We start from the raw sequence: 261,146 nt of genomic DNA, 5'->3' as shown, positions 1-261,146 counted from the left end.
CTTCCCTTTCGTTCTTTTTTTGGTTAAGAAAACACAGGATCAAGGCAAGAGACTGAAGAGCTCAGGAAAAAGAGAGAGTCCCGGACAGCACTTTATGAACCATAAACACTCGCACACATCTTCTAGAAAGCCATGTTTAATAATGTTCATTTGTTCCTTGAGCTTCGGAAACACATATACACATAGACATGGGTGAGACAAAACCCCTGCAGGTATCGAGTGCCTCACGTCAAAAAGGGTGGTTCTGGGGTCTCAGGGGAGGGGATTGGGGTAGGAAGAACCCTCCCAGGTCCTGCACAGGAGATGCAAGAACTGACCTAGGCAATAGGCAATGCTTGGGGAATTTGGCAAGAGGTCAAGGGGCCTGCATTTCTGCTGCAGCTCAGAGCCAGCATATCCTTTTCTTGGGCTCACATATAAGGCTAACACAGCCCTAACAATGTACCTTGCACAGAGTAGGTGCTCAACAAACATCCTGGCAATGCACAGTGTTCACATGCGGAGCCCGGATGCAGGAAGTGCTGTCGGAACAGCTGCGCTCAGTCCTGGACTTGCAGGGGAGTGTATTTTGGGCGTCGTGTAATTTCCTGTCTCAGGGATGAAGAAAATGGACTAGCAGCCAAGGCTGGCAAGCTGTTCCCAGCTGAATGTGAACCAGGCTTCGTCTCTGCCTCCTCAAAAAAACCTCCTATGTTTTTTCCCCTTTGGGTCATTTAATTTTCATCTGCATGTTCTAAGTTTGCAAGAGCTATGGAGAGTGGGTTCACGGTTACCTTCAGAATGATAGGAGGCTTTAATAAGATTCCCATGCTTTTGCAGATTTTTAAAAACCTGGTATCCCGGCTAAGAATGCTAAGAGGTTCTTTGGAACTACCCGTCCTTTCTTTCTTCCTTTCCATTGCTATATGTAGTTTAGGTCTTTGCTGTCTGGGCTGGGTCTTTACTGTCTGGGCTGGGCACTGGTCCAAACTGCTAACTGGGCTTCCCGCTGGCAGACTTCTCCCTGCCCAGTCTATGCACTGTGTCCTCACAGCCTGCTTCCTTCCATGAGCTGTCATTTGCAGAATCCTCTCCAGCTGTCTGTCCTTTGTCCTAAACACCACATTCATCCACTGTTGCTCCATAGGCTCACATCAGCTCTGTTCACAATCACAGACCACAGAACCCCCAGAATGGAAGCCAAGCCACCTTGGTGGTCTGCAGGGGTTTTCTCCGAGGTCTAGGAGCTCTCAGAGTTTGAGAAACTAAATTTTCACTTACACAGCTCACCCTCTATAGTGCTTGTAAAGTTGAATTTTTGAACCCAATGTAGTGTTTTACATTGATCTTGTAATAGGCAGTTAGTTACAGGGTAGAGGCACAGCCAGGAGAGCAAGAGAGAGAAGAAATAGGGGCAAAGAGAAGGGTGGACATCCAAGGGAAAGGGGGAAAGGAGAAGGAGCCATCAGTAGAAGGATGAAGGGCCCATCTTTGGAAGGATGGAGAGAGAGGATCAACGATGGAGGAGGATATTCAGGGCCCCCACGAGAGGACTTGGTGATCTTAGAGCAAAACATATGCTTTCCGATAATTGAGAGGTGACAGGCAGCAGAATAAAGGACTCGGGGATACTGGGGAGAGTTGAAAGCCCAGGGCAGGAGGTTTTGAGTCGGTCTTCTCGGTAGGAGAAGTCCACCTCGGCAGACATTGACCTGAGCAATACAGATTGGGGGAACTGCGATCCTTTTTCCTCTCACTCTTCCTCCCACTTCTGATGTTTTCCATCCTTCCCCCCATCTCTGGGATATCTTATCTTTCTTTTTCCTGTTTCTGGAATCAATTAGTCAATCAATCAATCAATTGATCAACCTCCTCCTTTTCTTCTCTTACTTTAAAAGCAAGTTATATTTCTTGATCTATTAGTAGGTTATGAAACCAGTGTTGTGAGTTATAACAAGCATTTTCAAAGATTTGAAATAGGAGAGATTATATAGAAGAATTTACAATAAAATAGAAAACATCTCTGTGCATCTTAGGGTAGGGGTAAACTTTTGTTTCAGTTATGTATGTAGAGGTGAATGTCTGTGTGTAAAATCATTTTCATATTGTAGATTATGGTCAAGGAAAGTTTGAAGGCCACTGGGATATAATTTACAACTGAAGAAATCTCTTTAATATTTGATATAACTAATAACCTTTTTCTGATGAGGGCTTTTAAGAAGATCGTATTGATAAAGTTTTAATATTTTTTCCTCAACGTCTACCCCCTCCCCCCTAAAAAATCAGAAATTGTAAAATTACTTTTTCCTGAAATGTTTTTCTTCTTGTGGATTAGCATACGTGGAAAGGAAATGTGTTTTCTAGCTGAAAAACCTCATAAAACCCAGAGTTCACATAAAGTACTGGCTTCAGTTAAATCTGCAGGCAATATTCATTAGCTGGATGCAAAGCATTTCTGACCATTAGGTTGTCGGCTCTGAGTGGTCAAATTTCATTAACCACTCTCGGATACAGTAATGGTAGGCAATGGGGCGTTGAAACATGTAATTGATCAATTTTTCATTAAATACGGCAAGTTTGCTTGGGACTTGGAGAGGTACGGGGAGAGGAACCCGAGCCTACCTTCAAGAAACTTCCCTCCTTGAGTTCAGGTCTGTTCTGCTGATCAAAAGAAAACGTGTGGTTTCCTGATGTGCACCAGTTCACTGAGCATGCGTATTAACTCAGATACAGCCTGGGTGGTCATTCCACCCTCCTTTTTGTCTTTACTGTTCTCTAACTCTCAAAAGTAATACGTAGTTGTTGAATGGGAATCAAACCAAACAGGCGTGGAAGGTGTGAAAAACCTGAGTGTTCTTCCTGCTCCTCCATCCGACAGCTCCCAGCCTTGTGCCTCACTCCAGAAGGTAACATCTGTAACTTTTTGACTTGGCTTGGCTTCGACTGAAATAGAATCAGAAAATAGTTGCCCCACTCACCCCGGCCACATTTTGAACGCCCCCTCGCCATGTGTGGCCGTTGGCTACTGGACTGGGCAGCACAGATAAAGAACATTTCCGTTATCACAGCGAGTCCTGTTGGACAGCGTGGGGGGCTAGACTTCCCACAGGCCAGTACTAACACACGTGTACGTCTTGCTGTGGTGTTCAGAAGAGAGGACTGATGACCACAACGGTGAGAACTCATTCCTCCACACAGACATGAAACAAGTCTTGAACAGAGAAAGTTGGATAACTATGGAAGTGTGGCAAGGGATTCCCTGTGGGCAGTGGGGGCAAACTCGGTCCGGGCAGGAAAGAGGTGGCCGTCTTTGCATGGGTGCCTCAGGCAGACGCCAGACCAGTGCCTCTTTCCAGTTACCACTGGTGTCTGACCAATCTACTCAACTGGCTCATTAGACCTGTGATTCAGGAAAGAGCAGAGGCTCCCCCTTGGACAAACTGCCTCCCTCATGCTTAACATCCTATGGAAATAATTGTCTCTTAGGACAGACTAATGCACAAGAGGTTAGCACTACATAATTTCTTTTCTCTTTTTATTTTTTATCATTTTTTTGAGGGGTGGGTAATTAGGTTTGTTTATTTATTTATTTAATGGTGGTACTGAGGATTAAACCCATGACCTCATGCATGCTAAGCACACACTCTACCACTGAGCTATACCCCCCCCCGCACTATGTAATTTCAATAATGAAGAAGCTGAAATCATTTATGTACCTACTACATGCAGTAATACATACAATAAAATAAGTCATGGCACTATTCAGCTGTTGAAAATCATTCTTGCGAAGAATATTTAATGATATGGGAGCATACTTAAATGAGAAATGAAAAGCTGTATGTCTCTAAAATTGTGGGGGTTTTTTCTGGGTGATGGGATTGTGGGCAATTTTTGTATTATTTGTACTTTCCTGTATTTTCCACATTATTTATATTAAACACGTTCGTTTTTGTATTCTCTTTATCCTGAAGTATTTCCACATGTATTTTCTGAGACCAAGGACATCCTCTTACATAACCACAGTAAAATGATCAAATCAGGAAATTTAACACTGAGACAGAACTAGTATCTAATCTATGATTCACATTCAAATGTTTATCCCTATCATGCCCCGCTGCCCATCCAGGATCAAAGCCAGCGTTACATATACTATACTTCTTTTTAATTAGAAATGATAAACACCTTTTCTCTCTTTATATCAGAAGGCATTTGTGTGTAAATAACTGTCATGGCAAAGTAGAGAGAATATTCCTTTATAGGCTACCTCTGATTTTTCCTGCTTAAATCGTTTATATTTCCGTTTGATCACTCTCAATGTTTTTTTGTTTTTGTTTTTGTTTTATTTTTATTAGGTGGTTACATGCAGTATGTGGCAATAGGCATTAAGGCCAGGTATAATTTTTTGGTGCAGACCTAATAAAATGTTTATAGTGAGTGAAGAATGAGGATTCATTCATTCATTTATTCAGTCACTCATTCATTCAGTAATAATGGACAGTCTGGTTCAGACAAGACACAGACCTTGAAATCAAATTATTTAAAATTGAGAGGTCAAAATTTGTAGTCTTTTTCTCCATGTCAGTAGAACTGTCCATAAACCATCTTTGACTAATAATTGATCTCTGTTGCTTAAGGAAATATACTCACAGATACACGCAGAGACACAGACACACACATAGAGATACACACACACCAGATGCATGCACTCACATGGCGAGGTGGGGAGTGATGGCATGAAAGAATAAGACTCACTGTCTTAAGAAGATAGATTTGATCTCATGCAATGAAATTTTTTTTTCTATTGAAGTATAGTATAGTCAGTTTACAATGTTGTGTCAGTTTCTGGTGTACAGCCTAGTGTTTCGGTCATACGTATACATACATATATTTGTCTTCATATTCTTTTTCATTATAGGTTACTACAAGATATTGAATATAGTTCCCTGTGCTATAGATTGATAAGGTGAAATCCTGTATCCTCATCCGTGCCCAGACAGAAAGACTCACAGACTTTAACCAATAGCTTCCATGAAATGAATATTCTTACTGTTTGTAAGTTATAGAGTTATGCAGGTTTTATTTTTAGAAAGTACATAAGTATTTTAAAAATTTGTTACTAATCAAATTATTGGTAGATAATTTACTTATAATAAGATGCACAAATGTAAAGTATATACTGTTTGATGAGGTTTGACGACTGTATACACCTGTGCATCACCATACACTCGAGATGTTGAGTATCTCCATCACCCAGTTTAGTTCCGTCCTGCCTCCCTGAATTCAAGCACATCCCCCACAGCTTCCTTTCACCCCAACCCTAGGCAACCACTGTTCTGATTTCTGTCACCATAGGTAAGTTTTTCTGGTTTTACAACTTGATATCCATGGAATTACACAGTATACACTCTTTTGCATCGTTCACGTAATGGTTTCAAGAGCCATCCACATCGCTGAGGGTCAGCGTCTTGCTCCTTTTTATTACTGAGTAGTCAAATCCATCGTACAAAGAGAGCACAGTCTGTTTGTCCGTTCATCTGTGACGGATGTTTGGGTTGCTTTCACTTTGGGGCTGTTATGAATAAAACTCTTATACAACGTTCACATCCATTTCTTTTGTGGATATTTGCTATCATTTCTCTTGAATAAATACCTAAAATTTCAATGACTAAGTTCTGGGATGGGTAAACACTTAACTTTATAACAAACTACCAAGTTACTTTCCAAAGTGGCAGTCCCATTTTACGTTCCCGCTGACAGTGCAGGAGAGTTTCAGTTGTTCTGCATCGTCATCAACATTTGGGGTTGTCAGTCTTCCTACTGTCACCAGTTCTAGAGAGTGCAGAGTGGCATCTCTTTGTGATTGTGATTTGAGTTTCCCTGATGACTGTTGATGTTGAGTATCTTTTATTTCTGAGCTCTTTGGCTGTTTGCATAACTTCTTTTTGAAATGGCTGTTCTAGTCTTTTGCTTATTGTTTTCCCACCGGGCTGCTGCTTGTTATTGGGTTGTAAGTGTTCTCGACGTATTTGGGATACAAGGTATTTGTCAGGTAGATGTGTTGCTGATGTTTTGTCTCCATCTGTGGCTTATCTTTGCCTTTCCTAATGGTGTCTTCTGAGGGGCAGGAGTTCTAAATGGTTTATTTTTCTCTTTTATGGTTAAAGCTTTTTCCTTAAGAAATCTTTGCCTAACCCAAATTGCGAAGATATTCTCCAGAAGCCTTTCTTTTAGATTTCCCAAACTATAAATAGTTTTAGCTGTCACAGTTAGGTATATGATCCATTTTGAGTTAATTTTTTTTGGTATGGTATGAGATAAGGGTTGAGATTCAGTTTCTTTTATATGGATATCCAGCTTTGATGACAATGTCTTTTCTTTAGAATAGAAGGGAAAACCCTGGAGGTGACTCATCTCCAACTTAACAGGCCAGTCATGAGTATTGGTGAGATTTGTGGCTCTGTTAAGCAGACAACAGATATAACTGATGATATTTTCATTGTTTTATATTATTAACTTATATGCTTACAGGGGAATCTTAGGGATTTTAAAAAATTGAATATATATTTTTAAAAAACGAAACAGAATATGTATTTTTTTTAAATATAAGCCATTTTTTCCTTAACATATAAATTTAGCCAATCCATTATAAAAAATGTAGATTTGGATTGCTTGGGTGTGTTGGCTTATGTCTTGAGTGTGTTCAGACTTGGGTGGCAACTGGAACTGACCTAGGAGGTTATAGTCAGTGTGCATTGTAGCACATTCCTGCTAAATGCCTTATTATGTGGTTCTCCTAGTGATTCCACGACAGGCAGACTCCCCGAGCCCAGTCTGAGAGTGAGCTCCTGAAACCCTGTGCCATCCTTTCACCCTTCACCCCCTCCTGCCCCACCTCTAAATCCTGACAGTATGGGGGTGGAGGACCCGTCATGCTTGGAGGCAGAACCCACCACACTGGTGATGATCATCTAGAGGAAGCCTTTCTGATGGGTCTGCAGACCACCCCCAGTCCACCAGTGGCTCTTTCTGTGGGGCTCAAAGAGGCCACAAGAGCGTAGGACAGAGGAGAGGTACCTTCAAACTCTGCTGTCTAGAAAGCCGTGGTTGGTAAGGTTGTGCGTCCTGGTTAATTGCCTTAGTTACTCTATTGGTGCTTAAAGTACTCACTGATTTTATTTAGCAAGGAAGGATGGTCCAAAGAAAGAAAGAACGTAAGACTTGAAGTCAAAGTCTTGGGTTGGAGTATCAATTCACGAGTGGAGTGAAAGAACTGATACTCCGTAAATAGTAGGAATGCAAGCAAGTGACACATGGCACTATGTAACATAATTGCAACACGTAGAATCTCAACCTTAATTTCACTTGCATATTTTCTTTTCTCTGAATCCTGTACTCAAAAAGAAATGACAACCATTTCTTTTTCCCATAAGTAACAGGAATGATACCAAGTGACACACGGGGCTGTTGTGAGCATCCAGGAGGAGCCGTCTGCAAACCGTGGTGCTCAAATGACATTTGAAGTTATCTTTCCTTCAGGAGCCCCCGAAGTTGCTGATATTCACATCTGAGCCATTACTTAAAAAGGTTCTGTTGAAATCAACTGCATAGTGGCTTGTAGTTGTTGGCTGGATTTACTCTCTTTAAAAGCTCTTCAGCAAACGTTTGCTTTCTGAATGATTCCCCGTAGCCTTGAAATACATTAAAGCTGGTTCTACAGAAAGATAGTTGCTGGGAGTCAGGGTCCTTTGTTAAGGGTTCATACTTTTGCTGAGGAAGCATTGAAAATACTAGGGAGACCAAGGGCTGGAAATAGTGTACTTTTGTCTGTGACATGTAGACAAAAAACAAAACCTTTTCCCAAAAGGCTACAGAAATACATTACTTCTAGTAGTATTAAATAGCTTTGGTTACATCTTTTCCTTGATAGGAGCTAATTTCAATAAATACTTTGTTGGTAACCATTTTCCCTCAAATATTATAGTGAGACTAACTCATAATAGAAAACGTGGAAACTATAGACCTGGATGAAGTCAAGACTGAAATTCACCTGCAATCTTTGCCCCAGAGATAACTGCTAACATTTCAATGAATATCCTCCAGTTGTTTGTACTCACATATGTATGTATTTTTAGAAAATTTGTATTCTTGATATAGTTTTGCATGTTGCTTTCTTCCCACTTCAGAGCATAAACAGATGTCAATGTCAATTAATATTCTCAGAAAAAATAATTTTGAAGTCTGCTTAATATTTTTATCTGACTATAGCTTATCTAAAAATATTTATATATTTCTCCCAAATTGTTCTTAAGTTTAATTTATAAACATTAAAGTTTATCTATTTAAATGTGTAAATGTTAATTTTGAATTGCTAAAAGAATTCTAAATTCTGTTTAGAGGAAGGAAATGAAATATGTACATTCAAATGCAAACATGAATTTTTTTAATTTTATTTTTTGCTGAAGTGTAGTTGATTTACAATGTTAGTTTCAGGTGTACAGCAAAGCAATTCAGCTATACATATACATACATATATACACATATATTTTCAAATTCTTTTCCATTGTAAGCCATTACAAGAAATTGAATATAGTTCCCCATGCTATACAGTAGGTCCTTGTTGTTTATCTATTTTATATATAGTAGTGTGTGTCTGTTAAACCCAAACTGCTAATTTATCCCTCCTCTGCTACTTTTTCCCTTTGATAATTGTAGTTTGTTTTCCATGTCCATGAGTCTATTTCTGGTTTATAAATAAAGTTTGTATATTGTTTTAGATTCCACATATAAATGAGATCATATGATATTTGTCTTTTTCTATCTGACTTACTTAGTATGATCATCTCTAGGTCTATCCATGTTGCTGCAAATGGCATTATTTCATTCTTTTTCATGGCTGAGTAGTATTCCATTGTATAAATATACCACATCTTCTTTATCCAGTCATCTGTCAATGGACATTTAGGTCGTTTCCATGTCTTGGCTATTGTATATAGTGCTGCTATGAACACTGGGTACACACATGAATTTTAAGAGTATGCGACACATTCTCAACAGGGGTGATATCACCCCAAAGGAAGTGAAAATTGGTTTTGTTGGTGAAAAATCTTACCTTTTTTATGGATAAAGCATAGGTATATGGTACATAGAGTATATAGACAGATATATAGCATATCTGTAGTATTAAAATTCATGAAGGAGAGGAGCAATTAAGGAAAAAGCATCTATGAAGGTGTCTTGGGGGCAAAAATGAATAAACAGACTGAGAAACACTCTTGGAGGGGATGATAATGAAAATAGGCTGAAATAATCTAGTAGAGAATTAAATCTTGCAGGGTTAGGGTTAGTTAGATTACTTTAAACTTAAGCTCAAATCAAAGAAATCTGTTTCCTTTCTAGCAAACAGAGCCTTCTGATGTAGTACTATAATTCAACCTGGTATTAGGCTGTCAGTTCTTTTTGAGTACAGGATGCAGAGGAAAGAAAATATGCAACTTAAATTAAGGTTGAAATTGTATATGTTGCAATTATGTTACGTAGTATCAGTATATTATAAAACTATTCATGGTCAAAGGGAAAACTTATTTCTTCTATCTTAAAAAGATTAATTATTTACCTCTTAAAAGAAAATATCAGTTATTTTCTTTGTATTTCAATTAGACAAACATCAGTGGTTTTCCAAGAGTGTGAATTCTCATTTCACACACACAAGTCTAATAATTGAAAAGATTCTATGACCACAAGAACAAAAATGGTAGCAAGATATATTGACTTAGGTTTTTTGAGCTTTAATGTGATATAATTCACATATGATAAAATGTACTCTTTTAGCATCATACCCTTTTAGAATGTACAGTTGTTTTTAATATATTTACAGAGTTGTACAGTCATCACCATTATCTAATTTCAGAATCTTTTCATCAGCTCCCAAAAGAAACCGCATTCCTGTTGGCAGTCACTCCCCACTTCCCTCTCCCCTCAGCTCCTGGCCACCTCCTTTTTGTCTTTATGGATTTGCCTCTTCTGGACATTTCTTATCAATGGAATTATACAGATGTGGTCTTTTGTGTGTGGCTCCTCTATTTACCAAAATGTTTTCAAGGTTCCTCCACACTGTAGCCTGAACCAGCACTTCATTCCTTTCTATAGATGAACAATATTCCATTGTATGGACATACTGTGTTTTGTTTGTCCATTCCTCAGTTGGATATTTGAATTGCTCCTACTTTTTACCTACAATGACTAATGCTACCATGAACATTTGTGCGTAAATTTTTGTGTAAACGTGTTTTTAATTCTCTTGGGTACATACATAGGAGTGGTATATGGTAACTCTATGATTAATAGTTTGAGAAACTTGCTAACTGTCTTCCAAAGTGGAACCCCCATTTGACAACCCCACTAGCAGTGTGTGACGGTTCCAATTTTTCCATGTCCTTGCCAACACTTCTTATTGTCTCCCCTTTTCATTTTGGCCATCCTGGTCGGGTGAAGCGGTATCTCACTGTGGTCTGATTTGCATTTCTCCAGTGAAGAACCACGTTGAGAGTCTTTTCATGTGCCAATTGGCCTTTTGTGTATCTTATTCGGGAAAATCTCTGTTCAAATCCGTTTTGCATTCTAAATTGGGTTATTTGTCTTTCTACTGGGAGTCATATCTTTTACTGAAAATTCTTGATGATTATCAGTGATAGGGGAATAGAATGTTCTGGCTGTTATTTCTCCATCTATAAAATGCAACATTTGGACCTAGATTTCCCTGATTTCCTGGTGGTCCCTAGGGCCCTGGTTAATTCAATTTAACGCTCACCACATCCACAAATTGTCACTTTTGAAATAATTAGCATGTCATAAGATTCCCATGGTATTAAACTTGCTCTTAAGAAACATGATGTTTATTTTTTTTGAAAAGCTATATTGGAAACTGGAGAGAACACTTAGCTTGGAATAGGAAGGCCCATAATCTAGTAAGGGAGGGTTTTTAAAAGGAGGATAGTGAACTGCAACAAAGAATGAGCTCCAATGAAGGGGCTCCAGATTTAGCAGCCAGGATATTGTTGGTGAACTTGGAAGGAAACCTAAGTAGTTGGTGACTGTTATGGTTGGTTTTCTGTGTCAATTTGGCGAGGCTATGGTACCCAGTTATTCAGTTAAACACTGATTGAGGTGTTGCTCTGAAGGCATTTTTGTATGTGCTGCCAATGGACTTTAAGCAAAGGAGAACTGCTTTAATCCTCTGGATGGTCTTCAACCAGTCAGTTGAAAGACCTTAACAACAAAACTGAGGTTTTCCTGAAGAAGAAATCCAGCCTGTCGGTTTGCCCTGTAAATTTGGAACCTGCCAGTTCCATAACGGTATAAGCCAATTCCTTGAAATCTCTCTCTCCATATATATAGTATACGTATTAGGTACTCTCACAACTCACCAATAAAAAGTTCAATGACTCCATCCAAATTCCTCACAGTGAAATACAGAGAGATTTAATAACTGTGTGTGCAGTTTTCTCTTGAGGAAGATCATATTTCTATTGTTTGACACATTGAAAATTACGCCCATGTGGTCAATTCACTCTTTTTCTAACTTTGCCGGGAATAGATATTGTTATGGATGCATTCTGGCTTACTATAAAGATGTTCTACTTTCATCAATCATTCTTTCTGCCAGTAATACCTCTACCCTAAATTCCAGCTCTAGAAATGGGGAAGTCATGGTAGGTTTTATTGGATTTTACAAAAAAAAAAAAAAATTTAAAGACTTAGAGAGGAAGTCTTGTTAGCTTTTCATTTGATACCTTTATTTAGTCAAATTATTGCATGCAGTCACCCAATTGTTGATCCCAGCAGGCCTAAAATTAAAACCTGCTGGAGGTATGTTTGTCTAGAAGCTATTAAATTTCAGTTGTCAGCCTCCAACAGTAATGTTTGCAGAATAATTATGATGCATTTCTAGTCCATCAAAACTAATCCACAGTAAAACTGACTTTCAGTTTTCACATCCCAAAAAAGGTATTTTTTATTTGGTCCTTTCACTCAACAAGTGGGAAACCGCAAATGAACGGGTAAGTCCAAAAGGGAATACAAAGTATGAGAAATAGTTCCTGCCTTTAAGGGGTTAAGAGTCTAACTGGTTGATTTCTATTACCTGTAGGGAAATTAGGCTTACCCCATTAATAAGAGTTGATTTTGGAAAAGACTATCAAAAGAAGTAAAATTTAAATCTGACAATATGATTATAAAAGGAGAGAATCAGGAATAATTTAAGGACATTTGTTATTATTGTAATTCTATACAATTGTAGAATTGTAGACTTCTAGAACAATTGTAATTTACAGTGTTCTAGAAGTCCAAGCCAATGCCATAAGCTAAGAAAAAATATATAATACAATTTTTAAAAAACAAAAATATAGATGTCCCTATATATTTGAATGTGGATAGAAAGCCACCTGAGAAAGAATACATGCTGAATTATTAAAAGTAGTTGTTTTGACAAGTGAGACCACAAAGTGGAGAGGACGTGACATTTACTTGTTCTCCTCTCTACAGTTCAGTGTAGACCGAATTTTATATTTCACTACAAATATGAATTGCGTTTTTAAGTTAAAAAAAATCAAGCCCTGAACAAATGAACTAGGATCCCCACAAGGCAGAAAGAGAAACTAAATGGGATATCAAAATGAGAAGCAAATTTTTAAGGATGGAGTCATAGGATTGGCCAGCTGGTGAGGTGAGAGTATGAAATGATGATTAAAACAGACACGTGGAGAGACTGACTGGGGAATCAGCCGTGACAGTCGGCTTTCATGTGCACCGTGCACATGGTCACTATAAGATGGAAAAGTGAAAGGGCGTAAGTAACTTATTTTTAACATTAAGCAAGAAAATGATACAATTTAATTTACATTTTCTTATGTTTTTTTTTATTTTAAAAATTTCTGATCTATGAAAAATTTGAAAAAAGTTGGTATAATAAACATCTCTATACTCTTCATCTAGTATCAGTGGTTGTTAACTTTGGTCTTTCATTCCCTCTCTCTCTCTCTATATATATATATATTTATATTTATTTATTCCTTGAACCATTTGAAAGTAAGTTGCAAAACATCATGACCTTTCATCTCCCTCTCAATGTTTCAGGAGGTATGTAACACATATAACTGTCAAATCACAAATAACAGCTATTGGTTTTATACCGTTAAATTTTTGCATACCTTAGTTTATTCATCCTTAAAACAACCCTTCGTGGAAGGTGCAGTTGCTCCTTTTTTTTGATGAAGACCAATATGAGATTCAAGCCTATCTCCAACTGACTCCAAATTCCATGCTTCAAAACACAAGACAGGATATAGTTCAGGGTCAAGATGAAGGAGGCGGCCTTAAGTTTCCAGTGAGCTTCAGAGAAGGGAGCGATCATGGCAGACTAGAGCCGCTTAGCATCGTTTCCCAGAAACAAACTACCCTTGAGCTAGACTGATGGGAACAGCTTTCTCTCTTTTACAGTTGTTGACAGAATGTGTCCTGATACCACTGACATTTATAAATGCATTTTCCCTCCTTATTTCCAAAAGTAAAGCTGTGCATAAACATTTACTTCTCATCAACTTTTCCGGATGCACAACGGCAATGTCATACGCTCAAATGAATGGTATTACAATGTATATTATATGAAATTTATTTTACTTGGATGGCATTAAGTGTTTTCATGGTGGAAAGTAATAGATTACTAGAGGAGAAATTTCTGTGAGTAGCTGTCTGGAGAATTTTTAAATCCTAGTAGCTGTCATGGCAGGCCTATTTCTAATGTACATAGCGATGTTATGTGGGCAAATATATCACCCAGAATGCACAAGATCAAAAGCGTGAAACTAAACACAGTTCATAACTCAACAAAACAAGAGTGAAGTTGTGCCAAAACAACCTTGCTCTTCGTGTTTTCCGTTGCAGCAACATTCAAAGGAGGACTATTTCCGAAAATTTGCATGAGTCAGAAGTGAGGAATGACTAAGACTGTGTTTTGGACTTTCTGAATGTTTTACTGCCGAAGGGACATTATCTAGTTTTGTTTCAGTAAGGCGATGAGTTACTGCCTCATCCTTAGATTCCTAACTAGCTTATTTGGAAAAATTTGAATACAATTTGAACACCCGAGGTACTGGCATCTTCTGGATTTAGCCCTGACTTTTCTTCAAATGTTCTCATTTAACGAGTAATGCTTTAATCTCATTTTCACCTTGGTGGAAATGACTTCTGGGGGCTGAGGGTCACAATAAGCTTAGGTTAGGTCAACAGATTCTTTAGCAAGTGAAAAACAAGGTTAGACAGACTCTTTCAAAGTCAGAGTATGCATGAAAATATATTAGTGCCTTGCCATTTCAGCTTTCTTGGTGGATTTGAAAACTCTATCATGATGAAAAGGTCAGTGAAAAATATTCAGGAGGTCCATGATGGAGATGAATGTTGTGTCTTTTAATTTGTACATTCCAGTGGGATCTGGAAGTCTCTAAATTTCATTCCTCTGTGTATCCCTTATCCTCGGTCCCAGATTCCCTCCGTTGAATGTAACAGTTTTGGCTCTGATTATGAATCAGTCAAGGAACTCTCTAAAAGGCCTAGAATTGGGTTAAGGGTCTGTATTTTAAGCCAGCGGGGCCATGGTATCTTAATTCCTCAGTCAGCCACGTGTTACTGAGCGTCACCTGGGGCTCCGCCACTGGAGCTGGAAAAGTGAGCGCAGATCATCTGTTTGCCCCCTTTTAACTCTCAGGTCTTACAGATGAGCTTGATGTTCCCACGTGACGCACCCCGTCATCAGCACGGTGCTCCCGGCTCCACTCGACAGCGGGAAGAACGCTCAAGCTTGTTTTCAGAGGGGCCCTGCTTAGAAGGCGCTAAAAGAAAAGAAGGTTTTTTCATTTTAGAGCAAGAGACGTGCTCAAAATTGCTTAAGGGGGCGAGATTTAATCTATAACCTAACTGTGCCATTTTGTTTTAGGGAGGGACTGAGTAACACAAAGACCTGCCTTTTTAGAGTAATGTTAAGCTCGCGAAGACTAATGTGACACAGAGTCTGCATCCGGCTTTAGGAAAGAACCAGCAATACGTTACCAAATTCTGTTTTTCTCTTCCCTTCATGAGTTCAAGATACGAGTCTGGTCATCAGTGTGTACTAAGCATGGGGTCAAGAATAAAGATAAGGTTTTAAAATATGCTTTTTGAAAAATCCAAGAAAATTGTCACTACTTTACATCCCTAATCACATTAGAACCTCTTTTTAAAAACAAGTTCAGGGCTTTAATAATAGACTCACTCTTCTATCATTAAGAAAAAAAGGTGGAAAAAAACTGGCTAGTATTTCAATGAGGAAGAGATAATTGGACTCTTTATAGCAAAACTACAGGGGTGTGGCTGGTCGTCTTGGCATCTGGAAGGAGGCTAGTAGGGGAAAGTTATGAGCTGTTGGCCCAGTTCTGGTCATCCATTTTGTCCGTTGTGTGTTTGAAGACATAACATTATCCCTTTTCAGGTACAAGAGTGGTACAAATGGTACAAAACCGAGACAAGACTAACTCACATAACAGGGAACAGAATTAAGACTGGACTTTATCAGGACAGACAATAAATCTACGGATAGAATTTTGCAGGGAGAAATGCAAATTTCTGTTCTCAGGTTCAAAAATATAACTGTATACTCAAAGAGCGAAGATGTCCTTAAGCAATCTTAAGAGAAATCTAACAATGCAGAGGGAGATGATTATGCTGATGAAGGTTCTGAAAAGTATTTTATATCCATTCCCTTATTCATTCATTTACTCAGGCACTCAAGTACACTATACCGAGAATAAACCAGAAGTCGCTGCTCTCAAAGGCTTACATTCTAATTGGAAGGTAGACTTAGCTGATAATTACTGAACAATGTGATGAACAGTAAAAGAGAGGGCTGAGCAGTGCTGCAGAAGCACAGAGAAGGGGACAACTTGGGGTTCTCCACACAGAGGGGCTGACTTTTGAACTGGATTCCAAAGATTAAATAGAAGTTCGCTAGGAAGAGCAGGCACGGCAGGAAGGGCGGAGCTGGGGGACAACACATGTGAAGAAAAGAGGGTCTTTTGATCGTAGGGTGCACATTAGAAGTGGTGGGAGTTGCGACCCAAACATTAGGCGGGAGCCCATCTTGAAGGGCCATCTGCACTGTGTTAGGGATTCTAGTGTAGGGCTTGGGGGGTGACTAGCAGGCTTGTGTGTTTCAAAAAGATGCTTCTGAGGGGGTGGGTAGAGCTCAGTGGTGGAGTGTGTGCTTAGCATGCGTGAGGTCCAGGGTTCAAGCCCCAATACCTCCATTAAAATAAATCAGTAAATAAATACACCTAATTACCTCTCCCCAAAACAATAATTAATTAAAGCATTAAAAAAAAAAAGATGACTCTGGTTGAGGGAGGGTGTAGCTCAGTGGTACAGCACGTGCTTAGCATGCACAAGGTCCTGGGTTCAATCCCCAGTACCGCTGTTCAAACAAACAGAAAGATGGTTCTGGCCTGCAATATAATGGGTTCTGGGAGGGCAGTTTAGACCTGTTGTGAACAACAAAGGCCAAGGCCTGAACTCAGTCAAGGAGTAATTGGGGACACAAGGGAGACACCAGGAAGGTACTGAGAAGACAGAATCCTATGAGGTACAGTCGGAGGGTGTGGTGTGTTTAGCTTGGAGAAGAGGAGATTAAGGTGAGTGGGTATCTGCTGATACCCGAAGGACCACGGATACCTGGTGCTGCTCAAGACAGCAGAACTAGGACCAGTGGGAGGAGGTCATTGGTGGCAACGGAAGGAAGTTATCCAACAGTGGAAGGGGGTTCCTCCCTGGATAGTGAGCTCTCTGTCCTTGGAGGTGTGCACAAGTCAAGCTGAGTCATCTCGTGTCAGAGGTGCTGTAGTAAGGATGTCTCCAACGCTGGGAGACAGGTCCTACCCTATAACCTCTGAAGTCTCTTCTTGGTCTAAAATTCCATGATTCTTTGATCGCAATGAAGAGTCAAGCCACCCACATGAGCTCTAAGAGACACAGGTTAGCATCCTTCCTCAAGGAACTCTTGAAGAACCACTCCAAAGTGGAGGAAGGGGAAACAAACTGGTTTTGATGTCAAACAAAAGCAAACAGGCTTTTAGTGCTTTTTAAGTCAAAGGCTTTCAATGTGCCCTCCTGATGGAGTGGAGATTTCTCATTTTGGACTTTGGAAAATCCTCGAGGAATAGAATCATGCATATCTTGCTTCTGGTCCTTTCCCTGCAGACCTGAGCCTAGTGCCAGATGCACAGTTGATGTTGATAATACTTGTTAAAGAAATGTAGTGGATGCCAGGATACATCGCCCAGATACACCTCTGAGGCTGAAGGACCTATTTCCCCGGCTCTTGGGAGTGCTGTCAGCAGACGGCCCTCAATCGTCTTCAGAACTGCCCTTGGCTGGGAGGAGCTGCCTCACCCAAGGCCATGCCATCTTCCCAGGGCAGCTTGCATCTGATGACTGGTCCGTGGAGAGGTCAAAGCCCAGCACCCCTGCTTGCCCCTCCCTGGGACCACCCTCCGGCGCTGTCCCATTCAGCTCCAGAGCCCCCCGCTCCCCAGGGCTGGTCGAAGCCTCTGTTGTGCCTGCATCACGACCCAACATCCCCCTCTGCCCAGCCCTGCTTCTTTCCCTTCCTTTTAACAAACTTCTCATCAACCTCCTGCACATGAACCCCCATCTCAGAGTCAGTTTCCCAGGGAATCATCCCCAGGCAAGGACCACATGAATGCGAATCCACTTGCTTTTTGACAGAACTCTGTAGCACGCGCAATGAGGGGTCCGTGGCTACCAACAGTCGTGCTAAAGACTTCCGCGCTCAGTGTCCTCACAGCGGGCCTCTGCGTTTCACACGAGCTGACTCGAAGGTAACTCTTCGTGCAGTGGTGCTGTCCACCTGCCCCTCCACCCCCACCGCCGGCTTTCTTACATTTTTCAAAAATCTGACTACCGTCTGACGTCAGACCCAGGGCTGAGGGTTCATTTCATGTGTTCATTTGGGGTGTGAGTTACTGTTCTTTGGCCTCGGTCTGTTTCTGTTTGATTTCGGATGATCATTAGTCTTCCCAGGAAAGCCTCCCGGTGGTGCCCTGGCAATTCACTGATACAAGCAGAATTATTCCGAAGTTCATGCATCATCCCCTTTTCAGACAACCTTTATCCTGTTAAAGTCCCCGAACGTGCAAGGAGGAGAAGAATATTAGACGGAGGGCAGAGACGTCATTGTTCGCGCTTGAGCAAAGGGATGTAATGGCGGGGCTAGGGCTGGTTTTTTGCTGAGGTGGCAGAGGGCCCTGAGCTCTGGTTTTTCAGCAGCTGGTGACCTGAGGCTGGAGAAGGATGCTTCACAGAGGGCATTGGAATCGCTCAACATCAGGAAAACCCCTCACAACCTGTGGGCCCCCCAGTCTGTTGGTGTGTGTGCACTAGGACCCCATACACGCCTCTGCTCTCTCCAGACTCCCCCCCCCCCCCATGGACTCTCACACCTGGACAGGACCTCAGACCCAGAGTCACACTGGGAGTCTACAGATTAGTGGGACCCCCAGACACTGAGAGGTGGGGAGCAGCATAGCACAGTGGTTAGTGGACAGACTCTAGAGCCAGGTTCAGATCCTGGCTCTGCCACTTGCTTAGCTGTGTGATCTTGAACAAGTTACTTAACCTCTCTGTGCCTCAATGTTCTTATCTGTAAAATGAAGATGATAATAATAGCGTCTAATACACAAGGTTGTTGTGGGGGTTATATGGGTTAATATACATCTATGACTGAAAACAGTACCTAGGACACATTACCCAGCGTATGTGCTTTGAAAAATTAATAAAAATCTGTAGGTGTAACAAAATAATGCCTCAAGAGGAACATTTTCTGGGTGATTTCTTTTTTTGGGGGTAGGTAATTAGGTTATTTATTTACTTATTTATTATTATTTTGTTAATGGAGGTACTGGGGCTTGAACTCAGAACCTCGTGTGTGTTAAGCACACACTCTACTACTGAGCTATACCCTCTCCTCCAAGAGGAACATTTGACATGGAGACGGGGCCATAGGACTGGCTCCGCCAGCAAGTCCAGAAGTCTCCACTGACAACAGAATATACAGCCACAAAATAGAATGTGGACCTAAATACTCAGAAGCTCCTCTACTAGCTTTTTTTGGGTCACAAAATACGAATTGAATAAATAATTCTAGTGGAACAGAGGATGCGTGGAGTGTACAAATGTTGGCAAAATGGCCAAATTTAGGCAGCATTAAAGTTGGACTCTAAGAGCTAAGAAATATAATGACATTCAAAGGAAATATGAATTTTCATAGCTATCTGAAAGACAAACAATGATTAATTTTAGTGTATCTCAAACTTGCTTAAATTGACATACCTTCTACTCGTGTTCATGGTGTGAATGTCATGGTGCAAACCACTTACCCATGAATCTCAGCTGGTAAACATGACATGGAGAGTCATAAGAATATATTAAATATATGGACACCTATCATATTTTCAGACAAAGGGAAGAAAACGAAACACACATTTTTCCCCTATCAAGGCAGCATTTAAGCATAAACCCAGAATACCCCAAATGTCTGGGCTTACAAGATGTAAATATGGCAAGAAGTGTCAGATAACCTACATTTCCAAAAACAAATCCCCGAACAATGACTCTTTTGCCTTATCCCCCTGTGCTTAGCAAAAAAAGCTGTAGTTTAAATCGTGAAAAAAATAGCAGGTCCATGAATACTGCTGTTAATTGTGTTAATGTTTGCAGAGATGTGCTTGCTGGCCACCAACAGAATAAAAAATATGCACAGGATTGTTCTGACATCTGTAGTTAGAAAATAAAAGGTAGGGGGAGTGGGGTTTCTGTTCAAAGCAGCTTTTGTGTGTTACATGTTCCAGATACATTAAATATTTGTTTATAGTCTCTGTTTCCCATGCATTCAAGTTTAAGTAAAACCAACACCAAAGAAATAGGTGAATAGATATGTAACTTTGAGATTCAAGTTAGTATTAAAATGTAAATAAAATGTGGAAAATGTCCTTAAAAGAATGATAGCAAAGTGAGAGCCCTCTTAGTTTAAGTCATTTGAGACCTCCAATCACCCTACATAAAAATCACTCCTCATATGAACTGTATTAAGTACATCCCCAGCAATGAAAACATTTTTCTTTTGAGAATTAAGATGATTTTAATGTTTTTTTTTTACTATTATTTTTCCCTTTTCATATTTTGAGCCATTCATTCATTCATCTTAGATCTGGACTGTTTCATTCATTCATTCATTTTAGATCTGGACTATTTTCTGTAGCCTTTAGAATAACCTTTTTTTTTTTAATGGAGGCACTGGGGATTGAACCCAGGACCTCGTGCATGCTAAGCACACGCTCTACCACTGAGCTACACCCTCCCCTCATTTTCTGCAGCCTTTAAAAATTCCTGGAGTTTGGGCATTGAGCCTATGGAGTCTAAGGAATGAAACAGACCAGTTGTTAAGATCCTGGATCCCAATTTCCTCATCTATGAAGGAAGTGTTTCCCAGACTGAACTATAAAGCAGCTTTGTTGGGGATTAAATTCTCTATCAGGCGATCTCGGTGAGGGGTAGGGTAGGGAGGGAATGAGTTGAATTGGAATCATGCCTTCTGAGGAAGTGTCAGGTGTACGGAATTTGCCTTTGGTGAAAATGTCTCTAGGACTGCTGTAGTCGATGTTTTCCTGCAGAACTCTCCAGAAGGTCAGCTCATTCCTGAGTGAGCCTCTTTAGGGTCAGTCCTTGCGTTTCCTGTGGCCATGCTGTCCAATATGGCAACCATCAGCCACGTGTGGCTATTTAAATTTAAGTTAATTCAAATAAAATAAAATAAATGCAGCGCCTCCTTCACACTAGGCAAATTTCAAGTGGACTAGCTACACATGGCCAGTGGCTACAGTATTGGGCAGTGCAAATGTAGATCGCTTCCGTCACTGCAGCCAGTTCTGCTGAATGATGCTGTCCTGTAGTCTTGGTGTCTTTTCTTCCCCCTGCAAAGAAAAACACTTGTTCTTTCAATAGCCAAAAGAGTTTAAAAAAAAAAAAACAACAATTTTTTTGAAGTACAATGTGCACAACCTAAAATTCACCCATTTCTAGTGTACAAGTCAAAAATTTTTAGTAAACTTATCAAGGTTTCTTTTCTGGAGCACAAAACACAGAGAATGATCAGAGTGACTATTTTCTCAAGTCTCCCAAGGACAATTCCAGATGCCAACGAGAGAAGTAAATGCACCATATATTATGAATGGATGTCTTAGGACACTGAAGCTTAATGTTCCCCTGGAATCCCAGGTGAAAAAGACAAAGTACAATTAGGCAGCATTTTAAATTACATCAGAGAGAAATGTAAGGAAGTATAGTTGAAAGCCCCTGAGTTAGACGGTGGTGCAACTGCACTGTATAACCAAAATTTGGCAACTACTGTGGTCATGTTGCAATATAGCTTAGCCTTTCCTTTCCTTTTCTTCTTTCATAAACAGAAATATCTTTATGAGAAAAGAGACCTTACATCCATTGAACTACGATTAATATAAAACTACTTTGAATATGGTCACACAGTGTACCTTTATGGCAATATTAATACTGCATTCCTCTCAATTCAGGTATTTTCTTTGTTGTTGCACAAGAGTGGTTTTTCTTATAGTTGTAAAGAATATTACATATTGTTTTGTTTGGCCTCTGTTTACTTCATGCAATTTTATAGCCTCATTATTTTTGGGCATTGACAGTATCTATAGACCTGTTACATTTTGATACTTATTATTTTTTTTGATTTCACACTGTTTCATAAGTCTTGTCCCTGTTTAGTGAGACTTGAATGTTGCCAGTATGTCGATGTTATAAATAATGCTACAGTGATAATTCTTGTGGCTTAGGTCTGAGTGTCACATGTGGAAATCCTGACACCCAAGGTGACAGTGTTACAAGGCAGGGCCATTGGAAGGTGATCAAGTCACAAGGGTGGAGCCCTCTTGAATAGGATTAGGGCCCTTATAAAAGGAGGTCCCACAAAGCTCCCCAGCCCCTTCCACCAGGTGAGGACAAAGTGAGAAAGTGTTGGCTATGAATCAGGAAGAGGATCCTCACTAGAAAGTGGCCGTGCTGGCCCCCTGATCTTGTACTTCTCAGCTTCCAGAACTGTGAGAAGTAAATTTCTGTTGTTTATAAGCCGCTCAATCTTCAATATTCTATTGTAGCAGCACGAATGGGCTAAGAATCTTGTATTCATTTTTTTCTTTAGAATCATTTATATCTACATATAAATACACATATATAAATATACAATTTGTCAAGTATTGTTATTATTTATGTTGTCTTATCCAATGTGGTAGCACTAGGCACATGAGATATGACTAGTCTGAACTGATACATGTGGTGGGTATAAAATACATGCTGGATCTTGAAAATTAATATGAACAAAATAGTATAAAATATATTATTAATCATTTTTATATTGATTACATATTGAAAAATATTTTTGACATTTTGGATTAAATGAAACATTATCAAAATTAATTTCACCTGTCCCTTTGTACTTTTAAAAACGTGGCTATTAGGAAATTTCACGTATGGTTTACATTATATTTCTTTTGGACAGCACTGATCCAACACCCTGATTTTAGTTCTGGATTTTTCAGTTCAGTTGATGAATTTTCCCTAATTCATACCTAATTCCTGTGGTTTTTATAATTGTTTTAATAATTTAAAATATGCTTGAAATAGAATGTGAGTACAGTGATACCTTTAAAATGGCACTTGGCATTACTGGTTTCTTGCATTTCTAGATACTGTGTACCACCAATTTATAAAGTTCTGTATGTTACATCATGAGCACTTTTACTTCATAGTGCATTAAGTCTTTTCATTAACTTAAAAATATTGTCATCTTTTCTAATTTGAGGCTTCCCAGGTGCTTGAGTTCTGCTTTATTATGCATTTCTTTGTTTTCCCATCTGTCGTTTACATTTTTTAAGCCAGTTTATTCTGAGTTGACATCATTAACCGTTTTCATTGTGTCAGTGGGAACTCTTTTTGTATTTTCTATTGGAGTGTCATTGTAAAGGAAGGCCACTGACTCTGGTGACTCTTCTTAATTCCGCTGATCTCTTCTTAATTATCGTTAATACTTTTGTGGCTTGTTTATTTCTACTTTCTAAATATAGCTACATTACCTTACAAAAACAGAATTCAAAATGTCATTCTTTCCTGTATTTGTAAGTCACGTTTTTTCCTTCTGGAATGCAGCATGCTCCAATTTGTATTTGGCTTTTACTATTAAAGTATTTATGCTTTATTCTTCTAAGGCAATGATCCACTGGGCTTATTTTGCTAATTTTTTATGATTAATTTTATTAAATATTTTGCTATAATATACCAGTTGCACATTCTTGGAGTACATCCTGCTTTTTCCATATTAGACAATTTTTTTAAACCTATTACATTTTGTTTGCTAAGGTTTTGCTTAAGGTTTTTGCATCTTTGTTTCATTAATGAGATTTCCTCACCCTGCCAAGGCCCACCAAATTTACTTAGGAATTATTGTTCCCTAAGGAAACACATCATACTTAAAAATACGTATTTTGGGAGCAATTTAAGTAGTATAAAGGGTGATTTATTCTTTAAAAGCTTGGAAAATTCTCCAGTTAAGGCATCAGGGTCATAATACCTCACTTTCCCTATTCATATATCATGAATTAATAATGTGTTCCATTTCTTGCTGTGTACATTTTTATTACATGTTTGTGAGAAATCATATACACATGATTCTTTACCCAATTAGCCATACAGTTACAACAAAGAACGATGTTCTTTAACCTTTTTTTTTTAAAGACTTAGTGACACTTCTTACTTATTTGCTTATTACACAAAGTTATGCAATGGTAGCAAAGAATGACAGCTAATATTAACAAAGAATGACAGTTGATAGTAAGTGGGCATTTGCTCCCCCCCCAGAAATGCAGCAGCTTCAGCACCTCCTTTCCACCCTCACAGAACCCCCAGGAAGTAGGTGCTATGTTAAAGCCCACTTCACAGATGGGCAGGTTGAGGTGCTGAGAGATGACGTCATTTGTCTGAGGTCACCCAGTTAGTCAAAATGAAGCTGGGGTGCAAACCCCCGACCATGTCTGATTCCAAAGCCATGACCAGCATAAACAAAGTGAAGCTCGTGGCATGAACGAAGGCAAAACTGAAAGACAGTCCCATACACTCACCTCGCCCTCACAGTGGCTTAGTCTACCTAATAAGTAGTCAACCACCTAATAAGATTATGGGACAAATTCATTACACTCCTTCCCACTCTCTTTTGACCTGTCACCTGAAGGTGAACCAACATTAAATAAATGAATGACCCGTGGCCTCAGAAAATAAGCCTGCCAATCTCTGCATCCATCAGTCTGATCAAAAAGAGCATGCGTTTAGCATGCACGAGGTTGTGGGTTCAATTCCTAGTACCTCCACTAAAAAATTAAAAAATAAATAAATAAACCTAATTACCCCCCAAATAAATAAATAAAAGAAAAAAAAAGAAAATGGTAATGATTAATTAAAAACAAAAACAAAAACAAAAACAAAAACAAAAACAAAAACAAAAAAACTCTTAGGATGGTAGATCTCTCTGCTTAGTCCAAACCACAGAAACATGGGACAGGGAGGTACCTCAGTCATTCCCCTGCTGCAGATCATCTAAATTGCCTTGAATTTAGGGCCCGAGATGATTTATTTACAAACTGAATATTCCACCTTCCCCTTCTACTCTCCCCGTTTCTCTACCACATCCGTCATCTGAATAAGGGGGACACGTGTCCTATGATACCCTGAGTGCTTTTTAACAAAATTTATGCTACTTTAATTGTTTTTTCCCTGATTACACTAATCTGTAATTTCTCCTTTTCATTGGGCCAATGGCTTTTCAATTCTATCCATTTTGTCAAAATGCAAGCTCTGTTCTGTTGATTTATTTCTATTCCTCTTTTATTTAAAAAATTTCTGTTGTATTTTTATTTTACTACTTTGTTTTGGTGCACTACATTTTTCCGTTTTAAAGTTCTTTAGGCACAGAATTAATTCATGATGTTTCTATCCTCCTTTTATTGTTAATATATATTCAGAGAAAGACATTTTCTTAGCACATTTCTGCCAGCATCTCATTAATGGTGATTTGCCGTCCTTCTGTGCTTTGCTATTTTAAAAGAAATGTTTTTGTTACTATCACTTTCCTCGATGTAATTTAATGTGGTATTTAAAATTTTAATTTCCATGTGATTTGTTTCCATAGAATTTTATTTTTCCTATTTAATTATAATGGTATTGTTATGTTGTGGTGTCAGAATACAGTCTTCATCGATTTCATGCTATTGCTTTCTGCATTAAGTAAGTTCATTTCTCTGTCCCAGTGCAGGGTTCATTTGTGTAACTGGAAAGAATCCTTGTAATCCTTTGCCAAACTTTCTGGTAGCTCTACTTTACTCCTTATCTTCTTCAGCTGTATGGTTTCTCTTCCATTTGTGCACAGATTCTGCCAGGTCCTTTCAGTCCTGAGATCTACAACTATATTTCTACGAGTTTTCCCTTGTCGACGGCCAGCTTCTCCTAGCTCTGCCTTAATCAAGAACTGGCTTCAAGGTCATCTCAGCCTGTGCAGTAGCCCTGCTCTCAGAGGGGCCCTGTACTTGGTTTAAGGCTTTGCTGTTCCTGTTTGGAAATTCTTAGTAATTTCTGAACAAAAGGCCCTGCCTTTTTTATTTTGCAACCGGCTGCTGCAAACGAGGTCTCCGGCCCTGCCGGTTCCTTATGTTCTACGACTTTGCTGAACTCATTTTTATCACACGCTCCTTGAAGATGACTTGTTGGATTTTCTAGATGAGCCATTCCATCATCTAAACGAGACCCCGTTCCAGCCAGGCAACTTCAGGAAGGCCCTCCCGTTAGCTCTTCCCCTCCTTCCACGGTGAGATCGCTGCTAAGCGTGGTCTCCTGGCATCTCCTTCACGTAATGTCAGGTGTTCTTTTATTACTTCCAAAGGCGCTGGAGGGGCTTGTGGTCGGGTGTCCAACACAGGACGCTCGGCTCAGGCCTCACCAGGGCTTTTGCTTGGAAGCAGCAGCAAAAGCAAAAGTAAGCTCTGCCCCCACCGTCTCTCCTGCCCACACAGCCCGGGGAGCCTCACCTTCCCCAGCCTCCCAACGCGAAAGGGACGTCTCGCTCCCCTGTGCGTGGGGTTTTGGTTCTAGGATCCTTTCCTGCCCTACTTCTCTCTGCCTTCGCCGTATGCTCCCATCATCCTGGGGGTCCCACGTGGACTTTCCATCCAACATAGCCCTTCTCTGGTGGAGTGAAGGAGACAGCCTCAGCCTTTCCATGCAAGTTCGGAAGTGAGAGCTGTCCCAGGGCCGGACGGGGTTAACGCCCCCCCTGGAGCATCCCTGAAATTTTAACTTGAGATTGGCTTGTCTCTTGCCTGTGGTTCAGGCTCAGGCAAGTCACTTCACCTTTCTGAGCCATCTCAGTCCTCACGTCTGTAAAATGGAGGAAATGACAGTAATATATTTATCCTTGTGCCTCTGACGGCTCAGCAAGAGGAAGCCGGGGAGGCCCTCAAAGTGGTGTCCTCTGCCGGCCCTCCAGCCGGTGCCAAGGTGGGTCCAGCAGAGCCTCAGAGGGCCTCTTTGTCTCTTTGAACAGTGACCTCAGGAAGGGATGTAGGGGAATTCTCCAGGCCTGCGTGCCCCCGGCAAAGGCATCATCCCACCAGGATGACTGAACTGGGTCGCCATCTGCTGAAAATAGTACGGAGATATAAATGTGTCCCCGTGGCTACCCGCCGTCCTAGGGCTGGACTTCCCAGGAGGCCGTCCTGGCTTTCTTGCCCCTCAGAACTGCATCTGGCTAAGCTGATGGAGCCATACCAGGCCCTGGGCCGGTTACCTAACCGTGCCTGTGCGTCTGCAGCTGGTCTGCAGCGTGAGACCACACACGCCCTCCCTGCCCCGCCCTGCCCTCAGCCCCAGTCCTCCTCCCCTCCCCTCCCTGAGGGAGGCTGTTGGCTCAGGAGAGAGCAGGCTCTGTGTCGCCCGTAGGCCCCCATCCCCTTGGCCTCATTCTCCTCATTCCTCAATTTGACCACCTTTTTTTTTTTTCCTTCAGTGTAGCTACTACCACAGGCTATAACTACACTCACAGAAATCCTACCTCCACACCCCGGAGACAGAGCCTTGATGAGATAAATCCATAAAGTTTGATTCTCAAAGTGGGCCCACCCCAGGACCCCGGTTTACTCAGCCCTCGAAGGGCCTGTGTTTGGGCCTGGACAGGGAGGTGAGGCTACTTCTCAGGTGTCCTGCTCATCCCAGGATGCCTGCGTGGGCCCCCACCCCCCACCCCGAGGCCTGGAATGATGTGAATTTGCCCAGGGACACTGACAGATAAGTAGCTGGTTCCCAGCCCAGAGACAGATATGGGGTCCTCAAGCCAGCCGCACAAGGAGCGCTCGAATTCCACTAATGCTTTCTCTCATTTTGATACAAAGGAAAAATCGTCTTCCCAACCCACGAGCCTGGTTACTCAGCCTCCTTTCTGGATTGAGAAATGGTTTTTCCCTGCTACCGTCTCTGGTGGCTGGGCGGGTCTCTCTCTTTCTTCGTGATGGGACCACAATGTAAGACACCATTTCTGTCCTCTCATGGTTTTGTGTTTCTTTCTCTTAAGAATTATTATCTTGTGCAATGCACTGGAGACACTAAGAAGTTTTTATAACATGCTGTGCGCTGGTGGAGGGGGTACAGGACAGTCTTAACGATCCCCAAATCAATGTCATGTACAGGAGACCGTGGTCGACAATACTGTTAAGGGGGTGTCGTGTGTGTTGCAACAAATACCACTATTCTGTGATGGAGCAGACACTTCATTATGTTCAAAGTGAAATGAAGGGGGCCCCTGACTGGGGCTCTGGAATCTGGGGGCATGGAAACTTTTACTGTGAACTATTTATTGCACCCCAAACTCACCTCTATGGGGACCAATGAGAAGGGAAGTAAGTTAAACCTAGCTGAGGCTGAGACATCCTGTGTGCGACAGAGAACTCTTGTGGGTCTGACTGACCTTTGGGGGAAATTACTCGTGAGCTCAAACCGCTACCTTTTTAATGTGCGTTCACAGCCTTCTTTCACACTTGCAAATGTTGGTCTGCGTCCATCTCAGGAGGCTGGTTGGGAGGTAGGTCAGCATTTTTCGCCCTGTGTGACCAAAGAGGAAAATGAAATCCCCAAGGTTTAAAGGATTTGTCTTACGTCAAGCAGTGACCAAATGGCAGCTCTGATCCCAGCTCCCGGCTGAAGCACGTCGGGCCCGGGGGCTGAGTCACACAGCCAGGCAGCTTCCTCGCATCCCAAGTCAGACGGAAGGTTTGAATTTCCCCGCAAGTAAGAGTGAGAACAGTAGACTCCTGGAATGAAGTGTTTACACACCACTGCAGAGAAAGGGGCTTATGAAAGACTTAAGATTTAAGCTGTGTGTTTAGAGGGAAAAGAGATGCAGAGCGGAGATGGCCAGGATCATTTTTACGGCTGAAATATCAGTGTAGACTCATACAGTCTTTGTAGCGACATAGATGAACTAAAGAGCATAGAGACAGTTCAGTGTGCAAAGTGTTTATGGAGCAACAAGCCTGAGTTTGACACGGGAGAATATGGTAATAAACTTTCTTATTTTGGATACAACATAGGAGGGGGAGGGTACAGCTCAGTGGTAGAGGGCATGGCCAGCATGCACAAGGTCCTGGGTTCCATCCCCAGTACCTCCATTAAACAAAAAATAATAATAAGTAAACCTAATTACCGCCTCTCCCACCAAAAAAACCCCACATGGATACAACACAAAGTTAAAGACCCCAGGAACCCATGATCAGAACTGGAGATTGAAGTTGATTTCAGATTACTCCGCATACCATTGTCCTCTAGCAGACATTTGAATTGCCCTTAACAGTTACAAATTACATGACACACAGTAGTACTTCACTAAAATTGAAGATGACCAAGAACTGAACAAACAAAACAAAGCAACCAACCATAGAAATGAACAAAAAAAAAACCCCAACATTGAATTTGACTTTTAAAAAAAGTTCAAAAAAAAAATCTGTGATTAAACACCCAGAATCAGTAGGTCAAAGGAGTCATTCATGGGGACCTTTTGCCTTCAGGCTAGAGTGGCTCATACCATCCTGGTAGATAATTGCCTGCCCTATTCTTAAGGTTCTTGTGACAAAGAAATTCCAAGGCCCTCTCGGTAACACGTCCCAGAGCCTGGTGGCAGCATGAGGTTTTCCTCTCTGTGGAGCCTGAAATCCCCGTGGCCCTCGTTTATCCACTTCCTCTTGCTCTTGTTAGCCCCAGTTGAGCTCAAGATCCTCTACTGATACAATCACATGATCTGAAAAGACCTCTGAAGGTTCCCTCTGCAGTATGTCCGAATGAAGGTTTAATCACGCAAGAAGTGTTCGCACAGGAACTGGGGACAGGGAGAGGATGTGTCTTGGTTTTGCTTTCTGGCTTCCCTGGAGCGACCTTCCGACCCCTGTTCCGCAAGCCAACCTGTCACTTCCTTTGAGCCTGGGTTCACTCAAGTCTTGTTCAGGTCCCAAGCCCCCTCCTAAGAGTGACTCTGCTCCCAGGCACATTGAGCAGATCGTAGAACCGTGACATGTGGCTCCCGGTCTCTCTGCACCTGCCCCAGATCCTCTCTCTGGTCTTTGAGTTCTTTTGGTGGTGTTGGGAGTGGGTCGGCAAGGGTCCTGAGCCTTGCCCTCCACCTCCTGGGTGACAAGATTAACCTGTCTGCTCTCTCATGTGGCTGCCGCATGTCTGTGCTGAAAAGGACAAGATGACATGTGGCTAATTTTCTCGCTAATGTGCGTAAGTGGGAGCTGTCCAGGGAAGCTTCCTTTTGCCAGGTAATTTGTACATCTTAACAGCAGCCTTCTGGAGATGCCGTCTTCTCTTGTGTGGTGCACTGCTAACAGTGGGAATTCCTAATTAAGAAAGGAGGTGGGCAGCACGCCAAGCTGGAGGGGTGATGTTTTTGGTCTTATCAGGTTTTGCTACATCATCCCTCTCCGAGTGAAGTCAGAATTTCTATGGATCCGTGGACAGGGCTGGGACTGCTCTTTTATTCTTTTGAACGACTTCCAAAATTGGAACTGTATTGCACACACAATGGGACGCAAACCTCCCTCCAACCCCAAACTCTCAGCTCCTTCCCTGATAGCACCCAATACAGTCCTTTCCACAAAGTACATGTGTGCTTGCCAGATGCCAGCTTCCTGAATGCATTTATTTGCAACAGATAATAAGGAAAACCAGGAAGAAACGTCAGAAGGCATAGAATAAACCATACCCAGCATATCCAAAGAAAGAGGCCGTGTGAGATAAGAAAGAATGGTATAAGCCTATGAGGGAAAAAGATGGAGCTTCCAAAAAGGTGTATTAAAATCAACACACTTACTGAGTCTCTCTTGAGGATCTCGGGTTCTGGGCTGGTGCAGAGAGTTTGAAGGTGAATCCTGTCTGCTGTCAAACTCTGCTGAGCTCAGTGAGTATGGAGAGAAGACTTGGGAGTTGTACTCCGTTGCGCTCTAACTCATCCGGGGGAAAGACTCATAAATAATTACAAGGCAGTGTGATGAGGGCTGTCGCCAGGGTGTGTACCAAGTGCTTTAAGAGCCTGGAGGAGCGATGCATTATGTCTCCTGGAGTCAGGAACATCCTAGCAAAGGAGGAAACATTCACGCTTTCTTGAAGGATGCCTTTAAGTTCTTCCAACCAAGGGAGGGAAGCAAGAATTCTAAATGTAGCAAACACCGTTAGCAAACACAGAGGGCGAGGATGCACAGCCTTTGCAGGGAAGAGGTCAGGGTGACTAGCTTATAGGTGCCAGCGGGGAAGATGGTGGGGGAGGGGGCAAGTTATGACGGGCCATGGATGCCTGCCCAGGAGAATGACATTTGTCCTGAACTGGCAACTGTTGGTGACATTTAGGTTGAGAAGTGATCCCCCCAGGACAATTCTGATGGTGTTTTGAGAATCAGAGAGAAGCTGGGAGGCACCAGAGTCAGGCAGGGTATTAGGGCTTCTGCAATGGTCCAAGCCAAGTGGGATGAGATTGTAATCAGGCCAGGCTGCTGGAAATGGGCTTGAGAGACCTTTCTAGGTTGATTTTGCTGTTTATTCTTTAATAGTTAACTGGGATGGGTGGACGAGGCTGATGCCGAGTTCTTCTGTAAGGCTGTGATGTAGGCAGAACACCATGGGAAGAAATACGGGGTGCAGGAGAACAGATGTCTGGAGAACAGATTCAGTGAATCAAACCTAAGGCATGTTGACTTGGAGATGCCCGCCTAAGGCGTGTTGACTTGGCCCCATCAGGCCAAGAATCTCAGCAGGGAAAGAGAGTTTCAATGATAGAAGGAGAGTTAGCGATCGCAACTGCTTCACAAAGGTGAAGAAGAGTGAAGATGAAAAATTAGCCACTGGGTTTGTTAATTAGATGTCAACCATGACCTCAGGGAGGGCAGTTTCAGTAGAAGAGGAAGGAAGCCAGTAGTTACACAGGCTGGTAACTGAACATTTTTAGGAATTCATTTCTATTTATACAGAGAAGGAAAGCCTAGTGGAGAGAGAAAAGGATGAAAGATGTGACTGAACAAGGTGGGAGAGGCGGGGAACAACCCCAGTCCTGTCCTGTTTTCGAAAGAGAGAGGAGCCCCTGCGGTACCACGAGCCTCTTTGCCGCAGGGATTTACCTTTCCTCCCAGAATCTCACTAATGCGGATGCTGCCTTCCTACAGGCTATGGGGTAAGGGGAGGCATTCCTCTTTCCTTCCCAGGCCATCCGTCCCAGAATCCATGATGGGAAAGCTGGCAGGAGCTCTGATACGCAACCTCTCTTCACTGCCAGCGTGGGGAAATTCACACACTAAGAGCCACCCGAGGTCCTTATCTGCAGAGCTGCAGGCTCAACCTTCGGGGGTTTCTGATTGACGCCTGGAGCTCTTTTCCCTCCCGGCTCCTGGCATCCCACTCTCCTCCTGGATGCCCTGCATAAAGACCGGGTCGCCAGGCCCAAGGGGATGTGGCGCAGAAGGAGGGGAGCCTTTCCTCTTTCTTTGGTCTGAGGCTGCCTTTCCAGACCCTTGATTCTTGTCCTTATTTGATTGGCACTGAGACTGGCCTTCAGGGAAGCGACCTCACTCCACCTTCTACCCAAAGGAGGATTACACAACCCTTTGGTCCCCAAAGGAAAAAACATTCACGTCAGAACAGAGGAGTCCAATAATCATACAAGACATTCCTAGATGGTTTCTGATGTGGGGTTAGCCTAATACACAGGGTGGAGGGGTTAGGTAAGGATAAATGGGATGGAGGAAAGGTTAAAGCAGTTTATTTCTTGATGTATTTTATTGTCTATGGCATACCTAGGGCTATGCTGAGATGAAGAGGCAGTGGGCTAATTGTGATTTACAGAGGAAGAGTCTGGAGCATGGAAATTGAAGCCAATTAGCAAAGGTAATAGATTGCCTTACTAGCACCAAAGGCCCCACTGAACATAGAAATCATACACCTGTCAGTCATCATAGCTATGTTTTTTTTTCCTCTCCCACAGAGTGGCAGCCTGGGGTGTGAACGGAGAAGGTCATGGTTGGATTTATGCAAAGCTATAGATGGGTAAGGCGGACAAAACCGAAGGACAGTGATATGAAGGGCCTGGGCTGCTGGTGAGCATGTGGTTGAAAGTCTTGTTCATGAACCTGGGCTGGGAAGGAAATGAGTACAGACGAGAGCCCTGATGGGCTGAAGATGGGGGATGGAGTGGGGGAGGTGCAGGTTTTGCTGAGGCTGGCAGGTGGGTCTCGGGGAAGTAAAGGAATGGGACTGATGAAAGGGCAGAGGTTTTGGCTGGACACTGGGTTTCTGAGTGTCAGATTTCAGAGATGAAATACTGCTGGGATTGGGATGTGGGAATGGGTGGATGAAGGGAAGTGGATTGGGAGCCGTCCGTCACCTATAGTGATACGGTCATCAGACTTCCCCACTCATGAACGTAAATCTGTTCTTGGAGGGAGGGTTTAGCTCAGGGGTAGAACGCGTGGTTAACATGCATGAGGTCCTGGGTTCAATCCCCAGTGCCTCCATTAAAAATAAATAAAATAAATAAGCCTAATTACTTCCCCTCCAAAAAATATTTTTAAAAATCTGTTCTTGAAACTCAGATCGATGAAACCGAAATAAATGCCAAATTTGGGAGGCGTTTACTATGCTTAGCTTCTCATGCAGTTAGGAAAGTAGGATGCGATAAAACAGGGCTCTCTGTAGACCTTCTCAGGAAACACTGACACAATAGCATAAACTGACTATACTTCAATAAAAAATAAATTAACTTAAAAAACCACTACATATAAAATAAACTACAATGATATATTGTATAGCACAGGGAATATAGCCAATATTTTATAATAACCACAAATGGAGTATAATATTTAAAATTGTGAATCACTCTGCTGTCCACCTGAAATTTACATAAATTTGTACATCAGCTAGACATCAATTGTTTAAAAGGATAAAAGCTAAAAAGAAAAAAGAAAAAGAAACAATACGTGGGAATTCCACTTTGCGATGTTCTTCTCTTAAGAGAACAAACTAACATAATATCAAGTTAAATACTGCAGATTTTTGGCTTCTCTGGAAAAATAAGATGATCCTGGCAGCACTGGGCCGAGGATTCCTTCTTGGCAGCAAAAAGATTCTTCACCAGGTTCTCTGAGTTCCCATTACTCCATGTTGCTATCCCATACCTGGCTGTTTACACTGTCTTTCTGAGAGTTAAGAGAAGAGTGAAATATTTCTTCTAACCAAGGCTCTTTCAAAATTGGGAAACCAAAGATGAATCAGGAAGAGCATTCCTCTGTATTTGATATGCAAATACGCCACTGTTGCAAACTAGAAATTATGATGCTGTTCCAGCTTCACTCATGATGGTATCTACCTGGTTCCTGTAGGCATTTGAGTCTGCAGTGACTCCTGTAAATAAAGTCATAGCGGGAATACAATCAAATACAGGAGAGCTGACAAAAGTAGTGTGATAAGCAACAGTAATTTTTAGACCAAATCGTAGTGTTACTTTTGCTAACAGAATAATCTTATCGAATCTCCAGTAATTAGTAGATGCCCTCAAAGTGCCACCTAACTCAATAGCCACTGAGAACAATCTAATGAATGCACACAGCAGTTCCTCAGCGGCTGGAAATTGTCAGTTTAATTACTTGAGTGCCTAACTCCTTTGCAGCTATATACATGTGTAAGATGGGTCCAAGGAAAATGGGTGAAGAATCTTTAGTGTCCGAGGAGAGGAAGAATAAGAAAATGATAGCACAGGGAACTATATTCAACATCTTGTAGTAACCTATAATGAAAAAGAATATGAAAAGGAATATACGTATGTATATGTATAACTGAAACATTATGCTGCACACCAGAAATTCACACATTATACTTCAATTTAAAACAAAACAAAACAAAACAAAAGAAAAAAAAAAAAGAAAGAAAATGAAAGCTCTTGGCAGGTCTAACTTGCCTCACTGTTACCCAGAAAGAAATGGAATGGCTATTTCTTGTAGAAGATCATGATAAAATACACATAATCCAGCCCTTAGGAGTGTGATAGGTTGAAATCAACATCTTGGAGGAACTCAGGAAGCAAATGGGTGGCCCGTGTGGACCAGTACATTGATACAATCTGGTATTTTCTTACAGCGTTTTGGTCTTCTACCTCCGGTTCGAGTTAGCGATCGCATTAAGCAGAGATGGCAGGGGAGGGAGAGCTGTCGAATATGAAGCCTCAGGGTCTTGAACTGTATCTTGAGAGAAATCCCGAAATAAAATGAGAGTGAGGTTTGGGAAATGAAAATTGTCATCACACATTGAGGGTAAAAATAATCTGAAGGCCGAGTGCTCAGTGAGTCAGAACCATTTCGGGAGTCGTAATGTTAGAGGCTGTGAACTGGAAACCAGATATGAGTTCACAATCTGCGAGGCTATCAGTCAGGGAGGGAGGTCGGTCAACAGTGTCAGTGTTACTTTGGGAGGCTGAAGGGAGGCTATCATGGACCAGGGAGCCTGAACATCTCATGTTCTAGGCAACAGATTTAAGATACAAACAAACAGCAGATAGTGTGGTCAAGGGTGACAACAATGATTAAAAGCTGAGGCAGATTGCAATAAGAAGAAAACTTAAAAGAGAGAAAGCTCTGCAGTTGATGGCATGACAAAAATAATGAGATTTTAAAGGCATTTATTTACTTTAAACATTATGAACAAGTGATTTATCAGCACCTTACCATTGGTATATAGATATAATAAATTGGCATAAGCACCATGGAGTCTTCCAGAAAGAGCATTTTATTAACATCTTGCCTATCTCTTATTATCCTGCTCTGAAAATTCCTCTGAAGGAACCATTAGACAGTATTTGCTGAGGAACGCCTATGATATTTTGGCTTTTTTTCTAACTCTAACTTCTATGAATTTTATGATGCCACGAAAACACTTCAGCAAGAATCCTGGCAAAATATTTACAATTTCTTCAATAACATTGCTCGTGGAATAGGAGAAATGGAAAGCAGTCTCTTAGTAACCGCAGGAAAACCGGCAGGAAGGAGGAGAAACAGTTGCTTACTCTGCTGTTTGTGATGAAAAAAGTCCGAGTTGAGCTACAAAAAAGCCCGCTGGGGGCTGAGCAACGCACCTGTCAGAGCAACATCCCGTCACGATGGAGGAGGAATGGTACCCACAACCTGGCTGTGAGATGAAGAAGTACAGATGTAACATCTGCAGTCATGTGACCAGCGGCTTGTGGGAGACGAGCACTTAGGGGGATAGAAAGGAACCTGGCACAGGCCTTGGGCTTCTGGCATCATTAGCTACCGGTCTGCCAAGATGCTTTGGGAAACATTTTAATTTAAATGCCAAGTCTATTTCAATGAAGTCTCCCCGGTTTGACCCATTGGGAGGCCAGAGTGAGATGGATAGTTGCTCATTTTGGAGAGCATTAGGCAAATTAGATGGTGGTTTTATAAGAAGCATCCTGGAGGTTTAAATCTGTGTGTCCCCACTCACCCTAGGAAACTCAGGCTACAAGGGTATATGACTCTCATAGCATTTTACTAGTGATGGTAAATGCAGGAAAAGGCAGAAATATCTCCAGGCATTTATTCAAAATATCAGAATTAGAGGACTTTAAGAATAAAGGCCCAGCGTTCTCCCTTTCCTCACCACAGTGTACTCACCGGCTACTATGACTGTAAATTCGGTAAGGCAGGTTAAGAACCTGATTTGAATTATATGAATATATTTTCCTGCAAAACTATCTCAAGAGAGAAAAAAGTTGAACCAAACTAGAGGGGGAAAATAAAAGAAAAAGGATGGAACTGAATAAAATATTAAAACATTGTTGTCCATCGATGTGAAAATTTGTTAGCCTGAAGGCCCAGGTTGGCAAGAGCTGGATTAAAGCTTGTCTGATGGGTTACAAAAACAGGAATCCAGAAGATCAGAAGAATTAAAACGCCCCCAAGAATAACATGAAGGTATCTGAAGTTGCCTCAGAGGCCAGGGCGGATATGTATATGTATGTAAAGCTCGTTTCCTCATAGGCTACTTGGCAGTTTGCGACGACATCATGCTAATGAAAACAATGTCTTTAAGTTCACCCCCAGCGGACTATCAGTTTCGCGCCCCTGCGGGAAGCGCATTCCCGGAAAAGGAAATACACTAGCTGGAGAAGGGCCGGAGGCTGGAGCCGGGCAGCCTGGGATGGAGAGGTGGGTGGGGCCAGGCTGGGTGCGGCCGTGGGTACCACGCTGCGGAGTTTGGGCCCTGTATGGCTCCAAGGATGGAGATTCAAGGGAGGTGTTCGCGCGGGAAGCAATGAGCGCAGGGTTGATTTTTAGGCTGGTCACTCTACCTGAAGCACTGGGGGAGGGGAAGGAGGGAGGACCAGACAGAGGAGGCACCGGCTGTTGTGACCCAAGGTGGATCCTTTCCCCAAGATGAGCCTGACCCAGGGCTGGGTCCGCAGAGGGTTGGACCAGCTGGCATTTCTGGCGGCGGGATCAGGAAGGACACTGGGAGGGAGGGACGACGATGGTGAAGATAAATCCCTGGAGGACGACTCAAAGGTCACAGAACAGGCTCTGCCCAGGTCCTCTGCTTCTCTCCTCTCCCCACCTCCCCCCCACCCCAGCATCCTTGCAACCAGCTGAATCAATTCACAGATTCACAGTTCGGGAGCCCAAAGGTGCGGAATTGGTTTCTGTATGAGAAGTGGGTCTGACCCACTGGGGAAGCCCAGAGGGGAACGTCCGGAGGGCCTCTCCCGGAGCTGGCGGGAGGGGAACCAGTCCCGCGCCGGGCGGGGGTTGGAGGGGGCGCAGCGGCGGAGCCCAGAGCCCCGGACCTCCGTGCGGCCCCGCGGCCTGCGCGGTCGTTGCCCCTCGGGGCGCGGGGAGGGTAATTGGCAGTTGCCGCAGCTCTGGGGGCCCCGGAGTCTCCAGGGCCCGCGGCCGCCGCCAGTCGCCGTCCGCTCGGCGGCGAGGTTCCCGCGGCCGGATGAGCCGGCCGGGAGAGAGCAGCCGCGACGGCGGCGACCTCGAGCGGGAGCCGAGCGGCTCGCGGTGGGTTGGGGGCGCCGGGGAGGGCCCTGCGGCCTGTAGGGGGCAGCGCCGAGCCCGGGAGGAGGCGGAGGGCGGGGTGGGCGCGTCCAGGCTCCCCCTTCAGGAGCAGCCCCGGCCCGCCTGCCCCCCCCGGCGCCGCCGGCCTCGGCGAGGACCCGGGGGGACGTGGCGGGGCCGGGCGCGCGACGGCCTCTGGGGGGTAGTTGGGGCCCGCGGAGACTCCCGTGTCGCCTTCCGCCCAATTGGGGCCGCGGGACCCTCGGGGGGCGCCTGCCGCTTCCCGGCGTCCCGAGCCTGGGGTGGGCGCCGGGGTCCCCGCGGTGGGTGCTCTGACCCTAGGGTGGGTGCCCCATACCCCAGGGTGGGGGTCCCGTTCTCTGGGGTGGCCCCTTTTCCCCGGGTGCGGTCCCGTTCCCCCGGGTGGAGTCCCCGTTCCCTCGGGGTGGGGTCCCCGGTCCCCCGGGGTGGTGCCCCAGTCCCGTCGGCGCGGGTGTCTTTGGCGCCCGTGGCGCGCGTGTCCAGAGTGTCTCCCTCCCCAGGTGCCGGGCCCGGGGCCGCCGGAGCGCTGACTGTGTCTCTCTTCTCCCCCTGCAGGAATCTTCCGTTAATCCCGCCGCCGCGACTCTCACCGTGCGCGAGGCGAGCTCGGAACAAACAGCACATCTAAATTAGAAAAAAAAAAAAAAAAAAAAAAAAAGCGGAAGAAGCGGCCGAGGCGGCGGCGGCGGGAGGAGGAGAGGAGGAGGGGCCGCGCGGCCCGAGGCGGCGGGGACGCGGGGACGCGGGGACGCGGCTTTGTGCTGGCGGGTCGCGGGGCGCCCATGGCGGAGTGCGGCCGGGGGGGCGCCGCCGGCGGGGCCCTGCCCACCTCCCCGGGCCCGGCCCTCGTGGCCAAGGGCGCCCTGAGAGCCGGAGCCGGGGAGGGCGGCGGCGGGCGCCTCGGCCACGGGCGGGCGCGCTATGACAGCGGCGGGGTTTCCAACGGAGACTGCAGCCTCGGCGTGTCCGGGGACGATGCCCGGGCCAGCCCCGCCAGGGGTCCCCGCGGCGCCGCGCTCGCCCCGACCACCGGCCCGGCCGCCTGCCCCCTTCCCCGGGAGAGCAAGCCGGGCGGCCTGCCTCGCCGGAGCAGCATCATCAAGGTAGGTGGGAGAAGGGCGCTCGTCGCCCACCCCAGCCGTCCGGGGGTGGGGGTGGGGGTCTTTCCCCGCGAAAGGTGTGGTGGTGGCCGGAGGAGGTCGTGCGAGGAGCCCCGTGCCAAGGGGCACCATGGGTGCACCGGTGCTTGGGGTGGTTGAGCGGGGATTGGGTGCAAATGGCATTTGGAGAATGGAGAGGTGGTCCCCGGAGTGCCGGGAGCAGTGTTGACATCCCCGGTGGAACTTGGGGCTGTCACCTCGCCCTGGACTGGCCTGAAATGATGGCCTGTATTTGCTTGGGCAGGGCACCCTTCCTCCTGTGGTTGGCTAGGCTGGTTACAGACTCCCTGTAAGCTTCCTATTGTGTGTTAAAAACAGTTAGTGATCATGTGAAAACATTTTCTTTAAAATCTCAGGCAGTGAACAGAGATTATTTAATAGATTCCTTCTGATCTGTCTGCCGTTGCCTCTTGCAAACGGTTAGACTCCAAGGGTGCAAAAATCTGAGAAATGATGCAGGTTTCTGAACAGAAATGCAGATTTCGGCTTTCTTAGGGTCAAAAGCGCTAGGAAATTACAGCTGTGCAGTTTTATCTTTTCCTTGCTGCAGTAGGCAGGCCTCCAGTTCTGTGGAGTTCTGTTTCGGGCAGTTTGCTTGATGAGGATATCTTCTGCCTGGTGGTATTTAGGAGAAGGAAGTTGCAGTTGTTTTGTGCATCTTAAACTCAAGAAGTAATATTAGGAACTCCTGGGTTGGTGGTGGTTTCATTCTAATATTGCATTTTGGTCTACAGTGTAAAGATATTTCTCGTGACATGAAGTGAAAAAATAGTTGATGAGCTCAGAGTGGAGACCTAGGCAGGACAGGGCTCTTTGGGCTCAAGTTTGGAGCAAATATGAAAACGTTGCTCTCTGAAAATCGAGAGGTTACCAGGACAGTGAGCCGCAAAGCACCTTGACTGGGCTGCACCCACCCTTCCTGTGGTGGGTTATGGGTGGGAGAGAGGGCAGGACCAGCCACAGTGAAGAGATTTGGTGCTAGTGGTATTTGAAATGTAATTGGACCTCCAGAAATCTTCTGAGTACCGTGTAGGTGTCTGAGGGTGCAATGAGCTTCTGCAGTTATCTCGTGAAACATACCACCTTGCTACTCTATGTAACAGGCAGTTGTGAAACTGCTTTCCGCTTTGTCATCGGTTTGCCCAGTTTATGTCTGGGCAAGGGTACAAGTGAAGGGCTTAAAGATCAAATGTATTAACTGTCTGCTGCAGGAGTTCAGAGTTGAATGAAGGGAAGCCAAGTATATTTTTTGCTGCCTGCCCAGCTTTTAGTGACTTCTGTTTTCTGTTACTCTGTAGCTTATGTTATTATGGAAGTTGCTTTCAGCTGTGGATGATGTAATCAGTGCCATTAACAGAGTTACCTGTCACATCTGTTTTTATTGGTTGCCAGGTATTGGGGGTGGTTTTGCATTGTGGTGTTCATGGAACTTGAGGTGAAAATTCCAAAGATACAAGCGTACCACATTTGAGCTCCTCTCCCTCAATTTTTTGGAGGGCCTGTTTTTGTACTTTTTCAAAAAAAAAAATTCAAATTAGTGTCTGTAACGGGATTCACAGTGTAACTTATTTATTTACAATAGCATCTGTTTTAATTTTAATTCATGGGAGATTAGGAAGAAGAGTGGTTCGCCAACATTTCTGATCTGTGGGATTGAGAACTTGTTGGTAGATATCATTTCTTCACTGAATATTCTAGAAACACTTGGGGAAAGGATGAATTATTCAGAAATCATTGGAATTTTGAAACTTTCCCAGGTACCTTGGTCATTTTTCTTCTTTCTAATGAAGGCAGGTGGTTCCCTGTTTGCAGCTGTAGCCCATTACTGGGACATAGGAGGGGGTCAGCGGACTGCTTCTTGAATTAATGAAGAAACGGTAGCGAAGGACATATTTTCTCTATATTCTGAATTTATAAAATGGCTGGTTTTGGATTTACCAGTCTCATATCTTGTCTGTTGCCTTGTACCTCCTGAGATGACTTGAGTCCTTTTTCCTGACTCTGTGATCGGTTTGCATTTTCTTAAACACCCTTTAAAACCTATGGAAATAGTGTTGCAAGTTGTTTAAGCCTTGGTTATAGAAAAGGAGTATGCTATATTTAAACAGGTAATTACTCGGTACTTCTCTTCAGTTGGCACCTTGAAGGATCAAGATTTTAGAAATGTAGTGTGGCATTTTCTAAAGACATGACAGCCTCGAGCTAATAGCCTAATAGAATGAAGAGCTCTTTTACTTTGATATCAAATTTCATACAGCAACGAATAGTGCACAGGCATTTTTGTCGCATGAATGGCAGAGCTACATTTCACTTTTGTTGAAAAAAAAATAATCAACAGCTGAGCAGAAGCCCACGTGAAAAAGCACTGGTGACCTCTTTCCTTGGTTTCCTTGGTTTTTGAATAAAGGGATGAATGCAGTCAGAGGGTGGGAGGGGAGAGGCGGGGGAAGGTTAGTAAGCGAAGTGAGAGCTGGGGGCAGAGGCCAGTGTTTTGTGGGGGGGCATTTGTTGAAGTGTGGGCTCTGCCTGTTTGCTAGCTTCCATCTTCATTGCAGGCCTGACCTCCCTCTTAGGTGGAGATCTCTGAATCAGAGGGAGAAATAACAGCCGAATTGGGATCAACATTGGGCAGGGAAGGGGGACTGTTGCTGAGATGCAGGGCAGAAGCAGAAATCCACTGTAGGCTGACCAGAATTATATTCCTTATTTAAAGTTATTTCTTTGGAACTCCATCTGTTTGTAAATATGGTGTTGAGTGAGAAGTTGTTGTAAAACTACATTTTCTGCCAAAATAGATGCACACATCTATACTGAACGAGCTTGTTGGTTCTGGTAACAGTGTTGATGGAAATGCGGGGTGAGCAGCCTTGTGGGACCTTGTATAAGTACCCGGTGAAGGTAAATACATCACAGAACTGATCGCCGGACTTTTCTGCTTTTCCTTAGCTTATGGGAACTAATGTGACACTTTCTAGATTATTTGCAAAGGCCCATTACTAGATTTTTAGGGAAGGAGCCATTATGTTTGTCATCTTAAGTAATCTAGTAAACGAAAACCTCACTTTCATTTTCTCTTTCCATATTCCATTTCATCACATCATGTAATATAATCCACACTTTATTTTGAAGCAATTAATTTGGTTAATTGTTCAGATGGCCTTCATCTTTTACAAATAGCTCAATCCTTTAATTCAAGAGCTTGATCTAAATATAGGAAGTAATATTTTAGGCCTTGGATTCCTTTTTAATTTTTGAAATCAGTAAAAAATTTAAGGTCTATCAGTTTGGATGGTTTATTTTAATCAAAACTAATTAAATGTGTTGGTTGGTACTTTAAAAGATGTGGTGTAATTTGTATAAAGTAAAAATCACTCTTGTTGGTGCCTGGTTCTATGAAATATGACGAATGCACACAGTCACGTAATCACCACCACAATCAAGATGCAGAGCAGCTCTGTTGCCTCAGAAAATTCCCCGAGGCCGTTTGTAGCCTCCGCTCTGTCCCCCACCCCCAGACCATTGATCTGGAGTACTTTTTTCATAAATAAGAAATACAGCCATTGTATTATTTTGGTGTTAAATGTAGTAACAACGGCCACTGTTAATTAAACACTTCTTATGTGCAAAACACACAAAAAGTGTTTGACATGATTCTGTGACTCGATCCTGCACCAGCCACGGAGGCTGAAGGAAACCAGAGGTCAGAGAGGTTAACCGCTGGCCTGGGTGCCAGAGCGGGCTGTGGTACCCCACTGGGGTGCGGCTGCACTCCGCTGGCCCCTCGAGTTACACTGGTGGTGTTAGTAACTTTTTTGTATAGTTGAGGTAGCATCCATGGTCTGGAAACACCAGATTGGATTTTCCCCTTTAGACGTAGGGGATATTTGAGGGGAAAGGGGCTCTCTGTTCTGCGGAGAGAAGAAGTTGACAGATAGCATTGCCAGGCAGCTGTCTGGTCACCTGTTACGGCTGCTTGACCCAAGCCTCCAGCTTCTGTGGGACGGAAGGTCTGACCTTGCCCAGGGTGACAGCCCTTACGTTTTCTAGTACCGTTATTGCTGCTATTACAGTATCATGGTGGGGAGGAGAGATGCTTTTACTCACTTGATCCCCAGCTTGATGCCTGGTCCCCCAGTGCGGGGAATAAGCCGGCTTTTCACATCTGTTACACATGTTTAAACAAAATAAGGAAAATGTACATGCAGATATTTTGTTGGTCTGTGGTTTAAATAAACTGGACTCTTTGCGGGCAGAAGCTGGGCTGTATTTATCAGTTCTGCACAGAAAGCGAACACACAATAACTATTTTCTGAACTTTATCTTAAAAATGATATCTGCATTTGACATGAAACTTTTTTTTTTTTGAATAGTGGCGGGTGGGGGTTGCATGCCCAGCAACCTTGTGGGCATGTCATAATTATTCAGCAGACAGTAAATGCATCACAAAGTGAATCTGGACAGACAGGCAGCCTGGGTCACTGAGGTCAGAAAAAATCTGGTGGCCAGTCAGCCTCTCCCCACTTGGCTTTGTATGGATGCATTTCAGGTCGCCCTGGTTGGGTAACTGCTGACAGGCCGCGGGTCTCAGCCTCTCAAAGAGCTTTCGTCACGATTCAGAGTTCAGTTTCAAAAGTCATCAGAGGGTGTTCATTTCCAAACCCTAAAAATTACTTACCCCATTTGCTTTTTCCCTTGCCTCTCTTCCCACCTCTCCTCCAGTGATGCTTGACTGTCGGGGTGCTCTGCTTAGACAAGTGACAGGAAGTTGTTTATTTTTTTAATTGCTGATCTTGGCCACTCCAGTTACTTTCTTAGAATGCTCTCTCCCAGAATCTCTTTAGTTCCTTTTATAGTGCTGTGTGCTCTGCAAGGGGCCTAAACTAGACTGTTCCTTTTTTTTTTTTCTTTCTTTTTCTTTTTCTTTCTTTAATGCTCAAGTTACCCATGCCTCAGTATTCGACCAAATAGGGCAGTGTTATTTACAGCCTCTGTGCAGGTATAAATGAATTGCCAGCGTTCATGATTTCTGTCCAGACTATTTTATACAAACGTGTCTAAGAATAGACGCTCCGTTCCTTATTAACACTGAATGTTGGCTGTTATTACCTACTCATCTACCAGACCTCTGGATTCATTTAGCTACTTTTAATTTTATATGAATGGATTCTGTAGTGCAGAAGACACTCAGATATTTTTACCAGGGAAGCCACAGGATCCGCCCCTGTGAGACTGCAGCTGCCTGGCCAGCGGATTGTGCTGCTGCTAATGGTGAATCCAGGGGGTTCCACCTGCTTGGGTGTGAGCAGTGACTCAGGCACGTCCGAACCCCCAGGGGAGTTTCAGCAGGACCTGCTTTCCTCGTGTCAGGATAATTCCATAGCTTTAGGGTGCTCCGGGGATACAATTAATTACGCTGAGCTTTAGCGGCAGGTGTGTGAATCGTCCAGCCTGCTGGCAGGGCCCTTGGTGCTTACCTGTTTCCAAGTGGCGGCGGAGGGCGGGGGGCTCAGTCACACGGCGGGGGCAGGTAGGGGAAACACATTCTGGCCGGTAATCTCAGCGGGGCTGTGCAGACAGACCACCTTTCATTGTGCTTCACAGACACTGCGGTTTTTAGACATTGAAGGTTGGTGGCATCCCCGCGTCAAGCAGATGTATCGGCGCCATTTTTCCAGCAGCATTTGCTCACTTGGTGAACCAGTGTCACATGTTGGCACGATGTCTCAAAGTACTTCATTATGATTGTATTTGCCACGGTGATCTGTGGTCAGTGATCTTTGCTGTAACGACTGCAGTTGTTTCTGGGCGCCACGAACTGTGCCTGTATTAGACGGCGAACTTAATCCATAAATGTCGTGTGTGTTCTGAGGCTTTCTCTCCCTCTCCCCGGCCTCTCTGTCCCCTGAGACACAGCAGTACTGAAACGAGGCCAGTTAGTAACCCTACAACGGCCTCAAAGTGTTCAAGTGAAAGGGAGAGTCACATGTCTCTCTTTTAAATCAAAGGCTAGAAATGATCACACTTGGGGAGGAAGGCGAGTCAGCAGCCCAGAAAAGCCGAAAGCTAGGCCTCCTCTGCCAGCCGGCCAGGTTGTGAATGCAAAGGAAGAGTTCTTGAAGGAATTTAAAAGTCCTGCCCCAGGGAACACACCAGTGATAAGAAAGCAAAACAGCCGTGTTGCCGACGTGGAGGAAGTCTGAGTGGTCTGAGTAGAAGGTCAAACCAAACACCACGTTCCCTTAAGCCAAAGCCTCGTCCTGAGCAAGACCCTCACTCTCTTCACCTCTGTGAAGACTGAGAGGTGAAGAAGCTGCAGAAGGAAAGTCTGAGGCCGGCAGAGGTTGGTTCATGAGGTTTAAGGAAAGAAGCCATCTCTGCGACGTGGAAGTGCGAAGTGAAGCCGCGGGCGCTGACGCAGGAGCTGCAGCAGGTTCTCAGGAAGGTCGAGCGCAGAGCCCTTGTGGAGGTGCCGCGCTGAGCAACAAGGTTTTTTGATGTAGAGGGAGCAGCCTTCTACTGGAAGAGCATGCCGTCTAGGACTGTCATAGCCGGAGAGGACAAGTCAGTGCGTGGCTTCCAAGCTTCACAGGACAGGCTGACTCTCTTGTTAGGGCCATTGCAGCTGGTGACTGTCATGTGAAGCCAGTGCTCCTTCACCATTCCGAAAATTCTGGGGCCCTTAAGATGATGCTAAATCTCCTCTGCCTGTGCTCTGTAGACTGAACAACAGGCCTGGATGACAGCCCGTCTTTTACAACGTGGCTTACTGACTATTTTAGGCCCCCTGTTGAGGTCCGTTGCTCAGAAGAAAGGACTCCTTCCAAGATGACTGCTCCTTGACGGTGCACGTGGTCACCCCAGAGCTCTGCTGGAGAAGGACAGCGAGGTTCATGTTTCCCTGCCTGCTCGCACGGCACCCAGTCTGCAGCCCGTGGATCAAGGGGTCGTTTCAACTTTCAAGCCTTATTACTTAAGAAATACCTTTTGTGAGGCCACAGCTACCATAGGTAGTGGTTCCTCTGATGGATCCGGGCACAGTCAGGTGTGAAAACCTCTGGAAAGGATTCCCCAGTCTAGATCCAGGAAGAACATTCATGATTCGTGGGAAGAAGTCAAAATATCAGCATGAACAGGCGTTTGGAGGAAGCTGATCCCAGCCCTCATGGATGACTTGGAGGGGTTCCAGACTCAGTGATGGAGGTGACCGCTGATGTGGTGGGGACAGGAGGAGAACTGGGATTAGAAGTGGAGCCCGAAGGTGGGGCTCCGTTGCTGAATCTCAGGAAAAAACTCGAGTGGATGAGGAGCTGCTTTTTATGGATGAGCAAAGAAAGTGGTTTCTTGAGATGGGATCAACTCCTGGTGAAGATGCTGTAATAGTTGTTGAAATGACAAAGGATTTAGAACGTGACATCAACTTTGTGAAGAAAGCAGTGGCAGGATTTGGAGGATTGAGTCCAATTTTGAAAGTTCTTCTGTGGGTAAAACACTGTCAAGTGCATTACATGCTACAGAGGAATCGTTCGTGGAAGGAAGAGTCAGTTGATGGGCATACTTCACTGTTGTCTTGTTCTAAGAAATTGCCATACCTTCAAACTTCAGTGACGACCGCCCTGGTCGGGCAGCAGCCACCAGCACAGAGGCCAGACCCCCCCACCCACAGCCTGCAAAAAGATTACAACTCGGAAGACTCAGATGATGGTTAACCTTTTTTTTTTTTTTAACCACTAAAGAATTTTTAAATTAAACTGCGTATATTGGTTTTTTGGACACAATCCTATTGGACACTTAATAGACTACAGTATAGTGTAAAGATAACTTTTATATGCACTGGAAACCAGAAAATTCCTGTGACTCACTGTACTGCGATATTCGCTTTTTCGAGGTGGTGTGGAGTGGAACCTGCAGTAACTCCGAGGTGTGCCTGCACCCTGGGGCTTGGTCTGTACTCAGGACTTGCACATCTGGATGATTCAGGAGGCAGGATACTGGTGGGAAAAATAGAGGGTGTGAAGTTAGCTGCTTGGATCAGGTTGTGGCTCCCTCTCTTCTTTCTGTTAGCCTTGGGTACGATATGGAAGTCTGCACGTTGCGTTCACTCATCTCTAAATTAGAATACCCACCCCATCGTGTTGCTGTGAAGATTAAATGAGACGATGTGCGTGGAATGTTCAGATCAGCGTGTGGACTGTAATAAGTACTCAATGGGCGGTACCTAGTATGTTTGATTTTCTGCTTTTTAGTTTTTCATATAGAGTTGGCCCTGAGCTGAGCAGACTAGTGTAGCTTCATCCGAGTTGGAGAGCACTAGCACTGCCATCTACATTTTGGAAGTTTCATCGTTTGAAATCCAGAGAACGTACCCTGGTAAATTTCTCAGACTTGTTGTGAAGGTGCCGCGGGAAAGATTCTGTTTTGGTACTTTCCTCGATCAGATGTCTCAGGCCAACCATGCACGCATCTCGACAGCCCCACTTAAATGAGCAGAGGGTACTGACCGTTAGCTTTGTGGAGCCAAGCACCCAGATGGCCCGGGACAGTCCAGATTTGCAGCCTTTGTCCTGACAAAATCGTTAACAGTGCCTCCTCCCGCGCCCAAAGGTGTCCCAGTTTGGATGAGAAATGACCTGGTCACCCTGCTTATCTGCTTTTCACGAACTCTTTGTTACAGCCTCTGCTGGAGCCCTGGGAAACTGCTCTCTGTGCCTGAACCTGGCCTTCCTGTTTATCTACCTTTCTTAGCTTGGAATGCTTTCCTAGGGTTTTGCTCAGTGAAGCGCCGCTCAGAATGATCTGTTTCTTTGTCTGCCTTCCAGCCAGCACTCTGCCTGTCTCTCTCTACAGCCCTGTTTCCTTCTGCCTCATAGGAGATTTCATGTTTTTCACCTTGGATTTATGAGAACACCTAGTTTAACGTCTTGTGCGAAAGCACGGACTTAAGTATGCATTTGTGGAATGAAAGTATGAATGGATGAAGAAGCGGACACGAATGACATGACTCATCCTAGGAGTTTGATGGAGATGTTATTTAGACTTAACTCCAACTGGTTTTGTTTGGGATATAAAGCTTGGTGCGCTGTGTATTTCAAAGAAGAAACTTGTGTCATGTGCAGAGTTTTGGGAACAGTCAAACAGAAGGAAATAACTTCACTGAAGTTGGGTCCAGGAATTTGGCTGGCTCCAGAATTGTTCTGCAAGATGTTAATATAAGTGATCTGTTCCTTTTGTGCCCCTGAAATAAGACTAGACCTTTGGAATTTTCTTTTGATTTATGTTCTGCTGTCGAAGTTTAAAAAGCATGGCTAGCGAGCTTTATTGTTTGTTAAGATATTTGATCTCTTTTCTAGTATTTGGTTTCTGTAAGTGATAGCTTTAGTTCCTGTTAATCTTTAAGGAACTAAATTACTTAAACTTTTATCATCATTAATATTGGACTGTCAAAAGGTATTTTTTAGAAGCGCTGTGGAATTAATGCTAAAAAAGAAAGTAGGTAAGGAATATAGAGTTGTACAAGTAGGATCCTTGACCCCTCAGCATGTTCTGTCATATAATGTGAGAAATACTACCTTTTGCTGCAAATCAAGAACCAGGTGAAGAAGAGATACTTGGAGATGCTTTCTGTGCATCATCTCATGCCTCAAGACTCCCCCCACCTACAAGGAGATATTATCATTCATTCCCTAATTTTATGGACAAGGAAACCTCTTCCTCGAGGTGTGGGAATTCCTGAGCAAGGCCACAGAGCTTGTCTGGGCCGAGCCAGCGCTCAGGCAGTTTGATGGACGTGGAAGCCCACACTTGCCCTACTCCACCCCCTCCTCCCACCTCACCTTCTGTAACGCATCTTTGACTTGCCCTTTATTTTTCCTCCTTGCCCAAGGCATTCTGGCTCCACGATCATAGCAGTTTCTATCAGTCCTAAAATAGATGACCGATTTTTGATTAGGAGAGTTTGACATTTTGTGGCTGAATCTTGGGATGAGGCCAACATGTCCCTAATCAATAAACAGCCATAGCCATGGTCCTGTCCACTATGCCGTAGGGTTAGGCTGATCCACAAACCAGGGTTTTGTTTGTTTCCTCTCCTCTCTCCATGGATGGATTTCAAAGCAATTTTTTTTTTTTTTTTTTAGGAGAGGGTCATTTTCCACTTTTCTTTCTTTTTAACAAAATTTGATTTACAGTTATATACTTCTTAGGGTCCTAGCAGGTAAAACACATAATGGCTAGTAACAATTTGTTTTTAGGTGCACTTTTTCTATAGTATCTGTTCCATTATTGTTTTGGAATTGTCAAATAATTACAAAATGATAGAATATGTTTATGCCTTCAACACATTGCTATGAACTCAGTATTCAGGTTTCTTCTGGGAGTATGCTAAATAGACTAATTTGGGAATAGCAGATATTCCCATCCCAGAAGCCAAGCAGCTGGATTTTAAAGTGATTAATAATGTAAATTCACGGGATTTTCAGAACGGAAAGAGAGCATGTAAAATTCTTTTGTAGTTAGAGCTACGCAGGGCCATCCTGATGAGTACATTTAGCTCCTAGCTATGGTTGAGTTCTTTTATTTGCATATTAGCATAACAGAATTGGAAAAAAATTGTTATGTAATACTGCAGTATATGAGTATTAATAGAACAAGATGTGGTCTTCCAAACGGCTATTTTTGAGAATTTGTTTTTGGTTTTTTTTTTTTTTTTGCTATAGATAGCCGCATGTGTACAACCTTGTGCGTGCCGGCATATACTCTGAAGACTCCGTCTATAAATAGTAAAGATTAAGAGCAAGCCAAATACTATAGCGGTGGCTGACACGAGTCCTGTCTCATGAGACTGATGGGTAGCAGGTGTCCGCTCTCCACTTTGAAAACGCCCGGGAAGGGGCAGGCTGTCTTTTACGAGCGTTGCTGATGAAGTGTCTGTTGCTCTTAAGCAATTAGTGTGGCCACGGAGGGATAAGTGACCTGGTTTGCAGCCACCGTTAGAGTCACAAGCGAGAGTCTCCATATGGTTCCCTGCTACTTTCTATTTTTTATCGTCCTCCTAAGCTCTGATGTCCTGTGGACATAAGTAGATGTAATTTTTCAAACAGTTAAAATGGTTGAATGTCTATCCTTGAAGGAAATGTGGCAAGTTGCTAAGATTTTTATTTCTATGAGTCCATGCTAATAGATTATATTAAATACCAATGGACTTTTCCGGGGGTTTTCACATGGGGACTAATAGGATTCCTGATGTCATGCTGGTTTTAAGGATGTGTTTATCTCTTCTTTATCTGTGGAGATTTTGGTGGTTTGTTGAAAGAATCTTCAGGGCCCTTTCAGGACTTTTTCTGGTTTATGTATATTCCCAAAAATGTTTTCCTATATGTGGAAATAGGGTCACGAGTAGAATTACTGTCATAGAATATGTGTATGCTCAGCTTCAGGACATCCTGTCATGTTTTCCTAACCGGCTAAACCCAGTTGACACACCCACCAGGTTATGTGAGTTCTAGTTGCTCTAAATGCTTTTTAATACTCAGGATGGTCGGTGGTTTTTGTTTGTTATTAAGTCGTATTTGAGACAGTTATGTAATGCTATCTCAGTGTGGCTTTTAGGTTGCAGTTCCCAAATGACAAGGGATGTTGAGCACTTTTTAATATGTTTTCTTGGCCATTAGGATAGTCTTTCTAAAATACCTACTCAACCCTTTTGCCTATTTTTTAATAATTGGGTTTTTATATTTTTAAAAAATTGATTTGTAGGACTTTTTTACGTTTTCTGGCTGTGTCTTTTCTGTGATTTGTGTATTGGAAATTTCTTCTCCTGGTGTGTGACTTGTCTTCTCACTGTCTGAAGTGGCACTTCTGAATGAATAATAATTCTAATTTTAGTGAAATCCAGTTCATCAGCATTTTTCTTTATGGTTGTCCTTTTTGTGTCCTGTTTAAGGTATCATTACTTAGCTTTAGACCATGAAGATATTCCTGTAATTAACTTCTAGAACCTTTGTTTTTCACATTTAGATCTACGATCTGGAGTTTATTTTTGTGTATGGTGTGAGGTAGGGGGTCAATATTATCTTTCCATATAAATCTCCAGTTAGTTAATTCAGCACCATTTATTTGAAAATACCGTTTTTCCCTATTATACCACATTGGCCCTTTGTTGAGTGACTCTATTCGTGTAGGTTTGTTTTGGAGTCTGTTTTGTTACATCGGTCTATTTGCTTATTCTGTGTTCACTGTCTACCTTACTGGGTAGATACCCAACAGACATTATTGTCTATTTGCATATCAAAAGATATGTACAAAAAGGTTTGTAGCAGCATTAGCTGTAACAGCCTTAAACTGGGAACAACCCAGATGCTCTTCTTACAAAGTAGCATATCATTCAATGGGATACCATAAAGAAAAAAGAGACAGACAGACAGATAGGGAGAACAAAAAAGAGTGGATGGCGGCTACATGGACGTCTCTCGTCTCTCAAATATAATGTTTAAGGAAAGAAACCAGACACAAGAGAATACATGTTGTATGATTCTATTTATATAAAGTTCAAAATCAGAAAAGCCACTTTGTGGTGACAGAAGCCATAATAGTGGTCACATCTGAGGGTAATGACCAGGACGCAGAACCCAGGGGGCTTCTGGGTGTCAGTGATTTTTGGTTGCTGGATCTGAGGGTGGTTCTAAGAGTGGACAATTTGCAAAAATCTATTGAACTGTATGCACTCGTGATTTTTCTGGAGGTATAGCATACTTTACTAAATACGTTGATTTGTGCAATTGTGAAAATTAACCAAATTCAGATACTTACTGGCTGCCTCACCCTGCACTATTTAGGACAGCGTCTTTCATAGTGTGCTGCTGTCTGTGGATCAGGGTATAGAGTGTCTTTTTCCTGCAGTGGAGCTGGGGGCGACCTGATGGAGCCCTGAGCTGAGCAGTGGTGTGGAGGGCAGGTTGGTGGGGGGTGGCACTGGCTGGACTGGCATAGCATGGGGACGGGGTCTTTCCTGGACTGTGTTGAGAACAGGTCATGAGCTGGGCCTGGGAGTGGGGGTTGACATACTAGTGAGGGATGTGTTGGTCCCTGGGGTCATCTCACACTGGGGTGACCGCTGGGAGTTCTGCCAGTTTGTTTGGTGTGGTTTTGCATGTTTTAATCCCTCCAGGTGCGCTCAAAAGGTTTCATACTCGAAAGTGTGCTGCTCCTACAAGACTTTGAGAACCACTCAATTGTGGAGAACCTGTTCTCTGTGAGGCCGTTTTCTAGATAGCACTTTTTGTCTCAAAACCAGTTAACAAACAGAAGCCAGCTATCCAGGTTTATAGACAAAAGCGAGCGTTGTTGGTTGACCACGGAACAACAGTCTCCCTGGGACCCCCGGTGGTCAGCAGAGATTTGTTTGGCTCTGCTGAGCGTTTACCTTGTCCGGTCTAAACTTTCTTTGCAGTGGGAAGAACGCCAGGGTCAAAATGGGTCACACTGGAATTGTCAGGATTCTGAAACATGCTAATCTGAAGGTTCACCCCAGTCCAATTAAATCAGAGTTTCTGTGATTTTCCTAAAGCACCCTGGGAGATTTTCAGGTGCAGCCAGGGGTGAGAATTGCTGAAACCTTTCTCAGATGTTGGGACTTAAACTGTTTAGCTCTGTTAGATACGAGAGAACAGGCAGCCCCAGGATCCCCCAGGTGACAAACATGGGTGCTCCCGTGGCTGGCAGGGCACAGCGCGGAAGATTCAGACTTCAGCGGCCTCAGTGCAGCCTTGCCTTCAACCAGCTGAGTTGCCTTTTCTGTGAGGGGATGTATAGAATATCAGCCAAGCGCCCCTCTAGCAAGTCAAATTTGGAGAAATCGATTTATATGTGAAAATGATGGTCTGTCCTCTGTGCTAATCGTTGTACCAGAAGCATAGACAGACAGACAGACAGACAGACAGATAGATATTTTTGTTTTGAACCAGACAGGAAGGTTTTGCTTTATTTTATTTTATTTTTTTGGAATCATCATTTTTTCCTATTGAGTTTTTAAAAAATCAGACAAAACAAAAACACTGCTATGTGCAGAACATGGTCCCAAATGCTGACACTGCTTTTATCAGTCTCTTCAATCTGTATTTTCTTTTTTTTATTGAAGTATATTCAGTATACAGCATTGTGTCAATTTCTGGTGTGTAGCATAATGTTTCAGTCATACATGTACATACATATATTCTTTTCATATTCTTTTTCACTATGGGTTACTGCAGGATTTTGAATGTAGTTTCCTGTGCTGTACAGTATGAACTTGTTGTTTATCTGTTTTATATATAGTAGTTAGTATCTGCACATCTCAAACTCCCAGTTTATCCCTCCCACTCCCTTCCCTACCTGGTAACAATAAGTTTGTTTTCTTTGTGAGTCTGTTTCTGTTTTATAAATATGTTCATTTGTATCTTTTTTTAGATTTCACTATGAGTGATATCATATGGTATTTTTCTTTCTCTTTCTGGCTTACTTCACTTATATGATGATCTCCAGGTCCATCCATGTTGCTGCAAATGACATTATTTTATTCTTTTTTATGGCTGAGTAGTATTCCTTTATATAAATACACCACATCTTCTTTATCCAGTCATCTGTCCATGGACATTTACGTTGTTTCCATGTCTTGGCTGTTGAATGTATTTTTGATCCAAATGAAGGAGTATGTTGTGTCAGTACCTAAAAAGGCCCTGGATTCATTACTTGGAGCCTTAATCTACCCAGATTGATCATCACTGTGCAGCCACTGTCTCCTGGTCTGTCTCTTGGCCCTTTTCCATCCCACACGAGGGAAAAGACATCTGTGCACCCATGACATCCTGCATCGTGGAAGAAGAGCCCCTGCAGGGGGATATTTTTTGAAAGAACTAATTGGACCGAGGCACAAGCATTATTTCTACTAAGAGGTGACTGTACATGTCACACTTGGCTGAAAAGGGTCCTCAATTTTCCTTTGACTACCTCGGGTGGTGATGTGCAGTAAAAACAGTGTTTAACTCATGGAAGTTTATAAATTGACACTTGCCGGACTGGTGTCTCTTTGTCCAGGTCATTTATGCTAGGAGGAAGAGAACAGTCTGGTGATGCTTCAGTGCACCCCACGGTGGTGGGCTGGCAGTCTGCACAGGTGTGTCCTGACTTTTGGGGGAACATCTCCCGTCTGAGTGCTGTGGTGTTTTCCTCTGGCCACACGGACGCTTGCGGTTAGGAGGATGAACCTTTGAGCTCCCAGAGCATCTATAAAACATATCTCACAGACTGCCGAGCAGTAACATGAGAACATGAGTGTCGCAGGTTCATAGTCTTTGTGACTTGGTGTGAATGCTTTGTCTCCAGGACTTGGCAGCTCTATTAGCAGATCATCGTTAATTTGTTTTTAAATTAAATTTTATTTTTGTAAATTCCCATGCAGCTGTATGCAATGATAGACAGCGATCCTGTGTACTTCACCCAGTTTCCCTCAGGTACCATCCTGCAGAACTGTAGCGCTCTGTCACAGCAGGGCGTTCGCATCGGTCAAGTCAAGATACAGAAAATGCCTGTTATCACAGGTTCCCACACGTCCCCCTTAAACAGACAACTTCACCAACTTCCCTCTTCTGCCTCCTCCTTAATCCCTGCCAACCACTAAGCAGATCATCATTACTTACCTTATTTATCCTTTTAGGTCAACTTCTCTCTCTTCCAAATCAAGTTGAGTTGCTATTCCAGAAGAGAAGTGGGGTCCCCTTGTCCTGGGTGCAAAGGCTTCGGAGGGTCTTCAGTCCCTAGAGACTGGAGGGGACCCCACAGTTTGGCCACAGAGAAGTGGTGTTGAGCCTTCCTGGTTGGGATGGGGACCCACTTATTAACACATACGTCTCTAATGGCAGTTGTATGTACTCGCTGGTAAACAGGAGGCAGAGTGGAAATGAACTCTAACATCCTTTGGGGGAGACAGTCTACAGCCTGTGAGAAAGCTGAGTGCGCCGTGGTATTTACCAAGCTGAGAGCTGGAGAGGTTTCCTTTTCTGCAGCGTCAGTAGCTGGGTCTTCTCACCCATATTCTTTGTTAGGGAAGGAAGTATTGCCGAAGAATATTTTCAAATAGTTCAATACCTGTTTCGCTTCAAAGAATACCTGCCTTTGATGAGCGATACCCCGAGGGTCCTGGAAGCAACAAAGTGAAGGCAAAGGGAGAGAAACAGACAAACTGTGCTGTGCTGGGACCCTTACTTAGGAGCAGAGAAGGGGGAGGGTAGAGCTCAGTGGTAGAGCGTGTGCCTAGCGTGCATGAGGTCCTGGGTTCAATCCCCAGTACCTCCATTAAAAAAAAAAAAAAAATAATAATAATAAATAAACCTAATTACTTCCCCCCTTCAAAAACACCAAAATAAAACAAGGTTGTTCCTTAGACGCAGAGGAGAAGTGTCCTTCCTTTCTGGCAGCACCCTGACCTGGGTGCGTTTATCCTGCTGTTCTCATCAACCCTGGTGGCCAGGCAGCAAGGTAAAACCGGGAGGAAGATGGCTTAGAAGAGGTCACCAGAGTAATGGGCTGTGAGAAAGCTCCTGTCCCCACGTGGAGTTGTCCAGCTCTCAGGAGCACCTGGGGCCACAGGACCTGTACATTGTGTTCCTTCAGAAGCGCACTTTTAACCTCTTGTAAACCAGGGCCCCGAGGGAGAATGATAGAATGGTACAGGTAAGTTTGCAGAGGAGGCCTGGGGCTGGAGGCCCCAGCCCAGCGATGGTGAGGGCAGGGGTGGACAGTGGGGGGCTGCAGAGGTCAGTATCTTGGCAGGCCTGCAAGTCCCTGGTGGCCCACAGTGCTGGGCCAGGGCACGCTGGGGAGCATTTAGTAGGAGGCTGTGCTTCCTGGGTGGTGGAGACGAGAACAGAGGTGTAAGGAAAGGTGCGGTCAGCTCTTTGTCTGTGTCTGTTGAGGTGATGCCCCCTCATCCCCCATAACGCAACTGCAGGGGCCCAGTTCACCTTAGTGGTGGGTGGGAGCTCGGCCCCAAAACATGCCGTGGGGCTGCGGCCACCAGAGCCCCGTGGAGCGTGCACGGGCAGCATCAGTAGACAGGTGTGAGAACTGGACCGGCCGGGGCACGTCAAGAGTGGGAGCAGCCGTCAGGCACCTGCGCTCGCAGCCCGGCTGGTGGTGTGTGTACAGAGGACTGGGAACCTCGCCTTAGGCTTTTCTCCTGCATCTGAACAGAGCAGACTGTTGGGGTCATGTTTAAAACCAGCCACAAAAGGGCCTCAAGGACGCAGAGAGGCTAACTTCCCCTGCTCTCTCTGCAGAGGTTCAAGCCTGAGGCGTGGGCCCCAGTTCTGGGCTCGGGGCACTGCTCTGTGGGGACCAGGAGCTGCAGGTGCAGAGTCCTGGGCTCAGACTCAGGGGCTGTGCCTCCGCCTGATTGTGGATGTCACCCGGGCCCGGAGGAGCTGCCTCTCCCTTTTCACAGAGGAAATGCATGAAATCCAGTCTGCCGGATTCCTCACGTGTCTTCTGGGCGCCTGGGTCCGTGTTCTGGGAGTGACTGATGTGGTAAGAGAAACCTGTGCAGACTTGGGGAGGATCTGTCGGTCTGGATGATACCATGGCCGCTCTTTTACCTTCAGTTCTTTGCATAAGAAAGATCTGCGCAGTTCCCGCAAGTTGACTCATAAATCTGTCCAACTCCTCGCTCCCCTTCCTAAAAACCCTAAGGAAGGACTCTGTCCCGTTTTAAAGGTCACATTAAACCACCCCTCCCTGCTTACCATCCATCACTCACATTTCTGTTTTCCCTTATTTGAATATCATGTTTTGGTTTCACATTTTTAATTTGTTTCACTCTGGCTTCGGTTTACTTACTGTTTCAAATGGAAATGCTTCAGCCCAGGCCCCGGGCCTTGTCCCCCAGCCCATCACTTTTACGATTTTTCAGCACTGGGAGCTGGTGGGTTGGCGTGACTGTTTCCGTCCCCACCAGGGCAGAGCCACTGAGGTCTTAATCTCAGAGTCATGACAGGTTCTGTTATGAGCTAAGCAGTGACTGTGATACTGAAGGAAAAAAAAAAAAAACAAAGGTTTTTCTGGACAAAGATAAAAATTCAGAGAAGAATTTAGAAAGTCTCTTAAGGCAAAAACAATCATTTTAAATACAGCTGTTTCTGTATTTTTAGTATTTTTCAGTGGACTTGAAAAGACAATCCAGTTTTTAACTAATGAAATAGCAAATTACACATTATTTCATTCTCATAGAGAGTATCCCATTGAAGACAAAATCTGAACTTTCAGATTGTTTTGAGTTTTAAGAGAATTGGCTTAACTCTCTACATTTCATTATATTGTCTATAAATAGAAATACAGCGCTGTTAATTTATCTGCCCACTTCTTGATTTTCCTAATGTTTTCAAAGAAGTTTAAAATTCCTAAAGCGAGATGTTATGAAGACATAACACAGTGGTAGCGACGATTCATAACCAAAAAAAAAAAAAAAAAAAAAAAAACCCAAAAACTGGGAAAGTCCGTGTGTGAGCTCATACATAATGCCTCACACTGGCACAGTTCTGTCTTTGCCACCAGGCACTTGTAACATCAACTTAGTTTACCCTCACGACTTTCCTGTGCGGTGGACGCCCTTCGTGCCTCCCTTTTCCAGGTGAAAAAGTCGACCCCTGTGTCAGCATGGCTGGGCTGGGGGCGCCGGGTCTCTGCCCCGCGCCCCATCCTCCTCCTCTCCTCCGCCCAGGGACCTTCACATGTTGAGTCCCTGTCAGCTGGGCAGGAGGCCCTCCCTCCCCCGCTGAATTAACAAGACACAAAAATAGCAACCCAGGCTCATGGAAGGTAACCTAAGGGTAGCAGCCCTCGGCCCCTCGGAGGAGGTGGACTTTCTGGCTGATGGAAAAAGTGAAGAGCCGCTTTTCTGCTGTGAAGGGAACTTAAGTGTCGTGCCTGGAACATTACCTAGATAAATTCACCGCTTCACTGCTTATTCTGATAAGGCCAAGCATCTGGACGTCCTTGAAGTTAAAAAAAAAATTCTTGCGCTAAATTTATTTAGCGAGTCAGAACTCTTCCAGGAAAGTCACAGCGTGCGTCCCGCCAGTCTGCAGGCCACCTGTTGCTCTCGGGAGCCGCAGGGGAGGTGCTGCCCCCGGTGACTGAAGACCCTTGGGCCGTGGGGGCTGCGCGTGCCAGCTGTGCGGGGCAGTCCTCTTCCCAAGGCCGTGTGGACCCGGTGCAGGTGGGGTCAGGGGCGCGGGCTGCCTCCTCTGAGCGGGGAGCGCAGGGGGTGCCGCGCCCGCAGCCCTGACTCCGGGAGCGGGAGCGCAGCGCCCCGAGGATGGGCTGCCGCGGGCCGGGACATCTGTGCCGGCCGTGCCGCCCGCTCCGCCCTCCTATCCTGAGCAGGCTGTCCTCTCCTGGCGTCTTAGAGACACCTCTCGGCCTTGTCCTTGGGACCTGCACGCCGGCCGCCCGCCCTCTGTTAGGGTGGGGCTGCCTTCTCCCCTCTGCCCTGCCTCCTGATCCCATCCCATCCCCTCCCGCCCTTGTGTTTAACCTCTTCCGTCTCCCCATCAGCCCGGAAACACGCTCAGGTTCTCAACAGTCGAGAGACGCGAGAACCTTCCCTCTTCAGCTGCGTCTTGAGCGACTGTCTGCGCCCTCTGCTCCGTCCCCAGTGCTGGCGTGGACGCGCCCCGCCCCTCCCTCCGACAGGGCCCGCAGGGCTCATGGTGCGTGGGCTTCCTTCTCTGATCCGAGCCTCCTCCCCAGCAGAGCGCAGTATGTTCACGGGGACCTTGGCAGTGATGCCTCTGGCTCAGCCTCGCCCTCCAGCCCAGGATACAGCTGTCACTCAGCACCCTCCAGCCCATCACCCGGCATCTGACTGCAGCACTCCCTGCCTCCCCTTCCTTACCCTGCTCCCACCCTCCTGTCTGGTCCTTTTCTGCAGCTGTGCAGTTTGGCACATGGTACCACCATCCATTCTCCTTTCTTTGTGGTCACAGAGTCAGTCTGGATGAAAGAGTATTTTTTAAACTCTCTTTTCTTTTTTGTAAGTTCTTTTTCTTTTCTTTCTTTTTCTTCTTTTTTTTAATGGAGATACTGGGGTTTGAACCCATGACCCAGAATGAAAATTCCTTTTTTTAAAATTTTTTTATATTGGCGGGGTAGGAGGTAATATGGTTTGTTTATTTATTTATTACTTTAATGGAGGTACTGGGGATTGAACCCAGGACCTTGTGCACGCTAAGCATGTGCTCTACCCTTGAGCTATACCCACCCTCCCCACCCCGAGTATTTTTTTTTTAAGGGATTGGAAAGCCTAAGAAATTATAGCAAGCTCTTCTTTCATAAGAAAAGTGCTGGCATTTACCTTTTTTAATTTAACGGTTCTGATGTATATTGCTATTAAAACCAAGTAAGTGGGGGAAAAAAAGCCCTAAGTGCACAGTTTCTATAGTAAGAACATAGGCTTACTGAATTAAAGTGATTTGACTCCTAAGTATAACTTTCTCTTTAATTTTCATTCCAGAATGGTTTGGAGGGAATCATTCAGGTATCTAGGTAGTCATCTGCCTCTACCCTCAACCTCTGTTAATCTTGGAGAGTCTCTCATCATTATTTGCCATGCGTTGGTTCACTTAAAATTGCAAAGAAAAATTTTTTTTTTATTGTTGAAGTATAGTCAGTGTACAATGTTGTGTCAGTTTCTTGTGCATAGCATCATGTTTCAGTCATCCATGTACATGCATATATTCCTTTTTCAAATTCTTTTTCATTATAGATTACTACAGGATATTGAATGTGGTTCCCTGAGCTATACAATATAAACTTGCTGTTTATGCAAAGCAAATTTTAATTGGTATCACTCAGAAACACTTGTTTCTTACAGGAAAGGTGTTGTAAGTTAGGAATGGGCATATCTGTGAGCCAGAGAGGGGCCATTTTTAAGCATTTTGCAAAGGAGAATCTACATGAAGAACTTATTTTCTTTTAAGGTTTCAGTTTGGAGTCTGGTCCTCTTTGAACAAGGGCAGCAGTTATTATTCTGGGACCTATTATGTACAATTTTTTCCTCATTGATTTCTTTCCTATTTCTTTGAAATTTATGTCTGTGAAAATTTCTTGTGTGTGCCAGAGATATTACTAAGCCATTTTGCTGCAGGTGAGTATCAGGGGAGATGGAATGAATGATACTCTGCATGGGCTGGAGGTCACCACTGGAGTGACAGTCATGTTACAGAACTGGTTTAGTTCTCCCTTGATAGGCGCTGTTCCCCCGTGAGACCACGGACATCTGTCTCTTCTTATGTTGGAAAATGCTGAAGACAGCAAAGGACATGGGAGCTCCAGCCCTTTCGTTATCCTTTCGTGGCTGAATATGATGAGGCGTGAAACCCTGTGTGGGCTGTCCAGCAAGACCCCTGCCAGGGAAAGCGTGGGGTCAGGAGGGGCTCTGGCGCACTCGGCAGTAGGTCCTTGGATGCTGAGAGGATGGAGCAGAGGTTCAGCAGGTGATGTTTCGCACAGCCAGGTGGGGGAAGCCACACCCGCCCAGAGGCCTGTGAAGCTTTATTTCTGAGAAGTAGTGCTGGTTTTGCAGCTGGGGGTAGAGAAGAGAGTTGAAGCAGCCTCTTTCCCAAGGCGCCACACACGCAAGGCTGCCGCGTTCCTCCTAGTATTTTCGGTTTCGGCAGGACAGGTCCCTTCAGCCTGCACCCGGGTGAGCAGGCGGGCATCCTTCACTACAGCCACCTGATGATTTTCATGGCTTATGCATGTGTGACGTTTCAAAGACTTCATCTTTTGTGACCGCTTTTTGGAAAGTGCGGCAGCCACGGGTCTCTTTGACGTGCAGAACTGTGACAGTAATTCGAAGGCCTTGGTCCCATGAAAGAGGGCACATCTGGGCATAGGGCAGCCGGTCTGCCTTGGCTGCTTTGGTGATCAAAGTCCCAGGAGTCTCAGGAATGTAGCTTTCCGTGTCCCGCTCGGTTTTATCAAGCCTACCAGGCAGGACGCCTCGAAAACATCCAAGGCCGGCAAAGTTGTCAGGCTGGCCGGAGCCCAGCCATGAGCTTCGTTCATAATCTTAGATAGCGACCTGGACAGAAGATGGGAGCAGATCGTGGCATTCCTTTGGTTAACACACAGGCCAGACACGAGCAGAGTGTGTGTCAACAGGCACATTTGTGCTAAGAAGGGAAACCCCGTGTCCATGGGGAGGAGTTTACCGGCAGGTTGGCTTAAGTGGCGGGGCTCTGGCCCTCTGAGTGAGGCCCATCATTTAGTTCCAGGCCTTCAGTCAGCACGATCGGTGCTGATGCGGGACTGGGACTGCTTTGGTCCAGACACCATCCTGGAGGCAGATAACCAAGAACGTCTGCCAGCCAGAGGCAGGGACACGGCTGGGGTGGGCTCTTAGCCGGCAGAAGCCCGGAGCCCCCAGGAAGGACGGCAGAGGCTTTTGAAGATGATGTTGGTCCTGCCAGTCTCCCACTGAACCATGGACTGAATCCTGTCCTTGGTGACGGGGACAGCGTGGGGTGGAGAAAGGCCTGCAGTGTAGGGGCGCAGGCAGTGATGGGGGGACATGGAGCAGCAGGAGGAGGTTTGGGCACGCTCTGTCCTGCATATGCATGTCTCCGCTGCCAGTGGACTGGGCTGTGGGTCTGCCTGGCCCCGCACACCTTTCATCACTCAGACAAAAACTAGATGGTGAAGCTGATGAATCGTCAAAGGCTTGGACCCAATTTCAACCTCAGTATCAAAGCACAGTCGCTGCCTTCTAATTGAAATTTCCTTTTAGGATATAGTATACTTTCTGTTTGACATGCCTTCTTTAGATTTATTTCAGTTTTTTGGAGGGGGTGCAAGGAGCAGCCAGTTAGTTTCTGCATTTAAAATGAGAGTGAGAAGTATTATTATTTACAAAATTTTTAAATGTAAAAATCTTCTATGTGAAGAGAATGGCTTTGTAATGATGAGATTAATTGTATGCAAACATTTGTAGGTATGTGCCTGTGTTTCAGAGAGGTTTTCGGCAGTTTTCAAAGGCATTGGAAATTAAAAACCACCAAACAATTGATTCAGAGCGAGATGGTGCTGTTGCAGCTCCAGCTCAGTGTTTAAGCCTCATCAGGGTATGGACAGCATATGGGAGCCTGTTAATTCTGTGCGCCCGTCTTTGGAGGAGACTGGAGCTGGGACGGGTCCCTGCAAATGGGGGGAGAGTGGCTAACCAGTGCCCGTGACTTTCTGGTCCCAGTCAAGGCACCGCTAAGCATCTCGTGCTTTGAGGAACAGAGTCCAAGTGTAACTGGAGAGACTTCTGGGACAGGAAGGTAGCGGGGCTGCATACTGACTTCTGTGGGCCCAGTCCCCTTCCTTTGTGGGCTCCTTCCTCCATTAAAACGAAGTAAAAATTATATTTTACAACATTGTTGATATAAAGAATGTATATTAAAACATTTTAAAGTCTTTTTTATTCCTTCTGATTTAAAACATTTTTTCTGAGGGGCTCTTAAGAATATGTGGGTCTGTCCGTTGTACCTGCTGTCCGTGGGTAAGTTTTGGTCTTGATTTTCTTTCTAAAGTGTATAGAAGGAGTGGAATATACAAATAAATATGCTCTTTTTACATCCAGTCTATTATTCTTGAGTAAAGTTGAGAGAGGTCCCTGAGTGTACTGTGAACTTAAATTTTGGAGAGAGTTTTGCATTAGTTAATATGTAACTTGCATTAGTTAATATGTATCTTCAGTCTGGTTTTATTGTACTGTGAATTTTTGCTGAAGGAGTTCATTTTCAAAATTTTAATAACATTTGAGTTTTAAAAATTAAAAATTTATTGTATTACCATCCGTAACTAATATTCTACCGAATTTGAGATTTATCCCTTTGAGTATATGCAGTGGAAAATATTGTAAGCATTCCTGCCAGTTTATTTGTGTTATGAATATATAATACATTCTACATAATAAATTATTTTCTAAAAGAATTCAGCTTTATGGAGGAACTTGTGTATTTCTCCTCCTGATGCTGAGAAGTCTTCTATGAATTCTTTGAGTAAAATCCACTTTAAAAGATAACAGGCAATAATTTGTGACTTGGAAATTTCAGAGTGGCCAGGAAAAGTGTGCTAAAAATAGGAGCTGTGTTTATTTACCCTCTCCTCCACCCAGGCTAAAACATAGCTGTGTGGTTGCAGGCGTGGGGAAGGTCGATGGTGACTTGGAGGATGATGTTTTTCTTTTTTTCCCCCTGTTGCAGAGTTGAAGGAAGAGATCATCCTTTTAACTTCTGAATCCTGTTTCCTTTCTTTGACAACTCAGATGAATTATGTTCATGTGCTAGCATCTAAAAACGAGTTTGACTTTTACATTTGTTTGGGTTTCTTATCATCCTCCTTCCTTTTTATGTATTTCATCTAAGCGCTGTCCCACGAAAGGACAATTTGAACATTGTGGGTTTTACTCATAATTACACTTTCAACATTTGTCAGCTGATAATTTTACGTGTTCCTGTGTTTTTCATGGTAATCTAAAAAGATGGCTGCTTTTTTGATCATTGCGTTAAAAGGCCACGAGTTCAGTTCTTGTGCTGGTTTATGCCCTTGGCAGGACACAACTTCACAGGGCTGAGCACTGACCAGACAAGCCTGTCACTTGTGCCATGGATCACGAGAGCCCCGGAGGGGAAGTGACCAGCAGGGCCGCCCAGAGGTGTCACCCGTGTTACTGAACACGTCTGCCAGTATCAGGACCTCTTGCCCACGTGTCACTGCTTGTTCTCTCTGCAGCCCGGTGTGGGGGCGTTGGTGGTGCCAGTGGCCCAGGGCACTGCTCTGGGGGGAAGAGCTGATTTCTCAGGCTGAGGGCTCCGTTGGCGTGGCTGTGAGTCCAGGTGGGGTAGTCTCAGTTTCCTCGTCTCTAACATACGGACGTGGAATAATGAGATCCCCATCCCCAGCTTTTTGTGAGCATTCGATGTCACACTGGTAGCGCTCAGCCTTCCATGCGTATTAGTGACTGTGTTTGTGCCGAGTTACAGAGCAGCAGGCGTCTAACTGAGCGTTTCTGGGTCATGCCTTTCAGGTGGAATTGGACAGGTTTCTTTATCTACCTTCATAGAGACTGCGGGAAAGAAGTATTAGTTCACATCAGTAGATTTTTAGTTTAGTTGATCTCAAAACATGTTTCATGAATCTTTACTACATTAAAAACATTTTTCGTCCAACTATTTTATTTAAAAAAATTTTTAAATTTAATTTAAAATTATTTATTCATTTATTTATTGAGGGGGGGTAATTAGGTTTGTTTATTTATTTATTTATAAATAGAGGTGCTGGGGATTGAACCCAGGACCTCGTGCATGCTAAGCACACACTCTACCCCCAAGCTATACCCTCCCCTACTTCACTACGTTTTTTATTCTCATGTTATCTATTAATTCCAGTGTTTTATTCCAAATAATATTGAAGCAGGTATAAGTGAAAATGTAATTTTGTGGACTGAGTGGACTGATTTGGCACCATCAGGTCGACCTTCCTATTGCATATCTAACTCCCCCTCTGTCTTTCATGGGCTCTCTGTTTTCTGTGGGAACCAGACACAAATAGACAGAATGGTGTGGTGAATCCTATGTGCCCATCATTCAGCCTTAGAAGTTATCAGCTGAGGGCTTGTTTCCTCTGTAACGCCAACCCACTTATCCCCATCCCATATTATTTTAAAGCAAACCTCAGATACCACAGTATCCATAAATTTGTTTACACAAGCCACAATATCTTTATTATACCTAAAAATTAACACTGATTCCTTAATATCATCAAATATAGAGTCAGTTTTCAGATATCCAGTTGCCTTTCATATATCCAATTGCCTTTTTTCAAGCAAAAACATAAACGGTCAGAAACAGACAGACATAGAAAACAAACTTATGGTTCCCAAAGGGGAAAGGAGGGGGGAGGGATAAATTGGGAGTTTGGGATTTGTGGATACAAAATATATAAAATAGGTAAACAATGAGGTCCTACTGTAGAGCACAGGGAACTCTATTCAGTATCTTATAATAACCAATAAGGAAAAAGAATCTGAAAAAGAATATATATATATATGTATGTATAACTGAGTCACTATGCTGTACACCAGAAATTAACCCATTGTAAATTGACGATACTTCAATAAATATATTTATCTATAGTTTGTTTAATTTAGGGTCCACATCAGGTCCCACATGTTGTGGTTGGGTGGCATGTCTCTTAAGTCTCTTGGTCTTCCTCCCTGTCAGTCAGCCGTTGCCTGTGGGCAGGGGGACATGCATCCTGGGGTTTGCTGAGAGCTCTTAGCTGACAACATCCAGAGCAGCTGGGGCACTTGTGCAGAGCACCCGTGGTACCACTGCTCAGTGGAGAACTTCCAGGCAGAGGGAACAGCATGAGCACAGGCGTGTGAACGGCATGGCGCAGCACGTTGGCAGGGTGCTAGCGCCGTCTTGGAGGCGGGCAGCCTCGGGGAGGAGATGTCGGGGCTGCAGGCTGTGTCCCGGTTGTGGTTATTATATGTTTTTGATGCTGGTATCGAAATAGCTGGTGTATTCAGATGAAGATGAAATTAATAAAAATGTGATGGTAGCAGAGACTGTTGGAAATGATACAGTATATCAGCGCAACGCGTATTTTCTGGGAATGTCTAAATTGAAGATTTATGGTAACGTGTGGTAAGCATTGTGGCATCTGAGTTAACTAGATACCTGGAACAAAGCTTCAGCCTTCTGTCCTTTGGCTGTAAAAGTGATGTTGGCCCACGATGGCATTCCAGAGGACGGACCAGAGTTATCACTCAGTCCCAGCAGTGGTCTGGAAGGACTGTCTTATCTACCTGCTGAACCTGGTAAAAGCAGAAATATTTTGCCAGCTGCAGAGATCAGTGTTTTTATGTTTTTGTCTAACACATTTAAACAGTTGTTATCCGTGTTGATGTTCTTGGGCTGAGTTCTTGATGCGATAACTTAAAATGAACAAGTTATTTTTTATTTTTTAATCAATTTTGGAGGGGAGTTTATTAGATTTATTTATGTATTTATTTATATATTTATTAATGGAGGTACTGGGGATTGAACCCAGGATCTTGTGCGTGCTAAACGCATGCTCCACCACTGAGCTACACCCTCCCCTCTAAAATGTACACTTTTAACATACAGGTTTTGGCTGTTTCTTTTTTTTTTTTATTTTTAAAAATTATTTTAATTTTTATTTTATTTATTTTTAGTTTTTTAATTTATGTTTCTTGATAGCAAGGACCTAGGTTTGAATTATCCTGTCTCATCATCAGCATTTTCAGTCCCCTTTGCTGATCCAGCCTCAAAGTGTTGCAGTGAATGCAGTCTTTTTCTACCTGTTTTTTTCTGTCTGTCTACACTCTGGGGATCTCCTCCTGTGTCCTGGCTTTGCACATCATCTCTCTGTCCGCCACTCCCAGGTTTATCTCTCCAGCCCAGTAACTCTTCCCCACCTCAGGCTTGCATCTCCAGCCGCCTCCTGGATGTCTCCACTTAGCCTGGCTCAAACACGGCTCTCCTTTTTCCTTTCTCTGCAGCCTCCCCGTCTCCTTGTTGAGGCCTGGGGGTTCTCTCTGACTCTCTCTCATACACCACATCCAGTCTATCAACACATTCTTTTGGTTCTACCTTCAGAATATATGTGGAACACGAGAGTAGGATCCCCATCGCACAGGAAGTAACAGGCACAGCTCTGATCTGACACAGGTCCGTTGAGCTCCAAAGCCTTCGCTGTTATTTTGCGTATTTTGTTTGGTTTTTTTCTATTTGCATAATTTTTTAAAAAAGACATAGCTTAATGGGAGAGTAGGGATACACTCAGAACTGAGAAAGAATATTCTAGGGTATCTTTAGAATTTACTTAATGTGTCTCCCTAGTTCTAGGAAACTGAAATCTAACTCATGTACTAGACCATGTTTTCTTCTGAACAAACCCGGGTCTTTAAGAAACCAGAGTTGAGAACCTCCTTCTCCAAGTAGCTAATAACCTACAAGCTTCACTTCTGCTGTTTTGAGGTGCTGGGCCCTTGGAGCTGGTGCCGTCCGCCTGAGTGGACGAGCGAAAACCTGAACTGGCTCCAGGGACCGTTAGGTGTCCCCTGGGATCAGTCTTTGTGCAAAATGAAAACTGTCATTCGTTTCTCCCTCTGTTTTCATAAGTATCATACGGACACCTTGCCTCATAGACAGCCCGCCCGGTGGCTTCGTGTTCCCACTGAATGACTTGGTTTTGAAATATTTGATTTGGATCTGAATTGGTGGAAATATTTTGTCAGTTTTTAAAAAAAAATCCTTAAAGTGTTTTAAAATTGTATCACTGTTGTGATTGATCTTTAACTGTAGAAGCAAAAAACAGACATGGAAGGACGGCCCTGTGTAGGTAAAAGGCTAAAGTTTAGTCCTGTTGTGTCTGGACTTCAGCTCCCTCATCAAACCAAACCCAAAAATGCATCTAGTGTGATAAAATTGAAGGTCTGTCTGGTATCTTTTAGAAAATCTTACTCGGCAGCGGGTTAGCATTTGTAGGGTGGTTCTACTCCTGGGCACTTTGTTCCACGGATCCGAGTCTGTCTCGCCCTGAATCAGCTTGTGAGTTGTATCCGTTTGCTCTGCCGCTTTTCTTCGAAGGGAACTGAGACCCATCCCGTGGTGCGAGGTGATGAGCAGTGTTGCTCAAAAAGCCAAAAATAGCCTTGGGCCCCTGACTGAGAGCAGGTGCTCTCCACCCAGTTACTCTGCTGGCTTTGCTCTAACAAATACTAAGACACAACCCTGGAAAGCTCAACCACGGGGAACCTTAGTGAGGTCTATAAAAGTGACTCCCTCACCAGAGCAAATGAGCCACCCAGACAAACAGAACCCTTCTTGAGACGCTGGTGTGGGAGGTCGGGCCCCTCCTGCCTGCTGACCGTATCCTCAGAGTCCCCCACACCTGTGCCATCATTTCTGACGCTGAGGCCAGCTCTTGTCACCAGGGGCTAGGACCATGATGAGACTGTGTCTCCCTTCCCCCGCTCCTCTCCCTCTCTCCCACGTCTTTTTCCAGATTGTTTCTAGGTCGATGCTCCCATAATACCACGTGGTAGTATTTCCTCCTCAGCACTTCTGTGATGCCTTTTGCTTGGAGGCTGGAGCCCCGGCTGTCATCTTGGTTTTCAGGGTACTCCCCCCTCGTCCTCATGCTTCTCCGGGATCCCTCCCTGCTTCTCGCCAGCCCCACTTCCAGCCAGACCGGCAGACTGCAGCCACTTTACGTCCCTCTATTTTTGGATGTGTCCTGGTCCTCTCCTGTGGGCAAGCCCAGCCCTCCCTCCCTCGTCTGGGGCACGGCTTACTCGCTGGTTGACTTTGGTTGTAGGATGTGCTGTGTCTTCCGTCTTCTGAGTCTCTCCTGCCCGCTTATTCGTGTCTTCACTTAGGAAGCAGGCTCACTGCCTAGTGTGGGATGTGAGACCTTTCTTCACCCTGTCCTCAAGTTATTGCTGAGATTCTGTTATGACTAGTAAATGTATCAATTAATATTTTAATGGTTTATTGCTCTCCTATGATTACTTGAAAGAATATCATCTGAAATTTGGCTGTAAGGGAAAACAAATGTTTAAATTTAGTCAAAATTTTTGTGACCTGTAAAGCGACTTTGCTTTGAGAATGGGAAATTAAATCCAATTACCGAATAGAATATGAATACATAAATATATTTATGTGTATATATGTAAAACTTAGCCTTAAGTATTTGTGTGTATATATATATATATACATATATATAACTTAGCTTTCATGAAGTCATTTTTATGACAGTGTGTTGCTAAAAAAAGCTCTCGTAACCAGTTTTTAATGATCTGTTTGTAAATTTGGTTCCTGGTTAAAAAAAGTAAAAGATGCCTCTTATTTATATCGACATACAGAGACTGCATTAATGTTAATACCCACTGTAGTGTTTTTCTTTTTAAAATGTTTTCTTCAGTCCCCTATGATGTGTGACTCCTCCAGGTCCTCTGCTACCAGGAGTCTATAACAACCATAGTATGTATTATTATAATGTTTTATGTTTGGTAACTACACAATGCAATTCAGTTCTATTCCATCAATGTTCATCTTTTTCTCTCTTGTGTAATGTGGAATTTTCGGCGTATGCCATTTTTTATGAGAAGTTGTTTTAATTCTGAGTTGTGGAGAAAGTAATCAGAAAATTAAGGTGACTGTAACACAGATCTTAATATAGTCTTTAAAGTTTTCGTGAGGCTAATAAAGTGTGTTTTGTATATGGAGAAATAGGTATTAGCAGCGAGGGGAGGAATTAGGGAGAAGTATATTAACTGAACTTAATTTTCTTAAACACTAATATTGTCTAAAAGAAAGAAGAATTTTCAAAAAACACATTTCTTAAGTGTACCCATCATTAAGATTAGTATGTTGAATTTAATTGTGAGCATCTTAATTAAAATATTAATGTCTTTACATGATACATTTGAATTTTCAAGTTTTTTTCCCCTCTTAGTGGTCTAGTTTTACCAGATTAAAATATGTGGGTATCTTTTTTTTAAAATAGAATTTGATAAATCTTAGTCTTCATGAAATTCACAATAGTAGAAAGGAATGATTAAAAATTCCTGCAACGTTTGTTAGAGAGTCTTCTTCCTATTACAGGATTAAGAGGATATGTTTAAAGATGTAAAATTGAATTCATAGAACACCCCTTAAAATTGTAAAATAATACTTTAAATTTAGAGGAACAAATATTTCATCTGTTTATAAAAATTGTATTAGCGGATGTTAGAATTAAAACATATCTCTTATAATGTGGTAAAGAAAAAATAACATAAACCTAACAATGTGTAATACTAGTGAACATTCTTTTTCTCTATGAGAAATTTGATTTGATTCAAGGCCTGCAGGTTACTTAAGACTTCATTGAAATTGGCACGTTTATTCTCAGCCTTAGTTTGTTTATTTTCAAAGTGAGAGTTCTGAGTAAGAATGTTCACACATTCGCTTTATGCTAATAGTTAGCCAAAACCTGACATGGAGAAAGTCAGCATATACTTGCTGTTAGGATCGCTGAAATTTTCCAGGGAGTATTTCATGTTCGAGTTTTCCGTGCTCTGCAGTTCATGGGTTTTCAAGGCATTGGAACTCTGGGAAGCTGATTATTCCTGAAAAGGTAAATCTGACACTATTTGGGCCAAGCCAGGCTTGCCGTAGGGGAGAGGACGGTGCTCCTTCTCTGCCCACCCCTCTCCCAGCCCCAGGTTTGTGGGCGGCGGGGGTTGAGGGCAGAGATGGAGGTGAGGGGGAAGAAAGATTGGAGAGTAAAGGCAGGACACCCACCCAGCTTCCACTCAAAAGCCCGGGATGGAACAAAATCGTGCAGAAAACCTAGGCTTAACTTGCTCAGCCCTCAGAAAAGTGATTCACCAACATCTCAAATAGTCTGCTAAGGTGCCTATGGTTTTTAATTAATTAAATCAAAGCAGGCTTCTTACTAAGGCCCTCTAATTTTGAAAAGCATTCCATATTTTGATTGGACTGAAGGATTTGTTGTTGTTTTGTCTCATTTTGCTGTTTTGCAAATTATAGCCCACTTTAGTACCACAGCACTGGGATGGGCAGAGTTGACTCCTTAAAACCTGCCGAACTAGGGAACAGATACATTTGAGGAAGAATGGGGAATATGGACTGTAAGATTATTCAGCTTTTTAAAACAAGGAATAACCAAATAGTCTGCTTTTCAACCAGTTGTTTCTCACAAGTTTTCATCAAGAAAATAGCATATCCCTTTTTGTGTGGTAGGTTTTGCTGGTTTCTGTACTGAACTCATTTTCCATCTACTGAACGTATCACTCCTGGAGGCACTGAAGGAAGGAAAATGGTCTGTAAGGTGGAGAGATGGTCAGGAGGGATGTAGTCGCTCCCGGAACTATTTCCCATGAGAAAAATACATTCTGCAGATTGGCATTCAGTTTTGTTATTGCCAAGTCTCCAGGAATAATTTCCCACCAGGAGCATTCAGTGTGTTAAAGAGAAAAGCCTAGAAGAAGAAAATACCATCCATGTGAAGAGCCAGTGGTGCTGTGGCATCCTGTGAGTGGGCGTCATAGAACTCTGTCATCTGCTTATTAAGAGCAAACACCCAAATGGTTGATGACGACCGTTTGGAATTATTTTGACCCAAATTACCTCACGAGACTTAAAACCTAAGTGTACTGTTGGCAGGAATTTTGAAGGTTGAAAGGTAGAGATCGCTGAAATACTTTGTTTCCCCTCTTTGGTTTTCCGGTCTTACAGTAAAGGGTGTCTTGGGCGCTCTTCTCTCTTGTGGGCAGGGGGGGGCGGTTAGCCCCGTGTCATCGGGACCTCGGGGGCGAAGTTGCACCCCGGGGGTCCTGCGTCTCCCCTCCTCCCCTCGCCAGTGCTCTTTGTCTTGGGAGACCCTGGAGATGCATGTACTTTCCTTGGGAGGTTGCCTGGCAGCGCCTGGAGAACGAGATAGCTGTGCTGGGTAGGGCTGTAAAAGGCCCTTCCTTCCCCGGCCCCGCCTTTCCCTGGTACTTAGCCCTTTGCTGTCCTTCGCCGTCTGGGTGTGCAGAGTATGGCCCCGTTTCGTTACGAACACGCATCCTCCGTGCGCCGGTGCACTGATCTGCCTCTGAGTTGGGTCAGATCTGAAGGGCCTTTGCGACCCGGTCCATCCGGCTCCCTAGCTACCAAGTGTAAGAGTTAGTCTGATCACCAAACTTGGCAGTAATGTAGAGTTTTCAGGGTTTTTTTTTTTTTTTTTTTTAGTTTTCTGTTTCTTGGCCAAAACACGCCCTTCCGGTTCCTGCAGCTGTGTAACAAGCCACCTTAAACCCCGCGGCATGAACAGTCACCTTTTTATTGATCACGGATTCTTTGGGTCATTACATTGGGCAGGACACGTCGGGAGGGCTGGGTGACTCAAACCACTGGCGCCAAGGCTGGAGGCTGCCCGGCCAGGACGGCCTCCTCCTCGTCAGATGTCGAGCCCCTTCGTGGGGTAACGGGCAGGCGGGGCTCGGCGGACTGTCCACCGGAGTGCCTGCGTGATGGCCACAAGTGGCTGAATGTCCCCCAGGCCAAGCTCCCCCAAAGAACCAGGTGGAAGCTGTATGGTCTCCTCTGACAGGGCCTCAGATGTCACACAGAGTCCCTTGTGCTGCATTCTCTTGGTTACAAGTGAACCATTGGCGGGCCCAGCTTCAGGCAGAGGGAATGAGACCCTCTTCTTGATGGGCAGGGGGTGGGTGTCAGGTTCACACCAAGCAGAGAGGGGAGCATGAGGGACATGGTGGCGGTCACCTGAAGGACTCGTGCAGAGGGGAACCTGCATCTGGACATTTCGATTCCATAATGCCACATCTCTCTTTTCGTATGTGAATCATTCCAGGGTCTCATCATTTAGTATTATATTGAAAAAATTCTGGTCAACTGCCTTTTCACCTATACGTGTTGCTAACAAACAGCTTTTGTGTGACTGCAGGGTCAGAGGAGGACCGTTCAGCTCAGCATTCATTCATGCCCTCCAGCTGAGAGACTGAAATAAGGCGACGAGGTTTTGCCAGGTTACCATTGTAAAGGAGGAGCTGATTGTCACCATGAACTTTACAGTCAACAAGGCTGTGGAGCCAGGAGGGTGGAGGGAGAGAAATGTTAAAACGGGCAATTTTTGTGTATGCAAAATAACCTTTTTAGATGACGTGTGAAAACTCCCCTGAACGCTGTCTGCTGGGCTCGTTCTAAACAGCCTGCCCCAGAGGGATACACGTTGGGCCTTTAGCAATAGCTTCGTGTCACCTTACCAGTGAGGTGATGAGGTGGAATGATGTCCCACAGACACAGAATCATCATGACTTTGTGTTGGAGGAAAAAGACGGGCTAACGGAGCAACCTGGCCGACGTACTGGAGCTGGCAGGGCCTCCGTTTTCTCATCTGGAAAGTGAGGGGTGGAGATCTCTTGTGAATTTATTGTTCTTGCACTAACATAGCACCGGAGAAAGGCAATTAGGTGGCAGCTCAGAGTTAATATTAAATTGAGGTACAAGGGTCAATCCGACAAGTTTCGCAAAGTTATTGAATCCTTATCGCTTGACTTTTGGCAACATCTATAAACTTGTATTGACTTAAGCAGAAAAGTTACACAGAAATACCGTGGGGAAACTCGGGACTGTCAGTTGTTCAAAAAGATGCGGACATTGTTCTTACCTTTGAGCGTTTAGAAATTATAATAAATTAGATGTGAAATATTTTGGTTCAGATGTTGAGTTTTGTACCTTTGAACCCCAAACCTGAATTCACTCCTCTGGAGCCAGAATTTCGATTCCTAAATAACCGTTTGATAGGAGAGAGTGCAGTGGGGCTTCCAGGGCTTGCCTGGCCCTCCTGGGCTCTGACCGTGCCTTTGGAGAAGGACTTGTCACTGCTTTGACGTCTCGGGCCTGCATTATTTTTGTACTGTTCGGTTGTAAGATTTTAGGAATTTGTCCCTTTTGCCTAAGTTTTCAAATTAGTTGACATAGTATTTATCATATTCTCATACCTTTTGACAATCCCCTGCGTCCGTAGTTACGTCTTTCTCTTCATTACTAGTATTGTTTATTTGTTTTTTATCCTTGATCCAGCTTACCTGTGATTTATCAGTTTAATAATTTTTTTCGACTGCACATACACATGATATTGCATGTAAATACACACATACAGTATACTGCACTTTTTTTAGCTTACATATGTGTACTAATTATTGTTTCTAAGAACAGATTAGATCTTTATCTTTTTAAACTTACATAGTTGTCAAAGGAATAAAGCCAACCACAAAATAAGAATCAACAGAATGAAGTCATCCAATCATGCAAATAATTTTCTTTTAAAAACCAGCTTGGGGCTTTGTCGACCTTCCCTATTGCTCTGTTGTATCCCTTCCCTGTTTCATTCATTTCTGCTTTTCTCTTTTGCCTTTCTCCTTATTATTTCTTTCCTTTTTCTTTCATCGGGTTTATCCTTTTGGCTATTTTTCTGGGTATTTTAAGCCATATGTTTGTCTCTTCAATGTTTCACCTCCCTTTAGGTTACCGATTCTGTGGCCCGTCCGGTGGGGTTTCATGGCTGACGGCTGTGGGAGTCAGGCTGGGTGGGCGCTGTCTTCCTGGAAGGGCTCCCCTCAGAGTAAGGAGGACGCACGCCAGGTAGCAGCTCTTAAGTCTTCATTCCTGGGAACCCTCATTGCAAAGACCCTGTGACCATGGACTCCAGAATGGTATTTTCTGGACACTGTGGTGTGAAAATTAGCAAAGCAACAGAAAGTTCATTCAGGCAAATTATAAAATAACTCACACCCCCGTGTATAGCCTCTGTCTAAAAGCTTCATTTCCTGAATATGCTGCTGCCAACCCAGCCTTTTTTCCTCACTGCTTTTGAGGCTCAAAACAACAAAAACAACAAAAGATCAATGAGGCAAGGAGCCTGTGTGCTTTTAAACAAATTAAAAGAGCTCGTCCACAATGTTTTGTTAATGGTACTGTTTGTAGTTTCGTTCCTTTATTATCTTTAAAAAAAAAAAAAACAACTTCTGTGTTGTAGCAGAAACAAATAAAAATGGATTTGCTTCTCATTTAACCAGAGGCCACGCAGTTCCTCAAACACTATGAAGAAGTAGGAGGTGACTGTATCGATAACCGCTGTATTTCAACCACTACTAAATGAGAATACAGCACAACATTTTGAATATTCAGTCCTCATCCTCAAGGCATAATCTGTAAATGAGTTTTTGGTTATGCCACATTTATAGTTTTCTGTTGTCCTTGCCGTTTGGAAGAAATTTCGTGTGGTAATTGCAATTAAAATGATCTCTCACCTTTAATTAAAGTTTGAATTAGGAATCTCACTCAGAAGAACAGAACAGATCAAAGCCATAAAAAAAAGTGATTAACATTTTGACTTAAAAGCATCTTTAAGTATTACATCTTTTATTTTATTTGTGGATCTAACCCGTATGTTAAATTTCTCTAAGGGCAGTGGGTCAGGTTCTCTGCTTTTTAGGTATGTGTTCATAGCAACAGATACCTGCTACCTGGTCAGTAGAGAGATGCTAGTCTGCTGTTTTACCCATATCTTATGAAAATGGACAATTCCAGAATAAATTTACCTTCGTAGAGAATCTCTCTTTAAAATAATTCGGCAGGGAGATTAGGTTTTCCTGTTATATGTTTGACCATCTGTCTGTATCATGTAAGAACCCTTTGGGTAAAGTGACCCAGAGGTCAAGGGACTGATGTATTGGGAAGACGAGGTACCTGCTTAATGGAGAACTGTGGCCTGGTGACTGTCACACCTGATGTTGGCAAGCTGATGACACATCTCTAAGTGAGCTCGCGAGCTGACAGCAATCTTTCGAGGGAAACAGCATCTGGATTTCCCTAAGAGGAGATCCCGTTTCACCACGCTTTCAGAATTCCTCAAAGGCCGGATGGGGACGTAGACGAGGAAAGCAGGAGACACCCTGCCACCTGCATTTTAGACAAAGGTGAAGTCAAATACTGACGACTTTGGAAGAACAAGGCTCCAAACTCCCGGAATACCACTGTTCATTTTTGCGTACAAGTGCAGAAAATGTTTTCTGAGGACAGGTGTACGTGGTTTTAGCACAGTCTTTACCACGGCCTCTGCCTATTAATCAGGCAATTACGAAGAAAGAATTTAATGAAGAGTCCGAACAGACCTACTGTCTATTTAAATAAGGGCACAGGAAATCTTAAGATATTAGTATCTGAATTAATATCTATGTGGAAGAATTTCCTCCAAGAAACTGGTAGCTGTGGGAAAAAAGTTGAAGATGCTTTGATTTGAGTACGTTGCTTAAGTTAACACATATTTTTAACAGGAGAACAAAAGAGAGAATTGCGCACAGCTATTTGTAAAGAATGTGATGCAACAAAAGCTATTTTGAATCTGTGGCAAGGTGGGGGAAAATTTGTGCTTTTTCATAGTCAATGAACTTTTAAAATTAATTTCTGCGAAGCAGAATCTTAACTACTGGAAGAGTTTGGCTGTGCGGTTTTGGTTATGTTAAAACGTATTCAAGCAGAATTTTAGTGTTTGGAATTCAGCACTGCGATTTCGAGTTTGGAATAGAAATGCTAAGTCAGAACCTATTTTAAGCATGTAACACCCCTCAAAACTTTAAAACAACCGTGAGATTTAAAGATGGTCTAGAAATGGTAACTTGAAAGATTTGAAGTCTCTCATGCTTTTCTGACTGGATGGAACTTTCTTTGCTAATGTCTTCTCTCTCTTAACTCTCACAAAAGGTTGCTGTCTTTGTCAAAAAAAGTCATTCCTAAGATCTTGTAATTCCACCAAATATAGTTGTGGTTGGGGCCACGTTTGGGAAGTTAATCTTCCTTTGCTTGTATTTGTTAATAGTACAATGTGTTGAACAGAGAGCTTAGAAAGTGTGGTGCTATTGGAATCTCTCCCGCGGGTATATTTCTCTCAATAGAAAATTCACAATTGGCACAGGCTATGGAATGATACATTCCATGTTTGGACGGGGACAGAATCCTTTCTTAGCCCACAGTAATTAAAATGAAAATAGTATGTTTCAGGGGAAAATAATCTTTTAGAGGCAGCTAAGTATGCTACCTCAGAAAGGAGTAATCAGAGTCCAGGGTTTAATTAATGACAGTCTCTCCCTTTCCCCTCCCCCCTCCCCCATCAAGGCATCCATTAGTTAATACTTTGGACAAAGAGAAAGCGTCTGGAGGCCAAGGTTTCATATGGAACCCTGATCTCCCTATTGATACCTGCTGAAAAAGTAGAAAAGGGTTGATTGGAGAAGACAGTAACCCTTCTATAATAAATACGTAAAATATCACAACCTCTTTCTAGGAGTAAGTTTCAGAGATTGCTACCTGTTAATATTACAAGTGCTCAAAAGACGCTCACCTCTCACCCTGCTCCTCCAGCTAGTGGTTGGGATATGGTTTGTGTTGGACTCCCCAAGCAGCCACGGGGGCTCAGACCCCTGCAGCCTGGTGGGGGGTGTCTCAGCCCTTGTCAGAGGGAGAAGACAGCCCTCAATCATCACGGGGGACTCAGCAGTGGGCAGGGCCCAGCAGGGGGTCTGCGGGAGTCCTCGGGCAGTCCGGCTCTGAGGGGTGGGGCGGGCCCTGGCCTTAGCAGGTCGCAGCTACGAAAGGGCCAGGAGTGCAGAGACCAGGGGCCTGAAGGCCGGTAGGAGAGGCTGGGCTGTGGGGATGCAGGCCCGGATTTCTGTCTGCTGCTTCCTCTGATCACCTGGGGAGGTCTTTGGCCTGGGTGCTGTGACATCTCCCAGGCCACTCCCCTCTTCTGTCAAAGCCTCCCTCTTCCTGAGTCAGACACACCCGGGGCATAGGGCTTGATTCAGTGGTGTCACACGACTGCTTCTGTTAGCTTTGCCCTTAAGTAAACATCAGGTCTTCCTTTTCATCACACTGGGGGGTGTTGGCCATTGTTTCTTCAGCCATTCCTTCTGTCCTTCTTCCCTTTCCTCTTGTCCCGGGATTCTCACTGTGTGCACGTTGTGTGACTGGTGGTGACCCAGCGTCTCTTAGTCTCCGTTCAGTTTTCTGCACTTTTATTTCCTCCTGCCCTTCAGACTGGACCGTATCAGTTGACCTGGTGTCAGCTTTGCTGATTCTTCCACCTGCTTGAATGTGCTAGTGAGCCCCTCTCGTGGGAATTCCGTTTCCATGACAGTGCTTTGGAATCCAGAATTTCATTTTGGCTCCTTGAAAAAAAAGATTTCTATCTATTTAGTGATCATCTCTATTTGATGAGTCACCACTCTCATGATTTCCTTTGGTTCTTTGTACAGAGTTCCCTTTAGCTCTTAGAGTGTACTTAAAATCACAGATTTAAAGTCTTTATATAGTAAGTCCAATGTGAGGCCTCTGCAGGGACAGTGTCTATTAATTGCCTTCTCCCCCTCATATATGGGCCATACTTTCTTGTTTCTTTACATGCTGTATAATTTTTTGTTGTTGAGATTTTAAACACTATAATGTGGCAATTCTGGAAATCAGCTTCCACTCCCCAGGGTTGTGGCTTTAGTGGCTTTTTTTGTACTAATTTCATAAAGTCTGTATTCTTTGTCGTGTGTAGACACTGCTATCTTTATTTTATTAGCTGGTGATGAGACAGACGTGTGCAGCTCTGCTGTAGCCCTCACTTCCTTCTTGCACGGAACCTGCATGTTGCTCAGAGGTGAGAGTTTTGGGCTCTTCCAGGCTTTCTCCATGTACTTAGCGCTTCAGCTTCCCAGGAGTGTGTCTGATCTTTTCAAAGTCCTTATGTGCCATAGCATCTCATCTCTCGGCCTTGATTAGCGTGTTATTTGCCTCAACTGTTACCCATCGCCCCCAGGCAGCAGCAACTGATATACTTGCATTGAAGTGTTTCTGACCAAAGCCCCAGGGAGCCCACCTCAACACTGGAAGAGTTTCAGATTAGGAGAGATTAAGCCAAGCCCTTTGAGCTGAGCCAAGCAACCAGATCAGAACAAACAACCACAAGTCTTTCCGAAGAAGCTTTGTTCTGCTGCTTCTGGTGATGGTGTCTGGACCGGGAATGTGGGCTGTTGTCTTCAGGGTGCCCCCGACCCCCTGACCCTGAGCTGGGAGTGGAGGATGGGACCAAGGCAAGTTATAATGCCACAAAGCTGACTGTTCTACTGAGTCTCCACTGCTTTTTATTGATTTAATCCCTCGGTTTCTTTTGGTTGCTTCCACAGTTCCAGAAATGTCGATTTAGACAGTTTTGCCAGTTTCCTTGGTGCTTCTGTGGAGGAACAGACTTTGGGAGCTTCCTGCTCTACTATTTTCACGAATGTCACTTACCATCTGACTTTGGTTTTATGGGCGTCTGTGAACTTCAAACTGTAGCTGTTTAATTTAGCATCCAACTTGCAACCTTTCTTGATGAATCTTTTTCATTGAAATAAGTGAATGGATATACTCTTTGCTGCTTTTATATTCAATATGTCAAAGTTTGCTTTTCTTAATACTATACTTTCTGGAACCCTCTAGAGTCTGTAAGCATATCCAGATCAAGTTGGTTTTCCCAAGTTAGAGTAATAAAAATTTCAAGTCTAATACCTTATTTTAATAAAATAGGACTCCCTTGCATGAAGGTGAATAAGATAAGTCTTGGAGAATCCCATCAGTTTCTATAAGATTCAGCTTTCCTAGAATTTACCTGCCTTCTAAATCGCTAGTGTTCATCGCACACTTTCATGTGTGTATTTTACTGTTTGATGGCTGACAGTCTTGCCCAGTGGTCCAAGAACCCTCTAGTGCAGAGACAGTCTCTGGTTTTATTCACCTTGGTTCCCTCAGCTCGGGCATGGTGCCCAGCACACAACAGGTGCTCAAGAAACATTTGTAGAACAAATGAACAAACACAGAAGCTGTTGGATGAAGACTCTGGAGCGCAGATCTGTACTCACTGAATTATCTAGACCTTAGTTAAGTGAAATAATGCAGTTACAGCAGAGTTTCCGGGGTCTCAGCCTTAGTTTTTGTGGCTTACTCCGAAAGTACTAAAAACCGCATTCTTTAGAACCCGTCTCGTTTACTCGCTTCCAGTCGGACCTGTCAGGACGAGTTTTTTATTTTTTCCCTCGTATTTAAATGAATACAAATGATCTTAGGTCATTTAACGTCTTTAACAAAAAGAGTGAAATGTAAGAAGTCTAGGATGTGAACATTCTAGGCGCTGGAGCTGTCAGTATGAGCAAGCTGTCTTTTCCACAACCTACAGGCAACCTCTGACTGTCTGTGCCAGTTCAGGGTCATTGGCACAAAAACGGGGACAGTCGGTTTCCCCCTCAGCTCTGTAAGGGGCTCTGCTGTTTCCAGCGTGGGGTGGAGGCTGGTGTATGACCAGCGTTGCTGAGTGTAAGTCAGTGACTGGGAGGAACTGGGCTACTAGATATTGGAGATACCTCTAGGTCAGAATTTCAGATTTTATTCGGCTATATTTCATGTATATGGAATTTAAATCTACGGAATACAGGGTTTTTTGTTTTTTTTTTTTTTTAATGTGAATGACCTAAGTCATCACAGTTAATCAACATGTCCACTTAAAATTCCAAATTCCATTGGCACACATATTTATGTTAGCCAATTCAAGTTATAAACATGAGCTTTATGGCTCGTTTTGTTTATTAGAGTTATCCAATGTGCTTTTTTGTTGTTGTTGGGATGTGATTCCCATACTATAAAATTCACCCTTTTAAAGCGTACACTTGATTGGTTTTTAGTGTTGGTTTTAGTATATTTAGTATATTCGTAGTTTTGGCAGCCATCACCACTGTCTAATTCTGGAACATTTTTTTTTTCCTTTTTCAGTTTTGTTAGGTAGCATTGTTACATTTTGACTGCACGTACACATTATATTGCATGTAAATACATATATACAGTATATTGCACATTTTTTAGTTTACATATATGTACTAATTATTGTTTCTAAGAACAGATTAGAGCTTTAGCTTTTCAAACTTACATAGTTATCAAAGGAATAAAGCCAACTACAAAATAAGAATCAACAGAATGTGGTAATCCAGTCATAAAGGACAGTCAGATGTGCTTACACATATTCAAGAAATAATAGTTATAAATAATAAGTAGTTCATTTGGGTCCTTATTATTGTTGTTATTATTTTTAGATTCCTCATATAAATGATGTCATATGGCATTTTTCTTTCTCTTTCCAACCTACTTCACTTAGAATGACAGTCTTCAGGTCCATCCATATTGCTGCAAATAGCATTATTTTATTCTTTTTTATGGCTGAGTAGTGTTCCATTGTATATGTGTACCACGTCTTCTTTATCCAGTCATCTGTTGGTGGACATTTGGGTTGTTTCCATATCTTGACTATTGTAAATAGTGCTGCTATGAACATTGGGGTGCATGTGTCTTTTTGAATTTTATTTTTCTCCGGATATATGCCCAGGAGTGGGATTGCTGGGTCACAAAACTATTTTCAGTTTTTTAAGGAGCCTCCATACTGTCTTCCATAGTGGCTGCATCAATCTACACTCCCACCAACAGTGTAGGTGTGTTCCCTTTTCTCCACACCCTCTCCAGCATCTATCATTTGTAGACTTTTCAATGATAGGTATTCTGACTGGTGTGAGGTGATAACCTCATTGTAGTTTTGATCTGCATTTCTCTGACAATTAACGATGCTGAGCATTTTTTCATGTGCCTATTGCCCATTTGTATGTCTTCATTGGAGAATTGCTTGTTTAGGTCTTGCCCATTTTTGGATTGGGTTGCTTGTTTTTTTGATATTAAGGTGTATGAGCTGTTTGTATATTTTGGAAATTAGTCCCTTGTTTGTCACATCATTTCAAATATTTTCTCCCATTCTGTAGGTTGTCTTTTCATTTTGTTAATGATTTCCTTAGCTGTGCAAAAGCTTTTAAGTTTTATTAGATCCCATTTGTTTATTTTTGCTTTTATTTCCAATACTCCAGGAGCTGGTTCAAAAAATATATTGCTGTAATGTACATCCGTGAGTGTTCTGCCTGTGTTTTCCTCTAGGAGTTTTATAGTATCTGGTCTCACATTTAGGTCTTTAATCCATTTTGAGTTTATTTTTGTACGTGTTGTTAGAGAATGTTCTAATTTCAGTCTTTTACAGGTAGCTGTCCAGCTTTCCCAGCAACACTTATTGAAGAGAATGTCTTTTCTCCATTGTATATTCTTACCTCCTTTGTTGTAGATTAATTGACCACATGTACATGGGTTTATTTCTGGACTTTCTATCCTATTCTATTGATCTATGTGTCTATTTTTGTGCGAGTACCATACTGTTTTTAGTACTGTAGCTTTGTAGTATAGTCTGAAGTCAGGAAGCATGATTCCCCAGCTCCATTCTTCTTTTTTCAAGATTGTTTTGGCTGTTCAGGGTCTTTTGTGTTTCCATACAAATTTTAACATTTTTTGTTCCTTCTCTGTGAAGAATGTTGTTGGTAACTTGATAGGGACTGCACTGAATCTGTAAATTGCCTTGGCCAATATGGCCATTTTAACAATATTGATTCTTCTAATCCAAGAACAAGGTATATCTTTCCATGTGTTTATGTCATCTTCAATTTCCTTCATCAGTGTCATAGTTTTTGGCATACAGGTCTTTTGCCTCCTTGGGTAGGTTTATTCCTAGGTACTGTATTCTTTTTGGCACAATGGTAAATGGTATTGTTTCCTTAATTTCCCTTTCTGCTATTTCATTGTTAGTGTATAGAAATGCAACTGATTTCTGTATATTAATTTGGTATCCTGCAACTTTACCATATTCATTGATGAGTTCTAGTAGTTTTCTGGTCACTTCTTTAGGGTTTTCTATGTATAGTTACTTCTTCACTTCCAATTTGGATTCCTTTTATTTCTTTTTCTTCTCTGATTGCTATGGCTAAGAATTCTAGAACATTTTCATCTCCCCAAAAAGAAACACTGTACCTATTAGCAGTCATTCCTGGTCCCTGGCAACTACACATTTACTTTGTCCTTTGAATTTGAAATCAACCGTTCCTATAAATGGAGTCATACAATATGCAGTCTTTTGCAACTGGCTTTTTTCACTTAAGCAGAATGTTTTCAAGGTTCCTCCACGTGGTTGCATGTAGTGTCAGTACTTCGTGATTTTTATGGCTTGAGAAATACTCCATTGGATGCATATACCATGCTTGTCCACTCAGAAGTTGATGGACATGTTGGGTCTTGCCACTTTTTGGCTATTCTGAGTAATGCTGCTGTGAACATCTGTGTGCAGTTTTTTCATCTGGGCATTCATTTTCCTTTCTCGTTGGCTATATACCTAGACGTGGAATTGATGGGTCTTATGGTAACTCTTTGTTTAATTTTTTGAGGGACCACCAAATGTTTTCTAAAGCCATTCCATCTGCTTTCTGGGTGGCTGTTTCAAGTTCACAAAACAAAGGATTTGGCCATATTGGCCCTCATTTCTATGAACTACATGTTTCAAATGCTGACAATTTGCAGGGAGAGTGCATGAAAACAGTTAGAACTGTTTTCTTTTGATCCCTCTCTCCAGTACTTCTAAACATTACTGCTGTGCTCATCAGAATTAAGTCTTTTATGGATTTTTCAGGATAGCTGGCATTTCTGCTCAAGGAACTTTGAATTGCTCACAAACAAACAATGCAAGGCCTGTTATTCATAAAATCAAATACTCTAGAATCAGACAGATGTGAGAGCTGGCTCTGCTTTTAGGGTCTTAGCAGTGTCACTTTGGGGAATAATTCCCTTTTTTGAACCTCATTTTTCTCCTCTGTAAAATGGGATGGATAATAGTGTCTACTTCCAGGTGTGCCTGTAAGTCTCAGAGTGAGATTGCGTGTGAAAAACACTTGCCTGACACATCCCCAGTGCTCGATAAATGTTAGCCTTGGTTAACCTTATTATTACTATTATATTCTTTAGCTGCAAAGATTTCCTCTGGAAGAATAATTAAATAATATTTAAATTATGCTCTGAAGCTGCTTGGAGATGAATCTTATTTTACTATCATGATCAGATTTTCATTCTAGCAAATAAAATAATTTATAATCAGAACCTTTTGATGGTGAGGGAAGAAAGGGAGTGGGGAACAGATGAACAAAATCCATTTAAAATTGCTTTTTGGTAGCTGTTATTCATTTTATCCTTTGCTCTATATATAAAATTAAAGCAATTTGTTTTTCTTTTCCTTCTTTCCTGAAGCAAATGAAATCTAGACACAGAGAAAATTTTTTTTAAGCTGAAATGAAACGATAAAGTCATCGTCCCTTTCAGCACCAATTAAGAATTGGATAAATCTTCGCAGAATGTTTGCAAAACATTTGATTGCACAATAGCCTATCAGCTGTCATAATTCCCTTTAATTTTGCCTTATTTGTTGGAGTCAGTAACTAAAGTGAATTTTTTTCCAGTTATTTCCCCATAACATAATGCTACTAGAATAACACAAAGAAAATGTTGACAAAACTCAATAATTAAAAATAAACCTATGAGATAAACACTTGAAGACGAAAATGAAAATGGCCCAGAATGGTCAGTGAACACTCTGATCAAACCTGACTTGGTTTTAAAGGAATCCATCTTTGCTTGGTCTCTGTTCTGAACGGGACATCCCATTTTCTCCATCTGAAGCATCTTGGTACGGTTTTGTGGCTCGTGGCCTTGGCAGCTTTAGAGCCAGAGGGACCCTGGATAATGAAGATCAGTCTAGTCTAGGGGTTCTCAGCCCAGGCGCCAGTCACAGTTAGGGCTGAGAGTTCTTTGTGTGGGAGTTTCCTGTGCATCGCAGGGTGTGGAACAGCATCCCTGGTCTCTACCCTCTGGATGTCAGAAGCACCTCCCCCCCACCTTGTGACAACTAAAATGTCCCCAGACTTTCCCAGGTGTCCTCTGGGGGCAACATTGCCCCCCACTGAGAATCGCTGGTCTAGTGTTTGCCAAAGCGTGTTCCCTGCTAAGCACCACTCACCCTGGAGGGTCTGAGATACTCCAGAAAGAGGAGAGTCTGTGGGAGATGCTTATTTAAACAGCAGCGCGTGGCTGTCAGAGCTGTGCTGGGCTGTCTGCGGTGAACTGGAGGAGGACCGGCAGCTTGTCTCCACTGACTTGACTGCAGACCCTTCAAAGGGCAGCCTGCAGGATGAGCACGCCATGGTTCCTCTGATGCATCTCTGCCACTTTCCAGGGGAGGACACTGAGGTCCAGGGAGGTTACTTGACTGGCTAAAGACTCCATGGCTCCACGTTAGTTAATTCTGTGATCACTGAGTGACCCTTACTGCGTGGCAGCCCCAGGCTTAGGCATAGTACTTGGGACAGGTGACTACAAGACAGGGTGGTCAGGGCTGGGCAGGCCTGGGGAGAGCACCGGCTAGAGCACCTAATTCAAACGTGGTGCCGGAGCTGGGGTCCCTGTGGACATGTTGACCCTGAGGCCTCTGAGGAGGTGACAGTAGACCAGTTGGAGGGACCAGTCTGTAGCCTGGCTGGAGAGACGGATTGTGGTTCCTGTGCATAGTAACTGGGGCCGGGACCTGGATAGAGCAGCCCTGGGAGGAGCCAAGGACAGAAGCTAGGGGATGTCAGTGTTTAAGGGGAAGACAAAGAGCAGCCCAAGCGGAGACCAGGAAGGAGGGAGGAGAAAGCATGGAGACAGGCGGTTTGTAAACCCTACTTCATCAACTGGTGGTGAAGACTTGTAAAGTGCACACGGTAGGGAGTGTCATACGTGGCATATGGGCATACCTCCAGGGAAGACTAATTCGAAAAGACACTTGCACTCCAGCGTTCACAGCAGCACTATTTACAATAGCCAAGACATGAAAACAACCTCAATGTCTGTCAACAGATGACTGGATAAAGGGGTTGTGGTATATTTATACAGTGGAATACTACTCAGCCCTAAAAAATGCCACTTGCAGCAACATGGATGGACCTAGAGATTATCGCATTAAGTGAAGTAAGTAATTCAAAGACAAACACTATATGACATCACTTCTGTGTGGAATCTAAAAATTAGTACATATGAACTTATTTACAAAACAGAAAGAGACGCACAGACATAGAAAACAAACTTGTGGTTACCAGTGGAGGAAGGGGATGGGAAGGGATAAACTGGGAGTTTGGGATTTGCAGATACACATTACTATGTATAAAATAGATAACACAACTAGGTCCTACTGAATAGCACAAGGAATTACATTCAATACCTTGTAATAACTTATAATGGAAAAGAATATATATATATTATATATATATGTATAACTGAATCACTTTGCTGTACAGCTGAAGCTAACACAATATTGTAAACCAACTATACTTCAATTAAAAAATTTTTTTAAAAGGAGTGCTCGGGAAACAGTGGTAGCATCATTGTTATTAAATAAGACAAGGACTCAGAAACAGCCACTGCATTCAGTGTCCTGGAGGTTGTGGGTGACCTTGGCAAACATCCATTCCAAGGAGTGACAGTTTGAGGAGTGAGTAGGAGGTGGAAAAGTGGAGGCTGGAGCTGAGACATTTTCTCAAGGTTCGTTGTGAATGGTTTGGGGGAGGATTGTAGCTGGAGAGAGCTTGAGGACAGGTTTAAAGGAAAAAGAAGAAAGGGAGAAGGGAGAGGCCTGAGCACATTTCAGTGCTGAGGGTAAGAGACCCGGAGGCCAAGGGGTGGGGCCAGGACCGGGAGAGACCTGCCCTTTGCCAGGACTCGCCCCAGGGCATCTAGGTGGAGCTGGGTTTGGGACTTGTAGGTTCCTGAAAATCAGGGTTGACTCTGCCGCAGAGATAACATGTTTCCAAATCCAGAAAAGTCCCCTGAGGAGACAGGCAAGGATTCGGGGCAGTGTGGCAAAGTCACCCAGCACTCTGGGAGTCGCTTTGAGTCCTTCTTAAGTTTAGAAAAGAGCCTGGCACAGGGTAGGGGTAGAGTATAGCTCAGTGGTAGAGCGCCTGCCTAGCATGCACGAGGTCCTGGGTTCAGTCCCCAGTTCCTCCACTACAAATAAATAAATGATAAAAAGCCTCCCCAGCCTCTCAGCCTATTCAACTATGGCCGTGGGCTTCAGTCCGCCTGAGTACTCCGTGCGCAGATACATCTGCCAACACTTCTCCTGCTCTGGGGGCCATGGATGTGGTGTGTTCTTCCTTCTCCCCCGTCTCTGGACAGTCTCCAGTCCTCCAGGAAGCTTTCCCACCATCCCCGAATCTGGGAGGACTGGGCCTTCCCGAAACTTAAAGAAGGCTCCACGCTGGCATCCAGGATCCAGCCTCTCCAAGGAAGGCTCTCAGGGACTCTCAGGTAGACGAGGCCTCTCCTTACAGGTGGAGATGTGTTCTGGGAGGGGGCTTGGCCAAGGTAGCCACAGAGGCAGAGTCACGTCACCCTTAGTGTAGGTCATATCCTCCCAGCCAGAATGTGGCCGGTGTGTCTTCCATCTCAGAACCCGGAGCAGTGCTCTTCCGAGGGAAAAGTCCCACGTTTCTTCCCCACGTTTCTTCCCTCTTCCTTTAATCTCAAAAGTATTTAGAGTAGTTGAGAGTATGCCTTGGTTATTTCTCCATTTAGCTGGAGGAGGCAACCTCATGGGTTCCTATTTCCATCCCCTCATTTGAAGACAGGCCAGATTCCCAAGGGGACAGGAGGGCGCCCGCACGCGGGGCAGCGCTGCAGGTGCCCAGGTGCTGGTGGCTGGGAGGAGACGCTGGCCCCGCCTCTGCGGGGCAGAGCAGTGCTGGGAGCGGCCGTGTTCCAAAGGCTCCTCATTGTTATGTATTCTCTCTGGGCATCAGTGGTCCTGCACAAGTCTGGAGAGGACCTTGGCTGATCATATCTCTGTTTTGATCAGAGCTGCTATAAATAAGAGAGCCAGAGTGACTGTTTTCTTTAACTCCAAGGGCTTTCCTCGCAAGTCAGTGTTTGCCCTTTTGACCCAGCCTTCTGCAGCCTCTGTTCATTTCTAAGAAATTGAACCAAGAATAATAAACAAGGGATGCTTCCATCAACATCCCGAGGGACAAGTCTCAGATCTGGCAACCCCATCATCCCCCTCACCTCGCGTCCCTGAATTTCTTAAGCCTCATGGAACTCTCTTCCAGGCCCCGGAAGGTCAGCATGTCCCAGGTGCCGCTCCTGATTTTCCCCTTTGGTCTGCTTCCCCTCCAAGAGTTCCTGTGTCATTAACGGCATTTGTTGTTGTTGTTGTTGTTGTTGTTGTTGTTGTTGTTGTTATGGCCCAAGCAAGAAACCTTGGAAGCACCTTCGTCTCCTTTTTCACTGACCTCCAGTGTACATCTGATTACCCCATGTTCTGAGATGTATATTCTGGTCAAGTCACTGTAATTTTTTTCTCTATAAATGTGGTGATAGGGTGGGTAGGGCCCATATCTTGGCATGAATGCTTCTGCTCAGATCCAAATTCTCTTCCTCCCAGTCCGGGACCCAGCTTGTACTGAGGTCTGTGTCTGGGACGTATGTCAGCCCAGAAGCTGACCATGGCTCGATTTAATTGACTTGAGTTTAGAAAAAGATATATGAGGTAGGAGAGGAACCCTTAAATGATGCTTATTATTTCTCGTTTAATCTCTTTCTACTCTTTTTTTCCCTCTTCCCTCCCCATCTGCTTCTCTTCCTTAGAAAAAAAGCGCATAAAAGTTCTGTTCCTATAAAAACAGTTTAAATAACAGACTTTCGATATCAGCAGATAGAATCACCTGGTTGCCAAATGAGTGTTGGCTGTCAAAATTTAATTAAGCTGAATTAATTGTGTGTTGATGTTAAAGACTAGAAAAGAAGACCTCATAAATAGTATTCACAGAGGAAAGTGCTGGTGTCGGAATCTGACAGCCCAGGTTCCAGTCCTGTTGCTGCCACTTACGACCTGAGTGACCCCGGCAAGTCTCCAGTGTCTCACAGGGTCCGTTTCCTCCCTTGCAAAATGAGAATAATAATAACACCTACCCGAAAAAGTTATTTCAGGGATTCAGGGAGATACTGGATATGAAAGCACTTTGCATAGAGTAAGTCCTAGAGTAAGTTCTGACATAGAACAAACGCTCACTTCACTTTTAGTTGAATCTGGGGGGAAAGTATGGCTCAGTGGTAGAGCGTGTGCCTAGCATGCACAAGGTCCTGGGTTCAATCCCCAGTACTTCCATTAAAATAAATAAATAAAAGCCTAATTACCTCCCCCCAAAAAGAATTAAAAAATTTTAGTTGAATCTGAGTTTATATATATCTGTAGGCCTGGATTTGATCATCATCCTACTAGTTAGTTCATGTGGTGTCCACTGTATGCACCTGTGACGTCTCAAGGGCCAAGTTTTCAGGACCGGTGCCCACCTGGAGTCTCGCTGTCTCCGGCCGCTGCCCCAGGCGTGTGTGCCGTGGAGGGTGGAGTGTGAGTGACAGGAGCGTTGCTGGCGGACGTTGTGGACCTGGAAGGGCTTGGCGTGTGTGTAAGGACGGGGTGGCGGGCTTGCAGAGGCATTTGTGTCCTCTGAGAAGGCAAAGCCATGAGAAAGGTGACCTGAGAAACCTGCAAGCCAGGTGACCCACAGTTAAGCCCCTCATTCCCACGCGGTGGGGTTGGGGCGAGGCACGTGGACAGGGTGTGCCGAGGTCGTGGGCGCGGAGGCTCCCCCAGGTGGCGCCTGCGGCCCTGGCCCCGAGGATGCGCTGCAGGAGGGTAGGTCAGGAGAGGGAGCTGCGCACACAGAGACCCGCTTGGCCCGCTGCGGGAACTTCAGAGTGTCCTGGGGGCGGGGAGGGGACGCTGGCTGGGTGACCAGAGGTCAGGAGAGCCACGGCTCTCGACCAGGGGTCAGGAGTTTGGACTTAAGGCTGCGGAAGACCCTTGAAGCTTTTGCCAAGGGTGTGAAGTTACTCGATTTGTCTTCTTAAAATCTGATTCTCACAGGCGTAGAAAACAAACTATGATTACCAAAGCGGAAAGGGGCAGGGGTTGGGGGAGGGATAAATTAGGAGTTTGGGATTAGCAGATACAAACTACTGTATATAGAAAAGATGAATAACAAGGTCCTACTGTGCAGCACAGGGAACTGTATTCATTATTTTGTAATAGCCTGTAATGGAAAAGAATGTGAAAAAGAACATTATGTATGTATAACTCAATCACTTTGCTGTACACCTGAAACTAGCACAACATTGGAAATCACCTATACATCAATTTAAAAAAATCTCATTCTGATGGCAGGTGGAGGGAGGAAGACCTGCAAAGGGACAGGATGCTGTGTAGGGAGCTGTTGCGGGCCCCTGAGTGAAGAGATGGGGGCTGAACGAGGTGATGGGAGAGGCAGACTGCTGGGCACCCTCAGGTGGTGGAACTAGTGGCAGTCAGTCACTGCGGGAGGTGGGCACGAGGCCCAGACACGCAGGCCCCTGGTTGTTCACTTAAAACGATAAACAGTGCATTTAATATGTGCATCTTTATGAACATCTCATATCATTTCTTTTGGATAAACCCTGGAAATGGAATCAAAGGGAACATTTTTTTTTTAATTGAAGTACAGTCAGTTGCAATGTGTTAATTTCTGGTGTACAGCACAATGTCCCAGTCACGCAGATACATACATATATTTGTTTTCATATTTTTTCCATTAAAGGTTATTACAAGATGTTGAACATAGTTCCCTGTGCTATATACAGAAGAAACTTAAAAAAAAATCTATTTTTATGTGTAGTGGCTAACATTTGCAAAAATCTCAAACTCCCAAACGTACCCCTTCCCACCCCCTTTCCTTGGCACTAAGATCATTTACTATGTCTGTGAGTCTGTTGCTGTAGGTGAGCAAACCCATAAAGGCTTTACCTATTTGCAGGTCCACGAGCAGCGAGGAAGGCCCTGTCTCCTCGCAGCTTCAGCCTCGCTGCATGTCACCATCACTATCCACCAACACTCATTTAATAGGCAGAAAATGCATATCTTTGTTTTAATTTGTGTTTTTGTGAGCACTGGGGAGATTGAAGTTTTTTCATGTTTATTTTTCCATGAATTACATGTTCATGTTTTTTGCTTATTTTTTTCCTCAGCCGTTTGTCTTTTTGATTTCCAAGGGCTTTATAAATATTTAGTCTTCTATCTTTGTTGCCGGGTGTCCCTGATTGTTGTAGCATTCCACTAGTTGGTTATGGCGCTTACTGTTGTTTATGTTGCTTTTGTTGATCAGGAAGATTTTTCTAAAATGTAACAAAATGTTTTGTTCATGCTTTCTGTCTTCAGTTTAGTGTCGAAAGAGTCCTTCCTCAATCCTGGGTTACATAAGGATGGGAATTTGTACAAATATTCACATTTATTTTCATTTTCTACCTTTAAATCTTTAATTAATCAGGATTTTTCTGGTGTTTGTCATAGGAATCTACCTTTTGAGTTCCCCATAGTTTAAAAAAAGAGTAAAAACAAATCTTTTTTTCCTGAAACCAAAAATCAGGATACATACGTCATCTAAAAGAATTTTTATGAAAAAAATTTAAATAAAAGAATTTTTATGTAATTTGCATGGGAGGCAGTTTCAGACATTAGATGTAGTGATATTTAAATTTCTGAGACATTTGGTATCTTAGGCAGTCAACAGAAAAGAATGTTTGTGATCAGGAGTGCATGGGAAAGTTCAGGTTATAAAAGACTGCTCATGGTTTATGTGGTTGTAACCTGCATTTCACTTAAAGTTCAAAGTTCCTTCCTCTTTGAAACATTAATGCAAACATCGAAATGGCTTTTCGGGTGGAAGGTGGCTGTAATCTTCACACGGTCATAGGTTCCTTTCTACAGGGACCGCCCAGGACAACCCCTTCTCTTGACCGCAGTAGAGGGTCTCAGAACAGGACCAGAGATGGTGGAATCCTGACCCACCGTCCTGAAGCAAAGCCCCCACGTGACTCAGGAAACACAATGCCACAGCCCCTGGCGTTAGTCATTTGGGCAGCAAGATAAACATTTCCCGAACTTTCAGCAAGAGATGCCTCATGGAAGTCTGCAATTTCTTACACATTTTATTTTTTCATTCTGGAGCCTGATTGGTGTTCTAGAAAGCACTGTCCTGATTGGCCTGTTCAGGAGAAATCGAGAAATGAGTCTGGTGCCGGGACTGCGTGTGCGCCCGTCTCCTGGGGCTGGGGTGCCCGCACCAGCCTGTCCCACCCGCTCCCCGAAGCCGGGCTTCTCAGTAAATGCCGTTGCAGGAGCCTGAGCTGGGGTTCTGTGCCTTCCAGGCCACCCAGAGTGCCATGTGATTCTGTTTGATAAAGTCTGTGGTTTGTCTGTTCTCTATGTTCTTGCCAACTTGTTTTTCAAAAAAGAAAGAAAAGCAAGCAAGCAAGCAAGCAAGCTGTGTTCAGTGCTCATCATTTGACATAAATTTAGGGAAAATGTTAAGTGTAACTGCATCCCTGAAAGAACAAAAGATTATTTCCCTGGGGAAATTTTTTTTGGGTGAGGGGAGGATTAGGTCTTTTTTTTTAAAGGCTGCATATGTTAGCTAGGAAAATGAATACATGATTTTGTAAAAACGTTTATTTCAGCAGGCTTAGCAATATGGTTTCAAAATCAAGGCTGTCTTTGACTACCCTTGGCGTGGGCCTCGGGAGGATGAGTGTTGGAAGTCGTCTTTCTGTTTATTCGGGCCCAGTTCTCCGCGTTGTGTTGTCCGGGTGAAGGTATTAATCCTTCAGTCTTTATAGTCCAGGGTTTCCAGACTCAGCACTGCTGACATTTTGGGCTGGAGGATTCTTCACTGTGAGGGGCTAGCCTTTGTGTCATAGGATGTTTAGCGATATCCCTGATCTTTCCTCTAGATGCCAGTAGCACCCCGCCCCCCCGGCCATGACAGTGAAACAGTGTCATCCCAGACACTGCAGAGTGTCCCCTCAGGGGCACGTAATCCCTGCTACAGTCACTGTGGAGCAGGTGAGCTTGGCCAGACCTTAAATTTGACTTTTCTGTGGTCTCCTTTCAAGGCAGATGGGGTGGTTGTCTTCGGGGCAGACTGGCTTCCGGAAGGCACCTTTCCATCAACTCCAGTGGAAATACAATTACATTTCATAATACTGAAAGTTACATTGCAGATGGAATCACTGACCTGAGGCCTGAGGGTCGACTTGAGAAGCTGGGAGGTTGCTGTCTCGAGAGACTTACCTGTTGTGGGCCTCAGTCGACTCCAGTCGAAGGCAGGAGTCACACGGCACTTCTAGGCTGAGTCACTTACGGTCGTTACACTTAGTTACTTGCTGTGCTGATGGCATAAATCAAAGAACAGGGTTCTTCTTTCCTAAAATACCTGCTTGCCCTTCCAGGCTGCACAAGATTTGCAGGTTGTGGCCGTCTGTGGACAGTTGACCTATTCAGATGAAACACCTCCCCAGCTGGGGAAAATCTGGAAAATTAATCAAAGCTTGTAACAAAGCTCTTCCATGACTACGTGTGTAATGACTATGAGTCACACACCCGGCCAGAAATTAGGGGCCTGTGTTTTCCTCACATATGGTTCAGTTTCCCTCTCACTGTTGCTGAATTTTTTTAAATTTAAAATTTTTATTTAGTCTTTATTTTGGGGGGGTAATTAGGTATTTATTTATTTGTTTATATGAGGGTACTGGGGATTGAACTCAGGACCTCGTTCATGCTAAGCACGTGCTCTACCACTGAGCTACACCCTCCCCACCTTGTTGCTGGCTTTTAAAGGTGCTTCCTTTTTTATGAACACTGACCATACAGACCAAACAGAGAAGGCAAAAGAGGCATGTCACAGACTCAGCCTCTAAAAGAGAATGTCGTACTTGCATTAATTTTGGATAACAGGTTATGGTTTTACATCGGGTTTTCCCTTAATAATGCAGTAGGAATTACTTTATGAAAAATTGGCCTGAAAGGTGGCGAGTGATGTGTAATTTGATGTTTCACATTGAAATTTACTTGTCATACACCGTTTTTAGTACTGTTTGAAAGCACAACTGCCTGTGTGATGCAATTGTGTTAACTCATTGCTAAATGTATTTTTATTATTTGCTTAACTGGAGCAAGTTATAAATCTGCTGAAAACATTGCTTATACAGGACAAGCAATTGATCATGTTTGGATCTGTTTACAAAAAAAAAAAAGCTTGATGACTTTATAAAGCTTTGGGATAACCAGATTAAGATGAAGGATTCCTGCACTGTGTAAAATGCCCATTAATGAATTTTTAAAGGATTATAGAGTAATAATTACAGTCAACTTTCAGTGATCACAGTGACCATTGCTAAAGAAGAGGTATTGTTGAAAACAGAAAAGCATGTGGAAAGAAATACAAGAAGCCTCGCTCTCCTCAGGCTCTCTGAGTCCGGCCGGCCTTGGTGTTCCTTGTACAGGAGTCGCCTGGCCAGCGGAAGGGAAGCCACAGCCCCGGAGAAAGCCATCCACTTTGGAAGACAGCACATTAGGTTTTTTCCGGGCAGATTCTGATTGGCCCTTGTCAGAATTCATCTCTACATGGTACCCGGTGCCAGGAGCCTGCCTTTTGTTGCATGTGTAGTACAAAAGTAGCACTTAGAAGCAGTTTAATGAGACTGACGCCAGGCCCCTCCTTGGAAATTTGGAGCTGAAGATGCCTTCAGGGTGTCTTGTCCACATACCTCCTCTTCTGTTAACGCCTCGCCCAGGCCTGAGGTCTTTATTTGGAGGATTCACATTCAGTTCACTGCTTTCTTATTTGTGAGACAGCCAACACTGTCAGCCTAAAAAGTGACAAAAGAATCCAGAAATGTGAGGAAAATGTACACAGGTGTTTGAGGAATGATATTAGACCTGTCCCTAACCTTCACTCAAATTTAAAAACTTTCAAGCAGCTAGCTGTATCGTTTGAATCATCTGCCCTCGTGTCTGTCCAAGGATAGACATTTTGGGAACACGGTCCATCCACGTGTTCCGTTTTGGCTTCCTGAAAATCAGCGACGGCCCACGTGTGCTCGTGGACATGGTGGGAATTTAATTCCCGCTGCAGACAGCAGCGAGGGGGAGGGTTCTGCTCGTGTTTTCTTTTAGGGCGGTGGTGTGATAGCTGTTGGAAGGTGGGTGGATTCAAACTCCTAGCGTTTCGTCTTCTCGAGTTTCTAGGTCTATTGATTTGGAAGCAAACATAGATTGTTAGCCTTTGGATTTTTATTTTTAGATGCTTATTTTAGAAAAGCCCGTTGGTTGAATTTATTGGGGCTGACGTCACAAGCTGGAGTTGGGCACCTAGTCCTTGGCTTGGCCGGATTCCATGACTGTATGGTATGGCCTTTAAAGAGGTGGTCTCCAGGGGGCCGTGCTCACCCGCAGGCATCCGTCAGTGTCTGTTGTGCTGGGCGCACACCCGTAAACAGGACAAGCCATACTCGTGTAAATAATTGAGAAAACTTACTAGGTAAGTGCACACAGATTGTTAAAATTGGGTGAAATAATCAAAAGGTAGTTCTTTCTCAAATAAAATCAGTAAAGATGGATTAGGCCTCAGTGGGACAAAAACAATGGTAGAATTGTAGAGCTTCTGAACGTACAAAAAGCCCCAGGTGTCATTCTGTTTACGTTGCGCTGAATACTGGGGACAGTTTTCCTTGGGGTGAGACTTGCGTTATTCCGCTCTGTGTGTTTCCCTGCAAAGTGACATGTGTTGGAAGACCTCGGGGAGATGTTTGCTTCCAGACACTGTAGAAGAAGAAACTGAGCCACTCTTCCCCTCCTGGAGGGTGACGGTGAGGGGAGGGGACACCCCCGTGAGCGAGCGTGTGGGTGGTGGTGGTACCTGACACCTTCAGCTCTAAAGGAAAAGGCTCATGCTTATAGAACCAGAAAGGTCCATTATTTGAGACCGTGGCATTCAAAACTCCAAGCAAATGGAGTTTGAGGGAAACCCCAGAGGATAAGAAAAGGACTCAGCAAAGCACAGGAAGACAGGGACCGTCTGGACCACCTGTGCCGAGGACCTAGGCGGTGCCCTCCGCCTCCCTCCAGGCTGGGTGGGGGTGAGATGTCAGAGGGCATCCTGCCTTCTCCGGGGCGGCCAGCACCTCCTGTCCCCCAGGTCCCCATTTCCCCTCTGGCCCCTGCCCCCTCTTCAAATGCTTCCTCCGGACTGGCGTTCCCTGCAGCCTGCCAGCACACCCGCCTTGCTCACACCCTGAACCGGCCCTCTTTGCAGGCGGCAGCTTCCTCCGTGTGGTCTCCCCCCTTGTTGGTTTGATTGCAAGAGAAGTCAGCCCTTTGCCTTCACCACCTCTCTTCCTGTGACCCCAACAACTGAAGACCTTGTGTCCACTTTTGCAAAGGCTGCAACCAAGTTCTGTGCTGTAAAATTTAGTCCTTTCAAAATAAGCCCTGGCTCTGCCACAAACTCACCAAGTGGCATCACACACGTTCCTTGACCTCTTTGAGCTGTACGTCATCCAATGGGATGACCACACCATCTTTTATGACGATGGTCAATATGATAAAGTGTGTCCTGCGTGCAGTAAAGTGTGCAGGCTGGTGCCCGCCCACAGGAAGTGCTTGGTGACAGGTGGCTGCCCTGCCACTAGGCCCCGGGCCCTTGGCTCCTCGTTTGTCTGCTGGAGATTTGCTTCTGACCCTGCCTACCTCTTTCAGTGTCCTCTGTGGCCTCCTTGGCCCCTGTTCTCGCCGCTCTGCTGTCTCCTTAGGGTTGTCACTCCTGTGTGCACCTGGCTCTCCTGTTTGTCTCTGGTGCCTGCTGATGTCACCCCGGGACAATCTCTGTCCCCTTTGCTCATAGCCTGTGAAAAAGCTCATCACATCTCATTTCTACTAGATACATGATCTTCTTCACTATTCTTTTTGCTCCTGTTTTTGCCTGCCTTAAATTTAGTTGTCACAGAGGCAGAGTGGGTCTCTGGAAAAGGCAAATCAGATTATTCCTGGTCAAAAGTCCTTCAGCCAAGCCCTGGCCCCACAGCACAAGCAGGGCACCTCGGCGAGACACTCAAAAGAGCAAACTTACGGTTACCAGGGGTAATGAGGGTGGGAAGGGATAAACTGGGAATTCAGTTTGCACCTCTGGGGGAGTGATGGCGATGTTAGCTGTCTTGATTGTGGTGATGGTTTCATGGGTGGATACATCTATTAAAGTCCATCAAATTGTACATCTGAAATATGTACAGGAACCATACCACATACCACTCCTGGCCCCTGTGCACTCAGCCCCCATTCGCCGTTCCTCCCCCCGTCCCGGTACCTGTCTGGTGATGCCCGGTGCCCGAGGTCCGCTGTCGTCCCCTTCCAGCCTCGTGGCATCTGCTCTGGCTGGCTGTCCTGCTTCCTCAGCCTGGCTCACTGTGGTCATTCATCTCTGACACAGACCCCCCTCTCCAAGGCCAGGCTGGGGGCCTCTCCTGGTCCTCCCACAGCACCCTGTCCATTTGGGCTACAGGTGTGACCTCATATTTTTTTTTTTACAACACTAAATAAAAGCAGAATGGACCAGAAGAGAAAATGCTGTTCCACGTGTTTGAGTATAAGTGCATCAGGCTGCTGTGTAAACCGCAGGTTTTACTCAGGGTGGCGCCAAAAAAAGTTTGAAAAGCAGATTTGCCGAGCTCTCCTGAAACTATGTTTGTGTTTCCCCGTGGATTATAAAGCCCTATAAAGCCCTTAAGAGCCAGGACCATTCTATTTCCAGCCCTGACATTCAGCAGAGTATGCAGTCCGATAAAGAGCTTGTTGAAGGGCGCCGGCCGGTTCTCAGGGAAGCCGGGGTGCGCGGAGCAGTGGAGCACACGGATTCCCAGGCTGACGGAGATAGTTGTGGGAAAGGTGGCTGCTCTGAGTCTAAAGCAGTTGCTAACTCTGGGCCCCGGCCTGAGGTTCCATTGTGCCGTGGACCAGTCAAGGGAAACCTCCCGTGAGAGTCCGCCGGGGAGACGCCTGTCCTCTTGCACACGTGCGTGTGAGCAGATGCTGTGCTGATTCAGGGGAAAAGCATCTCTTTAGTGACGCTGGGCTCCAGCCACATCAGACTGTGGAAGGGGGCCGTCCTGCAGCCGGGGTAGCAGAGGAAGGAAAGAGGGGCACGTGGAAGGTTCCATAGTCTTTCCTGTACATTTCCCTGCCGGGCCGGCCGGGAAGCACGCCCTGGGGACGAGGAGAGCATCCCCCACACCGCCCCACCCAGGGGCTCCTGGTGTGGATGGCGGGGTCCCCACACTTCCCACCTCCCCTCCCCTACCTACCCTCCTCGTCCTGGTGGGGCCAGACCCGGCTCTGTAACACACGCCACCTCTCCACTCTGCTGGGCTGTCCTGTCATCCTTCGGGCACCTTTCTTCCAAATTCAGTATCCGTTTACCCCTTCCTCTCGGATTTTCACCACCTGTCTTCTTTCTATGACTTTTTCTTCCTCATTTTATCCCATTCCTCACCTCCACCTCCTCAAAAGCAAAGAATGAAAGAAACAGCAATAAACAAAACTTGTAGAGGAGCAGTGTTCTCAGATGGCGTCCAGTTCGTTTGGGCACCTCCGCTTACTGAAGGGAAAGGAGTTCGTGATCGTGTCACAGGCGGCGTGTTAACAGTGATGGCGGTCCTTCAGGGGCTGTGTCCCCCTCACCTTGTCTTCCCAGAGCGTAGCCTGGGGCACACACAGCGCAGAGCGCTCGGTGGTGCTGTCTGTCCAGCTGGCGTGAGTTAATCACTGTGAAGCATGGTGCTGCGCCCACTTGTTGGCTGCCTTGCCCCTAAGCATTTCCCCCGCTCTCTCTTTCATGTCCTCATCTGCCTTCTTCTTTTAAATATTATTATTGGTGCTTTATTTTATATTCCTCAAGTAAATGTCTTTGACATTAATGACAGTCTTGACAGCTTTGATACTATTAAAAAATGCCAGCTGAATAATATAATTTGTACCTCTTGAAGTCAGACACTTCCTTTGTGAAAAGTTGATTCTCTGAGTCTAAGTGAGTTGTAAACTGTTGAGTGCAGTTATCCCTGTACCGGCTCTCAAAACGCTTCGCCTGACACGTTGCCCCCGAGGCTTGCTCTGTGTACAGTCAGAGCCCCCCGGGAGAAGTGACTCCCAGAAGTCTCAAAGGCCAGCCTGTTCCGCGAGCCCCTAAACTTGGGGGGAGTTTGAGCAGCAAAGTGTAAAGGAAATAGCTTTGAAAAAATCAGGTTGGCAATAGCATTCTTATTTTTCTGACTTTACAAACAATGTTTATTTACTCTAGAAAACATCAGAGATGGCTGAAAAATTTTTTAGAAAGTGAAAATGATCCTCTTTCTTACCATCTCCTTTTTAGTGTATATCTGTCTAGACTTTTGCATGTACATATGACATATGAACAATAATATTTTTTAAAGATTATTCTAAAATGTAATTTTATTCCTTGCTTTAAAAAAAACTCAATGTAACACAGATAGCTATCTGTGTAATCAGTGTAGCTCTCCATCATTGCTTAACGGTGTATGTTTATTTAAACTGAGATTATTCTGTAATTTTCTGACCAACTGCAGTTAGGTTTTTTCCCAATTTTTTAGTCTTATGAAATAAACAGTCTTCTAATTAAATCTCTTGTAGATAGCGTGACTTGGACAAATGATCTAATCACCCTGTGAATCTAGGCTGGCTTCTGCAGAAGTCCAGAGTTGGACTTGATCTCTTGGGCATTGTACTTAAGGTCACTTTTGATCACATTTACGACTTTCTGTGGCGAAGGAGGTGCAGATGGTGGTTAAGGGCAGGACTGCTGCAGTCAGAGTGCTTGGATCCAACTCCTGTCCCCCTTCCATGCTGTGACTTGTTAAGCCTTTGCTTCCTGATTTGTAAATGGAGATGATAATCCTGGCATTGCAGTGTTGCTGTAAGGATTAACTGAAGTAGTGACGTGCTTAGTGTGGTGTCTTACACCAAATAAGCACCCCATGCATGTTTGTTGATCTTTTCACTGTAATGATTCCCACTTCCAATGCCCCTCTCCCTGCGTCAGAAGCCTGCCCCATCCTTTAATGGTGATCTCAGGTGACCCTGTCTCTCCGCTTGGTCAGAACATCCTTGACACTGGTGGTGGGATGAATCATGCCGCCCCAAAATTCATATGTTGGAGTCTTAACCCTTTAGTGACTCAGAATGTGAGTGTATTCTTCGAAGAGCCAACGACGGTTACATGAAGTCATTGGGGTGGGCTCTAATCCAGTAGGTCTGGTGTCCTTATGAGAAGAGGAGGTTAAAAAAATTTTATTTTTTTAAATAAATTTTTTAAATAAATTTAAAAAAAGAAAAAAGAAAAGCAACAACAAAAAAATTTTTAAGAAAAAAATTTAAAGATTTAAAAAAATAAAAGAAACATAAAACTAAAAAAGAAAAAAGAAGAGGAGATTAGGACAGAGACACACACAGAGAAGAACATGTGAAGACGAGGGAGAAGACGGCGCCTGCAGGACAAGGAGAGAGGCCTCAGGAGAAGCAGTCTGTCCACACCTGGCTCTCAGCCTCCAGCTTCCAGGACTGCAAAGAAAGGACTTTGTGTCGTCTGAGCCCCCCAGTCTGGTGTTTGTTGAGGGGGCCCCCAGCAAACTCACACATCACCTCATTTCCTCTGCCTCTCACATCCGGTCCATTAGAAAATCCCATCCGCTCCCCCCCAGAAGCACGTCCAGCATCTGAATACTTCTTGTCCCCCCCTCCACGGCTTCCACCTTTGTCCGAGCCCACGTCATCTGGAGCCCGGATTATTACAGCAGCCAGAGGGTGTGGTCTAAGTCAGATCACATCCGTCTCTTCCCTTCAGCTCCGCTCTTGTAGATCAAAGCTTACATCCACCCTGTGGCCCACGGGTACCACGGGACCTGGCCACGTGTTACTCCAGCCTCTTCTCCACCGATTCTCTGTGTCCACCTGCTCAGCCGCCCCTGCTTCCTTGCTGGTCCTGCACTGGGCACCTGGCTGTGCTTATGGGCTCCCTCTGCCTGGACACTCTTCCTGCTAGGTGTCCATGGAGCTCAGTCTCACCTCTGCAGGTCTTTACTAAAGTACCATCTTCTCAGTGAGGCTTTACTATCTGTCCCCCCCCCCCACTGCCCTCTTAGCCCCCTTTCTTGCTTTATTTATTTTTCTCCATAGTCTTTACCATCATCTCACACACCATGTACTTCACTTGAATTTTAAGTATTGTGTTCTTGGTTATTATCCATGCCACAGGGCTGAAGACTTTGTGACTTTGATTCATGGTATATCCACGATGCTTAGAACGTTGCCAGGCACCAATTAGACACCCCATAAGTGTTTTTTTTGAATGAACGGATATTCTTTTTGGCTCTCTTCCAGTCTCCCCCTCTTCATTTGTGCTCCAACAGTACCACGTTGCTTGTGGTCCTTCAGGTCTTCTGGATTTACTGCAGTTGTGTGCTGTCTCTGCCCCCAAAGACTGCAACTCCTTGAGCAGAAAAAAATGCCTGTTTTGGATTCACATATCCAGTGGTACCCTCTCTGTACTAGGTGCCCAGTAAACAGTTAGTGAAGTTATATATATATATATATATTTTATTGAAGTACAGTCAGTTATAATGTGTCAATTTCTGGTGTACAGCACAATGTCCCAGTCATGCTTATATATACATATATTCCTTTTCGTATTTTTTCATTAAATGTTATTATAAGATACTGACTATAGTTCCCTGTGCTATACAGAAGAACTTTGTTTTTTTAATCTATTTTTATATACAGTGGTTAACATTTGCAAATCTCAAACTCCCAGATTTATCCCTTCCCACCCCCTACCCCGGTAGCCATAAGATTGTTTACTATGTCTGCAAGTCTGTTTCTGTTTTGCAGATCAGTTCATTAGGGTCCTCTTTTTTCTTTTTTCTTTGTTTTAGATTGCACGTATAAGTGATACCATACGGTATTTTTCTTTCTCTTTCTGGCTCCCTTCACTTAGAATGGTGCTCTCCAGGTACATCCATGTTGCTGCAATGAATAGATACAAACATTAGAGCATCCATGTAGCCCCCCAGCCCACTCTCTGTCCCCATCCATGGCAGACTGGCAGACCTGAGCTCGTGGTCTGGCTCTTGAGAGGAGGAGGGCCTATCTGACCCTGGGCTGTTTACCCATCACTTCCCTCTCCCTGCCCTCCCCTCCTCTCTCTGTCTCCCGGGGCTCCTCTCCGCTTACCCCCCGAAGTTCCACTCCTTTGCTGTCCTCCTCCCCCACGCCGGCCCCCTTGGTTAGCCAAGAGATAACAGTTTCTGCCCGACGGCTGCTCACTGCCCAGGGAGCAGCATCCACTTGTAGGTCAGGGTCCTTCCAGGCGGAGGGGCCTCTGTGGACACAGAATGATTTAAATTGAAGACTGGAACCCAGCTGTATTTGGATAGAAGAGAAGGGAAAGATGGTGGAAGTGGAGGACGTGAAAATCAAAAAGCAGAGGCAGGGAGCCCCTCGGGGCCTCGGGCGTTTCCACTCAGTTAATAATCGCTTTTCTTCCCGTACCAGACTGAGGAGGAGAAGCAAAATAAAAATTTAAAAATTACTTCTTAATGAATTTATTTTGTTTGGTTTAATGACTAGATTTCAGCAGTAACATCCCCATTTTTGTCTGTATACATTATTTTAGCGACATTTGGATTAAATAGGCTTTCCTGGGTGGATCTGAGATTACAAGCACTGTTTACATTGTTGTTTTTTTTGGGAGAATGAATGTGGAGTTGCAAACAGCTGGCTGACGCAGAAATGTTCAATGTCACATTCTGCTTGTCTGGTTGGTAAGTGGAGCCCAGGGTGGCTTTTTGCTTTGACTCTGAGTACTCTGGGCAGCTCACCAAAACACGAAAACAGGTTGTAAGTCCTGTCGTATGTCATTTTATTTCAGATTTCTTACTATGTTATAACACTGAAAAAGGTTGACTAGTTCTCTGCCTTTTGATCAGATAGTGATCAGGTAGAGCCTTTCTTTTATAGTCCTTTTCCCTCATAAGAAGAGTGGCACATGTTTCTATATATGAAATAGATAAACAACCAAGACCTACTGTAGAGCACAGGGAACTGTACTCAATTTCTTATAATAGCATACAATGGAAGGGAGTCTGCAAAGAAAAGATATACGTATGTGTGTGTATGTATGACTGAACCACTTTGCTGTACACCTGAAACTAACGTTGTAAATCAACTCCACTTCAATAAAAAATTTAGAAAGAGTGAGCTGAGTGAACAGAAGGTGAAAGATTTGTTCTTACAAGCCATCGCTGTTTTCTTTGGGAGCTCAAACCAAATTGCTAAGAGAGCAGTAAATCAAGATATGCTTTCAGGGGATCCCACCCTTACAGTGTGGGTTCCCTAAGAGAAGGGTGGGCCTTTGTCCCCAGAACCACACCCAGTACACGGGGCTGAAGGAGGGACAGTTTACACTGAGGCCGTCAGAGCGCAGGGGCCACCCGCAGGCCCTTAGACAGTGCCGCCTCACCTGCCTGTACCTTTGTGCTTTTGAAGGGCAGTTCATTACACCTATGAGGAGGAAGTACTTTAAAAACAGAATATCCTCTGCTTTTTGATAGTTTTGTCTACAATTATTTTATTATTCAAAATCATTATAAAAGTTCACTCCAAGTCAGAGTGTAAAGTATCTTTGTGACCAAAAATGTTCGATTAGTCCGGTGATTGGAAAGATTTAAACCCTCTCCCCACCCCCGCCACTTTCCAGAGAGCCCTTTCCTTCCTTTGCCTTCAGAAAATTCTGATCAATAAATCCGTTGCTGGCCACGGTATTTCTCCAGCTGTAAAAACGCATTTCTTAAAATGTAGCATTTAAGGGAAGGTTAATTTGGAAGTTAGTTATGATTAGTATGATGCCAGTAATTGTTTCCTGTTCATTATTTTTATCAGATGGTTCAGTTGATTCATGAAGGATTTCTTGTTAGGATGAATAAAGGAAAACATGTATTTTAATTGTCTTAACTTTCTGAATCATCCGGGACACATTAACATAGAATTGTTCAGCTTTTTAAAGAAAGCACATTTTTGAAAATTGAAGTGTAGTCAGTTTACAATGTTGTGTCAGTCTCTGGTATACAGCACGGTGGTTCAGTTAAATGTATATTCTTATACATATATATAAGAATCTTACCATATTCTTTTTCATTACAGGTTATTACAAGGTACTGAATACAGTTCCCTGTGCTCTACAGTAGGACCTTGTTGTTTATCTATTTTACATATAGTAACGTGTACCTAAGAAAATATTTTGACTTATACACCGATGTTCATTGCAGCATTATTTGTAATACCCCCAAAGTGGAAACATCCCAGATATCCATTAATTGATGAATGATTAAATAAAAGGTGGTGCATTCATACCATGGAATATTGCTTGACAATAAAAAAAAAATGAAATAACGATACGTGCGACACATGGATGGACCTTGGAAGCACTGCATGTTAAGTGCAAGAAGCCAGTCACAGAGGCCACATACTTCTGATTCCAGTTACATGAAACGTCCGGGGGGCAAAGCACTTTAATTCTCAGCTGTCGTCATCTTGAAAGTGCTGCATTCTTGTTTTGTACTGGGCCCCGCAAATTATGTAGTTGGTCCTGCTCATCTGCTATATTAGGCTAGGTTAGGTCTTCAGTTACTCTGGACTTTGTGTGTGTGTGTCACTTGTCTGAAGACGAGATTTTTACTATCTTTTTTATTTTATGCTTTTTGCAGATGGACAAGCAGCCATGTCAACAGTTTGTTGAGTGGTTAATCCTCATCCTGTGATTTGGAATGCCACTTTTAGTATGTTTTGAAGTCCCTTGTCTTCACTGGCTTGTGTCTGGAGTCTGTCTTCTGTGAATCTGGTGATCTGTTCCCGCACCAGTGTCATGCTGTTCTAATTACTATGTCTTCACAATGTTTTGGGTTGTTTTTTTTTTTTTTTGATATCTCGTAGGGCAAGACCTTGGTTCTTTCTGTTTAAGATTTCCTCAACTGTCTTCTGTTGTTTATTCATTTGTTTTAATTTTTTTGTATCAGCATGTCAAATTCCTTGCAAATTCCATTTGGTATTTTGTTAAGGATTACATTATATAAATAATTTTGGGGAAAAATGAAATCTTTGTAACATTGAGACTTCTCATCCAGGGACCAGCTATGTCTGTTTCATTACTTTATGTCCTTTAGTAAGGTTTTGGATATTTTTTCACAACAGTCTTGCATATCAGGCATTTTCAAGTTATTTCAAATGGATTTATTTCTAAGGTTTTCTAATTGATCATTGCTAATGTATACAGAAGCTAATAATTTCTGGTCTTGATCTTGGCCTCCTTGCTGACATCTTTAAAGATCTTGTCGTTTGCCAGTTGCTTCTCTTGGCTCTTCATGTGGACAGTTTAAAAATCTGCAAATAATGGTTATCTGTGTCTTTCTTTCTAATGTGTGTATCTTACATATTTCTTTTTCTTGAGTACAAGTCTTATTCTTTAATTGGGATGCTTCCAGCATTTCATCATTAAAAAAAAAGTTTCCCATTGGTTTTCACAGATCCCTTTTTTCAGGTTAAGGGTAAGGAAAGTTTCTTCTATTTCTGGTTTATGTTAAGAATCTTACCATGAGTGTGTTTTGGATTTTATCAGATCTTTCCTCTGCAAAAATTAACACAATCATACGATTTTTCTTTTATTTTGTTAAGACAGTAATTATCTTCATAGATAATTATAAAGCCACCATTATATTTCTAGAATAAATCCTGCCTGTCCCTGACAGATCGATTAGCCAGTATTTTATTTAGGCATTGTGAATCTTTGCGTGAGTGATCTGCGGTTTTCTTCTCTGATTTGTTATTGCATGGCTTGAGTATCAGTCAGGGCTGTGCTAAACCACACAATGCCCAGGGCGACCCCTCCCCCCCCCCTTCAGTTAATGATTCTGTCCAAAGTGTCGATCGTCCTGAGTTTGAGAGAAAGCGTCTGCTACACTCCTGAAGTAAGCTGAGTGGCTTTCTCTTTTCTCCCCTAAGTTCCTGAATAGTTTATATAACATGGTATTTACCTAGTCTTTGAAAGTTTGGTGTAATTCACCTAAAATGGCCTGAGCCTGGTGCCTTTTAGAAGGCTAGACCTTTCAGCGATGAGCATCTCAAAACTCTTGTCTCACCTGGCTTCACATTCCCACTCCACCGCTTTCAGCTCTGTAACCTCACCGGGGTGCTTCTCTGAGGGTCGTCTTTTCCACGCAGGCACACCTTGTTCTGCTGTGCGTTGCTTTGTTTGGTTTTTGACACATTGGAGGCTTGTGGCAGCCCTTTTGAGCAGGTTTGTCTGCACCATTTTTCCAGCGTTTGTTTACTTCATGTCTCTGCGTCACATTTTGGTACTTTTCACAGATTTTAAACTTTTAAAATTATTACTGTATTTGTGATGGTGGTCTGGGGTCCGATGTGACTGCTATGACTCACTGAAGACTCAGACGATGGTTAGTGTTTTTTAGCAATAAAATATTTTTTAATTAAAAGATAAAATAAAAGGCTAGATCTTTGAGTTCCTTTTCCGTTTCTTTTTTGGTTTTTTTTTTTTTTTTTTTTTTTGGATATCCATCTCAGTGAGTTTTTTCTTCTTGAGCTAACTTTAATAATTCTATGTTCCTGGAAAATTGGCTATTTTGTTTATTTATTTCTAGCCAATTCATAGTTGATTATATGTTATCTTCATTTAAAAAGAATAGTTCTGTTCTTTTTCTTTTTAAAATTCGATTTGTCTGTTTTATTTGTCCTTGAAAATGACCAGATTTTGGTTTTCTTGATCAACTCTACTATTTTCTTTGAATCTTGGTTTCTCATTCATCCAGCTCTTTTTATGTCTTTATTAACTGCTCTTTTCTGTATGTGTATTTTGTTTCTTTTTCTAGTTTTTTGAATGGAAATTTTAGGCTACTTATTTTTTATTGTTCTTACCTTCTCAACAGGCAGCTAAGGCTGTAAATTTTCCTGAGGGCCGCTTTTCCAGCAGCACAAAGGTTTCAGCCTTCGGTGCTCTGTCATGGTTCAGTTTTAAACAGTCGGTGATTTCCATTTCGCTTTTTTTCTTGAACCTAAATGTTCTTTGGAAATGTGTTTTAGAATTTCTACACGTATGGGTTCTTTTGGCTGTGCAGATTTGTCAGATGATTTGGCTTGGATGTGTTCTGCTTTGAGGATGTTTCTGAGAGCTCCTTTGTGGCCTAGCACAAGGTCACTTTTATGAAGATAATAAAGATTCGTGCTTGTAAATGTTTATTCAGATGCTCTCACTCCTAGTTTCCTCTCCTTGATTTGATGATGTCTGAGGAAGATGTGGTATAAGTTTTTCCATGATTAATGCTTTGTCAATCAAATATACTGATATTTAAGGTCATGAACAATTTTGCAAAAAAAAGAGAGGATATGTTTATAAATACAGAATAGTGTCTTATCCTAAGGAAGTGAAGAGTCACCTACGTGGATGGGATGGTATCTAATGATGATAGAAACCTAAGGGCTTGGCATTGCACAGGGACCATTCATTATTTTAAAGCAAAGAACCTGTTCTGACCACTCTTAGGACTCTCTCTAACCTCGCAGGATACTCAGACAAGTAGTCAAATAAAATTTTCTGCATAATTTATAATAATGAAAAAACAGACGTAAATGTCCAATGGTAACAGTTACATGAAGACATGTTTTGTGGGCTTTGAAAATCATGTTCTTAAAAGACTAAGATTATGGAGGGGAGGGAATTATTCCTGTTATCAGTTTAATAAATCAACATATAAAATAGTATATTGTGATTGCATTTTAAGAAAATATGTGTGCATTAAATATATGCATAGAATAAAAAACAGTTATCTCTTGAATGATGATATAGATCATTGCATTTTATTCTTCACATTTAACTATGTTTTCAAAAATTTTACAATGATGATTTAAATGCTTTAAATGAGTATGGCAGATTTAATCTAAAATATACTGAATGAAGTTTAAATTAAAATAGTGTCAAATGGACAAAGTAAAAAGACCATTACATTTTGTGATGGAGGGAGTGATGGGGGAATAGGTGTTCCTGTCTGCTGTTGGTAGCAGTGGTGGGCAACTTGTGACGGGCAATTTAGCAATGTGTGTGAAAATTTTGAATGTATTCTTTGACCTAGAATGTTTTCTGCTATGAATTAATTCTGCAGCATTTTTTATAAAAGTACTGAAGGATTTCACCAAGCACTGTTTATAATAGTGAAAAAAACTGGAAGACATAAACTCTAATATCCACCAGTATGGAACTAGTGAAATAAATTGTGTTATAGCCAAACAAGGGACTATTATACAAGCCTTAAAAAGAAAGGGGAGCTTTATGGATAATGGCATGGAAAAATGTCCAAGATACACTTGAAACTGAATAGAATAAGTTCCAAATGACTGTATATAGTAGGATCCCATTTTTTTGAAGACTGGGTTGTCTGTATACACATTTATACACGTATGTACGTGCATTGAAATTTTTTTGGAGAAATATGCGTGCAGTAGTTAACAGTACTTACCTGTGAGCAAAGGGCAGACAGACCCTAGGTGACCTTACTTCGTGTATTACTATAATTTTGGATGTTTACAACAAACATGAATTAAGTTAAGCAAATTTTGATTAAAAGTAAATTTCAAAAGGTAAAAAGTGCTGTCACCCTAATCAGATACCACTTCTGTATTTCCTTTCTCTGTGGGGTCATGTGCCCAGCGGTGTAATAAGCATGTAAAATGGAGTAATAGCTCGGGAGGAACTCGCCCTCAGGTACTCTTTGTCACAGGCCTACAGCATGCCTATAATTATTTTTAATGGATAGTAACATGCTGCTTAATTTGCTCCAAGTCAAATAATTATTATTTAGTAAATTCTTTTTTAATTAAAAAATTGAGATATAATTAACATATAACATTATATTAGTTTCAGGTGTACAACATCATGATAGCGTATTGGGGAATGATGACCACAATGAATCTGGCTCTGGTTTGCCCCTGAATGTAAGGATTTACTACTTTCTTACTTCAGTGAACTAGTGCTAATTTCATGGGTGCTTATCCTCTGCAGGTCAGGTAATCCCAAAGGTGGATACTTAACCTGAGAAGGGAATTGTGTGGGTAAAATTATTCATGTTAGTGCAGACTTTCAAAAACTCCATAGGAGTTCCTGTGAAACATAATAAAGCTTAACAGTGTTTGCACCATTGTATCTTTCGTAGAAGACACGGAAGTAAGTCTTAGAAGAGTTTGTCACTTATGATGGGTCACAAGTATCAGGGAAAGTTAAAAGGATCAGTGCAGATATTTAAATTTTGAGTTGATTTCTCGTTTTCATTTAATGTACCTGATGAACTGTAAAATACCTATTAATTCGTACAATATTAAACTATAATTTTCATTCAGCGGCGTTTATGTTTCTCGAGAAGTTCCATTAGCCATCCCTTCCTTAAATGCCTAGCTGCCATAGAACTTTAACTAAAAGCCAGGCTTGAAAAGGAGGAGCAATAAACCATTAATTATAGGTAATTATGAAGCCAGATTTTAAAACAATGTTTGTAGAAATGTCACATCAGTGCAGCTTACATACTCCGTGTTTGCATGCTTCGACATTTTATTTCTGGAAGCTGAAAACGTGCTTTGTGTACAGTAAATGTGGGTGCAGTGTGAAAAGTAAAACTGTAATAAAGCAAATTATAAGTGCATGTGGAAGGAGCAGACATAATTTCATCTGCAGTGTGTCCCCTGAAATTTAGTGGGTCGGTTACGCCATTATTTCCCTTAGGATCACTGGCAGATACTTGAAATCAGTGACACTTGGAATGATTGAGCTAGATTCCTGATGCTAATGACAGAAAAATAAAGTTACTGGCCTAAAATAATGAGGTCAAACTCTTGTGTGTGTGAAAAGGGAAGTCACTGTGGGTAATTTTGCAAGAGTTCCACTTTTAATCACTTTGAAGCTCACGCACAGCTTTTGTCTTTCTCTGTTGCTTGCATGCCTTTCCACTCTGACTAAGCTGGTCGTTTGTTTTCAGTGAGTATCTAACAGACGGTTCAGAATGCATGCCTGTGTCTGGAGCGATGGTGACAGCGAGCTTTTGGAAACTGCCAGGGGAGGCTTCTGGTTCCCAGTAGCCTTGCCCCCCACGGAGAGATGCTCCGACCACCTTAGATCTTTTCTCCTGACTCCCTTCCCCTTTTCTTGGCCTTAGGTAGCTTTGCGTTCTGTTTTCCACAGCCAAAGTCTGACTCCTACATTGAGCACCTTTAGCACCTTTGACCATCTTTGGCTTTGTGTACATCCTTCTGGCCCTCCAGCCGCAGACAGAGAAGGGATCCCCCAGCTCCACTCCGTGCTGACCCCTGACCTGTCCCTGACAGCGTCGCTCTCCTCCTGTGGCTCCTGTGCCACGCTCCCCCTCACTCTCTCTAGGATCTTCCTCCCATCCGCCTGGATTCAGCCCTACACCTCGCCTCTATTGTAATATTCGTGCCTCTTCCCTTTTGTTCCTTTTCACTGTGAGGCACCTTGAACCAGGGGCTCAGCCCCAGTCTCTCCCAGCCTCTCCAAGCTGATTTTCGTTTGCACAACCTGCTGAGCAACCAGTTTCTTTCTTTGGTGCTGGATCTTTCTGTTGCAAAATCCAAAGGTCTCCTGGTGAGCATTTCTCGCTCTGGCCTTTGCACTACACTCATGTTGCTGACTGTGCCCTAAGGGAGAACTTTTCCCTCCTGGTTGTCCTCACATCACCCCCTGTAATCCGTCTCCTGCCTTTCCAGCTGGGCCGTCCTGGCTCCCTGCTCCCTTGTCTGTCTGGCTGTGGGCATTCATCACGGCTCTGTCCTCAGGTCCCTGGTCTCCTCCATCCTAGTTCCCCTTGCAGAGCTCCCATGGCAGCAGATGTCACTTCTCAAAAAGACACAGTCCTACCCCTGATGGGAGATCACTCACCAGGCTCTCAGTACTGTACCCTGCCTGTGTTCATAACTTCCCAGTTACATGTTCTGCTTAATGTCCTTCCTGACGTAAGAACCTGTGATTCTTTGGGTGAAAAGAAAGTCTCATCTTCTCCAAAAAACCGGTTCATTCATAAACATCCTTTGTTTCAACAGAGCATCACCATTATTCTTCTCTCTCTAAATGACGCCACGTTTACTAGTGATTTGGCTGAAAGTCTAGACGCCTCTTAAAGCAGCACACCCCATCATCCTTCCCCGAGTCGGGCGCTGGTTCACGTCAGCTCCCCAGGACCAAGCCAGGGCCCCGGTCCACCCCACCTCACCCGGCCTCCTGACAGTGACCTCCCGTCTTCAGGGTCATGGCCATCGGATGATGCTTCAAACACCGCTGGTCCTCCTCGGTTCCTTACTCAGGTTGACACTGTCTTAGCTCCTGGCCCCGGAGTTTGCCTCCCCCTCTCCCTCCCACATCCTTCCTTCCTCCCACTTGGCATTGGACAGGCCACGCTCTCTTGTTCAAGCCTCAGTCTCAGGACTGCCTGTAGCACTCCACTCCGCGTCCTCCCTGGCTCTCAGGGACTGCCAGCATCTCTCCGAATCTAGGTCCAAAGTCAGTATCCCGTGCTTGACTCAAATATTGTTCCTTTTCCACCTGTGTGGATAAATAAGCAATCCCCTGGGGGTAAACCTTCCCTTCCCTCGGAAGCCTTGTCTGAACATTTTCCATTTTCTACCATTTCTTAATACATTTTTGTCTGATTTTCCTAACTGTACTTGAAGTTTCTTGAGGGTAGGACTGTATCTCATCCCCTTCTCTGTCCCCTCTGGTGACCAGTGTTACACAGTTTCAGTAACTACTTATTGATTCATTGCTGGGCATCAGAGTTTGAATACTTAAGTAAGATTTCAGACAATCCAAACATCTATATTCAATGAAATAGCAAAAATTCCTGTTGGCAACATATGCCAGGGCCTAATGTTCTTGGAATTAAAACACAAACTGTTTTCTAGACGAAATATTTACTTTTCAGGTGTATGTCCTCTGGTATCAGCGGACGGTCTGCCACTTTTCTTAGGAGAGCCTTCTAACATGTAAGACGTAAAACCATCTCATACTGTAAGGAACTAGAGTCACAGAAGGATGCCAGAGAGGCCTTAGAGGTAGTCCTGGCCGAACTTCCTCCTTTCACAGTCGAAGCCAACAGAAATTCAGGGCCAGCTTACACCACAGGCAGATGGCGAGGCTGGGATTAGAGGCTGGTGTTCCTTTTTGTTTTAAATCCAAAGGACAGTTGATTTACAATGTTGTGTTACTTTCTAGTATACAGCATAGTGATTTAGTTATACATATGTGTTCTTTTTCATTTTCTTTTTCGCTATAGGTTATTTATAAGATATTAAATATAGTTCCCTGTGCTATATAGTAGAACTTTGTTGTTTATTTTATATATGGTAGTTTGTATCTGCAAATCCCAAACTTTTAATTTATCCCCACCCCTTTTTTTCCCCTGGTAATGATAAGTTTGTTTTCTACATCTGTGAGTCTGTTTCTGTTCTGTGTATAAGTGCATTTTTGTCATTTCTTTTTAGATTCCACATATAAGTGATATCATATAATATTTGGCTTTCCCTGACTTACTTCACTTAGTATGGTAATCTCTAGGTCCATCCATGTTACTACAAATGGCATTATTTCATTCTTTTTTATGGCTGAATAATATTCCATTGTATAACTATACCACAACTTCTCTATCTAGTCATCTGTTGATGGACATTTAGGTTGCTTCCATTTCTTGGCTATTGTAAATAGTGCTGCTATGAACACTGGGGTGCATGAATCTTTCTGAATTAGAGTTTTCTCTGGATATATGCCCAGGAGTGGGATTGCTGGATCACAGGGTAACTCTGAGGCTAGTGTTCTTTTATGAAGTCCAGAGCCCTTCTGCTGCACATCTCCATATGTCCCATTCACTCATCTGTTCATGCAGCACATCCTTAGTGAGCTCCCACTAAGTGCCAGTCCCCACTCAGCAGTGAGCTTTGACAAAGAACAAGACGTCCTCAGAGAGCACGGTCTGCTGGAGGAGACAGAGGACCCACTGCTGGGGGGAAATGGGGTGGAAGAGATGTTTTTTGTCCTGTGTTGTTTTGTTTTAATGTGGAAAGGATTTGAGGAAGTTGAATGCTGAGGGAAAGTAGGGGGAAAGTCTGCAGGTCTGGTTGCAGGATCACCAGGGCAGTGGTGTCCCTTTGAAGGCCCATGAAGGGAGCAAGGTCCAGAGCATGGCGGGTAGGGGTGGAGCAGAGAAGGGTGGCTTTTCCAACCAGACTGGAATCGAAGGGGCATTGGAAGCGGAGGACGCGTGTCCTCTCTGGTGAAGTAGACTTCCAGGCCGTTGCTAAGAGGAGCAGAGTGCCTTAGGGAGGTGGAGGAGTCTGTGGAAGGCCCCTGTGGGGAGCACCCATCCTAACCTGCAGGGGACAGTCGTCTCCTCCTGGGAGTGGGAGAGATGATACAGGGAAGAGGCCTGAGACTGCCCGCAGAGATGCCCAGGGGACCACCGTGAGGTGAGTGACGGGCCGCTGGGCAGGAGTCCAGCCCTCTGAGGCTGCAGTGCTCCCGGGAGCCCAGGGCCCGCTCCTGCAGGAGGAACTTGGGAGGATGAGCAGGGTGAGCAGGTCCTGTGCGTCCTGGGCAGGCCCGGGCCAGATAAGAGTGGAGTGGTGCTGACCAGGCAGACATTTCCCTTTTGTGACATTTGATGTATTAGGAATAGAAAGTTGTTAAAAGAATGGAAGAGAAGGGATATTAGAGGAGAGATGATTTTAAAAGAGATTTATCCTGAACGGTTATGCTCAGTGGATTTACTCTTGAGATGAAGACCCAGGCCTGCAGATGTACTCGAGATGAGACCTGGTCAGAACATGGTCTCTCCCACCTCGAGGGAGGGCGGGCCTCAGTGGCCTGTGTGCCTTGGGCCCCAGTGTCAGGTTCTGGGGTCCTCATTACAATCCAGAGTAGCCCTGTCTAGAATTTCCCCACTGCCCCAAGAAACTTCTGTGTTTGGCTCTTATGTTATATTTCCTCAGTATGAACAATTCAGAGAGAATTGTTTTCAATAAGCTAAGTATAAATAATTAGTGAAGGGAATGAAAGGAATGGATTTTCTCACTGAGACTTTCAATAATCCTCACCCTGCCCTGTGGCGCTGCCCATGCTGATAGAATGTGATACCATGAAGTTTTGTGCAGTGAAATGCAAGTGTGAGCGAGCAAAAGCAACGAAAACGGCTTCAAAAAATGAAACCAAGAACAACTGATGGGAAAAGGAACTATGAGGACCTTTCTAAAGCTGAAGAAATTTAGAGTAAGTTTATTCTTTTAGAATAAATTGATAATAAATAAATTCTTAGAGAGTAAATTTATTCTTACTGGAATAAGAGATTTGAAAAACACTGCCTCTAAGTATTAAATCTCCCTCTTCTTGATTCCTGAAGATGATTGGATCTGGTAGTAAAAAGTAAATGTGTGTGTGTGTTTAACCACACATGTACATATACGTGTGTTCACACACATTTAAGTGCTTGAGGCAATATTTCTTATCAGAGCTTGAGAAAAGTAACAGGCCATCCTAATCATGAAGGTGCAAAAAAATAGCTTATCTTGAGAGAAGAGTAAATTGTGTGTTATTCGTTCATGAATAGATGATGAAATCAAATAATGCAACGGTGTGCTCAAAGCCTGTGCCAGAAACCTGTCCGGACCTGAGCGCAGCATGTCTGACGCCACGTTCAGCTTACTTGTTTACTCATCACTGACTTGCCCTTTTGACTGTGAATTCTTCGAAAGTCGAGAGCAGTCTTATTTAAGTCTGCGTCTCCAGCAGGTCCTCATAAAATTCCTCCAAAGAACTTAGTGGGGCCTGGGGCTCGAAAGCCTCGTTATATACAGACCAAGGGCGTGTTTCTCTCTTTATGTTCCTGGTGCTTAGCACTGCGTTCAGACATCGTAGTCAGTGAATGACAGCGCTTGAAATAAAGATCCGAAAAGCTGTACTGTCTTAAATTTACCCAGATTTAGTGAATGCATTCTTCTAACGACATAAATTACCGGAAATCTCTGTGTCTCTTAAGTATTTTTAAAATTCTGTTGGAGACAGGGAAAGGAAAAAAATGAGCCTTAAAGAGTGTCGTCACTGCAGACACTGAGAGCCCTGCAGTGTGGTCAGGAGGAGTCCCGCGGGAGTGAGAAGGGTGCCAGCCCAGCCGCTAACTCTGCTGCTGTCACCTGTCCGTGTGACCTTGGGCCCCCATGAGTTGTACGTGCTCATTGTTCAGTACATTTTTAACTTAGGGTCTCCCAGTTTCTGCCCCCGTGTGAGCCACTGGTGAGTATGAATAATCACCATCTTGCTCTCAAGGGGCTAGGGTCTGGTGGGAGGACAGACGTTCATCACGCAGTGAGACAGTAAATGTAAAATTGCGATGATGACAAATGTTGGACGGGAGAGGTCCGTGGGACCGGAAGGACATATAAGAGAACTGGACTTAATTCCAGAGATCCAGGAAGTGACAGTGGTTTCACGATCCAAAGACTAACTGGGAGCTAAGTAAGCAAAGAGGGGAGGAGAAGGGAAGAGCATTCGGGGCAAGCAGCACAGCACAGGCAGAGGCGCGGCAGGTGATGGGGGAGGCTGGGGAGGGGCGAAGGGGGGCTTGTGAGAGCGAGCTGGACAGCGCGGGGCCTTGCTGGCCGCCGTCAGGAGCGTTACCTCCATCCGGAGAGGGAAGGGGAGCATCCAAGAGTTTTAAGCAGGTGGGTGTCAAGACCAATCCTCTGGCTGCACTGGACGGTGGGGCAGAGGGCAGGACCGAGTGACAGTGGCAGGCTAGGAGGCTGTTGGAGGAACCCAGAGACTCAGTAATTGTGATGGAGAGGAAGGAGGAGGGGTGGGTTGGAGCTGGATGTGGGAGGTGACATAGGCCAGAAGAGCAGAAGGGAGGATGGGCGGGTCAGAGGTGCCCTGGGCTTCCTGCCGGAGGAGACCCAGTCCTCGCTGAGGAGGGAGCGTCGCCGGAGGCCCCGCGGGGTCCAGCTTGCTGCACACTGGAGTCGAGGTGAGCCCCTGAGAACACCAAGGAGAAGCACCCGGGGAGCAGCTGGACCTGCCACTCGGGTGCTCTTGAGAGCTCCAGGCTGCCGTCACCGGGTAGACGTGGTCCCCGACCCTGGGTCCCCGCCGCACTTGGTGCCGCTCTCCCTGCTGCAGTAAGGGTTCCCGTTTTGGACTGTGGTTGCCATTCTGAACCTCGTATTGTTTACCAGGGGACATCTAAGTCCGAAGGTCTCTGCCTGATAGCATCGAGATTCGATAACCTTTGAAGATGCAGTTATGTCTCACTGTGCATAACAGATGCTTATTGAAAAGTCTTGGGATTTGTCCTCATGAGACTCTGAGCAGGTGGGGAGGGCAGGGGCTGGGGGCTACAGCAGGCACGTGGCGTTGCTCCGGAGGCCCCTGCTTCCTTCGGGGTCCAGCCCCAGGGCTGGCCCTCTCCCTGATTACATATGCCTGGTGTGGGAGGTCTGCTCCCACAGAAGGCTGTGCACTGGCTTTGGTGAGTGATGGAGAGCCCAGCCTGGTCCTGGAGCGCTGCCTTCCTCCAGAAGGCCTGGAAGAACAAAAGAGGTGCTGCTCCCGGGCCCCAGACGACGCTCTGAGGGGCAGAGGGAGCGGACGGGCCTGGACAAACACGCAGACTTTCCGGGGGCCTGCTGGAGGTGGCCCCGGGAGTCCTGGTGGCCTTCCCTGGGTGTCAGGAGAGGCTGAGCCTGGGATGCGGTCCCTCCCTCACTTACTCCAGCATCCCCAGTGAAGGAGTGCCAAGATTTCAGCCCCTTGCTCGCTCAGGCAGTGCGTCCGGCGGCTTTGCAGTACCCCGGGCGGAGGTAACAGCCGCTTATTGTGAGCTCCGTTGTACAAGCTTGGGCTTCTGTGAAGGGTCAGACTCCCAGATCCCGGGGTCCAGGGACCATGGCTTTCTGGACTGTTCACAGTGGCAGGAGGATCGGAGAGGCCAGGTAGGGTGGGCTTTGTCCCCATGTGATGCTCAGACACAGGCAGATACTGGAGTTCTGGGGGCCTCTCCCTGTGGGGCGTTGGGGTGGCAGGAAGGTGTGCCCTGAGCTGGGTGGCCGGAGACTTGGTCGGGCAGACGTCCAGGGTAAGTGATGGGGAGGAGGGAGCCGGTGGGACACAACAATTCTCCCAGGTGCTGTGCCCCGGCTGTGGGGCGGCTGGCCTCCTCCAAAAGGCCCGGCCCAGGTCTGGTGTGGCTGAGCTGCTGGTGGTGGAGGAGGAGGTGGGCGGGAGCAGGTGGACCTAATGGTGCCTCGAGCCCCATCTCAGGGTGAGCTGGCGGGAGAGGGGAGAGTTGAACCTCGCCCCCCAGGTGGTTCCCGCTGGATGAAGAAACGGGGGAAGGAGCAGCAGGGATATCCGAAGCCTGGTCGAGGAGCAGGGGGTGTAACCGTATAAAAGAGGCCGCAGTCAAATCACAGTTGTAGAAGTCAGGGCTCCCCAGAGAAACAAGACCAGTGGGGTGTGTGGGGGTGTGTGTGTAGAGAGAGAGAAGAGAGTGGGATGCATTTTAAGGAATTGGCTTGAGCGATTGCCAGGGCCAGTGTGTTCACAAGGCTGGAGATTCAGGAAGAGTCGGTGTTGCTGTCTTGAGGCCGATGTCAGAGTCTCTGCGCCGCCTCCCAGAGGCGGAATTCCTCCTTCTCAGGGAAACCTGTCTTTGCTCTTAAGGCCTCACCTGACTGGATGAGGCGCACCCACTTTGTGGAGGCTAATGTGCTTTCCGTAAAGCCCCTTGATGGTGGGTATTAATCACGTCAAAAAAGTCCCCCTACGCCACGTGTAGACTAGCGTTTGAGCAAACCGCTGTACAGCAGTTCTGCCCAAGGTGACCCATGAATTTACTGTCACCATGATGCTCAGGGAACACTTGAAGGAAGGTCATCAAGTAGCCGTTTTCCTTTCGAGAGAGAGTGGGAAGATGGGGAGGAAGAGGGTGTTGTCCTTACCTGTGGCGTTGACTTAGTTCGGTCTTTCGCTATTCTTAAACTTTGAGTCTTCTGTTGGCCCCCAGTTTGGGGACATGAAGGGGACTGGCTCATCCTGGATCACTTCCTTCTGAGAGGGTTACTCTCCCTGGTACCGGCCAGAGCATCAGCCTCCTGGTTCTCCAGTGGGGCCCATCCGTATGGACCGGAGCGCCTCCAGGGGAGAGTCCGTGTGTGTTCACCTTGTGGCCCTGTGGTGTCTAGGACCCTCGTGCTCAGCCTTCTATGTAATGGACATTATTTATTCAAAGAGACTTCACGTCTTCCAAGCTCAAGGCACTGTAATGGGTATTAGAACAGCCACTGAATATGTATTTATTGAGCGAATGATTTCACATCACTGTATGTTGGGATTTGTGTTTCCTTTTTTCCCTGATTGGAGGAGAATGATTTCAAACTAGTGTATCATGGAACATGGTCCTGTACGTCCTTCCTCCTGGGCTGGCGCTCATGGTCCCTGAGGGCCCCTTTCTACCTCAGCTCTCACTGTCCCCCCCCCCCCAGCCCTCACTCAGGCCGCACAGCTCCCTGCCCTGGGCAGCCCCCCGAGAGCATGTCCACTCTCGTGCTCCTTTCCCCTCCAGTGCCCTTGCTCGCCGGTTCCTTCCGTTTTTACCCATTCGGTCCCTTATTCAGTGGACCTGAGTGCAGGAACCCCCCTCCCTGTGTTCAGAGCACCCAGCCCCTTCACACCCTGTCTTCCGTTCTTACCGCTGACATGTGTCGTCCAGCCTCTGCCCTGAAGGTGGTGTCTCCTCACAGTGTGTGTTGTGTCCCCGCCAGGGCCCCGGCGCTCTGCACGTGTGTGTGAAGCCGTAGCCGACCCCAAACGTCGCTTGTCTCTTGTATTTGAAATGTCAGAGGACGGGGGGAGGAGTGGACTTCCTACATTTGTTATTGCTGGCGAGAGGGTAGCTAACAAAAAACACCAGGCTCATTTTTAAGGATGAAAACGAATGGCTGCAAGACAGCCTAAAAGCAGCATGCAGCTTCTTTCCCAGGGGACCCCCTTCCACCGACACTCACCCATCAGTAGACGATGCCCTCCCCTGGGGGCCAGCGGCAGCGGTCTGAAACTTCATTTTCCTTATGACTCATGCTCAGCTGCCGCTTGGGCGCCCTCAGGCCAGTAAGATGGGGGGAGGGAGGTGTGACGGGCCGTGGAGAGAAGGGGTGGGCAGAGCCTGCCTTCCTGCCTTCTGCACTTCAGTGAGTTTGGGTCCAGCCTAGGTATCACCACCAACAGGGTAGGGAATGTCCTTGCCCTGGAGAAGCGCCAGCGGGCGGTATGTTCTCCGGGCAGGGGAGGGGGTGACAATGTAAGGACAACCTTACACGTTCATTAGTTCCTCGTCCCAGAGGCGTCGGCTTGCCTGGATGCCGGACAACACTGTCATTGCAGCGAGCCTGGAGTCCCAGAGACAATTTTAAATGTTGGAAACTTACTGCAGGTGACTCTTTTCTCACATTAGGAAGTTTGGCTGGCAGGGAGGAAAGCAGATCTTGCCCTCCGCCAACGCGTGGGGAGGCGCGTGTGTGATCGTCCCTCCCCCACTGTTCTGCCAGCACTTGGAGCTGATGCAGGGATGCTGGACCAAAGAGTAATGGTCAGGAGAATAGCGTTCTAGGGAACGCCAAAGTCTTGTTTTCAGAATGTTTACTTTTTCAGAGCGTTGGCAGTTTGCTTTTGCTGTTGCCGTGTTTTCTTTTGGATGGTATGCCTCCGGACCGTTATAAGCTCAAGTAGGAATTGATGTATTGGGCTAGCGTCTCACACTCATCTGATGATGTGATTTATACTTTATGGGGAGGAAGGGGGCACAGGCCACGTATTTTGTGATTAAAAGCCTCAGTTCAGTCTAAGGTGTGAACTCTTGCTTCTTGCAGTCTGTGTTGGTGTGTCCCCCTCTCTCAGGGGATTTGCATGTACGAACTCCATTTGACGTTTGGTTTGAACTAAAGTAAATTCCATCAGACCACTCTTAACTAGAGTTGTCATCATTTGTATTTGCCAGAAATAAATTTATTTAAATACTAGAATATTGATAATGTATAGATCAAGTAGCAAAAATTTAAAAAGCATGTCCCCCTTCCCCAGTTATTTTCCATTTTAATTTAAGCGTATTTTGTGTTAGGGTTTTTTTTTTTAATAATACACTCTAAGGTTTTAGATCGAGGGTTTGAAAAAAGAAAGCCAGCAATAATCTCATGATTAAAATTGTGACTCCATCTTCATTTTCACTGTCTATGAGAAATGAGTATGCAGGACATTATATGGAATTTAAAAGAGTAATGAAGTTTTCTACGAGTTTGGTTATTCAGTTCAAACAAGAAGCATCTCCTTAACGATTTATATTTTGTTTGCAGCAAGGCCAAAGACCGTACTTGAAGGCTAATGTAATTGTTAACTTTGACTTCTTTGGGTTTCTCTCTCCCGAGTAGAAAAGTAATTACCCTCCGCTTTATATCCCAGTGCTTTTTTTAATTTCTGGTTGAAGTATAGTCAGTTGACAATGTTGTGTTAATTTCTGGTGTACCACATACTGATTCATTTATACATATATATTTCCTTTTCGTATTATTTTTCATTATAGGTTATTACAAGGTATTGAACATAGCTCGCTGTGCTGTACAGTGGGACCTTGTTGTTTGTCTGTTTTATAGATAGTAGTTAGTATCTGCAAACTTGAACTCGCAGTTTATCCCTTCCACCCTCTTTCCCCGCTGGTAACCGTAAGTTTGTTTTCTGTGTCTGTGAGTCTGTTTCTGTTTTGTAAATGAGTTCATTTGTGTCATTTTTTTTTAAGATTCCACATCTAAGTGATGTCATGTGATGTTTGTCTTTCTCTGGGTGACATCGTACCTTGAAGATTCTTTTAGATGTTCTCTTTTCTTCGCTCCAAATAGCCCTGCTTTCTGTTATGTTACGTCCTTAGCCCACTGAGGTTTTGGAAGTAGGCGAGATGCGCATTCTGAGAAATACGTTTTCTGGTTGGTAAGTTTCTTCTCTTCAGTGCAGAGGAGGAACATCTGAGGCGGGAGATGCTTTTGCTTCACATCCACAAATGCCAAACGCAGAGTCCGGTCAGAAAGTTCCAGAATTTACAGGAGGCGCTCCCTAATCTCTGTGGAGTGAGGTGGACACACCACATCTCGTGTCTCTCCCCTGACTGTAACACCAAGACCCGGTCTCCTCCGGTGCCTTTTGGTCTTCATCCGGCCTCTTTCTCCTTTTCCCTGTTGACTTAGGTGTTTGCAGATTTTCAGGGACTGTTATTTACCCTCTGAGAATCCCGGGAGTGCTTCTCAACCACGGAGTTCGCAGGGCTCACCCTTCCCGTTTCCTGCTCCTCCTCTGGAGCAGAGGGGATGATGCTGGTCATCATAAATGCAGCTATGGGCCCGCCCATGTTTGCCAAAACCCGGGAGTGGGGCCCCCATCAGGACAGCATGCACGCTGCTGGGGAGAGGGCTTCCCAGGCACTTGGAACTGAAGAGCAAGTGTCAGGAGCAGGCCCCGGGGCAGGCGGGGGGGCCCGCCTGGTTTCACTTAGTGTCCAGTGTGTAGCAGTCGCGTCCTGTCTTTGCCGGCACTTGTGAGCCCCTTGGCGCAGGGAGAGCGGCTTCCTTTGTCCACAGGGTGGGCTGTCCCCGCGCCAGTCAGACTTTCTTCTCTTTGCTTGGCTCAGAGGGGAGAGGCTACTCCACAGCTGTGCTTTTCTTACCAGAAAATTTAAAAACAAAATAAAGTAACAAAACAAAAAGAGGAAAGCCATAGAGGAGGTTTCTAAAAATGGAGTCCATTCTCCCTTATGTAATAACTAAAATAAACTTGCTTTAATCCATGAATTTACTTTTAGACCTGATGACTGTCTACGTTTCTGTATTCTGCCTGGATACTAACCTGTGCCTTGGAGTTGCTTTTCTGTAGCAGCAGTGTTTTACCTATGTCTTTAAATGTTTTATATTAATTTAAAAATGAGAGAATCATGCACTAAAGACCACTTTGAGAGTCTCTCTCGGACTCACCCCTCCCACACAGCTGTTTTCACTCGGGCATAGTGCCTTCCGCTGGTGCCCGTCTCTCACACTGCTCTTGTTAAAGGATGCTCTTTGCTCTGTTCAGGGTTGGACTTGTCACGATCCGGCCAGTCTCTCATCGACCGACTCTCTTTAGGGTTTATAAAATGCCCAGCCACATTAAAAAGAAAGGCTATGGTTTGTGGTCATGGTTCAAATTAGAGCAAAGTGACTCCCATGGGGATAAGATGGTCCACGTGGGAGAAGAGCTTCCGTGTCTTTAGAACTGTGCTCTGAGCAGAGAGGTGGCCACAGCTGTCCACCACTGGCCATGCATTTTTATAATGCCAGTAATGACTAAACTGAGCATGATTTTAATAGGGACAGAGAGGTTCTCATTGCAAAGACTTTCCATTCTTTATCCAGAAAAGCATTCCAACACATTTATAAGATATTATTTAAGCAAATTCTTATTCCTTAATGAATGTGGAATCCGTCCAAGGCTTCCCAGTGCATTCTGGAGTTACATTTTCAAATGTACTGATTTTGAAGCAAACTCCATTTTTTTCTGTACGTTGTGGGGACCCCTAGTCAAGATGTGAAAGCTGTTTATTTTCAACCACTTAGGTAAATTGTTATTTACAGTCCAGTCAGGAAATGGGTTAGTTCTGTGATTTCTGCCAAAGACCATTTTATTGTTTCTTTCCATACTCACATGTATGGAAGGTATTTCTTTTCTAATATGCAAAACTTAAATAATGAATCCCCATTGACAGGCATAGAGACTTGTTTTTAAGAGAAATGAGGAGTTGTATCAACAGCTGATTTGTTTTTTAATATTATGATTTTTTTAAAAGAAGAAATAAGGATAAAGTTCTAATAATTCTAAAAATAAAAATAACTTACCGCGAGCTGTCGTCACTGGCTCTCCCTTTCTACGTCACCTGTTGATTTTGCTTAGCAGACATGTAAGTGGTTGTAAAGTTCTGGAATTTGGGGGGGAAAAGCTTCTATTAAATAATAAATCACTTCCTTGGTTATTTGATCGTAAGGCTTTGTGTGTGGGCAGAAGTGTTAGAGTTTGCTGTTTCGGTGTGAATCTTTTCAGGGTTTACCTCTTTGGGCAACCTGCTCGGCTTCCGATCTCCACCAGTTAGAACATGAAAGTAATAACGTTCATAATGTCAGAAAGTCAGAAAGAAGAGGATGTCACCAACAGGGGGGAGAAAAGGGTTATGATTTGAGACTCAGACCCCTCCCCAGGAATTTCAGGCATAAATAGATCACTTAAAAGAAGCAAAGGGTGATTCCTTTCCTGAAGCAGGATTGCACATAGGTTCATTCCTGATTTTTGGACGTTGGATTGTATTACTTGCAAAGATAACTTTTCCTGGAATTTCTTTCATTACTTCTTTTCTTTAGTAGAGGATGTAGTAACTTTGCCTGTGTATTTTAGTTATTTTAAGGGTCAGGAGTCCGTGGGGAGACTCCTCTGAACCTTCAGGCTAGGAAGGGTGGCTCCACTCTGGGTGCTACAGCTCCCTGGACCTGCTTCTTTCTCTGTTACCTTCTAATCACTCCCTTTTTTTTTAACATGTGAAGTATAGTTGATTTACAATGTTGTCTTAGTTTCTGGTGTATAACGTAGTGATTCAGTTATGCACGTTTGTATTCTTTTTCATTATAGGTTATTACAAGATATTGAATGTAGTTCCCTGTGCTGTACAGTAGGGCCTTGTTGATTATCTATTTTATATACAGTAGTTTTATCTGCTAATCCCAAACTCCTAACTTATCCCCTTTTTCTCCCCCTTGGTAACCACAGATTTGTTTTCTATGTCTATGAATCTGTTTCTGTTTTGTAGATAAGTTCGTTTGTGTCATTTTTTAGATTCCACATATAAGTGATATCATATGATATATTCGTCTTTCTCTGTCTGACTTACTTCACTTAGTATGATAATTTCTGAGTCCATCCATGTTGCTGCATATAGCGTTATTTCATTCTTTTTTATGGCTGAGTAGTATTCCATTGTATAAATACACCACATCTTCTTTAGCCAGTCATCTGTTGATGGACATTTAGGTTGGTTCCATGTCTTGGTTATTGTAAATAGTGCTGCTGCGAACATTGGGGTGCACATATCTTTTTGAATTAGAGTTTTCTCTGGATATATGCCCAGGAGTGGGACTGCTGGATGATAGGGAAAGTCTATTTTCAGTTTTTTAAGGAACCTCCATACTGTCCTCCATAGAGGCTGCACCAGTTTGCACTCCCACCAGCAGCGTAGGAGGGCTCCCTTTCTCCACACCCTCTCCAGCATTTATCATTTGTCTAATCACATACTTTTGAGTTGTTGTTTCTGCCATCCCCCTATACTGAGAGCTTGTTTAGTACTTGCACAGTCCCTGACTCATGACGCTTTAATTATCGTTTGTTGAGTTAAACTAAACTAGAAGCCAAAGTAGAAAGCATGACGGCACACTTGTGAGTCTACTGCTCCGTTGCTGCTCACGCTGAAGCACTGAAGGGTGAAGGTGAGGGACACTTTGGCTCCTTGCTCTACTCCAGGGCCGCGACTCGTTGGTTTCCTCAGGGAGCTGAGTCACACAGCGGGGTCTGTGCTGAACTGGCGTCCCAGGTGCTGGTGTCTCCACGCAGGGGATGTGTGAAAGGGATTTAGGGTCGTGGCCTCTCTATTACCCGTGCTTGGGCAATGCCAGGAGGAGAGAAAACAGCTACCCTGCAGTGCCCTGGAAGGCTCTTCATCCTGTTAGCGGTCTGCGTGGGTGGGCTGCTTTCAGACGGGAAGGGAGGGAGGGTGTCTGCCCATTTCCAGGGGCAACTTCTGGGGGCTTTGCGGAAGACACAGAGTTGGTCGCTGGCACTGAGGTTGGGTCCCGGTAGCCCCGTGGAGGTACCAGCAGAACACAAAATGAGACGCTCTGCAGAACCGTGGCATCATGAGCAGTCCGCGAGTCTGGCCACCTTGGAGATGCTGAGGCGAGCCGTCAGTGGAGCTGGGACATGGAGGAATCTATCCTGAAGGAGGGAGACCCTGTCCGACCACAGGGACAGGCTGAGGAGCTGGAGGCGGGACCCAGGCAGACATCTTCCAAGCTGAAGAGTTTAACGATCCCACAAATCAGAAGAGAAGTTGTGGGAGATGATGTTGGGCTACTGAGATCTCTGTCACTGCAGACAACTTTCCTAGCCTCCCTGAGTCGTGGGTTTCTTTGGAGAGGGTAGGAAATAATTATCCCTGCGTCTTAGAGTGGTTGTGGGTGCAGACGAGGCGACCACGTGCTTGACCAGCCCTGGGCCCGGCTCGTGGTAACTGCTCACTGTCTGAGTTCCTTCCTGACCGTCCAGCTCTTCTTCTAGTGTGAATCACCCACAAATGGGAGGGCTGTGCCCCTCAGGGAGCTTCAGCTCCTGTTGTGGGCATGGTTAGAACTGTTTTCAAAGCTCTCATAGGCGAAAAACGAAGAGTAACCTCAGAAATGACCCAGAAAGGGCCACCTGGCAGAGAAACGTGGGCTGGGGAGCTCAAACTGGTGGTGATAAGCTCTCTGGTTACCAAGAGCCATCATTACATGTAATTCCCAAATATTTGATACACCAGTACATGTTTAAGATTTATGGTTTACCTATTTCTGTGCTTCAGAACTGGAGTGTCCACTTGGTATAGAAAGTTGTGCGTAGAAAGCTGTGCGTTTATGAGGGGAACTGGAGGAAATTCTGACATTCATGGGCCTCTGAGGGCTGGATTCTTTCCCTGTACCTCCATTATTTCATTTGACTCATGACAACCCCATAGAATAAATTATTGTCCTTGTGTAAGGGATGAGAGAAAGTCAAGGCCAACAGACGATGCATTTAGTAGCCTAAAGCCATCAGCCACGAGCAGGCAGAGGCAGAATTTCAGCCCAGGTCTGCAGGGGTGAACGCCAGTGCTCTCTGCTAAAATGCAGAAAGGCCGCCCTGCAGGAGAGGTTTCTGAGGCTGGACAGCAGCCCGTCCACCCCCTGAGCGCCTGGAAGGCCGGGCTCCTGTGAACCCAGGGCCCAGCCACGCCAGACACGAGGCAGACGCTCCACAAATATTTACTGAGTGCATGAAAGTCCCAAGTTAAGGTAGAAAGCTAATTATTTCAGCAAGTGACTGGTTGTCAGCAATGTAAAATCTGTCATCAGCGTTGTTCAGTTACTCCAAAACCTGCGACATTTACTAACACAGGCCCCACTCAAGTGGACATCTAGCAGTTTCAAGATCTGTGCTTAGAATTGGACAATATATGAAAAACTGACACAAAATACAATTCAAAAGATGTCAACAGTTTTTCAAATGACTGAATAGGCACATGCTGCCTCTGGGAAAAAGGCAACTGATGAGCCTAAAAATGTCTTTTAAAAAGTCATGATGTACATTTTGATTCCGTATTCCCCACTGCTCTTCCCCGAAGTTAGGATGTTCAGAAGTTGCCATTATGGAGATTTCTTTTTGTAAAGCACTCTGTATTTTCGTGTAAAGCCAGCACAAACAGCCTTCAATCACCCTGAAAAGTAGAAGTAAATGTAACAATTTAAGATGGAGATGTACTACGTCAGTTCTCGGCCAGATCAGTGAAGCTGTTAGCTGTGTGTTTTGTGAGAGTCTTGCAAAGGACGAGCTGAGCACTGGCGTTTTATTAGTAACCGTAGAACCATGGATTCATCAAGCCATGATCTGATGGAGATTCTACTGGGTGGAATAAATCAAGTTTTGGTTGAATGAGGATTTTTCACTAAAGGCGAAGAGGCAGTTAATATCTTGCAATAACCTACAGTGAAAAGGATCTGAAAAACATGAGTTTTTTAATCACTTTGCTGTACGCCTGAAACATTGTAAATCAGCTATACGGCAATAAAAAAAGGAACTTGACACAGTTTCTGTACCACGGGTTGGAAGGAGCTACCGCCTTTCCTCTGGCTGATCTGTATTGTAGCTCTATAAATAGTGTAATTTTGAGGCCTTCAGGAACTTCAAATTATTTTTAAGTGGTTATCTCGACTGAGCAAGTTAATTTGTATCAACTAGGTGAAGGCCGACTGTAATTTGCATTTATTAATAAGCCTCTAAACTTTCAAGTAAATTATGCTTTTAGTAACCCTGAGGGGAAAAAGTCATCATTTTCACAAATTACCTGGTTGAAATGCTAGTTCTTAATTCCTTTTCGGGTTATGTCTATGCCCTAGGGCACGTCACAGCTTCTTACGCAATATCAGGCATGCGAGGTCACTTACATAGTATTTGATAGTTCATTGTGGACATTTAGTATGGAGATCTAACTCTAGGGCCTTTTAAAAAATTTTTTATTGAAGTATGGTTGGTTTTCAATGTTGTGTTAGTTTCTGGTGTACAGCATAGGAAGACTGATTTAGTTGTGTGTGTGGATATATTCTTTTTCATCGTAGACTGTTACAAGGTATGGAACATAGTTCTCTGTGCTGTACAGTAGGACCTTGTTGTTTATCTATTTTATATATAATAGTGTGTATCTGCTAGTCCCAGACTCCTTAATTAGGGTCCTTTTTTATTTCTCTCGCCCTACACCCCCCAACCTTTTTTTCTTTTTTGGAGGACTGTGAACCTTGCTTTCTCTATGTATATTGTGTAGCTTTTGGGGTGACATGAGGGTTGTGTGAGCATCATGGGATTTTTTTTTTAAGCAGTGATGTTTGTTTGTGATGCTCTGAAGTATAAGACCCACCAAATGTTCCTCCTAAAACCTCTCAATTGGCCTCGCCTGCCATCAGGGGCCACAGCTCTTCTTGGCAGCCGTTTTTCCCCCATTTCAGTGATGAAACTTGCTGAGTGCTTGCTTTGGGCAAAGCCCCACCCTGGAGATGTCAGGAGGGAGTTGAAATTGAACTCGACAAGTCCCCGCCCTGAAGGATTCTGACATCCAGACCGGCACCGTCCGACCCACCAGCCCTGGAGCCAGGTGGTTCTCGAGCTGAGCCCTGCCGTGTGGGCGTCAGAGCCGACATGTGCTCCAGGTGTGCACCGTGCTGGCTTTCAGAGGCTTAGTATGAAAAAAGAAGGTGAACGATTTTAATTTTTATATTCATTACATGTTGAAATGATAGCATTTGGGGCTCAATAAATTGTTAAAGTTTATTTCATATGTTTCTTTTTATGTCTTTTAAGGAGGCTCTGGAAAATTTTAAATTACGTATGTGACTCTAACACATTTTTAGATGCCACTAATCTAGACAGTGTATCTGCTGTCTTCCAGTGGTATCACTGCGGGAAAGGATCCATCCCCGAAGGCCTTAAGTGTTTTCCCTGTAAGTACTCGTGTTTGTAATTGGAACACACAACAGCAATCAAAGTACAACAGGATAGGAAATCAGAGTATATGTTTCTTAAGAGTCCTTTAATTAGCCCATGATTATGTAAATGTGTGGCCGGATAGCATCTTTTATTTTTCTTTCACAAGTATGATTTTTAAGGAAAGGTAAACATGAAACTGAGGTTTCTAGATGCTTAGAATAGAAATAAATGAGGAGGGGTCGGGGAGGAGGAGGGCCCTCTGCCGTGGTGACGCTTGCCTGAGGCTGGAGCCGTGTCCAGGAGGTCCATCTGAGACTGGGTACAGTGGCAGAGAGAGCTCTGACCGAGCCCCGGGAAAAGCTCATCGGTCGTAGGAGAGAATGGTGACGCTGCTAGTAACTGTCGTAGTGACAAGACCAGCCACGTCAGGCACCTGTGACATCTCCTGAGGGCGTTGGGGACTTCACTAGGCATGTCCTTGTGGCCTGCTGTAACACTCGGCGGCAGTCCCAGGAGGACTCAGCAGGTCTCGTTGTCGTGGCCCGTGCTGCTGAAGCCCCAGGCCAGGGTGGCTGCATGGGAAGCGGTGGGGAGAAGGCAGCCCCAGGCCAGGCGGTCAGACGGACACGCGTGGAAGCCGTGGGGACGTTCGGCCTCCTGACTTCCCTCTAGTTCTGAGAAAGACAAGGGTTCGTAAGCTCGCAAAGAGCTCTTAGAAGGAAGCTTTGTGTCATTTTTAACCATTTAGCGCCGTGAGTTTAGCTGGGGGGTTACTTTCTGGCGCACTCCGTTTGCGCTGGCCAGTAATCCCAGCCAGCGAGCCTCGAGGACGGTCAGCTTGTGTGAAAGTCTTAGCCGCGCAGCCCCACCGGGCTTTCGCAGTTACTAGCTCACCCGCGCCTCGACAAGCCCTTTCTAGTGATTAAGGGCAAGTAATTACTCTCCTCATTTTATAAAATTAGTGGCTGAGGTTTCAAGGGGTTTACAGACCTTCCCAAGGCCTCAGAGCCGGTCGCCTGGGCTCCGGCAGGACTCGCTGTGGCTGGCGGAGCGGGCCAGCCGGGGCCGAGGGAGGGACCAGGCCACACCAGCTCCAGGACCCGGCTTTGCCCTTGGCAGCCACGACGTTGAGCGCTGAATCCCTCCGGGTTCAAAAGAAAAAACAGCCCTCCTTGAGAACTGAATCTAGGGGATTGTTTCAGATGTTGGAAGAACCACAGGCCGAATAGGAGAACGAAGCCTCCTGGAGGTTAGCAGATCGCCCTACCTGCAGGGTGGAGAGGCAGGGAGTGGATTGGGGAAGCAGCCTCTGCGTGCCTCCCCTCTGCAGAGAGAGGAGGAAGGAGGGCCGCCAGCTCCCCTTCCCCCTGCAGGGCTTCCAGGCCTCACCAGAGCCTGGTGGAGGAACGCAGCAGGCGTCCACTGACTTGGGGTCTGAGGAAATCTGCCCCATAGGGCCAGCCCTCTGGCCCTGTGGAGCAGAGTAGGATTGGAAGTGGAACCTTGCCATCTGCCAGGGGAAACCGTTTCCTCTGATGTGGGGATGGTGGGTCCCACCTCGCAGAGCGGAGGCTGCAAAGCAATTGTGTTTGTAAAGGACCTGTGCGTGACAGCAGCTCAGCCAAGGTCAGCCTGCCTCCCCGTCCCATGGGGACAGCTGCGGTTCCGGTGGGCAGCTGTTGCTGTGTGGCCCCAAATTTCAGGAGTGTGACAGGTGAGAGTGGCTTTGATCGTGATGTCTCTCGGAGAGCTGCATGGCCGTAGGTTTTTCTAATCACCAGCCAGCCACGCTTCTCACTCTTCACTCTTTTTGAAATTTTCTCCCTTCTCAATTCATAAAGAACATCCAGTTATTAAAAAATCCATCACATTATCTAACTCAGGGACACATCTGCTCGTCCCAGGTGGTGGGTTACAAGACTCGTTGTGGGGAGCCGGTCCAGGCAATGGGGAGGGCTCATTTCCCCACATCCCTAATCCTATCATATTTTGAAAAGCCCTTGGTCTCAAGTTTTTATTAGTCTGATTAAATTAAAAACTGCTCTACAGTAATGCTTTTAAAAGCACAGCTAGATTACTTGAAAAACACATTTATAACTGAAATGAACAGGGTTCGACTAAAATTCCAGCTCTTTCTGGAGGACACATGGGATTTCTGTGTTGCCATTATAAGTTCCAGCCACCCCAGGTGAATTTCACATCATATTTGGGTTCGGGGAGGGTGGAGGTGTGGCAAACCAGATTAGAAGATACACTTTTGGCTAATCTGACTTGTCAATGCGTTTCTTAAATGCCTTGAGCCACAGACTCAACTCAGCACCCTCAAAAAGGATTTCTGAACTTGGGGAGTTGGGTCTCAAGGTGATGGCGGGGTGGAGAGTCCTAGATTGTCGATGGTGACACCATGACAGCGGTGATGTTAGATGCATGTAACACATAACGTTGAGATTAAAGTAAGAGCTGCAATACGTGTGCATGTTTGGGGGAGAGGGAAGGATTTGACCCCCAGAAGAGCTGATCTCGGTCAGTTGAGGTGGTGGGTGGGAATAGCCCGGCCATCGGCTCCCTCACCCTGCTGCACACCTCACTCCTTTGCTCCCAGGAACTCCTACCCCACCTCCTGTAGCCCATTCTGGCAGCTGCATCCCTTCACAAAGGCCTTCCTCCCATTGCCCGCCCTCTGCAGCGTGCACCCCTCCTCTGTTAATCACATCAGGCACATCATAACTCCCCTCTGGGTCTCGCTGCACAGGCAGTGCCATGAGATTTCCAGGAAGGTCAAGATGTGGAGGAGTTGAAAACGGGATGGGAACCGCAGTGTTCAGGGGTGTGCGGTGATCCCAGGCCGGTGCCCGCAAGGCCCTGCCTCCTGAGAGTCATGGGAGCCCAGAGCTCTGCACAGATCAGAGGGGAGCCCCAGCTGGGAGCTGGGCAAGGACTGAGTGCTAGCCAGGCAGGCCGGGGACAGGGCGAAGGGTCCCTCCGCACACTTGGGGCAGGGGTAGGGAGAACCATAGCAGCCTCAGGAAATAGAAGCAGCAGGGAGAACGAGGCCACCATGCCCAAAGGTGCACACGGCTGCCAGTCTGCTGATTCAGGGCCGCAAGACCAAGGCCAGGCCTGACCAACAGGTGGAGGTGGGTAGCCTGGGTAGGATGGGCTCTCAGGCTGGACAGGGTGACGCCTGCAGCTTGGAAGTGTCCAGACAGACCAAACTGGCAGCCTGCCTGGCAGTCAGGATGGGAACCTCCCTGTAACTGAGGTTAGACTTTGGGTATGCCTGAGTCTCCGGTGCCTGCCTCTTGGCAAGGACTTAACATGTTGTTAATAAGGTCACTTTCAAGTAGGGTGACCATACATTTCCAGTTGCCCAGGACAGTCCCTGTTGTGATGAGATATATATTAATAGTTCCCACTATCACCCAGAAATGTCTCGCTTTAATTTTTTCTTAATTTTCTATTGAAGTATAGTTGATTTACAATATTGTGTTAGTTTCTGGTGTACTGCATAGTGATTCAGCTATACATACATGTATGTATTCCTTTTCACATTCTTTTTCATTACATGTTCTTATAAGATATTGAATATAGTTCCCTGTGCTATACAGTATGTCCTCATCGTTTATCTATTTTATATACAGTAGTTAGTATCTGTAAATCCTGAACTCCCAATTTATCCCTCCGCACCCACTTTCCCCCGGGTAACCACAAATTTGTTTCCTCTGTCTGAGTCTGTTTCTGTTTTGTAAATAAGTTCATTTTTTTAGATTCCACATATAAGTGATATCATATATTTGTCTTTCTCTGTCTGACTTACTTCACTTAGAATGATAATCTCTAGGTCCATTCATGTTGCTGCAAATGGCATTATTTTTCATTCTTTTTTATGCCTGAGTAGTATTCCATTGTATATATGTACCACAACTTTATCCAGTCGTCTGTTTATGGACATTTGGGTTGCTTCCATGTCTTGGCTATTGTAAATAGTGCTGGTATGAACATTGGGTGCATGAATCTTTTCAAATTATAGTTTTTTCTGGATATATGCCCAGGAGTGGGATTCCTGGAACCTAGGGAAACTCCATGTTTAGTTTCTTAAGGAATCTCCATCAGAAGTGCCCTAGTTTAGACATCACTCTACCACAGGGAAACATAGACCATCAGGTGCTGGTGGTCCCGACCATCCCTCTGGTCTGTGGGTGCTGCCCCCTCCCATTGGAGTCTTCTGTTACCACTGCTTTATTCCCCAGCACCCTCTCTCTGGAGTCTCCCCTGTGAGGAGTGGGGACCTCAGGGACTCAGTGCAGGCTTGTGTAACATACTGAAGTCACCTTTGAAACTCAGAAATCAAAGCATTGTTTAGAAGTAGTAGTTGGTGTGGCAGCCTGCTTCTTGGAATAAGGACCCCATCCCGCTTAGTAAGGGCTTTTGGTGATTAGTTTGCAAGTCCACCCAGAATTGATCCTTTTTTTTTTCACTCCTGGATAACTTTAATGCAGTAAAATACAGTATAATTAAATGCGGCACTTGAAGCTTATGTTATCATACTGTCATGTAAAATCTAAGCCTGCCTCCTAAGTGCCTGTGTTTCACGTTCACACCAGTTCCCTGAAGCATGTTCACATAAAGCCCTCCCAGTTCCAAATCTCAAAACTGAAGTCTTCAGTACACGCTCTGCAGGGGCGCCTGACCCTCTTGGTTTTGTGTCCTGTCCAGTACGGTGCAGAGACCCCTGTTAATAGTGTGTCTGCGTTGTATCATTTAAACCACGAGCCGGGTTCAGGAAGCTGTATTTACGATGAGATTTGGACCTGCTGCATGAATTAATCGTGTGTTTCGTGTCTTGTCGCTTCTCTCCGTGGTCGGGGCTGACCGCCAGGAGGGCTGGAAGTGGTGACGCAAGATTTCATTGAAGGAGTTCAGTTGCTTCAGTCACTGGCAGCAGAGGCCATTTGAAATGCATTAATGATGAGCTTTTGCTGGGTTTTAAAACTGCTTTTCATTTCGCTTTGATGAGCTAATTAATTTGGAAGGGACTTGTGGTTTTAAAAGGGTGTACGCTGAGTCAGGGAAGTGGCAGACCGGACCTGCTGCAGTCCAAGTTGGCATTGCTCTGTTTTCCAAATGCTCTACATTGATCGTGCGAGTCTTATGGATTCCTGCCATGTAGGCATTGGCATTTTTATTGATTTCTTAACCCAATTGTGGCTTTTAATAAAAAAAAAAACAAAAACAGGGTTTACTCTGGGCATGACCTAGTGCATGTGTGTGTTGTAGCTGTAAGTCAAGTAGATACAAAGACTGGAAAGGCATAGTTGTGACACTTCAGCAGAGGTTTGTGTTAGAAAATCTTTTATTTGCATATAACAGCCCTATGTAGAAAAGGAATGGTTCGAAATTGTAATTTTATTTTTTGATATTTAAAAAAATTTCAGTAATAAAACAATTTTTTAACTTATTGTGGTGATCATTCCATGATGTACGTAAGGCTGGTCAGTATGCCATACACCGTACACTTACCCAGTGCCGGATGTCAGTCATATCTCAACAAAACTGGAAGGAAAACACTTGGATGTAAACTCTGTATACTATCACATTTTGAGATAATTGTAACTGTCTAAAAAAGTTATTTTAAAAGTAGATAGGTTTCTGTCTGGTGTTTGAAATGGTGATCCTGTAAGTGGTAACCTTTGAGTTCATTCATTCATTCAGGGGCATTGATAAGCATTTAAGCATTATTATATATCCTTTAGCTCTGCTTTTTTTTTTTTTTTTTTTTTTTTTTCAGATTGTTAAGGCAGAATACCTCCATGAATGGCTGTTGATTCTCAAAGTCCTAAAACATACAAGGTCTTTTTTATTTGTTGACCCTTTAGAACAGGTGGTGACTTGCATTTGCATACACAAGAAAAATGCATGTGGTTATGAGCTTTGCACACATTAGTATTTTTCTGTCTGTCACCCAGGAGCATGCCCCCGAGGCTGCAGCAGTCTTCCCAGAGGAGACGCCGAGTCCTCTCCCTCAGAGGCCATGGCCTCCCTCTGCAGGGTTGCCCGCAGGCCAAAAAAATAGCTCTTAGATTTGTTGATCTTTTCTGTTGTCTTTTAAGTCTGCATTTCATTTATTTCCACTGTGGTCTTTATTTCCTTCCTTCTGCCAACTTTGGGCTTAGTTTGTTTTTTTTCCTGTTCCTTGAGGTGTGAAATTGTGTTGTTTATTTGGGACCTTTCTTGTTTCTTAATGTACATGTATCAGTATGAACTTCCCTCTTAAAACTGCTTTTGCTGCATCCCATAAATTTTGGCAGGTTGCATTTCCATTTTCATTTGTCCCAGGCATTTTTTATTTTGTTTTTGACTTATTGGTTGTTCAGTGGCATGCTGTTTAATCTTGACATATTTGTAAATTTCCAGTTTTCTTCTTGTTATTAATTTTTAGTTTCATATTACTGTGGTTGGAAAAGATACCTGATATGATTTCACTCTTAAATTTATTAAGACTTACTTTGTGGCCTAGCATGTGATGTATCCTGGAGAATGTCCATGTGCACTTGAGAAGAATGTATGTTCTGTTGCTTTTGGGTGAAATGTTCTGTATGTATCTTAAGTCCACCTGGTCTAACGTGTTCTTTAAAGCCAATGTTTCCTTATTGATTTTCTGTGTGGATAATCTAACCATCAACAAAAGTGGGATATTAAAGTCTCCTACTATTACTGTATTGCTGTACATTTCTCTCTTTGGGTCTGTTAATATTTGCTTTATATATTTAGGTGCTCCCAGGTTGGGTACATATATATTTACAAGTGTTATATCCTCTTGTTGGATTGAGATGAAGATTCTTCAAAAGAAGTTACTGTTATGACTGCCTGAATTGGTCTAGCCAGGGGTTATAGAATATAAGACATGGCCCATTCCTTCAAAAATTCTACCTGAGGAGATAAGGCTAACCCACATAAAACAATTAGGGAACTGAACAAGATTATAATTAAGTGTTAAAGGTTAGGGTAGAGTCTGTAAATGCCATACGAGTTTAGAGAAGAGACAGCATTAAGGGCTGGATTAGTGCAGGCACATGAATGGCTTGGGGCTTAAAAGAATATTTTGTAGAAAGCTGAGTTTCCCTTTCAGATGAATTGTTATTTTGTTTATTTTTTCTGGTAATTGTCACAAACACACAAATTTCATATGCAACTAAATCATTGGGTTAAAAAAAAAAAAGCCCTTGAAAGGAATTTTTTTTCCTTACAAGATAGAAAGAAAAGAAAAAACGAAATGATGGCATAATAAGCTGTGGGTAAAGCAAGTTTTCTTTAAAATTTTAATTTTAAAATAATTGTGGAAATGTTAAATTTTCTGACTGAAAAAGCAGCTGTTCTTGTTTTTGCGGTAGACACGGCCCAAGGCAGGGGCTCTTGGACACTTTCTTTCTAGCTTTGGACCGTCATCATTGTCCCCTCAATGCAGTGACAGATTTAAGGTTTAAAAAACCAGGAAAATAAGTTCTTCCTCCTAACCTGTCTGGAAGTAGTGAAGAACCAGCCCGATTTAGGGAGAAAATTGTGATTGGGAAGGTACTCCTAGAATTAATCATGTTTATAGCTAAGAATTCACATTATGTGATTCGACTTGCACGCCTTTTTCAAATTCAGTATGATTTACCGGGCAGTTATTGACAATTAAAATTCTGTAACCACATCTCAGAACAGCTCTGTGCTATAGGAAGTCAGCTGGCTTTACACTGTGCTGAATAAGGAGTTACCATATACACAGTTGAGAAACACGGACAGCTTTCACCCCAAAGTGGGCCACTCAAGTACCATTATTGTAGATCATAAATTACAATTCATGAGCATCAGTATTTTCACTGGAATGTTAAGTGGTGCTAGTGTAGTTTAGAGGAGCTCAGTGCCACCATCAAGTTTTTCATTACTGGAGAAAACCAATGAATTCTGTTGCAGTTTACATTGGACACAGATGGAGATGATGGCTTTGTAAATTTACTTGGAATAAATATTTCAGCAGTAGTGAAAGTGTTTCACTGAAAGGGTGTTGTCCTGGAAATATTGTATTCCGTTACGGTCCTCTGATTTTATAATTAAAGACCCCAGTGTCTTAAAGGCAACTGCAACACATGACATAGACTGATCTGGAAGCTTTAACCTGACCTTGAAAACTTCATCTTACAGGAATTGGAAATTTGTTTTCTTTGCATGTAGTTGTTTTGAACATGGGAGTAAGACGTCAAAGGAATCGTCTGAATAATTCTGACCAGAGCGCTTAGAGCAAAGTCGTTTGATTATTTTTTAGACAGAACTATAAAATGGGGTTCATTGCTTCAGATTTTTAAAAATATGTGAATACTTACACATGAGTTAAATTCTAATTTTCACTATATTGATGGGATTTAAAATTAACAAATGACTAGGAAATGATTGACTTCCTTGTCCTTCATAGATATGGGGGTGCAGCCTTCTAAAGCTTTATGCTGAGAGGGCATCTGTCTCTCTTTGATAGTTTCCCAAGGTGTCTTGGGCATAAGCTCCATTTGGTCATGAGCAAAAGTTCCATGGTAGCATTAAGTAGTGGCCTTGGGTAAATAAGACCCAGGGAGAGTGATGTTCATTCTGTTTCTTCTGGGGTGGGGCTAACTTTTATCAAATCCTAAATGATGAGAATATTGAAGCTACACATATATGATAGTGATTTTTTTTTCTTTCATGAAGAAGTAGTTTCAGCCTGAAACGTATTTATTGAATAGGGTCTAATGTTGGGTGTACAAACCTTCAGGCAGCATTCAAAGCCCTTACCAAATATGAACTCAGCCTATCCTTACAACAACCCTATGAAGCAGGTACTTACTATAAATATGGTGGGGGCTGAAGGTATTTCTGTAAATGTCTATTTTACAGGTGGGAAAACTGAGACAATAGAGAACATACAATGCTCTTTGACTTCTTGGGGCCCATTGCATCTCCATAGGTGGTTCCAAAACTAGAAAGTCTATAAGCTATTGGATTATTTTGTTCTACTTTGGAATAAAAACCATTTCATAGCTCTAATAAGAGCTCTTTCTGTGATTGATTGATTTGGCTGTTTTCATTATAAAATTCCTTTACTTGTATCCATATATTATGTGTTTTTTTCCCCTTTCCTGTCTCTCAGTTTGTCATTTCTCTTTTGGAAAGCCTTAAAATTCCCTTTGCAACCCTGTGAAACATTTCTCCTCTGCCTGTAACACTCAAGACTGGCATTCTTTCTTAGGAAATGATCATCTTTTTCTTTGCCTTCTAAAGTTTATGTTAAAGCCACAATTCTTAACTTCTTCGAAGAAGAGAGAGAGGTTTGCAGATTACTTTCAGAATCCAATCACAGTCTTACTGGAGCCTCTGAAACTCACCTGGACCCGTCAAAGATCTACTTCTATGTTAGGGAGACATTTGTCTCTGAGAGCAGAGGGAAATCTGGGGACTAGCGTCCTTTACAAGAGAATAGCTTTTCCCATTAAAGTATTCCTTAAATGTAGTACCTTTGCCAGTTTTGAGTCAAGTAGACAGCCTGTGGTTGGATGCAAATGGATCACCTGTAATCCATCTGAACTATCTTTCTTAACCTCTATATCTCACTTTTTCACTCTTGACTACCTTAAGCTTTGTTCTTTGTATTTATTTTCCAGCAGTTTGACTATAATAATGTAAGTGTAGGAGTGTGTGTGTGTGTGTGTGTGTGTGTGTGTGTGTGTGTGTGTGTGATCGTGCTTGAGTTTCTTGGATCCAATTTTGGAAAATAAAATTCTAGGACATTATTTCTTTAAATATTTCTTCTGCCAAATTCTCTCTCTCTCTCTTTTCCTAGTGGGACTCAGTGTTCACATATGTTCACAGCAGCTCTGGATGCACTGTTTTGCATTTTCACGTTTTTAACCTTTTTGTGTCCTAGCTTGGATAATTTCTGTTGACATCTCTTCGAGTTCACAGATTCCTTCCTTGGCTGTGCTCAGTCTGCTTATAAGCCTATCAAAGGAATTCATCACCTCTGATATTTGGGGTTTTTAAATAGCATTTCCATTGGACTGTTTTTTAAATAATTTCCATCCTTCTGCTGAAATAGCCCATTTGATCATGAATATTGTCTGCTCCTCCCCTCTGCCCCTGTCCCCAGATTCTTTTGTATATTAATAGTAGGTTTTTTGTCATAGAAAACAAACTTGTGGTTCGAGAGGGGGAAAAAGGGGTTTAGGGGTAAATTGGGAGTTTGGGATATCTATATAGAAAATAGAACAAATTTATATGGCACAGGAAATTATATTCAATACCTTGTAATAGTCTATAATGGAAAAGAATATGAAAAGGACTATATATACATGTATAACTGAATTGCTATGCTGTACACCAGAAACTCACACATTATAAACTGACTATACTTCAATAAAAAAATAAATTTAAAAAATAATAGTTGTTTTAAAGACCCTGTCTGATAGTACCAACATCTTGGTTACCTCTGAGTCTGTCTCTGTTGATTGGTTTATCTCTTGACAGTGGTTTTTTTTTTTTTCCTATGTTCTGTGTGTGTGTGCTGTAATTTTCATTGAATGCTAGACATTAATAAAGACTGAAGTCAATAACATTTATGCTCAGAAATGAGCGTGGGTCTTATTCTCCCAGGTCATCAGTGCTGGGGAAGTTGAGTGGCTACTGTCTACAGTTGGTCTGGGTTTATTCCGAGCTGCTGTTGTGACCTTCAGTGTACCACTGGCTGCAAATCCCTCTCCCCAGGGGCCACCATAACCTTGTGTTGATATGGGAACTAGGGTCCTAGAGGGTTTACTCATGGTTCCTGCTCTACCCCAGCTTTCATCTGCAGATGCCTGCGTTGGAAAGGGGTCTCTTTCCACGCTCCTGCCCCTCCCCTGTGGTACACTTGCCACGTGGTGCCCGGCTTCTGGTGGAGTTGGGGGTCTCTTCGTCCTCCTGGTCTAGGCTCACTCTTAGGCAGCCCTGTGCACGTGAGACCTTCTGGGTGTTCCTGCCCTGCTCCCCAGGCAGCCGGCTCTGCCTGTATCTGTGGTGAGTCTGGACAGGAGACAGTTTTCTGCTCCTCTCTTGGTGGCCACAGAGTTCTGCTGAGTCCAGGGTTCTTCTAACCCCTCTGGCAGTAGATCTTTGGCTGCAGAAGTAGGTCGATTTTGCTTGCTCCCTCCCCCAGTGGCCCAGGGAGAAGAGGGGCTGGCCGCCATTCCCCCAGGGGCTAAGGCTTTTGCTTCCTGAAAGAGGACAGATGGGGAAGGAGGCAGAGTTCTTTGCTGTCCCCATCGCCTGCTGCATACCTGTGCCCTGGTCCCCTGCAGAGGGGCTCTCTCCTGCTCTGCCCCTGTCCTTCCCAGGAGCACCCATGAGGGCTCACCTGTGAGCACAAAGTCTGCCCGCGTCTGGGCTCCCAGTGACTCCACACTGGGCCTTCAGGATTCCCTTAAAATCTTAACCAATTGCCTTTATGTGCCTCCATGATGGCCTCTCCCTCCCGTGCTCTGCAAGATGGGGAAGCACAGCCTGGGTCCTGTCTCTCCCCGGAGGGGCTTCCATTCCCCGGTAACTGCAGTTCTCTGATGGATACAAGACAGGTCATGATGTTATTGACAGTCCGGCTTTTCCTGGCTCAGTGAGAGTGACGTTCTCTCTTGGCTTTCTGCATTCCCGGCTGTCATCGGAGCTGAACTCGCCCGCATTCAGGACTTTCGGATCACCCAGAGGTTCCCAGCCCATCAGCAGACGAGGGAGGAGACGGTCCTGGGGCCAAACAGCTTTCTGTTCCCTCAGGGAAGGGCCCTTCCACGGGACCTGGCAGCTTCAGCATTTAACCACACCTAGCTTTTCTTCATGTTATTTTATCCTGTTTCAGTGCATCTGATCTTATAAAATGACCTTCAGAGTTTTTGCTACAGATCCTTTTCTTTCTTTCCTTTTTGCTCATCTTGGAGAGCACATCAAAGTTTTAAAGATGTATGAAAAACCTTGCGAGGGAACCCTGATGTGCCGGCCCGACCTCTCCCCTCCATTCAGAGCTGTTATTACTGAGCCAGAGAAAGGTCAGGCCTTGCTGTGCTTGTGTGATGGGCCTCGAGTTGTTTCTGGGGGTTTTGCTTTGCTTTGTTAAGGACAGAATTTTCTCTAACCCAGCGTTTCTAAACTCTCTTTAATCCTAGACTCCCTTCAATAAACATAAAAGTCTCCAATTCTTCTTTAATGTTACTTATAAATCAGATTCAATACCTTGACTCAAAATGAACCAGAAGGATAAATGGCTGCTTTGTCCTCGCGCTGCGTCCTGGTCCTGTTTTGTCCCCACCCGCATATAGCATCATGGTGAGACTCGGGCACCGTCTGTGCCGGGGTGTGAAGCTAGATATTGATTCATCATTTTCTCGTGGTGTTTCTTGAGAAAGAGGCAAACAGAAAATGGAAACAAATCAGTTTAGAAATACAAGAGGTCATTAAAAAAGAACAAAATAATGCCATTTACTGTAATATGGGTGGACCGGAGATGATCGTACTAAGTGAAGTTAAGTCAGACAGAGAAAGACAAATATCACATGACATCACTTATATGTGGAATCTAAAAAAATTATACAAACTGAACTTATTTACAAAACAGAAACAGACTCAGACATAGAAAACAAACTTACGGTTACTGGGGGGGAGGGGAAGTGGAGGGATAAATTGGGAGTTTGGGATTAGCAGATACAAACTACTATATATAAAATAGATGAACAAGAGGTCCTACTGTACAGCACAGGGAACTATATTCAATACCTTGAAATAACCTATAATGAAAAAGAATATAATATATATATATATATATATATACATGTATAACTGAATCACTATGCTGTACACCAGAGACTAACACAACATTGTAAATGGACTATACTTCAAATTAAAAAAAGACAGAAGAGGGGGAGGACACAGCTCGAGTGGCAGAGCAGAGGCTTAGCATGCACGAGGTCCTGGATTTGATCCCCGGTACTCCCTCTAAACATACGTGAACAAACCTAATTACCTACCCCTGCCCAAAATAACATTTTTTTAATTAAAAAAAAGAAAGAAAGAAATACAAGAGGAATGCCGTAGGACTGGGGAGACGATTCTCTCCCAACAGGACATGAGACGAGACTCGGACTCCGCGGGTGGGTTCTCCTGCTCCAGGAGGCACTAAAGCAGTTGGATCAGAGCCAAGTACTTCTTTGTGACCAGCAAAGAAGTGAAGCCCACCTGTTTGTCACCTCATTTCAGGATGAGAATTTCTGAAATTGCCTACACCCATTTATGAAACTGCCACCTCTGAAATAGCCCAGATGGGAATTTTAGAGGCCAAAAGGCAGGGACAGACTGCTGTTAAATAAAGTAGGCAGTCTTATTACAAATAGGCAGGTTTTTCCATTGGGCTCCACGTGGCTGTTTCCAGTTTTTTAATGTTACATGTACATCCTATAAACGTTCTGATTCTCCCTGAGTTTGCTGTGGTGCAGAAAAGCTTGGGTAGCCTCCTCCTAGTTCATCTCTTTCCATAAAATCATCCTTGGTACGAGCGTGTTGTTCTGTAAACGAGTGTCATTTACATGTGTAAACAAATCTTTAGGCTTCTCTTCAGTTCAAAGCTTCATGATTCCTTATGTAGATTTCAGAATCCCAGGGTTGACAGGGGGGTGTGTTCTTCTGGAGGCTGGACTTCTTCCAGGCTGGGCGTCAGCTTTGTGTCTCTTCTCTCGGGGTGTGTTAGCAAGTGCTGATCAAGCAGCAGAAACGCCCCCCGGGTCGGAGTTGACGTGTAGTTTTGTCCACTCACAAGCTTTGGGCAACGGGTACTTAAAATATTAAGACCCAGTTCTGAAACGTCATCTATACTTTTTTAAAAAAGTATTCGGAGGCATCTCCATCTCATCAGAAACGTGTGTTTTTCCCCCCAGGTTTCAGGTGATGAGCACCTGTAAGTTACATGCATTTAATTCTCCTTTAGTTAAAAACCTGTATGTGTGGCACATACGGTTCAATCACTTTTTAATTTTACATTTAAACAAACTCACACTAAGAGGAACATAGCAAATAGGGGGTGAGGGTAGAGCTCAGTGGTAGAGTGCATACCTAACATGCGCGAGGTCTTGGAGTCAATCCCCAGCACCGTCATTGAAAATAAAATAAACCTTAAAAAAAGAAAAGAAAGCAGGTCCCAGCCCTGCTGCTGCTGAGCGAGCTCGGTGTTTGGCTCATGCCCCGTTCCTTCGCTGCCAGGCTGGAAAGTGAAGGCGGGTGCAGATACGTAGGTGTGGGGTGACGATTCTGGGGTCAAGGCGGGCCGGTTGGGGGCCAGGATCTCCCGCTGATGAAGCTCAGTTCTCCTCCCTCCCACACAGCGCTCTGTCCTCCTCGCCCTGTCCTCTGGGCTCTGGGGGAACAGTCCACCTTCACACCCACCCTGTGGCTTCCAGCCGGTGATCCTGGTCCATCCAGTGATGAGCGCAAGCTCAGGTCTGTCGTCCTGTTGGTCTCTAAGCTGGGGAGAGGATGGGGCAGTTCCAGGCGAGAGCAGATTGAGGGGGAGGGAAGGAGAGGCCATCTCTGGTCAGGGGAGTCCCCACTGTCAGTACATCAGCCTGGGCTTGGGTGACCATCATCTCCTTCATGTGTCGGAGTCAGTGATCTGAAGTCACCGAGCAAAGCCTGGCCTGGCTTGTGAAAAGCAAGGCACAGATATGCTGTTGACATTGCTGCTTGTCCCACAGACGTGGGTGTATGAGCACATGTGCATGTTACTCACCTGCTGTGCAGTTTGGCTTTTTCCTCTTAATAAAAAGGAGACATAGTAGGGAGGGTATAGCTCAGTGGTAGAGTGTGTGCTTAGCATGCACGAGGTCCTGGGTTCAATCCCCAGAACCTCCATTAAAATAATAATAATAATAATGAAGTAAATAAATAAACCTAATTAGCCTCCCCCCAAAAGGACAAAATACTGGGCTTTAGGGAAAAAAAGGAGACCTAAGAATTAAAAATGTATCACTTGCAATAAATTAGAAAGTGGTAGTTAAATATTAACCAATATGTTGAAAATGACAGAATAAAAGATTACAGTGTTGAGAAAGTGCTGTACGTTCTATTTTAACGAATAAATGGGTAGGCGCCAACATTTATCTTTGTGATTGCTTTTTACTAGTGGCAGCTTTGAGATGTAATTTATAACAACTGCAAAATTCCCAGACTTAATTAGTATTTTGTCTGCTAAAGGTAAATGTCTGTTTTTAAAGGTAAAGACAGCCCTCATTCTGAAATACAGGGAATTCATACATTTGTTTCACGCCCTTCTGAGTGGCTGATTACAAATTTAATTTCATGCCGACTTGCTTGAATAGAGAGAACACAGTCTCAGCTTTCGGGACGGGAACAGCTATATCACGGTGTATCTTAAGGACACAGTTATCGCAGCTTTCATGGCTCTTGCAGTTTATTGTTCTGAGGATCCAGTGTTTTATCTTGGCAATTGGATCACAGAAGCCTTCTATGGTTCATTTTGAAACTTTGAGGGAAATGATCCCCATATGATTTAACGTTTTAGGTCTAATTACCTTCTGCAGATTGCTTCTGGAAGTATGGGTAGTCAAAAAGTAAAAGTGGCTTTAAATTTCAGACTTAGAGAATGGCATAAGCACTTTTTAAAATGCGGAGGTTTTATTCAAAACAGATTTCTCTCCAGCACAGGAAAGGTAGAATGAATGCCTTTGTATAATAATATTTTGCACACTGCTTTCTTTATGGCCATGAAAGGTATAGAACCCCAGCCTCCATCTCTGTTTCTTATTTATGAATATAATGACTTACTGAAAAATTATCACACACTTCATGTACCTCCTGAAAGGCAATCACGTTTTAGGTTGAAATTGTGAAAGATGTTGTAAGACCATTTGACCAATTCTTTAAAAAAAAAAATAATAAAAGTGTCTGTCCAGGGAAAGAACTTAAATACATACGTAGACGTGGAGTCAGCACCCGTGACATCGTGCACCCTCACCAATCCTGAGGCGTCCGGATTGGTGATGCAGACTGCTTTACAAATAGATGCTGCATGACTTTCTCACTTGTTGGTGTTAATAGCCTGTGAACATTGGAAGAACTTAGGTGCCATTGTCTAGATGGCAGCCTGGTGCATGGTAGCAGGCTTCCATAAACCCACCTCCAGCACTTTAGCAGCTCCTCCAGCTGAAATCTGGGCCTCCCACCCAGACTTAATCCAAGTAAAAATCTGAAGTATTCAGGACCATGACGAATCTAATCTGAGATTCCAAAGAGCCGGGGACTTTTGCTGGAATTCCAACATCTACTCATTTGACACACAATGTAACGGTTCACACTTGGTTTCCAGAAATAGCCCAGACATCTTCATGAGTCCAGTTGGTTAGGAAGTGGCTTTCAACTTGATTGGACATTCCCATCCCTGGAGTGTTCCCTAAGCTATAAATTCCCGGCCACCACCCCCTAGAGAGCTGAGACCATGAGGCTGGGGATCTGCATTTTAACCAGGTAATCCAGGTGATTCTGAGGAAAGTGGCCTAGTGACAACCCTTTGAGAAGCACTGGTACAGGAGATGCACACACAGCAGGACCTGCTTAGCGGGTGTGTGACCTGTGCACCTGCACAGTCTCGACACGCAGAGCGACCCTGTGCTTGGCTCACTGCTCTTCCGTGAACTTCTTGAAATTCATAATAATTTTTGAACGAGGAGTCTGCGTTTTACTTTCCCCCGAGCCCTGCAAATGGTGCGGCCAGTTCTCTCTGCTAGCTTTTATTGTGTATTACTGGAAATGTGTTTCTGGACGTTCATGGATTGCAATTATTCCATAGCAATTCTTTACCTGTTTGTATTAGGCTGTAAACGCCAGGGCCACCTCTAAGCTTTGGAAGTGAGTATCATTCATTGCAGGACACACAACAGGAAATTCTAAGAGTATGATTTATTTCCCCAGGGAAGTTAAATTTTTCTTCCTAGTCCTGAGCATAGAAACCTACATCTGTGTTATCCTGATGCACTATTATTTTTCCTCCTAGGATGGTACAAAACAAAAGAGAGAGCGGAAAAAGACCGTCTCGTTCAGCAGCATGCCCACGGAGAAGAAGATCAGCAGTGCGAGTGACTGCATCAACTCCATGGTGGAGGGCTCAGAGCTCAAAAAGCTTCGCTCCAACTCCAGAATTTACCACCGGTATTTTCTGCTGGACGCTGACATGCAGAGCCTGAGGTGGGAACCATCTAAGAAGGACTCTGAGAAAGCCAAGATTGACATTAAGTCCATCAAGGAAGTGAGAACGGGGAAAAACACGGACATATTCCGCAGCAACGGCATTTCCGACCAGATATCTGAAGACTGCGCGTTTTCGGTCATCTACGGGGAGAATTACGAGTCGCTCGATCTGGTGGCCAACTCTGCAGATGTTGCGAACATCTGGGTCACGGGCCTGCGGTACCTCATCTCTTACGGGAAACACACACTCGATATGTTAGAAAGTAGTCAGGACAACATGAGGACTTCTTGGGTTTCGCAGAAGTTTAGTGAGATTGATGTAGATAACCTTGGACATGTAAGCCTGTGCAGTGCTGTGCAGTGTATCAGAAACCTCAATCCTGGCTTAAAAACGAGCAAAATTGAGCTCAAGTTCAAAGAATTGCACAAATCCAAGGACAAAGCTGGTACTGAAGTCACCCAGGAAGAATTTGTTGAGGTTTTCCATGAGCTTTGTACCCGACCTGAAATTTATTTCCTCTTAGTCCAGTTTTCAAGCAATAAAGAATTCCTTGACACCAAGGACCTTATGATGTTTCTTGAGGCAGAGCAGGGTGTGGCCCATATCAACGAGGAAATAAGCCTTGAAATTATTCACAAGTATGAGCCATCCAGAGAGGGTCAGGAAAAGGGCTGGCTTTCCATAGACGGGTTCACTAATTACCTTATGTCACCTGACTGTTACATATTTGACCCGGAGCACAAGAAGGTCTGTCAGGATATGAAGCAGCCCTTGTCTCATTACTTTATAAACTCATCTCACAACACGTACTTGATAGAGGACCAGTTCCGAGGTCCCTCTGACATCACAGGGTACATCCGCGCTCTTAAGATGGGCTGCCGGAGCGTCGAGCTGGATGTGTGGGACGGGCCAGATAATGAGCCTGTCATCTACACAGGCCACACCATGACCTCTCAGATCGTCTTCCGCAGCGTCATTGACATCATTAACAAGTACGCGTTCTTCGCTTCAGAATACCCTCTCATCTTGTGCTTGGAAAACCACTGTTCCATCAGACAGCAGAAGGTGATGGTTCAACACATGAAGAAGATTTTAGGCGATAAGCTCTACACGACGTCACCCAACGTCGAGGAGTCGTACCTGCCATCCCCAGATGTCCTGAAAGGGAAGATCCTGATTAAAGCCAAGAAGCTGTCCTCGAGCTGCTCCGGCGTGGAGGGAGACGTCACCGATGAGGACGAAGGGGCGGAGATGTCGCAGAGGGCGGGCAAGGAGGACGTGGAGCAAGCCAACCACGTGCCCGCGAAGCGCTTCCAGCTCTGCAAAGAGCTGTCCGAGCTGGTGAGCATCTGCAAGTCAGTGCAGTTCAGAGAGTTCCAGGTGTCGTTCCAGGTGCAGAAGTACTGGGAGGTCTGCTCCTTCAACGAGGTGCTCGCCAGCAAATACGCCAACGAGAGTCCCGGGGACTTCGTCAATTACAACAAGCGCTTTCTGGCCAGGGTCTTCCCCAGTCCCATGAGAATTGACTCCAGCAACATGAACCCTCAGGATTTCTGGAAGTGCGGCTGTCAGATCGTGGCCATGAACTTTCAGACCCCGGGACTCATGATGGACCTGAACATCGGCTGGTTCCGGCAGAACGGGAACTGTGGCTACGTCCTCCGTCCGGCCATCATGAGGGAGGAGGTCTCCTTCTTCAGCGCCAATACCAAAGACTCTGTCCCAGGAGTCTCCCCGCAGCTCCTTCACATCAAGATCATCAGCGGGCAGAACTTCCCCAAGCCCAAGGGGTCCGGCGCCAAAGGGGACGTGGTGGACCCTTACGTCTATGTGGAGATTCACGGGATCCCTGCTGACTGTGCAGAACAAAGGACAAAAACCGTGCACCAGAACGGAGACGCCCCCATATTTGACGAAAGCTTTGAGTTTCAAATCAACCTGCCGGAACTGGCCATGGTGCGCTTCGTGGTCCTGGATGATGACTACATCGGGGACGAGTTCATCGGTCAGTACACCATTCCCTTCGAGTGTTTGCAGACTGGCTACCGCCACGTCCCACTGCAGTCGCTGACCGGGGAGGTCCTAGCACACGCGTCCCTCTTCGTCCACGTGGCCATCACTAACCGAAGGGGAGGCGGGAAACCTCACAAAAGGGGCCTTTCTGTGCGGAAAGGGAAGAAGTCCAGGGACTATGCATCCTTGAGAACGCTGTGGATTAAAACCGTGGATGAGGTGTTCAAGAACGCCCAGCCCCCGATCCGGGATGCCACGGACCTGCGGGAGAACATGCAGGTACGCTCAGGTGCCCGGCTGTGTTCCTCTGTGCGTGTGTGCATGTGGTTTATGAGTGGGTTGGGGGATTTCTTAAAATACAAGTGTATTTGATCCTAAATACTTTGTAAACTCCACTTAGTTATTAGAATGTTTACCACTGGTTTTTTTTTTTTTTAACGTCTAAATTTCTGAAACCACAGTTGCTATTGAAGACGCTGACAGCATGTTGGAAGGAGCCAGCCTTGTTGCGTTGTCTCACAGGGGTCCTGGTCTCTGTTAACCGCCACTCAGCAGCCCCCCGTCTTCTCTAGACGCCTGCATGGGAGTGTCTGATATTTCTGAATATTCCTCAGCTGGGACACGCACTAACAGCCCATCGGAATGGAAGGGACACTTTCCAGTCCTGTCTTGTGGGGCTGCGATGCTGGGAGACTGGCGATCCCTCACACCAGCCAGAGTGTTTGCGCCTGTCTTGACTTTAGAGCTGTTACCTAATCATTTAAGTTAAAGACACGTCAGGCCTGTATTTATTAGATGGTGAAGATAATTACCTCTGAACCACATTGTGGCTAAAGGTGGCCAGTGAGGATTATGTATGTCATTAAGGATCGTCCACGTGTCTTAACAGGACACTGGGGCCGCGAGCAATGCAAAACCAGGCAGGGAGGGCCTGCCTCCCACAGACGCTGGCCCTGGCTGGTCCCAGTGTGTGAGCACTCTGGGCCAGTTTGAGAACAAAAAACCAAAAAGGTAGATACATCTTTTTGTGTATATATATATATGTATCTTTATAACGAGTATGAGCAGAATGCCAGCAGCAAGTAAAATTAAAAGACCTTCCCGTAATAGAGAAATTGCATTTTCTGTTTGTCTCAGAGTAACTGCGTCACAGCAATGTGGAAGGCTGTCCCTATTTCTGAAGGTGATGTGGCTGGTGGACCTCAGCGCTGAGCGGGCCCCGCCTTGCAGTTGCTACTGTGCACATGAAGCCAAGCGTCACCCTCTGGGGCCGCGTGTCTGCACTGACCCCCCACCCCACCCCGGCGTGGTCGAGGGTGCCTGCGGGGCACAGGCACAGGGGCCGGGATGCAGCCGGGAGCAGACAGATGACTCTGGTCGGGGATGGGCAGCGGGAAGGGAAGGGGCAGCAGGTAGCAAGCTGAGAATAAACAAACATGGACAAGTTGGGAAGATGGGGAAGAAATAACAAGGAGGAGCGATGGAGGGGCTGGGGACCCCCTTAGATCTCAATTAAAATTTATTGTTCTAGGCAGTCAACATCCAAGTGATTTGGAACAAAATGATACACATTTTGATGTTTGACACCCCTATTTAAAGCAATATTAATAAAAAGAAAATGGTGAAATTTAAAACTGGTTAGCAGTACTAACTCCAAGAACTGGCGCATCTGAGAGCAGAGGGCACAGGGCTTGGAGGGGGGCATAGATACCCCCACCCCCCGGCTGCCGCGCTTAGCCCAGATCAGGAGCCAGGTGTGCCCGAAGAACTCCTATTTCAGTTAGAATTTACCTGTTATTGTAGCCCAGTGATTAAGAGTATAGGCCTCAGCCTCTGTGGACCTCAGGTAGGATCTTGGCCCCCTTACCTCCCAGCTGTGTGACCTTAGACAGGCCACAGAGGGAAGTCCCAGCTGGGGTTCGGCTTCCTTAAGCACAGCCTGGCTTGTTGGGAGGGTCAGCTGTGGTCACGTGTATTACATATGCCTCAGATGGAGCTGGCCCTTGGTCAGCGCTCAGAGGATGCTGACTCCTGGCATTTTACAGTGTGGGAGGGCCTTCGTTCATGGGTATTTTAATGGCGCACCTCTGGTGATTAGAAAAAGAAGAGCATTGGGAGCAGGAGAAGCAGTGAGGTCCCTGGAGATGGGACTCAGGGAAGGGAAGACCGTGGGTACCCAAGGTCTCCCGTGGGCAGACGTCAGAGTTCCCTTAGCTGTGCAACCAGCAGGCATAAACAGGTGAGAGAGACTCAGGTTTCTGCCTCCCAAATACTCCCCTCCCTTTCGGATGGCTGGCATATTTGATATTTATTTTAAACCTGATTTTTTTTTTCTTAATTGTCACCTTTTTGAATGCAGAAGATTTTTTTTTTTTTTGGTTGTTTGCTCATAATTACATATCAGCCTTAGCACCACTGTGAACTTTGATCTGAAAAGAGGCTTTGCCCTTGGGAAGAATTTAACTTATTTGCATTTTCTGTACCTCTGATAAATTGTCATGACAAATGTCCGTAACTATGTTTGCTTTGGAAAATAGCCATGTTTTCCCCCCCAGATAAGATAATTTTTAGCCACGTCTGTTGTAACACTGCTAATACTGTCGTACCAGGCAGTCCAAGTATAACCCAGTGTATATCAAGTGTAATAATGTCCATGAGAAGTTAGACCCCAGGTGAATTACAGCGCACCTTGTCTCTTCCCACTGAGCAGAATGCGGTGGTGTCCTTCAAGGAGCTGTGTGGCCTCTCGTCTGTGGCCAACCTCATGCAGTGCATGCTGGCCGTGTCTCCCCGCTTCCTGGGACCCGATAACACGCCCCTGGTGGTCCTGAATCTCAGCGAGCAGTATCCCACGATGGAGTTGCAGGGGATCGTCCCTGAGGTTCTGAAGAAGATCGTGACAACTTACGACATAGTGAGTCCCTCTTTGCACTTTTCTGGAGCCTGGGGAGAGGGGGTCTTGGGACAAGAACCCGGACGTGCTTGGGGGCTCCTGCTAAGGTGTGCTTTCCTGTTTCACGCTTCATTTTTCCTGGGTTGTAAAAGTGATTCCTCCAAGTTCTCTGTATTTGAAAGACTTGAGTGTTTCATTGTTGCTGTCTTAGAAAGCAGGATTCAGACCCTTGCCTGAGCTGGATCAAATAGTCATTAGCTTTTCACAGACGTATCTGAACTGATTTCTCCAGCATAGTCTATTTTCCACACGTAGATGATAAAGAATTTTTTTACTCTGTCCCCAGCAATCTGCCATTGATACACTCGTTTTTATTTTGTCTCATTTTTCAAACCGGCAAAGGTGAGAAAGTTAATTTTTTTCTAAAATGTATTTTAAGTACCGTCGGGGGGTGGGGGAGGTGCTCCTGTCACGTGACTCTGCTGTGTGATGCTTTCCTGCCTCACAGCAGCTGCACTGAGATGCCTGTGATTGGTTTGGTTTGGGTGGGGAGGGGGTGTGTAATTAGGTTTATTTATTTATTTTAATGAAGGTACTGGGGATTGAATCCAGGACCTCGTGCATGCTAAGCACGCGCTCTACCACTGAGCTATACCCTCCCCTAGTGCCTGTAATTTGTAATCAGCTTGGCATTAATGAGGTAGCCTCAGGACCCTAGAGTACTACATTTTGCACTGAAGGTATGTCCTGCATTTTCTTAATTGCATCCTGTTCTTGCTGCACGTTTTGATTTATCGTAATCCTAAGGGAGGCGTCAGTGGGTGGACAGCACTTGTTTCCAGCTCACAGTGTACAGGACCCACGGTGAGCACTGGCAGCTCCTCTCCGGCAGGTCAGGGCCAAGGGTGGCGGTGGACAGCCAGTCCCCTCCCAGATGGGCGAGGCAGTCAGCTGTTACCATTCCTGGTGCTCGGAAGTAAGAGGCCCCACCCAGCACCTCCCCACCACACACACACACACACACACACACCAAGGACAAGAGCGAAGACCGCAGAAACATGGGGCTGCTTCTGATGTAGCCCGCTATGGTCTAAGACAAATCAGGATAGGCGTCGTAAACCTTAACAGAAATATCTCTTACTGTTCTATAAACTGATCTGAAAGCTGCAGTTCAGAGGGATTTATACCACTTAAAGGAAAGAAAAAAATGCTTTAGGTCAGCATTTCCCACAGTGTGTGCCGAGGAACCTCGGTTTCCTAGGATGTTAATATGTATCACATGGGAGAAAGGGTTCCATGTTGGAATGATTTACGGAAATACTGGTTTGACCACAATTAATCCGCTGTCTTTACTGCAGGACTGCTCAGGGCCTTTTACGGGCTGGCACAGTGATTTCCCGAAGGGTGATGGAGATCACAAATTGGCTTGGCCATGGGGTACAATTTCCAAAAACCAGAGTTCAGAAGGATTTTTGTTCTTGAGCTTCTTCACTTCTTGGGTGAAGAAATCTCTGGGTGCAGAAGATCTGGAAGCACAAATCAGAAGAATGCAATATCATTTTTGCTGTCTCTCTTTTCCCCAGATTTGAGAAACAGTTGCCGCACGTGTACAAGTTTGAGGCGTGCAGCATGAGGGTTTGATGTCTGTATACTGTGGAATGCTGACCACCATAGGTCCAGCTAACATCTGGCTTCTCATACAGATACAGGTTTTAAAAAAACAAAAGGAAAAAATGTCTCCCTGGGATGAGAGCTCTTAGGCTTTACTCTCTTAACGCCTCCCCGATCCATCAGTCGTCACGTTGTACATTTCGTCTCTGATTTACCTTATCCTAACTGGAAACGTCTGCCTTTGACCACCTCCTTCAGGTCTCCCTTTCTCCACCCTCCACTTCTGGTAACCACAAGTCTGATCTCCTTTTCTAAGAGTTTGATATGTTTTTGTTTCTAAGTTTCCATATGTAAGTGAGATCATACAGTATTTGTCTTTCTCTGACTTACTTGACTTAGCGTAGGATCTTCGAGGTCCATCCATGTTGTCGCAAATGGTAGGATCTCCTCGTTCTTTATGATGGAGTAATATTCCATTATATGTATTTATGCATAGATGTCCATCAGTAGACACTGAGGCTGTTTCCATGTCTTGGCTGTTGTAGACAGTGCTGCTGTGAACACGGGGGTGCAGGTGTCTTTTTGAGTTAGTGTTTTCATTGCCTTTGGATATATTCCCAGAAGGAGAGTTGCTGGATCATATGGTAGTTCTATTTTTAATTTTCTGAGGATCCTCCACGCTGTTTTCCATAGTGGCTGTGCCAATTTACTTTCCCACCTAGAATAATACAGGCTTTTTAAAACAGTGCATCAGTTCGTCCCTTTTAAAAAAGTGGTGCTTGTCCTTTCTCCTGGGTTCCTATGCGGCAGGCACACGCTGTAGCAGGTGTTTATCACTCTCGGCTAGTCCTGGCTTCGAGTTCACGGTGATGTCCAAGAAATAAGGACGGACCATCGGACCGACCCTGCAGGCGGACCTCGGGGGTGGCAGTCGACCTGCAGAAAGGAGGGAGGCGGGGGGGCGAATGTGTGCTGGTGAACATGCGGGAGCGCCGTGCTGGGTGCTGGAGGGGCCGCACAGAGGGGCATGAGGGGTCCTGTCCAGGGAGCCGGCCAGGCTGCTAGGACGGCAGCTGGGGGACCAGACCTGAGCAGCGTGTGCTGAGATTCCTTTGCGGGGGGAAAAGGAAAGATGGGAAAAAGAGGAAAAAGTGAAAAAGTTTGAAAAGCTCTTCCATGCTGTTATTCGGGCTACTTAGTTCCTAACGCTCTATGTTTTATGAGAAGAAGCCAAAAGAAGTAGCTGATGGTTGTAAATGCTTTTGAAATGTAAGCCACAAATAAAATCCTCAGACACTTTGCTGACCTGTGGGGTGAGCAGTGTCTAAGGTGACCCCCCCGTAGGTGTGTCACTGCGCACGCAGGGATGTGTCCTCACGGTGACCTTTTTAAGAGGAGCCTCCTGAGGGTGGGGTGTGGTGCCCCCCGCAGGTGATACCTGGTGGGGGGCTGAGTGCTGGTCTGGGGCAGGAGTGTGGTCGTGGCTGGGGCGACACCGACACTGCCCCCCAATAGCCCCCACAGCATCACTTGGCCCAGGAGGCGCTCGGCATTCCTTGTTCCCCGGACCAGTGAATGATAGCACTCACTACGTAACTCTTGTTTGCATATAACTTTATAATTGTGTTCCTGGAGACATGGTAAGACAACGTATTTGCCAGTTTAAATTTTTGAAATTGTGGAATTAATCTTCCATAATGTTTAATTGAAATAGTGGTGCCTGCTGCATGGTACCCCAGGCTTTATTGATTTGTTCTGTTGTCAATTCCACCTGAGAAACAGAGCCATAAAATATTGAAAATTAAATTCAAATTTTTATAATTTGAATTTTAAACATCATAATATTGCTACGGTGATATTATAACTCTTGTAATGTTTTACAGGCCATGTTTTTAGTGACCTAATGGTTTCTCACCCTGTGACAATTAACTTATTAAGGCTAGCTAATGGAATTGACCAAGTATTGATGGGAAATGTACTAAGGTCTTGGGTAGCCTTGATTTTTGTACTGTTACATTGCACTTAACCCAAAATGAACCTTAGAAATAAGATCCTGTTTCATCTTGTTGACTTCCCATTTATAGTTTGAAGACTCCAAATGAGAAGTTAGTGTGGTTTGAGAAATCCTGCCCCCGCCACAGAAGTCCAGTGTCACTGCTCATTCACATCGCTGAAGCTCGCTCTCCAGTGAGGACAGGACTGTGCAGTCCTAAGAGTGTACAGATGTGTATCTGTGCTCCTGAGATTGGAATTGCTTTTCTGTGTCTGAACTCTTATTACTAAACTAGTGCATCAGACACTTGCCAGTGTCCTTGTGGGAAAGGAGGCTGCAGGGGAGGGGTTGGCCATGGGAACATGGACATCGTGGAAGCCAGTATAGAGACCAGGAAAGAGTGCCCTGCTCAGGGCGGCCACCCAGCCCGGTTTTCCTGGGAAAGACCCTGCTGATACACCTGCTGTCCCAGCGGGACCAATGCTTCAGTGTGTCCCTGTTTAGGTGATTAGTTGTATGGCCACCCTGCCCATGGCCCCTGGATTGTCCTGGTGGTGCTTGTGATTACCAGCAGGTCTTCAAAGCTGCCCGGGTGGTGGTTTTTCCCCCGTTGGTGGTTCCTCCTTGGATCCTGGAAGTGGGGAGTTTTGAGCCTGGGACCTACCTAGCTCAGGAGGCGGCTGTCAAACCATTCAGGAACAGAGGAGAAAGAGGGTACAGACACCTTCTTAGACGAGGCAGACGGGTAGAATAGGGGCGGGGTGTGCAGAGTGGGATTGGCTGTGCGTGGTCAGACACGTGAGGCTTTCCTTCCCTTGAGGTGTTCACCGTTCAGTGGAAGAGATGACATGTGTCCATAGGCAGTGAGGCGACAGAGAGCTGTCTTGAAATAATGTGAACACATGATTTGAATGTTCATGGGAGAGAATGGTCAGTTTCAAGGTTAAGAAACCCTGGCCTTTGAGCTAGACCTTTAAGGAGGAGTCGGAGTCAGCAGGCAAGTACGAGAAGGAGACTGTCACAGGCTGGGTTCTCAGAAATGAGAAGCACGTATCCTGGGAAACGGAAGTGTGGCCCGTGGGAGTTCTTGCACCGTTGCTCAGCAGCGAAGGGCTGGACTCAGGATGAGGCACTGTGGACTGCAGGAGGGCTAGGGTGAAGGAGACTCAGGCAGCTGAGTGCCTTGATTTTGCAGATGAGAACACAGAAACCCTGTGGTCCCTCACACTAGTGGCAGAACCAGGTTTAGAGCCCGACTAGTCTCTTTGTCTAGTCTTTTTTTCTGTGATCAGGTCAGGAAAACTAGGCACACGCGGTAGGTGGATGGATGATCAAATCCAATAACAACAACCTGAAGGTGTTCAGGTGGGGCTCTCGAAGTCATAGGTACCTTATTTGTGATTCTCACTCCTCTTAAAGGTAGAGAAGAATTCATTTTGCATAGTTTGGTGTCTATTAAAAGGCAGGTTCAATGAGCTTAAGGAGGATTGTATTCAGTAGATCAGATGCCACTCAAAGAAGTCTGACTGTGAGTCCCTGAACATATCTTTCATGTGATTGCTTGAGAAAACAGAACATTTAAATATTATACTTAAAATGTGTGTGAATGGACTTGAATGCATCCACTGGTGAGAATCAGAACGACTGAGCTTGCTGTCTCATGTAGTTAAAGGCTGGGTCGGAGAACATAAGGACTGTGTAGCCTGAGTCAGAGAGAGTCTAGTGAGGAAGTGGTTTCTCTGCACAACACACGACGCTCCTGAGTGGACGTGCCAGGCGTTCCAGCACCATCTCCCCTCTCCCATCCACGCAGGGGATCTCAGTCATTATCTTTTTAAACTAAAGCTTTCACCATCCCCCCCCCCCTTTTTTTTTTTATTGAAGGATAGTCAGTTTACAATGTTGCATCAGTTTCTGGTGTATAGCATAATGTTTCATTCATACATATACACACATTCCTTTTCATAATCTTTTTCATTACAGGCCATTACAAGATATTGAATATAGTTCCCTGTGCTGTACAGTAGGACCTTGTTGTTTATCTAGTTTATGTATAGTAGTTACTATGTATATAATTAGTAGTCTATTTTATATATAGTATATCTGCAAATCCCAAAGTCCCAGTTTATCCCTTCCCCCCCTCTTTGTCCCCTGGTAACCATAAATTTGTTTTCTATGTCTGTGAGTCCTTTAATGTTGATGAAAGTAATAATTCAGCTCTCTAGTTACCTTCGTTTATTAGTTTCAGATTTACCATCTGCTTGAGGCTTAAATTTTTTAAAAAATTTATGAGGTCTGTGCTAACACCTAGAGACCGAGAAGTCAGCATTCTTCCTCTACAGAGAGAACACACTGGGCGTTTAAATGTCCTATGAGGTGTTACATAAAGAGAAAGCTCTCTGTAGGATTCTTTCACTGGACTTTGAGGATGTTATTTTAAGTGAAATGAGCCGGACGTGGAAAGACACGTACCTCGTGGTTCCACTCATATGAGGATCTGAAATAGTTGGGTTCTTAAAATCAGAGACAAGGTTGGGAGTTACCAGGGGCGGGAAGGAGGGAGAAATGGGGAGTTAGTAACCAGCAGGCGGAAGGTTTCAGATGAGCGAGATGAACTAGCTCTCAAGATCTGTGTACAGCCTGGCCCCTACACCCAACAGTGATGTGCTGTACACTTAACACCCGTTGAGAGGGCGGATCTCATGTCAAGTGTTCTGATCCCAATGAACATTCTGTAAAGAAAGAAAAGTTTTGCCTTGATTTTGCTGCAGTTTCTCTGCAGTACGGAATATGCCGCAGTCATTGTAATTAAGTTGAGGACGAAGTTGCAGGGGAGGAAAAGGAGAGAAGAGCGAAAAGTCAAGGAAATGATGCCCCACCCCGTTGCAGGCAGCCTGGTAGCTCCCAGACGGGGCAGCGGACTCTCGGCCGCACCTGCTGGCTCAGACATTATCCCGGAATTCATTCTTGTCCCTGCGCTTCCTTTGTCTCTACTTTCTATCTGAAATGAATTTGTTTCGATCCTTTACAGCTTCACAAAAATCTCGATTCTAATTGCCTTCACACTTAATCAAGAAAGCGTGCCCTGGGGAAGCCATTTATCCAGTAGAGAGCAGTGTTTTTTAGTGTGTAAAAAAAAAAAAAAAAAGGAACGAGATGCTCTGTCTAGGAGGATGTTATTTGCTCTCTGTGAATATTTTTATATGCGTTCTGAAGTGGTCCCTTCTAACTCAGAACTTTCGTTCTTAAACAAAACATGGTTCTTTAAATAAAACATGTGAGAGGAAGATTTTCTTACACAGACATGCTGGCAGGTCGGCATGCAGCGTCCGGAGTATCTGCTGCATGTCGTCGGTGTGGTTGCATGTGTTTGGTCTGGCCGCTGCTTGATGCAGGGAAGAGATGGATCACACTTCATCATTAATGGGGTCTGCCCGTCTGGACCAAGGCAGAGATGGTCTGTAATAAGGTTACTGTTGGAATATATGTGTGTATTTGCTTAACTGGGACATTGTGCTGTGCATCAGAAATTGACACATTGTAACTGACTGTACTTCAATAATAATAAAAAAATAAGTTTATTGATTCCTCGTCTCCTCTGTGGCTCCTTTTTTCACCCTTCTGCCTCAGAACTTCACACTAAAAGCATCTTTTAATTGGAAGGGTCAACTTTCCCAGCTCGTACAGGGAGGTCCAGCCAGTGACGTCTCCAAAAGCAGTTGCCCAGGAATCACTGAAGCCATGTAGCTGACCCACCTCAGGACGACTGCCAAGCCAGCAGGAAGGAAAGAGAGGTGTTTAAAGGATAGAATGTGATTACAGCATCACCCGTGTCATCTGTTCAGATGGAGAGGCTGCCACTCGGCTGTTAGAAGCAGAGAGGTCGGGAAAGTGTAGGGAGACAGGGCTTCAAGGTGCACGTGGCGGTGATGACACCACTCTGCTTCTCATCCTTGGTCTACATGTCTCCGTGGAAACCATCAAGGAACACGTGTTTAGAAGTACTCTTACACACACACACACCAGACACTGAGCGCTCAGTTGGCACAGAGTAAGTAGCATGTTAGGGGCCGACAGTCCCCTTGGAAGAGCCTTCATCTCACAGCAGTTGGTCCCCTCAGATGGAATTTGATGCTCAGCTCCCAGGTCTCGGGGACGACCGAGACGCAGAGCTTCATGGAGTTCCCCACGTCGCCATGTGCTGTCTTCCGATGAGAAACAGTAAAGGATATTAAGCCAGCCACTGTGTCAGCTGATCTGCTAACCGTCTGATTTAAAACTCCCGAGTGGGCCAGGGAGTGACGGAGGTGCTCTCCAGAACCTGGAGCCCACTGTTGGCATCATGGCTTCAGTTCTGGGACAATTTCATTTGGACCAGGCCACCTGGGGAGCTGTTCTGGGGTTCATGGCTCGGGGCCATGCAGGTTTGGTGGGGTTACCACTGTCTGACTCTCCATTAGAGCCTTTCTATGGCTCCTTAAGGGGGCAGAACGAGATTGCTCATTTTTCAAACACTTTATATCACTGAATCTGGTAGGCTATGTCCAAAATATGTCTGAAACCTTAAGCTTCAGAAAAAGTTAAGGAACTTCTTTTTAAACCTCTGCTTTACGCAGGAAGCACACCACTCCACTTTTGATAAAACTGAGATCATTGAAGTGCTGCAGTCTTTTTTCTTCCCAGGCAAGACAGAGGAACTGTCTCCTCTGTTCCCACCAAATTCTGCTATGAATATTGGATTCTGCTCCTGTATAATTCCTTCAGAGTTTATTTTTGATACATGTGCTTCTCAACTAGAATTCATTCCCTTTATGTTTCTTCAGTGGCTAAAGGCACCTCCTTAAGTCATTTGCTGAGTTCTTCTTCCCATTGAGGACTCTACAGGACATTTTTAAAAGCACTGTGTACATATTTAAAATCCTGCACATTCTCATCAATAATAGAAACAGTTCCTTTGGTTGGTCACTGCGTGCACCGGCAGCTTGTCAAAGCTGGGAGAAGTGTTTGGCTTCCTTGTCCTGGTTTATTCAGCCAACTTTCTATCCCTGTTAGACTTTTTTTCCTTCTTCTTTCTTCTTTTTTTTTAATTGAAGTATACTCAGTTACAGTGTGTCAATTTCTGGTGTACAGCATCATGTCCCAGTCATGCAGATACATACATATGTTCGTTTTCATGTTTTTTCATTGTAGGTTCCTACAAGATACTGAATACAGTTCCCTGTGCTGTACAGAAGGACTTTGTTGTTTATCTGTTTTATATAGTAGTTAGCATTTGCAAATACCAAACTCCCAGTTTATCCCTTTCTCCCCGGGTAGTGATGAGTTTGTTTACTATGTCTGTGAGTCTGTTTCTGTTGATGAGATCATTAGTGTCATCTTTTTTCTTTTTTCTTTTCTCAGGTTCCACATAAAAGTGATACCATATGGTATTTTTCTTTCTCTTTCTGGCTTACTTCATTTAGTATAATGATCTCCAGGTCCATCCATGTTGCTGCAAATGGAATTATTTTATTCTTGTTTATGGCTGAGTAATATTCCATTGTATAAATATACAACCCATTAGACTTTGAATAAATGCAATTTGAGTGACAGCAGCAGTGCTGGCCTGTCGTGGGGCAGAGTTTGAGTTCAGACTGTACAGAGGGGGGTCTCAGAAAGGGAGGGAAATGTAGCTTTCCCAACCCTCTTAGGGGCGGGTGGGTGTCCCTCAATTTTAGTTCAGTTCGGTAAAAGTGATCTGTTGCCTTCATTCACATTGTCCATTTTGGACTGTGATTGCTTGGCTCTTTAGGACACCCCCCACACACACACACATGGAGGCTGGTCCTTGCAGAAGAGGAGTTTCCTCGCTCCATCTCCCGTCCCAAGGGCTGCAGGAGGCGGGCTCCAGTGTTCCCCTTGCTGCCCTTTCCCTCCTCCATCCTTGGGGTGCAGACCCCATGCAGCCTTGGCTGGTGGAGGGACAGTCTCATCGACCCTAGGGATGACACTGTGGGATCTGTCTGGGTTGTTTCTTGATATGTTAAAATCATTTAGAAAGTCGTTTCTCCTTGACAAATCCTGCCTTTCCAGCCGGTCCTGTTGGTGGGAACCCAAAGGAGAATCTAATTTGACCTTTAAAACTGAGAAGTGTCTTTGTTTCTACAGGGTATCTGCTCGTCACCCAGGCTCTGAAAGTCACTGTTTGAGTAGGCGGAAAGCCCCCAGGGCAAAATGATTTATAAACTGTGGAGATGGATCTGGGAAAGAAGCCCCTTTACCCGACCCCCATCACACCTCCATGACTGCCTCCCCACCCAGCTTGCTGCCTCCCCTCCCCACTGCCCTTCCCCCCGGATGCCCAGAGAGACTGGCTTCTCAGATACCACCCGGTGGAGGACCTGGGTGTTGCAGGGAGGAGCCAGAAGGTAGAGATAGAAGTGCAATGTGACAGCTTTAAGGACTAGGGACTACATTACTGATCATCACGAGAAATGGAGCCAAATTGCTCTCTGTTACTTTGACTGTTGTTGCTGGTGAATAACTTTCTTCTTAGAGCACCTTGGGAAAGTGGCCTCCCTTTGATAGTATCAGGATTGATGAAGAATTTATGTTAAGCCTAATAATTGCCAAGAGAGGGAAAAAGGGGGAAATGACTTTAGGGACATGTACCTCGTGTATATGCGTGTGTGGCGCGCGCGTGTGTGTGTGTATGTGTGTATTCTTCTAGCAACTGAAGTTTTCCAGAATCAGATTTTTTTTTAATGGAAATACTGTGGATTGAATTTAGGACCTTGTGTGTGCTAAGCAGGCACCCTACCGTGAAGCCGTACCCTTCACCCAGAATCAGAATTTTTGATTTGCTATTGAAACATGCATCAAACACTATTAATAATATACGGCCCTTTCTTAAAGAAAACGTCTTTACTGCATCCAGAGTTTGTTTGCCGTCTTGAAGTTTGTACTGACTGGCCATGGTATCTACAGCGTGGTGTTCTCTCTGCAGCTAGTTTGGTGGTGGCTGTGATTGTCCTCTGTTGTCAAAACCCTTTTCAAAACAGAAAAGTGATGATCAAAGACACAAAGGATTTAATTGGCTTTCAGTGTGTGATCATTTGTGCATCTTCCCGCAGCTGGTGAGTTCCAAAGCCTTTCAGGTTCACAAAAGTGAAGACTGGCTGACCTGGAACCTGCCGCCCCAAGCTCGCTGATGGTTCCGCCTGCTCCCTGGCTTGTGTCGGGGCCCTCTGGCTGGCGCGGACCGTGGTCCCAGAGGGGAGCCGTGTCTCTCCTTGGCCCTCCAACCTGCGCTGCTGGTGCAGAGGAATCCGTGTGTTCCTCTCTTGTCACCATAGGCTTGCAGAGTCCTGGGACAGAGGCCTTGGAGCGCCGAGCACCCTCTGGGCTCCACTGCACTGGAGGGCCCAGGGAATGCACCTTCACTGTTTAACAGTTTCCCTGAGGCAGCCGTTTCTGACCAGGTGGGGAATTGGGGGTGGTTCTTCTCATCCCAGAATCCAGATCATTCTCCACCCCACCTGGGCAGGTGGCTGCCTCGGGCACCTGAGCCTCTGGTTGGCCCTGCCGTCCAGCTCCATGTGGGGTGCAGAACACTCTCCAGCGAGGTAAAGGGGGTATTTTGCCTGCACGATTATTTTAGCTTCAGCGTGCTGGCTGCAATTAACCAGGAAGAGTTACACACAGGAACTTTTTTCCAGCAGTATTTTTCTTTTGTCAAAGATTCATCATAAAGATGAATTGTTTAATATTTTGTTGTGTCCCGTTGTTGCTGGGATCCCGGTTAGAGTTTAGAAAGGAGGTAAGTTGCAGTCATAACAGACTTGTATTGTTTAGCGTTACCTGGACGTTCGGCTATCATTCCCTGACTTTGGAAAGGCAAGACCCACTCGTTCATCAGAAGTTAAAAACTGATTGACTGACAACCATCCTTGTGTTGTTTAGAGCAACATATGCTTTTCTATTGAGAAATTCAGTGGTGTTGCAAGTCCTATTTGGAGCTGAGTTGGAAAGATGGAATACCTCTGGAAAATTGTCAGGGGTGACACAGAGATGTGTTTGCAGATGCAGTCATGGGCACCCCTATTTTTGCAGAAACGTACCATTTGGACGTGCAATCACATTTTAGAAGACAGCTTTCTTTCTAAGAAGTAGGATAATCTGGATGGAATCTGCTCCATAAAAATGAAGCTATCCACATAATCAGTTTATTGAAAAAATCACACCTTTCGGAACTTTTTTGAGGGCTGAATGTAATTGTTGACACTTCCGTGGGCCACCTTTTGGCATCAGTTGTTGGCAGTAGGGCGCACTCATTTCTGACCTCTCTTTATCTGTTATGTCCCTAGTTGTGACCTGGAAAAAAATGTTTTTAAGGTGTTTTTCCACAATCTCTTTAACAATGATGTAGCAGTAATTTTTCTCTGCAGCTCGAGGTACTCCTGTCAGTCACATTTAGCACTTTATAAGCTTTCAGCCTATATTTCATTGATACATTACACTTGACCTCATGTTTATAAGAGAAATAAAACTCCACACTGCTGGTGGATTCATTATTTCTTGTTTTTGTGTGGGGACCAGGACTCGCCCTCCGCCTCACCAAACTGCTCCACTCGGCACGTGTCTGGTGGTGACTCCCCGCCACACACATTCACTGCCTTGTCGTGGGGGCTGCAGGGACTGTCACTTCTCATTCTGTTTCAACAGCTCTTGCTTTCCATTCTGTTCACTTATGTTCCCCCGGATTGCTGTGAAATAATTAATGTCACTCACCCCACTAAAATAGCCACCTCTGACACCAGAAATCTGATTGTACTACCAGATGGAATTTATCAGGAGTAAAAATAGCACTTAATCATGGTTTCAAAGTCTTTTCTAACTTAATTAAGGCAGTTCAAATTCTGAACCATAAGAAAATTACTCTTGCAGTAAACTCAGGGGGTGGACAATATGGTGTGTTAAAAGTTAAGTTTAACGCTACAAGCTTAATTATCAATTAACTTAAAAATAACACATTAAGTAGTTTAAAACATTTATTCCCTGCTATGTTTAGTATTAGTCAGATCTTTAGGGCTAAATGTTACAGATTTTTATGTGGAGATTTTATGTAGGAGATCCTTTGTCTACTTATGGAAATCTTCAAGTATTTTCTTTGAAATCAGTGTTGATTATTCTGGTTTTCTTTACAGTTGGTATGCTCCCACACCAGAGAGTGATCAAATGGAGTTACACCATCATTTATGTCATTATATGTCACAAAATAATTGTAGCTTTAAATAATCACTTATCTGGTGCCAAAAGCAAAAAACAAACAAACAAAAACTCTTTGTGAAGAGAAATGGCTACTTTGAGTATTTTGCTAAATATAGCCAGGATGGCAGTGACTAATTTTTAGTTGATTTCCTAAAACTAAGCTCTAGCTTTGTTACAAATCTGTGAAAGTCTTTGACCAGTGTTACAGTGGTCTGTAGCCAAATTTTTCCTTTGTTTACATATGTTATGACGTGTTTATCCTTTTAAAATATGAGCCGCACTTGCTTTTTGATGTTCTCTTCAAAACACGCATGTCACGCATCAAACTGTATTCTCTCGAATACTTTTAGTCTAGTATCACCAAATGACAAATCACATGACGTTTCAGAGCAGGGGCCGGAGTGCTGGCCTGTGGGCCGATCTGGTACCGTCTGCTTTTGTAGGGGCTGCAGGCTAAGAGTGGTTGAAAAAACTCAAAATTCGTGACATGTAAAAATTGTATGAAAATCAAGCCTTGGTATCCCTAATGAAAATTTAATAGCGCACATCCATTAAGTGTCCTCCGTGACTGCCCTCCCACTGTCACAGCAGGGACGAGTGGCAGCCTAAGATATTTACTGTCTGTCTGCTCCTTTATAGGAAAAGTTTGCCAACCCTGCAAAAAGAGGAAAAAGTCCTTAGGGCGTTTTGATGCACTGGTTTCCAGATTCACTTTGGCCGGCTTAAATCATGGCTTTAAAGGTTTTCTTCCTTTGCTTATTTTTTTTTTTTAAATGCATTTAACTCAGTGCATTTTGAATTTTGATCCATCATGCTACTCACTAACCCCGTAGGAGGCGGGAGCTGTCCTCGCCCTGGGACTCCCGTCCTGGAAGAGGCAGTGAACCCCTAAAGCAGTAAAATCACTCGTTGGTGTTTGATGGTCAGAACTAGAAACACTAGAGGCGGGAACTGGGAAGAGGAAAGCCTACAAAAATTAAAGTCTGCTCTGATCTCTTACAGGGCTCATGAGGAAAGCATGCTATTTCAGCAGAAAATGGGGATAGTCGACCAGAATTGTGTGTTGTACTGCACTAAAATTTGTAACTAACTTACTACACACACATTTAGCGGGATACGTAATCACGATGGTGCTGCTCAGTGATGAGGCATTGAAACAGCCCGAGAGCCGCTAAGAGTTGGGTTTCACCAGTGCTCCTTTCCTCAGTCAAATCAAGCATCTCTTGTTAGGCGAGGTGAGGGTGGAGCAGAGAACGGGGAATTGGGTGGAGCCGGTGGTGGAGGAAGGGTGAGCTCCTTTTCTGAAAACCCCTGTTTCCTGTCACCCTCCCGGAAGGCAGGGAGGAGGACTTTCTCTCAAATTACGCAATTATGCAATCTGGGCAGGCCAGCTTCTGTTTAAAGCCGGCTCCTAAGGGAAGGGATTAATTACATTAGAAAGGGTTCTGGAGGTGGAGGCCCTCGCCCATGGGGTAGTGAGGGTCACTGCTCTTCTTTGTGCTCTCTGTTTCCTTCTTGCCTGTCCCAACTTGGGACGACACCTGCCTTGGTTTGATCCCCTTTTCTAAGGCCTCTCCCCCCCCCCCCCAGGTCTGAGCCCCACGATGTAGACGACGACGTGCGTCTCGCTGACCACAGTGTTGTCACGTCAGAGCCTGCCACGGGGCCGGCTCTCACAATGTGAAGGAAGGAGGGAAAGTGACCCTGGTCTGGGGGACACAGATACCAGGTGTCCTTCCTGCTCTGCGGTGATGTCCCGGGGTGCCCGCCTTCCCCTGGACTTGGCTGATTCTCCTGTGCACCGGAAGCCTTCTTTGGACGGGTTAGGTTTGGGGCTGGCAAGGGCTGGAGGCCGGAGCGGCTGTCCTTCCAGTCTCAGTACCAGAGGGTGGCCCCCGGGTCCGTCCTGGGGCGGTGAGTGGTGCCTGTGCTGGTCCAGGGGGTGGAGGCGGACTGGGGTTCCTGGGCAGCTCCGGATGCCCGTGGGAGGGGCGGGGCCGGAGGCGGGAGGCCAGGCCTAGACCAGGCGGGAGGAAGGAAGGCAGGAGGCTCCCAGGTGCCCGGACCATTTGCCTCTTGTTCACATCCTCGAAGTGCCCCCTACACTTTACCTGGAGGATTCTTTGCTTTGACTGATAATGCATGACTTGAAGATTCATGAGTCCTAACAAGAAAATAGGGCAAAGTTGAGGAGTTGGGGGGAGAGGCGGCCAGACAGGAGTGCAGCCTGATTCAGCGCGGCCCCTGAGACAAGAGCGTTGCTCATGTGTGTATATATGGGTGTGACTTCCCGGAGTGTGCTCAGGAGTCCAGTGCCACGGGAGCTCATAGGTGGGCATGGGCTCCTGGTGGGCCAAGCAGGAGGGCCTGGGTGCCAGATGGCCCCCTTCCCTCAGCCATCACCCCCCTCGTCTTTAACACTCACAGGACCACACTCCTGCGCTCCCCGCGGAAGAAACCGTGACCCTCACTCACCCACAGCATCCACCGGCCATGCGTCGACCTTGGGAAATCTTTGTCCCGGTACTTTCTCACCTGCCATCATGAGCTGACTCCCAGGGTGACAGATGTGCCCTGGTGTGTTTCACACAGCTGTGGGTTCATGCAGACCCGTGCAGGTGTGCCTGGGTGTGAACACGTGTGCACAATAGCATTCTTGTACAGAGATGCTGGGACTAGCAGTTGGGGGATGGAGAAGGAAACTGCACCCTGGGAAGCAGGTGGTGGTGTTTTCGGGGGGGCAGTGCTGGCACAGAACGTAAGCTCAGAGGATGAATGAAAGTCCCTGCTCTAGTGCCTTCTCTGTGACTGGGGCACCTCTGTTTCTTCATCCGTGGGACGGGCAGAGAGTCTCATCCCCACAGAAGGGAAGAGATTGCGCGTAACTGGCCCAGAACATAGTACATGCTCAGCAAACGGTGGCCCTTATCATGTCAGTATGCATTTTCAAAGGCTAGAGACGTGCAGCTGGTGGTGCTGCCAGACCTCTCTGCGTGTACTTTTACCACCACTCGCACTTGAGAGCAGCCGCTTTGCTGTATGTGGGGACGCGGTTACTCCGTTTCATAAAGGCAGGTTGAACCGTACAGAGTGAAAAGCAGGTCAGGTTTCTCGCCACCTTGCTAGGGGAGTTGCCTCTGCCCGGAAAGGGGAAGGAGCAGGTGAGTCCTGTGGTCAACACCAGGAAGGATGCCCGGGCTTGTACCGTAAACACTGGAGTAGCTGGTCCAGTGATTCTTGCCCGCCCCGCCGGCTCTGCGGCCCAGGGGACTGCATACACCTCGCTGTGCTCAAAAACACTGCTCTTCGTTACGGAGACGCCTCCAGTTGCTTTTCTCTGTTCACTAACATCTGTACTTAGTTATCACAGACCTGCGAGGAACTAATGCTCGCTTACAGTAAGACTATGATTGAATTACCTTCTGTTAATTAGGAGTTTCCAAATCACCTTGTTCCCCTTGGAGAAAAGCCTTGATACGAGTAGACGGAAATAAAAGTGGTGCTATCTTTAATCCAAATTGTATCTTTTGAAATTTAATTAATTTAGTAATAAAAGTTTTTAAATGAGCATGTCGGAACTCTAAATGGTCCTTGGTGGCTTGAAAGAGTTAGTGTAGCATCCAGAACTTGCTAACACTGTCTCTCCGGAAGTAAGTTGCCCACAGAATAGTTGTCTTTACTGAGCTCTCCTTTCCTCCTGCAGGGATCGCGTGGGCTGGGTTTTAAACCATTCTCATCAGTTCTTTGGAGACCCTCCCCTCCCTCCAAGATGTAGCTTCTGAACTGTCTCTAACACTGTCAGGACCGGGGGAGGATATAGCTCAAGTGGTAGAGCACATGCTTAGCATACACAGGGTCCTGGGTCCCATCCCCAGTGCCACCTCTAAAAATAAATAAGTAACCCTGATTACCTCCCCCCAAAACCTTAAAACTGTCAAGACCAAGGGAGTCACAGCAGTGCCCTGGCCCTGCCTTCTCTCTTTCCAGGCATTTACTAGAGGCAGAAGCCAGTGGCCGGCCGCAGACTCTATCCCCACCAGGCCGCCCCAGCTCCCCCAAGCCTAGTCCTTCCCCAGCTGCTCGGTCCCTCACTAGCTCACATCCCTTCCTGCTCTGCTGACCAGAGAGGGGCTTTGAGCACAAGGTGAGCTTACATTTCTTGCTGTCTGAGGTGGTCTAAGGCTGTCGCATAAGCATCTCGTGATCATAGTGTTAGAAAACTGGAGAGGCGCTGGACAGTGTTGAGGCAGTGTGACCAAAGGCCCCTTAGAGGAGGGGTTTGTGTGTGCGCATCCTGGGGGCAACCACGTGCAGAACGGTTCATCGCGCGCTGTAAGGTAGCCTGTTCGGTGTGCGAATGTTGCAGAAGGCTTCCCACCGTGATCACGGACAAAGTGACATAGAGCACACTGTGTTCTTTTCTGACGGGACTTCCGATCACGTGAGATCAATCATACAATGGAGAAAAGAAAATAAAGAGTTTGGTCTGTATAGCACAGGAAACTATGCTCAATATCTTGTAATAACCTTTAGTGGAAAAGAATATGAAAATGAATATATGCATGTATATGCAAGACTGGGACATTGTGCTGTGCACCAGAGACTGACACGTTGTCACCAACTGTACTTCAATTTAAAAAAAAAAAATGAGGATTGTTATGATTTGCGTGCATGTGAACTTACTGTAGACGTGCTCGCCATGCAGAGAAGTACAGCATGATACGTGATTCGTGAACCGGTAGGAAATGCTATACAGTCTTTCTGGATAGTTTTATCACTGCGAGGGGGGTTCCTTTTTAGGGTAGTTTAGGTCCTGTTTTGTTGCTCAATCTTCAGCAATTTTTGTTTTCTCGCTGAATGTGGTGTTGCTTGGGGGAACAGAAACAATACAAGATCAAAACCAAAATTTCTTTGCAGCTTTCTGAAATTCTGTGTACTTCCTGAAACTAAAACTATTCAGAAATTTGAAAACTTTGCCAACGGTTTACAGTCTGTCCATCATTCATCTCTTGGTTTATTGAAACTCTCGGCTTTTCCAGACCCCTTTTCTGTTTCCCCCGGCTGCTCTGCGCTACACAGCTTGGGAACACCTGGAGACGTCTGGTAACGCTAAGTCTCAATTAATCTAGAAATGTGAGTGAATTCCTTTCACATAAAAGTTTGATTGTGGCTTTATAGTTTATTCACTTGTCTGCATAAAATAAAACTTTCCTATCTGATTTAAAAGATGGTTTTGGATAAATCACATTTATCCAAATGGCCCATTCTCTGTTTGAATTCCTCTAAGCTCTGGCTCTGTGATTTTTGTCTTTTTTTTTTTTTTTTTCCTTTCTTTTATTCCTCTATATAGTGCTGCTTCCCCCACCTCAAGTTCCTCTTTTTGGTTTTTTCTCTCATCTTTGCTCTTTTCTCCTCTCCTCCAGCCCAGCAAATGTGTATTACTAAGGACTTCTAGTGGCTAACACTGGAAGTACCCCTCAGAAACACCCCGAGCGGACACTGGGCACCAAAGCAACTGGTAGAAAATGAGAACCTAGGGCAATAATTGGGTTGTTTTAACTACATGGTACAATTTATTTCCGTGAGTTTTATGCTGGATCTAAATGGTTATTTAGGCACATATAGGCAAAACCTGTGTTACCCTGTGGAAAACAAGCATCATGTCTCTTTGCATTTATATGTACATGGTGGTTCACCTCTGGAACTACAGCTTAAATAAAACTTGAAGATTGGGCTGTGAGATGCAGCCCTTTCTAAGCGTGACTGTGGTTATGTATTGATTTAGAGCGAGGAGCGGTGGGTGGAGATGGTGATCATGACACGTGGTAGAGGGGGCTTTCATTGTGTGAAAATTCTGCTAGATCCTTGCCGAGGAGACGGGAAGTTACCTTCCAGGGTCTGATCTGAAACGTGGTGCATGAGAGTACGGTAGCGGTGCTTAGATAAAAGTTAAGTAACAGGAGGGCCACGTTCCTCACCCCTGAGGTACGTACAGTCCTGGCTCTGCTGTGAACTTTGTGACAAGTTAGAGCATGTTGGAAAGCTGGAGAATTCTTGGCTTCCTGAATGTGGACCCTCGGTCAGTCCTACGTCATAATTTGCTCCAGATTTGTACAGCACTCGGCATCTCTCCTCTGGCAAGAAATGATGGTGAAAATTGTTGAGCACAGGGTCGAGGCTGGCTTATGTGATACTAGAAACATCCTTAGGTTGAGTATGATAGATACAGAGAGTTTAACTGTAGTCCGCAATGCGATTGCATAGATTTTGAAATACTCTCCCTTTTATAGTCAGTTCTGCTAGAACGTTTGTATTGAAAATGCGAATTTATTTGAATATGATTGACACATTAGGGAACAGTTTTTACCCTCAGGTGAATTTCATGTTTGCTTGTGCACAGTTTTGACCACGGGAGACACTTGTAAGCCCAGAGCACTGCACCTGGGTGAACAGAACAGACACACACCCCTCCAACCTTGGCCGCCTCATTCTCCGAGTATGTCCTGACCCACCCCACCCCCACCTCTCAGGTCCAACCTTTCATCAGCTGTAGACCCCCTCCCTCCACCTCTTCTGGGGAACTCACAGGCTGCAGCCCTCCGAGCCCCCTTCCGCAAGACCCTCCAGTCTTTTCCAGGGTCCAGTGCCACATGCCACATTCGCCGTAGCACTGGGCGTTCCTTACCTAACCTGACATGCACGGGGCCGTGCTAGCACTTGCGTTCTGTCCCTGCTTTTTTTTTTAATGTGTCACTGCAGAATTTCTGAGTGTGATGCCCCGAACCCCACTTCCGCCACAAACCTTGTGTTTTCCCTGGTGCAGTGGTTTTTTAGGAGCAGCTAAAAATGTGTCATATGTCCCACCATAGCAGAACCTTCGGGACTGGAGCTTTGTCCAGAATCACCAGATGACCGAGGCCAAGCCCCTAATACTGTGGACCTTCCAGAAAGTCTCCTCACACACCTGGAAAGGTCCAGTCTCCTTGCTCGGCTCCCTCCCCTGGCTGCTCCCCCTCTGTCTCTTACGCGAGTTCTCTCTGCTTGTTAATTTGTGATTCTGGAACATCTATCACCGTGAGGTCTTAATCTCATTTATCTTTAACGTTCTTCCCTCGGAGATGTAGGCATCCTTTCATCTCAACGGCTACCTCAGCGCAGGAAATTCCCAGCGTCCCAGGGCCAGAGCCAGGCTTTCCCACAGTTCCCAGGTGGTGCTCAGGTCGGTGGAACATGACATCCTGATGCGCCACTAACATGTGACACTCTGGGAACCTCCAAGTCTCACCACTGCCGGGGGCGGCACTGTCTTCTCTTTCTCATCTGCCCCCTTTACCTTCTTTGTCCTTGGCTTTTCTTTTTTTTTTTTTTTTTCCCAGGAGGGGGTAGGTAATCAGGTTTGTTTGTTTATTTATTAATGGAGGTACTGGGAGTTGAACCCATGACCTTATGGAGGCTAAGCACGTGCTCTACCACTGAGCTATATATACCCCTATCCCCAATATTTTATTTAATTTAACTTTTTAATGGAGGGACTGGGGATGGAAGCCAGGACCTCGTGAATGCTAAGCACACGCTGTGCCGCTGACCTATACCCCCACCTCCTGCCCTGTCCTTGGCTTTTCCTTCTGTGCGCACAGTGTGTGGTCACCGAGCCAGGCTCTATCCTTCCCTACACACCCTTTCCAGCCCACCTCTCTTTCCCAGCCCCCCTGCATCCTGCCTGCTTCCTGCCCCACCCCATCAAACCCGCACCCCCAGCCCCTCCTTCACCCTTTTTCAGAATCCTGAAATTTCACTTTGATCCCAGCACATCCCCACTTAAAATCATAACCCCGTATTCTAGCCAGCCTGGCCATTTCCTAACCACATTCCCTGCTTTCCTCTAGTTCGTGGAGATGCTAGCGCCTGGGGAGATTTCCCGTGGATGTGGATTTACATCCTGCCCCTCCCAGCACGCCTGCAGGGGTCCCTCCGTGCCAGAGCCCAGATACATTCCTCTCAGCCTGTGTGTTAACAGTCTGCTAGTGCTTTTCATCCGGCAGAGTTCTTTCTGTGATTTTTCTAGTATATGGGATTTTTTTTCCTGTAACTTTCTACAGTTTGCATAGTGAAAAATGTGGAGATAGAAGTGACGTTTCATGAGGAAACTAGGACAAGCTACTCTGGAAACAGTTTGTTATTTAGAAAGTGTTTTCACTGAAAATAGACTTACCCTATAATCCGACAATCCCACTCCTGGGCATATATCCAGAGAAAAGTAATTCAAAAAGATACATGCTCCCTAGTATTCACAGCAGCACTGTATACAACAGCCAAGACATGGAAGTAACTCAGATGTCCAACAATAGATGGTTGGATAAAGTAGCTGTGGTATACACACACACACACACACACACACACACACACACACACACACACACACACAATGGAATACTACTCAGCCATAAAAAAGAGTAAAATAATGCCATTTGTAGCAACATGGATGGACCTGAAGATTGTCATTCTAAGTGATGTAAGTTGGAGAAAGACAAATACCGTATGATATCACTTATATGTGGAATCTAAAAAAAAAAATGACACAAAGGAACTTATTTACAAAACAGAAAGACTCACAGACATAGAAAACAAACTTATGGTTACAGGGGTGGGGGAAGGGGGGTGGAGGGATAAATTGGGAGTCTGAGATTTATTATATATAAAATAGATACACAACAGGGTCCTACTGTATAGCACAGAGAACTATATACAATACTTTGTAATAACCTATCATGAAAAAGAATATGAAAAGGAATATATATATGGGTAAATGAATCACGATCCTGTACACCAGAAATTGTAAATCGACTATACTTCAATTTAAAAAGAAAATAAGGTATTTTCCCAGTGACCTTGCTGGAAGGGATGGTGACCACAGCTATTATGACCTGGTGCACCTCGGCCCCTGGAGAGTACCCTCTCCCTGCCCGGTCCCCACAGCAGAATGTGGGAGATGCAGGGACTAGCTACAATTGTAGTGTGCAGCTGGGCAGAGACCCCCACAACCCTGTGACTTCTGCACTCCAGTTCAAACATGTGATTTAATATAAAAATTATTTTAAAATATCTAAATATTTTAAAAATAAAAAATACTTAATAAAAAATTATTTTAAAGTATTTTTTAACATTTTTTATTGAGTTATAGTCATTTTACAATGCTGTGTCAAATTCCAGTGTAGAGCACAATTTTTCAGTTACACGTGAACATACATATATTCATTGTCACGTATTTTTCGCTGTGAGCTACCACAAAATCTTGTATACATTTCCCTGTGCTATACAGTATAATCTTGTTTATCTATTAAAAAGTATTAAAATATTAAAAAGCTGCCTTGTGATTTTCAACAGTAACTTCATAAATGGTTTCTCTTCCATTAGTTCAGCTCTGTGACGTTTTGCTGCACTTCGGAAGCTTTAGCAAAAGGAAGTGTTGCCTCTGAATTTCAGTTTAGAAGTCCCGAATCCCAGTGTTCTGCATTTGATTCGAAAATTCTTCACCCACAGTGATACTTACTGTAAAATGTTAAAAAGAAGAGTTGTTAACGCAGAGAGGATGTTACTTTCCAGAGCACAGAGAAAAGCACCAAAGCTTACAAAGTCCTGGGGAATTTCACCTTTATATTCTGTCCATTCTCAGCGTTAGGGAGCGTAAGGCTGTGTAGCACAATGGTGACACTGAGCTTTAGAGGCCGCCGAATTCTCTGTGGAATTGGGACAGGAAATACGGCTTTGCGTTAAACTGGTTTGTCTTCTGAAGACAGGACCCGTGATTTCCATGTGCTGTTTTGTTATCAACCCCTAGGGTCCTGAGAGGCACGTCCTGCTGTGGTCTGGTCCTCCCAGCATCTTCCCTGAGTCACACCTGCCACCTGGGCATCCACTGACCTTGGAGCTCCAGGGTGTTCATGGCGGGATGGGGTGGGGGGCATGTATCATTTTTATGAGTCCACTGGCAAGTTTGAGAATGCTGCCCAACTATTTGAGTTTGGGAAGATGTTTACTTGTTAGGTGTCCCACAGTCACCGAATCTGTAAAAGGAGAAACCTTTTTTGCTGTCTAGGCACTCTCTTTTATGACAACCTTAGCACTTCTCAGACTTCGTAACTTCATTAGAAGCAGCCACAGCCCAAGCCCCAGCCGCATCCGGGTGTGAAGATGGGGTTGGGAGAAGGAGGAACGCAGGGGGAGGCCTTTTCTGCCTGAAGCTGAGGGACAAAGCATGATGAAGGGGAAGAAACCTGGAACTCGGAAGATGCTATTACAGTTATCATTAAGCGTCCGTCACCCAGGGACTTAACATTATTAGCAAATTACTTTTGTGATGATCAAAATCTGTGTCCCTGGGGTGACAGGGAATTTGGGGTACTGTCCAAAACCAGACCTGAGATCCTCCCGTAAAACCACAGACTTGCTTATTCTGAAAACAGAATCTTCCCACTTGATGTGCAGGTTTCAAAACAGAAAATAAAGACGTGGTCTACAGAAATCTAGTAAAATAAAATACATTAACGTCGTGGTAGTTCTCCTAACCACGTCTATAAACAGGGAAGTTGGCCTTGTACTAACAGGGGGCGTGACTTTCAAAACAGAGCGTTCTTAGGAAAGGCACTTCTGGTTTCTCTCCAGCTTAGTAACATGTGAATATTAATTTCTTCTTTTCACCTGCTTGAGTCCTGTATTAAAACCTTGTATTAAAATTGATCAAATTTATGAAATGGGCTTCTGGGCTATGTTAAATCTCTAAGTTTTCCTAATGCATGAGTTGCAGAAATTTAGGAGGTACTGGTAACTGGACACTGAAGTCCATTAACAAATACATCGAAGCATCTTCTACTTCGTAAACAATGTGAGGTCTCACGTGGTGAGTTACTACCACCGGCAGCACGATATCTGATTGCAGTGCTGAGATGCACACCTGTGCCTTTAAAGGGACATGAGTTTAATGCATTTGCATTAATGCAGATAATGCTTACAAAACCGGCCACTCTACTGGACCTTGCGTTATATTGACATTTTAATTAAGAAAGTAAGATAACTTAAAGTCCTTTTTCCTTTTGACTCATCTCCTGATGTCTCTCCCCACGTGTCTGCTTTGGCTAGTCTCGGATGCTTTTTCTAGTGGTTTCACATTAAATATTAAATGGCTTCTGGTTTTGAGTAAATGAATTGTTAAGTGGAGCCAAGTGAATGGTCTGTTGTTGTCATTTTAGAAAAATGTTTTCCCAGAGTGCTTTATAGAAATATTATTTACAGACACCCTTCTGGGCCCATGTCAGTAGTGGACAGGATGCCACGTGCTGTGTGTGGTTCGTGGCAGGAGCCGGGAAAGTCTCCTCTGCTCCCGCCCACGCTTCTGGTAGGAATGTGCTGTCCTCGCCTCCTCCACGCCGTTGCTGCCTCTCGTGTGTCAAGACCCATTGTGGTGTCGTGGAAACAGCGGTGACTGTGAGTCAGACGGATACCAGCTCCACTGTTCATTATTACAGCCCTTTGCCCGTAACTCCTGGCGACCTTGAGAAAGCCGCTCCACTCTCAGGTCCTCAGTGTTCACATCTGTGAAACCAGCACCACAAACACGCAGCCCGCACAGACCTGGTGAGCATTAAGGGAAACAGAGAACGCCAAGCACGTACCTGGTGCCGAGGAGGCGCTGAATTACTTTCGTTTTGACTCATTCACCCAACACTTGTGCTATTTATAGTCGCATCTCGTTATAAAGCAGCCGACCCAGCCAGAGATTCCACCCACCCCCAGATCCGATGCAGCCCCGTGTTGTCCCTGCTGTGTCCCCAGGGGGGCTGTCATCACTGTTGGCTGGCTGAGAACAAGACGGCCGGCGGGCAGGGAGGCCGGGGGCAGCCCTGCCCTCTCGACCTGCTGCACCTTTAACCAGAGCACTCACAGCATCTCATGGTCCAGAGAGGTCCCAGAAGAACACCTGGACGAGAACTCAGGCAAATACCCCAAGAGCTGAGGGTTGATGAACTCACGCTATGAACACGAGCTGTCAGTGGGTTACCATAGAGTAACTTCGTTATAAATATGTACCCTGCAACTGTAAAAAGATAGAAACTGGCAGTTCCTCCTCGCAAAGGCAGTGGTGAAAACATTCACTGACAGAGTGCATCATTTCCACGAGGTCTGGATGTGTTTTCTCCCCGCCTTGCTGAAGTGTTGCTGATGGGTCTGCCGCGTGCCCGCCTCCTCCTAGGCTGGTGCTTCTGGAGTCCCCTCCAGCGCGCTCCGTGGATGCTGCTGCTGTTCACTCCCAGGGGTGTTTATTTTAGGCAGGGGGCGCCTCCCCCGCATTACGGGGAGAAGACCTGTGTACTGAGGTCCCAGCCGCAGGCGGAGCGTGAACCCTCCCACCGCCCTGCCCCAGCTTTGTCCCCTCCAGGAGCGTGTATGTGGGCAGTGGTGGCACTGCTAATTCCACTGTGATTACTGTTTGCTGGTGGACCCGGGTCTTTCTGTCCTTCACGTGTTCTCAGCCCCAAGCTCAGGGTCCCACACTCAGAGCCTCATACAGGATGGTCCCCAGAATAAAGGACTGGTCCCCCAGGTAGGACCGAGCACAGGGGGCAGGTGGGCGTCCCCTCCTGACCCTGGAGATGGACGTGCATTTCTTAAGCCTGGCGTGTCTGACAGTTCCTCGGTGCAGCGCTGTTTAGCCTTTGGCGATACCTTGAGCTGGAAGATGATTCTAAGAAAACAGTGCGATCGGTTGTTCCTCTGAGATTCGTCATGCCAGGCTTTTCAAGTAAAAGTAATATCAGTAACGGGTGTGTGAAATGGTGCCAGCAAGCGTATGAAGGCATCCTCATTCAGCTAATTCTGGGCTTCCAGAAGGTGCTCAGCCAGGCCCCCAGGTCGGGGGGAGTCCACCGTGACATCTCCGGCAAGTTCCAGCCACCTGCACCCTCTCCTCTAAGCCCCCAGCACTAGGAGGGAAAGGTCTTGTATGAAACTCAGTTTGCAAGTGGGAGATTGTGGCTCCATGACGTTTAATATCTCATCTTAGAGGACGGAGTTAAGGAAGCCGTGTAAATCGGCTCTCATTCCGCCCCTGTACCACCTGCAGCGTGAGTCCGTCTGGACACTGTCCCTCGCAGGTTGTCTGCGTGAGCCGGTGCTCAGTGTCGTCCTCTCATACCCCTTCTGCTGTTGCTCCTGTCCTGCCTGGTGGCTTCGTGACCAGGTTCATCTCCTTGCTCTTTCTTTCCCCGTTTGAATGATAGAGGCACGGTTGAGCAGTTCCGTGATACTGAGCTGTGACAGGCACCATCCTTGCTGGAAGAAGTCCTTGTTTCTTCCTGTCTCCTATTTGGCTTGACATCAAAGCTGGAAAAGGTTACTGATGACAGCATGAACCTTTTCAGTATGCAGATCGCATGATGGGACAAATGACTTTATATCGGCGTTACTGAGTTGTTAACTATTCATTTTTATCGCTGCCTGTTCAGTATGTCAAGCTGTGAAGTAGAATATTTTAATTTTATAGGGATGACTCAGTTTGAAGAATGAATATGCAGAATCCCGGGGTGTGAGCCCTGACACTGGGCTGTGGACTTCTTGAAGACAGGGCTATAGTCCTGTGGGTCACTGTGTCCCCCATTCCTATCAGGGGCTGCCTGTAGGGTCTTCTGTGAATAATGAATAAAGGCAGAAGTGAACACTGGCTCTGGGCTTCAAACCTCACAGTGTTTACTATAATTTTCTTAGAACAGTGGAAGTGGATAAATGCCGTGTGACTCACTTTAAGGCTCTGGTGTGCTTAGGAGGCGTGTGGATTGTACTTTAGTTTAAATAAGAATAACTAATAAAATATGGTGTTCTTTGAGTTATATAAATAACCCACCCTAACTATATTTAATTTCTATAGAATCATTACTATGGCAGTTAACACTATAAAGCAAAAGAAGGCAGAATTTAAAGGGATGGAGAATGAAGGATCGGTATTTGTTATTGAAAACAGGATGGTCATGGAAGATAGATGAGTAATAATACAGTGTTAAGGGTTTGAACATTTAAATACAAAAAGCTACAGTCTGCACTTATGGCCGGCGTCCTGGTTGTACCTATTTGAGCCACGAGACTGAGTCTGTTTGTCCTATTTTCCTTGTCATTTCAGAGCCAAAAGATTTCTTCAGACAGATCTTTTCCCAGCATTTTAGTGAGTAAAATAATTGGTCAGCCGTGCCCTGATCCTTTTCCTTATTCAAGGTTTGGCCCTTAAAACAAGCACATTGCAACTTGGAACAAGAACTCAAAACTGACTATTTTAAAATCACTGACAGGAACATTAAAAACCCTAGTCTGAGTGAGATCATTTGTGATGCGTCAAATAAACGCAGTTCTCTGATCCTCATGGGAGGTTTTAGACTAATGTTCGGGCGAAGGCATCGTGGCTGCAGCGAGTGAGGCGTGTAGGTGCTTAACACTCGGTGAAGTGGGAGGTTCTGTTAAGACGATGGCTAGATCCGAGGTGTGCACGTACTTATGGGCAGCTTGTCCCATGGAAACGAACTCCGCTCAGTAGCGGCCGGGTTCCGATCTGGTGTTGTACAAGCCCCACTACACCTGGTACTCACTCCTCACAGCCCCATTTAAGCCGTTGTGTGGGGAGGCGTGACTTCACCGTTGGCGTTTGAACTTGAGTAGTGGGGTGTCAGGCGAGGGGCCGGGTTGCCTCATCCGTCCGCCGTGTTCAGGGAGGAGCCTCGGGCACGAGCACAGACCCCCGGGTCCTGCTGTCGGGCGTGACCTCGTGTCTGGATGTTTCCTTTGCAGATGATCCAGTCCCTCAAGGCATTGATCGAAAATGCGGACGCTGTGTATGAGAAGATCGTACACTGTCAGAAGGCGGGTAAGTGACAGCTCGTTGCTTTTCTTTACTTAGCAGCGTCATATCATGTCCCCCTGAACTGTTTCATCTTTTTGGTTCTCTGTCAAGAACATCAGCTATGACATGTCTCAGGCCTGGATCGCAGGACCACCCCCCCCCCCAGTTGGAGGGGATGCTTTAAAATATATTGACGTGGTCTGGGCCGTGGCTTAAGAATTCATAGCTGTTAAGAGTTCCCAGCGTTTCTAACGTGCAGCCTCGACTGAAACCCTCCGCCTGGACTTCTTCCTCCGTGTGACCTGTGACGACTTTCTAGCACCTGGTAGGAGAGGTGGGGCCTGGGTGGAGAAAAAAACTGCATATTCTTAGAAAGGAGAGTGACCACCGGTTACAGCCTCCTTCGATTTTGAATGCACTGGCATTTTCAAATGCTGATGAGTTCATTCATTTAACATCCAAATGTTACACAAGATTATAAAATTCTCCTTCCGCGAACAACCGTTTAATTAATTTTAGTTGTGATAAAAAAAGAAGTCAAGTGTTCTACAGTGTAATACAAGTAGGCGAGATGGAGTTCTTTCAGTTTTCAGATTTTGTTTGAGTGTCAGTTTGGAAGATCCTAGTGTGGAGAATATTTGTAATTCATAAATGAGAATACCTGTCCTTAAATTTCTAAGTTTTGGTTGCTGTTCTTTAAAATTGAAACTATAACTGTTACCTCACCTTAAAAAAAGAGTCATCTCTTATCTCAGAAATGAACTCGTTTAAAATAGATGAAAAGCAAAGATACATGGGCCAGTTTTCTCCTTTGGTGTGTATTGCAGAATATACACATTAGTGACTAATCCATAGATAAAAACCCTCATCTTGTTTTCTCATCTTGTTAGCAAAACATTGTTAGCAAAGTATTCTTTCTACTTCCAGTCCTTTCTGGACTTACAACCATGACTGAAGCAAGTTACTCCAAGTACCATTTCTATCACGTCACTGCCCTGCACAAGATTACTGAATAGCTTAGCAAGTCTATCAGCCTCTAACTTCCCGTGCAAGGGTCTCGGCCAACGGGCTCACCCATTTTGCCAATATTATATAAAAAAAATTACTTAAGGAATCTGTTCATTTATTTAATATAAATGTTTTGAACTTCTACTCTGCAGAAGGTGCTTGTGAGAGCTGTTATAAACCAAAATTTTGCAAACTAAGCAAGACTGGTTTTTGCCTTCTGGAACGTTCAAATCAAACAGGGCACATGAAAGTGACCACGCACAGTCAGATGCATTGAGTACCTACTGTGTGCTACTCAGGAGCCTGAAGTCGGTTTGCGAGGTGATGGGGAGCCCCTGGTTTTTTTTGTGGAAGGGGGAGAAGCAGGGCTCTAAGGTGAGGACGACAGTAGCTGTGTGCAGAGGACAGTCGTGGGAGCAGCGAGAAAGCCGTGGACATGCGGGTGCTCGCCCAGCCTGGTCCCGGGCTGCCCTCCCCATCCCTGTGTGCTTCTGCATGGATTTTCATAGGCTGTGCCTCTGGTAGGACCTCCCCTTCCCTCCTCTCTGCCAGTCTGTCCTCTTCTTTAAGTGTTAGATTCTATTCAACGCATGTGTTGATTGCTATGAGAATTGTGGACTATCAGAATTTGAAACCACATTTCTTGGAAAACCAGAACTGTGTATTAATTTAACATAACTTGAGTTATGATCAGTTCTTTCCAGCTTCGTTGGTTTAGGAAATTTGATCATGCCTAGCCTCACACGCTTTTGTGTTGCTTTCCTGCTTGATTTCAGGAAGGGGTAGATTTGCTTGTATTGAAAAGGCTGAAGAGTCTTGTCTGTTCAGGATTTTGCTGGGAGAGGTGGGGGACCACCCCTGAGAAATGGTCCGCGTTGCTCTGGGTTTAAAGACCTTCAGAAGCACGCACCTATTCTCTCTCGGTTTCGCAATGACTGCCGCCTGCCCACACTGCCCTTCGGTGGCAGGTGCTTATTTTAGATCCCCCTTGATCTCTGCTTCGTGTGTTTACAGTTATCGTAAGGCGCAGAGTTCTTAGTCATACGAAGAGTTGCTAATTTGTATTGGGCTCAAAAACATGCGCATGAGATTTGACTTTGATAAGTAAGTGTTGTTCTGCTCACAGGATCTTTCATCTTGTCACCACAAAAGAAAGCCTAGAAGAGAGGATTATTTTAGAAGTCTTGCAAACTTTCAAACACAAATTTCTCCTCTGAGTACATAAACCTTCACTTAAATAATTGAGTGAAAACCGGGAGTCACACCCCCACGTCCAGGCACAGGTTGAAAAGCGCCCCCAGTTTGGACAGGTTTGGACTCCCAGCTACGTAACTGATTTTTTTTTTTTTTTTTTTGAGCCAGAAGTGTGTCTGCTGATGCTCCCCACTTATTGGGGAGAGAGGGAGTGAGGGCGGGGATAGTGGGGGACACTGCAAAGTAAGGACCCGTGAGGTAGGCCAGGAGCCTGCAGGCCCAGCAGGCAGCGACCCACAGGGACCGGGACCCAGAGGGGCCTGGAGAGGGCAGGGCAGTGGAACAAGCAGACCGTGGGCAGTGGCGGCGGCCTGCATGGCCCAGTCTTTCAGGAAAAGAATAAGGCGGCTCAGAAGGTTGGAGGATTAAAGGGAAATCCTAAAGGAAAAAACCATGGTTCTAGGATTATGAAAGAGCCAGTAAAAGGAAGGCGTTAAAAGATGAGACCCAAATAGAGGAAGGGAAGGGAGGAGGGCGGGCATCTCAAGTGCGGTCGGGAAACACCGGACCTTAGAGAGGGGGCAGGACCCCAATTCTGAGATAATACAGGTGGCCGGGCATTTAGAGGGATTCTGGGGGGGAAAATCTTTTCCTTTGAGAAGGTGGATGAGGGGGAAGGTCAGCTCTAGGGGCGGGGGTGCGGGCATGGAGGAGGAGCCAGAGCAAGAGGGTGGTGGTACCTGAGACAGGGACGGTAAATGTGTCACTCGTGCAGGAGGGATGTGGGGAGTGAGGAGCACAGAGAAGTGACAGGTGGCAGGGCCGTGCAGGAGCGGTCCGGGTTAACTCACGAGCACGTGTCCCCCTGGACCTCACAAGTGCTGCTCTTCCAGGAAACAGCCCAGTGGGTGATGCGTAAGGAACACACGTAGGGGGCAGGACCGGAGTCTCCCGGGGGAGAAGCACCGTAAAAGTTCACAGTTTCCTTTAAGCTAGTTTATAGAAGCTGATAAAAGATTTGCCAGATTCTTGCAGGGGAAACGTCTTGTCCACTTTCTGACATCTCTCTCTCTCTTCTCTTTCAATGGCCGAAAAATGACAGCCTATGTTTGAATGTTGATTTCCTTAAAAAGTCCCCAAACCGGTCTGTTTCATAAAACCAGACCGACCGCTTTGCTTCAGTGACTGGATGTTTTTATTGGGTGGATTTAAGTGGAAAATCATTTGTTTTCTAGAAAGGAAAACAAGAAATCAATGACCTAGTTCCTGTCCAAGAATTAACACATGCATTTAATCTCCACTCCCTCCTGAGCCTCATTAAAATGACAGTAGGGGTGGGTTTTTTTTAAACTTAGAAAAACAAAGAAAATGGGGACAACAACATTTTGAAAACCGAGAGACAGCTGATGGAGGGAGAATCAACTTAGCTGACTTGAGCAAGCTGGGCCTGAAGCTGGCAGAGGGCAGGGCTGGGGGAGGGGTGACAGGCAGGTAGGTGGAGACCACCGCCCCCAGCTCAGGGCTTGGTGGCACCAGGTGCCTCAGGGAGTAGGGGTAATGGTGGGCATATAAAAGAGGAGAACTGACCAAAAGCTGGATTCAGAAGCAGTTAGACCCCAGGTGGCCAAGACACTCCCCATGTCCTGACAGTGGGGAGGTTAAAGTGAGCAAAATTCTCCTCCTTTATATGGGGGATGCTTGAAACAAAAATCTAACTAAACAATAGATGTGTGTTACTTAGAAATACAGACACAAATGCTAAAAAAGGAAGCAAAAAACTCAGCTAAAAGGGTTGAGTAACTGCTTCTGGAGAAGGGGGATCGGTGACAACTGATGGGCTCTTTATGTGCATGCATACTTCTAGTAAAAATTCAGTCAGCACTAAATTTAAATTTAAGTTAATTTACTAAATGTAAGAAAAAAGAAGGAAGGGATGGAGGGACAGGGATGGGAGCTGCGGCAGGAGTCCGCGACTGCGGGTGAGCCTGGAGGAGATGTGGCCACACCCACCAGGCTCGGGGACACTTGGTGAGTCAGGTGGTTACTGCCCAGGACGCCGCCACCCCCACCCCTTGCTTTCTGGGTGGGCCCCGCCCAGAGGTGGTGAGGGACGGGGGCTCGGGGGCTGGCCCCTCTCCCAGCAGGAGAACATGTTCCCTGCTCTTTGGGAATGTCTCTTAGGAGAAGGGGACACCAAGCTCTAAGTGAAAGAAAACCCAGCCCCCTCCCCAGCCGCTGCTGGAATAGAAGCTCTGTGGGGTCCTCGCACAGCAGGGCTGCGTGTACTGAGTAAAGTGGGATGGAAGGCAGCTTTCAAAATAACGAAAGCTTTAATCACCCTTCGTTTTAATCCGTTTAATGGAAATTCTTCTATACGGGACGCTCCGCATCCCTGCTTTTCTCGACTTTGGCTTTACCGAGAGTGATTTGAGATTTTGATGACTCGGGTCCTTTTGAGAAGCATCTATGATGGGCTGTGGATAACCTGGCTGTGCCCCCGGGAGCCTGAAGTTTTGGGGGCCCTGTAACCTGCGCTCTGGCGGCTTCCAGCTGTGCCTGTTCAGAGCTATTCCCAGGGTTAATAATCCCGTCTCCTTCCCTTGAGCGTTCACATCCTGCCACTTGTACGGCGTTCCCGCCTGTCTCTGCATGCTGCCCTTTTTGTTGTCTTTCGGATTTGCTGCTTCTCATCCGCCAGGCAGGTGCTTGGCCTCTCCCCTGTGATGGAGCCTGATAGATTTGTCTTAGACGCCCGCCCACCCGCCCGTGTGGGGAGAGCAGGCGGGATGCGGGCAGGCAGCCCGCCGTGACCGTGACTGTGACCGTTACCAGGATTTGATTGCTCAGAGACCATCATTGTTTTGCAAGCCCCTTGGATCTCGGTGTGTTCTCAGGAGCCGAGATTTCCAAATAGGTTAACCCCTGTCACCACCATCATGGGGTCTGCTCACCTTGTTTCTTACCCAGCACAGCACACATAAGATCATCTGGAAGATTCTTCCTGAAAGCACTTCACAGGTGTTCTGTTTAAAAATGTTCACACAAGGAAGCCGGGGCGCCTATAACATGTGTTTTCGTTCATGTCAAGATGCTTCTCAGCTCCAATTTACAGAAGTAAGAGGTTCTTCCCTGGGGTCCCAGAGACCGTGTTCCTGTGCCCTCTGTACCACGTCCCGCTGTGTGGCATTAGGTTGGTCACTTGACTCCTCTCTGCCTCATTTTCCGCCTCCTAAGTGGCATTGAAGTGTGATTCCCAGGTGGTCTCGTGGGCTCTAAGATGCAATGACCTTCAATCAGTTGCCTACCAGCAGTTTTGGAGTCTTTTGATGACAGTCACTCATAGTAGGAGGTCAAACAGTCACCCTAGGCAATCCCTCGCAATCCTTGGCACGTGTGAATTGCAGCCTGTCAGCATGGGGGTCGAGGGGCAAAGTTACCTCCTGGCTTTGAAGGTGAAGAGTGAGACACATGAACCCTCAACTCCTTTGGAGCCCTCACCATCTTTCCTCCTCTTCTTAAAGAATCACCAGATGCTCCCCCAGGCACTGTAATTAACCAACAACGAGCGAAGGCAAGAAGTAGCAGGGGCGGCAGCAGCTGGCCAGCCTGCCCCCTCCCCCTCTCCTCTTCCCCCCAGAGGAGCCGTCATGCATGATGCAGGAGGGCGCAGGGAACAAGCACAAATGTGGCCGCTCGGCCAACTCAGGGGGAAGCTGGTGCACAAGTACCCAGTACCCAGGAGCCCGCCGCCTCACCACACCCCACACTGAGAGGACCCGCCGTCCTGCCCTGCTTTAAGGGCCCCCATAACTGGGTGGTCGGATCTCCCGGGGATGCCTGTTTAAAGTGCAGTCTCTTTACATCACGCCCACAATGTGGAATCTTTGGGGCTGGGGCTGGGAATTTGCATTTGAATGAGCAGGTCAGGTTTTGAGGACCTCTCTTTGGAGGGCGGAGCAGAGCAGGCCCCCTCCTGGGTTCATGCTCACCTCTGAGCCCCGTCCCCTGCCTCTCCAAGGACGGCTGCTCAGAGCAAATGTGCACTTGCCTGCACACTGACTGGCGGCCGCGCCGTCTTCCTTGGGGGCTGTTCCTTCCTCCCCGCATGGCTTTCACTGGGGAGGCTTCCCAGTGCCGGGCGTGGCGTGAAGGGTAGGTAGAGGGGATGTTTTACCTGTCCTGTGAGCAGGTCCCAAAGCTGTGCTTTCTTGTGCCTTGTCTCTTCCTCCCCCTTCCTCTGTAAACCCAGAGGGTCTCTGAAAGCATCACATTTCACTTAAATAGCAACCCTCAGCCTCTCCACAGACTTTCTGCTTGGGGAAGGGTCAGGCGTCCTTCAGCTCTGGCATTCCCATAGAAATCTTTTTTGTTATTAATCTGTTATACTTGTTTATTACAGCCCAGGAGAACCACAGTTCAAGTAAAGTTGACATTAAAGTAAATCATCTTCCTCAGGCAAATCTGTATATAAAACCTGAGAGATATCCTTGGATCTAAAGTTAAGTAAACAGCCTGGATGATCTTAAGGCTTTTCCGCCTTTCAAATTCCACGGTCTACAAATCATAATATGATATAAATAAGGAGCTGTAGTCGGGAAAGTGAACACACGCGTTCTCAGAGTGTGTTAACAATATTTAGAGGTGAGCCTGTTTCTAAGAATAAGGAATGGAAAGCAACTTTCCTGGACCTGTTATTCTTTCCTGAGAGGCCAGTCAGTGCCAAGTCATAAACACATCATTACACATGTTAACGCAGTCGTGCTCGGTGACCGGTCGGTGCACTGAGTACTTATTAGAAATGCACAAAACGATGGACGGTCTCTAAATCATTGAAAGTCATAAAACGCAGCCAAGCCAGGGGTGCAGATAACAGGTGTAAGTGGAGTTTGAGGGACGGAGCAACCAGAGGGTTTCGTTGGCAGGGAAGGGGGTGGGGCTGGAACCGGGGGCTTGAGGGCTGGAACCTGGTGAGCAGGTGCAGGGACGGGCTTCTCCGGTGGCCGCAGGGTCGGAGGCTGCGTCATCAAGTGCACATGAAGTGTCTGCTTCAGGAAGCGGCAGAAATTAGGGTTGGACGTGTAGATTGGATTAAGTGATGGGAGCCTTTTCGTTCAAGGGTAAAGTGTTGGGGGTTGATTTCTTAGACCAGCATTGCCCAAAGCCTGGTCTGAGGAGCACTGGTCATGCCCCTTGAGCAAAGGGTTTCCTCACCACATCTTTGCAACACAACCTGGTCCCGTCTGGAGAGGCTCATACATCACGTGCTAAACGTCCCCCCGCTTAACTCAGCAATTCCCAAACCCAACATATTTGGTTATAGAGCCCTTGTTCCAAGTTCTGTCAGTGTCTTGAACACTTTTTGGAAACTGCTGTGGGCGGTGGGGTCACGAAATAGTTTGGGACAGGCTCGGGGACTCCCTGACTGCCCACCCCTCCCCGCTGCCCTCCGTGCTCCAGGACTACTTGCCAGGCCCTGGAGTATGGGTGCCTGAGCTGTTGGGATAGAGGTGACGGTGAAGGTCTGGCTCAGGTCTGGTGGGCACGAGATCACAGTTGGTGGTGGTCTTGGTCCAGTTGGGCTCCTGGGACAACGTATCACAGACCGGGTGGCTTACAAACAACAGAGACTTACCCCTCACCGCTCTAGAGGCCGAGAAGTCCAAGGGCAGGTGCAGATTTGATGTGGCTGTGAGGTCGTAGCTGCCATCTCCTCGCTGTGTCCTCACATGGCAGGGTGGGGGGCAGGGGGCTCTCTGGGGTCTCTTCTGTGAGAGCACTAACCCCATTCATATGGGCCCTATACTCAGAATCTCAGCCCCCACCAGAGGCCCCACCCCAGCACCGTCACCTCAGGCAGCAGGACTGCAGCGTGTGAACTGTCGTTAGGATTACAACGTGTGACCCAGCAGGTGGCCAAGTGGAAGGAAGTGAAGCTTGGGATGGAGTCGGGTCTACAGATAGAATTGGTGTCGTCCAGATGGATGTGTTGAATGGCTGTGATCTTTAATGAAGAAACGTTTGGGAGGAAATACAGAAAATCCTGTGATGTGAGTATAAGTCTGTAATTCAGAACCCGGTGTTTGACTCAACCTTAAAGCTTCAAATCTTCCCGGCACATCTGAGCCCTGCCCTGCTCTATGTTATCTTTTTTCTATAGCAACCCTTCCCTTCTAGGCTACCAGGTAATTTGCTTATGTTCATTGCTTATTGTGTGTCTTCTTCCAACTGGAATGTAAACTCTCGAGGACCAGGAGCTTTGTTCATCCAAAATGTGTCCCAGCGCCAGGAACAGTGCCTGGCACAGAGCTGGCGCTCCGGAAACAGTTGTTGAATTGAATTGAGTGTAGAGGCGCTTATCAGTCTGACAGAGGCTGGGGGCTTCTCTTCCCTGCTGTGGGGGCTCCAGGGTGAGAGAGAGCAGGAGAAGCACAGGAGGAAATCCTCCCCCACAGGGTCCTTGGTCCCCCGGATAGAGGGCGTGGCTGTGCAGCCCTGACAGCACATCCCAGGACTGACTCATCGCAGGTCCGCATGGAACCAGGGTTCAGAAGTGCAGCGGAGTCAGGGAGGTGGTTGGTCTGGAGCCGGGCAGGTGGGGATGGGAATCCCAGGCCGGGGGAGGAGCGCACGCAGAGCAGCCGGGCCCAGGCCAGCAGCCGCCGTGACACCGGCCGGAACCACAGAGGAGGCTGGGGAGACAGGAGGGAAAACAACACAAACCCAGAGCTTGAACAGAACGTTCAAACAGACAGACAAAACACCCCGACATGCGGGAACAGAATTCTGTGTGGCAAAGGGGATCAGAAGCCAAGTTGCAGCAAAAACCAGCAACCGAGAAAAATGTTAGCAAGTATGTATCAGAAAGGGCTCACATCCCTCCTGCAGGAGGAGCTCCGAACATCATTCAGGACGAGGCCAGCCACCCCCGGTGTTTGTGTGTTTTGCAAAGAATAGGAAGCCCATCCACAGTAAGGGGGATTCAGGAGACTCTCAGATAAAAGGAAGAGACGTTCGGCCTCATCCATGAACCATGCAGACCTGCTCCAGGCGAAGGGGCAGTTCTGAGCACGGAGTCTAATCCCTGGCGTCTCAAAGCTGACAGTCGAGTGGTGGGAGCCAGAAAGTAAGCGAAAAAGCAAGTACATACAACACTAATGGTGTCTGACAGTGCTGAGTGTTCTGGAGACTGTGGGGCAGAGAGTGGGGGACAGGGAGTGCGCGGGGGGGCTGTCCAGCGTGGCCGCGGTGCCAGGGCGGGGGGCGGCGAGGGGGGCGTGCTGGGGGGGGGCGGGGGGGGGCAGGCAGTTCGCGTGGGGCGGGCTGCTGTGTGCTGTGAGGATGCTACCTCTGTCCTGAGAGACGGGAGCACTACTGAGGGTCTGAGCGGAGGAGGCTGTGTCACCCAGCCAGGGACGGGGGTGGTGGCAAAAGCCGATGCCGGGAGACCTTCAGTAGGCTTTTGCAATAATCCAGCCCAGTCGGAGACGGTGGCTTCATCCCCGGCGGATGGCGTGTGGCAAGGCGGAAGGTCAGGCTAACAGGATTTATTCATGGATTGGACTTGGGGTGGGAGGAAAGAAAGAGGGCAGGACGGTAAGATTCTGTATACTGAGAGGAGGAGGACTGCTGGGGAGAGGGCTCAAGAGGGCAGAGCCGAGGTTTGGATTCGGATGTGTTAAGGTTGATGTGCCTAGTTGACTTCCCAGTCAGAAGTTCGAGGAGAGATCTGGGCTGGAGGAATTTGGAAGCCGTGAGCACCAAGCTGGTCTCTCAAGCTGGGAGACCGAGACCATCTGGGAAGTGACTTTGGACAGAGAAGATGGAGCCCTGGTTCCCCCAACGTTTAGATGTTGGGGAGATGGAGGCACAGGAGGTTCAGGGGCAGCCAGCAGGTCGGAGAACACGGGGACCTTCCGGAGGTCCCCTGAATGAGGTGTTTCCAGGAGATGCCTTCTTCATGCATCAGATCCAGATGTTTGTATCGAGGACCCCAAAGTTCTATCCCACACAGGTCGTGACAGGTTGGTGAGAGTACAGGGGAAACTGGTAACTGTCCCATTGTTAGGCCCACACCCAGGGCAGGTCACATGGCAGCAAATTTCAGAACTGCAAGTTATATACTTTGAACCAACACTTCCATTTTTTTTTTCAGTTTATTCTACACATACGAACACATATTTGGGGAAGTACATATGTGCAGAGTTTTCTTTTTAACTCAAAGAACCACCTAAATGTTCAGTAGGAGGGTCCTTGTTAAATACTTTATGATTGATGCATATGATGGAATATTATGTTGCCACTTAAAAAATAAAGAAATATATATGTATGTATATATTCACCTGTGCACACACACACACACAGCCTACATAAGGTAAATAAGCATGTATATACACACACACATAGTTTTAAAAGGCAAGGCAAACAGCGTGTGCTGTTTGCTAATATTTGTTTTAAAAGGCGAGGTGGGAGAATAGAGCCCTGTGTGCAGGAAGGGTACCCAACAGGGAAGAGCGGCTCTGGTCCGCAGGGAGGGAGGCGAGGAGGCTGGGAGACGGGGAGGCGAAGGTCGTTCTCCGTACACCAGTGTGCACTTTCTAAGTCATTGAGCCGTGTTGCTATGTTATATGTTCAAAATTTAAAATAAGCAGAGGTGTAAGTATAAAGGGAGAGGTGCACAGGGTGAGGTCACCAGGGCCACGTGTGTCCGGCGATCCAGACAGTCTGGCAGAGGGGACAGAACTGACTTAGGGGTGGCCGTCCAGACACAAGTGTCCTTGGCGTGAGAGGCTGATCTTGGAGGGTCCTTGGGGTGAAGATGGCCCTTTGATTTCTCAGCGAGATGAAATGCGGAGGGTCTGCTGTTCATTCCTTGTGTGACCCCGCCCCAAGCGAGTCACGTGGCCCTGTGTTTCGAATGGTGGCCTGGTAACTAGATCCCACAAAAGGACTCGGAATGATGCAACCACCTCACCTACGTTTCCTCAGGGGGAGGTGCTGGTGGGGAGGGACATCGCCTTCACGTAGTCCCTTGACGGTGCGTGCCGCTGGGGACCAGCCTCTCTGGGACCCTGTCATCCATCTGGGTTTCATGGATATATTTAAGGGACCTGGTTTATCGATTCCATCTCATGGGAAATAGGACTTAACAGTTAAAAATCCATCTTAAAATAATTCAGCTCTGTTAATGCCAAGATTATTTGGGAAGAAGGCCAAAAAAAAAAAAACAAAAAAAAAAACCCCCACAGAAACAAAGGAGACCACCCACTGGAGCTGTGTGAAAAGTAAGGGGGCATTTCTGTGTCTCCATGGAGACGAGGGTGCCCACGCCCACATGTGGGAGGCCCACCCAAACCTCAGACCCCTGGGGTTCTGGGGGACAGAGCATTATCGCTTACAAAGCCTTACATTTAAACAAGTACTGTATGTAGTTATTTGGAAAAAAAGATCAGATTCCCATATTTTGTTCTCAGCATACTTGGTGGTTGAGCTGTGAGGGATTTTAATAGTTGATAAGTTGGCCTCTTGAACGAGGTCCCAGATAGACTTGTCTATATATATGTACACGGAATTCCATCTTCCAGGAAGTATCTCACAGTCCCTAATTTGGGAAATTTGAAATAAATTAAAATTATAAATATATCTTCCTTTGGACACCCTTTGAAATATTTGCCCCTTTGATTTGGGGTTTTTATCTGCAGCACACACGCAAATATTTCTGCCCTCGATACGTTTGTGACGCAGGAGCTTTATAGGAGAGCACAGCGAGTTCTCAGTTGAAAAACTAGTCTTTACGTTTGTAAGTTGAAGATCAGTGTGTATCTCTGATGAGTATTTTTTAAAATTATATTTGCTTCTAAAAATGGTTAGCCACGTGCTGCGTGGTGTATTTTAGATTCAGATCATTGAGACTGGTGTAGAAAACCCCATCCAGAATGTTGGAAAGGGCACCTGGTTTCTGGTTAGCATGAATTAGTGGCATTTGTTTCAACGAGAGAGGAAAGGCTCCCGTGAACCACCCTCCCCTTCAGAGCGAAGCCTCTTTTCGTATCTTAGTAGTGTATGTATCATAAAGTTTAAAATTTTTGTTTTATTTTTATGGCTCTTCGGTTTGCATCTAAGTTTATCTGTGACGAGCGGCAGCAAGCTTGATGAGAGTGGAGATTTCACTGCCTTCCACTCTGTGCAGCTGTAATCACGTTCTCAGCTAGCGCAATTACATACCAGCTTGGAAAATTTACACTTCTTTATTAAGGTTTCAAAAACAGTAATCATCTATCAGCATTACCTTTCTTTTTTTTTTTTTTTGTCCTGAAGCTTTAAGCCCTTCAATTTTTAAAATATTAAGTTGTACACTGTAAAATGATTATAAGCCAATAAAAAGTGTTATATTGTTAAAAAATGATGCTGAAAATAAAATCCGCTTCGTACATAAAAAAATATATGTATTTAAGTTGTAAACTGTTCGGAAACAATAATTGGGAAATTATGTGAAACCACCTCCCTTTATAAAAAAAAAACCCTGAGCTGTTTGAATTTTTGAGAGATGATATGGAAAGAAGCAGTACATTTCCAAAATATAGTTCTTTACATAAAAATCAAATAATATACTTTTGCTGGGTTATACCGATTTTTACAATTTAACATTATGGCTGTAAGGGTCCACCGTGGACCCCTGGCTGGGCCTTGTTTTTTGTTCTCGTGGCCTATGTCTTCCATTCTCCTTGGAGCAGAACTGAACTAGACCCTCGTGGAAATCAAGTCTGGACAGCATTTGTCCTTTCTCTGCTGTTTGATTACCTGCTGTTTATTTCCTCGGTTCTCAAGTTCATGACCACAAAGGGATTTGAGCAGCTCTCCTTCTCGGATCACATTCCAGAAGAAAAAGAACCCAGAGCTTTCTTCTAGGAACACACACTTGGGGTCACGGAGTCGGACAGCCTAACCATAGGGTGTTTGGCACAGAGCAGCCAAGACTCAAAAGACAGTACTTTTGGCAAAAAGGCAGTCACAGCGGGCCCCGCCAGGACTGGGCGTGAGCCGTGGTCATTCTCGGCTCTCTGGATGTTTCCTCCAAGTTTTAGTCCACGTTCAAGCTCTTCATTGGATTTGTGTAATATGCTCATGCCTGCAGACTTCAATGCTTTTGCCCGCAGTGTATATTTTGGCTGTTAAATGATGTAGCAGATTGAAATCGTGTAACATGTCATGCTTTCCGAAAGCCTGCTTAACCCAGTTGGAATTGGCTTTCAAATGAAGTTTACTAAAACTTAACAAAGCTTTCCATTTCTTTGGCCAGGATGAACTGTTACCTCTTATCTCACTTGGGTGGCAGCATCCGTGTAGAATCAAGGAATCCTGCTTGCTTTCCCTGCCTCATTAAGAGTTGCCTCCAAATGTGACATTTTGCCTTTAAAGAAAACAGGGCGAGGCCGCACTTCACCTGAGGCTCTCCTGATGCCCTTTAGCTGCAGTCAGACTGGTAGGTGGGACGCTGACTAATAGCAAAGTACAGCTCTTTCTTAAACAGCTAACTTCAAGCCAGTGTGAACTACTGCCTGGGTCTAAAATACACACGTTTACGATGAAACTGGGTTGGAGTAGTCTTGGGAAGTTACTGGAAACATACAGGAAATAGAACTTGTTCCTAAAAGAACAAACAGCCCCATTTCTAATTCCCTCATCCTCACTGGGCTGGTTTCTGTTTGGGAACCTGAAAGCTGTATTTCCAGTGGGAATTGCTGTTCCTGAGTCCAGAGCGCGCCTCGCTCTGCTCTCCTGCCCCGGGGGTCTCCCCGGGGGCCCACCAGGCCATGCTCCTTAAGAATAGATGTCTTTCAGCTCAGATCTGTAATTTAGAAACTTCTAAACATTGATTTTTGCAGATAGTCATCACAAGAGACATTTTTAATAAAATACTAAATATTTGCAGAAGGATGGAGGCTTTTCTTACGTATAGGGCATCAGTGAGACGTGCTTGATGGGAAGCCCCCGTTCCAGCCCCTGACACCCCAGAGGAAGGAGCAGGGGCTGCACAGAAAGCTGGCGCGGTCTGTGTGTCCCCCGTGCCGACAGGCCCTGCGTGGAGCAGCCCTCAGTGCTGGCCCCTGACGGACGGGGGCACAGCGGCTGGTCTTTTCCAGCACAGGAGAAGCTGGTTCAGGGTGTCTTCCCACACCTTCTTATCCTTTTAAGACCGTAAAGGCCCCACTTAACAGCCTTCTTAAAAGCCTGCCTGCAAGGGCTGCTGTACCTGTGTCAACGGACAGTCCCCTTCCCAGAGGGCAGGGACTGTCACCCTAAACTATCAGCAGTTGAGGCAGGGGATAAAGGACACAGTGATGACTAGTCAACGAGGGACCTGCACAAACGTCAGATGTTTGCTTTGTGTAAACACAGGGTGGGGACTGCAGGTCAGTGGAGTTCACAGTAGTTGGGAGGAAGGCAGGGGTGGCACTAACCCCGCAAGCTGACCTGAGGGGCCCGTCTTGTCTCTGATGGAGAGGCCGCGGAGCCCTGTCGGCAAGGACAGGCGCTGACTCAGCTCCTTTCTTTAGTCAGGGTTCAGTACTCTTGCGACTCCACTGAGGACCTCAGGCAGGAAATGCTAACTAAGAACGCCCTTTCTTCCCTGTTTCTTCCCTGTTACGTAACCTTGCAACATAATTGCTTCCAGCTTTGTAACAGGTACAGGGGCTTCAGCCCTGCCAGGGCATTTCTTCTCGTTTCCTATCCAGGCACGAAGGTGGAAACAGAAGGGATGTCCTCAGAGTTTTCAGAAATTCAAACTTTTCTGATTGATCATTTTTTAGTTCATTTTTAAATAATTAAAAAATAATCATTAAATTTAATTTAGATAATAATTTAATAATTTAAATTTTAAAATACTTTAAGAAATACTTTGTAAATTACCTGTTTGGGGTAATTTATTCTGTAAAATTTTACATTATTATATATAGTCCTTACATGCCTACTAAATCTCCCTTACACAGTGTGTTTCCTTGTACCAAAGTCCTGATTCGATACTGCACCCACAGTATTTCCTCACTGATTTAAAAGAGCAGGAATTGCACATCCTCATATCATCATTTTAAGCTGCTGATCTGTGTGCTCTCCTAATGCGTCTGAACTCAGCCGCTGTGTTCCAGAGCAAAGTTATAAAGACTTCTTCGTGAACGGGCTGTCCGTGAGCTGCTGATACAAACCCTAGTTCCCTAGCTCACTCCCATCCTTCTAGACGGCTGTAGCTCTTAACAGTATCTAGCACGTTTCAGTAACACAGCAGACAGTCAAATCACCTGTACGCGGGGTGTGAGCAATCAATGTTATTGGCTGACCAATTTGCCTGACTACTTCAAGCATCAAAAAATTACTTTCGTTATCCAAAACGATGAGACCTGTTTGTATCTCTGTATGATGAATATTGACTACTAACTGCAGAAATAGAGAACTATTGTGAGAAACCCACTTTTACCTCTTCATATGTTCCTGATTGTTTCGTGTTGGGAGTCCTTTTAAAAAAAAAATGTGAAACTAGAAAACATTAGGAAAAGCCCTTGTTCAAGGTAAACTAACTTGGAAACAAGTATTTGTATGTGAGCTTCAGTCACTGAAAAAAAAAGTGGGATCTTGACTGTCTTGCCCGTGTCTGTCTGTCTGTCTGTCTGTCTCCCCCCTCCTTCCCTCTTTCTCTTTTCCTTCCTTCCTTCCTTCGATTAGAATGGAGTTGACAGTGTCACAATTCTGAGACTTCGGGAGATGCCCCTGGACTCATGGCCCTCTGACATCTGCTGGAGCCACTCCCGTCTTGAGCATGACTTTCCGTCCCTCAGTCCCATCTCCCTGTCTCCCTAGTCTGGTTTTCCTCAGAGTGATCCTAGCCCTCTTGCGTGGGAAGCTTCTGGGTGCTTGCTAAACCTTCTGACTCAGAGTCCCCTGTGTTGGGGGTGGTGGAGGGAAAGGCAGAAGACCTGCATTTTCAACCCGCACCTCCACTATTCTGTTGTCCACTCTGCTTTGAGATCCACGCTCCAGGCTCCATGTGACTTTTCTGCGAAGCCTGTTCCCGGATCCTCTAAAACTCCCCCGAAGCCACATTACCCATTCCCCAACATCACTCTTACGGTTGAGGCCCTGTGCTCTTAAAATTCGCAGATTGCCGTGACAGCCTCCTAACTGACCTCCCTGCCTCCGTTACTTTTTTTAAAATTTATTTTTATTGAAATATAGTTGATGTACAGTGTCGTGTTAGTTTCAGATGTTTTGACTGATTGCAGCCAGGGATTCACCCCAGCTCCTGGTCCACCCCAAGCTCATCCTCCCACGGGTCAACGCCCCTCCTCACCCCCACCATGGGGACTCCAAACCTCTTCACTGTCCTCTGGCTCCGAACCCCACCACCTCACACTAATGAAAGAGCGAGGAATTTAAAGACAAAAGCAACTTAGCTTCTTTGTCGGGGGCAGGGGAAGGTGGCAGCTTAGTCTGAAAGTTTCTCCTCACCTGATTTTCACCAGTGACTTTAAAATTTCTCTGCTCTTTGGGCAGAATGGTTTGACCTACAGGAGGAAAAGAGATGCTGCTTTTACATTTCTTAGTAAGATAAGGACTTTTTCCCTGGGCTCATGTGTCTTTGCTGAAAGGCGTTTGGGAACTAGAGAGAAAGTTAGCTAGCCTGTAGCCCAGACAGGTTCTCTGTAGTCACTGCAGATGCGAAGCCTCTCTGTGACACGTTAGAGCAGATTTCCTGGTAGTTAGTTCAGTACCAAGGGAACAGTGCCATTCGCATCTTAGATATATCATCACACTTGCTCATTACACGTGGACTGAGCCAGGGCCGTGGCACAACCTCGTTCTCCCCCCGCTGCGCTCCCTTAGGACTGGGTCAGTGCCCATCCGACAGCTCCTGCAACGGGTACCTCACAGCGTGACTGCTGGATCCACACAACCATCTCAAGAGCTCGTGTTAGGGGCCGAGACTCTTATATAGAAAAGATGCATGAAGGGGAGGGTGTAGCTCAGTGGTTAAGAGCACATGCTTAGCATGCCTGAGGTCCTGGGTTCCATCCCCAGCGCCTCCATAAAATTAACTAAATAAATAAACCCAATTACCCACCCCTGCAAAAAAACAAACAAAAAAAAACCTCTACAAACAAAATAAATAAACTATTAAAAAAAATAATGCATGATAGTTGGAAAACCCTGGGCCATTGAGCTCAGACAAACCGATAGTCCAGCCCTTTTCCTTCTCATTTCCCTGGGAAATCCTCTAGCCTCTCCCCAGGTTGTCAAGTCCCTGGCGAGTTCCCGTTTGTCTCCCCTGAATGTGTTCCCCAAAGTGTTTGGCCTGGGCTTTGTGCTCATGGGGGAGCAGTGAGAGGTACAAGCTTGACAACAGGTCAAGGTGAGAATCCTTTTATTTGCTGAAAAAATAAAATCAACAAACTGCATATCAGTGGGTTGGCAGAACATTTGCAAAGATGAGTCTAGAAGTTAATAATATAAAAATCTTTGTAAAGAAACAGATGTGTTACGTAGCAAACCAAGCAATGATGTAACGAGGGGTCTAACAGTCTTGTTCACTTTTTAAAATCTGGGGTTTTATGTTTTTAATGTAACTTTCATTTTCAACTTATCACCTTTTTGTGCCCTTTTTTTTTTTTTAAGGTAGTCAGTTTACAATGTGTCAATTTCTGGTGCACAGCATAATGTTTCAGTAATACATATCCATACATATGTTCCTTTTTATATTCTTTTTCATTATAGGTTACTACAAGATAATGAATATAGCTCCCTGTGCTGTACAGTAGGACCTTTTTTTTAAAATCTATTTTATATACAGTAGTTAGTATCTACAAATCTCAAATTCCCAATTTATCCCTTCCCACCCCATTTCCCCTGTGGTAACCGTAAGTTTGTTTTCTATGTCTGTGAGTATGTTTCTGTTTTGTAAGTAAGTTCATTTGTGTCTTTTTTTTTTTAGATTCCACATATAAGTGATATTATGTTATTTTTCTTTCTCTTTCGGGCTTACTTCACTTAATATAACATTCTCCAGGTCCATCCCTATTGCTGCAAATGGCATTATTTCATTCATTTTTTGTGGCTGAGTAGTATTCTATTGTATAAATACACCACATCTTCTTTATCCAGCCATCTGTCAATGGACATTTAGGCTGTTTCCATGTCTCAGCTACTGTAAATAGTGCTGCTGTGAACATTGGGGTGCATGTGTCTTTTCAAATTAGAGTTTTCTCCAGGATATATGCCCAGGAGTGGGATTGCTGGATCATAGGGTAAGTCTATTTTTAGTTTTTTAAGGAATCTCTATACTGTTTTCCATAGTGGCTGCACCAAACTACATTCCCACCAACAGTGCAGGAGAGTTTGTGCCCATTTTTAAAGAACTTCATTAATAACACATTTTTCACTTCCCTGTGGACTTTTATTGAATTACAGATACTTTAAGAGGGGGAAGAGAAGGGGGTTTGCCCCTTTTTAGCAGACATGTAAAACATGAGCTCTTTAGACAGCCATACCTGTTTCTTTCAATGTTTCCCCGTTTCATCCTCATCAATAGCATTTTTTATTATCTTGACTGTGTTTCGTCCTTGGGTTCTCAGTCCTTTTCGGGGCAGCTTATTTTGTTGCTGCCTCTGGCCCCGTGTCCTTCTGAACTTTCTAAAAGCTGCTTTCTTAAAATCTGGGGTTGCTGCTTCTCCAAGCTCAGCATCCCCGCCCTCCTTCCGCAGTCCCATGCTTTGTTACCTGAAATTCTTTCTTGTCGGCTGGAGTGAAGCACGACGTGGCTGGCCTGGTCCTTGCCTCGCTGCCTTTGTGGTGATCGGATGCTCAGCAGGGCAGGATGAACCATCTGCCTCCAGAGCAGCGGGGCTTCCACGCAGACATTTGGGCAGTTGAAAAATCCCCCAGTTTTGTGATATTCCACCTCCGTGCCAGTTTTGAAATCTGCAACAAGAAAGCATCTTAAATAGCCCGCCTCTGGTCAGGCAGTTGTCCTGTGTAGTCCCGTGTGAGTGTCGCTTCTGTTTCCCTTCCCAGATGCTTTTCCTGTGCACCTTGGTCACCATACAGGTGTGGACCTCGTTACAGAGAGTCACCCCTCCTCCGCCTCTCCTGTGTCTCTCCTCTTTCCCCTGTTCCAGTCCTGAATTCCATCTGCCAAAACTCTTATAAGACTAGTGCTTCTTGACTATCAGAAATAGAAACGTTATGAATATTAATAACTCATGTCCTGAAATCCAGATCATGCTGAAAAGCCAGCCCATCAGGCTTCACCTGGTCATGTTCTAGGAAGTGGGTCTGAATCAGCAAGGTACACGCCAGGGAGTCTCTCAGACCTGACCAGGGGACAAAGTGTGTGTGTGTGTGTGTACTGTGTGTGTGTGCACACATATGTGTGTCTGTGTGTTTTACTCTAACAGAAATCCTGGGTTTTAGAACATCATCACTACCAACTCATGGTTATTATTTTTCTTTTTTCTTTTTTTGGTGTATTAAGCCAAGCACATCTAGTAAAAATCTGAACTAGATGTGGGGGTGTGGCCCCCTGGGAGAGCCAGGTCACCAGCAGCATCGGGGAGGGTGTTTAGTGAACCAAGCTGGGGTGTTGGCAAAAGAGCTTTTGGAAGAGGAGGGTGGTCAATGTGGTGGTTCCCTAGACAACATAATGAATTTTACTGGGTTGTTTTTTTTTTTGAAACCAGTGAGGTTCTTAAGCCTTATTAGCATGACAGGAATTAGGACCATAGTTTCTTTCAGGAGGGAAAAAAAATTGGAAGACACACTAAACCAGCAGGTTACTGTATTTATCGTGTGTGTGGCAGTCCCTGCTCTCCGTTGAAAGACACTCAGGAATAAAGATGCTGTCAGTCACTGTGTGAGGAGCTGCTTCGGAAAGGTTGCATAGAAGGAGAGTCAGAAATCCGGATGCCCAGCTGAACAGTAGACGTATGAAAGTACACAGGAAATGTGAGAATTACAGCTGCTCCACGTTGTTTGTAATGGCCAAGGATTTGAAGCCATGTCCATTGGTCCATCAGGGGACTGGTTAGCAAGCGCCAGCCCACCCACACGCTGGGGTCTGTGCAGCTGTTAGACAGACAGAGGGTGAGGACGAGGTCCATACACTGGACGGCGTGACGACCACATGTGTGACACGAGGCAGGTCTGCAGTGTGCTGCTTCTGTGCGAGAAATGGAGGACTGTGAACACAGAGACACATGTACTTGGATTTTCAAGGAGAAACCAGGCCATAAGAGAAATTAAGAACTAATAAAAATGTATAAGGGGAGGGAGGGATGAGGGCAGAGGAGACCAGGAAGAAAGTCAGACTTACCTGAACACACCCTGATATGTAGTTTGACTTTGGATTCATAAGACAAAGTACATCCAAAAAAGAAAAAAAAAAAAAAAAAAAAAAAAGAAGGAAACACATGAACCGAATTGTACTTTGTTAGTGACAGAACTATGTAAAAAAAAATTATTCTGACTATAGAACACAATATTTTTACTGTACATTCTCAGTGAGATATACACTAAGGACAAAAAAAAAAAAACAAACGAGTTGCAGAGTTTAAGTGTATTTAGCAGTTTTACTATTAGTTATGTGGATGTGGTTAAGAATGATTTTCTGTCTGAGAAAAGAAATAAGCGTAATTTTTAAAAATTATGTAAAAATCTTGTATACTTAAATTTGAAGTATTACCAAGATCTTATTCTTCCCTTAAAAAAAAAATATATCTATGTACCCAAGATCTGTTCAATAAAAAGACCTAAAAATCCATGAAAACTCAGTAACAATGAGCACCCCCAGCCCCCAGATTGTGGCCTTTAAACACCATCCCCACTTTAAACATCCAGAGGCCCTTGGGGAAATGCCCCGTCCCAGATCTGAGATGAGAAGTGTGCTGGCGAGTCTAGAATGTCATGTGTCAGGAAGCAAGGGAAGTATCAAGAGGCCAACCGGTGATTTCAAAAGGACATAGGAACCAGTCTGAAGGGCTCCCATTGGCCAGAGATGGAATAAGTAACTGCAGATGAATATGTAAAAAACCCATGAGTTGTAGTGTCAAACAGGTAAAGGTCTGTCACCCCACTCTGCGCTGAGACTACTTCGAATGACAGTGGGGAGCGTTCGCTGATGACGTTCAGTTCTGGTGAAGAGTCACAGATGCAGAGTTAGGCTCTTGGGCTTTTCCCCTCCCCTCCCCCCTACAGTAGGCTTAGGGATCTGCCCTCAGACCGACTCTTGCGGGGACAGGAAACACATCACTTTGCACTCTTTTCATCCCCAGTGGCCAACACCACGTCCTCAGCAGAGCTGCAATGCACCTCTGAGGTTCCCGAGACCTGGGTTCTGGTCCAGCTCTTCCTCCTGCACCGTCCACAGCCTCAATCTCTGAACCTTGCTGAGCCTCAGTTGCCTCATCTCTAAAATAAAACAGAACAATCACACGTGCCCTGACTGCCCTTCAGAAGCACGAGGATCGGTCGCCCCCTCTAAGATCCTCCCGCCTTGCTGATGCCGTGAATTGTCCGTGTTTCCCCCATTGCTACATTCCTTTTCATTTTTTAATTTTTTAAAAATTCTACCATGTGTTTGTTTATTTTTAACATTTTTTAGGGGGGGATGTGATTATCTTTTTAAAATTCATTTATTATTTTTAATGGAGGTGCTGGGGATTGAACCCAGGACCTTGTGCGCTAAGCACGCGCTCTACCTCTGAGCCACACACCCGCCCCACTGCTACGGTCTTCAGTAGGCACTTCATGGGTTCCCAGTGGGGAGGGGAATCGTTTTCACTACGCCGAGGAGAATGAATATCGCCGGTCATTCCCACAGATCAGACGGGCAGTAACAGCCTGCGTCTTCTCGTTCCTTTCAGCCATGGAATTCCACGAGCACCTGCACAGCATAGGCACCAAGGAGGGGCTGAAGGAGCGCAAGCTGCAGAAGGCCGTGGAGAGCTTTACCTGGAACATCACCATCCTAAAGGTACGGTGCGCGAACGCTGTTTGTTTCCAGCAGGTTTCGTCCTGTCAGCGGGACTGTTCCCTAGTGGCACGGTATCAGCCGCTCAAGGGCGTGGTCACCGAGGTCCAGGGAGAGGTCTGCTCTCTGCAGGGTTCGGGGGGGGGGTGCGTCTGCGGGCACGGTAGCTGGGCAGTGCGGCTCACGGCGGGGGGGGGGGGGGGGACCTGGGGACTCCAGCGGTCCGCACGCTGTGGATTCTGCCGAGAAGGGAGAGGGCCTTGCATTTCCTCCTCAAAGCCCTGTCGGGTTCGTCAGTGCAGCTGCTTTGTGAAATCGAGAACGCTGACTACAGATGGATGCCTGGGAATTTGAACATGCTGGTCACTCAGCTTTCATGCAGCACTTTAAAGTATAATCGCAGCCTAATGTCGATGTGATCCCAGGGGGAAAAAAGGAAAGAATTGAGGGGGGCATAATCCGGAGAAATGGATAAAGGAATTGCCATTTGAAAGGAATTTTCCTTCAAGGGGATAACCATCTACATCCGCTTGTTCGCTTCTTTCCTTCTTTTCCTTTCAGTCTGTTTGTCCTTCCCTCCCTTCCTTCTGTCTTTCTGTCTCAGCATGACCATTTTAAAAGAATTGAGTTTTATTACTTTCATTGTAAAAGTATTGTATTTTTGTTGTAGAAAATGTCAGAACAGCACAACCAGAGGTAAACGTGGCCCTACCGTCCAGCGGTCTCTTGCTCTGCAGTCTCCTGGCTTTTCTCTGTGTGGTTATATAACATGACATGATTTGTAAAACAACATTGTGTCTGTGCCTCGGAACTTTTGTGAGTTTTGTCTCAATGGTCTTTACTTTTCTTTGTCAGTGTTTGGGACCTTGAATAATAATAACACAGAAACATTATTTCACTCTAGACCTTGGACAGCTAAATGTAAAATGACTCTCTGGTCCACCCTCCAAACTTTCTGCTCGGTTGAATTCAAAACTGTGAGGACGTTACCACAGCTGCCTCTTTGAGTTTCTCTGTTCCCCTTCAAGGCAAAAGATCCATCCTGCAGCTGACAGCAGTTTTCTGGTTTAATTAAATAAAAAGTCACCCTTCCAGAGCTAGCCAGCTTGCATTGCCTCGTATTAAGCCCCTACTCAGTTTTATAATTAAAATCATTTTTAAAATTTTTTGGTGGGGGGAGGCAATTAGGATTGATTGATTGATTGATTGATTGATTGATTGATTGGAGGCACTGGGGATTGAACCCAGCACCTGGTGACTGTTTTTAAATTGCTAGATCTTCTGCTTCGTATGTAACTGATCATTTGCAGTTCAGTAAACAGCAGATGCAAAAATTGACAATGAAGAGGAATTTGACTTTCCTACTTGCTGACTCCCTGTCAACCAGAGGTGGGGGGTACGCTACAAATTTCCTGCAAACCTCAGGAAAAAAAGAACACAGCAATTTATGGCCCTGTGGTAGGAACGGATGCCCATTTGGCTTTTATTTTATTATGGGCAAAAACAGGCTGAAGGAGCATCCTTTCATCCGTCAGCCATCCATGCTGTTCGTTCCAGCCCAGGATCCAGCAGCCTGGGCGTCACCTGGGAGCTTGTTCAAAATGCAGACTCCCGCACCCCACCAAGGCCTGCTGAGTCAGAATCTGCGTTTTAATAAGATCCTGGGGGATTCTTACGCACATTAAAGTTTGAGAAGCCCTGGGCCAAGAGCCACCAGAAATGGCCCACATATTAATGAAAAACAGCTGACGTGAAGTAGAAATTTAGAAAGAACAAAACTAAACCAAACAGCTACACCGAGGAAATGAATTTTCTTTTGCATTATGTCGGGGAGAGAGAATTAACACCTCAGACTTATGTTCACATGGGAACAGACGCACCGAACAGGGTGACAGATCTTTGTCAGGCGCCTAGGATGGTGTTTGCTGCGGGTGGTGCTGGAGTCTGGGGCAGCCCAGGCGACGAGCGGAAGAGCTGGAGAGAGGGGTGTGTCTCTGCTGTGCGAGGGAAGGGCTTTTCTCACTGCTGCACATTTCACAGACTTAAACTTTCTAGGGAAGAATCCACGCCCACGGAGTCCCGGCCAGGAACGCGGGTCAGAGTTGAGCTCCCCGCCTTTCCCGGCCGGAGGGGATGAAGTCCCGTGAGTCCCCCTCGCCACTTGTCCTTTTCGCCAAGCTCGGAGAGGGTCAGCCCTCCAGGGCCCCGTGTGGTGTGCGGTGGGCAGCAGGTGCCTCATGATGGCAGGGAGGCTCGGGGAAGGCTCCAGGTGATGCTGGATGTGGAGAGCAGATAGGAGGTTGTGCTGAGGGGGCCCTGAAGCTGAGGCCAGACACAGGGATTATCTGGGCGCTTAAAACGGGGCCTCCTGAGCCCCACCCCAGACCTTTGGGGTCAGACTCTTGGGGATGGACACAGGAATCTGCCTGTTAGGGATTCTGAGGGACCCTAAAAAAAAACCAAGTACCACTGCCCTGGAATCGAATCAGAAGTACCTTTCCCTGTGCATCACCCCACTCATTTGAATAACGAAGGAGGCGTGGGACATAGGATTTACTGTCAGAAGAGGGACTGTCCAGGCAGATGGATGACCCGTTGTCACCTGCAGAGCAGGCAGCCCGCCAGAAACCCCTTTCGTCCAAGCATGTCCAGCCCAGTTTTAGTTTTTCCAGTTTTAAGAATTGCTTTAAAATGCAGCAGTGAACCAAGGAGAAATATCATCCTCTATCACCACACCCAGAACCACCCACTGTTAATATTTTTGCGTATTTACTTCCAGTTATTTTTTCTTTGAATAAAAACCATTTATTTTTGTAAATACATCTTCATTACAAAGAACTATTTTAGTGAAGTATAGTTAATTTGCAGTGTTGTGTTATTTTCTGGTGTACAGCACAGTGACTCAGTTATACATGTATATATTCTTTTTCATATTCTACAGTAGGACCTTGTTGTTTATCTATTTTATGTATATACTAATTTGTAATTAATCCCAAACTCCTAATTTATATCTCCCCCCTCTCCTCCCCAACTGGTAACCATAAGTTTGTTCTCTGTGAGTCTGTTTCTGTTTTGTAAATAAGTTCATTTGTGTCATTTTTTGGACTCCACATACAAATGATATCATATGGTATTTTTATTTCTTTCTCTGATTTACTTCATTTAGTATGATAATCTCTAGGTCCATCCATGTTGCTGCAAATGGCATTATTTCACTCTTTTTGATGGCTGAGTAGTATTCCATTGCATATATATACCACAACTTTTTTATCCAGTCATCTGTTGATGGGCATTTAGGTTGGTTCCATGTCTTGGCTACTGTAAACAGTGTTGCTATGAACATTGGGGTGTGTGTGTCTTTTCAAATTAGCGTTCCCTCTAGATATTGATGGATCATATGGTAAGTCTATTTGTAGCTTTTTAAGGAACCTCCATACTGTTCTCCATGGTGGCTGCACAAATTTGCATTCCCACCAGCAGTGTAGGAGGGTTCCCTTTTCTATACCCTCTCTAGCATTTATTATTTGTAGACTTTTGAATGATGGCCATTCTGACTGGTATGAGGTGATACCTCATTGTACATTTCTCTGCTAATGAGGGATATTAAACATTTTTTCATGTGCCTATTGGCCACCTGTATGTCTTCTTTGGAGAAATGTCTGGGTCTTCTGCCTGTTTTTGCTTGGGTTGCTTGTTTGTTATTAAGTTGTATGAGCTGTTCATATATTCTGGAAATTATGCCTTTGTCAGTTGCATCATTTGCAAATATAGTTCTCTCATTTCATTGGGTGTGTTTTCATTTTTGTTTATGGTTTCCTTAGCTATACAAAAGCTTATGTTTAATTAGGTCTTACATGTTTATTTTTGCTTTTATTTCTGTTGCCTTGGGAGACTGACCTAGGAAAAGTTTGCTACTATTTATATTAGAGAATGTTTTGCCTGTGTTCTCTTCTAGGAGGTGTATGGTGTCCTGTCTTATATTTAAGTCTTTAAGCCATTTTGAGTTTATTTTTGAGTGTGGTGTGAGGGAGTGTTCTAACTTTATTTACATGCAGCTGCCCAGTTTTCCCAACACCACTTGCTGGAGAGACTGTCTTTTCTCCATTGTATATTCTTGCCTCCTTTGTCAAAGATTAATTGACCATGGGTGTGTGGGTTTATTTCTGGGCTCTCTAGTCTGTTCCATTGATCCATGTGTCCGTTTTTATGCCAATACCACACTGTTTTGCTGTAGCTCTGTAGTATTGTCTCAAGTCTGAGAGGGATTATGCCTCCAGCTTCGTTATGAAGAACTTTTTTTTTAATGTAGAAAAGGTAAGTTTTAAAATGACCTCTGATCCTCCCTCTGATAAATAATTATTAAATGTAAGTGACTTTATTCCAGGAACCTTTTCATATGCATGTGGGTGGATGGAAATACATTTTATTGATTCTGAGTCATACTTTTCACATCTTTGATATTCGTGTGTATCTGTTAATCCATGGCATCTTTGCATCGTGTCCTACTTAAACTGGCAGTGATTTTCTTCCTTAGTGGTATATAGAATGGTATGTCTCACAGGCACTAGTGTCTTGTGAAATGAGGTATATTAGTAGATAGAATCCTACTGTAAGTGCTCTATTTAATTTTTTTAAAGTACTAACTTTCACTTTACTTAACAGGAAAAAAGCAAACCATAAAGAAACTAAATTAATTGCTGACCAATTTTTATTTTAAGGGATATTTATTTCCTAGAAAATCCCTCTTGAGTTAAAGAGATTCTGAAAAATATTAATTGGAGTCATTTTGTTGGGTTCTCTGAAAGCTATGCATTTCAATTGTAAGTTTTGTTGGGTTGACCCTCTGCTGTGAAAGATGAAAATATTTGCACTAATATTTCTGGATGGGGAGTTAGGCATATGGTTAGTTTTCTATCGTCTGGGTTTAAATATCCCCAGCTCGTCACAGGACTGTAATTCCCACGGTGCTTGCTGTAAGTTCAATATTTAAATTGGTTCACTGTCACCGCCAGTCCCAGACATCACCCATGCTTTTCTGCAGACAGAAGGTGTGGCAGAGAAACAAGAGAAATCTCAGCTGGGGTCATAGACAGCCTTTGTCTGGACACTTGGGCCCAGCTTTCTCAGAGTTTGTAACCATCCTGTTCTAGACTTTCTGCTGCATAATTGGGGAGGTGGGGTGAAGTCCACTCCCACGGGCTTCTGAGAGCTTCTTTAATTCATAAGCCAGCCCTCAAGACCTCACAACTATTAGTCAAATAGCACCATTCTTTTTTTTTTGGATCAGCTTTATTGAGGTATCATTTGCATAAAATAAAATTCACCAATTTTAACAGTGCCATTCAAGGAATTCTGACAACTGTATACAGTCGTGCCATCCCCACAGCACTGACAGAGAACTTCCATCACCCCTAGAAACTCCCTTATGTCCCTTTGGAGTAAACCACCCCCACCTTGCTTTGCCTCTGCAGTTTTACCCGTCTCAGAAAAGCCTTGTACGTGGATTCATGGAATGGAGTGCGTTCCGCAGGACTCTCCTGAGCATCAGCCAAGCTGATGTATGTTTCAGTGAGCTTGAACCACCCTCTGTTCGTACATTCACTGCTTAACACATTTGGGTTGTTCCCAGTTTTTAGCTATTAGGAGTGAAGCTGCGATGAACATTCACCTACCCGTCTTTGTGTGGACACGTATTTTTTTTTTCTTGGGTCAATACCTATGAGTAGACTTGCTGGGTCATATGGTGAGTGAGTGTCAGACCTCATAAGAAATTGCCAACTGCTTTACGAACTGTTGCATTTTGTATCCCCCGGCAGTGCTGTGAGCGGTCCAGTCACTCCACACCCGTGGCAACGTTTGCTCTTGTCGGTGTAGCCAGCCTAGTAAGCGTATAGAGGTTGAGCATCTTTTCTGTTTTGGGTTTTTTGTTTTTAGGTTTTTTAAAAAAGATTATGAGGGGCTTTAGTGTGGTTTTCTTTATGTTTCTTCTGCTTAGCTTAGAGGGTTTTTTTTTCTTGAGATTTTTCTAGATATGGGTTTGTAGTTTTCATCCAATTTGGGGATTTTTCAGCCATTGTGTCTTTAAATTTTTTTCCATTTTACCCCTTCTCTCTTCTTCTGTAAGTCCATTTATACACATGCATGCTTGATACTATCCTGCAAGTCACAGATGCACACTGCTCATTTGTTTTTAGGCCTTTTTTTCTGTTTTCTTTAATAATTTCTATTGCTACATCTTAGAGCAATATTGCTGTCTCTTCTACAGCATCTAATCCGACATTAATCCTAGGCGGTGGGGTTTTCATTTTGAATTTCCCCTGCTTCTCCGCTTTGTGCTCATGACATCCTGTACCTTCTAGAACATGTATGATGTTTACAGTGGCCGTTTTAGGGCTCCCTCCCTCCCCCACCCTGCCTCCCACCTCTCACCTGCTGGGCCTCCCTGAGCTCCAGGCTGTGTCCCCAGCTGCACAGGGCTGTGGGGCCCTGTCTGGGCTCCACCCTCCCCACGCTGCAGCCTGGAGGCTCTCCACGTGACGGGCTGGGCCTCAGATCCGCAGCCCTTCTCCCGCGGCCCACCGCCTTGCTCTGCACAGCCATCACTTACTGTGTGTGCTGTGTTCTATCCAGTTGTATCTGCCTCATTCCTAACTTTCCTGTCCCCTCTTCTCCATCACTCAGAAATAAAACTCAAAAGACACTCAGTTTCTCTCTCCAGGTTGGGTGACTAGTAAGAGTTTTTATGAATTGCCAGTGTGAGTTCTGTGAGTTTCATTAAATTATGTTCCTTTCTTTGTGTGGCTGCTGCTCACATGTGTGTGAGGAGCGCCCATTTTCCTTTTTGCTCATTTCACGAGGAACATGGAAAGGAAATTCTGTCGTGTGATTTGAACCCACCGGGTTCATCCAAATGTTCGGTGCCGTTGTCCTCCCGGTGCTAATCACTTACACGGTTTCTATGTAGGGCCGTTCCTAAAACGGAGGGTCCTGTGGTAACTGTTACAGGCTCTATTTTTGGTGAGGAGCAGAAACTCAACTCAGAGGAGAAGACACGGCCTACCCCGGGCTGTCGTGAGGGGGACGGTATCTCAGGGAAACTGGAGCTTCTGACGCTGTATAAGTTGCTCTTGTCTTGGCCTAACCCGGACTGTACCTTCGAAGGTCTTCTTTCCAGGACTATTTGTATCTCCTAGTCCGCATTCTAAGGAGAGGAACTCCGGGGGGCTCAGCCTGTCCCTGCAGCCCCAGCCCACCCACCCGCAAGCTCTGAGCCTCTCTGGTGTCCAGCCTCTGTGGGTTGGGGTCCCTCCTGGCTTCAGCCCATGGCATCCAGGAAGGGCCTGTCACCCCACACAAACACAGCCCCCTCTGGGCTGCGTCATCATCTGTTGCTGGGGGACAGACCACACCACAGCTGGTGGCTCATTCCTCAGGGTGCCGTTGCTCCAGCCACTCACAGGGCTGGGCCTGGAGCACCAGGAAGGCTTCCCTCCTGGGACCGGCTGCTCCTCTGGGCAGCGGGAAGGGCTGGTTTCTCTCCCCGTGGGGCTCACCGCCGGTAAGTCCAGCGCCAGCTTCTCCGTGGGGCTGCTGGGACCCTAGAAAGTAAGGCTTCGCAAGGTCATGGCCTCACCTCCTCCAGGTGATCAAAGCACATCGAGGCCAGTCCAGGTTCAAGGGCAGGGAAAGTGTGCCTGGATGGGGATGGAAGGCGTCCCTGGTGGCCGTGTTCACAGGAGCAGACGCTGTGGACGAAGCGGTTTCCCTTCAGAGGGGTGGGAGACACCGCAGGCCAGCCTGCTTTCCTGCCAGGTGCTTGTCTCATGTTCTGTCACAGTCTGCAGCCCCTCACGGCTGCTGGCAGTGGCGCAGACTGGCCCCATCCCCTCCCCTTCATCCCTGTCCAGTATGTGGGGACTGTTGCATCTCCCCCAACCTCCCTGACTCAGGATGAGGCGGCTTCTGGTCCCTCCCCCGAGGGTTGTGTTGACTTTCTACATTTCCTTCCATACTTGGTTTTACAGCAAATTTGCTCAAAAATACTTAACAGTCCTATTTTGTACAAAGTTTGCATCTATCATTCATTGCATTCCATACCATCTCCAATGAATGCTCCCTTAAGTATTCTGGAGAAGATGGCTGATAGTTGACATTATTTCAGTTTAGATTTCCCAGGGTTAATGGGCTCAGGAGGTGTGTTAGCATGTTCTCCAGCGGTGTTAGCGATGCTTGACCTGCACTATTCCAGCTGACCGCAGGAGGGCGCCGAGCTGGGCTTTGCATGTGGTTGCTGGGTGGGTCCTTCCTTCCTTTCCGGCTGTCCTCTCCTTCCCCCACCCGCCCCCCAGCTTTTGCACAGCAAAGGAAACCATAAACAAAAGGAAAAGACAACCTACAGAATGGGAGAAAATATTTGCAAACAATGCAACTGACAAGGGCTAATTCCCAGAATATAAAAACAGCTCATACAACTTAATAACAAAAAAACAAACAACCCAATCAAGCAGTTCTCCAGTGAAGACATATAAATGTCAAAAGGCACATGAAAAAATGCTCAATATCGCTAATTATCAGAGAAATGCAAATCAAAACTACAATGAGGTATCACCTCACACCAGTCAGAATGCCCATCATTCAAAAGTCCACAAACGATAAATGCTGGAGAGGGTGGGGAGAAAAGGGAACCCTCCTACACTGCTGGTGGGAATGCAGTTTGGTGTAGCCACTGTGGAAAACAGTATGGAGATTCCTTAAAAACCTGAAACTAGACTTACCATATGATCCAGCAGTCCCACTCCTGGGCACATATACAATAGGCAAGACATGGAAGCAACCTAAATGTCCATCCACAGGTAACTGGATAAAGAAGTTGTGTGTATGTATACATACACACACACATACATAATGGAATACTACTCAATCTTAAAAGGAGAAAACAATGCCATTTGTAGCAACATGGTGGATCTGGAGATTGTCATACTAAATGAAGTAAGCCAAAAAGAAAAAAAAAAAGAACTATCACTTATGTATGGAATCTTTACAAACGACACAAATGAACTTATTTTCAAAACAGAAACAGACTCACAGACAGAAAACGTATGGTTACCAGGGTGGTGGAGGGGAGAGAGAAATTAGGAGTTTGGGATTAGCAGATACACACAACTATGTATAGAACAGGTTTTTAAAAAAAAGATCCTACTGTAGAGCACAGGGAACTATAGTCAATATCCTGTAACAAACCATAATGGAAAAGGATATGAAAAAGAACATATATATATAACAGTGTGTATGTGTGTGTGTGTATAACTGAAGCATTGTGCTATATACCTGAAACACAACATTGTAAATCAACTAGACTTCAATAGGAAAAAAAAAAAAAAAAAAAAGAGCTCGTAAGACACAAAAGCCCTGGAGGAAAGTTAAATGAATACCACTAAGTGAAAGAAGCCAGTTGGAAAAGGCTTCTTCTTGTATGTTGTCCGATCCCGGCTGTATGACATCCTGGGAGAGGCAAAGCTACTGAGCCAATAAAAAGATGAGTTGTTGCCAGAGGTTAGCGGGGAGGGAGGGGGGAAGAGGTGGGCACAGAAGATGCTTGGGGCCGTGGACCAGTCCATCTGATACTGCAGCTAATGGTGGACGCGCATCCTTATACATCCGTCAAAACCTATAGCATATACAACACCAAGACTGAGCCCGAATGTGAACCAGGGACTTTGGGTGGTAACGATGTGTCGCTGTAGATCCATCAGTGGTGACAAACGTATACTGTGGGGTAAGATGTCAGTAGTGGAGGAGCTTGTGCCTGGGTGGGGATAGGGGGAATGTGGGAACCCTCTGCATTTCCAGCTCAGTTTTGCTGTGAACCCAAAGCTATTCTAAAAAAAAAAAAAGAAAAATACAGCTTATTAAGTAATAATAATATTTGAAATGTTAAAGCACAAATATCTAGTTAAAATATCTTAATCATAAATGTATATAGCAGCTTTGCATGTGAGGGCAAATTCTTTAACAAGAAATTAGACTCTTGGCCCAGTAATGCTAATACTTACGCAGAAAGACCTCACAGCTTGTAAAATTCCAGCGTATGAGTTCAGTGAAGAATGAATGCAGATGCAGCTCTTTCCAGTTAAACAATGCAATGGAACCATGTGTCGTCTCTCATGAAAGGCGTCTGTAAAGCGGGGAAATCATGTACCTTAAGTGGGAAACAGCAACGCATGCCATGGGTGCTTTCCAACCTCACGTGGCACAGGACCGCGTTGCAGTTTGGTCTCCCGCGCAGCTGGGATTTGCTTGTAGTCCAGTTGCTGCCGAGGTAAGTCCTCCCCTGTCACCCTCCGCAGCTGGCCCAGTTTTAACTGTGCAGGAGCACTTAAAAGGGTGTGCACACTGCAAGGCAGTTCAAAAAAAAAAAAAAAAAAAAAACAGAGGGAGAAAGAAGGGAGAGTACCAAGCATGGAGGTACGGCAAAGAAAAGTCAAACCCAAAGGCAAACCATGTCTGACAGAGCACCATAAAGACAGTAACAGAATAAGTCAGAGCCCAAGAGCATGAACAGAATAGTGAGCCAGGAAGGAGGAGGGTGACCGTGAAGGAGAAAGAACCGGGGGAGGAAGCAGCTCAGACACAGGGAGGGAGGAAGGAGCGAAGAACAAGAGAGCAGTGCTGGGACTTGGACCAGCGGGGCTTCACATCCCTTCTGTTGGGCCTCTTGGAATCCTTGCTGATGCACGGGCAGCTTTACCCCCCAGGGGACATTGGACAGTGTCTGCAGACATTGTGGTTGTCACACTGAGGGGGTCTTTGGTGGGTCAAGGCCAGGCATGCTACTAGGATGCACAAGACAGCCCCCACCGCCACCCGTAACCCAGCAAAATAATTCTCTGGGCAAACTGTCGAGTGATGAGGTTGACAGACTGCCTTGGCCGGCAGCTCCCAGTCCAGGCTCCCAGTGACTGTGTTTCAGTTTATCCCCCCATTTTCTGACCTGTATGCATGTTAGGCTGCACGTATGTCAAATTGATGGTCACACCCTAGAAAAGAAGTTAAAATTTGGCTAAGAGGGTTTATTCAAAGTAGAGAATGCTTTCTTCCATCCCTTCTCTTAACTAGAACTCGGTGAGGATCTGCTGTGTGCCTGTGACTGTCAGCGCCTGCTTTAAATGCAGAACTTGAGAGCGGCTTGTCAGGGTTGGGGACGGCAGGGGGGTGGGGGTGGGTGTGGGGGTGACTGCAGAGTCATAATAGAAGGCGATAGATTGTATTTGTGGTGATAAGTTAGCTCCCTGTGTTGACTGCACTGGCGGCTACGGGAATCTACCCACTGGGTGAAATGACATAAACCTGTACCTGTGTCAGCTCCCTGGTTCTGGGTGTTGTACTAAACTTACGTAAGATGGAACCAGTGGCAGAAATTTAGGACAGTGTACACAAGACCTCTCTGTACCATATTTGCATCCTTCTGTGCATTTATACTTATTTCAGAATAAAAAGTTAAAGCAAAAAAAAAAATCTTAAAAGGAAAAATGCAAGACTGGCCGCACAATTAGGGAAAGATGTCACTCTAACCAGGGCAGATGGGAACAGTCAACACACAGGACTCTCTGCTGATGCATAAATGGAAAGGACTGAAAATGCAACACACTCAGAGTATGGTGTGGAAAACTAGGGAAAGCAGGCTTGTTTTTTAATTAAAAATGGACCTATTTGGATGTAGCGCCACTAAGAAATGAATATGCCCTTTTGTGGAACCAAAAATTTCTATTTCAGTGGAAGATCTCTGTGGTCAAACTGGACCGGCCAGGCTTGGCTTAGCGAGCGCTGTCTAATTGCGTGTTTCGTTGCAGGGACAGGCGGATCTTCTGAAATACGCCAAGAACGAGACCTTGGAGAACCTGAAACAAATCCACTATGCTGCTGTTTCCTGTGGGCTGAATAAACCCGGCACAGAAAACGCCGACGTTCACAAGCCGCGCCGGAGCCTGGAAGTCATACCTGAGAAGGCAAACGACTGAAACTGGAGAATGAGGGAACTTTCTTGAAATCGTTTCAGAGCTGATCACTCCAGGACCAATCGTAGCCAAGTGGGACACTTGCTTTGCACTCACGAATGAAAATAATATTGGAGATTTTACAGTACAACTGGAACAGCCGATGACAGTCTGTGAAAACTGTGAATGTATTTAGCAGCCCTGCGTGTGAAGCCTAATAAACTCTTCAACTAGAAATTATATTCCTGGCCCAGATATGCTATATTTGTACACAAAGACATCCTAACTCAGTTGCAGTGTGAACCGCACACTGTCTCTCTACTAGTCACTCTAGTTCCATTGAGAAGCAAACGTTTTCCTAACTGAAAACAATGTCTTAAGATGGAAATGGATTGTACTGTCTAATGAGTATTTATTGGGGAAAAGCCTACTCTGAGTTCTACTTTTGTATGACTGCCGGGATCTCTGGGTCGTAGGTGACTGGGGTGGCAAGCCTGCTGAGCCACGGTTACTAAGGGAAGCGTGACTGTACAGCCTCCGTGAACTTGGGGAGCTGCCAGGGGAGGCGGGGGCACCGCAGCCGGACGGGAGCTCCCAGCCGGAGTCACGTGCCGGGTACACAGATGATGTCCAAGTAGCCAACCTGGAAGCAACACACTGTACATAGTTTTTCATTGTACGGAGTAGTGTTCACATTAAAAAGATGTTTTATGATATTTCTCCAATAGCGGTGCGTGCATTTAATGAATGTTCAGTTTTTAAAACTTATGGTCCACGATGTTCTGTTCTGAAGAGCAGCTGATGACCTGGTGAACAGCTATCAAAGATAAGGTGCATTTTGCTTTCAGTCCAGTGGCCACGACTTGACACACTGGCAGCTTTCTGCCAAGCAAACCCACACATCTCCCAGCGTCCCGGGTCTCACCGGAATGACGTGTGCTTTGAAGCGGTGCCGACAGTCAGCAGACAACAGGTGCAGGTGCGGGCAGCTCTCCCCTGCCCGCTGAGTCTTTAGTCCAAGATTTTATTTTCCAAATCAATGATACTTCGTGCGATTTTTGCAAAGATCCTGGACACTGCTGCCTAATTAACTGCTTCTCCCAAACCAAACTGCTCTCCAATTTTGGGAGAGGAAAAGTGATCTAAATCTTCAAAAACTGCTTTTTGATGTGTCTGTTTTCTTATCCGGGATTCAGGTAAGTGAGCCACGTAACTATGTGGAATCTCCAAATTGGGGTCTCATGACTGCATTTCCTCACAGTTAGGGAGATGCTCAGGCTCATATATTAAATTTATTTCTACCCAGACACCTAAATATTCTTTAAAAAAAAAAAAAAAAAACTCCTTGCCCAGTTCTTGTCATCTGCACGCTGGTACTGTGCTTAAATTAAGGTGTGCATTTCCACTGGCTCTTCGCTCAATGTCATTCCGGTTAAAAAAAATTAAACCTCTCCGTTACGTGGATGATAGTGCAGTAATTCCTGCTCACACCAGACAGCAACCAGCCAGTAGCTCAGGCTCTTAGGTCTGAAATGAACACTACACAGGATTTAAAAAAAAAAAAATTCCTCCAAAAACAAATAGAAAAAAAAAATCAAAAGTTGATTTACAGACTGAGAAAATAATGTGTAATTTAGATTATTGTTAACAATCTTTGACCTTGGCAGGCAAGTAAACAATATTCAATTTAAAGTGAAAATCCAGAAATCCTAAAAAAAAAAAAAAAATTTTTAAATAAAACAAAATTGAAGAAAAATGCTGCATTTATAGTAATGGCAGGCATTATCTAATATGTGACTTGAATGACTCTGAGAGCAAGGCACATGTAATTTGCTGTGGTTCATACAGGCTTTTAGACTCATCAAACTCAAGAACTGAAGGAGCCTGTGAGATCAATGGTTCCATCTGACACATCTTCTCCCAGATGCAGACATCGCAGACAAGAGCAATAAAAGGCACAGCCTGGGGTCACAAAGTCTGTTAGGGGGAGTGACCCAGCCCAAGGTTTGCTCCAGTTTTCTGAGCTAAAAGAAAAAAATATAAATAAACAAATCAACCTTCCATTGACCTGTCTCTTCAAAGGAACAAGCCAAGTAATGGGAAAAAGGAGGCACGCTTGTTGAGGAGTTGTTCCCAGAGTCACAGTGTTTCTCCTGTTTGTCTAGATCCTGCCCCGGTGAGCAGGTTCCCCTTCATTTAAGACGATGACCCAAATCAGCAGAGCACACATTTGTCTTGTAAACTGGACTAATGTATACATTTGTCTCCCTGTACACACACTACATCCCCCTAATTAGGGGAGATGTCTCATCAGAAGCATATGAAAACTGGTAATCATCCAATCAGAACAGCAGAAAGACAAATGGAAAGAAATGAAAGCAATATAAGAGACCTATGGGATAATATAAATCATGCTAATCTGTGCATAATAGGGGTCCCAAAAGGGGAAGAAAGAGAAAAGGAGATCAAAAACAAAAACATTACTTGGAGAAATGGCTGAAAACTTCCCAAACTTATAGAAGGAAACAGATAGGCAGGTACAGGAAGCACAGAGGGTCCCAAACAACTTGAACCCAAACAGACCTACACCATGACATGTTATAATTAAAACGGCAAAAGTTAGAGAAGATTCTAAAGGCAGCAAGAGAAAACCAGAGTTAGTTACAAGGGAGCCCCCATAAGGCTGTCAGCTGATGTATTTACAGAAAATTGCTGGCCAGAAGGGAATGGCAAGATATATTCAAAGTCCTAAAAGGGAAAAACCTGCAACACAGCATACTCTACAAAGCAAGACTATCATTTAGAATAGAAGGAGAGAGAAAGAATTTGTTGGACAAGCAAAAACTAAACACAGCAATACTAAATATAGCCCAAAATAAACATTGAAAGACCTTCTCTAAACAGTAGAGAAGCAACAATCTATAGAAAAGTGAAAATCACGGTTGGAAATGCGACAACTACAATGAACAGCAAAAGAAAAACCATGAAGATGTAAAAGAGGACACCAAACATCATAAAATGTGGAGGAGGGGAATAAGAAGATGTATATTTTTTCTTTCTTTTTAGAATGTGTTTGAGCTTAGATGATTCCCAGTCTAAAGCAAGGAGATACAGTAAGGGGTTAACATACTTGACAAACAGGGTAACTACAAATCAAAAACATACTATACAGCCACAAAAACCAAAAGAAGAGAAGTCAAGCATAACACAAAAGAAAATCATCAAACCACAAAAGGAAAAAGAAACAGAATAAATACAAAATCAACTAGAAAACAAGGTTGAAAATGGCAATCAATACATATCTATCAATAATTATCTTAAAAGTCAATGGACTAAATGCTCCAATCAAGAGAGAATCACAGACTGGATAATAAAACAAGAGCCTACAATATGCTTCCTAAAAGAGACCCACGTTAAGGTGAAGGACACATATAGGTTGAAAGTGAGAGGATGGAAAAAGGTATTTCATGCAAATGGAAATGACAAGAAAGCAGGGGTAGCAATACTCATGTCAGACAAAACAGACTTTAAACAAAGGCCATAAAGAAAGACAAAGAAGGACACTATATAATGATCAAAGGAGCAATACAAGAAGAGGATATTACACTCATTAACATATATGCACCCAGTATAGGGGCACCTAAGTACACAAAACCAATACTGAGAGACATAAAGTGAGAAACTGATGGGAGTACAGTAATAGTAGGAGACTTTAACACCCCACTAACATCAGTGGACAGGTCTTGCAGACAGAAAATCAGTAAGGCAACACAGGTCCTAAATGACACGATAGAACAGTTGGACTTATTTGATCTTTGCAGGATGTTATATCTAAAAAAAAAAAATCAGAATATATATATATATATTTTTTTAATTTTATTTTATTGAGTTATAGTCAGTTTACAATGTTCTGTCAATTTCCAGTGTAGAGCACAACTTTTCAGTCATACATGAACATATATATATTCATTGTCACATTCTTCAGAATATATTCTTTTCAAGTGCACATGGAACATTCTGTAGGGTAGACCCCATTCTTAGACAGAAAATAAGCCTCAAATTTAAGAGGATAGAAATTATTTCAAGCATCTTTTCTGACCACAATGGCATGAAACTACAAATCAACCACAGAGAGACAAATAAGAAAAAAAAAATCAGTGTATGGAGACTAAACAACATGCTACTAAAAGAAAACCAATGGGTTAATGATGAAATCAAGAGGAAATTTAAAAATACCTTGAGACAAATGACAGTGAGAGCACAACCACACAAAAATCTATGGGATGCAGCAAAAGCAGTCCTAAGAGGGGAGTCCCTAATGATACAGGTCTCAGATAAACAACCTAACCTACCACCTAAAAGAATCAGAAAAAGAATAACAAACAAAAACTAAAGTCAGCAGAAGGAAAGAAATAATAAAGATCAGAGAGGAAATAAACAAAATAAACATTTTAAAAAAAAGGTAGAAAAAAAAATCAATAAAACCAAGAGCTTGGTTTTTTTAGAGAGTAAATAAAATGGACAAACCCCTGGCCAGGTTCACCAGGATGAAAAAGAGAGAACACACAAACAAAGTAAGAATGAAAGAGGAGAAATTACCCAATAGCACAGAAATACAAAAAAACCACAGGAGAAAACTGTGAATAATTGTATGCCAACAAACTGGACAACCTAGAAGAATGGACCAGTCTCTAGAAACATAGCCTACAAAAACTGATATCCAGAAGAAATACATAATTTGAACAGATCTATCATTAGAAGTGAAACGGAATCTGTAAAAACAGAAAGCAAAAACAAAAAAAACTACCCTATGAACAAAAGTCTGGGACCAGGTCCCTTCAGTGGGGAATTCTACCAAAAATACAAAAAGGAACTTATACAGATATTTTTCTCAAAGTTTTTCAAAGGATTTAAGAGGAGGGAACACTCCCAAACTCATTCTATGAGGTCACCATCACTCTGATACCAAAACCAGACAAAGACACTACCAAAAAAAAGAAAAAAATTATAGGCCAGTATCTTTGATAAATATAGATGTAAAAGTTCTGAACAAATATTAGCAAACCAAATCCAACAACATATAAAAAAGATCATACAGTACAATTTAGGTGGACTTATCCCAGGGACACAAGGATGGCTCAACATACATAGATCAATCAATGTGATACGCCACATCCACAAAAGAAAGAACAAAAACCACATGATCATCTCAATAGGTCCAGAAAAAGCATCTGATAAAATTTAACATCCACTCATGATAAAAACTCTTCTCAAAATGGGTATAGAGGGAACACATCTCAACATAATAAAAGCTATTTCTGACAAACCATAGTCAACATAATATTCAATGGTGAAAAGTTGAAAGCCTTCTGCTAAAATCTGGAACAAGACAAGGATGCCCACTCTTACCTTTTCTATTTATCATATTGGAATTCTTATCTACAGCAGTCAGATGAGAAAAAATAAATAAAAGGGATCCAAATTGGAAGGGAAGAGGTAAAACTGTCACTATATGAAGATTACATAAATAGAAAACCCCGAACACTCCACACAAAAACTCCTAGAGCTGACAAAAGAATTTGGCAAGGTAGCAGGATACAAGATTAATATACAGAAATCTGTTGCATTTCTTTACACTAACAAGGAAATATCAGAAAAGAAAGTAAAGAAACAATCCCTTTTAAAATTGCATCCAAAACAATAAAAATACTTAGCAATAAATCTGACCAAGGAAGTGAAAGCCGTATATGTGGAGAACTACAAAACATTAATTAAGGAAATTAAAAATGACTTAAATAAATGGTAAGATATCCCATGCTCTTGGATTGGAAGAATTAATATTGTTAAAAATGGCCACACTACCCAAAGCACTCTACAGATTTAATGCAATCCCTATCTAATTACCCAGCACATTTTTCACAGAACTAGAACAAATAATCCTAAAATTTATATGGAATCACAAAGACATTGCCAAAGCAATACTGAAGAAAAAGAACAAGGCTGGAGGAATAACCCTCCCAGACTTCAGACAATACTACAGAGCTACAGAAATCAAAACAGCATGGTACTGGTACAAAAACAGACATATCGATCAATGGAACAGAATAGAGCCCAGAAATGAACCTACACACCTATGGTCAATTACTCTTCAATAAAAAGAGGCAAGAATATACAATGGAGTAAAGACAGTCTCTTCAGCAAATGATGTTGGGAAAACTGGGCAGCTGCATGGAAACCAGTGAAGTCAGAACACTCCCTCACACCATACACAAAAATAAATTCAAAATGGCTCAAAGACTTAAACATAAGTCAGGACACCATAAATCTCCTGGAAGAAAACATAGGCAAAACATTCTCTGATATAAGGCATAACAATGGTCTCCTAGGTCAGTGTACCAAGGCAATAGAAGTAAAAACCAAAATAAACAGATGGGACCTAATTAAATGTATAAGCTTTTGTAAGCAGAGTAAACCATAAACAAAATGAAAAGACAACCTAGAGACTGGGAGAAAATATTTGCAAATGATACGACTGACAAGGGCTTAACTTCCAGAATATACAAACAGCTCATACAAGTCAACAACAAAAAACAAACAACCCAATATAAAAATGAGCAGAAGACCTAAACAAACATTTCTCCAGTGAAGGCATGCAGATGGCCAAGAGGCACAGGAAAAGATGCTCAAGATCACTAATTATCAGAGAAATGCAAATCAAAACCACAATGAGGTATCACCTCACATGGGTCAGAATGGCCATCATTAAAAAGTCCATAAAGGATAAATGCTGGAGAGTGTGTGGAGAAAAGGGAGCCCTCCTACACTTTTGGTTGGAATGAAGTTTGGAGCAGCCACTGTGGAAAACAGTATGGAAGTTCCTTAAAAAAAAAAAAAAAAATAGAGTTACCCTATGATCCAGCAGTCCCACCCCTGGGCATATGTCTGGAGGAAACTCTAATTCGAAAAGACACCTGCACCCCAATGTTCACAGCAGCACTATTTACAACAGCCAAGACATGGAAGCAGCCTAAATGTCCATCAACAGATGACTGGATAAAGAAGTTGGTGTGTGTGTATATATACATACACATGCACACACACACATATACTGGAATAAAAGAGAATGAAACAGTGCCATTTGCAGCAGCATGGATGGACCTAGATACTATCATGCTAAGTGAAGAAAGTTAGACAAAGACAAATATCATATATCACTTATACATGGAATCTTCCAAAAAAGGACACAGATGAACTTATTTATAAACCATGAAGAGGCTCACAGACATAGGAAACAAAACTTATGGTTATGGAGGGGCATAGAGGTGGGGAAGGATAAATTAGCATTTGGAATCAGCAGATACACACTACTATATATAAAATAGATAAACAACAAGGTCCTACTGTACAGCACGGGGAACTATATTCAATATCTTGTAATAACCAATAACGAAAAAGAATACATATGTAGGTGTAACTGAATCACCACATTGTACAGCAGAAATTAACACAACATTGTATATCAACTATACTTCAGAAAAAAAATAGAAAATTGGTAAAGCTCTGCCAAGGGTAAAGGAAAATGAAGATTTGGGCAGAAACGCACAGAGAATGTGGCAACCACCCAGTCAGTTCAGTGAGAAGTGAAAAGTCACATGAGCAACACATAAACTGAGCCCCGGGCCAGGCTCCCGGCAGTCCTGTCGCTGTCCTGTCCACGGAGTAAATCCCCAGGCAGTCTCTGACACTAAGGATGCTCTGCCTCCTCTTGCACCTGCTTGTGAAATCGATCCTCTCAGCTACTTAAGCCATTGTAGGTGTTGGTCTGTTTTCTGCTTTTAGCAGCTACAGGCTCTGAATAGTGGGAAAGACAGCCTCTAGACCCCAGATGCTGGCCGCCTCCATCTGCGGGCAGATGTGGTCCAGGAGCCCAGGCTGGGGCAGAGCTCTTCTCAGGCTGTGTGTCCTGCATTCCAGGGAGGATGCCGTCCACCTGCATGGAGTGCGGGCTGTCGGGCACTGAATGGGGAGGGCTGCCAGCTTGCAGCCTTCATCAGGTGGCCTCACTGAGGTCAATACTTTGAATTTGTTGAATCTTTCATGAAGCAGTTAAAAAATCATAAAGATAAGTTTTCGGGCAGTCACAGCATTGCTGACTTTACCCACCCAGTGAGTGAGACTGTCCAGCTGGACACACCTCTACCATTTCCAGGGGTTGCTCACGTCAGAGCTAATGTGAGCAGCCCTAACCTTGGCCATGAGTTGGAAGGAATCTCTAGCTGTTATATTTGGCAGCAGGACTCTTCGTCGGGGCTGTGTGCCAAGGACTGGGTGCAGGGCACTTTGCATATGTGATTTCTCCCTCTCCTTCATCACTGGGGAAGACACGATGACATTAGCCAAGGACACAGAGTGCTTAAATCAGGTTTGACCCCAGATCTGCCTGCTCGAACACCTATGTTCCTAAGCACTGTTACCTCTACTCTTCTGAATTCCAATGCATATTTCACCTCTAAACTACAAGGTGGGTACCAAGCTGTCAAGAATGATGAGGCAATTGGCGTTTTATTCCTCCGCTGAATCTGAACTCCCTAGAAGCAACAGATTTGCTCACTCTCTTTTTACTAAGCACATTTTAGACACCAGAGATTCACCATGAAGAAAAACAGATGTGGTTGCAACCCCCATGCATCTTGGGTTGGTTGGAAAGGGGAGACATGAATCCAAATAATTATGAAGATACAGGCAGCGTTACAAACCCACGAGAGTGCTGTAAAGGGGACACCTGGGTCCACATCCTAGCTGAGTACTGAGGGGAGCATAACTTAAGAGGGATTTTTTTTAATGCTTCTTCTCCCAAAGGATTCTTGGGAAGACTGATTAAGATGGTGCCTGTAAGGCCACTGGGACCAGTGCCTGGCTCGCAGTGGACTTGTGTTATTACCATTAGTTATTCTTGAAAGGTGCAGCCATGTGTGATGGGGGCTCATCCTCCTCGGAAGGTGCGCCGGGTATTTACTGCTCTGTAACACAACCCCCTAAACTTCCAGTGGTTCTTTATTATCTCTCGTGGTTCTTTGAGGTTGTTGGGCTCTCTTCAGTGGTCCTTGCGGGATCCGTCTTGTGGCTGCTGACGTCAGCTGGGCTGTGCTCATCGCTGGGCTGGACCTGAAAGATGGCTTGCTCACTTGGCCCCTGGCCAGGGGCTGTTGACCAGTGCATCTGCCCGTGGTCTCTCCATGCGGCTGGGACTTCTTAAAGCAGAACGCTTGGTTCCAAGAGAGATCGTGCCAAGAATGAATGTTCTTATAAGACCCATCTGGAAGCTGCAAGTCTTCTTGAAGCTTCTGGGGTTTATCCTTGCGAGTCCCAGAAGGTCAATTCTGCATCCTATTCTTCAAGAAAGTGGCAAAGTTGGCCCAGGTTTAATGGGGTGGAGATATCACTCCTCCTCTTGATAGGGGAGTGGCAAGGTGACATTGCAGAAGAGGATCTGGGATAGGAGGTATGGTTAAGACCACCTTTGGAAATACAAGCAGCCATAGGAGGTTTCCTGAGACAGTGTATTTTTGAGCTGAAACCTGAAAGCATAAATGATCAGGGGAGAGTCAAGCCATTCACACAATTTAGGCTGAGAAACAGTGTGATGCAGAAGCCAGTGGTGGGAGGGAGCAAGGCGTGCTTGAAGACCTAAAAGGACATGCCCGGAGCACGGAGAATAAAAGGGATGGGGTGAGGAATGAGGAGCTGGGGGCACCGGGGCCCACTGAGAAAGGCTTGCAGGCCTTGTCAGGGACGTTGGTCTGTTTTCCTCAATGGTTACTGGCAAACATTTTGTTTTCTTACATTTAATCCAGTTTTTCTTGGTTTTACTTGGTTACAAAATAATTATATGCTTATTGTCACGAAAAGGGTCAAATGCTGAAGAATGTAGACGCAATAGCCCCTCACAGCGCCCGTCCTGTTCCCTGGGGAATGGCTGGGCCAGGCCCTCTTTACATGGAATGTTCATGCCACCAACAAAGGCCCCCCATCCTCTGAGAAGTTCTAACTTCTACTCTCGAGAAAAGGTACCGCTTTTTTTTAAGGATCACAGAAATCAAACAATTGAGTTTTTAGGAAGTTAAGCTCTGTGGCCCAGAAGGCGATAAATGCCAAGTCAATTTTATGAACTAGAGGAAGTTTGTGTTTTATCAAAGCCACAGATGTGAGGGAGGGAATAGTTGTTATCAGCTTAACAACATGTTTCACATGTGACTGCTAGAATTCAAAAGAACAAATATTTCCCTCTAAAAGTATTTTTTACTCTAAGCCAAAAATCATAAAAATTCTTTGGGAGTGGACTATTGTGGCCATCGGGATGACAGGGTGAGAATTCTGGACATGTAACAAAATATGATAAAGGTAAATACTCAAAGCATAAAAAAGGTATCATATGAAAAGTAAAACCTTTCTCCCAAACCCCTTAGCCTCAATACCAACAGCATACCGTGCTTAATCATTGCTGGTTTTGATTCTTCTGATAATTGTCTCCCAAACTCTAGACCCGTGCTGTCCAACAGAACTTTCTATGATGATAGAAACATCTATAATATGTAATCTAATATGCAACAGCCACTAGCCACGTGTGGCTATATGTTTGTTTACATTTTAATTAATAAAATATTTAATAAAATAAAAACTTCTGTCCCTCAGTCACACTAGCCACATTTCAATAACTCAGTTGCCCCCTGTGGCTAGTGGCTACCATACTGGACAGCGCAGCTCGAGAGAGCATGTGTGTTCCTTTGCATCTGTGGCTCCACACTAGAGAAGATGACAAACACAGCTCATTGCACTGCTTCTTCTCTTTGCCCGCCTTCCCTCCACAAGCCCTGCTGGGAATATTTTAATTTTAGTTCTGTGGGTTTACCTCTATAGCTCTAGTAATAAATCTAAAGCTATTTCTTGATACACCAGTTGTTGGCTATAACACTTTCATTCTACACTATGTTAGGTTGCGATGTTTGTGTTGCCTGTGGTTTCCATCCATGACACCTGCACTTACAACCCCAGCCCCCACGTCACTGTTTGCTGCCTTGACCAGGTCTCTGGGGAGCATTAATACTCTGTCCTGCAATGGTAAACTTTCCATGCTTTGTCTAAGGTTGGTTCTAAAATTAAAAACTAGTAACCAGGCTTCATAATAGTATAATTGCATAGGAACTCATTTGTTAGGGAAATAGTGTGACTAAACCTTTCTGGAAGGAGACATTTTTGATCCCAGGTCCCCAGACCTGTACCATTCAAGGTCAATATGGTTAAGTTCCACTTTTAGACCAGATAGAGTTATGAGAGCAGATCGGTTTTCTTCGTGTAAAACAACCCAAAACTAGAAAGTAAACACGAAACAACGGTTTTCCAGACACTGGGCATCAGGCAGGGAAAGAAGACAGTGTTTCCACAGAGAGCGGAAACAAGTGGGGTGAGCCCTGGGTCGGCCCCAGCTGATTACCTTGAGAGCGTTTCCAGGACCTGTTGTGAGGAGGGGGACGCCAGGCAGAGCCTGGAAGAGCCCCTGAACCGAGGAAAAGGGCTGAGAGATCTGGAAGGCCAAGGTGGCTGGGGTTTGCAGGACAGGGTACCAGGCAGGTGAGAGCCGCCCAGAGGATGAGCAGACCTGCAGGGGTCCCCTGCCAGAATTCAGCACAGCATTGGGCCACACATGTGAGGAAACTCCCTGTGGCAGAGGAAAGGACCGCTCCAAATCAGCAGAACAGCACTTCTCGACCTTCTAAAGATGATCAACTCCCTAATGAGTCATTTTAGACATTTATTTTCAAATTCACTCTCCCCCATGAGACTTTCATACCACAGATATTAAAGTATATCTGTACAGCTAGTTATGTACTGTATGTATGTTTATATATGTATATAGAAATTTATGCATATGTCTCCTTTATATATAAACAGTAAAAATTATTCTCAAAAAATAAATTTTGCCTCTTTGGGGGGAAGTACCCCCACTGAGAATGCATGCATTAGAACAGTACATGGTGTTCACCAGGGCCAGGAACAGTGCTGATCGCCACCGGCCAGACTGGAAATCTCCATAATTCACAGGACATTGGTTCAAGTATTCAGAAGGGTCTTGCTTCAGTAGTGGGGAAGTAATTCACTCCAAATATATCCTGCTCTAGTCCCACTGTAAAAATATTAAAAGCAAGACCTGAAAAGATCTGAACTGCATTCCTGAACAAAGCTCAAGAGTATTTATGGGAATATAAAAATACTCACAACCCCAAAAGGTAAAATTTACAAAGTCTAGTATCCAAAAAAGAATTTACCTGGCACGCAAAGAGGCAGAAAAATAGGACGCATAATAGGGAGAAAAATCCATGAATCAAAACCAACCCAGAACTGACACAGATGTTAGAGTTAGTTGACAAGCATATTAAACACTTACTATAGCTGTATTCCTTATGTTCAAAAAGTTAAGTAGCTAATAATTGATATTGAAAAGGCTCCAACTGGGCTTCAAGACATGAACATTTCAATGTGCAAAATGAAAAATACAAATGGATAGAATTACTGGCAGATTTGATTTTGCAGAAGAAAAAATTAGTGCAATTGAAGACATAGAAATAATAGAAACTCTCCAAAATAAAGCACAGACAGCAAAAAGAATAAAAAAAAAAAAAAAAAGAACATAGGATCAGTGAGCCACGGGACAACTTCAGGTGGCCTGATATAGGTGTAACTGGAGTACACGAAGGAGAAGAGAGTGTGGTAGGGACAGAATATATTCGAAAAAAGTGATAGTGGGACATTTTTCACAACTGATAAACACCGTATAAACCCAGAGATCCAGGAATCGCAACACAAGACACATGAAGAAAACTACACCATGGCACATCATAATCAAATTGCTCAATACAGTGATAAAGAGAAAAATCTTTAAACCAACTGGAAAGAAAAAGAGACGTTATACACAGAAGAACAAAAACAAGGGTGACAGCAATGCGAGTGAGAACTCAGAGGTGCAACATCTTTAAAGTACTGACTGAAAGAATGGTCTCCTTAGATTTCTATACCCAGCAAAAATATATTTCAAAAACAGCAAAATAAAAATTGTTTCGTATGTACAAAAGCTGAAACAATTTATTACCAACAGACTCATGCAAGAAAACTCTTTTAAAAAAAAATCCTCAATAAGAAAGTGATACCAGATAGAAATTTGATCTGCACCAAGAAAGGAAGAGTCTTGGAAATGGTAACTACATGTGTAAATATACAAGATTTTTTCTTATTACATAAATCTTTTTAAGAAGATGACTGACTTTTTAAAAAAATACCAATGCAGTGTGGAATTTATAGCCTGAGTAAAAGTAAAATGTATGACAACACTAATACAAAATCCTACAGGGGAGAAAAAGAGGTATGTTATTATAAGGTTCGTATGCTTTATGCAAAGTGGCATAATATTGCTTAAAAGTAGGCTGTTATAAATTACTGATGCTTACAGGCAGACCTTGGAGATGTTTCAGGTTCAGTTCCAGACCACTGCCATAAAGCGAACAGCGCAATGAAGCAAGCACATGAACGTGCTGGTTTCCCGGTGCATATAAAAGTCATATTTATAATGCGCTATAGTCTATTAAGTGCACAATAGCACTATGGCTAAAAAAGCAATGTACATATCTTAATTTAAAAATACTTTATTGCTTAAAAGAAAGCTAACTATCAGCTGACACAGGGTTGTCACAAACCTTCAATTTGTAAAAAAAAAAAAGAAGAAGAAGAAGAAAGAAAATGTATTAACTGTGACGTGCAAAAAATGAAGCAGAAAAAGAGGTGTGCTTGTATAATCAGCCCTAGGAAACCACTAGAGTAACAAAACAAAGAGTTATAGCTAATAAGCCAACAAATGAATTGAAGTAGAAGAATAAGAAATGCTCAAAAAAGGCAGAAAAGGGGAGGGGGAGGAATAGATGGGGCAAAGAGAAAACAATTAAAAAGCTTAAATACAAAAATTCAATAAATTTGACTTTCTTAAAAACTGTGTACTTCAAAAGACACTGTTAAGAGAATTAAAAATCAGACCAGGATAAAACATTTGTAACACTGTATTTGACAAAGGACTTGTTTCCAGAGTATGTGAAGAACTCTTCCAACTCAGTTAAAAAACAAGCAATATCATAGAAATTATGCATAACAGACAACTGATGAAAGAAAATGTGACCAAAAGCTCATAGGAAGATGCTCAATATCATTAGTTATTAAAGAAATGCAGATTCAAGACCCCAAAGCTGCCACTTCACGCACACCGAAATGGCTAAAATTGAAGACAGGCAGAACTGAATGTTGCTGAGAACGAGGAACAACTCTAATTCTCATGCATTATTGTTAAAATGTGAAAATGGTGCAACCACTTTGGAAAACAGTTGGAAGTTTTCCCATATAGGTAAACATGCACCTATGATCTAGTGATTCCAATCTGAGATTTTCTGGAGAGAAATCAATACTGGTATCCTCCATCAGACTCAAAACAGCTTTATTCACAGCATTCAAAAACTGTAAACTACCTAAGTGATGGTCAACAAGACAAAGGAGAAACAAAATTGTGTCAGATTCATGAAATGGAATACTCCTCAATTATAAAAAGAACAAACTGCTGGTACTTGCCACAAACGTGCGTGACTCTAGAAAACCTCCTGCTGAGTGGATAATCCAGACACTGTCAGGTACTTACTGTCGGGTCCCATTCACAGGAGTTCTAGAGCAGGCAAAGCAAAGACACAGTGATAGGCTCCCATCAGTGGTTGTCTGGGGTGGGCTTGTGGGGGACTGGACGACACAGGGAACTTTCCGGAGTGATGTAAATGCAATATAGGTGGAAATCTGCATCTTGATTGAGTGTAGTTACACTGGTTATAATTATAATGTGCCAGACATTTGTCAGAACTCATTGTATATTTGAAATTGGTACACTTTATTGTATATAAGTTACACTTCAGTAAAGTTGACTTTCTGCTTTTAAAAAGAATATTACTTAAAAACTAGGAGAAACAGCTGAGAGTAGGAGTCAGAAAAGGGAATATGATATATTATTCTTGTTGTTTCATGGTTTTTCCCCTTAAAGTAGAATCTTCCTGTTTATTAATCATATAATTTGTTTCAGATTATTTCCTTTTGGAGAGTTTTCTTCTTCTGATTTCTTATTTTGAATTTGGACTAACTGCACGCTAGGCCTGCTGCACAGATTTAATTCTGGGATTTATTTTATTTATTATGATGCTAACTTAGCTTTACTATCTATTGCTGTTTCTAAGGTTTTGTTTGGTTGTTGGGTTTTTTGTTTTTGTTTTTTGCTAAGGTAATCTGTGCCTAATTCTTTCAGAGTATTTATGAAAGGCAAATTTTCTGTCTTTCCATGTTCAAAAATTGTTGACTTTGTTCTTATTTTTAATTAGGAGTTTGCCTGGGTATCAAATTCTCAGCTCTAAACAATTTTCTCTCTGAGCTTTGAGTATCACTTCATTTTCTTCTAGCACCAGTAGTGCTTATAAAGAGACTGATGCCATTCTGATTCTACTCCTTTGTAGATAACCCGCTTCATTTTCCTGGGCACTTTTGGGATTTATCCTTTACTTTTGATATTCTAAATGTTGTGATAAGATATATATATATATATATTTATTCAATAAACATTTATTGTAGATATATATTAACAGGAACCCTAGAGGCTGGAAATAACACAGAGTAATAGGGAAGGACAAATCTGACTCCACGTTAGCTCTATTCCTTTGGCTGTAACCCTGTGCTCTGTTTCCTGGGCTCATTCCTGCTGGCTGTGCACCTTCTGTAAAAGATTGTTGCCTAGAGCCTGAAATACACAGTAGAGCCCGTTCTGAGGCTCTGACCTTTAAGGATGTAACACTTCACTCACATAGAGATAAAAAGTTGCAGAACAGAGAATAACATTTGCCTTGTTGGGGGTTTACAGGAACATCATGACCTGACCCATGTGGACAGCTGCAAGAACAAGGATTCCGACACCAAGGAGTTTGCAACAACCAACCACGCCCACTCCCCTTTTCAGTATAAAAGGAGCCTGAATCATTGGGGAAGATGGTTCTCCAGGACATTACTCCCCTATCTTCTCAGTCTGCTGGCTTTCCGAATAAAGTCGCTATTCCTCCCAACACCTCGTCTCCTGATTTACTGGCCTTTATTTATTGAACGAGTTTGGACTCTTGACGGCAATTAAGTTCCCTTTGCTCGTAGACGTGACATTCTGGTGTGTGGGAAACAGACAATAAATTCTGAACAAATGAGTAGATGAGACCCCTTCAGATACTGACAGGCACTAAGACGACACAACAGGTGGGTGGGGCTCATGGTAAACGGGCAGGATGGGGACTGCTCAGATGAGGTGGTCAGGGAGGCTCCTTTGAGAAGGCGGTCCTGGAGCAGAGCCTTGACTAATGAGCAGGAGCCGTGGGGAGACCTGGGGAAAAACGTCACACTGCAGGGAACACAACCCCGGAGGACTGAGGTGGGAATGGACGTAAAGTGTTTAGGGACAGAAATAAGCCAGGGTGGCTGGAGAGTTAGTGAGTAAAGCTGAAAGCAATAGGAGATGGAGTGCAAAGGTGCAAACAGGAGGAGAGCCTGCACGGAGCTTGGATCTTATTCTAGAGATATTAGGGAGTCATATGGTCTGATTTTTATTTTCAAAGATCACTCTGGCTGCCTATGAAAAATGGGGTTATACAGGATGGAGAGCAGAAACAGGAAGACCATCTGGGAAGCTCATTCCACACACCAGGCAGTGATGGGGTTTGGAAGAGGGTGTTGCAGTAGAGACGGGGAGACACAATCAGATTTGGGGTCTTCGTTGGGCGCAGCAGGAGAGAAAATGCAATCAAGGATGACTCTTGGGTTTTCAACTGGACAACCAGATAAAATAAGGCATTTAATTTTGCCCACTGATTCTCACTGGAAAAATGGACAGTTTGGGGGAAAACTGAGTGTATTTATAAGTGAGAATATATGACAAGTTTATAATCAGTGTTGATTTATCATTCATTTTTATGACATGCCATATATACTCACCATAATTTTTGAGTCATTAGTAAATGATCACTGATTTTTCCTAAGAACAGAAATCTTCCTGTTGGCTTAAGTGAGCAAGGGAAGGCTTCTCCCGTGGACCCCATGCCTGTGGCCAGGGAAGGGAGCCCCAGGGACCTCCAGGCAGACCAGACGGACTGCACAGAGGGCTGGCAGGAGCCCTTGGGTTCCACAGATGTGACTCAGGGGCCACCATGGGGGAGGTAGAGATGGAAGTTATACCTCAGTTCTTACAGCTGTGACTATTTGAAAAAGGAAGTTTGGAAACCACGGCTTCCAGATGAGGAAATTTTGGCCTAGAGAAGGAAAATGACTTCCCTAGGGGGACTGAGCCCCCAGACCTGCCAACACATTGACCCACTCTGTCCTCAGCACCATGCTTTCTTTGTCATCATCGGCATTTTTTTTTCTGAACAACAGATACAGTCTCAGAGATCTGACCAGAGTTTTGGATTCAAGTGGATTTCTCCTTGCAGTGGACCCCGCCCCCACAGTGGATTTGGACAGGCGTCCAGAAGAAATGAGTGTTGTATCCTAGAAGCAAGATGGCCTGGCTGCTGGCGCTCAGCTAGGAGAGGTTCCCGCTGCCATGGGCGTGCAGTCATTTAGCTGCAAGTAATCAGGCAGGGCTGAGCGCCTGTGTAACCACACAACAGACCTTTACCAGTGGACTTGGAATGTCCAGCTTGGGGTCTCTGGCCAGGAGCTTTTGGTCATCTTGAGTATTTTTTGAAGCTCTCTCTCTCTCTCTCTTTTGACATTCCTTCAATTGACCTAAATGAATATATCTTATGGAAGAAGTGTATCAGCAAGAAAATCCTCGCAAACAAAGTGAGCCTCGTACATGTATACTTGTGACAGGAACCTTGTTCTCCAGGTCAACGTTCAATGACAGCATCACACCGTCTGTATTCCTTCTGCACCTACTGAGTGTGCCCTGCTGTGTGCCAGGCGCTGTCCTAGGTGCTGAAGAAAGAGCACTAGCCAACTCTCGGAAGGGGGGCGGGCACCAAGCAAACAGACATGGAAACACGCTGTAAGTTGTAGTAGGAGCATTACAGAAACAAACTAAGAGTCACAGTCAAGAGAAGCAGGAGGGATTCCACTTCAGCTGCAGATGTCAGGGGAGGCAAGGCCTCTCTGAAATGACACTGAGGAGACTGGATTTACTCATACCAAGTGTGGTAGAAACAGCATTCTGGGCAGAGAGAAGAGCACGTGCAAAGGCCCTGAGGCCCAGAGGAGCAGAGTGTGTGGGAAAATAAGGGCAGATAAACCCAGGAAAGGGTGGTACCAGATGAGTCTGGAATGGTAGGAAGCGGCCAGACTACTTGGGACCTTTTAGGACAAAGGTGATGAGAGGTGTGAATTCTATTCTAAATAGTATTAGGCAGGTGTCGAAGGGTTCAATTTTCATTACAGGATCCTTTCTGTTGCACCTTGGAGGAAACAGTGGAGGGTTGCATGAGTTTTAGCAGAAAGACCTGTCAGGGTATAATCCATGGCAAGAGGGGATGGTAGCCTGATTACAAAGGCTGCCACAGAGCTGGAGAGAGGAGGGTACATGCAAGATGGATGTGAGTGAAAAAGAGTTTCTAAGCAATTGGATGAGTAGGATGAGAAAAAGGAGGCACCAAGGATAACTTCTAGGATTCTGACTTAAGAAATGATACCTATATGGTAGCTCACAGAGAAAAAAATGTGACAATGAACATACATATGTTCATGTATAACTGAAAAATTGTGCTCTACACTGGAATTTGATACAACATTGTAAAATGATTATAAATCAATAAAAGATGTTGAAAAAAACATTCAAAAACCTAATTACACAATAAACCATATCAATAAAATTTAAAAAAAAGAAATGATACCTAAAAGACTAAGGGAAGAGCACGTTTTGGGGAGACCAAGAGGTCCTTCGTGGACACGCTGAGGTTGAGATCCTGTTAAACATCTAAGTAGGGCTGTCACAAAGACGGCTGGATGATTTTGGAGCGTGGAGGGGCATTCAAGACTGAGAATCCAACTTGGGGGTCATTAGCATATGTACCTGGGACGTCCTGCTGAGGGAGGTGACGAGAACAGCTGGGGAGGGGGCGGAGGAAGAGCACAGAGGACCCAGGACAGCTGTGAGCCACCTTGACAAGACCTCATTCCTTCTTCTTATGGAGCTGGGTGACTCTGCTGTGAGGAATGGGGCATCCCGGGGTGGAGAGGAAATCTCTAGATTCCAGGAGGTCAGACCCCCCAGGCTCCAGCAGGGAGCGTCCCCAGGTGACAAGGCAGAAGCTGCGGGGCCGTGTACAGCCTTGCCTCAGGACCCCGCACAGCGGTCAGTAAGTACTCCCGCCTGATCCACGCCTTGAAGGAGTCACAGGCCCAAGCAGGCTCCAGGGGAAGGGGTGTGGACCCAGCCTCTCCACGGGAGGAAAGTCGAAAGGTCAGTGGCCATATTTCAAAACTGCCAGCAGCAGCAGCCCAGCTGCCCAGCAAAACACGAGGGCTCTGTCCCCAACCAGGCTTCGTCCCCATGGGGCCCCGTGTGGACACGCCCCCACGCAAGGTCCCAGCTCATCCATGAGCCCGAGAGAGATGGCAGAGACCCTGGATGCCCAGAGCCATGGCTTGGGGGGCACACATCCTGCCAGTGCCTGGGTTTTCCCTGGACCAGGAGCAGCGAGGCCCTCTCCACCCACTCCCTCACCTGCATGGGCTGCCTCCCTCCCCTGCTGCACAGAAGCGTCGCCTGGGATCGCCAAAGTCTCCTACGTAAGACCATTTTCAGATTTAAAAAACACAGATTTTAAAAACACAGGAAGAAGAGAAATAAAGGACACTGATGAGCCAAGATAGGCAGTTAAGACGGTGTTTGGTGCCCCTGCTCAGGTTACAGGCTGTCTCCTTCACACGCTGCTCCCACCCTCCGGGAGCAGCAGAGACACACGCACAAGGCACTGCGGGCACTCGCTCCTCTTCCCTTTGGCTTTCTAGACGTTGGAGTCAGACAGCCTGGGCTTGAGTCCCAGCTTGGCCATCAGCTGACTGTGTGGCCCCGGGCAATTTAACTGACTTTAGTTTCTGCATCTGTGACACAGAAGTCGCTGCAGCACCTACCCCAGAGGGACACTGTGAGGACTTGCTTTGAATGGTGGCTGGGACCCCTTCAGAGCGGAGGAAACGTTGACTACCACCGTCCCCAGCACCACCTCCGTTAAGAGTCTCATTCCTCCTCCTGTTCACAGCGCTTTCCCAGCGATCACAGTTAGCCATCAAAGCAGCTCCCGCTCCCACTGTCTGAGGCAGAAAAGAGGTGAAGGGAGGCAGACGTGATGTGACAAATGGTTGACAACTGGCACAGAGCATTGTGGGTGCCGTGAGGTGCCCCTGGCCTTGAGGAACTGGGGGGTCACAGCCTGCAGGTCAGTTGTGAGCCCCAGTACCAGGTAACCCCTCCCTCCCTCCAGGACCAGGCCTGCTTTGGCCAGAGGGGCAGAGATGGGCTGGTGGGGACCCGGGGCAGCCCCCAAAATGCAGCCTTTTCTCAATTCTTATCCATATGTGTATATTTGGGATTATTCCTTTGAATTCTTTTCAATTTATAATACTATTTACAGTTATTTCTGAGGCACAGATATAAGTTCTGCCCATTTTTAAACACTCACAGTTCCCTGTTATACTGATAAAAGTTCTCACGAACCAAAATATGTAGGAACATTGTCTATCCTCAGCCACAGCATGCATATATCTATCCAGTTCCACCCCGATAGCCTTGCTTTTTCTTTACAATGCACGTGGTAACTAAGCCAGACAGGGCCTGGCTGGCGCGGTGGGGGTGGGGAGAAGAAATTTCAGGCAGTGGTTATTTTCTACTCTGATGGCCATATATCAACATTCTGGCAACACGTATGATCCTTCCAGCCTGCGTCTGTTAACCTGGTGGGGACAAATGAACCAAACACCAAGAGTGCCCCCAACTCTGGCCACCATGCCCACCTATGTACCCTTGCTGGACACAAATCTAGGTGGTAGATGCTCATTTATCTGAAATCAATCAGCTCACGTTCAAAGAGTGGCGCTGGCCCAGGGCTCCCAGGGAACGCACACTCTCACACCTGCTCCCTCTTGTCTGCGAGGGCCTCCAAAACCCACAGGTGCGGGGGGCTCAGAGACCCCAGGGCCTGGCAGTGGGACCAGCTCTGGGTGCCAACACCTGAAGTGAACCTAAGTTTCCCGGTTATGTATCCAACCGGAGAACTCAGAAATAAATCGCAGTACATGCACGTAGCAGAACACGTCAGAGCAGTGATGATGAACAAAACGCCACAGCTCACCGCACAAGGTGTAACTTTGAGAGAAGGGCGCCTCTTCGACACAAGGAAGGTACATTTTTTGTGTTTTCTCTGATTCTCCTCCTGCCCCTCCCCCTCCCCCTCATCAAGTCCTCTCACTGACGATGCTCTCGGGGACTCTGTACAGAGCACCTGGGGCCCGGCTGTAATTCAGCCCATTGTTGGCGCGAAGCCCCAGACTGAAGCCATCAGCGTGGGGCAATCATGTCACCCCCCTGTTAAATGCCGCCTCATGGCAGCCCACCAGACCTGGAATAAATGGCAAACTTTTTGCCATGATTTAGAACAAGGTCTGGACAGCTGGTTTTGTCAATAAAATTTTATCAGAAGAATCAGAAGACAGTGACACCCCATCTCTGCACACGTCTAGGGCTGCTTCCAGCTCCAACAGCAGAACTGAGAAATTGTGACAGAGCCTATTCGGCCCACAGAGCCAGCGGCATTCATCATCTGGCCCTTTCCAGAAAAGGTGTACCAGCCCCCGAAGAGCAGGCCCATGGGACCTGGCCGCCAGCCACCCCAGCCTGTGTCCGGGTGGGCCTCCCGCCCCGATGCACTCCAGGTGCTCACCCTGCTCAGTCCCCACCAGGAACTTCACAAGATGGGCCCCTTCTCATCATCCCGCTCTCAACCCTGATGTCCCCGAGGTGCCCCTGGCCACACAATCTCCTGCCGCACACTCCAGCTCATTCATTTAGTTTGTTTCTTCCAAGGGTTTCCTGCCTGCTGGTGTCCGGACAGTGTCCCCCAGGTGGAATGTAAACACCATCAGGGCCGGGAGCTTGGTAATCTGGTTTCTAAAAGACAGCATCACACAATGAAGACAGAGTGGTCCATCCAACTATCCCCAACTCTGCAATTTAATTCCCTTTCCCAGCCTGCAAAGCAGGGAGTGTCAGGCCCATTTTACAGATGCGGAAACTGAGCTTACCTAGTGAATCAATTTGCTCACAGTCGCACAGTTATTAAGGATCCAACGAGACCACACCTGCCTGAACTCAGAAGTCAGACCTTCCCTGGTTGCCCTGCTCTGGAACCTGGCCCAGACAGCTATGTCTCAGGCTAATATCTGAAAGGCACAGTCCTCTGTGGGATGGAGTCTTGGGAGGGCAGGGAACCCAGCTGGCAGACAGTGTCTTAGACCGTGGGTCCAGACTGCACATATGCTATTGATCTGCTACCTTCATTCATTTAAAAAAAATCCAAATAAAAATGAAGCCCAGCAGTTGATCTGAATTAATTAGCTTTTCTGGCAGCTGCCACCTGAGAGTTACAAATTATCCTGAGCCAGTAAATTCCAACTGATTCTTTTTGTGTGGTGTCAGATTGGATTAAAGGAAATGTTGTGGGTAAAATGAAAGGCTATGCCTCTCTCATTGCTTTAGTTGCCCGAAGATAAATGCCTTTCATGATGACAAATATCCTGTAAATTCTCATAACAATAACTAAAATTCAACTAAATCGGCCTGTGATTTTCCTTTATAGTCAGCTTGTTTACTGTTTGTTGAAGAGGATGTCTGAGCCTTGCCTTTGAGGGATTTCAAAGCTAGGGTTAGCCCGGACTTCCTAAGAAAAGCCCCAAGCCAAAGCACCTGTCTGTATCTATGTTATTGTCTCTTGATTAAGAGACTACAAGGTCACAAGCTCCTTGACTCAGGAAGGAATGAAGGGCACAGGGGTGAAAGGAAGAGGAGCAAGACACTTTGGCCACGAGTCAGGATCCCTGGCCAAGTCGATCCATCTCTTTCTGTCCCAGTTTTCCCATCTATTAAATGAGGGCATTAATAACTGCCCTGCATACATTACAGTGTGTTCTCCTATACCTGAGAGAGGAGGTGTGAAATACTCTAGAAAGAGAAAAACTTGCTTCGTAGGCTGATTCTTACAATAAGGGCCTAACTACCGTGTGTATTCTCACAGTAAGTGAGTGGCGCTGCTGGACGTACAAAGGCCACTTTGGACACCTGACTCAAAGGACAGGGACAGAGATGAGGCAGAAACCACCAGGAACTGGCATTCGTAAGTTAAATGTTACCTGCGTGAAGCAAAAGGTAAAGTCAAATCAACAAACACATTTCTAGGTATGTAACAGCATGTTAAATTGGAAGTTTTGACCGAGGTGCCATAATTTAATAACTGTGAAATCCCAAGGATTCAATCTATAGATTCAACACAATCCCTATCAAAATTCCAATGATATTTTTCACAGAACTAGAAAAAAGAACATTCAAATTCATAGGGAGTCACAAATAGCCAAAGCAACCTAGACAAAGATGAACAAAGCTGGTGACACCACACCTCCTGGCTTAGAAATATGTTACAAAGCTATAGGAATTAAAACAATATGGTATTGCCACAAAAACAGACACACATATTAAGGGAACAGAGTAGAAAGCCCAGAAATAAATCCACATGTTTTCTGCCAACTGATCTTTGGCAAAGGTACAAAGGATACAAAATGAGTAAAGATAATCTTTTCAGTAAATGGTGTCAGGAAAACTTGACATCTGTGTGCAGAAGACATTGGACCACTGTCTCATACCATATACAGAAATCAACACAAAATGAACTAGAGCTGATAAAAGAATTTGGCAAGGTAGCAGGATACAAGATTAACAATCAGAAATAAGTGGCATTTCTTTACACTAACAATGAAATATCAGAAAAGGAAAGTAAAGAAACAATCCCTTTTAAAATTGCATCGAAAAAATTAAAATACTTAGGAATAAATCTGACCAAGGAAGTAAAAGACCTATATGCAGAGAACTATAAAACCCTGACAATGGAAATTAAGGATTACTTAAAGAAATGGAAAGATATTCCATGTTCTTGGATTGGAAGAATAAATATTGTTACAATGGCCAAACCACCCAAAGCAACCTATAGATTTAATGTCATCCCTATCAAATTACCCAGGACATTTTTCACAGAACTAGAACAAAAAATCCTAAAATTTATATGGAATCACAAAGACCCAGAATTATCAAAGCATTACTGAAGAAAAAAAATGAAACTGGAGGAGTAATACTCCCAGACTTCAGACAGACAACGGTATAGAACTACAGTAATTAAAACAGCATTGTATTGGTACAAAAACAGACATGGCTCAGTGCAACAGAACAAAAAGCCCAGAAATAAATCCACAAAGTTTTAGTCAGTTAATCTTTTGACAAAGGAAGCAAGAACATACAATGGAGTAAAGACAGTCTCTTCAGCAAATGGTGTTGGGAAAACTAGACAGCTGCATGTAACTCAGTGAAGTTAGAACACTCCCTTACACCATACACAAAAATACACTCAAAATAGCTTAAAACCAAATAAGACAAGATGCTATAAACCTCTTAGAAGAAAACACAGGCAAAACATTATCCAACATAAATTTCAGCAATGTCCTCCTAGGGCAGTCTACTCAGGCAATAGAAATTAAAGCAAAAATAACCTAATTAAACCTACAAGCTTTTGTACAGCAAAGGAAACCATAAGCAAAACAAAAAGACAACCTACAGAATGGGAGAAAATATTTGCTAAAGATGAGACTGACAAGGGCTTAATTTCCAGTATATATAAATAGCTCATACAACTTAATAAGAAAAAAACAAACAGTCCAATCCAAAAATGGGCAGAAGACCTAAACAAGCAATTCCTCAATGTAGACATACAAATGGCCAACAGACATACGAAAAAATACTCAGTATCACTAATTATCAGAGAAATGCAAATCAAAACTACAATGAGATATCACCTCACACCAGTCAGAATGGCCATCATTCAGAAGTCCACGAATGACAAATGCTGGAGAGGCTGTGGAGAAAAGGGAGCCCTCCTACACTGTTGGTGGGAATATAGTTTGGTGCAGCCACTGTGGAAAATAGTATGGAGGTTCCTCAAAAAACTAAAAATAGGCTTATCATATTATCCAGCAATCCCACTTTTGGGGATGTATCCAGAGGGAATCTTATTTTAAAAAGATATATACAACCCAATGTTCATAGCAGCACTATTTACAATAGCCAAGACATGGAAACAACCTAAATGTCCATTGACAGATAACTGCATAAAGAAGTTGTATTTTTATATGATAGAATACTACTCAGCCATAAAAAGAATACAATAATGCCATTTGCAGCAACATGGATGGACCTGGAGTTGTCATTCTAAGTGAAATAAACCAGAAAGCGAAAGAAAAATACCATATGACATAATTTATATGTGGAATCTAAAAAAAAAAAAACAAATTTATTTGCAAAACAGAAACAGACTCTCAGACATAGAGAACAAACTTGTGGTTACCAGAGGGGAGGTGGGTGGGAGGGGATAAATTGGGAGTTAGAGATTTGCAGATACTGATATATAATTAGATAAACAAAAAGTTTATACTATATATAGCACAGGGAACTATATTCAATGTCTTGTACTAACTTATGGTGAAAAAGAACATGGAAACAAATATATGTATGTTCATGTATGACTGAAGCATTGTGCAGTACACCAGAAATTGACACATTGTAAACTGACTATATTTCAATAAAAATATATATACAAAAAAATCAACACAAAATGATTAAAGACTTAAAATGTAAGCCCTGCAACTGTAAAAAAAAAAAACAAGGAGAAAATATAGGGAAAACTTCTTGACATCAGCCTGTGTAATGATTTTTTACATGTGACCCCAAAGCACAGGTAACAAAAATAAAAATATACACATGCGAGTGTATCAACTAAAATCCTTCTTCAGTGGCAAAGGGAACCAGCAACAGAGTGAAGATGGGAAGAATTTTGTAATCCACATCTCTGATAAGAAGTTAAGATCCAAATATCTAAGTAACTCAACAGCAAAAAAACCAGATAATCAAAATAAAAAAGGAATAAAGGACCTGAATAGACATTTTTCCAAAAAAGACATACAGATGGCCAAAAGTGACATGACAAAATGCTCAACACCACTCATCATCAGGGAAATGCAAATCTAAACCACAGTGATATATCACCTCACCCCTGTCAGAATGGCCATCATCAAAAAGACAAGAGATGACAAGAGTTGGCGAGGATGCGGAGAAAAGGGAACCCTCCTGCACTGCTGGTGGGCGTGTCCATCGGTGGTGCAGCCTCCGTGGGAAACAATATGGAGGTGCTTCAAAAAGTTAACAGGCACGCATTTGGCTCACATGCAGACTGGCTGGGGGTAAGCTGGTCTAGGATGAGCCTACTCGTACATGTGTAGTCCACCGTGGGCTCAGCATATCAGTTCTGATCCTGGGGGAGCTCCCTTGTGCTTCTAGGACGAATGCCTGATTCCATTTTGCTCCACGTTGCCCCATCCCCTACCAGGCTAGACTAGGTTTATTCTCAGGACACAGCAGGGGTCCAAGACAGCGAGCACAATTCAAGGCATCCTCAGGTCTAGGCTTGGAAAAGGCCCACTCTTCCTTCTACTGCATTGTATAGTCGCCCCCCCTGCCCCCATATCCATGGGTTCCAGGGCCAAGGAGTCAGACAAACGCAGATGGAAAACATTCAAAATAAATTCTCAAACGTCCCCAAAAGCAAAACTTGAATTTACTGCGCACTGGCAAGTATTTATATAGGATTTACATTGTATTAGGTATTATAAGTAATCTAGAGATGATTTAAAGAGCATGGGAGAATGTGTGTAGACTGTATGCAAACACTATGCCATTTTATATAGGAAACTTGAGCATCCGTGAATTTTGGTATTGCAGGGTTCCTGGAACTAATCCCCCATGGATCTCAAGGGACAACTGTACTGGCCAAATCACTCAAATAGCCAGATTCAAGCTCAATGACTGTCATCAGATGACCTGTGTCCAGAATGGCTTGGCCACTTGCCTGGATGAACAGCACTCTCGCTGACTCTGCTTCCGTGTTCCCAAAGGCCCTGGAGGTGGGGGTTGTCAAGAAACACACACACCTTGGAGTCAGACTCAAGTTCGGATCCAGGCTCTGTACTTATATCCTGTGTGTTCAGGGGCAAGTTGCTCTACCCCTCTGAGCTTCAGTTTCCTCATCTGCGATAACAGTTCCTCCTTCACAGGGGTTCTGTGAGGGTGACACGCTGGTTAGAAAAGTATTCAGCTCCCAGAGGTTGATCATAATGTGACTTTCCTTCCCAGTGAGCTTGATGGAAAAAGGAAGTGTCAGTCTAGTTTTTTCTTTTTTCTATTTTAATATTAACAGCAATAATTAGTTTCTAATTGTATACATTCTTGCATTTTTAGTTTTGGCACCACTTCCTCCAAGAAGTCCTCCCTGATGCGACCAGACCCTGAGAGGCATCCCGTGCATCTGGGGCAGTCAGTCGTGCCCTTCACAAAACGCCCCCAGTGAGAGGACATGTGGTAGGTCTGCAATACCCCAGCTCCTTCGGTGAAGTGTGACCATGTGACTCACGATGGCCAGTGGAATGTGAGTGGGCGTGATCACGGTGTCCTGTCTGCGTGAAGCTCTAAGCACCAGCCCAGGACTCCTTCTTCTCTCCTTCTAGACCACCAGCCACAGGTGAAGGCTCCGTCAGCCTGGTCCCCAAGTGAGGATCTCTGCCAGCTGACGTTCTGGGGTTCATCATTACTGCAGCATAGCCCAGCCTCACCTGGATTGGTCCAGCAGATGGTGTGTCACCCCCCTAGGCCACGAGCTCCTCAGGGCAGAGGTGGCTCATTCCCGCTTGACCACAGTACCTGGCATTCTGGGAACTCGGAAAACAAAGCCCAATGCCCCTTTTCTATTTCCTTTGGGCCAGCAAGCCCAGAGGTCTGAGGCAGGTCATTCCCCCTCCCATCTCAACAGTCACTGGAACCTCCCGGCACCTCCTCCAGATGTCTGCTCCGACTTCTAGACACATCTGCCCTTGTTGCTTGTTTTCTTTTCTAATCCTGCAAACAGACTCATGGATAAAACCATAGCTAACTGTTCCTTTATGCTCACACATTAACTCATTCATACTAGTGAATCTGCAGTCAGACTACCTATAAGTACCCTGTCCTCAGTGTCCTCCTCTGTAAAATGGGACTGAGAACAGCTGTCTCCCATAACCATTCTTCCCTCCTAATAGACCTTCCACCACCAACCCAATTCTTAGCTGCACACTTGGCTGCCTGGGATAAGGAGTACACTTTCTGGGCGTTCTTGAGGCATATGACTAAGCTCTGGATGATGCGAATTAAGCAGCAGTGTCCCCTGCCACTCCTGGGGAGTCTCCCAAGGGAGCATGTGTTCCCTTCCATGGTCCCTCCTCCCTGCAGTCTGAACGAGGGTTCTTGGGCAGCTGTCCTGTGCTGGAGGAAGACACGAGATACACTGAGGCGGGCAGAGGAGCAGGATACCATCAAGACACACACCAGCCAGATCTTCCAGACAGAAAATAAATAAGGCAACAGAGAAATTAAATGATACAATAGAAAAATTAGAGTTGGTGTATATTTTCAGAGCATTACACCCCCCAAAAATAGGCTATACATTTTTTTCAAGTGCACATGGAACATTTTCTAGGATTGATCATGTACTTGGGCACAAAAGAAGCCTCAACAATTTTAAGAAGATAGAAATTATCTCAAGCATCTTTACTGACCACAATGCCATGAAACTGCAAATCAACTACAGAGAAACAAAGGAGAAAAACTGGAAAGCATGGAGATTAAACAGCATACTATTAAAAACCTAATGGGTCTGTGATGAAATCAAAGTTGAAATTAAGAAATACTTGAGACTAATGAAAATGAAAACACAACCACACAAAATTTATGGGACGCAGCAAAGGCAGTGCTAAGAGGGAAGTTTATAGCGATACAGGCCTTCCTCAAAAAAGAACAATCTGAAATAAACAATCTAACCCACCAGCTAAAAGAATTAGAAAAAGAGCAAAAAACCACAAAAGGCAGCAGAAGGAAGGAAATTATAAAGATCAGGGAGGAAATAAATAAAATACAGATTAAAAAATATAGAAAAAATCAAACCAAAGACAGTTTTTTGAAAGAGTAAAATTTACAAACCTCTGGCCAAACTCACAAAGAAAAAAGACAGCACAAATAAGCAAAATAAGAAAGGAAAATGGAGAAATTACAACAAATAACATAGAAATACAGAATATCATATGAATATTATGAAAAACTATATGGAACCAAAATGGATAACCCAGAGGAGATGGACAAGTTTCTGGAAACATACAGTCCACCAAGACTGAATCAAGAAGAAACTGACCACTTGAACAAACCAATCACTAGAAATGAAACCGAAATAGCAATAAAAAAATCTCCCTACAAATGAAAGTACAGGACTGGACGGCTTCACTGGGGAATTCTGCCAAACATACAAAGTAGAACTCATACCAGTCCTTCTCAAACTCGTCCAGAAGATTGTAAAAGAGGGAATAATCCCAAACTCATTCTATGAAGCCACCATCACCCTGATACCAAAACCAGGCAAAGACACCACCAAAAAAGAGAATTACAGACCAATGTCACCGATGAACATAGATGCAAAAATCCTCACCAAAATATTAGCAAATAGAATCCAACAGCACATAAAAAAAGATTATACATCATGATCAAGTGGGGTTCATCCCAGGGACACAAGGGTGGTTCAACATATGCAAATCAATCAATGTAATACATCACATCAACAAGAGAAAGGACAAAAACCACATGATCATCTCAATGGATGCAGAAAAAGCATTTGATAAAATTCAACATCCATTTATGATAAAAACTCTCACAAAAGTGGGTACAGAGGGAACATATCTCAACATCATAAAAGCTCTATATGACAAACCTGCAGCCAGTATAGTACTCAACGGTGGAAAATCTCAAAAGCTTCCCACTAAAATCTGGGACAAGACAAGGCTGCCCTCCTTCACCACTCCTATTCAACAGTCTTGGAAGTCCTGGCCACAGCAATCAGGCAAGAGAGAGAAATAAAAGGGATCCAAATTGGAAAAGAAGAGGTAAAAGTGTCACCATATGCTGATGACGTGATATTATATATATAAAACCCTAAAAGGTCCACACAAAAACTACTAGAGCTGATCGAAGAATTCAGCAAGGTAGCAGGTTACAAGATTAACGTTCAAAAATCAGTTGCATTTCTTTACACTAACGATGAATCAACAGAAAAAAGAAAGTAAAGAATCAATCCCCTTTAAAATAGCACCCAAAGTAATAAAATACCTAGGAATAAATCTAACTAAGGAGGTGAAAGACTTAATACACAGAGAACTATAAACCATTGATGAAGGAAATTAAAGAAGACTTTAAAAAATGGAAAGATATCCCATGCTGTTGGATTGGAAGAATCAATATTGTTAAAATGGTCACACTGCCCAAGGCAATCTACAGATTTAATGCAATCCCTATCAAATTACCCAGGACATATTTCACAGAACTAGAACAAATCATAATAAAATTTATATGGAACCACAAAAGACCTAGAATTGCCAAAGCATTACTGAAGAAAAAGAAAGAGGCTGGAGGAATAACTCTCCCAGACTTCAGACAATACTACAGAGCTACAGTCATCAAGACAGCATGGTATTGGTACAAAAACAGACATATAGACCAATGGAACAGAATAGACAGCCCAGAAATGAACCCACAAACTTTCGGTCAACTAGTCTTTGACAAAGGAGGCAAGAATATACAGTGGAATAAAGACAGTCTCTTCAGCAAATGGTGTTGGGAAAACTGGACAGCAGCATGTAAAGCAATGAAGCTAGAACACTCTCTCACACCACACACAAAAATTAACTCAAAATGGATCAAAGACTTAAACATAAGACCAAACACAATAAACCTCCTAGAAGAAACTACAGGCAAAACATTATCTGACATACATCTCAAAAATGTTCTCCTAGGGCAATCTACCCAAGCAATTGAAATAAAAGCAAGAATAAACAAATGGGACCTAATTAAACTTACAAGCTTCTGCACAGCAAAGGAAACCATAAGTAAAACAAAAAGACAACCTATGGAATAGGAGAAAATTTTTGCAAACAATGAAACCGACAAAGGCTTGAGCTCCAGAATATATAAACAGCTCATACGACTTAATAAGAAAAAAAAAAAACAACCCAATCCAAAAATGGGCAGAAGACCTAAACAAGCAATTCTCCAAGGAAGACATACAAATGATCAATAGACACATGAAAAAATGCTCAATATCACTAATTACCAGAGAAATGCAAATCAAAACTACAATGAGGTATCACCTCACACCAGTCAGAATGGCTATCATTCAAAAGTCCACGAATGACAAATGCTGGAGAGGCTGTGGAGAAAAGGGGACCCTCCTTCACTGCTGGTGGGAATGCAGTTTGGTGCAGCCACTGTGGAAAACAGTATGGAGATTCCTCAAAAGACTAGGAACAGACTTACCATGTGACCCAGGAATCCCACTCCTGGGCATATATCCAGAAGGAACCCTACTTCAAAAAGACACCTGCACCCCAGTGTTCACAGCAGCACTATTTACAATAGCCAAGACATAGGAAACAGCCTAAATGTCCATCAACAGATGACTGGATAAAGAAGTGGTGTATTTATACAATGGAATACTACTCAGCCATAAAAACTGACAACATAACGCTGTTTGCAGCAACATGGTTGTTCCTGGAGAACGTCATTCTAAGTGAAGTAAGCCAGAAAGAGAAAGAAAAATACCCTATGAGATTGCTCATATGTGGAATCTTAAAAAACAAAAAAACATAAATACAAAACAGAAACAGACTCATAGACATAGAATACAAATTTGTGGTTGCCAAGGCAGGCAGTGGGAAGGGACAGACTGGGAGTTCAAAATTTGTAGATACTGACAGGCATATATGGAATAGATAAACAAGATTATACTGTATAGCACAGGGAAATATATACAAGATCTTGTGGTAGCTCACAGAGAAAAAAAACTGACAATAAATGTATGTATGTTCGTGCATAACTGAAAAATTTTGCTCTACACGAATTTGACACAACATTGTAAAATGACTATAACTTAATAAAAAAAGTTTTTTAAAAAAAGCGTATTAATGACTGTGGATTTCTCTCTTAAAAAAAAAAAAAAGACACACCAGCCAAGGACAGCATCACCGAGCCAGCAGAGAAATGAACCACCAGCTACTGGGAGCCTCTGATGCCGGCTTAGCAGCATCAGGACCACCTGGGATTTTGTTCGGAATGCAGACTCTTGGCCCCCCCTGCTCAGACCTGCTGAATTAGAGTCTGCATTATAACTAGGTCCCCAGGTGATTTGCGTGCAAAGTACCGTTTGAGAGGCACTGGTGTGAGCAGCCTTCACCGACTGCTGAACACAGTCCTAATGAAAGCACCAGCTCCAGCGCTGCTGGGAGGCCGATATGAGATCATTCAGGGAAAGCGCCTGGCACAGGGCTCCGCCCAGCACAAGCGCTGAAATTACTGGGTGAAATTGTCTCGGGGGGAGGGCCTGGGATACAGCACATCACCATCCGCCCCTGGAACATCCCCTAACTCGGAAATCTTGGAGACTGAGCAGAGAGAGCTCAGCATCCCTTAGTGACAATTGAGACGTTTTACCTAAGCCATTGGTTTGGGACCAGAGAAGGGAGGGGCCCTCAGAATGGACGTTAACAGAGCCTGTCTCACAGCGTAACCCCAGATGATGCAGGCCCAGGAGGCAGGGAGGGGCAGGTTTTAGAAATCGGTTGCCAAAGCCCTTCCAGCCAGGCTGGCATGTGAGCGGCACAAGCGGCCCCTTCATGCTGTGCACTGGCGTGAGAACCGCCGCGTCCTGGCCTCTCCGTCCCGCACCCTGGCCGTGGAGGGCAGGCTTTCCGGGGCTGTGCTGGGTTCTGCCGCCGTCCTCATCCCAATTTTCCAGCCGGTCAAGCTTCATCTCCCCTGTGAAGTGACGGATGGAGCGCTCTGCATGGCCACTCATTATGGGCTGAAGGACGCAGTGGCCTCATTTCCGCGGGGATGCAGGGAGCCTGCTGATGCAGGAAGGGCCGCCTGGGCGTGGGGTGCTGCAGGGGAGGGTGCTTGCATCTTCCTGTGTGTCTCAGCGATATCCCCCAACCCCTGGACGCAGAATCCCACGGCAACCAAGAGGTCTCTGGGGCTGGACTACCTGGGTTGTTAAAATCCTAGCTCCACCATCTACCAGCTGTTTGCTCGCTGATGAAGAACTGTGGCACACCAAAGTAATTTATCTGTACAATGGGGATCGTAGGGTTGCTGTGAGAATCAGAGGAGGTGCAGGCCCCCCAGAGAGCCCCCAGTAAATCGTAAGTGCTGGTACTAATACCCCCAGCCTGTGAGCCAGTCCTCAAGCCCAGCCTGCTGGGGTCCTACCCCAGATGGCATGACAGCCACCACCACGGGACAGGCCGAGCACAGTGGGGGGACAGCTCAGCCCAGGCTGCCTGGAAGAGCAGAACATTCCAGAATCAGTCATCAGGAATCCCTCCTGTCCTTAATTTCTTATGGCTACAAACTAGAGGGGATTCTGTTTCTCCAGAGCCTTAATTATGGTTCCCTGGTAGGAGAGTTCTCATGAAAGGTTACTTGGGACTGAGCGACACCCCCTCAAGTGACAGATCAACATCCAGAAAGCAATTTGCAGAGATGTGGTCCCGTGTGCCCGCCCCAGGCCCTCTCTCTACCTGTATCTCTTCTTTAAGACGATTATTTTCTGCCCAAATCCATTGTAGCCTTGTGGGCTCTGACGTTTAGCGCTTAATGTCTTCCTGAGAAGCACCACCCTGGAATTTTCTGTAGGATTTCACCCAGGGGCGGAGATGGTCAGGTGTGAGGGAACTGCAGGGCCTGCATGCAGCCGTTTCCCCTGGGCAGGCGGCACCGAAACAAAGCCCAGCCCCCCGCCCCTGAGCTGAGCCCCTGGCACATCTGAGGCAGAGAGATGAAGCTGGGTTTGGCCTCCCCAGGATCCACTCTCCCCTCTCCGAGCAGCATCCTGGCTCCTCCGGGGCCCTGTCTGGCTTGGGTTCCCCCAGAAGCCACTCTGAGGCAAAAGAGGGTGGGTGGCTCATGCCCAGAAAACCCCTGAACTCCCCGAGGGGTTTCAGCTGAGATGTCTTAAAGGCTCAGGTGAGGGAGGGCACCCCGAGTCTGTGATCACCTGTGCACAATTGATTGGTTGATGATGATCAAGCCTTCATCAACCCTTAGGTGCTAGAAGGTCAGGGGCCACGTGCTCATGATCATCAAGTAGTTTATTTCTTCCACTTGGTGGTTTTAAGCATCTGAATATTACTGGGTCCTTCAGAGAGGAGCTAGAGCACAGGATGGCGGGGGGTGGTGTCTGTCCCAGGAAGGCCTCACAGGTCCCTGCTCAGTTACAGCTCCCCCCTTTTATTGGATACCCCTCAATCTCAAGGAGAACAGGTGAGGGACAAGAAGAGGAACAGTATTTGGGACAGAGAGGTTCGGCAGCCTAAACTTTGGGGGCAGTACGGATAGGAAGACAATCATTTGGTAAATAGTTCAATTAGAAAACATACGAATATATGTATGTCTATGCAGGACTGGGACACTGTGCTGGACACCAGAAACTGACACACTGTAACTGACGGTACTTCAATAAAAGTAAATTTTAAAAAATAATTAAAAAACAGATTAAAAGCCAGTAGTGCTTCAGACAAAACCCCCAAATTAGAACCATATTCATCAGTTCACTCACTCCCAGTCACCCTTACCAACAGTTCCATGAAATCAGTTTATTAGACTTTTAAAATTCCCAGCTCAGCAGTGTGATTTAAAAGAAATCTGTTCTTGTCAAAAGTCTTTTATGGATCTTCTTGAAGTAGTCCTGTAAGGCATCAGCTTAACTGTCCGCGAATGACAGAAGGCTTAAAGAGGCAAGGTGAAAGGCCTGATTGAAACGTTTTTGACAAGGAAGTGTAAGCAAGCTGCTGTGACATACAGCAGCCTAAGATATCAAGCCAGAATCATGACTGACAGCACTATACTCAGACAGACCTAAATTTCAGAAACTTCTTCGTACAACTTCTAGATTATCTATATTAAGCACACCTATCTATACCGTATAATCTGAGGTGTTTTATCGCTCATTTGACAATGCTTCCCATGTAATTCAACACAACAAGCAATCCTACTGTGACGTGTTTCTCCGAGATGCCTCAGGGGCCCTTGGAAGCATCCCAAAGTTAGCGGAAGTCAAAAGAACTGTAATTAGAAATGGATAGGAAGTTTGTCAAAGATATCAAAAAGTTTCTCACAGTCTGTTATCAGAAACATTCTAAGTAAGCTTGCTCTCTTAACAGAGAGGAACCAGATCTAGTCCTGCACAAGCCTACTTTTATAACAAAATCCGTTTACCTCATCAAGTTTAATCCAATCTCAGCCAGACTATGCACAGAACTCCTTCTCTGGGGCTCCCCAGCCACAGCTCCCTGCATTTAGACCAGTCTGTCCCTTATCCTTTTCCCATCCAGAGACAATCAGCTCCAGGACCGGATCACCTTCCCTTCACAAAATACTGTTCCATTCCTCACACCTTTTTTTTTTTTTTTTTATAAACTCAAAACACACAGCCTACCTTCCCACCCTACACTGAAATTCCTCCTGCATTATCTCCAGTAGTCTTAATTACATATTTAAATTAGAATCCACAACTCATAAAAATCTTAGCTTCTAGTGAATATTTCAGTGTCTTAGTCTGCCTAGGAATGACCCAGCCATTCAACTATTCAATGAATTCCCATCATGTAACCCAGTTCAGCACAACTCTAAACTTCCAAGCCATCAAATATCCAGAGACATCACCTGAAGGCAGACATTTCCAACAAATTCATTTCCAGAGTTTACCCAAAACCTCCTCTCTTGCACTCCATTCACCTGTAAGAATTTCATCATACCGAGTTAGTTTTTTTTTCCCTGCTGACAAACTGTGCAACAGAAACCAGAACCTACTGACCTTCAGTAACCCTAGGTACAGTAGGAGACATGTCTGTATTGATCACAACCACAAGCTTAAGCTAGCTTTAACATTAGATGTCAACTCAGTACTGATTTTCACTTCCTAGGTCACAGGAGCCTGAAATCTGTTCTGTCTAGCTTCTTTTATACTTAGAAGTATTTAATTTTTAAGCGCTTACTCTTCAGTTAAATTCAGCTCATTTACAATTTTTTATGTAAAGACAGACAGAACCAGAGATCTCAGTTTTTCTGCTTGAATTTAAAACTATTTTTTTTCCCTTGAGAGCCCAGGTAGATCATTACATCTCAAAGGCACAGGTAGGGAAATGCAAATTCCTGCTCTAATGGCTTATAGAAAACCATCTCGGCTATTTTCAGGGTTTTTTCTTGTTTCCAGTTCCCAAAAATATTCACTTCAGTTTAAAGAAATAACAGTAATAGACTGTATATATTTATATACGTACATATCTAATCACTCTCACACTCACACGCCTCACTTTCAGCAAAACCAGGAAGAGAGAACAGGATTTGGACTCAGGTACTGAGCCCCCCCCCCACACACACACCGCCCCCTCGCCAAAATAAAAGCCAAACTGCACACCGCCCACTTTGATGCAACAGCAGAGCCATTAGGGGCCACTGTTCCCCAGATCTCAGGGAGCACTGAGCCCACACAGTGTTACAATAAAAACACCATTTTCTTTCACATATGGGAGCATAGCTGAATATCTTCCAGTTTTGCCAAAATACCCCAGGGGACTGTCAGGTGAAACAGCTCTGAATGCCCATAATTATTATTCACAGCTGATGTTATCAAACCTGAAGCAAACAAATGCAACGCGAAACCGTCTCTCAGTGTCACAGTTCCCTAGCCCGCAAAGGAGACTCCCAACCAGTGCCCTGTCAGTCCGCAAGGGGAGCAGCCCAGCCAGTGCCCCGTCAGAGACGAAGCTGAATGAAAGGCCAAGGCTGGAAAGGGAACATCCGGACCGACGCCCTGCCGCAGGAGAGACCAGTGCGAGAGGGGGGACACCCAGGTGTCGTCACTCAGAACCCTGTTTCTCAAATACGTCTCAACCAGCCAGTCCAAGTGCTGACACGCACAAACACCAGACATGGTCCCACAAACAGAAGCTCAGAGGTGTGGTCCCCAAATTCCACGTCCTCTCCCAGACGGAGGCTCCCCAGTGGCCTGGCTCCCGAAAGAGAACCGACCCAGCGTGGCTCCCAGTGAGCCCAGAATGACCCACTTTCCGGGAGGGAAGGAGCCCGGGTGGAGCGGGGACAATCTTCCATCCTGCACAACCGGAGTGGCTCACCCCAAACACACACACACACAAACAGCAGATAAGGTTTGGTCACACAGGCCACAGAGGAGGTGTCGCCTAAAAATTCCACTTCTACCCCCAGACGAGGCCTCCAGACAGGTGGGCCCGGCTCTCGGAGGGGCAGGGACCCGGGGGGGCTGACGATGAGCCCGGGACGGCTCCCTTCCCGGAGGGACCGAGCCCAGATGGAGTGGGCAGGGTTCCCCGCCCGCGCGAGCCGGAGACACTCACCCCCGCAGTGTGGACGCAGCTCCGGAAGGTTCTCGGCTCCAAAGAGCCTTGTCCGGGGCGGCCTTGACCTCAGGGAGGGTCCCTCCTGCTTCCCGGAGCGACAGGAGCCCGGGCCGCTGCTGGGACCCGGGGAGGGGCTGCCCCAGGCCGGGGCTGACCCTGCCCGGGCACAGGATCCCCGCTGGCTCCCCCGAAACTGTTCCCGACACGAGTCCGTGTGCCCCACACACGGTGAGGCCAAGCAAACCTGAAATGCCGGAGTTTGGAGCAGAGAAACATTCACTGCTGGGCCGAGCAAGGAGAATGAATGGCTCAGGCCCAAAAAAAACCCTAAACCTCCCTAGGGGTTTCAGCTGAAACTTTTTAAAGGCTCTGGTGAGGGAGGGGCGTCCCGAGGTCTGTCACCAGCTGTGCACGGTTCTGATCCGTCAATAGTGCTCAATCCTTAGGCGCCAGGTCTGGGGGCCACGTGCTCATGATCATCACATAGTAAATTTCTCCCACTTGGTGGTGGTTTTTAGCATCTGACCCTTATCTGGGTCCTTCAGAGAGGAGCTACAGCAGAGGATGGGGGAGGGCTCTGTCCCAGGAAGTGCCTAGAAGGTTCCAGTAGTTCATTTAGAAGGCGCTGTGGAAGCACTGGAGGTGTGGGCAGGTAAGACAGGAAGGGGCGGGTGCCACTGTGGGAGACGGTGCAGGATCCCTCTCCTGCTGTCCTTCCCTGGGGCTGAGAGTCCTGCAGGGAACAGAAAGGCCCAGCATATTTCTGCAGGAAAATCGATAAAAGGAATTTTCACATGTTGAGATGTTGGGAAATCCTCTGGCTTACACATGAGTTAATTTGGCTTTGATGACAACTAAAATAGCCTGTTTGTGGCCTCTCCAATGTACATCATACATCAGCTTAAATTATTAAAGAAAAGGATGCATTGACAAGAAGTAAAGCATGTCCATGTAATAAATAAATAAAGCTGTATCTGTAATAAATAAAGTAATAAATAAAAAAGGTTAAATGCCCCTCATCCTGGGACACACCAGTGCTGGTCCTCCTTCAGTGATGACGCCCTCCCTTCCCAGGTGCCAAGGCCACACTGACTCGCTGTGCTGGTCTGTTAATTTTTTATTTTTATTTTTTGGAAACCTTGAAGAACTGTAACCCTGACTTGTTTGATGTTTTTTATTCTGACAAGATATAAACCTGTGCTGAAAACTCTGCTTCTCCAGAGCAGTTCCTTAGAGTAACTTGAGAAACAGGCTTCCGGGCTAGTCCTTGGTTTGGTTCAAATAAAACTCTTTTCTATTCTTATCGTTGATTGTTGATTATTTTCTTCAGTGCTGAGAGCCCCTGTAGGGCACAGGACGGCCCAGGATATTCCTGCAGGAGAAAGCCTCAGGCAGAGTGTCCCAGGCTGGCGAGCAGCAGTGTCCTTGGCTGAGTATGGAGGACGGATGTCCCGGAGCTTTGAGCCAAACCTGATCAGTGCGAGGGTCTGTGCCCTGGCCCATGGTAGGCTCACAGGACCCCAGGTGCTCATGGCCTGAGGCCCGGCACTTGGCTGATTCTGGGGCGGGGAATCTGTTTGTGTGTGAACTTGAGAGCTGGAGAGGGTGGGCTGGTCACTTTAACAGCCAGTGGGCAGAGTCTGCTTTTCAACAAAGGTTACCATGGAGAACATCAGAGCTGAGAGATTCTGATGACATTGTTTGAACCCCTCCTTTAAAAAAAACTGTTATAAGGGGAAAGGGTGGGAGGGCGGGATAAACTGTAACAACCTATAATGAAAAAGAACACAAAAAAGCATATATATGTGCAACTGAATCACTATGCTGTACACCAGAAACTAACCCAACATTGTAAATCGACTCAACTTCAATTTTAAAAAGTTTTAAAAATTGTGTTCTAAAAAATCGCAAAGATTTTCATTGCTAAAAATTATGTAAGACATCCATAACAAAATGACGATTTCAGCAATTTTTCGGTGCCCAGTTCTGCAGCGCGGAGTAGCTCCACCTTGCTGGGCTGCCTTTTTTTTTTTTTTTTTTTTTTTTTAAAGAGTTTGAACACGTGTTCTCCGGGGGGCACGACCACTGTGATCTGTATTCAGGGACTGCTAGGGCACCTGTCTGCACAGTCGGTCAGCAAACATAAAGTGTCCTCTAGCCGAAGCGTATGTGTGGACGTACGTGTGGGAGCCCAGGCCTCCGTGCTGCCCAGGATGTGGGTGTCCGGCCGCCCCTTTGGCCCAGATGGAGACCCGGAGGAAAGCGCTGACTCCCTAGCCCGAGGGAGGTGCTGGGGGGAGGTGATGGCATTTCTCTTTCCCTGGGGACCAGCATTGGTTCCAGCTCCTGCTGTCTGCCTGGTCTGAAGCCACGTGGCTCCGGGTTTATTTCTACCCATCATTTTGAGAAGCGTTTCCCCTGTCCCCTGGCTTCCTCGGGGTAGCAGGTGTAGACACACACACAAACCAACACAAGCCAGGCTCTGATTGGGACCATGGTCCCCAAGTCACCTCCTCTCCATTTCCCCTGCCTTTAGTTGAGCCCGGGTCCTGCTGGGGTGCGGAGAGGTGGCAGGGCAGGGCCTGCCTTGTCAGCCAGACCCCCTCCTGACCGGGACAGTTTCTGGGGCTGCAGACCACTTCCCTGGAGGCTCCCCACGTGGCGGTGGTGCGCAGCTGTGCCGGCCTCTCCCTGTGGCCTCGGCCACGTGACTTGACAGGAGGCTGCGCTGAGGGGACGGGGGTGGGGGGGCCCGTGTTCCCGGCCTTCGGGGTAGGACCTTGAACTTCACTTCTCAAAGCCCTTTCTGAGAAAGCGTTCTGGGGTCAGGATCCGGCTCCGGTGAAGAGGTTATTAGACCCGTGAAGAGCTGCATGCCTTTGATCTTCCAAGCAGTTCAAGGAGATTGCCAGACATGAAAGGCCAGATGAGCTCTGGGGATCAGCGCACTGTCTGGCCGCCAAGGAGAGCTTTCTGTGTGCTTGGTTTTTTTTCCCTCTGCAGATGTTAACAGTCTGTCTCTCTTTGGCTCCTTTCTCCCTCTCTCCATCTCTGCATCGGCCTCGGAGGCACAGATGTCTCCCGGTGTGTCTCTGTCTTCATGTTCCGCTGGGTCTCCATGTGTCCATCTCTCTGTGTGTCTCTCTGGCTATTTCTTTCTCTGCCTTGGTCTGGCTCTCTCAATTTGTGCATGTATCTGTTTCTCTCTGTCTCTGTCTCTCTGTCTCTGTGTTTCATTCTCTCTCTCTCTGATCTAGTCCAGCAATCTCGGCATGCGGACGTGGATGGGTCAAAGCTGGCTGCAATTGGAAACCGCAGGGAAAGCAGCCAGGGCTGGTCTATCTGAAGGGGAACATGCCGTCTGTTTCCTGCAGGACCTGAGTAGACATCCTGTCCGGCCCCCCGTGCCTCATCCTGCCCCACTGGGCCCCTATGGGGAGCTTCAGTCCCTGTCGCCCCCACCCCCTGCCCCACGCACCCCTGTCATGGGCCTGTTCCTGGGTCACACAAAGCAGCTTTATTCTCAGGATGGCTTAGACCTAAGGAGGCAGAAAAGCAGCACAAGACGTTCCAGCTGCAAGAGACGCTTAGGATGTATATGCAGCTAATTAATCAATAAAATATTATACAGGACACCTGAGTAATCCAGCCCCATCCCTAAGCACCCTGGTGGTCACCAAATGATCTGAGAGCTCTAACGGGGAAAGCTCTATATGTGGGGGTCACTAATGGGTGAGCAAAGGTGGCCTTTATGTTTGAGCTGTGTCCGGGGGGTGTGGGGTCTGGCACGCCCACAGGGGAACAGAGACCCCAGGAGGCCGTCAAGGCGATGGAGGACCAAGTCTGTCTCTCTGAATCTGAGTCACCACCTCCCTCCCTCCTGGGCCACAGACACACAGGTCAGACCTCTCCACTCAGCCCAGAATGCCAGGGTCTGGCCTCAGGACACCTGCCCCCAGCAATGGCAGCAGAGGGAGGGCCAGGGCAGATGTCGGTGTGGAAAGAGCTCCAGGCCTGCTGGCGTCTGGGAATGGCTTTGTCCAGGAACGGGTGACTGACCAGGAGAAGGCTGGGCTAGAAAGAGGGGCAGGCCCGCACGGCTGAAGCCCAAAGGTCTCGGGGAGAGAACCCTGCCGAGCTGGGTGTGGAGTGTGTGCAGGAGGGACAGTGGCGGGAGCAGCCGTCTTGGCTGGCAGAGACCGGATTGCAGGCATGAAAGATGTGTGAGCAAAACAACAGTCTAGTGTAGGAAGAGAAACCTGGCAGCTCTGGGACGGGGGGGCGGGGGGGTGCAGGGTCAGAGGCAAGGCAGGCAGCAGCCAGAAAACAGCCTGAACTGGAGCCTCCACGAGGAGAAGCTGATCTAAGCAGATGCAACCTAGCCCCAGTGCACAGTGGCTTGGCTATGTGTGCACGTGTGCCTGCCTGCCTCTGTGCACGCGTGTGTATGCACGTGTGTGTGGTGCCTTAGCAGCCTTTCACTAAATGCCCATCCGCGGCTAATCCCCTCACCACCCCGCGCCCCTCCTTGCAGACCCTTCAGTCTGTGAGCGCACAGAAAGGGTGGGCGCATGACATAGGGGGCGATTTCTTAAAGCTGGGGGAAGGGAGGAAGGTGGGGAAGACTGGGACTCGTCCGCATTCTCCCATGAAGCAACTCCCCTGAGAGGCTTGGGCAGCTTTATTCGCCCCATCCCACAAACCACTCAATCGTCCTTCGACAGAAGAAAGACTGGACCAGATGTGGGACGTGCACACAGCAGACACCACTGAGCCACAAAAAGGAGCCACTGGGGAAGCCTGCAGCCCCGGGCTAGTGTCACGGACTGAGCAACAGGGACACATGCTGCGTGATACCCCCCACCCCGTGCCCATCCACAGCAGGCGCAGGTACTCCTGTGACAGGAAGCAGGTCAGTGGTGCCCCAGGGAGCTTTCTGGGGTGAGGACAATATTCTCTATCTCGATGGGGTGATGGTTACAAGGGTGCACACACTCATCAAAACTCGTTGACTTGACTCTCTAAGATCTGCTTTACGTAAACTCTAGCCCAGTTACAGAAAAACTGGCCACCAATTATGAAAAAGAAGGAAAGGTGGGAAAAAGGAGGAAAGCGGAGGAGCAGGATGAGGTCGGGGTCGCTGCAGGGAAAACCAAGGCGTCCACCAGCCCTAAAGACCGGCCTCACAGACAGGGATGCCCCTCCCTGGCCGCCACGGCCCCCTGGACACTGGGCACAGCCCTGAGCTCCTCGGGTGCCCCCTGCTCCCCCTGGTCTCCCTGCTGTGGGCCCCAGGGGCAGAGCCTTCCAGGTTTCAAGAGAAGCCAGAAGTCCTGATTTTCAATCTCATTGTTTGTAACAGCTGGCAGCTAACGCCTAACATGCAGAACGGGGAGGGGTGCTCACAGAAACCCCAGTCCCAGTGCCCGTTTCCCACCTTGTCTTGGAAGCCTGTCCTCAGAGCCCTTCAGCTGACAGCAGGGCCATGGGGCCCACCACGAATTCTGATGCTCTCCGTTCAAGCCAACAGCCCAGTGGCAGGCCGGAAAAGGGCCATCTTGGACCCGGAAGGGCTTCTGGGCAGGGCATCCCTGCTGAGATGGTGAGAACCAGGTTCTTGGGGGAGCCAGCCTGGTCCACATCTGATCTCGGCCACTCGCTCACTGTGAAACACAAGGCAAGTTATTCAACCTCTCCGTGCCTCAGTTTTCCCTTCTCTAAAATGGGACAACAATACTTACTTCCTAGGGCTGTGCAGATGATTCCATGAGTTAATATACGTAAAGCCCTCCCAGTCTTAGCCTGTAAATGCCTGCTAACGAGACCTTTCCCTGCTGGGAAAACAGTGTAAGGCCACTTACAGATGGAGGTTGATGAAAGACTCCTGTAAGTAAACCAGCGAAGTCTTTGCTCTCAGTTTGAGTCGCTGCGGGTTAATAGCGTGCGGGCTTTGCCCCCAAAGAGAAGGTAGGTTCGAAACCCGCTCAGCGGTGGAGCCCCGGGCCAGCTGGAGTCTTGTTCTGGCTTGCCTCCTGCCTCATCCACTGTGAGCGGAGGTGCTCCCCCTCCCTGACTCCGGGCTTGGCTTCGGGACGTGCTCGGCCTGGAGGATGTCCGCAGGCTCCTGCACGCAGAGGCCTGAGGGCTGTGCACGCCCCTCTGCTCCGCTCCGCTCCGCTCACACTGCCCTCGCCTTGCTGGTCCAGGACGACGGTTCAGAGAGCCTAACGTAGAAGATCCCCTTGAATTCCGACCACGGTCCTGGGAGAGGGGCTTGTCAACCCATTTTACAGACAAAGAAACTGAGGCCCACTGGAGTCCTGGGACTTTTACCCCCATCACGCCACTGATTGGAGCCCCAGCGCCTGCGCACTCTGATGAACCACCTCTGGTCTCAGGTAGGGGCTCTGGATTTGAGTCCCTGGGACACCACGCCCAGTTGCAAAAGCTCCTCCCCTCCAGTAGGCACGAGGGGTTCAATGGGGGTGGGTGGGATCAGATTGGGGGAGGCACAGAGGGGACACTGAGATAGGAAGTGCTGAGAGCAGAGACCCCACTGCCACCACCAACCGGCCCAGTCACACCCAGGTGGGGGGGTGGGGGGGTGGAACTGCTTCACGGGAAAGTTGCTTCTCCTGTGGAAGCTGTTTCTCACGTGCCACGTGCCACAGCCCTTCACCTAGTCCATCTCGTGATGCCCCCTGCAGGTAGGCCCAGCAGCTCCCCCTTACCCAAGGAGAAACTGAGGCTCTGGGCGGTTGAATGACTTGACTGGGCTCACCCTGCTGAGAATCGCATCCTTCCAGTGTGGGTGACTTCAGAGCCATTCTCTTTGGGGAACGCTTAATTCTTGTCTCTGCCCTACAGTTATAGGTAAAAACACACGTGGGACTCCTGGCCTGCCTTCTGCTGGGATGTGTTCATTAAAATGAACCAAAGCGATACCTTCCTCGTCTGGCATCAGGGAATGTGGTATTCCTCAGGTCACTTTGCTAGAACTCTCTGCTTGAAGCACTTTGACTTCTTAATTGTCAATGGTTTCAGGTGAAAATCACTCTTAAATCTCTTAAATGCACTCCATCTGTTAATGCCTGTTGAGGAACTTACGAATTCCGATCTTTTCTCGAGGGCTCTGTGTCTCTTGTGAGCGCCCCCCTGCGGCAGGACACAGATATACCGCCTGACCCGCCCGCCTTTCTGCTTTACGGGATGGTTTTTAAGTTTCACCTCCACTGTCCAATTATCAACTGTAACTCCAGCTGCTGTCAAAAGCCATTTCCACACACTCTAGACTGCTGTGGGCAAGCAGACAAGACGGCCAGACCTTTTGGGTGTGTGTAAAATGGGCCTTGCGAATCCGGGCCGACGGCCAACGGCACTTCCGCCGGGACTCTGCGACATTTACAACACCTCCTATTGCCTCTCCGTGTCTGGTCTGCCTTCCTCCCGGCTCTCACTTGTGTTCCAGACGTCTGTGTTGCTACATACACTACATCCACGGAAGTGAAGCTCTGAGGCTGAAAATCCATGGGCTGGAGGTGGGCAGAAACAATAAAGTTCATGCATCGAAGGCTATTTAGCAACCTGTACACAGGCGTAATTAGCAGCTTTATTTCTAAGAGCCCCAAACTACAAACAGCCCAAATGTCCTTCAGTGGATGAGGGGATAGATAAACATGCAACCACAGGCTACTCTGCGGCAGAAAGAGGGCACCGATTAGTGATGCACACGACGCGGGTTGCAAGAGCCTTAGGCTGAATGGAAAAAGCCAGTCCCTGAAAGGCTACACACTGATCCAGGTTATCCAATGCTGGAAAATGAGAAAATGGCAGCAGTGGAGGGCTGACTGCCAGGCCTAGGGGTTAGGGAGGTGTGACAGCTGAGGGGAGCTCCTTGTGGTGTGTGTGGTGACCGCATGGTGGCTGTGTCAATCTGCCCGTGGGATAATGTTTCACAGCACTTCACACCCCTTCCATTAAAGTGCAGGTAAAAAGGGTGAAATCTGCGTAGGGTCTGCATCTTAGTTGATGTCCTGACCTTGATAACTGTGCTGGTTACCTAAGATGCTATCACTGGGGAAGCCAGGTGAGGGGGACAGGGGAACTCTCCGTCCACAGTTTTTGCAATTTCTCCACGAGTCTAAAATTGTTTCAAAATAAAAAGTTAAATTTCTTTCTTTAAAAGCTAATGTTTTGGAAGCTCAGCTTGCTGTTTCCAGAGGCCCTCTGTTGGCGCCCTCGTCTGTGCTGCTCCCAGTGCCTGTCAGCAAGCAGAGGTAAAAGTGTCACTCTATGCCGACAACATGTTACTATACATAGAAAACCCTAAAAGGTCCACACAAAAACTACTAGAGCTGATCGAAGAATTCAGCAAGGTAGCAGGTTACAAGATTAATGTTCAAAAATCAGTTGCATTTCTTTACACTAACGATGAATCAACAGAAAAAGAAAGTAAAGAAACAATCCCCTTTAAAATAGCACCCAAAGTAATAAAATACCTAGGAATAAGTCTAACCAAAGAGGTGAAGGAATTATACACAGAGAACTATAAACCATTGATGAAGGAAATTAAAGAAGACTTTAAAAAATGGAAAGATATCCCATGCTGTTGGATTGGAAGAATCAATATTTTTAAAATGGTCACACTGCCCAAGGCAATCTACAGATTTAATGCAATCCCTATCAAATTACCCAGGGCATATTTCACAGAACTAGAACAAATCATAATAAAATTTATATGGAACCATCAAAGACCTAGAATTGCCAAAGCATTACTGAAGAAAAAGAAAGAGGCTGGAGGAATAACTCTCCCAGACTTCAGACAATACTACAGAGCTACAGTGATCAAGACAGCATGGTATTGGTACAAAAACAGACATATGGGCCAATGGAACAGAATAGAGAGCCCAGAAATGAACCCACAAACTTTCGGTCAACTAATCTTTGACAAAGGAGGCAAGAATATACAATGGAATAAAGACAGTCTCTTCAGCAAATGGTGCTGGGAAAACTGGACAGCAGCATGTAAAGCAATGAAGCTAGAACACTCCCTTACACCATACACAAAAATCAACTCAAAATGGATCAAAGACTTAAACACAAGACAAGATACAATAAACCTCCTAGAGGAAAATATAGGCAAAACATTATCTGACATACATCTCAAAAATGTTCTCCTAGGACAGTCTACCCAAGAAATAGAAATAAAAGCAAGAATAAACAAATGGGACTTAATTAAACTTACAAGCTTCTGCACAGCAAAGGAAACCATAAGTAAAACAAAAAGACAACCTACGGAATGGAAAAAAATTTCTGCAAATGAAACCAACAAAGGCTTGATCTCCGGAATACATAAACAGCTCATACGACTTAATAAGAAAAAAATTAACAATCCAATCCAAAAATGGACAGAAGACCTAAACAAGCAATTCTCCAAGGAAGACATACAAATGATCAATAGGCACATGTAAAAATGCTCAGTATCACTAATTACCAGAGAAATGCAAATCAAAACTACAATGAGGTATCACCTCACACCAGTCAGAATGGCCATCATTCAAAAGTCCACAAATAACAAATGCTGGAGAGGCTGTGGAGAAAAGGGAACCCTCCTTCACTGCTGGTGGGAATGCAGTTTGGTGCAGCCACTGTGGAAAACAGTATGGAGATTCCTCAAAAGACTAGGAATAGACTTACCATATGACCCAGGAATTCCGCTCCTGGGCATATATCCAGAAGGGACCCTACTTCAGGGTGACACCTGCACTCCAATGTTCATAGCAGCACTATTTACAATAGCCAAGACATGGAGACAGCCTAAATGTCCATCAACAGATGACTGGATAAAGAAGAAGTGGTACATTTATACAATGGAATACTACTCAGCCATAAAAACCGACAACATAACACCATTTGCAGCAACATGGATGCTCCTGGAGAATGTCATTCTAAGCGAAGTAAGCCAGAAAGAGAAAGAAAAATACCATATGAGATTGCTCATATGTGGAATCTAAAAAAAAAAGAAAAAAACAAAACAAACAAACAAAGCATAAATACAAAACAGAAACAGACTCATAGACATAGAATATAAACTTGTGGTTGCCAAGGGGGCAGAGGATGGGAAGGGATAGACGGGATTTCAAAAGTATAGAATAGATAAACAAGATTATACTGTATAGCACAGGGAAATATACACAAGATCTTATGGTAGCTCACAGAGAAAAAAATGTGACAATGAATATATATATATGTTCATGTATAACTGAAAAATTGTGTTTTACACTGAAATTTGACACAACATTGTAAAGTGATTATAAATCAATAAAAAATGTTAAAAAAAAAAGCTTATGTAAGAAAGCCGTAGGAACCCCTTCTGGGTGATCTTGTGTTCTCAATTCTACCATCTTCCCTTTCCAATGGGGTGTTTTTCATTTGTGTATAACGTTGCAGTATAATTTAATATGCCTTGATGGCCCATTTAATCATGTTTTCCAAACTCTCCTTTCTGGTTTTTTTTTTTGTTATTATTATAATTATAAAAATAATTATTATTCCTCATGACTTTTTCTGAACTCGTTCATTGACCCAAACCAATGCCCAGGTTTACAACAGGTACGAGCCCAGAGGAGGCTCAGAGCAGGGAGGGGGCTGGCAGGAGCGGTGATGTTGGAATGTCACGTCCAGAAGGACATATATTGATTTTTTAAAAATTATTGCTTCCCCAGTGCCTGGAACAGTGTCTGAAATGCTCAATAAATATTCACTGAATGCACGTCTGGGGGCCCAGAGGTACGTGTCGATGTGACCACAGAACAGGCACGGGTCTGTCTGTCTTTTTTAGGGGGATACTACCAACATACGTGATATTTGGAGATGGATTTCCTCCCACGCTCTGCTATCTGCGAGTCTAGATTCCTGGTTGTCTTTGCTTGAACTGTATCTAAGTGGAACCTCCCGTAGGTCATCCCCCTGGTTTGGCTTTGGGGCTCGCCCTCGTCTGTGGCATCCATCCTGTAGGGTGTACCTCAAGTTCATTC

The 261,146-nt window shown here is 45.0% G+C and overlaps 1 protein-coding gene, 1 long non-coding RNA gene and 1 other non-coding gene across 5 annotated transcripts; all 3 read left to right on the top strand.

Moving 5' to 3' along the window:
- Positions 1-38,565: 38,565 nt before the first annotated feature.
- Positions 38,566-212,870, top strand: PLCL2 (phospholipase C like 2). Of its 3 annotated transcripts, XR_004323273.1 has the most exons (7): positions 38,566-38,920; positions 145,108-147,594; positions 150,026-150,229; positions 177,888-177,963; positions 185,949-186,188; positions 200,046-200,155; positions 212,002-212,019. XR_004323273.1 is itself a non-coding variant. In XM_032488909.1 (6 exons), the coding sequence occupies exons 1-6, from the start codon at positions 38,600-38,602 to the stop codon at positions 212,167-212,169; spliced, it is 3,366 nt and encodes a 1,121-aa protein (XP_032344800.1). In that variant the 5' UTR covers positions 38,566-38,599; the 3' UTR covers positions 212,170-212,870. The 3 variants fall into 3 exon arrangements, 2 of the variants coding, with proteins under 2 accessions (XP_032344800.1, XP_032344810.1); XM_032488909.1 differs by lacking the exon at positions 185,949-186,188 and having other exon boundaries at positions 212,002-212,870; XM_032488919.1 differs by lacking the exons at positions 177,888-177,963; positions 185,949-186,188; positions 200,046-200,155; positions 212,002-212,019 and adding an exon at positions 153,904-153,959.
- On the top strand, positions 66,046-86,936 carry LOC116666427. Its single transcript, XR_004323274.1, has 3 exons — positions 66,046-66,593; positions 85,196-85,204; positions 86,926-86,936. It is a non-coding gene; the product is annotated as an uncharacterized LOC116666427 (long non-coding RNA).
- Positions 88,700-88,771, top strand: TRNAA-AGC. The gene has a single exon. It is a non-coding gene; the product is annotated as a tRNA-Ala (tRNA).
- Positions 212,871-261,146: the final 48,276 nt, after the last annotated feature.

The sequence above is a fragment of the Camelus ferus genome, chromosome 1 (genome assembly GCF_009834535.1).
Source record: "Camelus ferus isolate YT-003-E chromosome 1, BCGSAC_Cfer_1.0, whole genome shotgun sequence".
Classification (NCBI taxonomy): Eukaryota; Metazoa; Chordata; class Mammalia; order Artiodactyla; family Camelidae; genus Camelus; species Camelus ferus.
The sequence above is the reverse complement of the archived record's forward strand: the minus strand, read 5'-3'. Positions and strand labels throughout refer to the sequence as shown.

Bases quoted from the DNA above. Each gene is read 5' to 3' on its own strand.
- PLCL2 (XM_032488909.1), top strand. From the start codon at position 38,600: ATGGCGGAGTGCGGCCGGGGGGGCGCCGCCGGCGGGGCCCTGCCCACC. The intron at 147,595-150,025 runs GTACGCTCAGGT...CCCACTGAGCAG, and splicing joins ACCTGCGGGAGAACATGCAG to AATGCGGTGGTGTCCTTCAA. The intron at 150,230-177,887 runs GTGAGTCCCTCT...TTTCCTTTGCAG, and splicing joins TCGTGACAACTTACGACATA to ATGATCCAGTCCCTCAAGGC.